Genomic DNA, 271648 nt, shown 5'->3' with positions numbered 1-271648 from the left:
ATCAGCGATGCACTCCGCATTTACACACCCAAGCCCATGAGTACAGATGCTGTGTAACGATGTTGGTAAAAAGCATTGGCACCAGCCATGGTTGGACCACTAACCCCCCCGACCATCTGAGGTCGCGTGACGCAAGCCATTTACCAGATGCCTGGCAGAATGGCGTACCTCTTACGCTTGTACTTGTCGCCAAATTCCTTGCGATACCTCTTCTCCTTCTTCCATGCCCACACGCCCATCTGGCCAACAGCAATGACAATGAAGAGCACCGTCGAGAGGCTACGATTGATGAGGGCCACGCCGAGCCAGGCCATCGACTCAAACATGTAGTTGGGACATGTTACCAGGTTGAAGCCCAAGCCCTGAGGGATACCGCGTTCGGTACTGCCTGGACGACGCAAGTTCTTCAGCGTGACGTGTGTACTGTAGTTACACACCTCGCCAATGGCAAACAAGGCAATACCTAGGTATGTGAGTAGAGGATGCGGGCGTCCTGCTGCCGGGCTGTTTGGACCATAGCTCCAGTAAGCCAGGTTCAAGCCAGAAAGGAGCCAGTAGTGGCCGCTATTCTTCACAATGTTCATTGCGGGCATGGTGGCCGACGAGAAACGGTGCACAAAGAGCGTCTCAAACTCGCGCTTGGCAAAGTGCACAACGCACATGGCCAGGGTGAGTGTCTGGAGCTGGGACGGGGGCGCAGAGGTGCCGTAGATCAGAGGGCGGCTAAAGTAGATGAGCGGGTGGATGAGGAGGGGTCCGAGGTATTCGACGATGAAGACAGTTCGCCATGATATCTGTGGCCCTGAACTAAGGTAAGCCATGGACATTTTGTGAGAAAGTGCATTGCGTACCCAAGTCCTTGACGTCGACGGCGCTCTTGTTCCTCAAGCCTGTGTCGTGTACCCTGACATCCTTGGTGTTTGGTATTGGGGACCCATCGCTGCCCTTTGTGATTCGCAGGCGGTGGATTGAGAAGCGTGAAGATTTTGCGATTTCCTCAAAGATCTGAGAGGTCGAGGCGTCGGCGCTGACGGTAATCGTCTCGGGAAGGTTTTTGATCGGGCGGCCTATCGAGGGGTTAATCCGGTTGCTATTGGAGAAGCGGGGAACAGCAGAGAGAAGGAGGGTCGAGCTGTTGCAAAGAATTGTCCTTACCTCGGGGGCGCACAACAATTGTGAGCGGTGATGCGGACATTGTGATGTGCAAGAGGCAGGTGGTTGTGCGGAGGGCGGGACTTTTGACCATCTGTTTACTTAGGTTGAGGTGCCTCGGCCCACCGGGGAAGCTAGGCGGACAGGAGCATAGCGAGCATGCATCGACTACCACACGCTCAACCACGAGTCAAGAAAAACCAGCCATTTGACCAAGACAACTAATCATAGAATACTGAATTGACAATGTGAAGTACCGAGGTTCTTCACGAACGGTGTGACTGTCTTTGCACCTCGCTGTTGTCGTTGAGCATGTGATTGCTTGCTGACAATTGGGGAACAAGTAGCGAACGAGACGTCACAGGCGCTGACAGGAAGATGTTATGCCACCACTTCATCCAGTCACAGTTGATGCTCTGTCTCTCTCTCTGTCTCTCTGCTACCGCAACTGGACTACAATCTGCCATGCAACTTCGGGGCCCATGCAAGCCACCATCTCACCCACCATGCCTTGAATCGAATGAGGATCCCGCAAATCGCTACTGTCCCATGATACAAGATCCTGCAAGTTGGTCAGCGCCAGCCAGTCAACCATTGGCCGTCAAAAGTGGCGTACCTGAAGCTCTACCAGTCGGCTACCCGCGCGAAACGGCATTGTAGCCAGATCAATCTTCTCTTCAATCTCTTCGGCCGTCATGACGCCTGGCATCTTGAGATGGAAAAGCGACATGCCGTTCATCCATGCGTTTGCGGCCTCGGTAGGCGAAACTAAGGGATAGTCTGAATAGTCGTCTTGTTCTGCAGTGTCGACGCCGTCCGCCCGTCTCCGGCGCTCCCTGGCCATGGACACGTACTTTTTCTTGTCGAGCAGGCTACGCAGTTCACCGTCCAAGGGGTGCCACTCATACGACTCTGGATCGAGAACGTGCTGCGGCTTGTAGTCGCCTTTGTACTTCATCTTGGTGCATGTGTGAATGTAGTAGCCCATGTAGTAGTACTCGTAGCCGCCCTCGAGTGCAAGGGCGGCTTCGCGTAGAGCACTCAGTTTGCCAAACTGCCATTCTGCAAAGTCGGAATGATAGAGCATGTACACACCGCTGACACAATGGGGCAGCAGGTCCAGCACGCCCATTGCAATCAGTCGGCCATTGAGGCGGTAGCACTGATGGAAGGAGCCCAGGAGCTGTTCTTTGCCATTGATAGTGCGTGAGGTTTGCTGCAGTGGAGAGTCGCAGAGAAACCTCCTGAAGCCTGACTGTGATATCTGGCTGGGGGGTTCCTTGTGCACAGTTTGTTGGTAGTTCTTGAACAAGTCGTACTTCTCCGCCGTGAAGACTGCGGGTTCAAGTGTCACCTCGAAGCGATGGGCGGGTTCAGGCGGCTGTTTGATGTTTTGCAGCTCTGCTCTGTGCACCTCTCGGACAAGGTCAAACGTGTTCTTTAGCCGAGCCTTTTCTCTGCCCATCATTAGCCTAGGCGCGGGATGGGTCATGTGGGGTGCACCGACTGTTTGGACAGCGGGTAGAGCCTAGAAGCCTCTTTGATATACGACTCGCCTAGCACATGGTCGTTCCAATGATTGACGGCTTTCCGCTGGTCTTTGGCGGGCTTGAACGAGGCAACGGGCAGGCTTGTTGTGCGTCAGCAGCGCTGGGCTGGCGGACAGGGCCAATGCTTACCGAATTGTGTAATGGGGGCAGCAGTGGCGCAGGACGTCTGGCTTGTAGAAGAGAGTGCCGGATCTGCAAGGGCGTGTCAGCAGCTGGCGTACTTGGGGTATAGTAGTGGTGGGCCGTCACCTCCTCCAACCGCGGTCGACCAGCAGCTGGTAGACTTCAACGGTCAAGCGTTTGGAGAGAAAGTAGAAGCTGGCTCCTGATTGGCTGCGTTAGTTGGGGGTGGACAGTCATCCCGGCTTCTCCCGCTCGGTGCTGGGATGGCCCGTGGTCGTGGTTACCGGCAGGGGGGGGGGGGAGGGGTAAAGGGAGGCAAGAGCAGAAATGCGGCCAGGGCAAGTGCAGAGGGTGGATGCACTTGGGGCGGCTGTGGTGTGTATGGTGTGTATGGTGTGTATGTATGTACTGTAGGCCGGCAGACGAACAGTAGTGGGTGTGGTAGGGCGAGGGAGATGGGCTGGGCAGGGGGGAATGTCCAACCAAGGGAGCAGAATTGCTTGCAGTGCGGGGGCCCTGCACGTGCAGCTGTGCAACCTTAACGGGACATCAAGTGCAGGCGACGAGTGCGGGCACGGGATGGGGTGGGGGAGGGAAGGGCAGGACGCACGAGAATTGGCGTCGTCTTTGCAGTATCCACACTCATCGCTGCTGCGGTAGCCTGGACAGCGAGGGTTAGCGGGTCGAGTGGATGAGAGCGAGGGAGTCGGAGGCAGGGAGCGGAGCGGCGGCGCGAGGGCGGGCGAGGCCCAGGAACCAGCCAGACAGGCACGGGGCGGAGGGCAGCAGAGTGGTTGGAGCACGACATACCGGCGGGCGTTGCGCTCGACTGCATGAGGGCAGCATAAGCGTCGTGGTCGGCGGTGGGGGTGGTGCCAGTCGCGAGGACGAGGGGGATGGTGGCGGCGCAGGGTTGTGAGGAGGAGGAAGAGGGCGAGGGCGAGGGAGTGAGTGCGTGTGGTGGGAGTATGTGTGGGAGATTGTTTGTGTGCACATGTATGTATGTATGGATGGATGGATGGCTGTGTGTACTATGTATGTATGTGCCATGTGTGTCTGCCTAGGCTGTATGTAGCATCCAAGTGAGCAGGTCGCCAGTGTGTATCTATGCTGCACACAGCCCAGGCCGACACACACGGGGCCCGTCTGGCGTCTTCTAGTGGGCGCCGCCCGCAGCCAGCCAGCAACGGCGGGCGAGGCAGGTACGTCATGGCGGTGCATTCGCCCATCCCGCCTGGCCGTCGGCTTGGGGTGTGTGTGTGTGTGTGTGTGTGTGTGTGTGTGTGTGTGTGTGTGCGTGTGTGTGTGTATGTAGTGTCGTGCTGCACACGCTTCCTGCCATCCGTCTGCTCACTGTCCGTCTTGCTGGCTGGTCGCATCCCCCCATGCGCCCACGCCCACGCCCATGCCCATGCCCATGCCCATGCCCATGGTGCGCCCATCTGTCCTCTTGTGGGACTGGCGACAGCTGCACGCTCCAGGGCCGCCCCCGGACCAAGCTCTCGCTGCTCTCCTGCAGGCCCGGCCTTGGCAACAGCCCTGACGCTTCCGCCAGCCCTTAGTTTCGCACGCAAAAAAGTCCCTGACCCGAACCACCTACTAAAACATCCCCATCCACCATGCCGTCCCTCTCTGCTGCCCGCAGGCTCCTTCACCTTCCTCAGCCCCGTCACCCGCGGGACTGAGCCTCGCTCAGCCCACACAGCCCACAAGACTGCCACGCCCATCCGCCCTCCATCCCCCCCGCCCCTTTTTTTGACCAAGCTTGATCCCCCCATCCGCTCCCCGTCCCGCCGCCCGCCACGCTCGCTGCTTGCTCGGCTTCATTTCACACCGCCTGGCCACGCTCTCTGCTCCTCCCACGCTGCTCCTCCAACCCGTCGTGCGCGCCTGTCGCGTCCGCCCGAGTCGCATCCACCACCAGCCCTCGCCACTCTCGCTCTCCCTCTCTCTCCCTCTGCATTGTCCTCAGCTCTGTCGCGACATGGCCGCTACCCAACAGCTGTCGATGCAGTCACGCACAGGACGTCTCAACCAGCGTAAGTCTGCTCACGCGACCCCACACGCACTTGCCCTCGGCACCTTCCCCAATCCACCCTCGCCCGTCTTTTGCCGCTTCCCCTTTGTCTGCACCTGGCTGATTGGCCCTAGGCTACGGCTCCCAAGGCGAGCGCCTAGTCGCCGGCGTCGTGCCCCTCTCCGCCGACAAGTACTACGTCCTCCTCATCCAGTCGACCAAACGCAACGGCTGGGTCCTCCCCAAAGGCGGCTGGGAGACTGACGAGGCAACCGCCCAAGACGCGGCCAAACGCGAGGCCTGGGAAGAGGCGGGCATAATATGCAAAATCAACTACGACCTCGGCCTCATCCCCGAGAAGCGCAGGCCCGACCAGCTCACCTCGCAGGCCCCAAAGGCCTCGTACCATTTCTTCGAGGCCACGGTCGAGAAGCAGGAAGCCCAATGGCCCGAGCAGCACAAGCGGAATCGGAATTGGTTCAGCTATAGTCAGGCCCGACAGGCCTTGGCCGAACGCCCGGAACTGCTCGACGCCCTCGACCGATGTACCATGCACCGAACATAGACTTGCCCCTCTGCTGCACCTTCGCTTTGTCCTCTCCATTCGCCATCCCCTTCCTCTAATATTGCATCAACACGGGATTTTCAAAAGTTTCGGGGGGGTTATTATAGACATCTGACACTATCTTGTTTCGCTTTCTACACATGGCGTTGTGGTAGCTCTTCGTCAGGTAGAATGATGCATTGACCGCTCTCTTGTAGCAAAGAGTTGCCGGGCCACGCCAGGCTCACAATAACGCAATTTGGCATTGCCAGGTACTGCTCCTCTCAGCTATGATTGATGCCGTCTTGTTCGTCCACTAAAAAAAAAGAGCACTCGCAAGAGCAACGTTGCATGGTTCGGTAGTTGACCACTTTGCCAAGAGCAGGTGACTGGCCTTGAGCACACATTTGCTTCCATTGCTTTCTTGCACCCAACACCGTGATGGATCCATCCAACTCGTCAATACGCCGTCCTTCCCGTCTTGACCGTCTTCAGTATCCCCTCGTCACCCAGCTTCTCAATCATATTGTACAGGACAAAATCACAGCCCCTCTTGACTACCATGTTAATCGTGACAGGCACCATCTCTTCATGAAACGTGACATTGCTCTGGTATGGCACCTGTCCAATAGGAACCGTGAAATCAGCACACCCAAAAATGGGACAGATACTTGCTCCCGTCACGGCAGCACCCTCGGGCCGAACCGCTAGATAAGATGCGTCCGGTGACTCGTTAAGCATGCGCTCACGGAATGAAGGCAGCCCACCCGTACCAATGTCATATAGCATGACCGACTCGGAGCATGATTCGGCTGTGCTGTACTGGAACTCGTCCTCATACCACGCCACTGCCTGCCTCTTCGTCTCGAGAGCTGCATCATAGCTCGCTTGGTTCGTTATGCTCTCGTTGAAGCCTATCCATCCGGGTCGTCGTGCAGGATCGATTGGTGGGAAACGGCCTTCGAACATGTCTCTCCAGGCTGTAATCAAAGGCTTGCCGACCACCAGCCATGAACTCCATGAGTTGATTGTGCTTGTTGCTTGGTTCATAACAGTAAAATTACTCGCAATCGGATCCGTGGAATTTTGGACAGTAGCAGTAAAGTTTACCTTCTTGACACGCATGTCGAACACACGTGCCATTTCTTCGATGAACTTTTCCAGGATTGGTTCGGCGGCCGAGTTGTTCAGCGGCAGGTAGTCGGTGGGATAAATGATTGTTTTGGGAAATGTGTCCGTGTCCGGCACAACGAGGGGCGAGAGGCCGGTAATGGATGTATCTTGGTACAAATGAGGAGCATACCATGCTTTGGCGAATTTGACCCATTTGTGAGGATCGCGACTAAAAACACCTGCCGTGTCTGTTGCAGCGCCGAGAGGAATAACGCGTTCGAGCGACATGAGACCCTGGCTTGGACGTTGACTATTGTTTGTCTTTTAGTTGCAATAATAGGGCCAGATCAAACCATGATATTGGGGCACAAAAAAACATACCCATATACGCCAGCCACTGCGGCCGGTCTTCGCATAGAAGACCCTGTATCACTGCCCACAGCATAATCCAACCATTCATACGCCGCGACCGCGCATCCGCCTCCAGATGACGAAGCCGAGCAAGTCAGCCATCCATCGCCTCTAGGGTTGAACGGATACTGTTCGTCCTGCCACTCCCATGGATTCGCCCCAGACGCAAATTGAGCTAGTTTCTGCTTTCCAACCACTACACCACCTAGATTCAGAATATGTTGCACAGACGGTGCAGTGCCATTTGCCACAGGTGTAATGACCGACCATGCATGGCTGCCCGCACTTGTTTGCAGCCCTTTGATGTCGTAGAGATCTTTGATGGCTACACGGGACCCGGCCAGGGGACGAGCGTCGTCCCACGAATAGATTCTGGACGGAACACTATCGAAAGCTTTTAGTAAACGTATTCTGCATTCAATCACGACAAGACTAGGCACTGGAAAACTGACGGTATCAATGCATCTTGGTATTTGGGCGAGAACATGCCAACAGGGCGGTGTGTGTTTTCACCGTCATTCATGCCATATGCCCCGAACAGAAACGTCTTGTACGTATCGGGGTACAGGCGATAAACGGTGGAAAAGCTTATCGAGGTTCCGTCGACAGAGGCGAGATAAGGTCCCGCTGGTAGGTCGGCGGAAGATTCCAGTGCTATTTTGTTCATCGTCGTGTTTGCAGTAACCAAGGGATCCAGGAACAGCCAGGTGGTGTTGAAGGAGGATATGTACTCAACAGCAGAGGCGTCCAGGGACGACTGAACCCGCGACGAAATGTACAGCCCGTCTAGGAAGTCATGGCTGAACACGTCGTCGCCTCCAAGGTACGTGGAAATGATGGTTTCCAATGTGTCTTTCGTGATGAGCGTGACATTCGTCTTGACCAAGGCAATAGGAACCGAAGTCGATTGGTCATACGTGATCGCAGTACAGCGCACACTTGCTTTTGGATTCTTTGTATCTGCTAGGTATGAAACATGCCCGAGATCGAAGATGGTATGGCCGACGGGATCGCTCAAAACAAAGTTGTACGGGTTCCTCTCGATGGCAGCAGCAGCTGTCACAGAACTCGCTGCAAGCAATGCGATTAGCAGAATGGAGCGGGTCGCCATAGTACTGTAGTACCAACGAGTGTCGGCCACATATCTCAACGCTTGCCATTATGCCTTTTATACCCATCCCCGCAGTGATAAAAGTGGGTCGGTATAGGCATGGGAGATAACAGCCGTCCAGAAGTGGCTCTCTCGCAATCAAGAGTACTGGCTGGCGAGCGCTAGTAAGTGTCGCCAAAGGCCGACCTTTCCCTTCTGGTCACAATGCATGTCTTGGCAGATGCAGCTCTAGCGGATCACAATTCCAAGACTATGATGAGAACGGAGTGCTGTTGCCAGAACGTGACCACTTCGAAACATAGAAGCAATCACTCGTTCTTGAGGCATGCTGAGTCAGTCCGACAGGTGTCGCGTTGCGTCGTGTGCAGCTACATCACACGCACCTGGGATATTGCGAGAAGCAACCCAAGATTTTGTTGAACAGAAAGAGATGATTGAATTAATGATCTATCTTGAAAGAGAGCTGCTAGTAATTATACTTGGGCAGCTAAAAGAGAAAGATTGTTCAAGCAATTGTTACTGAAAGGAAAACAGTGCAAGCAGTTGAGAGTCCTTTGATAGGAAACAACAACCAACAAGATTGCTATGTAGTACGAAATCGATGCAGAGTCTCCAGACATCCATTCATACCTACACTATGCCAACCATGTATCTATGTGTCACATACAGATTACTTGTAATTCTGTGCTTCCAGCTATATCATCAAATGCGGCCTTGCGTTCAGCGTAGTTGATGAGCCAACAATAACGCTACATCACCTGATATTCGAGAACTACAGGTTACGACGAACTTTGCAGAGTTGGAGGCTAACATTCTAGTAGTGCAAGAGACAAAGAGTAGATGCGCATTGCATTTCAGGTTCAGGTGACGTGCCCGTGACTTTTACCTACACCTTTGATATCGGACGCATGGTTGCCGTTCTTTTGACTCTGCCAAAGTGGAGCAAAGAATACTACATCATTGGCGACAAACTTACATGGAACCAAGTCCTTCAGATTGCCGAGGACGTCAAGGGCGTCAAATTTGACGTCAAATACGATTCGGTCGAAACACTCAAACAGGGACACATCACTGAGCTCCCTTCTCATCTACTCGCGTACCCCTTCTTCCCTAAAGAACAGCTGCAAGGTCTCATCTCTTCGTTCAACCTCTTGGTGAACAATGGATACTTTGATCTGAAGCCAACCGAGGAGCAAAACCTGAATGAGCTCTTCCCAGAGATTAAACTAAAATCAATGAGGGAAATCATTGGAGCATGGAAGGGAAAATAGATCCTGTAATGCTGTGTAGAAATTCGTAATGGGAATCTAGACGGGAATGTGATGATTCTTTTATAGTGAATCTCCCCACACTCAACACCAGATTAAAACTGGCAAAGTTACCCAGGTTCGATGACAGCACTTTTGAGAAGCAACGGCAATTCTACTTGACATCTGCAAAGAAAGCCTAGCATGCGGTTATGAAAGACATGCTTGTCCTGGGCGTTTCTTTTGCTGCCAGTGAAATCAAAATGCTGCTCATCGGGCTCATTATGGATTATGATATTAGCATGCTTGATAGTCGAAAGGAGAGATATGCACAGGTTGGAGTGGGGAGTTTCACCTCACCAGTCACGACCAAGGAGTTGGTCTCCAAGAGAATAGTGAGTCCTTGGAGTTAGATCAATAGGTAGAACAAAGATATGTTATCAGCCATGGCCCAAGGTAGTAGTATAAGGATGTTTATTTTGCAAGGCCAAGACGTCTGCTTGGGGGAGACGACCTATTGCCGTGCTCAAGTTATGGTGATCAAGAATACAAAGTTCCGCATTAGAAGAGGCGGGCCTCACCCTAGTCATTCTTGGGATCAAGATGCGCTGTATCAACCTCTTCGCACCACCCCGTCCGTCCCCGCTTTCTCTTCATACTGCAATGCTCCAACCATATCCTCCCACTCGCCTCTCTCTCCTCCTGCGTCAACGCTCTCTTCTTCGCAAGTAACTGATGCGCGTGCTCAAGCACCTCGTGCTGAAACCGCAAAAAAGATTCATTCGACTGGTCAGGCACCTCGGGCTGAGCTCTCCAGAACGTTATACGCGAGGTGCTCGGCTGCGATTCCTCGCTGAAAACTATCCTCAACCACGGTGGAGGAGCAAGTTCGGCCGCGCCTAGTCCTCGTTCCAGCCACGCCACCAGCCTTACTGCTACTTGATTCACTCTCTGGCGCCGCTCCGACTCATCAAGGGTATGACAATCGTGCTGTTCGGCGAAAAATGTAGACCCCATTTTCTGCCTCAACATGCGAGAACACGCCTCGAATCTGATCAAACGGGGGAAATGTTCTTTCAAGGTCCACGCATCGCGGACTATGTGCTCCCACATGGTGATCATGAGTTCTGCGTCGCAGGCCGGTGGGAAAGGGTAGGTGTTATATTTTGAGGGGGCGTAGATGGAATGCTCGTGGTACACAATCTGAACGTGCGTCATCAGAAGCGCGGGCGCGAGCGGGAACGAGCATAGTAGGTGCGAGAGTGAGAGCTGATTTGCTTGTTTCCGCGTCCGGTGGAGTTTGCGTGGAGAAATCTCGACGGTTTGTGTGCGAAAAAGTGTGGATAGGGCTTCTGTGTGAATTTGGCGGCTTGTGAGGAGTAGGTTGAGATGGGACGGGAGTGTTCGTCGCTGGCTCCATCGCGTGGGAGCTTTAATGCGGTCGCCATAGCGGATCCCGCGGCCGTGGAAAGTGTGGCTATAAACCAAATCACGCAATTCGCGGGGGAGCGAAAGGAAGGGAAAGGGGGTACCCGGGAGATCTGTCCGGGGTGTGACAGTTGGCGGGGGACTAGATAGTGGGTGTGAAAAACCTTTGGATGGCTCGATTCGGATCGAGAAGGGCTGTGGGCGAAGGTCTTTGTAGTGCGCCATTCCTTTTTTTTCGATTTTTTCTTAGAACTCAAGTTTGAGGAAACAAAAACATCGATGTACAGTGTTCCAGGACACACGGTACTGCGCGAGACTTATCAACTCTGCGCTATGATGTTTGACTCAATGACCTGTCTGCTGTGTACACTGTAGAGGCTGAGAGGGTCAAGTCTCATTACTGGAATTGAGTCACTAGGGAGGGCTTTCATTGGCTGCAGCAGACGCATTTGAGGCGCTGCGCCCTCTACCAGACCCACTCGCTTTACAGGCCGCGGCTGTGCTTCTGTATGCTTGCTTCCATTTCGGGCCTATTCGGAGGCTAACAGTCGCGCCGCGATCCCAGCCCCAGAGGGCTGTGTCATACTTATGGTTAATGGACATCCCACACAGTAAGCTGCAATGGCAGCTTTAAGTAAAAACCACCAGTGTCCCTGTCATTTGTAGATATATGCTATTCAGCTCCAAATACTGCCATGCAGTGCACTGTACCTTTTCGGGCCTCGTGGCTTAGTGGAGCTGAGCTGTCGTCTTACAGTCTCTGTATACAAATGCGGTGAGCTAGGAATAGCATAGCCATGTTGCAACCGCAGAAAACAGACATGTATTGCCCCAAGCGAAGATTGGCTGCAGTCATTTATATTGCGGAGAATAGTGAGAGCGAGTGGGCTCTAGCTGCCTACTGTAGTCGACCACGTGACTAATATTTGCGCGCGGAGGTGCAGGAAACTGTTGTGTTGATTGTGTCTGCTATCTTCTATCTGCGTTTATCTGTCGTGCAAAGATAGTGCCTTTTCTCATCAAGGTAGGGCGTACTTGTCACCGTTGCAGTGGCTTTTTGCTCCACCTTAGCCGAAGTCATTGCTTCTGCAGCCTTGCTCGCTGCTTCCATACAACCGGTATAACCGAAGGGTCAAAATAAGCGACAACTACTTCGTACCCAATTAGCTATCAACAACGACTGGTACGTCTATTACGATTTACACAATCGTAACAATCGTTTCGTATCTGATAGAGAAATACCAAGTTAACCAGGAAGTAGGTGGCAATTTAGTAGCCCTTTTGGATTGTTTTGCGCTGCTTGGAGAGGCCCCTATTTTCTCGTCTCATCGGTTGCATGAGAGCCTTGTTAGGCTACGGCACCACAGATATCGATTCCTTGCCATGAAACTGTGCAGCAATCCTCCCACTGTGTTATGACTGGAATGGCGTCCAGTACGTTAACGCTGGCGGGCAAGCCAGGTTGTCGGCAACTCAGAGCACTTAAATTCGTGCGCTTGGACGATTCACTGAGATATCACGACGACACTACTACCCCACTGAACGATAGCATCGATTGATACATATATCAAACCATTCCAATGAACTTCCAGCGGGTATTTCAGCTTGGTCTTCGTCGAGCTACGGCACCTGGCTTAAGGGTGCAGCCTACGGGCCATCTAGTCCAGCGGAGGCATGTCATGGCAGCTCATCTGAAGCTTTCTCCCTTACCCATCATATCTTTTCCTAACAATGATCACGCAGGCTCATATCGCAAGGCCAAGCCGCCAAAATAATTGCTGAACAACGTTTACAACGCCCCGTTTCACCCCACTTATCTATCTACAGGCCACAAATCAATTCGGTTACCTCGACACTACAACGTATCACAGGCCTTACCCTGTCCGGTTGCCTCTATCTTTTCGGCATCGCTTACCTTGTGGCGCCTTACACTGGATGGCACGTGGACACCACATCTATTGTTGCAGCAGTCGCTGCGTGGCCCACTGCTATCAAGATGGGTGTCAAGGCTTTCCTTGCATTTAAATTCTTCTTTCACGGCTTCAACGGACTGAGGCATTTGACATGGGATGTTGGTATCGGATTCAAGAATCAGAATGTTATTAGAACAGGCTGGACAGTCATTGGAATGACTGTTGTCGTGTCGCTTTACTGCACTTTCATGGCGTAGACAGGTGGTGCTTGGAGGAGAGATGGGAAAATTTGGGTTATTTGGAGGGGGATAGAGGAGATAGGGAAATAGAGGACTGGGTGCTTCACTCCGAGGATGAGCTGCCGCATCCAAACATCGTTCGACGAGAGAGGTTGGAAATTATTCGCCAAAATGCATGAAATCTGTTTAAGGCCAAGCAGCCAATGTCAAGTGTTATTTAGATGTTAGAATCTCCACACATATGTAGTTTTATGCTGCAAGATAGATAGTATTACTATCGCGGAGTTCAATTTGACTTCATCATCAAAATTCTAGATATTGTTGAGTAATAGCCGTACGTTGTCTATGAATAGCCGAGATTCCCGTGTGTTGTATAGCTAGTGCTTACTTAGTTATTTATAATACATATATACTTACTATTTATATTCCTATTAAGATGGTAGTGTTCGAAGATTTTGCTGTCAAAAAGAGCTCCTGCAAATGCCTAATAAAGCATCGCCAACGGGAAATTTACGTTTGCATCGTCATGAAGGCGCAAGGACGACACGCGGGTTTGTTGATTTGAAGCTCGAGCGAGACTTCTACCTACAGCGCCATACATACGTTCACACCCTCGTTGGTCGAATGTTAGTCGGCCTGACTCATGGAGTTACAAATCGAAGAGAATACCCGGGCTATGCATGACGAATCGGTCGAAAGAACCTGCAGAGTAGAAGACGTCTTACTAAAAACAAGTGTTGACACGACTTCCACCTACTCAAATGTCAAAACAACTACGTTAACCAAAAACGAGCGATCATTACGAGATACCACATTGCACAAAGCGTAAGCTGCCCAATGACAGCCATGATCACTAAGCAGTGAAATCCGTTAGTGACTTACGAGGCCATGTCAATGCAAGATCCGATGCAACGCACTGCAACCTCTTCGCATCTCGAAATACCGCCGAGAAATTAATGTTAGAGAATAATGCAAAAAAGGAAATATCGATGTGTTGCAAGACCAATTGGACCGAATTGAAGGACATCAGGGACGAACGTCTAGATCTGGCCAAGGCTAAGAGCTAGATGATGGAACAACTGAAATACTGGAAAGAGGCCTGTCTTACATAAAATAATGTACGCAACAGAGAATGTGCGGCGCTGTAGCATGGAAGATATGAAATGCAGAAGCAGTGAGACAATGCATTGGCGAATACGAATCGAATGGAAGAGAAATGCAAGATAGCTGCAGCCTTTGTCGCAAGAGGGTCGGGCCAGATTCGGGAATAAGAAGGAGTGGTTGTATCTCGTGAGAAATATTACCGATGAGTTGTGGCCATGAATTCGAAAGTGATCGAGTAATTCTAAAAGAGCTTCAACAGTATTGGAACCAAGAGGCTAGTCGACAAGATTTGCTCTACACAGAAGCCATCATCCCCGTAGTGTCATGGCAACCGATGTACTCGAAAAACTGCTGTTCAGGCTTGAGAACCATTACTTCGTGAAACAATCGCAGCGATACGTTGCTCTGCAATTCTGACGCGTACTGGAAGAATCGACCAAAGATGTCGAGATGGGTTTTGTGCTGTTTGCTCCAGCCTTCGAGCGACTTGAGGTCGTCAAAATACGAAAGACCAAAGGTGCGCTCAGTGTTCTGCTCGGGCGAGGTCTTGTGCATGCATTCCATGAAGCGGTTGCTGATACAGCCGACCTCTTCGCCCTCGTCTCTCAAAAACTCCATGCCTTTGGTGAGCACAGGATGCATGGTCTCAAGGTAGAGTTTGCGTTCACTTGGATTCGTATCGGACCAGTCTTGGCCACTTCTAATGACAGCGAGGTTCTTTCTGCCTGGCACTGTGATGCGCCGCTTTTTTGTGTCGCCTTTCTCGACTCGTTCCGTAGACGACTTGGGGAAAGCGCGCTCACCAATCAGATGATCAGTTTGCGCCGCTGCGAGTCTGTCACGCATCGAACCCCAATAGAAGTGCTGTTGCATTTCACCTGACACCGAGGAGCGCATATGAGCTGCGCCGTCCGGCACTACATTGTCGGAAAAGACAGTCTCAAATCGGTCAAGGGTTGGGAAGAATATTTCCACAAACCACCCTTGTTCTGGCTGCGCTCGCAGGTTGGCCCACCATGTATCGAAGCCGCTGTCGCTCCTCCATTTGTCGAAGTCGGCCTTGGTCTGCCAATAAGGAATTACCACTTGATTGCGAAACCCTCGATTGTCGATGACTGCCGCGGCTTCCCAGTACTTGGGCTTGGACATCTCGGACCCCTGCTCGACGAACGAGACCAGCTTTTGGTAGGCAGGTCCTTGGAGATTGGTGCTGTCTTCATGCTGAACTCCAATGATGGCCATCACGAGATCTTTTGCCTGCTTCGGGAATCTAGCAGTATATGATGGAAAGGGCGGCACGAATCCATCTGGCGTCTTTGCGGGGATAGTGCGTTCGGTCTGTAGGTGCGATGGAATCGCATGCTCCAATGCACGTACTTCTGTCATGGCGATTTGACTTGGACATTTACTGGCTACCGTTCGTGCACGCGTTTTATTTGCGTCTGGTTGAAAGCTCTTGGCACGATGGTCACGACTCTCGTTGTGACTGGTCCACTTACGCGCAACCATTTCCGGCATTACCTTTTCCGTCATAGGTGTACTAGGCCTCTGCTCTTGTCTCGGGTAACGGCGGAAAGCACTGCTATCCCCCATGTTACACAAATACCCATGAGCTGAGATCAGGATGGCTACTACTTAGATCAAAACCCTGTCCAGTACCAATAGCAATCCCTGTTCGTGAAACCCATATCACTATCGAGATCACGGCAAATCGCAATCTCGGCATTCAAATAATGAAAACCTAATGTCGGAAGAAGTTGTAGAGTACTTATGGCCGTTTGGTGGGGCCAATCTTCGTCTGACGTAGTATGTTATTTACCCCGCTAGGAACGGAATTCGCCCGCAGGCTGACTAAACGGGCCTGCCTCATAGCTTTACACAGCAACGACTTCTGTGCGGATCACTAGTGGATTCGTAAATAGGTGTCGTTTTGAGAATATTTCGCCACAAGATTCCCCTATTCATACAGGAGCAGAGTCCTGTTGCAATGAGTGACAGAGTACATCCAACTGTTCGCGTTGCGGTGAGTATGTGCGAGTCGCTGATGATGTCAACACATTAAATGAGGATAGGTCACACAGCATGAGCCTTTGTGGCTCGATCTGGAAGGCGCAATTCAAAAGACAATAAGCATTATCAAAGAAGCTGCCGAAGCCGAAGCCAAACTTGTTGCCTTCCCAGAATGCTGGATTCCTGGATACCCTGCTTGGATCTGGAGCCGCCCAATCGATTTTGATCTGGGAACTAGATACGTGCAAAACTCCCTGAAGACGGACAGTGAGGAAATGAAGCGTATTTGTACCGCTGCCGCCGATAACAAGATAAACGTATCCTTGGGCTTCTCTGAGCGTGACGGCGATTCTGTGTACATCGCGCAAGCTTTGATCAGCGAGTATGGCGAGATCAAGATGACCCGTCGCAAAATGAAACCGACACACATGGAGCGCACGATATTTGGAGATGCCACAGGCGGGAATTCATGCCTGTCCAAGGTCGTTGATTTACCTGGAGTCGGTCGGGTAGGCGCCCTTTCGTGCTGGGAGCATATTCAACCTTTGTTGAAATATTACACCTTCACACAAAGTGAGCAGATCCACGTAGCAGCATGGCCAGCTGTCGATGAATTTATAGAAGGTAGTCCTGGACTCTACTCCATGACTACCGAAGGTAAGCAGTAGCGTTCGATTTTCCAACCGAGCTGCGCAGCTGATGGTGATCGTAGGCTGCCGCAATATCTCGCAGTCTTATGCAATCGAGTCTCAGGCCTTTGTCCTTCACAGTACCGCTGTAATTTCTGAAGCTGCCACTCAGATGATGGGGACGGTCGGCTCACCAATCATGGGCCATCCTAACCAAGGAAGTTCCTGCATCGTCGGCCCTGATGGACGCATCCTGAGCAAGATCGATAACCCTAATGAGAAGCTCATTGTTGCAGACCTGGATTTGAGTTTGGTGACAAAGGCCAAGACATTTGTAGATGCCTCTGGGCATTATAGCAGGCCAGACCTTATGTGGCTTGGAGTCGATGAAACCCATAAGCCTGTTGTTCGTGGAGCAGAGAGTGGTTAATTTCGTTCTGAAACAAATGTAATGTCATGATTATCTCACCGATAGCGAGATCTTTTACAGGAACCAAGGGAAAAAAAGAGCTCAGCACCTACCACAGTTACAACTCTTCAATGCAAAAGATAACCCCACTATCCATCGAGAAAACTATAGTTTTCTTTCTAGATCCGTGCAAATGAGAGTATTCTGGGTGGCCCGGAGCGTTACTCGATTCGCCAGATCTGTTATAGCCCACACCTTGGCCATCAGTTGTTCATTGACCCCGAGAAGCTGCCCTGGGATTAACAACACATCCAACAGTCTCTAAAGCTTACCCTGACATTTTGGGTCGCATCCTATTTTTAGTTTATATAACCGGTGGTCAGCCTGCCAATGAGGAGACTATGCTCGAGAAAATCCGTGTGTTTCAATCGCTTCATACTCATGAGAGGCCTTGCTAGGGTACACCATTTTTATGGTTGCCTAAGCAATAAAAAGATATTTCACTTAAGGACACCTAGCCTCTAACCTTAGGTGATTTAGCAACCAGTGGAACTACGCTATTATTTAATAACTATATAGGGTATTTAATATTTAGTTGATGCTAAGATATTACGAATTGTTGCGCTCGTCTATAGGTTCAGCCATTGGCTTACCAAAGGAAGACCCATGGTCCAGGGGCTTGGCGCACTTTCCTTTCGCTACTTTAATGCCAGTCCTCGCTCTATACATCGTTTTTTTCTTCGGGCAGCATTGACCACGTTAAACCAGCTACAGCTATGCTACTTTCTTTAGGAAGATAGCATCCTTTTACGTACCTACGCTCGGAAGCACCTTCGGTCTACTTCTCGCTATGACGACTTCATGTCTAATGCGGATTGTAGCTCCTGCTTCTTTAGTTATGCGCGCATAATGTGCGGGCGGTGATGACATGCACGCATGAGCAAGATCTGAGCCCGTAACCTCGCTGTCCTATATTCAAACTTCACCCGTGTGCGATACACCTGTTTGCACTCGAACCTGGATGAAGAACAAGCACAACTCTTCTGAGAATGGCACTGGAACAAGGGATAAAGCAAAAAGGTGAGTCCATTATAACGATGTAGCTATACTAACTACAGAAGCCCGCGCCCTAGCAGCATCACATATTTCCACCGCCAAAGAAATATGTCAGCTTTTTACGTGGGCAGCATTGACCACGTGGTTTACAGTCATCTCTGGGAAAGGAGAAGCCTGCGTACCACCAGCTATTTTGATCTAGGAACCGCGTTAGGAACAAAGCCTTCATGGGATCACACCCTAGAGGGACCTCGACCTGTAGACCGTGTTCCGTGGACGATAGCTCTACACAAACATCAGCACACAAAACAAAAGGGGAGACTTACCTGTAGTGGTCAGGGGATACCCAGTTCTGGCAGATTGGGGTGAGGCCTGCTGTTCTTCTGAGATAATCGATCTGATAGGCTTCATAGGAAACAGATATAAAAAGACAAGTAGTGGTGGTGAGGAAGAAGAAAGGTTGTAGAAGAGGAGGAGAGGAGGGCATTAAATACTATGGTGATGGGCTGGGGCTCGCAATTGCGACAACAATAGGTGCCTCCGTGCTCTCAGATCAGGGAAGCCGCCGCAATGTGTCACTTGAATGTTATTACCTGCTGGGGGAAGAGCTTCCTTACAAATTCCCATTGAATCGGACACTTTTTTATTAGTCGCGTGGCAAGGATCACCTACTTTCCCCTTTCTCAACACTGATCAGCATGTGATTGAGTTGTAAGGAAGGATCGTCTAAAATATAGCGAACAATACTACAGTTCATTCCTTGACTACCTAGTGGAGCCACAACAACTTGAAGCCACTCCTTCCTTACCCCCATTCCGACAGGCAGCTATCATTACGGCCTTGTCAAGTCGCACCCCTCTTACTGACGTACAATAGGCTAGTACCCCTGAGTGTGTCGACAGTCTGCACGCACTGCTAGCTCCTCCTTACATAGAAGAACTATGACGTATAAGATGTGCCATTCACGAAGCCATTCAACGAAGTATAGCATTGGGCAGGGATATGCTAGCATAGGGGGGTGGGATGTAGTCTCACCTAGGTACTTGCTTCTTTATCAACATGTACAGTACACAATTCTCCTCGTGTATAGCTAGTACATTACAATTGCATTTACTTTGACGGTCTGGTTTGGCGGAAGATTTTGTAGGTGGATTAGATTTAGAATGCTGATCGCTTATGTTGCCTTTATAGTACTGGAGTTTGCAGTGATTCATGGTGTAGCTAATGGCCACTACATACTCTGGATGACAGGCTAGGATTGTTAACTCTTCCGCCTACTAAGTATGATAGCTCGCATAATCAAGGCAACAACAGCTTGTAGAAAAGATTCTGTATCTATGACAAAGAGGCGGCGATGTCGCTTTCACGCGTCAATGCCTCAGTCCCTCTCTGTCAGGACAAAAGCGGAAGAAGCCCCTACTTTAGCGACCTTGTTGTGCCTAGCGCGGACCCCTCCACATCTCTCCGAAGTATCGTAGTTTTCAATTGACTATCTGAACGTTGTTGTTAACGCGCACGACTAACTGCAGACTCGCAAATGTCGGTATCGAGTAACGTTCGCGTCATAGCATGCATGCATCGGGGTTGGGGAAGTACCTCGCAGCAGTGTCTTGGACAGAGCAGCTCCCCCAGCCAGCTCTCTAAGCCTTCAATAACTCGGGATAAAAACACCTGGACAGTGAGTCCGAAATTGGTTCCCCCCCTATCACCATGGCGGACTATCCTGAAGTCACAAATTTGACTGTGGATGGGCCATTTGATTAGGCTATTTTGAGCTTTCGAGCGGAACACGCGCTGCATCGGTATATTTCTCCAGAGAACAGAAATAGCTTCTCAACCCACGACCCCGGTTCGAATTTGTAGACCACGGCCTCGGTCTACTTCCTCAGCATCATTACCCTAGTAAACATCGTATTGACACTAACCGAGGCTACATGTATTCTGTTGCTGGTGCTGGCGCACATCCAGATTCAACACACATCGCCCAAGGCCTAAGTAAGTACGTATGTCTTTTCAAGCAGCACTTAACTTCGTTGCTGACACAAAATACCGAATGCGTTCTCACGCCTTGCTGTTTCTTGATGTTCGCGAAGCCCGCTTGTGCAGTAGCCCAATGCGTCTTTTGCTAGGTGCGGTTGTCCTTCGCGCTACTGTGTGAATAGTTCATGATGCAGCGGGCCTTACTGCAGCGGGCCTTGCTGCAGCGGGCCTTAGTACTAGTACCGCGGCATCCTCCGCATTTGTTGGTGGGCCTTGATTCAGGGTCTCGCGTATCTCTCAGTATTCAGGAAAAAATAGTTGTACGAGCACCATATGTTTTGTTCAGCATCATCAGGTACTGCATGCGAATCATGGCTGAAGATGATGTAATTGAACAAGGCATGGAAGTATGTATGTTTGCTGCTTGATAGCTTACCAGAGGTCCTCTAACGCTCTGTTAGAATTCTTTGAGGGCTATACACAGTAATTCTCCATACCAAAGCCGATACCTATTCAAATCAAGAGCCAAGACACCCACTCTATTATGTGGAGTCTAATGTACAATGCTGAGCCGAAGCATTCGACTGCTTCTAGCAATACTATACCGAGTATTGTCAAACTCCCGTCAAGGCCTGCAGCTTCGTAGAATGCTAGTCCGAATTATGCACCTAATATCCCGCTCCGAGCGGCCTGGAGCGCCTGAATAAACGCAATTTCTTCTTTTGTATTATTCAATAGATGTATTTGGGCACGTGTTTAGAACATCAAGGTATAAAGACAGGTGCTTTCGTCGTTCCTAGGCTCACTACTACAGCTCCAAACAATCACCTGCAACTTACTCTCAACCACCACCTTCAATTACACTCTACCGAGTTTCAATCCCATCACTATGTACCTCACTTCTGCACTCATGGCTTTTGCTGCCAGCATCATTACTGTTTCCGCCACTACTGTCCCAGAAGGTAACTACGTGGTGACAAGGTTCAGTAATGGTACTCAAGTCTACGATTCCACTGAAAACGGAGTTTCTCCCATTGTCCTCACCCCTGAGGACGTCGCAGCGCTACAAGCTGCGAATCGACGCGACATGCTCTCATCGGCAACGCTATCCAAGCGCCGTACCGATTGCTGGGGTTATCAACTCGAAGAATTCGCCATTGATAGGTTATTCGAAAGCCTTACCGAAGGTTATGCTGGCAACGGGGAGACGCTTTGTGCAGACGAACCAAATACCACAAAATCCGTTCAAATATTGAGGAATCAGATGATGGTATACTACTGCATCAACCAACCCGGACAATGTGGCAATCTCAACCGGGAGGATGTTAATTACGCAAAGGTTCAAATGGATGCCAAATGCCGCCGTTACGAAGCGTCGTGGTTTGAATGGCCAGGGAGCTATGAGATTGTCGGCAAGGCAAGACAGGGAGCGGATGTTTGCAAGGGTGGCATGAATGGCGTACCTTTCTAGTGGAGCTGGTTGCCCGAGTTCGGGTAGAGTTAAGACACTACTAGTGTTAGGAGGTAGAAAGAGCAGTATGGCACTTAGTACATGTACAAGCTTATGCACAAAGAACTATTTCTCTGAGGTTTAATATCAACGGTTTACAACTAATGCCATTTCCCATTTTCATTGCATTTACATTTCTACTTTCTTTCGTCTTTACTTTTTATTCCGCTAATGTTCAATCTAACATAGAAATTTGGAATTACAGTTGTATGCAACAGCTGGCCAACTCAAGTTCCGCCTCAGGTTTCCGGAGGCTGTCATTTATTCTTCATGTGCAGCTACATGCCTTCTATTCCTTCTCCAATACGTCATACCCACTATCATAGTCTCAGAGATTACTACGGACTAGCCTTCCTATTTTGATTTAATTCTTAACTTTTCAAGTAAAGTTTTTGTCTTCCTTTTGATGTGATGCAAGTCAATTGCTTCTCGTTATCATACGTCTCTATGAATAGGCACTTTATGGGAATCATCGAAGATTGTCTAGGGAAACATTACCATTGTTACAAAATCAAGGCAGCAATGAAAAGAAATCAATATTTTTTTCACATGACGTAATAGCGGAATCCCATATCAACATACTTCTAGCCTCTACTTAGAAATGTTGTCATTCTTGACACCCTTCTTACGAAGAAAGTCATACGCTATGCTCTCATACGTATGAAACTCGACAGAATCTCCCCAACTCCGCAGCCAGCCGATGAAACGATCTGCCATGGTCATGGCGTGCGCCAGGCCGCTGGAGTCCGGATGCATGAGTAGTGGGAAAATGAAGGTACCGTCGTCAGACTCGGCCTCGCCGTTCTCCCACAACCAGAGGAAAATGTCCTTCCAGCGCTGCTCAACAACGCGGGCATCGACTTGTCCATTCGTATTGGCAACGTGCGGGAAATACTGTAGTCCCATCATGTCTTCATTGTTCCAGCCGATAGGAATTTCCACAAGAGGTAGGCCAGTGGCGGGTGAGTGCAATGATGCGGGCGGTACTACGTCCATGTCGCTTATTGGCGTCGGCTTCAACCAGCTGCTTGCCGGCTTGGAGAAGTCGATGCGCTCGACGGGTGGATCACTTGGCGTGAAGTAGGGTTGAGAGTCGTGGTGGCTCAAGGACGAGTCGTACAGGAACCCAAACTCTTTAAGGAGCTCGACTGTTGTTTCGCGCAGTTGGTACATGGGAGCGCGGTATCCCTGTACCTTTCTACCGGTCAGACGTTCCGATACTTGCATGCACTTTGCCAAGACGTCGCGCTCTTGTTCCGGCGTCATCTGATAGGCGCCTTCGTGGGCGTAGCCGTGGAGTCCGATCTCTGCGCCGGATTGGACGATCTCTTTGACTGTGGCTTCGAAGGTCTCCATAGTATGGCCGGGAATGAACCATGTAACCTTGTCGGCAATTTGATATTTCTTCAGTAAACGTAGTAGCCGGTAGCCACCAACGCGCCCAGAGAAGACACCAGTGCTGTAGTCTGCGAGGTTGTTGTCCGGATGTTCCCCCGTGCCTAGAAAAGCCGACAACGCGTCGTAATCAAACGAAAGCGCAATCTTGACTTTTGGTTTCTTTGCTCTAAGAGGTGAGCGTATACTTAGTTGTGTTTGAGATTGTGGGATGTCCGTGTCGTGAGATGGCGACTTGGTGCCGTCAGGCTGTGAGTTGGAAAGAGTCCAAATACCATCGAGCGAGATAACAGAACCACGCGAGTTGCTAGATGCTAATATTGTAATTGCAGAAATGATAGATAGGTTAGTAGCATCACCACCTGAAGTCACAACATCGAGGAAGTTGACAGAAGCGTCGCGATGGAGCCATGCAACATCCCGCTGTAACTTTGAAAGAACAGCATCAAGGGATCCCTCAAAAGAAGCCTTGTAGCCGAGAATGACCAAAGAAAAGGCGCAACTTGAATTGCCATCTTTTGTTCTCTTAAACTGACTTTGGAGGATGGACTTGATCTGGGATAAGGCTCTTCTCTGATTGATCTGAGCAGCGTCATGATGCTTGTCCCACTCAGTTAGAGGCACCTCCCAGATTGGATCGCGGCCACAGTGCTCTTGATCCCGAGCATCAACAACAACAAGATCGACTGAACCGCCAATTGCGGCGAACGCATCATCAATCTGAGATGTTATTTCTGTAGAGTTGTCGCTGGAGCTACGATTGTCGAGGTTCACAGCCTGGAATCTAGTGCATGCTTCTATGGAGGCCAGTTAAAAACTCGTATGCCTCCAGGCAGGGGTCAGAAGCTGAGAGACTCACTCGCCAATTCAATCCTTAAAGCTTCTGTACGAGAGTTGGAGGACCCTGAAAGGAGGATACGCTGGCTTGAAAGAAATGAAGACATCGCTTGACGATTAGTATCTTCAAGTGGTGGAAGGTGCCAGCGAACCAATCAAACGAGGTTAACGCCACGAGCTAGGGGGGCACCCCAGTAAATCGGGTTTGGAAGGCGCCAGCGAGCCCATCACAGCAAGTTCGGGTTATGATCGACACTTAATAGTGGCTGACAAAGTATTCTCGCAATAGATAACGCCAGTGGCACTAGAGTCTATGCTGGCACTGCCGTGCAAGTCTTGACGAGCCCTTGAAGCGTACGGATCGGGGCATTTCCAAAGCTACTGTGCGAAAGAAATGCCCCAGTAGGCTTCCATCTCATTGGGTGGGGAACCATGTTTATCACAGTACCCCAGATGTTCTCGCCATTGTAATCTGGAATGAAGTCCTTACCCCACGACGGCTTGGGCCTAATCATGGCACACTCCTGATAACAATCTTTACAACTGGAAACACATAACAGGATAAAAGTGAACAAGGAAACCGCGAGCGAGGTATTCATCCAGAAACTCACCTAATCAATTCGTCAAAGGTTATCCGTGCAATCAAATCACTGATGTCTGCTCGTATCAAGGCCCTTATCAGAGCCATTGCCTCGGACCGGTCACTATGCTTAATGGCATAGCCGTGTATCTAGCAGAACTAGAGTTTGTCAAGACTTGGAGGAGTGTATATATACAAGCCAATTTGAGAAATCTCAGCAATGAAAACTGCATTTCTTTGCGCTCTTCCTGTCTGCCTTTTTGATACTTCTGGAAAGTGAATGCAAGTGACCATGGAACTTACGGACTCGGAGAAAGGACCCGAGCAGAAATCCGGCACTCACTCACAACACTCAACGGCCGACTTTGCCGAGGGCGAGCTCGTTCTTGTGAGCGAGGGTCCAGCTCTAGCGAGGACCTTCAATTTGTTAAGCGCCTGTGCGACTGGAATTACCACAGGCAACTCTTGGGCTGTGTTGGGCGCCGGTATTGTACATAACATACCTATCGGCACTTTCCTAGCTGGATCTAATAGTGAGAGCAGGTTACGTCGCTTCACAACGGTGGAGCGGCTGGGGCAATATATGAGTAGTGCGTAACTCCTTTAAATTTCACTTTCATCTTGAGCGCATGAGTTCCCTTGCTAATGCTATGACTGGAATCGCAGCGCAGTTGTTTCCATCCTCTATGGCTTCATTGCGGCGTCAATCGCAGAACTTGCATCATCAATCCCATCATCAGGAGGAGGTACGTTAATCACACTTTCGTGATTTTCTATAAGTAGGATCAGACCCGTATTGATAGAGTTTCGTCTGCAGTCTACCATTGGGCGTTAGTGACGGCCGGCACCAAGTATGGCAAGATTTGCGGCTGGTTTGCTGGCTGGTTGAATGGTCTGGCGTGGATGTTTGCCGTTGCTTCCAACTGCGTCATGGTCAGCAACATGGTGCTCTGGTCGTACAAGCTGTACCGCCCCGAGCTGGAGCCTCAGCGATGGCAAGTCTTTGTTTGCTACCTCATCATGTCGTGGGGATGCTGCTTCACTGTCATTTTCGCACAAAACTCTCTTCCACTTATCAGCCGGCTCGGATCCTTCCTCATCATTACCGGTTTCTTTGTTACTGTTATCGTCTGTGCCGTCATGCCTGGGTTGGCTGGCGGTGGGTATGCATCGAGCGAGTTCGTCTGGAAGCAGTGGAACAATGGCACTGGATATTCGAGCGATGGGTTTGTCTTCCTGGCGGGTATGCTGAATGGTGCCTATGCTGTGGGTGCCATTGATTGCGTTACCCACATTGCTGAGGAGATTCCACGGTACGTTTTGCCATTTCAGCTCCAAACAAACCTTTTAACGCTGCGATCTATACAAATAACACACACGAGAACTGGCTAATCAACGTACTTAGTCCAAGAGTGAATCTGCCCAAAGCCCTCGCGTGTCAGGTGATCATGGGCTTCGTGACTGGTTTCAGCTATTTGATTGTGGTTTTCTATGCGACCAAGAACCTAGAGGCGATCATCGAGCTGGAAACCATCTGTCCCATCGGGGAGATGTATCTGCAAGCGACCGGCTCCAAAGGGGGAGCAGTCGGGCTGCTGATAGTCATCATTCTGCCCATTTTGTGCGCAACGGTAGGCTGCTACGTGACAGCGGGCCGCACGCTCTACGCACTCGGCCGCGACGGCGCAACGCCATTTGCAAATAAGATTGGCGCAGTCAGCTCGCGATGGCAGAGCCCGCTGTACTCGACACTAGCATGCGGCATCTTCATGACTTGCATCGGGGCGGTATACGTGGGTTCACTGACGGCGTTCAACGCCTTCATAGGCTCGTTCGTCGTGCTGTCGACGCTGTCGTACCTCCTTGCCATCCTGCCGCACTTGGTGTCGGGCCGCAAGCTCATCAAGCCTGGACCCTTCTGGATGGGCCGTTTTGGTGCCGCCGTCAATGCCGTTGCCTGCCTCTATATCGTCGTCTCCATAGTCATCTATTGCTTCCCGTACAGCCTGCCGACCACGGCCGAGGCGATGAACTACACCAGCGTCATCATCTCCGGCCTGGCTGTGGTCGTGGGGCTGTGGTGGATGCTGCACGGGAGAAGACACTACCAAGGCCCTCGAGCAGACTTGCAGGTGTGACCGAGATAAGGCATGCATTGTCCTTCCAAACGGACTGGATGTTCGCTTTAGCTAATGGGGAAGAGCTTGTCGGATGGTGAGGTTATCTCTGCGGTTGTTTCCATGTTGCAATTAGATCAGTCTGTAGTTACCAAAATAATCATCGTCTGTCATCAGCATCAATTGGGGGACAAAGGAGCTGCTCGCTGGCGCCTTCCAAGACGGGAGGTCCACTTTTCCCGGCCACGGGCCAGTGCGATAAGATAGCGAATCTGGGCTGGTTGCGACTACCCCATTGTTTTCTGGAAGCCGTGCATCCCACCAATCACCAGGCCCAGACATGCACACTAGATAGCCTGAGTAAGACCCCAGATCCGCTGTGGATTTCTCTCCGCCTACTTACCTCACATGCCACCATCCGATATTTCTGCATGACGCATTATCCAACACATGGGCGGATTGTCCCATCCCGCATGGCCCAAGTAGACTTCTCGTCACTTCCAGAATGCAACGAGCCGCAGCCAATCAGCCCGCGGCACCTCTGTGATGAAGACCAGGTCGAATCCTGTTCGTGCACGGCCGTCCAAGTCCAAGTGTGTGACATTCACGGGGTACGAATACAGCCTACCCCAGAGCCTTTGCAGCGTGTTCCGCAGCCGTGCATCTCGCTAACAGTTTGCAGCTGCTGGACCTGCCGATCTCGCAAAATAAAATGTGACGAGCGGCAGAATAACGGGTGCGCAGTGTGTGAAAAGGCTGGCTTGGAGTGCGCTGGCTACAGTGTAAACTTGTCGTGGGTGACGGGCCGGGTGCAGAACCTTCAGGGCTTGCACCGGCGGAAGATCATTACAGGTCAGCCTCCAGCATTCGTTTTCTCAGCGGGCCAAAATGGCTACCCTCCGGGCATAATTAATCAATTACTAGGTGGGCCGGCATTACCGGTTATGTCCGACCGTGAAACAACGAGGAAGCTGTCAGCCATCAATTCCGTCACTACGCCATTAGACACTGTTCTCATTGGACCTTTTGGCGTCTTCCAGTCCAATTGCAATGACCCTATCCAAAGGACTCCTGGGAGCCCGGTACAATCCTCAGAACCAACTGAGAGCATTGATGACGACAACCCTTCCACTGGACAGCACGACAATGGATGGGATACAAATGCAGAGAGCCTTGACTGCACAGATTGGGGCCTCTCAGCTGAAGAGCATCCAAACTTAGAAAGTACATCAGCTCAAATATATCTCCAAAGTGATTTCTCGCAGCAACACACTGAGCTATGTGTAGCACTCAAGAACGGTAGGGACCGAGGTTGCACAATCCAGGCCGATCTGCTAGCAGTGTCAGGTAAATCAAAGGCGCATCATTTACCTGCTCCTTTCTTTACTCTTTCAATGCCCATGTTCAGAGACCAGGAAACATCCATGCTCATGTTCCATTATATGAACCATGTGGCCGAACTGCTACAACCCGTTCTGCACTCGCGTAACCCTTGGAGGACTACATATTTCCCTTTCGCCCTATCAGGATGCCCGGAGCTTGTTCTTTACCAACAAAACGCAACCATATCATCGCAAATATCGACCTCGCTATTCCACAGTTTGCTCTCGGCTGCCGCATTTCACCTGCGCAACGCCACTGACGGTTCACCCAAATTTCATCAGCTAGGGCTTCAGCACCGAATCAAGGCGCTGCGTGCTCTGAACTCTACGACTGTCCATCCGGGCGACCCGCAGCTGTACACATTGCACTTAACAGCAATGCTGTCACTAGTCACAATCGATGTACGCATCTCCCCCTTAGTCCACATCTATCAAGCCCCCTTTCTCTGACAAATGCCCTCCTTTCCTCTACAGACAATGACTGGAGAAGACTCCGACTTCCCAATCCACCTCCAAGCATGCCGACGACTACGCCAGCAAGGCTTACCACTTAGCATAAACAGAGGAGACTCAAGCAACCAAGTCACCAGTATCTGCCGCTTCCTCACCCTCCTCGCCCAAACAACATGCCTCGAAATCTCTCCTCGACCGTGGCCACCCGATGACCAACTTCCCGCCTCCACCCGGCCACATTTTCACCCCGATGAGAGAAGTATCGAATACATATACGGAATCACCCCCGAACTTGCCAACTTGCTGCACAAAACATGTCGGATCGCAGAACACCTCGCCTTCTATCGCCAACAGGCCGGTACACCGACTCCTGTGTCTCTTTGCGCAGCATACAAGGCATTGGGTGAGGCCATCATGGCCTGGGTCATTGACGCGGAGCCGTTCCATCTCATCCAGCGACAGGAGCGCACTATGCTTGAGATTGCGCGTTGCCAGGCTCGCGCGTTCCATAGCGCGTTGCTGATATACTACCGCCGCACAGTGATCGATGGCGATGGCTTCGTTGTCGATGTAGATGTTGAGGCGGAGGCAAGTGCTGTCTGGGAGAACCTGACGGCGGCGGAAGACCTCAAGGATGCATATATGGGCGGTGTGAAGAGAACCGCGCCTATGTCGTGGCCGGCATTTATTGCCACGTGTGAGACGAGGAACCGCGAACCCTGGGTTAGGTGGTGGACCCGGGTTGAGGGTTATGGTCTAGGAAACTTTTCGCGGCAGTGGAGAGTCATCCAAGAGGTTTGGCATGTTACAGATGTAGATGGGAATGTGGATAGTTGGAGAGAGGCGCTACGGCGAATAGGGAGACTGGTCTTGCCGGTCTAACTGAGCATAAGAGGCAAGGATTGTTTAAAGAAGTGATCCTAAGAGAAAATAGTGGGTTTCTTCATTGAATGTATGTTGTTTCTTATACGTTCATATCACGCCTAATAGGCCTTTGCTGGAAGGGATTCACTTTTTGACTTGTTTTATGCATTCAGATCTCCTACAGGCATTTCTTTGGAAGCTAATTTGCTCCCATCTGACTTGTGTTTATCGTGTTCATCCATCTCGCCACAAACATGGCCAATCACGCCTCGGTTGCATGTCAGAATACGGTTTCGGTAATCCTAAAGTTCATCCTTCACCCTCGACAGCGCTGGTCCCTTCTTTGATTTGGCCATGGCCGCCGTGATATCCACGATCAGGTCCGCAGCCGCAATCGATGTGATTTCGGCGGCGGTGTCATACGGCGGGCTCACTTCCACGACGTCAGCACCTACTAGATTGATGCCTTCGAGGCCTTTGATAAACCGTTTGAGTTCGCGCGTAGTCCATCCGCCGGATTCTGGAGTGCCTGTAGCTGGAGCGATGCTTGGATCCAGCACTATGACGAGTTAGCGTGTTGATGTCTTCAAGTGCATGGACGAAGTAGCAGATGACGCAAGGGGCAAGAGGTATCTCACCGTCAATGTCGATGGAAAGATAGGTAGGGGTGTCTTTGACGAAGCTCAGTGTCTTCTCGATGATACCGTTCATGCCAATATCATCGATCTCGTGTGCCTCGATAATGCCGAAGCCGACATCTCTGTCAATTTCATAATCCTTGGGGCTCTGCAACGATGAGAGTTGAAATTAGTATAGGCGTTCTTCGAGTCGGAGTATTGAAGAGTGGCGGCACTGACAAATAGCTTGGTTCGGAGGCCGCCGTGCACACTGGTCCCTTTGCTGATGCAGCCCTCCCGGCTAGCGTGCCAGAAGAAAGTGCCATGGGTAAGGGCAGATTGGTTTGATCTAATACCGGTGTAGCCTTCGTAGGGGTCCCATCTGCATGCGACACGGTTAGCGTTGGTTCTTTCGAATAGCTAAAGGGAAGACAGCGCTCACGTATCCAAATGCGAATCCAAGTGAATCACCGATATAGGTCCATATACAGTTTTGAGAGACCTCAAAATAGGTAGGACGATAGAATGGTCACCTCCCAAGCTAATGATGCGCGGATGTTCCCATGTGTTTGCTGAAGAAGTTGGGTGGTACAAGACCTGCCTGTAGCCTTGTTCCATCTGCTTGAAAGCATGGGCTGCATCGAACGGGGTGATGGGTACATCGCCGCAATCGACCTGAAAGTCAAAACATCAATGAGATGGATTTTAGAGATAAACAGGCTGAGCAGTAACCCTACTGATCACATGGTTGCTTGTGTGTGCTGAATGCCTTAACTTACAATTTCAAGTCCCTCCTCGTAAGGGTCAACTTCCCAGACGGTGTTGTAGCTTCGTCCCTTTTTTTCCCTGGCGGAACCAGCTCGGATACCTCGAGGACCGAAGCGGGCACCTGGCCTGTAGGATGTTGATGTATCATACGGAAATCCTAATATGGCAATGTCCAAGGGCTTTTGACCAGATTAGGAACCAAGCGCTCGGGTGAGTTTTTCGAGTAAAGGAACGACGTACTTTGTCATGAGAGGCAGCAAGACAGCGCTGCCATTCCAGATGGGCAAATGTCACTGGTTGAGAAAAAGGAAGATCAACATCGAGGTCTATGAACGCATTAGCGCACAGATCCAACCCATCAGTCTGTTGCGTGTAGGTTCTACAAACCTTCGATAGGATGGCTGTAGTGTGGACCAACATTGAGGGCGGCCACTGTGGGCAAAAGGCCCGTCCAGGCGTCTAATCGCATGTTCAACGATTGGAAGCAAGACGACGACTGTGGGACCGGACAGTAAGGGTGCCAAGCTAGAAGGAGGCTGCACCGAAGTCAAGAGGTGAGATGCATGGATGGTGGTCATTTTTGACAGGAGTTGCGATATTTATACATGTATCAGTACTGAGCTGGATTCGGCCCAGTTCAATTTTCATCATGTATGTGTATGTGCCTAACGTGGAGGCGTTGCGGGTCTGCATGTTTACGTAGTCGAAACTGCGGCGCTGAAGAGTCGCAAACGGCCACTGATAAGAAATCCGCAGACGCTTTCCACACCTGCGTCAAGGGAAACAAGACCTCGGAGACTCCTGCCGTCGCTGGCTGCACATGAGCACGGACGCCAGTCTCGCTGGCGGTTGCCGGATTTGGCGTCCCCAGCCACAATCGGGCAACCTCACTATCTACGTATCCCACCATCCTCCCAACCAACCCCAATCCATCACTATCTCCCTACAGTCACACAGAACAAGCATTGAGCGAGATGCGCTTATTTAAGACGAATGACACGGCTAAATGTACGGGCTCAGCAGGAGCAGCAGCAGCAGCGTCATCACACAAGCGTCTCAGATTTTTGGGCGAGCTTCATCATACTAGCACTCTCCTACTACTCTTTTATCACTAGGCAATGGCCGTAGCAGTTGCTGCCGCTGCCGCCCTCGGCCTGGCATTTTTGCTCTACCACCTTTGTTTCCCTCTTTTCATAAGCCCTCTTGCAAAGATACCGGGTCCAAATGCGTTTGCCTTTACAAGATGGCGACTTGCATTGGAAGACTTCCGAGGCACCCGCACCCGCACCATTCACATACTTCACAAAAAGTACGGCCCCGTCGTGCGCCTCGGGCCTAGTGAAGTGTCGTTCAACAGCGTTTCCGCCCTGCGAACCATATATGGAGCTGGCAGCGGTTTCGAGCGGACTAGCTTCTACAACATGTTTCAAGTCTATGGGCGCAAGAACATGTTTTCCTTCTTCTCCGGCCGCGAACACTCTGAGCGTAAGAAGATGTTTGCCAATGCCTATGCCAAATCGGCCATGCTCAAAGGAGCCAACGCAGCCATGGTAGAAGCAAAGGTCCGCCAGTATCTGGATTTGATTGCGCGACAGGAAGGCTCGAGTGAGATATTTGCCTCATTGCACTACTTTTCTCTAGACGCCATCACCGACTTCTTATATGGGAAGTACGGCAGGACGTCTTGTTTGGAAGGCTCCGAAGCCGACTGCGCGTTAGTCAATGATATAGTGGACGTTGCGCGTCGTAGACTGTCCTGGTTTACCGTTCACTTACCACGCTTCACTGCATGGCTGTATTCTAGGACAGGGCTCTTTGGGAGAGTTGCTCGCTATTTCTACCCGATGCAGTTGCCAACCACGTATACAGGCATCCGGCGCCACGCTATGATCGCATGCCAGGAATTTGCCTGTGGCTCACCTGCCGCCGAACCCTCTGAGACCGTAGAACAGACGTCTCCGTTCATCGCAAAGCTGTGGAAGCACCATTGCTCCCGAAAGACTAATGGTGGGCTGGACGACGTTGATATTGCTTCCGAGTGCGCCGACCACCTCCTCGCTGGCATCGACACCACTAGCGACACCCTGATGTTTCTCATCTGGTCGCTCTCCCGGTCCGAGAGCAGGAAATTCCAGCAGAAGCTCATCGATGAGGTCCGCAGCATATCCCACGAAAGTCTCAACCCATACGACATTCCGACCGTCGAGACCAGTGACAAACTTCCTTATGTAAACGCTGTCATTAAAGAAACTCTGCGGCTCTATGCGCCCTTGCCGGCCTCTGAGCCACGGCAAGCCTCCACAGCCACTGTGATTGATGGCTATCATATCCCAGCAGGAACTACAGTATCCATTTCGCCGTATATCCTACATAGGAACCCAAAAGTCTTCCCGAATCCGACGCAGTTCAACCCCGATCGTTGGATCGATCCATCCGAGAACACTGTCGAAATGAACAGGTGGTTCTGGGCATTTTCCAGCGGAAGCAGAATGTGTATTGGGGTCCAGTACGTCATTGTCCCCCCTTTGATTTCAGTACAAAGTTACTTACTCAAAATAGCCTTGCAATGGCGGAAATGACCACATTAGTGACCGCTGTGTATCGCAAGTATACCACCACTACCGTTGGTGATTTTGACAAAGTTTCACCTGGTATCACAAGCCGCTACGAAGTTTTTTATGACGAAGGATGTAGCGGCGTAAAGGTGAGTTTTGGCTTCTATTGCTATTGCACCGGACTAAGGCCTTGCCCTCTAACAACATATACTAGGAACACGAATGCCACATCCGATTCGACAAATTAGCTACCTAAACCTTGTACCATGCTTTAGTTTACGTTCGGGTAACTCATTCGCCTCGATACGTTAGATCGGGGGATTCGACACTGGCCGACCACCACGCTTCTCAGGGAGTACACCAGCGCGTCGCGCAATTTTTTTTGCCGCATCAGATACCTTTGAAATGTCCGAAACAATTGTATTGCCAGAAACAGTCGGTCCAGTCTTGCCATAATTACCAGTAATGGTGTTATTTGCCGTGTTGACGCCGTTGCGCGCATACCAGAGGCCATTTGAGAGGAAGATGTTATTTTGGATGAGGTATGAATTAGAGCCTTCGTCCGTATAAGCACCAAATCCACTAGAGTCAAAGCCATAGTTCTCGACAATGTATGTGGATGGACTCTTCGAAAGAGTGTATATCGCGCCAAGGTCAGTGTGTGAGTAGCCGTAGCCGTGAACCAAGTTGCCCTCGATGCGGTTGTTCATCGACGTTGTCGGAGCCGTATACTTTGGTTGATACTTGTATAGTCCGCGGTTGACGTACTCAGAGCTACCTCCAGCATCGTTAGATCCCCAACCGTAGCCAATGCAAATGCCGGTATAAGGGGTGATGTAGATGTCGTTATGTGAGATGAGGGAATTCTGAACGTATGTCGCGAGAATCGGTACTGTAGAACTGAACAGAGATGAAACATTGTAGAAGATGTTACCGGATATCTCTATGCCTGAGTTTGTCATGCGTGCATCGCTTGGATGGTGTGCATCGGCTCGAATGCCGCCGGCAGTAATGCTATTACCCATTACCTGCGTGAAGTAGCCGTCCTTGATCGCAATATTGTTCGCTCCCAGCCCAGTACCGGTGATATGGGCATTCGCATCATTGCCAATACCAACGCCTCCGCCACCCATCATTGTGTAGTTCCCACCAGAAAAGACTATGTTCTTAGCTGCGCTAATCTGGATTGCAGACGGCATTTGACACCAATGGGGTCGGGTAGACTCAAAGTTGGAGGAGTCATACGTCTCGTCTTCACAAATGTTGCCTCCCGTCTGCTGATCGATGTATCCAATCCTAGCAGGTTGCAGCCATGTGGTATGAGCCTGTGGTTTGAGTGAGAGGTGAGTCTATGCAGTGGTCTAAGCTCAAGCTTACAAAGTTGAGATCCTGGAACAAGATGTCGTGAACGGGATCCGCATACGTTCCGCCAATCACAATGAGCGCTTCAGAAACCCCCAAGTACGTGTCTGCACTTGCCATGTTCTCGCCAGAAAGCGGTTTGTAGTAGATCTTACCAGCAGCCGAGTCAAGATAGAATTGACCACCCTCTGTCAGGAGTGCCAAAGCATTCTGCACCCACACACCAAAGTCCGCATTGTTCTTGTTCACGGTATCATAGCCCCAGATTTGGTTGTACCATGTGTTTTGCTTCATTATTAGCTTTTTGTTTCCAACCGATTCTATGGGTGCATAGCGGTCTGCGAAAGAGTTGATAAAGCGAATCTCTGCGCCATTCAAACCCGGGGTAGAGGAAAGCCAGTCGTACGTGCTTGAAGTCCATTCCATACCAGTACTCGTGTAAGTGAAGTCCTTTCGGTTTGCAATCTTCCTGCGTGCGTAATTGGAAGCTTTCCCATTAACATACAAGTTTCGCGACTTGAGGCCCACCGGAACATTCGCCGAGTAAACACCATTTGACCCTGCTGTCCAATTGTTAATCTTGAGCCCACCTGATATCGTCGCACCGGCTCCAACCCATTTGACAGGGACACCATTCTTGCCTGAGTCTTCGACTGTGAACTTGAGGGGTACTGAAAGCGTGTATGTGCCTGCACCAACATGAACTGTGATATTTTCCTTAGCCATTCCACCAATCTGGTTACGGACAGCTTGCTGCGCTTTAGCGAGCGTTTTGAAAGGAGCAGCTGCTGTTCCTGCATTACTATCGGAGCCAGACGGTAAGACATAAAAGTCCACTGCGCATGCAGCGTAGGCCCACAATGTGGTGGAGAATAAAAAATGTTTCCAGTGCATGGCTGGTCGAATGCTGCTTACTGAAACTGGGTATGTGTTCTGAAACATTATCCTGATTTTCGCCCGGTTTCATACATCGCGCAAGGAGAATTTGCATTTTCTCATTTAATATACCGGTAGTATCACGAATTCCCCGAGATTGCAACAATCAAAACTGCGGGGAAGGCCAAGAGTGGAACCATGGCTAAGAAGGGTTTACGTCTGTATAAAGATAGCTAGCGCACGGCCATCACAGAATGATGAAACAACGCGCATGACGGACAATTTCGTAACTGCGGAGTAGGAGGTCCATGCTTGCCCTACAGCCAAATTGATTGGTGCTAGACGTTTATTTTCCGCATATCGTGCCCAAGGCTTTGGGCCTGAAGACTACCGTGCTTTACTGTTACTACTGATCGTCTTGGCGAGAGTGGATGGAGCATCAGGTGATGCGGTTCTAGATCCACAAGTAGTGTGCGTATATAAACATGAAATTCTCTCCCTTAAGCATATGTGGTGTTAAATATCTTAACGGATCAAAATGCTCTATCTTAAGTCTATCGCTGGGGCTTTGCTATTGAGTGCGGCCTCGGTATTGGGCGCACCAGAATACTACCAAGATTGTAAGTCTCACCATCAGACAACTCATATGAAAGGATTTCAGGCTCATACAACAAAGCGGTCGTTTCTAAGTTGCCGGCTGCCAGTTTTGGCACTACACAAGGTCTTGTCAAGCGTGCAAACTCAGCTGGGTGCGGAAAGACGCCCACACTTACGTCGGGCGTGAAGAGCATCAACGTCAATGGAAAGAACCGCCAATACACCATTCGTGTACCTTCTGGATACGACAAGAGCAAGCCCTACAAGTTGATTTTCGCCTTTCATTGGGTTGGCGGCACCATGAAAGACGTCTCTAGTGGCGGATCTGACGGTGCTCTATGGGCATACTATGGCATGCAGAAAAAGTCCAACGAAAGTGCTATCTTGGTTGCACCACAGGGCTTGAATAACGGTTGGCCAAACAGCGGTGGGGAGGACGTCGCATTCCTTGATGCAATGAGAAATTCAATCGAGGCAGACCTTTGCGTTGACACAACAAAGAGATTTGCGACGGGCTTTTCTTACGGCGGATCGATGTCTTTTTCCATTGCATGCTCCCGCGCAAAAGACTTTCGTGCCGTTGCTGTCATCTCTGGAGGGCAGCTAAGTGGATGTAATGGTGGAAATGACCCTATCGCGTATCTTGGGATTCACGGCATCAGTGATGGGACACTCAATATTGCTGGCGGCCGGGCGTTGCGTGATAGGTTCGTTAAGAACAATGGTTGCACAAGCCAGAGCCCTAGGGAGCCCACGGCCGGTAGTAAGACACATGTAACAACGAAATACTCCGGCTGCAAGTCTGGGTATCCAGTCACATGGCTTGCGTTTGATGGTGGACACGCGCCCGCACCTGTGGATGGCGGTGGTGACAGTGGCGCTCGCAGCTATGTTCCAGATGAGATTTGGGGATTCTTCAATCAGTTCTAGGCTTTTAGTTAACTCAATCAATGTTAGAACTTTACTGGATACCTTTCTGCTCTCTTTGTTTACTGCGTTGACACATGTATAAGCTTGTGTAAAGGTACGAATAGCACAAACACCAAAACGTAGCATATCCCTTCTACCCAGATGAGTAGCCAAAACCCTCTAGCAGCTGAAGGCAAGAGTCAGTGCTAAGAAAAAGGGTCCTTGATCGTGAGCCGTCAGACACCTTCACAGCAGAATTATCAAGCTTCTTTCGTGTTAAACGACATGGACATGGTGCATGTATAGACACCAACTCTCATCTGTTTTGACTATTTTGGTTTTGATGACGACAGGAATCTAAATCAAGCGTTGTTTGTTGTTCGTCGACAGCTACCAACAGAATCAAGATATAGCCGAACTATCCTGGACACTAACATCGCTTCTACACCTGAAAAGGGCATAATGTACAAAATAAGTACAGTATAACATGCGCAAATGTTGTCACGGGCGAGTGACCCAAATGAAACATTCCTTCGCATAGACGATTCTAAATTATCGTGGCTCAACGGCCCGGATATAGTATTAGGCTGCTTAGCGAGTTTATAGGTCTGGTGTGTGTGCCGTGAATGATTCGCTAAGCGCACGACGGCAGTGTTTGGACGGAAAACCACCTCTAGGCCGATATAACATGATAAAAATCATCCACTGGAAGTAAAGAAGAAAGAATCTGGCTTTATCCTATTGGGATCGTCTCATGGCTTTGCTTAAACTGGACAGCTGGTAGACAGAAGCCAGTGCATTAGCGTTGAAAATGCGGAGTCAACCTTCCTTGCCACTTCTACTCTCTATTCTTAAACCTATATTATATAATATATGCCAATTAAACCTTGAATCTGACCGTAGGGTCACTTCATGTCGCGTTGCGATGGTTTTGAAAATCCCATCTCCTCCAATGGCCTATCAAAGCTTCCAATTCCCCAGGACTGGCAATGTCTGGAAGCATGAAATTAGTTTATAACGAGTCTGATTTTAGCCTGCATCTTTATGCATCCATTCCAAGCTATTCATTACACTGCTTTGAGCCTCAAGACTCTGACAGGTCAATCCATCTTCGATTTCTCAAGGCACAATGAAGTTCCTGCTGGCCATCAGCATCGGGCACTTGTCCCAACTCACTCAAGCGCACCATCACTTCCCTCACTTTGTCATCAACGTCCAAGTTACTGGTGCACACTAGTATGTTCGCGAGTACGAAAACGGTTTCCAGCTTTCATGGGATGAAGGCAGATTCATTGACAGCGAAGATCTCCGCTGCAACAAGGGTTCCATGAATCACCGCACTCAGCCGAAGACCTACATGGGTGAAGGCAGGCCAGGATGTCATTGGTTTCCAAGCATATATCAACACAGAATCATTCCATCCAGGCCCCTTACAGGTATGATTACCCAGACGTTATGCTGGTAGATATTCTCATCGTAATAGCTCCTTTTATTTTAGATTTGTCTCTCCAAAGCACCGGGTGATGTTCGCGACTACGATGGCTCTGGTGACTGGTTCAAAATTTACCAGCTTGAACATCAGCCTGGCTCTACGAATGACTTAGCATGGCTGTCTTGGCATAAGAAACAGTTTACCTTTAAGCTCCCCGCCGAGATCCCGCCAGGCCAGTACCTGATGCAAATCGAGCAGACCACCACTCATCCCTCCTACACAGACCGTGGGTTTTACATTCAGTGTGCACACATCGAGATGACCAGCAGCTATAACGGCTCTCCCTCACCCGGGTTCAAGATTCCGGGGGTATACATCCGCGAGCAGTCATTCTTCAAGTACCATTGGGCAAAGCCACAGTCGACCGTTTGCCCGCTCCCTGGACCCGCCATGTCGCCAAACAATAACAACGTGAACAGGATTCTCTGATTGTCGTGAAGGGAGGCCTACTATGGGCTAATAGACCCTAAATCGGCCTAGAGGGGTTAGTGAAGGCTAGGCTCTGATAGCTAGCTCTTCGTAAGAGGCTGAGTTACATGGTTAATGTCCTGCGATAAATATCGCGTTCTAGCGCGATCCTTAGTTGTTTGAGCAAAAAGCCGCTTCCCCATAAAGGGGACAGATCCTTCCCACTATTACTTGTAACTTAAATGTCGTTCGGGCAAAGGTGAGAGGAGGCAACGTTTGTGGTTGAGATGGTACAAAATGGCTAGCTGCGTCACGAAACTCTTATGCGAGGCCTATTTCAGCCCGGTTCGCATCTTAAACCACGTCTGATGTTGGTTAGGCCTCCCTGGATATATGGGACCTGTATTGGAAATCTTCTGTTCTGGCTAGCAGATGCCTATTGCGGGCTGGAGATGTAAGGCCCCCTGTGGCATTCCGCCTTGGATAGTACATGCAATATATCATGCAGAGGTCTAGGTGTTTTCGTGCATTAGGCACCAAGATCGATCTATATTTATGTACTAGCTCCTGCGCAGGAAACAAAACATACAAATCCTGGATCTTTTTAACGTTATATTTTGAGGCTCGGTCTTACAATCTTCGATTCGTCGCTATTGTATCTCAAAAACTGCATCATGTTACGCACACTGATTTATCTTTTCCTATCAGCTCTGCAAGCGCGCAAGATCACCGCTGAAGTCCCCGTATCCTGCCAAAAAAACCATGATGGTTTCTTTGTCACCGAAGACACATACATCAACAAAATTGTAACTTTTCAAGTCGCATCGTACGTCATAATTGCTGCTTCATCGTCAATTCAACTCCGTCAAGCACTTGCTGAATGCCCAATCCCAGTGCTCCTTCCTCCCTCAATGTAACAGGGCACTACCTTACGCTCGACCAGCCCACTGGATATTTGAACATTCGCAATATCACGGTCCATCCCGACATCTTCTATGCTGTTGGCTATCTACCCATCTACCAACCCGCCTCGCAATCACCCAAAAGCGGCGCATGGAGCTGCGCCTGGCACAAGTTCGTTGAAAAACATACAGTCTACAACTACACACAAGGGGGGAGTGATAGTGACCTAGAGTTAATCAAACTGAATTGGGATCCGTCCCCGCTGTTGTTTGGTAGTGAAAGGGCACTCAGAACTGATTTTAGGGAGAGTTGGACGAGCATGTCCTTTGGTTGGATTGTGACAAAGAATGCAGAGGGCGACACGCGGGTCATGGGTAGTATGGCTCGAGGCACGTTTTTGGCATATCAGGGGGATAATGGGAAGATTTTGGTGGGGCATGCGGATACAGCAAAGCTAGATAACGGTAAGTCCCTAGGTTTCCCTGAGCCTGTTTCGGGATAACAGGTGGATGGAGCAGCGGCTGCTACATCCAGCAATTGGTGCAGTTTCAAATGTTCATCTGCTAATGTTGTTGTAGGAAAAGGCCAGCCAATTGAATTGAGAATGATCGTGGTCGAAGACAAAGCGCCAGCGTAGTGAAAATGGCCTAAGGCACTTTGATCAGGTTTACTACTATCTCTTTTTCGATTGGCGTGGCTTGATTCTAGCTAATAAGCTTCTTGACAGTTTGATTTGTAGAGAAATTGTCTATAGATATGAATTGCATCTTACGTCAGAAGGTTTTCTAAGAGGAGACCACTGAAGTTCGACAGAAGCACCTCGCTGATTTAACATTGCTTGCTGTTTTTGCCATTCCTATATTAGAATCCTGAAAATTTCCGACTAATACCATAATTAACTCCATACAAACAAACGAGACAACTTCCAAGTCATTAGACGTTATCAATAACATGGAAAATACGAAATCTACATACTCAATGCAGTAAATTAGCCCCGGCTATGAATCATAGGTGGAAAGAAAGGGCATCCGGATTTGTTCATTGCCTTCCGATTTAGGTGATCACGGGATACTTATTGTATCCTCTGGTTACATTAGTTAGGCAAGGCTCTGACCTCTCTGTAGCGAGAACCTTATTGATCAAGGCCTTAGAATTTTACAAAGGTTTAGTAAGAGTAAGATTAATAACTTAGAAACGTCTTACTACTTTACAAGAATCTAATTGTTATTTTCTATTATACCTAAGTGTATGATAGTACTAAGCTACCCTACTTCCCGTATGCAGTTAAGTGTAAGATACGTGTTGCAATTAGTGCGCTTAATTAATCCCTAAGCTGATAGTGACTTTGGATTTATGCCTACCGACGGTGCTTTGAAGGATCAATTGCTAACAGCTATGTATATTTGTGAGATTTAGACAATGCCTTCGAGTTGACATCTCCAGCTTCCGGCTTCTTTCGTATCACCACTGCCATCCCAGCGGCTTGCATTTGGATATACACAGTGGGTTCTTCGACTCTCTATCACTCCCTTCGCCACTGTATCGTTTACATACTTTGTCCCAATCAACGTGACGGGAGCACGGTCCTTTTCCACCCACTCTACCATCGCTAAAAGAATATTATGCTGTGAGTTGTTGAACTGGGTTCCGGTAGGTCTGTCAACCTGTGGCTGACCTATTGACCACTGTCCATTCCCACCGGCGCAATGACCCATGCCTGGAATATAAAAAAGGCGATAGAACTCGTGCATTTCGGTGGTAGTTAGATTCAATGCCTCAGCTGTTTTCTGAAAAGTGCGCGATGCCAGGCCTGACATGACGGTTGGATCAGCGCGACCATGGTATGCCAGGAGCTTTCCGCCCCTCTTGTGATATGCGGAGACGTCGTGCGATATGCCCCCTGCAATATTGATACCTCCGGGATTCAGATTGGTGGCAAAGTCCATATCCTTTGTGGTGAAGTTGAGTACCGAGAATGAAGTATCATTGTATACTGCACCGCGCCAGAAGTCATCAACCAGACCGTATTCGAGTTGTGGTATTGTCGTGCCGTTCACAACTTCAGTATTCGCGGAAAATACATTAGTCGGCACGCCTACTTCAAACGATGGATAGACAATATGACCCGAAGTATTGGCAAGAGGCTGGTAGATCTCACGCACCGTGTTGACTTGCGCAGCAGTCAAGCAGACGGACGAGTTCAGCACGCCGGTGCCGCATGCAAGCATCGATGGGTCGAAATTATGGAGTGTCGGATTGTCAATGATCCCATCTTTGACGCCATCTAGAGGGTCTAGTAAGGCAACTTGTGTAGCGACAATCGCTGCCCATTGCGCAGCTGAAACGTAGCTGGAGGACTCAAGGTTTGGCCAGCCAAGGCGTCGAGCCAGAAGACCTTTCGAAGCCACAATGCGGAGCCAATCTACAGCCACTGCTCCAATAAGAATCCCGTCGAAATCTTCTGGGTACAGTATCGCTTCTTCGAAGCCTTGACGTCCGCCAGTACTACAGCCTGAGTAGTAGTTGTAATCTGCTTTGCGACCATAATATTGCTCAACCACTTGCTTTCCGGTCTCCGCTTCGACGTGTATTGCGCGATATCCAAAGTCATTGATATTCTCTGGCTTGTTGAGGAAGAAGTCATAGCCGGACTGTCCGTCATGTCCTCCGTTTGTGCCAAAGGTAGCAAAGCCGAAACTTGCACCGTTCTGTAGATTGCCGTAGTCGATGCAACCGCCAGTACCACCATTGCCTGTCGCTAGGAACCGTCCATTCCACTTATCTGGTAGCCAGGCTTCGATACGAACTGTGCTGGATGCACTGGAACTGGCATTCACGATTACTCGGCACATATCTGTTGTCGCGGTAGCCAAATTGTAGCTCGCTGCATTGGCGCAAGAGGGTACAAGGTCTGGGAGCGCAATTGGAGTGCCATTCGCGATATGTGTGGTGTTCAAAACAGAAACCCCGGGAAGCACATTGAGGGTTGTGGCTAATTGCTGGCAGCTACTAATTCCATACGCCATGATTCTAGGATGGTCGATATTGACGAAAAGTTGGGGGCAAATAAGTGAGAGCTTTTGTCTCTATTAAAGGGACACTACACTCACGCAAGCAATGCGGGCATGATACAAGCAACTGCAAACTTGTTTGCCATGTTGCACTGCCTTAAGTTCCCCGCGTTGGGAAATCCCGGGTAACGTTAATCGTGCGGGGAAGTGTGGAGAAATTGTTCTTGACTAGATCTTGAGCGGTTTAACCTCGTCGCGCTAGTATTTATGATTCATTTGCCGTCCTTTGCATCCTTCCTTTTGAGGCAATAGCGTCGGGAAGATGTCAGGTTTAGAAGCAAAATATTCAACTAGCCTTCAGATACTATGTTCCGTACTAGTTTCTATCCAGTAGCCACAAGGTCGTAGCGCTATCCAAAATACCGTCAGGTCGAATTACAAGCAAATTTGGGGCATTTGTTACACAGGGCAGACGTTGACTGTTTGCCTAGCATAGGTTAGGCCAGTAAAACCATGTAAAATGTGCCGGAAGTGATGCTCCAGCGACATAGTAAAGCAGCAAGATTAGCAGAACTATGGTTTGATCAAGTATCAAGTATAAAAAAACTCTATAAGTGTTTGTGCTTTTGAGATGCATAACTTTCGTTTTGAATATGTACGTAGTTCTTGACAAAAGATGCCCTTATTCAGTTTTAAAGCCTAACACTATGTACGTTTGGACGGGTTGGAAATAATTTATTGTTGTTTATAATACCCTGCAGATTTGGATCGCTGCTTTGGTAACTGAACGATGTTTAAGACTCAGCTGCTATAGCAGCTCACGAAACTAGTAGGACCGGCCCATTTTTGCCGTTCCATGTGCAGCATGGCGCTGGACGTTTCCCTAGGTTGTTAACTGCAACGTTGTCTGCAGCTGGGGTGGGGTAGGCTAAGCCTATGTGTGTAGCGAGAAAATGAATGTTTATCATTGGTGCTTGCGCTGTTATTGTCGAATTTAGATCGGAGTCTATGGTAGCTTAGTGAACATAGCTCTAGTCGAAGAGAGTCACGGTGGATAACTCTGAGAGTTTCCCCATAATTTGGCAAGTATTATTACGTCCTAATGCTTTCGTGTTCGATTTCTACTAGAACACTAGTGCCTACAGCGCTCATGTTAAGTGACTCTCGGCCAATCGATGACGTTAGAGATGAGATTGTTCAGCACCAAAACCTCAAGCCCGCTTAAACCTTTCATTCCTATTTCATTCAAATTATCGTATGGTGGTGGTGCTAATCCTTCATAGTAAAGGTGGCGTTTGGGTTTTACTATTTCACCAATCAGCCAAGAGGGCAAATTAGCAGACTCTGTCTAAAGTCAGCATAAAACAGGATAGGCGCATTGACTTCTGCAGTTAAGATTAAAAGTTTAAGAATACGAGTTGGAGTCCGCTTCCACTAGAGAAAACTTAAACGATCTTTCCGCTTCTGCTGCACTTACGTACTGCCTGTGCCACTGGCTGATGTGCGGAGCGATTCGGTCGGCTCATATGTGGCCAGCAAGATGTAGATAGTAACAGAATAGGCTCACAATATCTAACGCAGCTCTGCAAAATCTAGAAGACGTATCGCTTGAATTTTTTTCCCTCTGTTTGCTATATAGCGTATCAGATCAATTATCTCAGAAAAGAATGGCAGGCCACACCCCAACCTGCCAGAATCGGGTATCAAAAAAATTGGCTTTACAGTCAAAGTACGTAATAAAAGGATTCGGGTGGACCTCTGCGAGACCCTGTTGAACCCTGAAAAACGGGTTGGTATTACTACCAAAATACGCCTCTCAACGGGTATATGTCAAATAGACAAATCTCCATTGGGTACGATAACCAAAATGCGGTTACGACGAAGGCAGCAGCCCAGCGAACTGCGGTTGCGACGAAGGCAGCAGAACAGCGAACTACGGTTGCGATGAGACAATGAACTATGGTTGCAATAAGAACACATTGCGCAAAGCGCTCCTGTGCCCATATATTCGCCATATCGTCTCATCTCATCAAAGGCACAAATCCATCACAACTCAATCTCGACTCCCCTCACTACCATGTCGAGCTTCGTTTCGTGGCCACTGTCGCGAGTATTTCCCCGCGACGAGCTGAATTTACGACACCAACAACCAATTAAGATTACCACCGCAGCTCCAAAGGCTATACCAGCTTTCTTTCGCCAGCCATCTCGCAACGTTGAACACGAACTTAGCCGCTGGATACTGGATGGGCTGCACGAGCTGCGTGTTCTTCGGCCAGACTATGCCATGCCTGGGGATCTGACCAGTATCCGTATCGTGGATAAGTACGCGTATGTGGATAACGTCAACGCTTGCGCGATCTACTTGGCAGGCACGCGTATCATGCTCGAACGCGGGTCAGGACTATCGGAGGACACTCGCCGTTGGCTCAGTGGTGAAATCGACCTCATCAACGAGGCTATCAACGCCACAGAACCGACGATTGAGCAGAGGGAGTTTTTCGACAGGTTGTGGAATAAAGAGAGCAAGGCGTGGATGGGGTTGATCCTGTGGTTCTTTGGTCGAGAGCTGGGTGTTTACGGCCGGGTACGAGCAAGGCGTCGCAGGCTTGTCGTTCGTGTGGACGTGTGACGATATCGATGGGCGGGCGTGACGGTTTCGATGGGTGGAGCTGAGAATGGGCGCGCGTGGTTGCTGATTCGAATATCTGTATGACTAGTTCTAATAAATCCCAAAATTTTGTTTCACAAAAATTGTTCCCGAAAGGCCGGAGCCTAGAAGACGTATAACTAATGACAATTTCTTTTACCGATCAACCAAGATTGCCAACGGCTCCTGTTGCGGTTTTGAATCGTTTTCGAATCTTCAGCTTCGCAGCATAGGGTGGGAAGGAAGTGCAGAAGCTGGCGGACGTTTATGTTCATTGTACACGGATAACATATCAGTGCACAAGGTTGTCACTAGTTTCAAGCTCGTCCAAAATACCGCTCAGTCTGAATAGTATGTCCGTAGGGACAGTCACAGATCGCTTAGTGTAGTGATGCACGATCGGTCTCCATTTAGCCTGGTAGCTGTTTTCGGAACCTCCGTTCTTTCAAGCCGGTGCATCACCAATGGAGCAATTTAGGTCGAATTTAGATAGCCCTATTGGCATACGTGGGATGATGCCACTACCTGACTGTACGACACGTGATGCGCAGCATAATATTGGTCGTTTACCCGCTGAAAAGTACATCGGGAGTCGTGGACTGAGGAGTGCCTCCAGGAAAGTTCAGGCTCACGTGGCTAGGGGCATGTCACTCACATCTGGCTTATCAAAGTCATTACGCAACTCCAGTATGGCAGCCCGAGTTGAGGTACGACTAAAGCTTTTCGAAACCTCAGGGGCATCGGTGTTGACGTTCCAGGTCTTTGCGTCGTTTCCTCCCTCCTGCACATCCAGGAAACCTCTGATGGCTGCTTTGGAAAATATAAATGCTATTGTGCAGTGTGTACCCCTGTAAATTGAGGCCGTCTTGCTAAGCTCCATGAGCTTGTCATCGTCTGGATCCTGTACTCTACCAAATGCATCAATGCAAAAGAACACAATCTCAAAACTTTTGTTGACTGCTCTGGCGTTCTGCGTTGTTTTTGCATAAACCTCTTCTAGAAAAGAAAAAAATACTAAGAATGTGAAGTAGTTATATAACTTGATTGAGAAATAATAATTGTACTTAAGATTGCTGCAGTCTTAACAGCCTAGGGCTGGAGAGCATAATAGCTCTCAAAATCAGTTTAATTAGAGCAACCCTTAGTATCTGCAAGATAACAGAGACCGGAACCTTTGGAACGATCATAATGACACCATCCAACCTAGCAATGTTAGTAGATAGCCTGGCTCTACATATTGACTTGTAAAGCTTACCTGAGCGCCAATAGTGTAATCATAACAGCGAGAACAGATAGGTAGAGGTTTTCTAGTGTCTGGGTTATAACAGCTATCAGAAGATAGAACGCCAACTACCATCGTACTAAAATAGGTTGAAATGGTGAGTAGACTATATAGCCAAGTAGATCGGGTTTCATCTTGAGAGAGAAAATCGATCTTGTATTTATATTTCGGTATATAATATGCAAGATGAGGTCTATCATAAGATGGTGTTCGTACTGTATAGCTTCTAGTGTTCTTTTGTAGTGTTTGAAGCTTAGTCCAAGAGATAGGTATTTTACGAACGCAGTTATGAAAGAGGATTATAAATTTAATAGTGTCTCGTACATGGTGATGAGTATCTAAAATATGAGTATTAAAGTTTATTGCCGACTTATGAAATACGTGTGGCGGATAGATAGACGTTAGTGGTAGAGTAACACAGAGTAATAAGAAAACTATATTTGTGTTTTGGCTAGAATAGAGCCGATAAGAAGAAAATATCGCTATGTTATTTCTTAGAATAGTGATAGTAGTTAACAGTCAGGCAAATTATATAGCTACAGAGGCTTCTACAAAGCCGTAGGTAAATGCCTAGAGAGAAAGACGTCTTGCAAGGCTGCAATTGTTCTCCAAGCTACCTAGCAGTTATCTCCAAAATCTTGCATTCTTACTAAGTCGTGCTTTGACCAGATTGGTGCAATTGATGAAAAAAAGAAATCCAGTTTACATTGCGTGACGCGTTTCGCGGATAGGCATACAATATATTAGTTGGAATAAATTAAAATACATGCTTGAGGAGTATTTAAGGGTACTAAGGAGATCATATACTTTATAAACGTAACTTGGGCTGGCCTCGCGCGAGGGATGCCTAATAGATCTATCAGGGTCGTCCTCTGGTTTAAAATATCGTGACACGTTTATGCCGGGAATTTTCCTAATGAGACAGCTAGAAATGACGCAGGTCTGTCTCAGTATTGGCGGAGATGAGAAAAAGCTTACTACAGAGTGACTACGGAATGAGGAAGGCCAAGGTCTATTCTTTTGTTTGAGGTTGGCAGACGAAAATGAGATCGGGGTCTCTAGGTCGAAGCGCCCCTCTTAATGGCTGTGTCGGTGTATGCATTTACCTGATGGTTCTTGAAGTCCCTAGCTCGGACGCCTTCTGCGAACAATATGTCGATCTCCTCGAAAGTGCGCCCTTTTGTCTCAGGTAGGCGGAAAAAGGTCCAAATAAAGAAGAGGAATGCGCAGCCACCCCAGAAAAATCCTGTTTTTCCCTTCCAGTCACCTGCTGTTGGGTTGAGCATGTAAGGATTGACGACGTTGCTGATGATCTGCGCGATATAGTAGACTATACGGCTGAGGCAAACACTCTTGCTACGTAATCGAGTTGAGGACACCTCGGTGATGATGGCGTAGCACATTGGTCCAACGGTGAGATAGTAGATCGCGAGCCACCCAAGCATAAGACCAGCTTGGGCATAGTTTCCTCGCGATGAACTGGCGTCGCCAGCACTTATAGCGCCGACAGTTACGAGAATAGCAGTAAGTCCACCTAAGCCCCAAAGGTAAATGGTTCGACGACCACAGTAGGACATGAGAAACCAGGATACGACCGTGCCAATGGATGCAATGCCCAGACCACCAATAGACATCTTGAAAGAAATGCTGTTGGGAAGACCGGCCTGAACGAAAAAGTATGTTGGAGTGCCGCCCATAGCTGAGCCGCAGAGGGGTTGAGCGGCAAAAGCCATGCAAGCAATCTCGGTACGACGCAGGTCTATGCCCTTGAAGCATTGGAAGTAAGACGTATCCTTGCTAAGAGACACCTCCAGATTGTTTGTATGTACCATCATCGCGACCTTCTGCTTGATTGAGTCTAGCTGGGACGGTGAAGAAAGGCGTTTCAACATCTTTTCTGCCATTCTAAGGTTGCCCTTACGGACGTAGTGCCACGGTGATTCGGGGGCAAAGAAGAGTACCAGGAAGAGCGGAATCGGCCATGCCCACTGGATGGCAAAAGGAATGCGATATGACCATTGGCTGGTACCACCAGAGAACGCTGACTGTACACCTGCAGAGATGAGTTGTCCGAAAGCCCAACAGAGATTGACGTATACAGCTAGATATCCTCGCAAGGCCAGGGGGCAGACCTCGCTCGCATAGGCAGGTGCCATGGTTGCAAAAACGCCCTGTAAGCATTGGTGAAAGCTCCAAGCTTTCTCGACTGAGTACTTACCCATGGTATACCACAGAGAAATTGGCCTACAAGTAGAACCGGCAAACTAGGTGCGGAGAACGAAATAGCGATGAAAGCGCAAATGAAGGCCAAAGAAGTGAGAAGGACCGGGCGGTAGCCATATCTGTGGCAGAAGTATCCATTAGCAAAGGCACCGATGATAGTCCCACACCCGACGGCGTTTCCAAGTCCAGCCTGCCAAGAGGCCGTAATCTGACAGGCCCCGCTAGAATCGCACCGACCGTATCGGCGAGCGAAGGCTGGCTGGGCGAAGAAAGAGTAGATGAGGACGAGGTCGTAGCCTTCCATGATGATACACGCCGATAACAAGACGGACCACATCACCGATTTGGGGTGAAGGCGGAGGGCTTGCCAGGGTGTAAGATCATGCTCGTCCTCAGCAGCCTGCCTCGCTTGGTGAAATCCTTCATCATGCTCATCCAGGATAACTTCGTTTTTGGTCAGGGTAGACATGAGAATACTCAATTCTGTTGGGCGCAACTGTATAGCACAATAGAGAAGCTGACCGACTTGAGATCCATGCAAGTAGTGATAAGAAGGGATATATAGTTGCGTTGTCGAGGAGAGTAACATTCGGCGGTCTTGACCTTCAATCTCATCCCAGGCCCCCACCGGAGCAAAAGCCTGATAATCTGGGGTAGAATTCGGCTGGGGTTGCATGTGGAGAAGCAGGGGAGGCGTTGACGAACCAAGTGACACGAGCTATGGCGGGGCCGACCAGCCCCGGTGGGCAACCCACCTAAAATTCCGCAACGCAGTCTCCACTTTTGGGCAGTGTGAACTAATGGGATGGCAATTCATTTCGCTTACGAAACAATTGTCGATCATTTTGAGCGTCCAGGAAAAAGATTTCCATGCATTGGAATTTTGATTAAAAAGTTGGCCTACGTAGGATTCAAATTTTTGTCCCAGTCAGGACAACGCCCAAATGTCCCTTCATGTGGATCAATGGATATGGAGACGGACGCGCACGATCGATATTTTCAGACCATCGCCAAGCACCAAGGGAAGATTAGAGAGCTCTGGGTCGTGCCATTCCTCTCTAAATACGACATGGCCTCGAGTATTCCGCTCAATGACTTTACATAGGACTCCTCGATGCCCCATGTGAATTGTGGTGCCGTATCGTCCGTGTTGATACACGCTCGTGAGCCCGCCAGAAGAAGGCTCCGTCCTTCTCGAAGAATATTAGGGGCAGCTTGGGGATCGAGGATATTGCCAACTCTCGAAATGTTGGGACACATCCTGTGACCAACGCGTACGAAGAGTTGTACCAGCTCATCATCCAAGGGCCGGTCCAGATGACAGAACCTTGGCTCTGGAACACCATCTCTGTCGTTGAAAATAGCCTCAGAAACTTCTGGTAGTTGCATGGTCACGCAGAACGACCACAAAGTAAGGGTTGCAATAAAAATGGCGTAGGGCTCCTGCACACTGTCTCGACTATACCTTCGTACATGCCAGTAAAGCGCAGCACAGTGAATTACAGCAAGCCTGGTCTTATATCTGTCTCCAATGACCCACTGAAGTAGCTCATTTCGTGCGCGATCTAGACAAATCCGGCTGTCAGTCTGGGCTCCGTACTGAGTAATATCTGTCAGACCCTTCGCCAAAGATTGAATGCAACCAGTAGGCGTGAGTATTGTGATACGTGCGAGGTGCAGTTGTAAGATTGTATGGTGTTCAAATCCAGAGGATGTTGCCACTTTGCTGTTGGCATGCCAGTGCAATATGTCCAAGGAGTCGCAAGCACTGTTGCGCCACTTGGAACCTATCTGAGTCGATGGGAGCCAGTCTAAAGGTGGACGATTGTGTTGACTGGCGCTTCGATGTTCTGCCATCGCTGAAGGAACCCATGCTCTCAGTCGACTTGCTGTCAGCATATCCTTTGTATGACGATAGATTGCGTGTATCAGCAGTGTCACACTAAACTCGGTTAGACCAACGGGTAATCTCTTCTCCATGTAGAGAACCTCGAGGGCCTCAGTCAATGTCATCGACTGGGGAAACCCATGCTCTGGACGGTTCTGGAAGCTGCCCTGCCATACGTCCTCACATGACGGCAGTTTGGTTCTCACATCATCAAGGTTCAACAATGGTCGAACTCCAAATTCGTACATCATTGAACAGTCGAACAACTATTCCAGTCAGCTGATAAGATCAGTGATGAAAAGTTGATGCTACCCACCCAGAGCGAGATCCCAGTCCGGATTCTCGCTTCGCTCATCAACCAGCCTGGTGAGCCAGGAGTCGTGCATGAAGACAGGGCACTACCGTTCTCAGAACTTATTTCGAGGAGTTTCAGAGAGCGACAACTATTGATAAGATCGTGGCGCACTCTCAGTGCTTTTTCCATGGATCCCTGCCTTCCTGACTGCAGTAGGCAAACAAGGTGCAGTATACCAGCTTGCAAAGTTTGAATATCAGTGGGGCTGGTTACCATCATATTTCCACCAGGTACGTATAAATCATTGTCGACATTGACGGCTGCAGAGTAACGTCCAAGTTTGCACCAATCAATCGCAGCGTCTAGCCTTCCTGAGAGAATATTATATGAATCTCGAGATCCTGGAACGAATCTGGACCCTATTGCAGCAACAGCAAGGAGAAGCAACCATCTCTGCGGGCTTTCTTCGTCGAAATTTGTTTTACGCAGAAAAGGGAATACTGGGTTGAAGCGGGCAAAGTACTGCTGCACATAGAGCTCAATCTGTGCATGAGTAGGGAATCCCGTTGATTCAACGCCTGATTTGTTCGAATCAAGTCCGTGGAGTCTGAGTGTGTCACGTAATGTATCGTACGCTTTCTCAGAGCACAGTGTAGATGAGCAGGATGGGTAAGCTGCTTCCGATGCATTGCCTATCCTGAGACTGGTCGGTAGCGCTTGATCAACAGCAAGTGAGCCACGATCATGGTATCGGCCTCTGAATGGTGCACGTGAGCCATCGCCGTTAACATAGTATTCTGCACTAGCGGTGAGAGGCGTTTGCATAATCTGCGCGCTGTCGCAATTTGAAGTTTCAATCACCGAAGATGTAGTTTGGTGGCTTTGCTGACGCAAACTATGATTCATGTCATGCACCGCTGGGAGGATGGCGTCTGGTGTTTGATCTCCGCGTGGGTCAAGTGGGGACTTCCCAGTGTCATTGTTGGGTAACATGTTCCAGTCAATATCGTACTGATATCCAGGCGATATCCAATTAATGCCTAGTGGGCCAAGATCTGGAAGGTCAATGTCGTAAAGCGTAACAATGTCACCCAATGACGCGCCCCAGATACTGTTGTCCTCTCCAGGTTCACTGAGAGCTGCGTTATCCCGACGCATTGCAGTACCGTCGCTTGACGGAATCTCTACTTCGCTGTCGATTGTAACGGCTTCATGGGCCATTTCCAGTAAGGCGCTTGAACCCAAGTTTTCGGGTTCGGCGGACTGCATCCCTCCCCGCTCGCTTGTATTGCCTCGTGAGACTGCTCTACCTGAGGCAGGGTAACAACATGGCAAGTTGCGACTCGAGCATCTCTTGCAGGGTAAACTCCGTGTACAGCGAACGCGGTCAAGCGCACACTGCTTGCATGCTCTGGTAGAAACAGGTGTTGCTGACACTTCGTTTTGCTGCTCATGTGATGCCTTGTGACGGGTCAAGACATCACCGATCTTGGTTAGATGTTGTCTCCAATACCCAAAGGATAACTTACAGTCGGGAGAACCGTTTTTCGCAGAAAGAGCATCTGTATGGCTTTTCGTGTGTATGTGTGCGAAAATGACGAGTGAGATGTTCTGGCCTGCGGAATGTTTGGTTACAAACAGAGCAGCTAATATGCATCGTTGGCAGCGACTGCGTTGGTATCACACAGGTTGTTGAAGGAACATCTAGAGCACTAACACCTTGGTCATGGTGCTGCTTGAAAACTCCTATAGCGATTGTGATTAGTGGGCTGTCTGATGTTAAGGTAATCAGGAAGACAGTGCGGGGTTGTCTGGGCAGCTGACCAGGTTGAGACTAGTAGGTACCAGCCGGGAACAAGCGAGAAGACACATCATTGCAACAATATCATCGTCCGAGGCATTAATCTCTGCTAGATTTGTGCATTAGAAATTGCACGTTTTTGTCTACAGCCTGATAAATACAGGCATTTCCTCCAAAGGAGACGCGGCCATAATATGAACGCCACCCTCGTAGGTATCTTCGCTCCATAGCCTCTGCCACTTCTTGCCATCATTCAGCTTTGGTAGATACACCGCTGTCTGCGTTTGATCCTCCGAAAAAACCGGACAGCAGAGATACTTGTCGCCATACATATACTGTTCGTCGACTTCCCAACAAATGGTATCATCCGGAAATTCGAAGAAGAGCGTCCTCATGATTGGGGTGCCATGCTCGTGAGCTTCCTTCATGAGCTTTCGCGTGTAAGGTCGGAGTTCTTCACGAAACTGCATGTACCTTTTGCAGATCTCAAACACCTCCGACCCGTATGACCACACCTCGTTTTCCGCACCGCTGCGACATGATGCTCCTCCAGTATTACCGACCTTAGCCTGCCTTGGCTCGCGATCGCCATGAAGCCTCATAACGGGGCAAAACGCTCCCCACTGGAACCATCGCACGAACAACTCCCGAAACTTAGGGTCATTAGGGTCACCCCCGTGGAAACCACCGATGTCTATTGTTCAAAGTAAGCCTTCAATACAAGCTGGGACTTGAAGGAAGTTACCTGTTGTCCACCAGGGAATACCGGCGATGCCCATAGATAGCCCTGCCGCCAGTTGGTTTCGGAAGCTGCTCCACGAGGAAGCAATGTCACCACTCCATACAAGGGCACCGTACTTTTGACTGCCTGCCCAAGCACAACGAACAAGATTGACGACTCCAGTCTGACCCTCATCCACCATGCCCTCGTAAAAGGCACGCGAGTATTCTCGTGGAAAGATGTTGCCGACGGCCAGGTTAGATCCAAGATGATACCTGTAGTTGTCGAAGTCGTACACCGTGTACTCGGGCTCGGCTTCGTCCAACCAGAAAACCTTGATGCCCTTTGAGTAGTAGTTTTGCTTCACCTTGTCCCACACGTACTTACGCGATGCTGGATTGGTTGGATCGAAATGTACAGTGACACCCTGGAATGTCATGGCAATGCGTTCGCCACGCTCTGTGCGAATGAGCAAACCCTTCTCCAGCATCTCGTCATAGTTTTCGGACTTGCGATCAACTGTTGGCCAGATTGAGACCATGAGTTCGATACCCATATCTTGCAACTCCTTGACCATGGCGTTTGGATTTGGCCAATATGTCTCATCAAAGCGCCAATCGCCCTGTTTTGGCCAGTGCTGAAGCGAGTTAATACGCGTTCTGAGCGAGGTTTTACTCTGCCGCAACTCACAAAGAAGTCTATGACGATCAAATCAATCGGCAATTGGAGTCGTTTGTACTCTCGTGCAACATTGAGGAGCTCGTCCTGGGTCTGGTAACGCAACTTGCATTGCCAGAAGCCGAGGCCATATTCTGGCATCATAGGTACCTTACCAGTGGCCTCGGCATATGCCTCAATAATCTGCGCTGGCGTCTCTCCTGCCACGACCCAGTAGTCTAAGACCGTTGTTGACCGAGCCTCGAAGCTCATGATGTTTTTGCCAAAGATCGCAGTCCCAATGGATGGATTGTTCCACAGAAAGCCATAGCCACGAGAAGACAGCGCAAATGGTACGCTGGCCTGAGAGTTGCGGTGCGCAAGTTCGATCTGAGTACCTTTGATATCCAGATAGGGCTGTTGGTACTGTCCCATGCCAAAGATCTTCTCCTTTGGATCAAGGCTCTCGAACCTGGCCGTGAGATGATAGTCACCACCAATGATTGGTTTGAACTCGCGCGCTTCAATCTCGAGAGCGCTACATTTCTGATCTGTAGGCTCTCGCCGGTTCCGAGCAAACTCCTCGAGCAGGACTTTTCCACTGTCATCACGGACAGTAACTTTACCCCGCTGCGTTACTGTAGCGCTGATACGGCCGTTGACCAGGGTAGCGCATTCATCTGTGATATTGACGTCTGATATGGTGGGCTTGGCCTGAAGCAGCGCCCAATCCTTGGTAGACATGCTACTGGCTTTGGTGGCACGAACGCGGAGAGAGTTTTGGCCCCACGGTTCGATCCATAGCCGTTCTGCGTCGAATGCGAATACGAGACGACCGTGCTCGTGGAGGAACATTATTCAGTTTACGAAAAGCCTGTCTGTTATTCAATTAGGAATGTCTGTCGAAAAGCGGTTCGTGTGAAGCCACGCATTAGGGGCGTGCGCACAGCTTTGCAGGCAAGCCAGAGCGCTGCGGCCACAAGACCGTGACAAAGGCATCATTAATGTGGATGAGCGGGGTCCACCAGGCTCGTGTACCGGTACGTGTAGGAACAGTACAATTTCTCCGTGTTGTTCGGGGAGAAGGGTGGGCGCCTCCACCGGAGCGTGAGGGGAAGGCGGGCTCGGAAAGTGGGCTAGCGTAGTCTCCATCGGAGGATTCAAAACGCATCCCGAGGGTAGGTGTACTAACAAAGCATTGGTGGCGACTCTTCGATGCAGTCACGTTGCGCAACCGTGTCGCATCTACATGTTGCTTCTGTACGTCTGGTTGGATCCAGTCAATCCAATAGATACTCTGTCACACGGTTGGGTGCAAGGGTTGCAGGTGTGGGATGTTAAGAAGAGTGCGTACATATGGTGTATGGAATATTGTTTTAGTATTAGCTATAGTAGTTGAGCTTGACTTATCCAGTGGAGTCAGGTGGTACGGCGTGGGTACTGCAACGAAAATACCATAACACCTGCAATATATCGCAGTATCAATTGACACATATGTCATTCGAATCCTAGCACAGTACTAGAGACAAGAGTTGTTAAGTAAGAATGATTTTGACTATGTACGGTATATATTTTCTAGGATTACAGCAACTGCATATGTAGAGGCACTACGCTAGTGCTACATTGAGCACTTATGCAGATTGACATATGTTCCAGTGAAATGTTCACTATGAGTGCGACGATTTAACTCTACTCTTTGTTGGTAGAGATGCACCAACAATTATCCTGGCCATCTTTAACACACAATGATTTATTCGTGTTTCTGTTACCCTTTATATTGGAATGCTTCTGACCTGTACCTATCTGGAATATCACCCAAATACACATTTACAGCTTAGGACCTCGTAAAACTTGAAATCTTAAATGAAAATCACTAAAAATGACGATAGCAACCGAGAGAATCTTGATTTTTTTTTCAACTGTCCTTGTTCCATACATCAAACTACATATCCAAGCATTGTACCTTGATAAGCTCACTGTACCCCGCCGGAAACGTTATATCTTGACATGGGTTATGCGGGGTTGCAGGCACCTTACTCCACCGGGAGTTCTCCTGGATTTATCTAGAGTTGGAAACAATTAATTTGATTCCGCGCTACTGTAACCCCGCATCACACCTGTAGCAATAACACTGCTTTTTTACAGACGATCAAAAATAATTTTAAAAACACATTGCTGGAAAAAAATTTCCGCATTGATCTAAATGCTAGTACGAGTTAGCCAAAGACGTGCACACATAAGAAGAGATTGATTTACCATCCATTGGGGTATACCATCAGGCCTGTCACCAGTACGTTCTGAAGAAAAGATGAGGTCATCCACAGTCGTTAGTATTCTACTTTCGAGCCTTACGGTCCTCGAAGCAGCCAGCATCCGAAGAGTAGCTAAGGGCGTTGCAACCGTTGACCTTTCCAAGACTTCCGGCCAGGCAAAATTCCTTGCTTCTGGATGGATCTACGGATTTCCCGACAACGGAACAGCAGCAGATACTTCGATTCCCGCGAATTACATTACGGACGTCAAATTCGGTGCTAGCCGAGCTGGCGGTGCTCAAACGTCTTCCCGTGGCTGGGTCGATGGTTACCAGAGCTACATTCCGCGCTTCGAGTCCACCCTTTCTAACTACCGTACCACTCGGAAATACAATGGCGAGTTTATACTCCTCGTCCACGATCTATGGGGAGCAGATGGCAGCAGCATCCCTTACTTCCCTGGTGATAATGGTAACTGGACCGAAACCGACGCTTTCTTGACCCAGCTCGTCAAAGACATCAAAGCCAACAACATGCTCGACGGCCTTATCCTCGACCTCTGGAATGAACCTGATATTGATATATTCTGGGCTCGTACTTGGCCTCAATACCTTGATTACTACGTCCACGCCCACAACTTCTTCAAGCAAGTTTCCACACACATGTCAATTTCTAATTTGTCCCTAGAACACTTGCTAACCAACCTTTCTCAACCAGAAAAAACCTTCCTTCAACTATCAGAAGTGGCCCTTCCATGGCCAGCTCACCTAGTACTAACTCCGAAAATTGGCAAACCTGGCTAAGCACCATAGCAAGCAAAGACGCCACCCCAGATATTTACTCTTGGCACCAGATCGGTAACTCGTCCCGCCAACCTGACGCCACAATCCCTGACTTTAACACCCTCCGTTCCTCGAAAAACCTGCCTGAACGCCCTATCGACATTAACGAGTATGCAGCAAAAGAAGAGCAAACCCCCGGCTGCTCCGTGTACTACATTGCCCAACTCGAGCGTCACAACTTGCGTGGTCTACGTGCAAACTGGGGATCTGGAACGGGCCTTCACGATTCGCTCGCTAATCTGGTCTTTAATCAGAGTGGCGCTGGGTATCTTCCGAATGGAGAGTGGCAGTTGTACAAGTATTACGCCGGGATGACGGGAGAGAGGCTTGCAACCAAGGCGGCTGATGATAGTCTGTTTGACGTATTCGCGACCAAATCTGCCGACGGGCTGGTGAAGGTTATCGCAGGGACGCGCATTGTGAATGGCCAGTACGATATTCAGCTTAGTGGATTAAAGGGCGCGTCGGTTAGTGTCGCTACCTATCGTTTTGACTGGGCGGGGCCTATGGGCGAGATAATGGCGCCCGTGGCGTTGGGTACTAGCACAGTGAATATTAGTAGTGGGATGGTTAGTGAAATTTCTTTCTTTTGCTTTTTTCTTCTTCCTAGTAAGGACCTGGATATGAATATTGCTAATGTCTCATTTGAACAGATTACTATCTCAGTTGATCCGGCGACTAACGCGACCGCGTATGCATATGAGATTTCTGACGTGAAGGAGTGAACTGGCACCGCGAGCCTTGTTAATCTCCATGCCGAGAATGTCCTAAAACCACCGAGTTCTAGAACCATGTGCATATTTAAAGTATCTAAGCCAATATACCGCGCCTATAATTGAAGTAAACTAATTTTCAAACTTGAAAAGAGAGAAAAGAGTACTAGATTATAAAATGGATTGGTTTTTAATATCGCTTAACTCGTTTCTTTCTATCTCCTATATAGGGTATTAGATTAATTATCTTAGAAAACAATAGCAGGCCACACCCTAACCTACTAGAATTAGGTATTATAACAATCGACTCTATATTTCAAGTATATGATAAAAAGATTTGCGTAGACTGCCATAAGACTCTATTAAACTATAAAAAAATAAGTTAGTAATACTACAAAAATACGCCTCTTAATAGGTTAAAGGTCCCATACTGCTTCCAGATGCTCGGACGCAATACTCTCCCATAGTTCGGCCTGTTGTTGGAAAAGCGAGCCCACCGAAGCTAGATTGGACATTCCGGGTAGTTCCATAGTCCTTTCCCGGTGCGCCAAAACATCCATATGAAGCTGGAGAAAATCTGATTTTAGGATCATGGTAGGGTGAGTAATACCCCTAGTCAGCTTCGTGTCGTACTTTTCAACCACATGCCACTTGTGCCCTTGCTGGAGCATCTTGGTGGCGAATGTATCGTTCAGATTGCGAAAATTTGCTCCCAAGCGTTTCTCTAGGCCGTTAGGCTCTAGCGGGCCACCAAAAAAGTCCCTACGATGGTATGGGCCTTCAAGTGCATCCCTCGTATACTCACCGAAACTGTCCGAGATGTAAAACAGATAATTGCGCATTTGCTTGACAGTGTTGTACGCATCCCCCAGTTTGTGAAAGTCTGGTGTGATTTGAATCAGGTCTCTCTCAAGGCGGTCCACAATAGATGGCAGGCTGAGCAAGGTATGATCGATGAGCATTTTGCTCAGTTTTTGGCGTAAGCTATCAATGCCGCGACCCACGTCACGTATTGGCAAAGTATCCCAGCTGCTTTTTTTGGAGAAATCTCTCTCGAATGCATCTCGTTCTTCCAGAGACTTGTTCTGCTCCGCAAATGATCAATTACGAACAACTTGCCTGGAGAAGGCAAGACCAGATCAGCAACCAGGTAGTAAATGGGGGTTGGGATACAGAGATTGTCACATACCAACCGTATTTGAACTTAGCTGTATTTGAGTGTGCGTACTCTATACATTCCTGCTCCTTTTCCGACCCTTGGGGTAGCTCGTCAGGTTTGGTTATGATACCGAGTGTGCGGTCTGTGGCACCGTGAATCTTCTGAATTCTCGTTAGGGTAGCTTGGAGATTAAGATCGTTATGCGTCGAGACGACGGCAAGAATGACGCTGTTTGGCTCTGCTATGTATTTTCCGACCACGTCGTTGATCAGCTCAATATCCCGGGAGCCAGATGGAGCGTTGCTATAATGAATAACTCCGGGAAGGTTGGCCAGCGTCAATGGGACAAGCTTTGGACCCATAATCTCGACTTCCAATACGTGGTCGAAGAATTTGGGTTTGGCGAAGTTCGGTAGCAAAGCTTGTGCATGTGCTGCTCTTCGTCGGAGAGCATACACGAGTGAGAGCCTCAAGAACCGAGCTTTTGCCAGAAGATTGATCTCCGCAGACAATAATCTGCAGAAGTCCTTTCCCCTCGAGCAATCTTCCGATTCCGAGAGAGCGGAGCTCATCGATAGCATCGAGGAGTTGACTGTCGTCATTGGAGAGGAGTTGGTGGAGGGTTGTTCCCTCCAAAGCTGATGCGTGCTCTACCCTTCTTTTAAGCTTATTGGATTGCTCGAGATTGTCAATTTGACAGAATTTGACTTGATATTGGGCTCTGGTATAGACAATCTAATGCGGACTGGAGGGGAAATAACAGCATTGAGCGACGTAACTTATATGTCTCTCGTTCCTGCTGTGCCGCATGCGAGATACTTTCCCTACCCCAGAGCGGGATTTTGGCTTTACCTATGTGGTCAATGAAAACGGTTCATGTTGCAGGGAATTTCTAACCGCAGAATTGCTGTACGCGATACAAAGGCCCGCCCATGGATAATTGGCTGCGATACAAGTTATGCCGCAATAATAGCCATCTCACTCTGCGGACCCAGCCTAGTGCGTGTTTCATGGGGCGGAAACTCCACCAATGTGTTACGATCCAAAGGCAAATGCTTACAAGCAACCAGTTTGAAGGATCGCAAGGGGTGCATAGCGCTGCAATCCTTTAACCACGCCGCAATCACGTGACTAATCGTACACGATCAGCTGTATCCAGCCAATCAAGGCGTGATCATCAACGATCACTTAGCTACCAATCAAAATTAAGCATTCTTTTTCATCATCCACGATCATTCCATTTCCTTGGTATAGAGCGAGGATATCAACCACCTATAGGTTAATGTGTTTAACTTAGGTTTCAAGTGCTAAGTACAATACACGGAATGATTCTACTTTCTTAGGTTACTATCCTCTAGCACCCCATCCTTCTCTCTGCGAAGACTAACTAATAAGAAGCTTAATAATAGAAGTCTAATATTATGTCTACTTAAGCTATACTGTTAATAGTCGTTTCGTAGATAAACTTAGAATGAATTAGTTCAAGTGAATTGCGACGAGTATTACAGAATTTATCTAAGTTTCAGATAGTTATGACTTTATACTCTATGTAATTTACTATTGTTAGGACATAACCTCCTTTACGACCTTCCCAGCTACCCCTAGCTAGCCTAGCCTATTTTAGCTCCTATTAGTTAGCTTCTGACCTGTATAACGTATATAAGTATTAGGAACACTGCCTTAGCTCGGTAGCTATTCATTTACGTGAATCCGGACTATTTACCCCAAGATAACTCTTGCTACTCTCTACCTATGTCTAACGAAACTTAAACGTCTCACAACTATAGCTTTATTGGCCCAAGAGGTCTCTGATAGGTTTCTAGAGTTTAGCCTTTTGAGGCCTCTAGTTCAGTGTGTTGTGACAAGATTAAATAATAGATTATAGTACCTTGGTCTATGGAACAAAGTATAGTCTATATATGTATATGGTAATTTTGTAGGATCATAAATCTTAAAAGCAATAGCTGTTGAGGTCTAGGCTAGTTTGCCTTACTTTCTAATCCAAGGACCAGCGCTCTGAGAAACAGTGACGTTAGCCTCGCCTTGGCTACGGGGCCATTCTGCAGTTCCATAGACAATCTTTCCATTTGGAAGGTGTTGGCTCAGGCGAAGGGCTAGAGAAAAAAAATTAGCTTTGATTATTGGGATTCGTTCTTGGGGCAAGTAAAACGTACTTTGGTTGTCGTAAGTCCACTCAAATGAGCAGGTGTCGCATGAGTGAATGACAGGGAGTTCGGCGTAAGGAGTCTCTCCACAATGGCTTCCCAACTTCTTATCTTCGGGGTAGTCAGGCGATGTGAAGTAGGCGTTTAAGTTGACTTGGGCTGGGCCAGGTCCAAAGCTCATCTGGACAAACCATTGGCCGTCGTCGGCGCGAGATACTACAGCAGCAGAGGCGGTGGCAGCAAAAGCGAGGAGAGTGGCGGAGAAATGCATCTTGGTGTTGGTGATGGTGACTAAGTAGTTGGTAAAAGATGTATGGATAGTGATGTGGGATGTGAAAGTTGGGGGCGGTGATGTGGACTTGTTGGTGAAAAGAGATTAATTTATATAAAGCTTCTGAAAACCATGACAACGCATATTTAGGCTAAGAAAACAGACATGTACTATAAAAAGACTTAAGCCCCGCACCTCGTACGGCAAAGGGGATTATCCTTGTACTACATACGCCGGGGGGGGGGGGGGGGGTGTTCATTGCTTCTTGCGCACTGGTCAACTGAACGTGGTTCCACTGTTCCACTCCGGAAGATGGTCAAAGCCCCGGTGGACCGGAAATGTCGGAAATTCGAAGCAAGCAGATTCTTGCCCACCTATACTTGCCATTAGCACTACGACATGGTGACGCCATGCTGGAGATTTTTGACATAGGGAATGCACTAAAGTAGATAGAATATATTGGCTTTTCGTTGAATGCATAAACGTTGAGTAGAAAAATACGAGGCCAACACATAGATGGATGTGGGCAGTCGCATTAGAGTTATTGCGGCCCGATCTAGTAGGCAAAGCCGCTCGTTCCCCCTTTCCCACTTTCGCACCGTACTAAGAGTTGGTTAACGCTAGATTCTAGATATTGGTGAGCATACTCAAGCTGCTTTAGCTAGGAAATCTGGACATTGGCTTAAAGCATTCGAAAACCCATGGATTTAGCTATGAAACTGGGACTTCGCAGAATCCTGAGCGGACGCGTGTGGCGCAAAGCTTATTTTCCTCACGCCAAGCATCTTTAGTCAAATGCCTACCCTGTCTACACTACACCTATTTTAGTTACGCTCATACCGTATCCCCTTTTAGGTGCGTTGGAGCAGAGGTTATTTTCAGGTACTGCGCGGGAGATATCCTAAGAAGTTTTTAGAATTATTTTATTCTATCTACGGAAGTTTCTAAAATTAGATAGGTGTAGAGAGCGCTACACCCACGAGTGCTACATTACGATCCTACCTTAGGAATAAGAGGAAATCCTGCCGTTGTATTTGGAAACTCCGGAAAGGAAATCAAGAATCGACGGGAGAACGCCAGACTCGCGCATAGCATGATGACTCGCGCATAGCGTGATGACTCGCGCATAGCGTGATAACTGGCGCGCGCCTTCTTAACCCAGTCTCCTCCCGTCCTCGCCCTCCGCCTTTCCTTCCTCGCCCTTGGCGTCTTCGTTGTCTTCGTCCACCTTGACCCAGCGGATTTCGAACGAGCGTAGCGCCTCGGCGATCTCGTTAGCTGGCAATCCCTCCTCTACTGGATGTGGTCATTGCATGCAATAGTCTAGCCGATGCAACAACCCGCTTAGATGTTAAAAGTAACAAGAAGGATTCTCTCCTTAACGAAGGATGGGAGGCAAGGAGCCTATGGATGTGAACGTCAGAAGGTATCGATTATCGCGGGGCGAGGATCACGTGACTTGTTATCTCGCTAAGAAGTAACATCTCCCCAAGAGGATAGATGCTATAACTAGACTAGCAAATAGGTGAAGGTTAAGTTATGATTAGGTTGCTAAAAGTTTAGGTTAGAGTTGGATTAGAGCTATAATTATATAAGACCTAAATTAATCTCCATTATAACTATCCTACTAAGATAGAATAGATAGAATAGTACGGAGGTGCCTTTTAAAAGTATTGTCTGACGCTAATCTTAGCGATTCGGCGCAACTCTTCTTAGCGCAACTCCCACCTTTAAGCTAAGGAGCTATTTAATTAGCCTACCTACTACTACGTAGTTATCTTCTTACTATAGCTCCTTATACTAATATATATACTCGTACCTTAGTAATCGCGTTAAAGTTACCTCCTATTAGTAAGAATCTATTATAAGTTACTGCGCTAACTAATATTTACTCTTATACTATTAATCGTATCTATAGTAGAGCTATTACTATAGGCTTTAAGCTAAATAAACTTCCTATTAAGATTCTTCTTATAACGGGCTGAACGCCCTTGGATAGCTCCTCAATAGAATCTCAGTTAAAGCTACGCGCGCGTCATCCGAACTACGTTCAGACGACGAGCGAAGAATCTAGGTATTACCTTAAACACCTAAATTCTACTTACCGCCTAAGCAGCGCTTAGACAACGCGCTTAGACTCTTTAGTACAACCTTTCTCTAATAAGTAGATAAATATTACGTAAGTAGACGTAGATAGCTCTTTATTAAATACAATCTCTTGTATACTAAGCGTTTACTCCCCTAGAGCGCAGCCCCTTATATTTTATATTTAATCCTAATTAGATATAAGCCCTAGGTAGACTATCTTCTAACTAAGTTTTAAAACGTGTTATTAGCGCGTACTAGTAATATAGAGTTAGTACTATAATAGGCACAAAAGGCCTTTAGCGCAGCGTGTAGGTAGACTATTATAAGATAGTATACTTAAAGGTAGACCTTCGTAGGAAAATTAGCTATAAGAGATAGTAAATAAATTAGTTACCTAGGACCTATTAGAAGCTCTATTAAGTTTTAAAAGAATAAGCTATAGATATAATTATTACATAGAGCTATCTAAAGGCTATTTAGACCTTAAAAGTAAGTAGCTAAAAATAAATACTATTATAAGAAGTTCTATTAATTCTTAATTAGATAAGATATAGGCTATATAATTATTTTTAAATAGAAAGTAAGATCCTATAAGCGTAATAGTAAGATATAAGTCTTCTTAAGAATATAACTAAATAGTAACTAAACGCTATTTAAGTTCTAGCTAGTAATAAGAATAGCTAATAAGAAGCTCTATTTATTCTTATTAATAAGGAGTAGGCCGTAGTTTAAGACTACGCAAGATAATTAAAGAGTAATTAGAAGACCTATATAATAGTAGGTATAAAAAGAAGTATTATAACTTCTTTTTAAAATATAATAATAGAGGTTAATACTCTAAATTTAAATATTAAAGAGCTATTAGCTTATACTATAGTAAAGAGCTAGGTAAGAGTACTAGATAAAGAAATCCTATAAGAGATTATATAGATACTAAGGGAGGATAGTTAGAAAGAAGTAGTAATTAGTCTAATAGTTAAAGCTATTACTAGAAGGTTATTAGTAATAGGGGGGAGAGGCTTACTAAGATAAGAAAGCCTACTAAAAGATAATTAGAACGTTATAGCCTATATAATAGAGTAGATAATATAGCTCTTTAGCCTAATAGTAAGTTACCTAGAGGCTCTTAAGTAGCTTTAAGCTAAAGAACGTTTAGAAACCTCCTTAGAAGCTAATATACTACTACTACTACTATTAATAATAATTACTAAGCTAGTAGCTTATAAAAATAAGTTTTTAAACTTTAAACGTTTTAAGAGTATATATAAGAACTACTTAGGCTAAAAATTTAAGTATAAAGAGAAATTAAAGTTTAATAGTATAATATTTCTAATAAAGAACTTAAAGGTCTAATATATACTTAGCTAGATAAAGAGTAAAGTAAACTAGGTTCTTCTCTTATAAGTACTTAAGAATAAGAAGTAAATAACTATAGAACTATAGAAGTATATAGATACTTACTTCTAAGATATCTACTAATAGTAGTAAGCCTTAAATAAGCTTTAGCACCTAAAGTAAAAATAATAACTAATATATAACTATATTTTAGAGTTTAACTAGCTCTATATAGAGTCTTAATAGACGTTTAGCTCTATAGTAGTTTAAGAGATATTTAGTAAAAGGCTTAAAGAAAAACTCTAGAAGCTAATACTTTATACTTCTAAAACTAGGAGTTTAAAAAAGTATATAAATAAAGTAATTAAGCTTTTTAATAACTTATACTAAATCTAGCTATATAGTAAGAACTAGAAGAATATAGCCTACTACTACGCGTAGTTAGCTCTAAAAACTATTTAGTAAGAAGCTAGTTTAAAAGTAATAAATTAAGAACTATTAAAAGTTAATTAGATATAAGAGAGAGTTATAAAACTAAGATAATCTTCTATAAACTACTATAACTATAGTAAACTAGAGTATATAGCTAAGAACTATCTAAACTCTATTTAGGCTAGAAAAGCTAAGGCTCTTCTTAGTACTAAGAAGTAGAAGTAGTTAAAAGAGGTTAAGAAATTATCTAATAGTAACTTAAGAAAAGAGAAGCTTTAAGCTAAAGTCTTAGCTTAGAGCCCCTAAAGATAGATTAGTAGATAAGTAGTAAATAGAGTTAATTTTAGTAAAAGTATATATATTCTTCTTTAATTATAATTAATTTAATTATAAATAATATATTAAACGCTATAGTACTAATTAATTATAATTATCTATACTATACCTTAATTAATATAAGCTTTATTTACTACTACTATCTAGAGCGTTTTTAGATACTTATTTAAAAGATTAAAGAGTTAAATAGTAAGCTATTAAAAATAAATAAAGTTACTAAATTTTTATTTAAACTATATAGGTAGAGAGAGACTACTTATATATATATAATAAATCTACTTCTTAGTAAAGAAGTATACTTAGAAAGAGAGTAGATAGATTACTATAATATAATAATAGCCCCTATAAAAAAGAGTATCTTTATCTACTTAAAGAGTATTTAAGTATAATTAATAAAAGAGACTCTATAAGATAGAGTTAAATAAGTAAATACTATAGTATTTATAGTACTTCTTTATAGATATAAAAGCGCTCTTAATAGTATTTAAATTTTTACTATATTAATAGTAGATATTAATAAGGCCTTATAAAAAAAGAAGTTTATAGATATATACGTATTACTACTAAAGTAGTATTAAGAGTTCTACGCGCTTTTTAACCTAAAAGAGATAAAGAAGCTACTACTTTATTATAGACTAAGAGTTAATTATAAAATTAAATTAGAGCTAAAGAACGCTTAGCTACTATAGAGACCTCTTTATAGTATATTATATCGTAAACTTCTAGTTCTTTAAAAGAAGCTTATATTACTTTTTAAGAAAGAGTTTATCTATATAAGTAGCTTACTAGTAGCTATACTAATACTATTTACTAAGAAGTTAAGAGAAAGGCTTTAATTATATATTAACTATTATACCTTAAACGCGATTATAAAGAAAGACTAATACTCTTTTTTATTAATTTAAAAGATACTTAATAATATTAGTAAAGTAAAGTAGTTTATAAAATTAAATATTATTATAGTCTTTTATAAGATTTATATAGTAGCTAGTAATAAATAGAAGATAGTATTCTAAATAAGGTTTAGACTATTTAAGTAGCTTATAACCTTCTTTAGTATAGTAAATTTACTAAGTATATTCTAATAGTATATTAACTAGACGTTATAAGAGTATCTAGATAAATTCTACTTAGCCTACCTAAATAATATACTTATCTATATTTATAGTAATTTACGCTAATACTATAAGTACGTTTAAAAAGTACTGAGAAAGCTATAAGCTATAGAGCTATAGATTAATATTAAAAAATATAAATTTAAGATTATATTAACTAAGTATCTAAAGTTTATTATTAAAGTAGGTAAGAGAATTAGTATAAATTTAGCTAAGATAGCTATAATTTATAAATAGAAAGTACTAAAGATAGTTTAAGAAGTAAGATTATTTCTTAAGTTTATAAACTTCTACTAAAGGTTTATTAAGAACTTCTTATAACTATTAGCGCTATTAACTAAGCTAATAAGTAATATCTCTTTCTAATAAGAATCTAAATAATAGTTAGCCTTTAATAAGTTAAAGAAGATCTTTATTATAGAACTTTTATTAGTAGCCTTTAACTTAGACTATAAAATAGTACTTAAATATAATTTAAGTAGCTATATAGTAGGTAAAGTACTATTATAGTATAATAATAAAGTAATTTTATAGCCTTATATATATTTCTTATAGAAGAATAATATATATAAGTATAACTATAAAATCTATAATAAAAAGCTACTTATAGTAATAAAATACTTAAATAAATAAGATTCTAAACTATATTTAGTTAAAAAATTTAAAGTAATTATAAATTATAAAAACTTAGAGTACTTTATAAAGCTATATAAGCTAAATAAGTATTAGATAAAATAATTACTTCTTCTAAAGAGGTATAACTTTAAAGTATATATTATATAAGCTAGGTAAAAAGAATATAAAAGCTAATACGCTTTTAAGAAAAGAATAGAACTTACTAAGAAAAGTAGAAGATAAGCGCTTATAGAAGTAACTTATATAAATATTTAAGCTAATAAACTTCTACTATATATAAAAAGCTTACTAAAGAGAACTTAAACTATATAGTTCTAGTCTTAGCTATAAGGCTAATTTAAGAAATAAAAGAAGATTCTACTACTAAAGTATAGAAAGAAGGTAAAGTAAGCGTAACTAAAGACTACTTAGCTATACTCTAAGAAGAAGACGTAACTAAAGACTACTTAGTTACTTTCTAGAGATACTCCTCTACTAAAAATTAAGAAAAGGAAGAAACTTAATAAAACTAGCTAGAGAACCTATAGATTAAGATATTAAAGAAGAATTAAGTCTACTAAAAAGTATAAGAAATAATAAAGAATTATAAATAATATTTCTTATAAGGCTAGGCCTAAAATATTTAACTAAAGACTATTTAGTAGATAAGAGAGTTCTACGCTATTAAAGATATAAGTAGGTACTAGAGAATAATTAGTTATAAACTTTAATTATTAGTAGTGCTTATAACTTACTTATAATAAGCTACCTAAAGTATAAGCTTATATATAAGATACTTATATAAGATTACTTTTAGCTAAAGATAACTAACTTAATCTAAAGATATATTAGAAACTATAATACTTATAGTTAAAGTAAGCTTTAGAGAAAAAGTATATAAGGCCTTCTTAAACTACTACTAATACTTACTTAGATTTAGAAGAAGCTCTTTATAAATTTTATTAAAGAACTACTAAAAAGTAATAGTATAATAAGCCTTATAGTAGTAACTAATTAGCTAAATAAAGAAGTAGTCCTTATACTAATATTTAATATATACTAAGATAAAAACTATAGCCTAAAAGTTTATTAAATAAATAGTTATCTACTATTAGTTACTAGAAGCTATTACTTTAGATAGAGGTAGCTAATTTATAAGTGCTCTTTAGACTAAGCTATATAAGATTCTAAAAGTTAATTAAAGGCTATTTATAGCTTATTACTTATAAACTAATAGAGTAAATAAGAGGATAAATAGTATTTAAGAGACTTATATCTAATCTTTTATAAATTAGACTTAAAATAACTAAGTATAGCTTTATTTAATAGCTTAAATTATAATTAATCGTAAAAATATAATATTAATAAAAGTCTTATTATTCTTTCTTTAGTATAAGTATAATATAGAACTACTATAGCTTAAGCTAGGTAGTAAGAGATAATTGTAAAAATAGACTTGTAAAGAAAGTATCGTAGAGAGGATATAATACTTTCTTTATTAAAATAAAGAATAGCTTATATAAGAATTTTATAAGAATAAGATTACGTAATATATTACTAATATAGTAATTACGTAATTGCTTACTAACGATTGTATAAAATCGATTAGTAATAGCTTAGTAATCAAGCTTAGTAAGGGCTTAGTAATCAGACTAATAATCGCTAATTAATAAAGACAATAATAGGTATAAGAAGATATAATTGTAGCTAGGTAACGATATAACTATAGAACTTAAGCTTCTTTTATAGAAAGCTTACGGACTAAAACTTTTAATTTCGTCCGATATAACAAAACTGTTACAAGTAACAGTAGGAAGGATCCTTTCCCTAGGTATAACGACGAGTAGTTAGGAAGCCACTCGGGATCCTAATGAACAGGATGACTATCGCGGGGCTCGAGGTCACGTAATGTGCTATCCTACTAAGGCTAGCCATCCGGGATAGTAGTGCATGATAGGATGGTAGCGCCATTACAACCATCCCGCTAAGATAGGATAGATAGGATGGTAGGACTAGAAGTAATAAGGATATAAGAATAGATAGATTTTATTATTTACTCTCGTTATAGTTAACTTAAATTGTACTTTCTTACTAGTTACTTAACTTTATAAGATTAATACTTATTAGTCTATTTAATATAGATTAGGAATTGTTAACCTATTATTACTTTCTACCTAAGCACGCCTACTCTACTATATTGCTAGACAAATACCTTATAGCGCTTTTTACACTATCTCACTCGCTCTAACCTAGATTAAGCTTAGAGAAGTATTAGCACTAAACTCTGTGTAACACTTTAACTACCTACGGATTTAGTAGACTTAGAAAGATTAATATTAGGACGCCTAATTAAGATTTAAGGATGTCTTAAAATTACTCTTAGTTATAGGCTAGCGCTGGTGGACTAGTTTAGAGTCCTAGATAAGGGCCTAATTTAGTAATTAACGACGAAATGCTGACCCTAAGTAACGACGAGGTAGATAATAACGCGCATAACTTACGAGAGTTGTAGAATCTTAGGCACTAGGCTATAATCTATATACAGTAGATAGCTAAGATATAAGCGATAATTAATTAGCTTATAAGTTAGCTAATAGCTATACTAAACGAAAGGCCTATTAAGAAACCTAAGATAGTAACTCTAGATAAATACGATAGTAACTAAGAAGGGTTATGGACGTTCCTTACTACTATTAAATTATACTACAGCTATAATAATATGCTAAATGACGAAGAAAAGATCCTTATAGTAAATATATACCTAAAGGGTAAAGCAGCTAGTTAGATATAACCCTATATAGAGGATTTCTTAGTAGATATTAATAACAAAGGAACTAAGAACAAGACGCGTACCTTATTTAGCAGTTAAGCTAACTTTAAGGAAGAAATAGGTTGTATCTTTAGGGAGGTAGACGCGGAAAGCTAGGCGGAGAAAGCGATATCTTGCCTAAAGTAAACTAAAGCTATATTAGCTTATATAGTGGAGTTTAAGCAACTATAAGCGCGAATTAATTAAGATAATTTAGCACTCTAAATAGTATATAAAGTAGGTCTAAAGGAAAATATTAAGGATAAACTTATACACTATAATAAGCTAAAGGATTTATACTTATTAATTAAGTTAGTAATAAGAATTAATACGTAACTATAGGAACGAAAAGAAGCCTAGAAAGGATATAGACTAGGGCTACCCTTTACTAACACTTAAAGGTATTAGAGTAATAAGGATTACAACGGAGATATATATATAACTAGCAAAGTATAAGATAAGTCTAAGGATAAGAATAAAGCTAGAGGAAAGTTTAACGACGGTCTTTCTAAGGAAGAACGCTAGAAGCGTTATAATAGTAAGGTATACCTCTACTACGGCGAAGTAGGACACTTCCGTAGGGATTACCTAAAGAATAAAGTTAAGTAAGGAGTAGTTAAGATTAGAATGCTATAAATAGTGACACCCTACTTAACTAAGGAGCTAGACGAAACTCTTAGCGACCTAAACCTATATAATAAAGTAAAATAAGCTACTAATAAGGCCTTTAAGCTAGTATAGAGGGTAATAGAACTCTAAGACTTTAAGTAGAACAAACTACTACTAATAGATTAGTAGGTTAAAGGGGCAGAAGTACTACGCTGCCTAAGAAACTAATAGTGTTAGATTTATAGAAATACTAGGTACTAAGCTAATAATTATAATATTAAAGGACGAATTATAGTTATAGGACCCCGCGTAGAGGAAATTACCTATAGGGCTACTTAGAAATAACCTAGATTTAAGGAATCTAATAATAAGGAGACGCCTTAGATATTTAAGGAACGGATAAAGTAATATAAGTGCCTATATTAGGTTAACTATCTAAGATAGTACAAATATCACTTAAGGAAGCGAGAAGAAACTAGGAATAATAAGGATAATTACTGCCACATTAACTTATAGTATAATAAGTGTTAAGTATAGTATTACTAGATACACTAGCTAGGAAAAAGGGAAGCTTATAAAGAGCTATACTAGATTAATTATACAACTAATTGCTAGTTCTATAGGGAATAACGATAGAATACTTAAAAGGTAGATAACTACTACTATAGTACGATATCCGCTAAGGAGTATAATATAAAGAACTATAGGATATATAGAGCTATAAGACTAAGAGTTGTGATAACTAGAGTATATAGGTAGGAACTAAGAAAGTCTAATAAAGAAAAGAGCTATAAACGACTCTTATAGACGTATTATAGGAAGGGATATACCTTTTACTAATAATAGTTTAAGGATACTTAAAGAATAAATAATTATCTTTATAGTACTCTATTAGTAAATATCTATAAGGTAGACAGATGCCTAATTTATAGAATAAAGAAGCTAAGTCTAATAAAGGGGTTTGCAAAGGAAGATATTCTATACTAGAATACCTATTAGAGCTCTTATTACAACAATTAGTGTATAATATACTATTCTACTAAGGATAGCGAAGGCTACTTTCTTAAGAAGAGGAAAGGTAAGTAGATAAAAAACTAGAATGCCGCTAGGGATAGGGTTATGCTAGTAAAGGTAGTCCTAAAACAACCCTTAAAGAAGTATATAAACTAGGAGCGTAGGATTTATAGCTATAGGCTATAGTACTTATAGATGGATATAAGGTAATAGCGCTTATAGATAGTGGGGCCGCACGAACTATTATCTTACTACAAGTAGTAGAGAAGAATAATATACTCTATTAGACTAAGAAGGTGCTAATACGAGTAGTATTAGCTAATAATAGTCCTATAATATACGGGAACAGCTAGATTTAACTTAAGACTAAGGTAGTATTGTTACACCTAGCTAGTTAAGAGAGCTAAATAAAGATTAGTATTATAGATCTTAGTAAGACTAAGATAATAATTAGCTATAACTAGTTGTTAGAGTATAACCCTACTATTAACTAGTAAAAAAAATTAATATATAGCTAAGAACCTATGTATAAAGTTGCTAGTGTATAATAAGAAACATGCCTAATAGATTAACGCGCGCACCTAGATAAGAGATTTAGTATAATTTCGCTATATAAGATTGTGAGAATCTATATAAAGGATTCTTAGAGAGTAGAAGTTATTTAGATATAGTAGATTACGACTATAAAAGAAGAACTAGTACTATAGGTTGCGTTTATTTATAACGAACCACTACTAGCGATTCTAGTAGAATACTAAATATTAGAGTTTAAGGAACTATTTAAGGAAAATAAAGCAATAGACTTAGTAGAACACTAGGATTAGGATTATAAGATTATCTTAGAGGAGAGAGTAAAGTTAAGCCTAGGAGGAATATACCCTATAGCGCCTAAGCATAATACTAAGCTATAGGATTACCTCTAGAAGAACTTAAAAAAGGGATTTATCTAACTAGGATTAGGCCTAATAGCCTCGCCTATATTGTTTATAAAGAAGCCTAATAGGAAGTAGCAACTATACGTTAACTATAGGAGGTTAAATAGCGTTACTTAGAAAAATTAATATCCCTTACTACTAATTATAAAGCTTATAGACTAACTCTAGGGAGTAAAGTAGTTTATAAAGTTTAACGTTTAGAAAAGATTTTACTAAATTAGGATTAAGAAAGGTTATAAGTAGATAATAGCGTTTAAGACGAAGTATAGACTCTTTAAGTATATAGTTATACTATTTAGGTTAATAAATGCGCCGGTAATCTTTTAATTAGTTATTAATAACGCGCTCTATAAATACCTTAGAATCTTTGTTACTACGTATCTAAATAATGTACTAGTGTACTCTAGTAGTACACGCGAAGAATATATTAAGTATATTAAGAAGGTTTTACAAAAGCTTAAGGAATATAAGCTATACCTTTAACTAGGAAAGTGTGAGTTTTATATATAAGAAATAGAATTTCTTAGATTTATTATCTTAACTAAAGGAGTAAAAATAAACCCTAAGAAGATACAAACTATATAGGAATAGCTAAAACCTAATATAGTTAAGGATATTTAATCCTTTCTAGGATTTGCGAACTATTATTAAAAGTTTATTAAAGATTACTTAAAGATTATAGCACCCCTTATAGAGATAACAAAGAAGGAAATAAGTTTTAAATAGGAATAGGAATATTAGGAGGCTTTTAATTAAATTAAGTAGATATTCCTAGAGGCGCTAGTACTTAAGATATACAGCCCTTAGTAACTTATTAGAGTTAAGACTAATACGTCTAACTACGCACTTAGAGCTATATTATTATAGTAGTGTATAGATAAGAAATAGAGACTAGTGTTCTACTATTTACGGAAGTTCTTAGGAGTAGAACTTAATTATAATGTTTATAATAAGGAACTACTAGGAGTAGTTAATACCTTTAAATAATAAGAGGTGTACTTATTAGGACTCCCTAACACAATTGAAGTTTTTACTAATTACTAGAATTTAACGAGTTTTATAACGACAAAGAAACTTAATTAATAATAAGTATAATAGGTAGAGATACTAGCCTAGTTTAACTTTAAAATCACCTATAGGGCTAGAACGCTTAATAGAGTAGTAGATACCCTTAGTTAATAAAATAACTTATAGGAAGAAGGTTATAAGGAACCCTATAAAGTAATGCTAAGATAGATACCTAATAGTAGTCTTAAATATAATTAGCTAGAGCTAGCTAAGATAGTAACTATAGTAGTTTACTAAGTAATAATGCTTTAATAGTAGTAGTAAAAGAAAGCTAATAGCTAGTAGTTTGAGCCTAAGAGCTCCGATGGACTATTACGAGACGAATAAGAGTACTAATGTATAGTTTTAAAGGATTAAATATACGTACCTCTATATATAAGACTAGATCTTATTAAAAAATTATATAAGTCCCCTAAGTATAGACATATAGGAATTAAAGAAATAGTTAGATAACTATTGAAGGTGTTTGCTATACCACGTATGCGTATAAAGGTGTAGAAAATACTAGGCAACTATTTAGTATATTACTAGAATAAGCTTAAGAGACATAAGCCCTACGGTCTATTATAGCTCTTATAGCTACTATCTAGACTATAGATAAGTATAATAATAGACTTTATAGTAAAGCTCCTGAAATTATAAGAACTAGGATCTAAACGACTATGCGATATAGTCTTAGTTATTATATATTAATTAACTAAAGGAGTAAAGTTTATACCTATAGAAGAAATAATTATAGTAGAAGAATGCGCGTATAAGGTTTATAAGGCACTAGTGTTAGAGTATAAGATACTTAAAGAATTTATTACAAATAGAGATAAGCTGTTTACGTCCCTATATTAGATAATATTCCTAGTAAAATTAGGTGTGAAGAAGAAGCTTTTAATAAGCTTCTACCTAGAAATAGATAGCTAGACAGAACGAATAAATTAGATATTAGAGTAGTATCTGCGGATGTACGTTAATAGGTTATAGGATAACTAGGTTGAGTACTTGCTAGTAGCGCAACTAGCTTACAATAGCACGAAATTAGCAACGATAAGGCAGTTACTACACTATACGAACTACGGATATAAGCTAGTAGCTTATTAGGATCTAAAGGATATTAAAAGTATCGCTGATAACGTAAACAAGAAGGCACGCCTTTTGCGAGAATTACATAAAAAACTAAGTAAGCGTATTACTTAGAGGAACCTTATAACATCTAAAGTAGCGAATAGGCTAAGGATTAAGGGACTAACCTTTAAGGAAGGGGATAAAGTTTTCCTATTAAGATAGAACCTAAAAACTAAAAGACTATATAAGAAACTAGATAATCTCTAAGTAGGACTATTCGAGATCCTAGAGAAAATAGGGCTAGTAAACTATAAACTATAGCTACTACTAGGTATAAAAGTACACCCTATATTTTATAAGAAGCTTTTAGAACTAGCACCCTAGGACGCTAAACTAGTAAAAGATATTAAACTCAAGAACGACGAGTATATAGTTAAAGCAGTTAAGGACCTACAGAAAATTAGTCGTTAGTGGAAATACTTAGTTAAGTGGTAAGGATGGCTAGATAGCTAGAACACTTAGGAACTAGAAGGAAATTTAATAAACTATAAGGAAGTGATACGAACGTATTACAGATAGTATCTAGAGAAGAGAGGGAGGGACCCTTAATAGAAAGGAAATAATTAAGGGACAAAGGATTAGAAGAATTAGCCTATAACTAGCCTGGGTTAGTTGACGGTCTAGATAGCGTTGGTCTAGTTGATGGAGGACTTATACTAAGGGCTGAGCTCCTCTTAGCCTTCTCTTTCGCACGATTCTAGAACGTAAGAATAGCTAAGTTACGACGAGCAAACGAACGCTCGCGAGATTTTACCTTAAGAAGTTTACGGCGAAGACGCGCGGCGTTCTTTTTAGCCTAAGCAACTTTAAGCTCCTTTTGTTCACGCTCTTACTAAATACGCTCCTATTCTTCCTTAGAAATAAATAGACTACACTTAGCTTTCATAGAAATATAACTAGCGTAACGGCTAGTTACAGTGTCTATAAAATAGCGAAGGTTCTTCTCCTCGCAGTGAGAATAACGATAAGAAGTTATTTCGTTCCCCTGCTCTATTACACGATTAGCACGGGAATAACGCTCTTTATTTAACTTCTGAGCGCGAATATAGGTACGGGAGGACGGGACCTTAGGTATAGTTAGAAAGGCTGGAGTTGGGAAGGAACGGTTATAATAGCCTAGGGCCTACTAACCTTATATGTAGCTGACGCTTCAACACGCGGCACGGGAAAACGATAACTTAGGGTATTAAGACGATAGCCCTAAAGGGGGAGGTAATGTTATAAGTAACAGCAGAAAGGATCCTTTCCCTAGGTATGACGACGAGTAGTTAGGAAGCCACTTAGGATCTTAATAAATAGGATGACCATCGCGGGGCTTAAGGTCACGTGATATGCCATCCCGCTAAGGCTAGCTATCTGGGATGGTAGTGCATGATAGGATAGCAGCGCTATCACAACCATCCCGCTAAGATAGGATGGACGGGATGGCAGGACTGGAAGCAATAAGGATATAAGGATAGATAGATTTTATTATTTACTCTCGTTGTGGTTAACTTAAATTGTACTTTCTTACTAGTTACTTAACTTTACAAGATTGATACTTATTAGTCTATTTAACATAGATTAGGAATTGTTAACCTATTGTTACTTTCTACCTAAGCACGCCCACTCCACTGTATCACTAGATAAATACCTCACGGCGCTTTTCACACTATCTCACTCGCCCTAACCTAGATCGAGCTTAGAGAAGTATCAGCACCAAACCCCGTGTAACAAAAACCTTAATATAATCGGCAGTTATCTACCGTTAACTGCTCCTACCAATTAAATAACTAGTAGTTAACTACCGTTAATAGCTGACTTACCGGTAGTTAACTACTACCAATCAACTATTAAGTAGTTAACTGCTACTACTAGCTTATTTGTCGGTAGTTACCAACTACCAATCAACTATCTAGCAGTTAATCAGCTGTTAACCCCTCTTAACAACTTAGTTTATCGGTAGTTAACTACTACCAATAAGATAACTATCAGCAATCCAGCGTTGATACTAAGAAATCGGTTGTTAACTTCTACCAATTAATTTCTTAGTAGTTAACTGCTGTTAAGCAAGGTTAACGGCAGTTAAGGAGAGTTATTAAGTAGCTTGTTAGTAATTAATAACAAGCTTAAAACAGCTAGTAAGAAATAGCTTAAAAATAATAAATAATAAATAAGTTATAGAAGTAATTACTAAGTTATTTATATAACGCTATACCTATTATAGCTATTATAATAAATAAAATAATAGAAAAATTATTCTATAACTTACAAGACTAAACGCTCTTTAAATAAGTAGAAAGTAGCTAAGATTATAACTAAGCTATAATAAGTTATAAAGCTAGCTTAGATAAGTATAGTAGTTACTTAATAAGAATAGAAGAAATAAGTAAATAAAACTTAGAGAGAAGTACTAAGCTACTAAGTAAGTAATAAAGTTTAGCTAAAGCTTAATTAGTAGTATAGTACTAGGCATAGCTTAAAGAAGCCTAACTAGAAAAATACTAAGTATACTATAGTAAAAGTAATTAATAGCTACTTAGTTTAACTAGATATACCTCTAGGCTTATACTCTATCTTTTATATTAACTAATTAAGACTTACAAGTAGAGACCCGCTCTTAAACTAAGTTTAGATAAATAATTAGCTCTAGCTACTATAAGTAAATAAAGAGAATAAGTAGTTAGTAGAGAATATAGTAGTAGAAGAGATACGCTACTAAGAAAGAGAGCGCTAACTACTTTATAAGATAAAGTAAAAAGAATTATACTAAATAACGCTTAAACTAGTAGAACTACTAGAGAATATAGAAGTAGTAGATTACTAAGAGGTCTTTATAAGTAGCTTTTAAGATAGTAAGAGTTATCTCTTAAAGAGCTTTTAAAGAGAGAGCGTAGTATTAGTTTAAAAAGAGAGGTATTATAATAGGCTAAACGCTCTTAGATAGCTTTTTAATAAAATCTTAGTTAAAGCTATACGCGTGTTATCTAAACTATATTTAGATAATAAGTAAATAATCTAAGTATTACCTTAAATATGTACCTAGATTCTACTTATTACCTAAGTAGCCCTTAGATAACGCGCTTAAACCCTTTATTATAACCTTTCTCTAATAAGTAGATAAATATTATATAAGTAGACGTAGATAGCTCTCTATTAAATATAACCTCCTATATACTAAGCGTTTACTTCTTTAGAGCGTAGCCTCTTATACTTCTATACTACGTTTAAGATACTCTAAAGACTAGTAGACCTACTAAGTAGGTAGAGAAGGTAAAAGAGTAGATATTTTAATAAGTATAACATGATAAATATAAATAAAAGAAGAGCTATACTAATCTTACTAGTAGGCTTAGTCTCTAAGAAGTTAAAATCTCTACCTCTACTATCTAGACAGTATTAAGAGTAGTAAGATATAAGAAGACTAAGCTAATAAAAAAGCCTAGATTAATATAGAAGATAAGAAGTACTTATCTTAAGTAGATATTAGAGTATAAGGACTAGATATTAGAGAACTAAAAGAATATTATCTAGATAGATAAGATATTAGTAGTAATTAACTACTAATATAAGGGCTATAAAGTCTAGAGAAAGATAAATAAGAGAGTAGTTAAAAGCTATATCTATAAGAAGTAAAAGAGATACTCTAAGTTTATATTCTAGAGCTACTTCTTATATAATAAGAAAGGTCTATACTATATTTATTAGCTAGATGTTACAAGTAACAAGAAGGATTCTCTCCTTGACAAATGACGAGACGGCTGAAGGCCTAGGGACGTCCACGTCAAAAGGTAATGGATCATTGCGGGGCTCGGAGTCACGTGATGTGCCATCTCGCCAAGGCCAGCCATCTGAGATGGCAGGACGCCGAGAGATGGCAGTGCCATCTCTACCATCTCGCCAAGGAGAGATGAACAAGATGGCAGGACTGGAAGCAATGAGGATATAAGGATGGATGGATTTCATTATTACTCTCGTTGTGGTCAACTCAAATTGTACTTTCTTACTAGTATTGTTACTTCACAAGATAGTTACATGTTAGTCTATCCAATAGATTAGCGTTGTCAAAACCCGGTTACATCCATAACTCTTTTCCACTACGAATCGCCAGACAACTCTCACGGAGCTAGTCCCTATTCCTACTCGCCCTAACCCGGACCGAGCCAGAGAAGTATTAGCACCCAACCCCGTGTAACACTTTGACCACCCACGGATTCAGTGGAGGATTAACCAACAGCGTCCGATTAAGATTCAGACCATGTCACAGAACTCTAACGAGTATGTCAACATTCCAGGCCCGGTGCCTGACGAGAACGTCAACATGACTGGTCATACCCAGGGATGTATCAACGAGCCGGCGGCAGGGAGCCCCGAGTACGAACTCGTTAATCTTAGACGCGAAGGCCAGAATCAGGCTAGACAGATCGCCGAGTTGCAGAATATGATCAACCAACTCACGAGTCAGCTGATGGCCACACCGAACGAAAAGCCTATCAAGAAACCCAAGATGGCAACCCCAGACAAATACGATGGTAACCGGGAAGGGTTACGGACGTTCCTCACCACTATCGAGTTGTATTGCGGTTACAACGAAGTGCCAAACGACGAAGAAAAAATTCTCATGGCCAATACACACCTGAAGGGAAAAGCAGCAAGCTGGATGCAGCCCTACGTGGAGGATTTTCTAAAAGACATCGACAACAAAGGAACAAAGGACGAGACGCGCACCTTGTTCAGCAGTTGGGCCAACTTCAAGGAGGAAATGGGACGCATCTTCGGGGAGGTAGACGCGGAAAGCCAGGCGGAGAAAGCGATATCTCGCCTGAAGCAGACCAAAGCAGTATCAGCTTATACGGCGGAGTTCAAGCAACTACAGGCGCGAATCAATTGGGACGATTCGGCACTCCGGACGGTATACGAAGCAGGTCTGAAGGAAAATATCAAGGACGAACTTGTACATTACGAAAAGCCGAAGGATCTGTACTCGTTGATCGAGTTGGCGACAAGAATCGATACGCGATTATGGGAACGGAAAGAAACCCAGAAAGGATACAGACCAGGGCCACCCTTCGCCAACACCCGACGACATCGGAGTAACAAGGATCACGACGGAGACACGTACATGACCGGCAAGGTACAAGACAAGTCTAAGGATAAAAACAAAACCCGAGGAAAGTTTAACGACGGCCTTTCCGCGGAAGAACGCAAAAAGCGTTACGACAGTAAGGCATGTCTCCGCTGCGGCGAAGTAGGACACTTCCGCAGGGACTGCCCGAAGAACGAAGTCAAGCAAGGAGCGGTCAAGATTGGGATGCTACGGATAGCAACACCTTACCCAACTGAGGAGCCAGACGAGACCCTCAGCGACCTAGACCTGTACGACGAAGCAAGACAAGCCACCGACGAGGCCTTTGAGCTAGTACAAGAGGCAATAGGACTTCAAGACTTCAAGTGGGACGAGCCACTACCAACGGATTGGCAGGTTGAAGGGGCCGAAGTACTACGCCGCCTAAGAAACCAACAGTGCTGGATTTGTGGAAATACCAGGCACCAAGCCAATGATTGCGACATCGAAGGACGAGTCACAATCACGGGGCCTAGAGCAGAGGAAATTGCCTGCAAGGCTGCCCAGGAACAACCCAGGTTCAAGGAACCTGATGACGAGGAGACACCTCGGACGTTCAAGAAACGAATGGAGCAACACGAGCGCCTATGTTGGGTCGACTGCCCAAGACAGTGTGATTATCACTTGAGGAAGCGAGAAGCGACCAGGGACAACGAGGACGATTGCTGCCACACGAATTTATGGCATAACGAGTGTCGAGTACTGCATTGTCACATGCACCAGCCAGAAAAGAAAGAAGCTCATGAGGAGCTATGCTGGACCAATTGTACGACCAATTGCCAGTTCCATAGGGAACAACGACGGAATGCTCGAAAGGTAGACGACTACTACCATAGCACGATATCCGCCGAAGAATGTAATGCAAAAAACTGCAGGATGCACAGAGCTGCAAGACCAAGAGTCACGACGACTAGGGTACCTAGGCAGGAACCAGGAAAGTCCGAAAAGGAAAAGAGCCACGAACGACTCTTATGGACGCATTGCAGGAAGGGGTGCGCCTTCCACCGACAACAGTTTGAGGATGCTCGAGGAGTGAACGACCATCTCCATAGCACCCTGTCAGCAAACATTTGTGAGGCAAAAGATTGCCCGATTCACAAAGTAAAGAAGCCGAGACCAACGAGGAAGGTTGCGAAGGAAGAAATACCGCACCAGAATATCCATTGGAGCTTCTGTTACGACGATCAGTGTACGATACACTATTCCGCCAAGGCAGGCGAAGGCTACTTTCCTACGCAGAGGAAAGGTAGGCAGTCAAAAAACTAGGATGCCACCAGGGACAGGGTCACGCTGGTAAAGGCAGTCCTAAAACGACCCTCAAGGAAGTACGCGAACTGGGAGCGCAAGACTTGCGGCTACAGGCTACGGTACTTATAGACGGACACGAGGTGACGGCGCTCATAGACAGTGGGGCCGCACGAACCGTTATCTCACCCCGAGTGGTGGAAAAGAACAACATACCCTATCGGACCAAGAAGGTGCCGATGCGAGTGGTATTAGCCGATGATAGTCCCACGACATACGGGAACGGCTGGATTCGACTTGAGACCGAGGCTGTATCGTTACGCCTGGCAGGTCAAGAAAGCCGAACGAAGATTAGCATTATGGATCTCGGAGAAACAGAGATGATAATTGGCTACGACTGGTTGTTAGAACACAACCCTGCCATCGATTGGCAAAAGAAGACGTTGCTCAGCCGAGAACCTGTGCACAAGGTTGCTGGAGCCAGACGTAAAGAGATGCGCCCGATTATCCAGAGCTCACCCCAGGACGGGAGGATAGGCCAGATCTCGCCGCATAAGATCGCGAGAATCTATGCGAAGGACCCTCAGAGAGTAGGAGTCATTTGGATACGGCAGGTCGCGACCACGAAGGAAGGACCGGTACCACAGGTTGCGCCCACGAAGGACGAACCACTGTTGGCGATTCCAGCAGAATACCGAACACGAGAGTTCAAGGAACTGTTCGAGGAAAATGAAGCAACAGACTTAGCAGAACACCAGGATTGGGATCACGAGATCATCCTGGAGGAAGGAGCAAAGTTGAGCCCAGGAGGAATGTACCCTATAGCGCCCGAGCACGATGCTGAGCTGCGGGATTACCTCCAGAAGAACTTGAAAAAGGGATTTATCCGACCGGGATCAGGCCCGATGGCCTCACCCATTTTGTTCGTAAAGAAGCCTAACGGGAAGTGGCGACTATGTGTCGACTTCAGGAGGTTGAACAGCGTTACTCGGAAGAACCGATATCCCTTACCACTCATTACAGAGCTCATGGATCGACTCCAGGGAGCGAAGTGGTTCACGAAGTTCGACGTTCGGGAAGGATTTTACCGAATTAGAATCAAAGAAGGTCACGAGTGGATGACAGCGTTCAAGACGAAGTACGGACTGTTCGAATATACGGTTATGCCATTCGGGTTGACGAATGCGCCGGCAACCTTTCAATCAGTCATCAACAACGCACTCCACGAATACCTCGGAATCTTTGTTACCGCGTATCTGGACGATGTACTAGTGTACTCCAGCGGCACACGCGAAGAACATGTCGAGCATGTTAAGAAGGTGTTACGGAAGCTTAAGGAATACAAGCTATACCTTCAACCAGGAAAGTGTGAGTTTCACACTCAGGAAACGGAATTCCTCGGATTCATCATCTCAACCGAAGGAGTGAAAATGAACCCAAAGAAGATACAGACTGTACAGGAATGGCCAAAACCCAACACAGTCAAGGATGTTCAATCCTTTTTAGGATTTGCGAACTATTATCGAAAGTTCATAAAAGATTACTCGAAGATCACGGCACCCCTTACGGAGATTACGAAAAAGGAAATAGGTTTCAAATGGAATCAGGAACATCAGGAGGCTTTTGATCGAATCAAGCAGATATTCCTGGAAGCGCCTGTACTCGAGATGTACAGCCCTCAACGACCCACCAGAGTCGAGACCGACGCGTCTGACTATGCACTCGGAGCTGTATTGTCGCAGCAGTGCCCAGATAAGAAATGGAGACCGGTGTTCTACCATTCACGAAAGTTCTCAGGAGCAGAACTCAACTACGATGTTCACGATAAGGAACTACTTGGAGTAGTCGATGCCTTTGAACAATGGGAGGTATACCTGTTAGGACTCCCCGACACGATCGAGGTTTTTACCGATCACCAGAACCTGACGAGTTTCATGACAACGAAGAAACTCAACCGACGACAAGTCCGATGGGCTGAGACGCTTGCTCAGTTCGACTTCAAGATTACGCACCGCGCGGGAACGCTCAACGGAGCAGCAGACGCTTTAAGCAGAAGGTCTGATTTGCGCGAAGAGGGTCATAAGGAACCACATGACGCCTTACTCAAGACGATGCCCGATGGCAGTCTAAAGTACAACCAGCTGGAACTGGCTAAGACAGCCAAGGTGGCCGAGCAGGTAGAAACGCTACAACAGCAATGGCAACGGAAAGTCACCGAATGGGTCCCACGAGAAGGAGAAAACGAGCTTGCAGGACTACTGCCTGACAAGCGGGAGCCCCGAGATTCGAGCAAGGCTTACGTACCCGAACATATGAGATCGAGTCTCATCAAGGAACTGCACGAGTCCAAGGAATACGGACATGCAGGAGTCGACGAAATGGTTAGACGACTGTCTAAGGTGTTTGCGATACCACGTATGCGTACGAAGGTGCAGGAAATACTAGGCAACTGTTTGGCATGTCACCAGAACAAGCCCAAGAGACATAAGCCCTACGGCCTGTTACAACCCTTACAGCCACCATCTAGACCATGGACAAGTGTAACGATGGACTTCATAGTGAAGCTCCCGAAATCGCGAGAACCAGGATCCGGACGATTATGCGACACAGTCCTAGTCATCGTATGTCGATTGACTAAAGGAGCAAAATTCGTGCCTACGGAAGAAACAATTACGGCAGACGAGTGCGCGTACGAAGTTTCTAAGGCAATGGTGTCAGAGCATGGGATACCTGAAGAGTTCATCACCGATCGTGATAAACTGTTTACGTCTAAATACTGGAGCACGTTCTTGGCGAAGTTAGGTGTTAAGAAAAAGCTTTCGACGAGCTTTCACCCGGAAACCGATGGCCAGACGGAAAGAACGAACCAGACATTAGAACAGTACTTACGGATGTACGCCAACAAATTGCAGGACAACTGGGTAGAGTTGCTACCAACAGCGCAATTGGCCTACAACAGCACGAAATCCGCAACGACAAAGCATTCGCCGCACTACGCGAACTACGGATATGAGCCGGTTGCTCATCGAGATCCAAAGGACATTGAAAGTATCGCGGTAGGAGCAGACGACAAGGCAAAGCTTATGCGAGAACTGCACGAAGAATTGAGCAAGAACATAGCTCAACGGAACCTCACGACATCCAAAGCAGCGAATAAACTAAGGATTGAGGGACCAACCTTTAAGAAGGGGGACAAAGTTTTCTTGTCACGACAAAACCTGAAAACTAAACGACCATGCAGAAAATTGGACAACCTCCGAGTAGGACCATTCGAAATCCTAGAGGAAATAGGAAAAGTAAACTACAAGTTGAAACTCCCACAAGGCATGCGAATCCACCCTGTCTTTCACAAGAAACTCCTGGAACCAGCACCTCCAGATGCCGAGCTAGCAACGGACATAGAGCTCGAAGACGACGAGTACGAGGTCGAAGAAATTAGGGACCTGCGGAAAATCGGTAGTCAGTGGAAGTACTTGGTCAAGTGGCAAGGATGGCCGGATAGCCATAACACCTGGGAACCTGAAGGAAACCTGACGAACTGCAAGTCACTGGTACGTGAATACCACCGGAAGCACCCGGAGAAGCGAGGGGAAGCCCCTCGAAGAGGAAGGAATAATCAAAAGAGGGATCGTAGAAATCAGCCTGTAACCCGCCCAGATCAGCCGACGGTTCGGATAGCGGTGGTTCGACAACAGGAAGGCCCGTACCCCCAGGGGCTGAGCTCCCCTCGGCCTGTTCTTTTGCACGATCCTGGAAGTTCAGAATGGCAAGATCACGATCGGCAAAATCATGCTCCCGAGCTTCAACTTCCAAGAGTTCCCGACGAACTCGTGCAGCGTCCTCCTCGATGCGCGCCAGCTCCAAACGCTTTTGCCGCTTCTCGCGCTGAACCTTCTCCCACTCTTCCTCAGAAACAAACAGACTGCACTCAGCACCGACGGAAATACAACCAGCACAACGCCCAGTGGCGGTGTCCACGAAACAGCGAAGCTTCTTCTCTTCACAACGCTTACAACGGTAAACGGTCATTTCGTTCCCCTGCTCTTTCACGCGGTCAGCGCGAGAGTAACGCTCCTCGTTGGACTTTTGAGCACGAACACGACGAGAAGGCTGGACCTTGGGCATGGTTAGGAAGGCTACGAGGCAGAGACGGCTACAACGAGTGGGCGGGCTCTGACCTTATATGCAGCCAGCGTCTCAACACGCGGCACGGGATAACGATATTCCAGGGTATCGGGACGATAGCCCTAAGAGGGGAGGTAATGTTACAAGTAACAAGAAGGATTCTCTCCTTGACAAATGACGAGACGGCTGAAGGCCTAGGGACGTCCACGTCAAAAGGTAATGGATCATTGCGGGGCTCGGAGTCACGTGATGTGCCATCTCGCCAAGGCCAGCCATCTGAGATGGCAGGACGCCGAGAGATGGCAGTGCCATCTCTACCATCTCGCCAAGGAGAGATGAACAAGATGGCAGGACTGGAAGCAATGAGGATATAAGGATGGATGGATTTCATTATTACTCTCGTTGTGGTCAACTCAAATTGTACTTTCTTACTAGTATTGTTACTTCACAAGATAGTTACATGTTAGTCTATCCAATAGATTAGCGTTGTCAAAACCCGGTTACATCCATAACTCTTTTCCACTACGAATCGCCAGACAACTCTCACGGAGCTAGTCCCTATTCCTACTCGCCCTAACCCGGACCGAGCCAGAGAAGTATTAGCACCCAACCCCGTGTAACACTAGAAATAAAAGTAGAGAAAGAAAATACTACTTATTAGATTAAGTAGCTAAACGCTAAGCTTAAGTCTCTATAGAGAGAGGAGTAAGAGCTATTAGAGTCTATAAGGAGAATAGAGCTATATAATAAGCGTAGTAGGAAGCCTTAATAGAGAAGATAAGTAAGCTAGTGCGCACGTCTAGAGGTAGTATAGACTAGTAGAGATATTAGACCTATATTCTAATTCTAAAGCTAATTTCTTTTACTAAAGAATACCTTTAAGATGGACCTTAGACTATTATAATAGAGGATAAAGCACCTAGCTACGCCTACTATTATTAAAGTGTGATCTATCGCCTATATAATATTAAGAGACTACTCTAGTATAGTAACTCGCTAGACTATAACTATATTAAGCTATACTAGTTCTATATATGTAAAAAGAGAGACTATAAAGAAAGAAGCTCTATAGTTAAGAGCTAAGGTAGTTAGAATCTAGTAGAACTACTAGAGAGATCTCTTATAACTTAAGATCTATATTATAAGCTAAGGTAAGCTACTTATAAGTAATTAGTTTAGAGGATCTAAAGAATAAGGCTGCGCTATAATCCTTTAACTATGCTATAGTTATGTAACTAATTATATACGATTAGATATATCTAGCTAATTAGAGCGTAATTATTAATAATTACTTTATTAATTATATATAATTACTTTAATAGCTAATTAGAGCTATACCTTCTACCTAATTATTTATAATTACTATATTAATCGTACACGATTACTTCTGCTCTCTAGTATATAGTATAGGTATTAATCCCTTATAGCTTAATATATTTAACTTAAGTTTTAAGTATAAGTATAATATAGAGAGTTATTCTACTTATATATTACGTCTAATATTATACTCTACTACTCTATCTATAAAAACTAACTAATAAGAAGCTTAATACTAGAAGTCTTATATTACTTCTACTTAAGCTATACTTTTAATACTTTAAATACTCTTATAATAAGCGATATTATAATAAATACTCTAGCTGCTTCTTAAACTAAAGGAACTATAGCTAACGCCTATAAGCTTAACCTTTACTATAGTAACTATAATAAACTTAAAGCTTAGCTCCTCTAGGTTAACTATTACTTCTACTTAGCTAGCGATAAGATTAATAAAAAAAACAAAGTCGTCTTAGCTATTAGTTACTACTAAGATAATATAGAGAAATAGTTTAACTCTATTATTAAATAATATATAGACGACTGTATTAATAATAATAAGAATAATAACTTAGTTAAATACTAAGATGCTTTTAAAACTAAGATATAATAAAACTTTTTACTATTTATATAAGTAATTCTTAATTATAGAATAAAAGATTTAGACTCTACGCTAGACTAGGTCTACTACTAATTATATAACTTAATTCTAGTAATACGTAATAGATATTAAATAAGATAATAACGCTTTTATATATATATACTAATAAGGCCTTAAGCTAATAGTGCGTAGAGAACTTATAAGAAGTAGAGCTAATGTTACTACTCTTAATAAACTTATAGTAGAAGCTATTTAACTTAATAATAAACTATATAAGTTTATATTAAAAGAATAGCTATTTAACTAGAGAATACGGAACTATAATAATAGGAATAATTAGCCTTAATAATAACACTACTAATATTCTTAGCCTAACTAAAGGTAATAGAAGAGCTATTAGCTTAAGACACCTAGTATATATATAATAAATAGATATAAACTTATATACCTTAATAATATTAACTAAGGAAAGAGACCTAGTAAGCTTTACTATAAGAAGAATAAAGATAATAAAAAAAAGATTAACTACTATATATATAGTAAGGAAGGCTATATAGTATATAACTACTATAGTAAGAATAAAGTTAAATAATACCTTAACGTTCTACACTATAAGTTAGAACTTAATAATAATAAGTTATAGAATATTATTACTTAACTAGAAATTAAGTACTACTTAGATAATATAGAAGTTATTAATAGATTAAATAATTTAACTCTAACTACGTCTAAGAATATATTTAAAGCTAAACTAGTTAGTAATAAGAAATATAAGACGCTAGATAAGAAAGAATAACCTCTTATATTTAAATATAAAAAGATAGTATAATTCTAAAAAGAGGATAGACTATTAACGCCCTATATAAAAAGGTAAGATATTATAATACTAAACTTACTTAAGACCTATCTAAGAGATAACCTAGTAGAAGTAAATAAATAGATTAATATACTATCTATACTACTTAGATAACTCTATAAGGCCTATAATAATAATAAGATACTACTTAATAAATATAATATACTATAGTATTTATAATTAGATATTAACTTTTATAAGATTATAATAACTTAGTAATTACTAATATATATATATATATTATAGCGAATATTAAGAGGTTAGAATAGAGACTTACGCTCTAAAGAGTAATATAAGTATAGAAGATATAAGGATAGAATAACTCTTATAAACTTATATAGTACTAGTATAATATAAGAAATAGAAACTATATAAGTATATTATAGACTATATATATATATAACTACTATTTAACTTACTACTTAGATAAGAGAGAAGCTAGATAAAGCCTATAGTATATTAAAAGTATATCTAAGTGTAATTAGCTATAGTATAAATATAAGAATAATAGCTACTTAAAGTACTTATAAGATAAGTAAGAAAGAATATATTTTCTAAGATAAAAAAACTTCTAAAATATTATATAGATATAGATAGTATATAAAGTATAGTACTTAGATAGCTCTTTAATAAAATATAAGAAAGACTAATAGTATATATACTTTAGTAATAAATATAAAAAGTATATAGTAGTAAAACACTACTATAGATATAGATAAGAAGAGTCTTTTTTAAGCTAATAATATAGTAATAAGGCCTCTTTAGGGAAATTAATATACTAGAACCTTTAGAATTAATAAAGCTTTAGATAAAGCTTAATAGAATATAGATATAGGTACTAGTAGATTTAAAATTATAAGTAAACTACGTTTTAGCGCACGTAGTAGCCTAAGTGTTACACGGGGTTTGGTGCTGATACTTCTCTAAGCTCGATCCGCGTTAGGGCGAGTGAGATGGTGTGAAGAGCGCCGTGAGGTATTTGTCTGGCGATACAGTGGAGTGGGCGTGCTTGGATAGAAAGTAACAATAGGTTGACAATTCCTAATCTATATCGAATAGACTAACAAGTATCAATCTTGTGAAGTTGAGTAACTAGTAAGAAAGTACAATTTGAGTTGACCACAACGAGAGTAAATAATGAAATCCATCCATCCTTATATCCTCGTTGCTTCCAGTCCTGCCATCAGAACATTGACCTGCCATCACTGATGGTCGTCTCCACTTCTGATGGCTGCCATCACATACGGGTCCTGCCATCACTGATGGCACCGTCTTGGCGTGATGGCACATCACGTGACCTAGCCCCGCGATGTCCATCCTTCCCGTCAGGATCCCAAGTGGTTTCCCAACTAACCATCGTCATACCCGGGGAGTGAATCCTTCTGCTTGTTGCTTGTAACATAAAGATAGAATAGTAGAGAGTCTTAGGATAGTATACTATCCTAGATATCCCGCTAAGATAAGGAAAGATAAGATAGTTGGGATAGTAGGGCTAGAGATAATAAAGATACAAAGGTAGATAGATTTTATTATTACTCTTATTATAGTTAACTTAAATTATACTTTCTTACTAGTTACTTAACTTTATAAGATTAATACGTATTAGTTTATTTAATATAGATTAGAAATTATTAATCTATTATTACTTTCTATATAAGCACGCCTACTCTACTATATAGCTAGATAACTACCTTATAGCGCTCTTTATACTATCTTACTTACTCTAACCTAGATTAAGCTTAGAGAAGTATTAGTACTAAACTTAATATAATACTTTAACTACTTATAAATTTAGTAGACTTAGGAAGATTAATATTAAGACGCCTAATTAAGATTTAAAAATATTTTATAATTACTCTTAGTTATAGACTAGCGCTAGTAGACTAGTTTAGAGTTCTAGATAAGAGCCTAATCTAGTAATTAATAACGAAATACTAACTCTAAGTAACGATAAGGTAGACGATAACGCGTATAACCTATAAGAGTTGTGGAATCTTAGGCACTAGGCTATAATCTATATATAGTAGATAGCTAAGATATAAGTAATAATTAATTAGCTTATAAGTTAGCTAATAGCTATACTAAATAAAAAGCCTATTAAGAAACCTAAGATAGCGACCTTAGATAAATATAATAGTAACTAAAAAGGGTTATAAACGTTTCTTACTAATATTAAGTTATACTATAGCTATAATAATATACTAAATAATAAAGAAAAGATACTTATAGCTAATACTTATATAAAGGGAAAAGTAGTAAGCTAGATATAACCTTATATAGAGGACTTTCTAATAGATATTAATAATAAAGAAATAAAGGATGAGATATATACCTTATTTAGTAGTTAAGCTAACTTTAAGGAGGAATTAGAATGTATCTTTAGAGAGGTAAATATAGAAAGCTAAGTAGAGAAGGCTATATCTCACTTAAAGTAGACTAAAGTAGTTTTAGCTTATATAGCGGAGTTTAAGTAATTATAAGCGCGAATTAATTAGAATAATTTAGTACTTTAAATAGTATATAAAGTAGGTCTAAAAGAAAATATTAAGAATAAACTTATATACTATAATAAGCTAAAGAATTTGTACTTATTAATTAAATTAGTAATAAGAATTAATATATAATTATAGGAATAAAAGAAAGCCTAGAAGAGATATAGACTAAGGCTACTCTTTACTAATACTTAAAGATATTAGAGTAATAAAGATTATAATAGAGATTTATATATAACTAGTAAAGTATAAGATAAGTCTAAGGATAAGAATAAAGCTTAAAGAAAGTTTAACGACGGTCTTTCTAAGGAAGAACGCTAGAAGCGTTATAATAGTAAGGTATACCTCTACTATAGTAAAGTAGGATACTTTCGCAGGGACTGCTTAAAAAATAAAGTTAAGTAAGGAGTAGTTAAGATTAGGATGCTATAGATAGTAATACTCTACTTAACTAAGAAGCTAAATAAAACTCTTAGCAATCTAGACTTATATAATAAAGTAAGATAGGCTAATTATAAGGCTATTCTTAATAAGATATATAAAGAAGTTATAGAGGAGGAATTTAAAATAGTAAAAGAGGCACTTAGACTTAAAGACTTTAAGTAGAATAAACTACTACTAATAAATTAGTAGGTTAAAGAGGTAGAGGTACTACGCCGTCTAAGAAACTAATAGTACTAGATTTATAGAAATACTAAGTACTAAGCTAATAACTATAATATTAAAGAATAAATTATAGTTAAAGACTCTATATAGAGGAAATTGCCTATAGAGCTACCTAGGAATAACCTAGATTTAAAGAATCTAATATTAAAAAGACGCCTTAGACGTTTAAGAAATAAATAGAGTAATATAAGCGCCTATATTAGGTTAACTACCTAAAATAATATAATTATTACTTAAGAAAGCGAGAAGAAACTAGAAATAATAAGAATAATTACTACTACTTTGACTTATAGTATAATAAGTGTTAAGTATAGTATTATTAGATATACTAGCTAAGAGAAAAGGAAGCTTATAAAGAGCTATACTAGATTAACTATATAACTAACTACTAGTTCTATAGAGAATAATAATAGAATGCTTAAAAGATAGATAACTACTACTATAGTATAATATTCGCTAAGGAATATAATATAAAGAACTATAGGATATATAGAGCTATAAGACTAAGAGTTATAATAACTAGAGTACTTAAGTAGAGTTAAGAAAGGTCTAATAAAGAAAAGAGCTATAAATAACTCTTATAAACGTATTATAGGAAGGGATACGCCTTCTACTAATAATAGTTTAAAGATACTTAAGAAGTAAATAATTATCTCTATAGTACCCTATTAGTAAATATATATAAAGTAGATAAATACTTAATTTATAGAATAAAGAAGCTAAGTCTAATAAAGAAGGTTATAAAGGAAGATATACTATACTAGAATACTTATTAAAGCTTCTATTATAATAATTAGTATATAATATACTATTCTATTAAGAATAGTAAAGGCTACTTTCTTAAAAAGAGAAAAGGTAAGTAGATAAAAAACTAAGATACTACTAGAGATAGAGTTATACTAGTAAAAGTAGTCCTAAAATAACTCTTAAGGAAGTATATAAACTAGAAGAGTAAGAATTATAGCTATAAGCTATAGTACTTATAAATAAATATAAGGTAATAGCGCTTATAAATAGTAGGGCTATATAAACTATTATCTTACTCTAAGTAGTAGAGAAGAATAATATACCTTATTAGACTAGGAAGGTACTAATATAAGTAGTATTAGCTAATAATAGTCCTATAATATATAGGAATAGCTAGATTTAACTTAAGACTAAGGTAGTACTATTACGCCTAGCTAGTTAAGAAAGCTAAATAAAGATTAGTATTATAGATCTTAGTAAGACTAAGATAATAATTAGCTATAACTAGTTATTAGAATATAACCTTACTATTAACTAGTAAAAGAAATTAATATATAGCTAAAAACTTATATATAAGATTACTAGTATATAAAGAGAAATACGCCTAATAAATTAATACGTAAACCTAGATAAGAGATTTAGTATAATTTTACTATATAAGATTATAAGAATCTATATAAAGAATCCTTAGAGAGTAGGAGTTATTTAGATATAATAGGTTGTAACTATAAAAAAAGAACTAATACTATAAATTACGTTTATTTATAATAAACTATTACTAATAGTTCTAGTAGAATACTAAATATTAGAGTTTAAGAAACTATTTAAGGAAAATAAAGTAATAGACTTAGTAAAATACTAGAATTAAGATCATAAAATTATCTTAGAGAAAGGAGTAAAGTTAAGCCTAGAAGGAATATACTCTATAGCGCCTAAGTATAATACTAAGCTATAGGATTACCTCTAGAAGAATTTAAAAAAAAGATTTATATAACTAAAATTAGGCCTAATAGCCTCGCCTATATTATTTATAAAGAAGCTTAATAAAAAGTAGTAACTATATATTAACTTTAAAAGATTAAATAGCGTTACTTAAAAGAATTAATATCTCTTACTACTAGTTATAAAGCTTATAGATTAACTCTAAAGAGCTAAGTAGTTTATAAAGTTTAATATTTAAAAAGGATTTTACTAAATTAAGATTAAAAAAGGTTATAAGTAGATAATAGCGTTTAAGACAAAGTATAGACTATTTAAGTATATAGTTATACTATTTAAATTAATATATACGCTAGTAATTTCTAATTAGTTATTAATAACAAGCTTTATAAATATCTTAGAATCTTTATTACTACGTATCTAGATAATATACTAGTATACTTTAGTAGTATACGCGAAGAATATATTAAGTATATTAAGAAGATTTTATAAAAGCTTAAGGAATATAAGCTATATCTTTAATTAGAAAAGTATAAGTTTTATATATAAGAAATAGAATTCCTTAGATTTATTATCTTAACTAAAGAAGTAAAAATAAACCTTAAAAAGATATAAACTATATAGAAATAGCTAAAACCTAATATAGTTAAGAATATTTAATCCTTTCTAGAATTTATAGATTATTATTAAAAGTTTACTAAAAATTACTTAAAGATTACAGCACCCCTTATAGAAATAATAAAAAAGGAAATAAGTTTTAGATAAGAATAGGAATATTAGAAGGCTTTTAATTAAATTAAGTAGATATTTCTAGAGGCGCTAGTACTTAAGATATATAGCCCTTAGTAACTTACTAGAGTTAAGACTAACGCGTCTAACTATACACTTAGAGCTATATTATTATAGTAGTATATAAATAAGAAATAGAGACTAGTATTCTACTATTTATAGAAGTTCTTAGAAGTAGAACTTAACTATAATATTTATAATAAGGAACTACTTAGAGTAGTTAATACCTTTAAATAATAAGAGGTATATCTACTAGAACTACTTAATATAATTAAAGTTTTTACTAATTACTAAAATCTAATAAGTTTTATAATAATAAAGAAACTTAATTAATAATAAGTATAATAGGTAGAGATACTAGCCTAGTTTAACTTTAAGATTACTTATAGGGCTAGAACGCTTAATAAAGTAGTAGATACTCTTAGTTAATAAGGTAACTTATAAGAAGAAGGTTATAAGGAACCCTACGAAGTAATACTAAGATAAATACCTAATAGTAGTCTTAAGTATAATTAGCTAGAACTAGCTAAGATAGTAACTATAGTAGTTTATTAAGTTATAACGCTTTAATAGTAGTAGTAAGAGAAAGCTAATAGCTAGTAGTTTAAGTCTAAGAGCTCTAATAGACTATTATAAGACAAATAGGAGTACTAATATATAGTTTTAAAAGATTAAATATACGTACCTTAATATATAAGACTAGATCTTATTAAGGAACTATATAAGTCCCCTAAGTATAGATATATAAGAATTAAAGAAATAGTTAGATAACTATTAAAAGTATTTACTATACTACGTATACGTACGAAGGTATAGAAAATACTAGGTAACTATTTAGTATATTACTAAAATAAGCCTAAGAGATATAAGCCCTACAGCCTATTATAACTCTTATAGCTACTATCTAGACTATAGATAAGTATAATAATAAACTTTATAGTAAAGCTCCTAAGATTATTAAAACTAAGATTAGCTTAATTTTATAATATAATACTAGTAATTATAGACTAATTAACTAAGGTAGTAAAGTTTATACTAATAGAAGAGACTATTATAGTAGAGGAATACGCGTATGAAGTCTAGAAGGCACTAGTATTAAAATATAAGATACTTAAAGAATTTATTATAGATAGAGATAAGCTATTTACGTCCTTATACTAAATAATATTCCTAGTAAAATTAAGTATAAAAAAGAAGCTTTTAACGAGCTTTTACCTAGAAATAGATAGCTAGATAGAACGAATAAATTAGATATTAGAGTAGTATCTATAGATATACGTTAATAAGTTATAGAATAACTAAGTTAAGTACTTACTAGCAGCGTAACTAGCTTATAATAGCATAAAATCCGTAATAATAAGGTAGTTACTATATTATATAAACTATAGATATAAGCTAGTAGCTTATTAGAATCTAAAAGATATTAAAAGTTTTACTAATAGTATAGATAAGAAAGCACGCCTTTTATAAGAATTATATAAAGAACTAAGTAAGCGTATTACTTAGAGGAACTTTATAATATCTAAAGTAGTAAATAGGCTAAGAATTAAGAGACTAACCTTTAAGGAAGGGGATAAAGTTTTCCTATTAAGATAGAACCTAAAAACTAAAAGAGTATATAAGAAACTAGATAATCTTTAAGTAAGACTATTTAAAATCCTAGAGAAAATAGGGCTAATAAATTATAAACTATAGCTACTACTAGGTATAAAAGTACACTCTATATTTTATAAGAAGCTTTTAGAACTAGCACTCTAAGACGCTAAACTAGTAAAAGATATTAAACTTAAGAATAATAAGTATATAGTTAAAGCGGTTAAGAACCTATAGAAAATTAGTTATTAGTAGAAATACTTAGTTAAATAGTAAGGATAGCTAGATAGCTAGAACACTTAGGAACTAAAAGGAAATTTAATAAACTATAAGGAATTAATATAATTATATTATAGATAGTATCTAGAGAAAAGAGGACTAGGTCCTTAAAAAAAAAGAAGTAATTAAAAGATAAGGGATTAGAAGAATTAGCCTGTAACTAGCCTAGATTAGTTAATAGTTTAAATAGTAATAGTCTAGTTAATAGAGGGTCTGTACTAGAGGCTAAGCTTCTTTTAGCCTTCTCTTTTGCACGTTCCTAGAACCTTAGAATAGTAAGATTGCGATAAGCGAAAGAACGCTCCTAGGACTTTACTTCTAGAAGTTCTACCTCTTACTAAGATAACTAGGTATCTAGTTAAGTACGCTAAGCCTTTAGTTAAGTAACCTTAAGCTCTTTCTACTTACGCTCTTATTAAATACGCTTCTACTCTTCCTTAGAAATAAATAGACTATACTTAGCTTTTATAGAAATATAACTAGCGTAATAGCTAGTTATAGTATCTATAAAATAGCAAAGATTCTTCTCTTTGTAATAAGAATAATAGTAAGAGGTTATCTTATTCTCTTAGTCTACTATATAATTAGCACGGGAATAATACTCTTTATTTAACTTCTAAGCGCGAATATAGGTATAAGAGGATAGGACCTTAGGTATAGTTAGGAAGGCTAGAGTTAAGAAGGAATAGTTATAATAGTCTAGGGCCTACTAACCTTATATATAGCTAACGCTTTAATACGTAGTATAGGAAAATAATAACTTAGGGTATTAAAATAATAGCCCTAAAGGGGGAGGTAATATTATAAGTAATAGTAGGAAGGATTCTCTCCCTAGGTATAATAATAAGTAGTTAGGAGGCTACTTAGGATTCTAATAAATAAGATAACTATCGCGGGGCTTAGAGTCACGTAATATACTATCCTGCTAAGACTAGATATCTCGCTAAGGATAGAATAGCAGAGAGTCTTAGAATAGTATGCTATTCTAGACATCCTACTAAGATAAGGAAAGATAAGATAGTTGGGATAGTAGAGCTAGAGATGATAAGGATATAAGAGTAGATAGATTTTATTATTACTCTTATTATAGTTAACTTAAATTGTACTTTCTTACTAGTTACTTAACTTTATAAGATTAATACTTATTAGTTTATTTAATATAGATTAGGAATTATTAACCTATTATTACTTTCTATATAAGCACGCCTACTCTACTATATTACTAGATAACTACCTTACAGCGCTCTTTATACTATCTTACTTACTCTAACCTAGATTAAGCCTAGAGAAGTATTAGCACTAAACTCTATATAATAGCTTGCTAGGTCTCTTTCTTTAATTAATATTATTAAGGTGTATAAGTTTATATCTATTAGTTGCGTATATACTAGGTATCTTAGGCTAATAGCTTCTCTATCGTCCATAGTTAAGCTATAAACGTTAGTAGTACTATTATTAAGGCCAATCGTTCCTATTATTATAGTTATGCGTTTCTTAGTTAAATAGTCGTTCTTCTAATATAAGCTTATATAGCTTATTATTAAGTTAAATAGCTTCTACTATAAGTTTATTAAGGTTAGTAATTATAGCTCTACTTCTTATAAGTTCTCTATATACTATTAGCTTAAGGCCTTATTAGTATATACGTATAAGAGCGTTATTATCCTATTTAATATTTATTACGTACTACTAAAATTAAGTTATATAATTAGTAGTAGACCTAGTTTAGCGTAGAGTCTAAATCTTTTACTTTATAATTAGGGATTCTTTAAAGAGTAAAAAGTTTTATTATATCTTAGCTTAAAAAGCGTCCTAGTCTTTAACTAGGTTAGTATTTTTATTATTATTAAAGGAGTCGTCTATATATCGTTTAATAATAGAGTTAGACTATTTCTCTATATTACCTCTATAGTAACTAGTAGCTAAGATAACTTTATCTTTTTTATTAATCTTATCGCTAGCTAAGTAGAAGTAATAGTTAACATAAAGAAGCTAGGCTTTAAGTTTATTACAGTCGCTATAGTAAAGGTTAGGCTTATAAGTGTTAGCTATAGTTCCTTATTATATAGGGTTTAGTGCTAATACTTCTCTAAGCTTAATCTAGGTTAGGGCGAGTAAGATAGTATAAAGAGCGCCGTAAGGTAGTTATCTAGCGACGTAGTAGAGTAGGCGTGCTTATATAGAAAGTAATAATAGGTTAATAATTCCTAATCTATATTAAATAGACTAATAAGTATTAATCTTATAAAGTTAAGTAACTAGTAAGAAAGTATAATTTAAGTTAACTATAACGAGAGTAAATAATAAAATCTATCTATCCTTATATCCTTATTACTTCTAGTCCTGCTATCCTATCTATCTTATCTTAGCGGGATAGTTATAATAGCGCTGCCATCCTATTATACACTACTATCCTAGATAGCCAGCCTTAGTAGAATAGTATATTACGTAACCTTAAGCCCCGCAATAGTTATCCTGTTTATTAGGATCCTAAGTGGCTTCTTAACTACTCGTTGTTATACTTAGAGAAAGAATCCTTCCTACTATTACTTATAACATTCCTCTAGTCTAAGAAGCGGCTAAAGTATCTATTATAATATTACTTATTATAAGGGTATTTAAAATATTAAGAGTATAGCTTAAGTAGAAGTAATATAAGACTTCTAGTATTAAGCTTCTTATTAGTTAGTTTTCGCAGATAGAGTAGTAGGGTGCAATATAGTAAACAGTAACGTGTAAGTAGAATAACTCTCTATATTATACTTATACTTAAAACTTAAATTAAATACATTAAGCTATAAGGGTTTAATACCTACGCTATATACTAAGAAGTGGAAGTAATTATATATAATTAATATAGTAATTATTAATAATTAGATAGAAGGCGTGTTCTAATTAGCTATTAAAGTAATCGTGTATAATTAATAAAGTAATTATTAATAATCGCGCTCTAATTAGCTAGATACATCTAATCGTGTATAATTAGTTACGTAACTACAGCATAGTTAAAGAATTATAGCGCATCTTATTCCTTTAAATCCTCTAAACTAATTACTTATAAGTAGCTTACCTTAGATCGTAATATAGAGCTTCTCTTAGCCTCCTCTTTTTTATAGTTCTAAAGATTTAGAATAGCGTAATTCTAATTAGCGTATACTTACTCTTACTTCTTAACCTCTAGGAGTTTATAACGTAAACGTATAGTCTCTATAACCACTTATAACTAACGTTCCTTAGTAAAAGTAAGCTTAAGGCGCTTTTAACGCTTCTTAGCCTTAACCTTTTTTTACTCTTCTTTAGTTATAAATAAGCTATACTTAGCCTTTATAGTAATATAACTAGCGTACTACTTAGACGTAGTATCTATAAAGCAACGAAGATTTTTCTTCTCGCAGCGCTTATAATAGAAAGCTATCTCTTTTCCTCTATAATAAATTTAATTAGACTAAGCCTAATAACGCTAAGTTAAGGTTATTATAGAAGTTTAGCGATTAGAAGAAGGAACCTTAGGTATAGTTAGGAAGGCTAGAGTTAGGAAAGGATAGTTATAATAGCCTAGGGCCTACTAACCTTATATACAGCTAATAATTTAATATATGGTATAGTAAAATAATAATCTAGGGTATTAGAATAATACGCCTAAGAGAGGGGATAATATTATAAGTAATAAGAAGATTTCTCTTCTTAATGCGGGATAATAAGGTTAAAGGCTAACTACGTCTACGTTAAAAAGTAATAGATATTATAGGGCTAGAGGTCACGTAATATAGGTACTCTCACTAAGAGCCCTACTCCCGCTAAGAAAGGGAGTATAGGGGGCCTTAGGAGAATTATACTTCTATTACTCCTATAGTAACATACTTCTAAGAGAGAATAGAGAGTACTAGGATAGAAGTAATAAGGATATAAGAATAGATAGATTTTATTATTACTCTTATTATAGTTAATCTTAAATTATACTTTCTTACTAGTATTATTTACTTTATAAGATAGTTATATATTAGTCTATCTAATAGATTAGTGTTATTAAAACCCTAGTTATATCTATAACTCTTTTCTACTACGAATCGCTAGATAACCTTATAGAACACTAGCGTAAAGCTTACTAGCCTTAGTATAGGACCTAGTAAGAGAAGTATAGATCTAAACCCTATGTAATAGTACTCTAGTTATTATAACTCTTAGTCTTATAGCTCTATATATTCTATAGTTCTTTATATTATATTTCTTAGCGGATATTATACTATAGTAGTAGTTGTCTACTTTTTAAGTATTCTATTATTATTCTCTATAAAACTAGTAGTTAGTTATATAGTTAATCTAGTATAGCTCCTTATAAGCTTTCTTTTCTTCTAGTTAGTGTATCTAGTAGTACTATACTTAACACTCGTTATACTATAAGTTAATATAGTAGTAATTATTCTTATTATTTCTAGTTTCTTCTTGCTTTCTTAAGTAATATTTATACTATCTTAGGTAGTTAACCTAACGTAGGCACTTATATTACTCTATTTATTTCTTAAATATCTAAGGCGTCTTCTTATTATTAGATTTCTTAAATCTAGGTTATTCTTAGGTAGCCTTATAGGTAATCTTATCTACTTAAGGTTCTATAATTATAATTTACTCTTTAATATTATAATTATTAGCCTAGTGCCTAGTATTTCTATAAATCTAGTACTATTAATTTCTTAGGCGGCGTAGTACTTCTACCTCTTTAACCTACTAATTTATTAGTAATAGTTTATTCTACTTAAAGTCTTACAGTTTTATTACCTTCTATACTAACTTAAAGGCCTTATTAGTAGCTTATCTTACTTTATTATATAGATCTAGGTCGCTAAGAGTCTCGTCTAGCTCCTTAGTTAGGTATAGTATTACTATCTATAGTATCCTAATCTTAACTACTTCTTACTTAACTTTATTCTTTAGGTAGTCTTTGCGGAAGTATTCTACTTTACTATAGTAGAGGTATATCTTACTATTATAACGCTTCTAGCGTTCTTCTTTAGAAAGACTATTATTAAACTTTCCTTAGGTATTCTTCTTATTCTTCATTATAACTAGCCTTAGAATATAGAGGGCATTTCGCTGTTATATTTATTTAATAAGTAATCTATAAGAGAATAGAAATATAGTATAAAAAGAAATTATATAATAAGTTCTATAGATTCTACTCTAGCTTAGTATACTTTATACACTAGGACTTACTAGGACTATATAACTAGTCCTACTAATCTCTATAGTGTTACAAGCAACAAACAGAAGGATTCACTCCCCGGGTATGACGATAGAAAGTTGGGAAACCACTTGGGATCCTGACGGGAAGGATGATCATCGCGGGGCGAGATCACGTGACTTGGCATCCCGCCAAGACATGGCCTCCGGGAGGCCACTGAGGATAGGGAGGCCAACGTCCTCCCAAACCTCCCGCCGAGAAAGGAGGACAGGGAGGACAGGACTAGAGGCAATGAGGATATAAGGATGGATGGATTTCATTATTTACTCTCGTTGTGGTCAACTCAAATTGTACTTTCTTACTAGTTACTCAACTTCACAAGATTGATACTTGTTAGTCTATTCGATATAGATTAGGAATTGTCAACCTATTGTTACTTTCTATCCAAGCACGCCCACTCCACTGCATCGCCAGACAAATACCTCACGGCGCTCTTCACACCATCTCACTCGCCCTAACCCGGATCGAGCCTAGAGAAGTATCAGCACCAAACCCCGTGTAACACTTTGACCACCCACGGATTCAGTGGACTTAGGAAGATTAACATTAGGACGCCCGATTAAGACTTACGATGTCTCACAACCATTCTCAGTCACAGGCTAGTGCCGGTGGACCAGTCCAAGGTCCCGGACCAGTGCCTAACCCAGCAATCGACGACGAGATGTTGACTCCCAGCGACGATGAGGAGGAGACAATGGATAACCCTAGACAAATGGTTCATAGTCTTAGGCGACAGGCCGAGATCCATGCGCGGCAGATGGCCGAGATGCAAGCGATGATCAACCAGCTCACGAGTCAGCTGATGGCCACCCCAAACGAAAAGCCTATCAAGAAACCCAAGATGGCAACCCCGGACAAATACGATGGTAACCGAGAAGGGTTACGGACGTTCCTCACCACTATCGAATTATACTGTGGCTACAACGATGTGCCAAACGACGAAGAAAAGATCCTTATGGCAAACACACACCTGAAGGGTAAAGCAGCCAGTTGGATGCAACCCTATGTGGAGGATTTCTTGGTGGACATCAACAACAAAGGAACCAAGGACGAGACGCGTGCCTTATTCAGCAGTTGGGCCAACTTCAAGGAGGAAATGGGACGCATCTTCGGGGAGGTAGACGCGGAAAGCCAGGCGGAGAAAGCGATATCTCGCCTGAGGCAGACCAAAGCAGTTTCGGCCTATACGGCGGAGTTCAAGCAACTACAAGCGCGAATCAATTGGGACGATTCGGCACTCCGGACGGTATACGAAGCAGGTCTGAAGGAAAACATCAAGGACGAACTTGTACACTACGACAAGCCAAAGGATTTGTACTCGTTGATCGAGTTGGCAACAAGAATCGACACGCGATTATGGGAACGGAAGGAAGCCCAGAGAGGATATCGACCAGGGCTACCCTTTGCCAACACCCGAAGGTATCGGAGCAACAAGGATCACGACGGAGACACCTATATGACTGGCAAGGTACAAGACAGGTCCAAGGATAAGAAAAACACCCGAGGAAAGTTTAACGACGGTCTTTCCAAGGAAGAACGCCAGAAGCGTTACGACAGTAAGGCATGCCTCCGCTGCGGCGAAGTAGGACACTTCCGCAGGGACTGCCCGAAGAATGAAGTCAAGCAAGGAGCGGTTAAGATCGGGATGCTACGGATAGCAACACCCTACCCGACCGAGGAGCCAGACGAAACCCTCAGCGACGTAGACTTATACGACGAGGCAAGACAGGCCGATTACGAGGCCTTCCTCAGCAAGACATACGAAGAAGTCATGGAGGAGGAATTCGAAATGGTGAAAGAGGCACTCGGACTCAAAGACTTCAAGTGGGACGAACCACTACCAACGGATTGGCAGGTTGAAGGGGCAGAAGTATTACGCCGCCTAAGAGACCAACAGTGCTGGATTTGTGGAAATACCAGGCACCAAGCCAACGATTGCGATATCGAAGGACGAATCACAATCACGGGACCCCGAGCAGAGGAGATCGCCTGCAGGGCTGCCCAGGAACAACCCAGATTCAAGGAATCTGATGACGAGGAGACGCCTCGGACGTTCAAGGAACGAATGGAGCAACACGAGCGCCTACGTTGGGTTGACTGCCCAAGACAGTGCGATTACCACTTGAGGAAGCGAGAAGAAACCAGGGACAACGAGGACGATTGCTGCCACATCAACTTATGGCATAACGAGTGTCGGGTACAGCATTGTCAGATGCACCAGCCAGGAGAAAAGGAAGCTCACGAAGAGCTATGCTGGACCAATTGTACGACCAATTGCCAGTTCCACAGGGAACAACGACGGAATGCTCGAAAGGTAGACGACTACTACCATAGCACGATATCCGCCGAGGAATGCAATGCGAAGAACTGCAGGATGCACAGAGCTGCAAGACCAAGAGTCACGACGACTAGGGTACCTAGGCAGGAACGAGAAAGGTCCAACAAAGAAAAGAGCCACGAACGACTCTTATGGACGCATTGCAGGAAGGGATGCGCCTTCCACCGACAACAGTTTGAGGATGCTCGAGGAGTAAACGATTATCTCCATAGCACCCTGTCAACAAACATCTGTGAGGCAGACGGATGCCCGATTCACAGAACGAAGAAGCCGAGTCCAACGAAGGGGTTTGCGAAGGAAGACATACCGCACGAGAATACCCATTGGAGCTTCTGTTACGACGACCAGTGTACGGTACACTATTCCGCCAAGGACGGCGAAGGCTACTTTCCTAGGAAGAGGAAAGGAAAACAGACAAAAAACTAGGATGCCGCCAGGGACAGGGTCACGCTGGTGAAGGCAGTCCTAAAACGACCCTCAAGGAAGTACGCGAACTGGGAGCGCAAGACTTGCGGCTGCAGGCTACGGTACTTATAGACGGACACGAGGTGACGGCGCTCATAGACAGTGGGGCCGCACGAACCGTTATCTCACCACGAGTGGTGGAGAAGAACAATATACCCTATCGGACCAAGAAGGTGCCGATGCGAGTGGTATTAGCCGACGATAGTCCCACGACATACGGGAACGGCTGGATTCGACTTGAGACCGAGGCAGTATCGTTACGCCTGGCTGGTCAAGAAAGCCGAACGAAGATTAGTATTATGGATCTCGGTGAGACCGAGATGATAATTGGCTACGACTGGTTGTTAGAACACAACCCTGCCATCGACTGGCAAAAGAAATCGATACACAGCCGAGAACCTGTGCACAAGGTTGCTGGTGTACGACGAGAAACACGCCCGACGGATCAACGCGCAAACCCAGATGGGAGATTCGGTGTGATTTCGCCGCATAAGATCGCGAGAATCTATGCGAAGGACCCTCAGAGAGTAGGAGTCATTTGGATACGGCAGGTCGCGACCACGAAGGAAGGACCGGTACCACAGGTTGCGTCCGTTCATGACGAACCACTGCTGGCGGTTCCAGCAGAATACCGAACATCAGAGTTCAAGGAACTGTTCGAGGAAAACGAAGCAACAGACTTAGCAGAACACCAGGATTGGGATCACGAGATCATCCTGGAGGAAGGAGCAAAGTTGAGCCCAGGAGGAATGTACCCTATAGCGCCCGAGCACGATGCTGAGCTGCGGGATTACCTCCAGAAGAACTTGAAGAAGGGATTTATCCGACCAGGATCAGGCCCGATGGCCTCGCCTATATTGTTCGTAAAGAAGCCTAACGGGAAGTGGCGACTATGTGTCGACTACAGGAGGTTGAACAGCGTTACTCGGAAGAATCGATATCCCTTACCACTGATTACAGAGCTCATGGATCGACTCCAGGGAGCTAAGTGGTTCACGAAGTTCGACGTTCGGGAAGGATTTTACCGAATTAGGATCAAAGAAGGTCACGAGTGGATGACAGCGTTTAAGACGAAGTATGGACTGTTCGAGTATACGGTTATGCCATTCGGGTTAACGAATGCGCCGGCAACCTTTCAATCAGTCATCAACAACGCGCTCCACGAGTACCTCGGAATCTTTGTTACCGCGTATCTGGACGACGTACTAGTGTACTCCAGCGGCACACGCGAAGAACATGTCGAGCATGTTAAGAAGGTTTTACGGAAGCTTAAGGAATACAAGCTATACCTTCAACCAGGAAAGTGTGAGTTTCACACGCAGGAAACGGAGTTCCTCGGATTTATCATCTCAACCGAAGGAGTGAAAATGAACCCAAAGAAGATACAGACTGTACAGGAATGGCCAAAACCCAAAACAGTCAAGGATGTTCAATCCTTCTTAGGATTTGCGAACTATTATCGAAAGTTCATCAAAGATTACTCGAAGATCACGACACCCCTCACGGAGATAACGAAGAAGGAAATAGGTTTCAAATGGGAACAGGAACATCAGGAGGCTTTTGATCGTATCAAGCAGATATTCCTAGAGGCGCCAGTACTCGAGATGTACAGCCCTCAACGACCCACCAGAGTCGAGACCGACGCGTCTGACTACGCACTCGGAGCTGTATTGTCACAGCAGTGCACGAATAAGAAATGGAGACCGGTGTTCTACCATTCACGGAAGTTCTCAGGAGCAGAACTTAACTACGACGTTCACGATAAGGAACTACTTGGAGTAGTCGATGCCTTTGAACAATGGGAGGTGTACCTGTTAGGACTCCCCGACACGATCGAGGTTTTTACCGATCACCAGAACTTGACGAGTTTCATGACGACGAAGAAACTCAACCGACGACAAGTACGATGGGCAGAGATGCTGGCCCAGTTCGACTTTAAGATCACCCACAGGGCCGGAACGCTCAACGGAGCAGCGGATGCCCTCAGTCGACGAAGCGACTTACGAGAAGAAGGTCACAAGGAACCCCACGAAGCAATGCTGAGACTGATGCCCGACGGCAGTCTTAAGTACAATCAGCCGGAATTAGCTAAGATAGCTACCACGGTGGTTCACCAAGTAATGACGCTTCAACAGCAATGGCAAGAGAAAGCCAATAGCTGGCAGTTCGAGCCCGAGAGCTCCGATGGACTGTTACGAGACGAACAGGAGTACCGATGTATGGTTTCGAAGGATCGAACATATGTACCCCCACACATGAGACGGGATCTCATCAAGGAACTGCACGAGTCCCCCGAGTATGGACATGCAGGAATCGAAGAAATGGTTAGACGACTATCTAAGGTGTTCGCCATACCGCGTATGCGTACGAAGGTGCAGGAAATACTAAGCAACTGTTTGGCATGTCACCAGAACAAGCCCAAGAGACATAAGCCCTACGGCCTGTTGCAGCCCTTACAGCCACCATCTAGACCATGGATAAGTGTAACGATGGACTTCATAGTGAAGCTCCCGAAATCACGAGAACCAGGATCCGAACGACTATGCGACACAGTCTTACTCATCGTATGTCGATTGACTAAAGGAGCAAAGTTTGTGCCCACGGAAGAAACAATTACGGCAGAAGAATGCGCGTACGAGGTTTATAAGGCACTAGTGTCAGAGCATGGGATACCTGAGGAATTCATTACGGACAGAGACAAGCTGTTCACGTCCTTGTACTGGACAACATTCCTGGCAAAATTAGGTGTGAAGAAGAAGCTTTCGACGAGCTTCCACCCAGAAACAGATGGCCAGACGGAACGAACGAATCAGACATTGGAGCAGTATCTGCGGATGTACGTCAACAAGTTACAGGACAACTGGGTTGAGTACTTGCCGGCAGCGCAACTGGCTTACAATAGCACGAAATCCGCAACAACAAGGCAGTCACCACACTATGCGAACTATGGATATGAGCCGGTAGCTCATCGAGATCCAAAGGATATTGAAAGTATCGCCGACAATGCAGACGGAAAAGCCCGCCTTTTGCGAGAATTGCACGAAGAACTGAGCAAGCGGATCGCTCAGAGGAACCTCACGATGTCCAAAGCAGCGAATAGGCTAAGGATCGAGGGACCGACCTTTAAGGAAGGGGACAAAGTTTTCCTGTCAAGACAGAACTTGAAAACTAAAAGACCATGCAAGAAACTGGACAATCTCCGAGTAGGACCATTCGAGATCCTAGAGAAAATAGGGCCGGTAAACTACAGACTACGGCTACCACCAGGCATGAAAGTACACCCCATATTCCACAAAAAGCTTTTGGAACCAGCACCCCAAGACGCCGAACTAGCAGAAGACATCGAACTCGAGAACGACGAGTATATGGTCGAAGCGGTCAAGGACCTACGGAAAATCGGTCGTCAGTGGAAATACTTGGTCAAGTGGCAAGGATGGCCGGATAGCCAGAACACTTGGGAACCAGAAGGAAATCTAACGAACTGCAAGGAATTGATACGAGCGTATCACAGGCAGCATCCAGAGAAGAGAGGACCGGGTCCTCTAGGGAAAGGAAGTAATCAAGGGACAAAGAACCGGAAGAGTCAGCCTGTAACCAGCCCAGATCAGTCGACGGTCCGGATAGCGATGGTTCGACAAGAGGAAGGCCCGTACCAGGGGCAGAGCTCCCCTCGGCCTGCTCTTTCGCCCGATCTTGCAGACTTAGGATGGCGTGATCACGGTCAGCGTACGACCGCTCAAGAGCCTCAGTCTCAGCGACCTCCAACCGAAGGCGCGCAACCTCGGCTTCAGCACGCAGAAGAGCCAACCGCTTTTGGCGCTTATCCGCTTCAACCTTTTCCCACTCTTCCTCGGAAACAAACAGACTACACTCAGCTTTTACGGAAATACAACCAGCGCAACGGCCAGTTGCAGTGTCCACGAAACAACGAAGGTTCTTCTCCTCACAACGCTTACAACGAAAAGTCATTTCGTTCCCCTGCTGTCGAATGCGGTCAGCACGAGCCTGACGCTGTTCAGTGGAATTCTGGGGACGGACGCGACGAGCGGAAGGGACCTTGGGCATGGTTAGGAAGGCTGGAGTTGGGAAGGAACGGTTATAATGGCCCGGGGCCTACCGACCTTATATGCAGCCGACGCTTCAACACGCGGCGCGGGAAAACGATAACCCAGGGTATCGGGACGATAGCCCTAAGGGGGGAGGTGATGTTACAAGCAACAAACAGAAGGATTCACTCCCCGGGTATGACGATAGAAAGTTGGGAAACCACTTGGGATCCTGACGGGAAGGATGATCATCGCGGGGCGAGATCACGTGACTTGGCATCCCGCCAAGACATGGCCTCCGGGAGGCCACTGAGGATAGGGAGGCCAACGTCCTCCCAAACCTCCCGCCGAGAAAGGAGGACAGGGAGGACAGGACTAGAGGCAATGAGGATATAAGGATGGATGGATTTCATTATTTACTCTCGTTGTGGTCAACTCAAATTGTACTTTCTTACTAGTTACTCAACTTCACAAGATTGATACTTGTTAGTCTATTCGATATAGATTAGGAATTGTCAACCTATTGTTACTTTCTATCCAAGCACGCCCACTCCACTGCATCGCCAGACAAATACCTCACGGCGCTCTTCACACCATCTCACTCGCCCTAACCCGGATCGAGCCTAGAGAAGTATCAGCACCAAACCCCGTGTAACATATAGTCCTCTAACCCCTTGCTATTACTAGGACTACTAGGACACTAAAACTATATAAGTATATAGTATTAGGTATTAAGCTCTTATAGCTTAATATATTTAACTTAAGTTTTAAGTATAAGTATAATATAGAGAGTTATTCTACTTACACGTTACTATCTACTATATTACACCCTACTACTCTATCTATAAAAACTAACTAATAAGAAGCTTAATACTAGAAGTCTTATATTACTTTTACTTAAGCTATACTTTTAACACTTTAAATACTCTTATAATAAGCAATATTATAATAGATACTCTAGCTACTTCCTAGACTAGAGAAACTATAGCTAACGCCTATAAGCTTAACCTTTACTATAGCGACTATAATAAACTTAAAGCCTAGCTTCTCTAGGTTAACTATTACTTCTACTTAGCTAGTAATAAGATTAATAAAAAAGATAAAGTTATCTTAGCTACTAGTTACTATAGAGGTAACGTAGAGAAATAATCTAACTCTATTATTAAATAATATATAGACAACTCTAATAATAATAATAAAAATACTAATTTAGTTAAAGACTAGGACGCTTTTAAAGCTAAGATATAATAAAACTTTTTACTCTTTAAAGAATCTCTAATTATAAAGTAAAAGATTTAGACTCTATACTAAACTAGGTCTACTACTAATTATATAACTTAATTTTAGTAGTATATAATAAATATTAAATAGGATAATAACGCTCTTATGCGTATATACTAATAAGCTCTTAAGCTAATAGTATATAGAGAACTTATAAGAAGTAGAGCTATAATTACTAACCTTAATAAACTTATAGTAGAAGCTATTTAACTTAATAATAAGCTATATAAGCTTATATTAAAAAAATAACTATTTAACTAGGGAACGCGCAACTACAATAATAGGAATAATGAGCCTTAATAATAATACTACTAATATTTATAGCCTAACTAGGGACGATAGAGGAACTATTAGCCTAGAATACTTAGTATATATATAACTAATAGATATAAGCCTATATACCTTAATAATATTAATTAAGGAAAGAGACTTAGTAAACCTTACTATAAGAAGGAGAAGGATAATAAGAAAAAAATTAACTACTATATATATAGTAAGAAAGGCTATATAGTATATAACTATATAAGTAAGAATAAGGTTAAATAATAGCTTAACGTCCTATATTATAAGTTAGAGCTTAATAATAATAAATTATAGAACTTTATTACCTAACTAGAGATTAAGTACTACTTAGATAATATAAAATCTATTAGTAAATTAAATAATCTAACTCTAACTATATCTAAGAATATATCTAAAGCTAAACTAGTTAGTAATAAGAAATATAAAATACTAATAGAAGAAGAATAACCCCTTATAACTAAATATAAGAAGATAGTAGAATTTTAAGAAAAAAATAAACTATTAACGCTCTATATAAAGAGGTAAGATAGCGTAATACTAGACGTACTTAAAACCTATCTAAGAGATAACTTAGTAGAAGTAAATAAATAGATTAATGTACTATCTACGCTACTTAGATAATCTAATATAGTCTATAATAAAAACTAGATACTACTTAATAAATACTAAACGCTATAGTATTTATAATTAGATATTAACTTTTATAAGATTATAATAACTTAGTAATTACTAATATATACGTATACTATAGCTAATATTAAAAGGTTAGAATAGGGACTTATACTTTAAGAGGTAATATAAGAATAGAAGATATAAAGATAGAATAACTCCTATATACCTATATAGTACTAGTATAATATAAGAAATAAGAACTATATAAGTATATTATAGACTACGTATATATATAACTACTATCTAACTTACTACTTAAATAAGAGAGAAGCTAGATAGAGCTTATAGTATATAAAGAGTATACTTAAGTATAAATAGCTATAGTATAAATATAAGAATAATAGCTGCCTATTATATTTATAAGATAAATATAAAAAAATATACTTTTCTAGTAGAATAGACTACTAAAATATTATTTAGATATAAATAGTATATAAAGTATAGTACCTAGACGGTCTCTTAATAGAATATAAGGAAGACTAATAGTATATATACTTTAATAGCAAATAGGAGAGGTATATAGTAGTAAAGAACTATAATAGATATTAATAAAAAGAGTCTTTTTTAAGCTAATAATATAGTAATAAGGCCTCTCTAAGGAAATTAATATACTAGAACCTCTAAGATTAATAAAGCTTAAGATAAAGCTTAATAGAATATAGATATAGGCACTAGTAGATTTAGAATTATAAGTAAATTACGTTTTAGCGCACGTAGTAGCCTAAGCTAGACTTAAGGTATAATAGAAATAATAGTCTTACCTACTATACGTAGCTAATAGTAAACTAATACTAAATAAAAATAAGATTATATATAAGAGTTATATAACTAATTATATATAATTAGATATATTTAGCTAATTAAGGCGTAATTATTAATAATTACTTTATTAATTATATATAATTACTTTAATAGCTAATTAGAATATACCTTCTACCTAATTATTAATAATTACTATATTAATTATACACAATTACTTCTACTTCTTAGTATATAGTGTAGGTATTAAACCCTTATAGCTTAATATATTTAACTTAAGTTTTAAGTATAAGTATAATATAGAGAGTTATTTTACTTATATATTACCATCTACTATATTGCACCTTACTACTCTATCTATAAAAACTAACTAATAAGAAGCTTAATACTAGAAGTCTTATATCACTTCTACTTAAGCTATACTCTTAACACTCTTTTACTACTATATATATTAGTTATCTTAGATTCTAGAAGATTCTTCTTAGTAGTAGCTTACGTAATCTATAGCGTAATAGATAGATATTACTAGATAATAGTATAATAGCTTCAAGTAATAGCTTAATTAACGAGTGTTAGTTAAAGGTTAAGTACTTTAGTTCTATTAGAGATTAGCTAGTAAGCTTATATCTCCAATAATATATATTTATATTATAAGCTTATAAGTAGTATTATATATATATATAAAATAACTATTATATATAAGTTATATAGTTTTTAATAGTTTTAAACTATATAATTAAGCTTTTTTTTAAAAAAAAAAAAAATAATATTAGCTTATTAGTAGTATTATATATATTAAATAACTATTAAATTTTAGTTATATCTTTATTAATAGTTTTAAACTATATAATTAAGTTAGAAAAAGTAAAATATACTTAAAAAAAAATCTTAAAAAAAAAAAAAATTTTAGAAAATAGAAATTAAATAATAGTATTAGCTTATTAGTATTATTATATATATGAAATAAGTATTATATATAAGTTATACAGTTTTAAATTGTTTTAAACTATATAAATAAGATTTAAAAAAAAGCTTTAAATAATAGTTAATTATAAACTAGTAGATAATAAAATTACTAAACAGTAATGTATTAAAAAAAAATTTAAATTATTTTTTTTAAAAAAGTTAAAACTAAGAAGCTAAAAAGTTACTTACTAAGATCTTAGTAAGCTTACTTAGTAAGGTATTAGTAAGGCGCGTTTCCTATTTAGGTAGGTGTTAATTACTTTAAGTACTTCGCGCGAGTTAAGAAGAAAATAGCTTAAGTTCTTAATTAGTACTAGCGCTGAGCCAAAAACCTTCTTTGGGACTAGCGCGGTTCTGCGCGAAAACCAACTTTTTAACCTTCTTTTCTTAATAACTTAACAACGAGTTATCGTATTGTAATGAGAGTTGCACCGTTGAAATCGCAGCGTTTAACTCTATCGTTTAAGCCCAAAAAATTAATTTTTTTTCCTTAAGGTTTTGCTAACCCTCACCCACATTCGTAGCTCCAATGGCAGAAATGCTAGAGAGATCTCTCTCAGCAAAGAATCCAAGCTTGGATTAAGCGAATTCTTGTATATATTCAAAAAATAATTGAGCTACAAGGTGGTAATAAGTATATAGAAGGAAGGGATAAGCCTCGGGTAAGGCGGCCAAACTTCGGCTGAATCATTCTTGGCAGGACAAAACTTTTAAAGGGCACCTCCGTATAACCCACTTAGTTAACGTTCTATGCAGGGGTCGCGGTACCATAAGAAATTAATCTAGGTAAGCGCTAAGCCTATCAAAGTATGGGCCTATGGTCCGGCTTGGCGCTCCGATGGTGACCTGACATGCCGCCTGCAGCCCGACCATGTAGCGCACAGGAAATTGCTGTGCAGGGGTACATACAAGTATCTCGGCGTCTTACGGATGCTAATTTCAGAAAAGGATAACGCTCTAAGCCTAGCTGACCGTCTCAGAATGGTTTGCAGTGGACAGAAGATAGTAGATCCTTGAACGGTAGGTCAGCGGGTTCTAAGACTCAGGCACGGTCCATAATCAGAGGTTACCGTCCTAGGCAAGCTGTCGGTCTTCCAGACATGGTTAGCGAGGAGGGGCGCTGCTTCTTTGGCGTGAAGGTACTGTTGCAGACGACGAGGTGCCTTGTCTTAGTGTAGCCGTCTACGGCGATCGGAACTGCTAGTCTTGCCAAGGGCACTTAGATATCAACAATGGCTTGGGGACTCCTTGTCTAGCTTCTTAAGAAGTAGTCGTCATTCCGCAAGTATGGTAGCTCCTGATCTAGCGATCCACACAGTCTAGGGTACTAGGCCAATAATGCTCGCACAGCAGCGCCTCATACAAGCGGGCTCTACCCATGTATCTAGGAACGAGTTTTCTTGGTACGTCTAAAGTAACTTAGTGTGCAATTTAGGACCATCTAGGATTTTTAGCCGGTCTCAGTGCTATATTTGGTATTTCGTAATCACAGCCCTGTTGTAATCTACGACGGGCCTATTTTTCTACACAGTAAATTACGGTCGTAGTATTATCTAAGACGGGACTAGATGTCGGATGTGGGCGGGAGACAAGGAATGGAATAGGTTGGGCGAACAGATTGTCTAGTGAGGTTACAGTGTAGGGATAGTTAGTAAGACGAAGCGGTAAGTAAGAATATGCTGTAGGGTCTAGGGTTACAAAGAAGATAGGATACCCATGATATAGATAAGCAAATCTATTCATAGAAAGATAGAATAATAGTTTAGACTAATTATAAAAAATATTAGGTAGGGTATTAAAAGATAGGTAAAGAGCGGAAATAAGGACAGATATAAAAATAAGGAGAAGCTACTTAATATATTAAGTATTACGGGGCTTAGAAGAGATACAGTGCATAGATAACAGTATTTAGAGGGCTTTTATAGTCTAGACTTCGGTAGTGCTAGAATGCTAAGTGGGGTGTAAGATTGGTTAACGTATTTGGACGGCGAGGATGACGATCTACTACGATAGTCGATATCCCGATGGGGATGTACTAACCGTGATGGATGTGGTTAGGGGCATGAGGGATTATGTATATATTCTACGCAGTACCTTTACAATGAACCATCAATATTAAACAGCACAATTAATCTACTCTTTACATAATATCTAAGACTACTTTCAAGTTATTCTTTGCATAATGTGGGCCCCAAGTATCCTACTTATCTTGATTCTCGGCCTTGTCCAAGCAAAGCCACTCTCTCTTAACGCGCGTGAACTCTCTCTCGACGGGCGCGAACTCTCTCTCGATGCACGCAGCGTCCTGCATAAGCGGCAGGGAAGCTGCGTGTCCATTTCACGACCTGCGAATAACCCTTCTATCAACAACATTGGCCAAATAGATATTACCTCCGTTGTAAACGGAGGTCCTGGGATGACATGGGATCTTAACAACCTCGTTAGAGTTCATGTTTCACGCGAGGTCGATGGATCATTATCTTTTGATTGGACAAACACTGGCTCAGCCAATCGGCTCATCGTTACTGAATGGAAATAAGTCTCTCTAACCATTTAATAAATACTTGTCACTAACTTATACTACTAGTTCTAGTTCCACCTCTGGAAATGGTTATGTGCTTCTTGGTAGTTACGGTCTCCCTACAGGTACGGGGAATATCTGTTTCCCCGTAGGATCAGGACAAGGTAGAACCTGGAAAATGCAGCTAGAGGACTAGAGAATGTTAGATATAAATGAGAAGGATAGTCGTTGTATGGAGTTCTCTTATAGTAAGAGTTTAAGCTCGGCCGACTAGGATTAGGGGTTAGCGTTATGAAGCTTAGAATGTAGGTAATGGTAAGCTTAACCTTAAGGGAAAAAATTATTTTTTTTCAACTTAAATAATACAGTAAAGTTCTATGATTTCAACGGTATAACTCTTATTTTTTAACTCTAGCCTTTAGGGAACGTTTTCGTGAAATAAAATTTTAGGATTTATTAGAACTAGTTATATAAATATTTAAATTAGTAACTACGCGTAAGCGCCTATTCTAGCTCCACCTATTAACACCGTCATGCCCGCTTATTAATATTGTTACTGTTACACGGGGTCTGGATCTATACTTCTCTTGCTAGGTCCCACACTAAGGCTAGTAAGCTTTACGCTAGTGTTCTGTAAGGTTGTCTAGTGTTACAAGCAACAAGTAGAAGGATTCACTCCCCGGGAATGACGACGGTTAGTTGGGAAACCACTTAGGATCCTAATAAGAAGGATAGACATCGCGGGGCTAAGTCACGTAATATACCATCACGCTAAGACGGTGCTATCAGTAATAGCAGGACCCGTATATAATAGCAGCCATTAGAAGTAAAGACGACTATTAGTAATAGTAGGTTAATATTCTAATAGTAAGACTAGAAGTAATAAGGATATAAGGATAGATAGATTTTATTATTTACTCTTATTATAGTTAACTTAAATTGTACTTTCTTACTAATTACTTAACTTTACAAGATTAATACTTATTAGTCTATTTAATATAGATTAGGAATTATTAACCTATTATTACTTTCTATTTAAGCACGCCTACTCTACTATATCGCTAGATAAATACCTCACGACGCTCTTTACATTATCTCACTCGCCCTAACCTAGACTAAGCTTAGAGAAGTATTAGCACTAAACCCTATATAATACTTAAACTACCTATAGATTTAGTAGATATAGGAAGATTAATATTAGGACGCCTAATTAAGACTTAAGATATCTTATAATTACTCTTAGTTATAGGCTAGTGCTAGTAAACTAGTCTAGAGTCCTAGACTAGTATATAACCTAGTAATTAACGACGAAATGCTAACGCTAGACGATAAAGAAGAGAGAGATAGAAGCGTACTATAAGCGTACGAGATCCTTAGGCGATAAAACAAGATTTAGGCACGATAGATAGCTAAATATAAGTAATAATTAATTAGCTTATAAGCTAGCTAATAGCTACGCTAAATGAAAAGCCTATTAAGAAACCTAAAATAGCTACCCTAGACAAATACAATAGTAACTAAGAAGGGTTATAGATATTCTTTACTACTATTAAGTTATACTATAGCTATAATAATATACTAAATAATAAAGAGAAGATTTTTATAGTAAATATATACCTAAAGGGCAAAGTAGCTAGTTAAATATAACCTTACGTAGAGGATTTTCTATTAGATATTAATAATAAAGGAACTAAGAATAAGACGCGTACCTTATTTAGTAGTTAGGCTAACTTTAAGGAGGAAATAGGACGTATCTTTAGGGAGATAAATATAGAAAGCTAGGTAAAGAAAGCGATATCTTGCCTAAAGTAGACTAAAGTAGTATTAACTTATATAGTAGAGTTTAAGTAGTTATAGGTATAAATTAATTAGGATAATTTAGCACTCTAGATAGTATATAAAGTAGGTCTAAAGGAAATTATTAAGAACAAACTTATATACTATAATAAGCTAAAAGATTTATACTTATTAATTAAGTTAGCAATAAGAATTAACACGCGATTATAAGAATAGAAGGAATCCTAGAGAGAATATTAACTAGAGCTACTCTTTACTAATACCTAAAGGTATTAAAGTAACAAAGATCACGATAGAGATATATATATAACTAGTAAAGTATAAGATAAGTCTAAGAATAAGAATATTAAGAGTATAGCTCGAGTGGAAGTAATATAAGACTTCTGGTGTTAAGCTTCTTATTAGTTAGTTTTCGCAGATAGAGCGGCAGAGTATAATATAGTAGACAGTAACGTGTAAGTAGAATAACTCTCTATATTATACTTATACTTATATAGTTCTAGTGTCCTAGCAGTTCTAGTAATAGCGAGGGGTTAGAGGACTATAAGGATTGGTAGGACTAGTCACGTAGTCCTAGTAAGTTCTAGTATATAAAGTATACTAAGCTAGAGTAGGATCTATAGAACTTGTTACGTAATTTCTTTTTATACTACATTCTTATTCTTTTATAAATTACTTATTAAATAAATATAATAGCGAAATGCTCTCTATATTCTAAGGCTAGTTATAACACTATCCTCCTCCTCTTATAACTTATTCTTAAGGTAATGTATAGCCTAAGGTTTTAGAGAGGTATATTACTATAATTTTATAGTTACTATAAATAGAGTATTTATAAAAATAGATTATTACTAAAAAAAGTAGATTATTATAAATAAGAGTTACTATTATTATAGCGTTTATATAAGCGCTATATTTCTAGAAGTAAGAGGTTTCTATAAGCGTTTTATTCCTAGAAATACTAGGTTTCTAAGAATGCTTAGTGATTCCTTCTCTCCTCGAAACCATATTAGTATGGTCCACCCATATGAGAGAGTGACTCATTGAAAACTACCCATTCGACCTGAGAGGAAGACTTATTAAAAGTGAAAGACCTGAGAGAGCTACTCACTAAAACTACTAGGCTACGAGTCTCACCTCGATTTAGATGACCCCCTCCCCCACCTACTCAATTTGTATCTAGATTAAATCTAGCCTACTTAGATACTTGCAGGCTCAACCTGCACGTCTTATATAGCCTACCGGCTGAGAAAGGACGTTAATCTACAATAATAATAATAATAAGAACGCTTAGTTTCTAGGAACGCTTAGAGATAGATACTTCTATCTATAATAAGCTTAGTATAGTAAGTATAGCGTCTTTAGAGGTGTAGTATTAGTTACGCTAATATTATTAGGTTTTAGCGTAGTAGTACGCTATAACTAGGCTTACTCTATGTTATCTAAGTACGTATCGTATTTCTAATAGGTTCTCTTTTACTTTCTTATTTTACTTAGTTTTATTATCGTCTTACTAACTATATTAAGTTTACTAGAGTTCTTACTATAGTTTCTTATTCTTACTATTTAAGGAAGTAGTTACTTTATAAGATATCTTCTCTTAACTAAAAGTATATAAACTATATTTATATAAACTATATAAGTTATAAACTAAAGAATTAATTATTATCTAATTTTTTAAAAATTAATAAGAAAATATCTTATTTAGAGTAGTTAGAAGATAAGAAGAAAGCTTATCTTTATATTAAAGAGAATATAGCTAAAGTAACCTTATTACGTGCGTAGTAGGCGTAGAAGAAGCTTTTATAGCTTTAAAAATAAAAGAAATTATTATATTAAAAAGAGTAGAAGATATTTAATTATAGTTTAGCTATAGTAGAGAAGTTAGAGGCTCTTAAGAAGTTAGAGGAGTTTAATTCTAAGGTTACGTTAGTAAACCTAGAGGCTCTTTTAGGTATAGCTACTATAGATTAGTCCTTCTTATAGGATATTAGTAATACTATACTAGGCGCTAGCAGTAGTTTATAAGGTTTATCTCTTATTTCTATATATTCTCGCTATCTAGGTATCCTAACTATTTAACTAGGTATTTAGTTTTATTATTTCTAGTTTAGTATATAATAATTTTTTTAACTTTAAATTTATCTTCCTCTTTAGGTTTATAATAGAATATTTTCTATAGTAGCGTTTTAAGGTCTACTAGTTCTAATAGTTATATATAAAATTATAAGTATATCTTTACGTTAGCTAGTAAGTTAAGTATATAAGTAACTAGTTTATTTTACTTAGAAATTAAAAATAGTCTAACTTTAACGTAGTTTAGTCCCTTACTTAGACGCTAAGTGCGAAGGTTCTTTATAAGTAGATATACTCTATCCTTCTTTTTTAGCTAAGGTACTATTTTTCTTTTCTTATTCTAATAGGAAATACTTTAGCGTTAAGCCTATTTAATTAATATTTATAATTCTTTATAGATTTTCTTTAGTTATTTAGCTATTATAATAGCTACTTCTATTTTTAAACTTAGATACGTTCTAGTAAAGAGATTTAGATATTATCTATAGTTTATATAGAATAGTGTTTACTTTATAAATTCTAATAGCTAATTATTATATACTAGTTATACTATAGGTAGTAGTTATACCTAATTATCTTACTAATAGTTAGCGTAAATCCTAAGATTTATTTTTATTATTTAATTTATTTATTCTATTTATCTATTAGTTTATAAGTAGTAAGCTATTAATAGCTTTTATTATATCTTAATTTTAGCTATAAGAGTTTCCTAGAAATTAGATATAAAGAGTTTATCTTTATTACTAATAATTAATTTTAGTATTTTATATTATTTAATTACTATATCTTTAATAATATATACTAGTTTTACAACGTTGTAGTTTTTTTAGAATAGAATAAATTTAGCGTATTTAGTAAGTCTATTAATTATAACTAGTATTACGTTATATATTACTTTAGTTACTAAGTCTATTAATAGTAGTAGTCCTATAATCAAGTCTATAAAGATATCTACTAATAGTTCTTATAGTAGCTCTAGAGCTTATATTTCTCTATATAGTATATATATACTATACTTATTCCTTTAGTATTCTATATATTTAGTAATATATACTATAACCTTATTCTTTATACTTTTAAATTAGTAGTTATATTAAATAAGTTCTATTATTCTAGTAATTCCTAAGTGTCTATATATAGGATCGTTATAATATTCTTTAATAATAGTTTATTATACTTCTTTAGGTATATTATTCCTAATTTTTATAATAATATTAAGTTCTTATATAGGTTCTAATATTCTATCTTTATTAATCTTAAGTATAGGTTTATTAATTATTATCTTAGTTCCTATAATATTATATTATTAGCTAAGAGCGTTAGCTTTTCTATTTTTTTTTCTTAGTATATAGATAATCTTAAACTTATATTATCTTAGTAGTTTAGCCTATCTAGTCTATCTTTAGTTAACTACCTTTATTATTATAAAGTATACTAGGTTCTTATATTATTATTATTATTATTGATTAACGTCCTGTCTCAGCTGGTAGGCTATATAAGACGTGCAGGCTATGCCTACAGGTAACTACGTAGTGCTATCAATTTGGTGTAGGTGGGGGAGGGGGCTATCTAAATCGAGGTGAGGCTCGTGGCCTAGTGTGGAGGAGGGTAGTAGGAGGTCTTGCGGGTGAGAGGAGAGGTAAGTTGGGTGTAGGGCGAAGGCACCTAGTGTAGGTGTTGTCCTAGTTGTCGAGGTTTCCTTTATACCAGGCCTGCGTTGCAGCCCTAGTTTCCTTAATAAAGGCAATAGTAGCCTGTACGCCTACTGTAGTATCTAGTAAGAAAGCTAGCGATAGGGGGTCCTTTGTAGTTTCTTGCATCTTCTTCCTAGCCTCCTTGTATAGCGTGCAGCTAAGGAGGATATGTGCAGGGTCTTGAGTAGCTCGATAGTTGCAGGGGCAAACTTTAGAGTCTACTTTTCCTCGCTTGAATAGGAAGTCTCGTAGATAGCAGTGACCTAACTTAAGCTGATAGAAGGCGCTAGAGGCTTCTCTACTAGTAGGAGGAGTAGCAATCTGCTTTCTAGTCTTCCACTTGTACCTTGCGGCGTAAGTAGTAGGATTTAGAGTAATAGCTTTTCTCCTGTATTGTCCTAGATAGCTAAGCCACTCTCGCTCGCCTAGCTGCTTTATTCGTGTGCCTATTACAGCTAGGCTCGTCCTGCTAGAGCTAGGATCTAGCTTTGTCGCCTCCTTTGCTAGCGCGTCTGCTCTCTCGTTTCCTATAACGCCCTGGTGTCCTGGTACCCACTGTATGGTAGGTAATATGCCTTTTTCTTGTAGCTTTTCTGCTGCTATAGTGCATCTAAGTTGCCACTCTTGCCCTGGGTAGTCAGAAGCAGTCTTTAGTCTGAATATTGCAGCCTGGTTATCTGCATATACTCTAACTTCAAGGTAGTCGTCTGCTAGGTCAAAAGCTTTCTCTAGGCCTAGGGTAATACCCTCTAGTTCTCCGTTGTAGACTAGCTGGTTGTATCCTATATTAACCTTTTCATAAGCTATGAGACTAGCTCCTTTGTAGAAAGCTACTCCTACTCCTATACCCTTGCCTTCCTTTGTAGCTGAGGCGTCTGAGTAGATCGAGAGGAGATATTCGTCTTCTAGAAGCTCCTTGTGGTGCTTTGCTTCGATTTCCTTTGACTTCTTAGATATATTAGTCTTGTAGGGCATTGTAGAGCTCCAGGGCATAGAGGCGTAGTGCTTGATCTCCTCACTATCGTCCGATAGAGCTGTTGAGATAGATCTAGTAATACGCTCTAGCTGCTTTCCTTGATTACTAGTGATAGCAATATTAAGAGGGTGGCTAGGAGCTAGCTTTCTTGCTCTAAAGGCGTATTGTCGTAGGGCGTTGTTAAGTCTAACTCTAGGAGGACATAGAGCTGCTTCTACCTCGCTAGGTATGGCAGGTGAGGTTCTGAAGGATCCTAGGATCTTTCTACAGGCTTGGTTCTGCAGCTTCTGTCTCTGGTTAAGCGCTGTCTGCTGCTCCCTCCAGAAGATTTGGCAGCCATAGTCAGCTACGCTGGTGATGCAGGCTAGGTAGAGCTGTCGTACTGCTCTAGGAGAGAGGCCTTTGTTTGAGTTAGCTAGCCTGCTAAGGCGGTGGAAGGCTGCGCTAGCCTGCTGGTTTCTAATAAGGCTGTGGTGCTTGAATTTGAGGCTGCAGTCAAAGTAGACACCTAGCCATCTAACTAGCTCCTTAGACTGTACTATCTCCTGATTAGGTAGAGTAAGTACTCTAGCTTGATCCTTTCTTGATCTTGTCCAGTTTACTAGTTCAGTCTTTGAGCTATCGAATTGGATGGCTGACTCCTCTGCTAGTCTAAAGAGATTCTGAATCTCCTTTTCTAGTAGCTTGATATTCTTCCTTACTGACGTAGATGATATTGAGATCTGGAGGTCGTCTATATAGGAGGAGGAGTAGATATTCGCATTAGTCTGAATTGCATTGAATAGTGGTTTTGAGTAGATCAGAAATAGGATGGGCGAGGCAGGGCTTCCTTGAGGGGTTCCTGTCGAGATTACCTGCGGCTCCTCAGTCTGTCCGTCAAAGGACAGCTGCAGTATTCTGTCCTCTAAAAAGGACTTTGTCCAGGCTAGTAGGCAGCAGGGGAGGCCTTGATCTTTCATGACTTCAAGAAGCTTGTTTTTTGAGACGTGATCGAAGGCTCCTTTGATATCAAGAAAGATAGTAGTAGTAGTCTTCTGCTTTCTTTTCTGCTGCTGTATGTTGTTGTAGAAGAGTAGCGCAGCGTCGATAGCGGATTTCTTTAGTCTTCCTCCTAGTTGAGAGGGGTGGAGTAGATCTGTTGTTTCCGCTAGTGCACCTAGTCTCCTAGCTACTAGTCTCTCTAGTACTTTGCCTAGGCAGTTTAGGAGTGAGATAACTCTATAGGCCTTAGGGATCGAGTAGTCAGGCTTGTTTGGCTTTCTTAAGATGACTCCCTTTGCTTTTCTCCAGCACCTTGGGTGGTAGCCTAGGTTGAATAGAGTAGAGTATATCCTAAATAGAGCTTCTGGCTGCGCTGAGTAGACCTTTTGGATCACCTCCTGGCTGATCAGATCAGGCCCTGGTGAGGTGGCTTTCACCTTACAGCAGGCAAAGGAGAGTTCGTCCTCTGTCAGGGCAGGCCAGGTCCATCTGCTGTCTCCCCTGTAGATGTGGAAGGAGGGGGTCGCTGTCGTAGGAGGCGGAGGAAAGAGATCCTCTCTAAAAGCCTTACATTTCTTAGTGAAGGATTCCTTGCCTTTAATAGCAGGTATTCGAGTACTAAGGTTATCTTTAGTATATGCTAGCGCTTTAAAGATCTCCTTAGGTGAGTCTTTTTGGAGGAAAGCCTCCCAGTGGCTCTGTTTAGCTCGTTGAATAGCTTTTAGGTATCTATTTTTTGTACGTAGATACTCTCGTTTCCACTGGTAGAGGGAGCTATTATTTTCCTTTGCTGCCTCCTTCTTGTAGGCTCTATAGGCTCTACTTAGGTCTCGCTTATGGCTATCTAGCTCGCTAGTCCACCAGGGCTTCGTCTTTGGCTTTTGGTTGACTAGTGGAGTTGACTTTTCTAGCGCTTTCTGTATAGCTCTCGTAAGATCTTCTCCTAGCTCGTCTAGCTTAGTTTCTAGTAGGATATTTTGTCCTAGGATAAGCTTTCTTGAGGTGTAGTTCGAGCAAGGAGGTAGTGTTGATAGGCGCTTCTCTAGATCTAGGACTTTGATCTCCTGTCCTAGCGTCTCCTTGAAAGTCGTCCAGTCCGTTCGTTTCGTATTATACTGTTTTGGCAGGCTGGCTGGCTGGCTAGGTAGCTGGCTAGTAGTATAGATACTAAATAGAATAGCGTGGTGGTCAGAACCTACTTCAGGTATAGTCTGCCAGTCCAGGATACTAGCAGCTGTATTGCTGGTTGCAAAAGTAAGGTCTAATACGCTTTCTTGCCGCATATGAGATCTCAAGAAAGTGCCTGCCCCTGGAGTATTTAGTAGAGTGAGATCTTGAGTATCTATCCACTCTACTAGTTCCTCTGCTTGTGTGCTAGGGCTGCGCTCCTCTAGGCTCCACCTAGGATGGTGGGTGTTGAAGTCTCCTAGGATAATTGACTGAGGCTGTAGGATCTCCTGCAGGAGGCGCCTCTGAATTGTCGTCTTATTTAGCCCTTCTTGGAGGCTTTTTTCGTTATAAATATTGTAGATATAGAGGCTAGAAGTAGAGGCTAGTACTTTGATAGCTAGGAAATCGTTATCGTCGCTAATAAAGGGATTAACCTCTCCTTTTAGGTCTTTTCTAATATAGAATAGTACTCTAGGCCTTAAGGAGGTATCCTTAGGGGTAGGTAGTATCTGAGTAAAGTCCTGGTGAGCGGTAGATCTAGTGTTTTCGTACGAGGATCCCTTAGGTAACCAGGGCTCCTGTACTGCGACGATCCTGGCGTCTACTTTAATAGCTAGGTCTAGGGCGCTCTCAGTAGCAGGGCTATTCCTATTAACATTTATTTGTAGGACTTTTAACATTCTAGTTAGAAGAGGTAGTCCTAGATATCCTAGCTTGTAGGATATCACATTCGTGGCTATTAGCTGCGTGAGGTTTGCTACAATTAACACACTTAAATATAGTGTGTACGCAGGCTTTGCCTTTAGTAGGGCAGGACTTGCATCTGTGTAGACTAGTGTGGTGAGCCTCACCACAAATCTGACAGGCTACTCTAGTGCACCTAGCCTCAAGGTGGCCAAAGCCTTGGCATTTAGAGCACTGCTTTAAGTTGTTAATAACTCGTAGCTTCTCTGCTCTTAGGCTCTCTCCTAGGATATAGAGCTTTCCTCTTATAGCCTTGAGGGCCTCCTCTTCAGTCGCAAAGGCGACGCAGGCGGAGCCATAGCTTTGCTGCCCTCTCTTAGACTCAGGAGTGAGCCAGAAGGGAGTGCCTACTACTTTAAGGCCTTTGTTAAAGGTCTCAATCTCCTCCTTGATTACCTCTAGGCCGTGGTTAGTAGGTAGCCTATGGACGACTATTTTAAACCACGAGGTAATTGGCTGCGCTACCTTAAAGGCTACTAGATCCTTCCAGATACCCTGGTTTTCCAGCAGGTAGTTGGCTGTAAAAGCAGGCGTGGTAGTGACTACCTTATTCCCTTTTGAGGATAGCGTGACTGAGGCGACTACGGGCGATTGCACCCCTCCTTTCAAGGTGAAGGCTTGGTTGAAGGCATTTCTTAGCCTAAGGGCGTCAAAGGCAGCAGGGCCTCCTTGGTTGACTAGGACGAGCTGCCTCTCCTTTAGGCTAGGCTTAGCCTTTTGAGGTGCCTTCTTCTGCATAGTAGTCCACTGTTGCTCCTTGTTTGCAGCTGCAATGGCAGCGTACGATATAGGCTGCGTAAGAGCAGCTGTCTGTCTATCACCCTGCTGGTTTGGTTGTGCAGGAATAGGCTTTTCAAGGCGTCGAACTTTGTCTCTAAGCTCCTTTGAGACATTTGAGAGAGAGGAGATCTGATCTCCTAGGATTGCTGAGTTCTTCTTACTAACTCTACCTGTCTCAGTATAGTCTCTGAAGACTTCTACTAGGTCTAGTAGACTAGTCTGCTGGGTAGGGTTGTTTTCAGCTAGATTAGCTGCTTGGATTACTAGGTTCCTAGCTATCTCAAGAGCCTCTTCTACTGTCGTTGCCTTAGGTGTCCTATTCTGGCTAGAGAAAGGGTTCCTTAGTGTCGAGCCTATAAAAGGAGAGAAGTTGCTCCTAGTACGTCTATGAGTGCGAGTCTTCTCTGGTGAGAAGTTTGCTTGTCTTTTATTTGGTGGTAGAATAGGTATTTCAAATATATTAGAGGTTTCTAGATTTTGAGTGGGGGTAGCAGGCTGCGTAGCTTCCATTTCTATCTCGTTCTGGATCTGTCCTTCTAGCTCTGCTATCTCCTGCCTTATCCTTGGTAGCTCGACGTCGATAGTATCGCTGTCTGGCGGCATCTTGCTTAGTAATCGGCGTGGTCTGTGTGTTCTGTCAGAAGTGAGACGTGTCCAAACGTGTCTACTTTTGAAGGCCTCTAGCTCTACAGCGCGTAGGCTGCACGTTTTAATAGTGGTTGTAATCGATTTCTTAGGGTTTATTTGTATATATTTGACTGATATTACACCTATTCTAGAAAACTCGAAGTTGGTGTGGTGTCTAGTGACTAGGTTCTTATAATTTATATAAATTATAAGTTCTAAGTAGCTTTTTATATATACTTTCTAGTATTATAAATATACTATAATAGCTAGTAGTTCCTTATTATATATATTATATCGTTCTTCTAGTTCTAAGAACTTTCTTAAGTAGTATACTACTAGATACTATTTATTATTAATAAGTATACTAGTATAGCCTCTTAGAGCTAGGTCTAATACGTTTATTTTAATCTTTATTAGTACGCCTAGAGTAAATATTCTAAAGTATAGTAGTATAATATATACTATCTTAAGCTTATTAAAGGCTTTATCTACTTCCTTACTTTATATAAATAGTATATTCTTATATATAAGTTATATTATTAGTATTATAATCTTTAAGAAGTTCTAAATAAATTACTAGTTAAAGTTTGTAAATTCTAAGAATAATTAAATTTTTATAACTATAGTTAGTATTAGCTAGTTCTTAATAACTTAAATCTTCTCTTTACTTATTTATAGTCTATTAACTCCTACTATATAGCTTAAGAAGTTAACTTTAGTCTTATAGAATTTATACTTCTTTAGCTTAAGTTTAAGGCTATATTTATCTAGAGCCTTAAGTACTATCTTTATATATTCTATATAGTTCTTCTTATCTTCTAAATAAATAAGGATATTATTTAGGTAGATAATAACAAATATATCTAAGTATAGGTTAAGTACGTTATTAATAAGTTTTTAGAATATTACTAAGGTATTTATAAGCCTAAATAGTATAACTATATACTTATAATACCTATATTAAGCTCTAAATACTATTTTCTATTCTTTACCTTTCTTTATTCTAATAAAGTAGTATATATCTTAGAGATCTAGCGCTATAAAGATCTTTATATAAGATAATTAATCTCTAAGCTCTATAATATTTAGTAGTAGGTATTAATTTTTTACTATAATATTATTAAGTTACTAGTAATTAATATATAGTTAATCTATACTATTCTTCTTTAGTATAAATATAATTAGATATCTTACTAGTAACTTTAATAGTTATATATATCTCTTAGCTAGACTCTTATTAATATACTCTCTTAGTATCTTAAGCTCTCTTTCTAATAGTTAATATATAGGCCTAAATATTAGTGTCTTTCCTTCTTATAGAACTATCTTATAGTTCTAGAGTTTATACTTTAGTAATGTTATTTATTTACTACTTCTTAAAATAGATATTTATATTTCTTATACTATTTAGAGAACTCTAGAGTTATATTATTCTCTCTTCCTCTCGCTTTATAATTTATAGAGCTAGTATTAGTATTTATTAAGTATAGCTTTCTATTTTAAAAACTATCTTTTAAGTACGCTCTTCTCTTAGTATTATTATACTACTTAGTAATATTACTCTTATTTACTATTAAACTCTACTAATATATAGGTTAGCTTATAGTTATATTCTTTCTATAGTACTTAAATTAAAATACTTTTAACTTTTAGTTAATCTATAAGTTTTATTTTCTAAGCTATAGAAGTCCTAAAATAATATTATAAGTAGCTAGTTTAATAACGTCTAGGTTAATCTTCTCTATATACTCTAAGATATTAAGTGTTACTTATTTACTATCTTAAACAATCCAACGGCAATTTCGGTGCTGATTTCGGTAGCTTGTGACACCGTTTATGGATGCTAACTTGCCACAAAACCCCCCTAATTGTGTGGGCAGTGGCCCGAGTGGAAACCTCTCCGGCTTTCCTACCTTAGCTAGCGTAGGCGTTAAATAAGTGCAAGGGCTAATTTATTCTCTCGTTAGGCATGCTGCAGCATGCCTGTGACCTGACTCAATTTTTTAAACACTATAAGTGAATGTTAACCGAATTCAAGATCGGACTGCTGATGGAGTACTAAAGGCCCTCTCCTCCCCGTCTGCAGCAATACAAACCAGGCCTTCTTTTCCTTTTCTTATTTCCTTTGCAGCCTGCATTCTTCTTCAAACTCAAAGCCTCGTTGTGTTACTCTTGTTTCCCTTCACACTTGGCCTCAGACATCCAACTATAGGCGCATGCTCTGCTTCTATTAGCTCTGCGTGTACTTGCTTTACCTCTCTCTCACGCTTCTTTTTTGCATATATTGTGCGACATGCCACAATACTCATCCGTTAAAAGTTCCTCCAACAACAGCGATTACTCTGCGTCTGACACAGACCATGGTGTAGAGCTGGATACAGATCTGACAGACGTAGACGAATTTGCCGACAAAATCGAAAAGAATGAAGCATGGGTATTCCCCGACGACGATCATCCGCCTGAATACTACCTTCAACAACTGGAGAATTTCAACGAACAAGAATACGTCAAAGAAGACTATAAGGAAAGCAGTACTCGCTTGCTCAATCGTATGGAAGATCAGTGGAACCAGTAGGTCTCCTATCTCCTTGGAGCTTGCGCTAGATCCATGGACTGATCCAGCATAGGTGCTGGACGTACCTCAAGAAAGACTATTATCGTGCTTACGCAACCGTATCGGTTAGCACTTTATACACATTCTTTGACTGGCTACTTAGCCAGCGCCAGGGCAAAGGTGGGAGGAAACGCCGAGGAACTAAGTTCTCTAGCTCCCTAGGAACGTACTGGAAGGTTTTCCGGCTTGTGTATGAAAGAGCAACTGGTGTGAAACTAGACGGAAAGATGAATCGGAGCATGCACAAGGTACATTGACCTGGCTTTCCAACTAAAGTCTCACGTGAGCATATATATCTAACATAACTAACAGGTACTAAGGAAGCTGGCGAAGAAACACGATCTAAAGAAGATCGGTCGAGATAAAGCCTGCATGTATGTCGAGGATCTGGCTCAAGTTCTGCAAACGAATCTAGTAACAACCGAAAAGAGATATCCTCACGGTCGCTATAGGATACAAGCCCAGCTCTATCTACAACTTGGTGGGTTTACAGCGAACCGGCCCCAGGCTCTCCTCAGTCTCTGTTATCGCCATATACAAGTTACACTTCTACGTGATCCTGAGGGTGGCCCTCATCGAGTGCTTCTGGAGTTCACTTTTGAATTTACAAAGGAGTTTCTTGGTATCAAAGACCTGTACGTGATCATTGTGTACAAGAAAATCATGCGCTGATGGACTTTTCCTTAAGGAACACCTTCCCCCTTCCTGAGATTATGTTCGATCAGACGCTCCTCTTCAGTCCTCACGTCTTCCTCCTTGGCCTGCTCTTCCGCGATCGGGCGTTTGCAGCCTATAATCTAACCTCGCCAGAGGAATTGAGCAGACTCAAGATTCCGCCAGGCCGCAATGAGCTCCCATTACGCCTGAATCGGACGTTGGACAATGTTCCGGTGTTTCGAAAAGCGGTGCAGACTCTGAATGGTTGGGATGTCTCCCCTACCGAACCCCTCCCCTACTCCACCCTACTTCCATGGATCCGGACTTTGGGTGAGATCACGGGATTTGCTCAAGTCACCCGTCCTTATTCGCTGAGATACGCTGGAGGGAAGGCGTTCAACGAAAACGGTAAGTCTATCTATTCAATCTGAGTTGCATAATGCAGGATGTAGTCTTAACGCACCGTGTAGGTAATGTTAGTGAGGCTATGCAGAACCTGATGATGGGTCATGCCAGCATCGCGACATTTCTGAAGCATTACCTTTCGCGACGTATTACAGTTGATACGCAGGCTGTTGTAAGAGGCATCCAGCCACAAGCAGCCCTCATGCGGTCGGCTTGTACTATGAGCCGCTCGATTGATCGTCGTCGGCCACGAAGACTCACGAAGGAGCAGTCTGCATCTGTAGACGATGATCCTTCTATCTGCTCTCTTCTCAACCAACGAGAGCGCCTCAAACGTACCGTTCGCAATGCAACAAAACAGCCCAAGTACAAAGCGCTCACCACCAAGATTAACCAGGAGAGGCAGCGTCGGCGGCACGCCCTTCTCAAGGACGTTAAAGAACGGTGGGAGTTTGAGCAGCCTGTGCGTGATGTCGAGCGGCAGCTTGCTGGGTTAGAAACTAATGATGATCTGGAGCTGGTTCACGACATTATGCTCCCAGCCCAAGAAAAGCTATGCGACTCAGTCTTGTCGAAACCAGGAGCCACTATGGAAGAGGAGGTCGCCAGGCGTAATTGCGCTATCCATGCGGTCACCCTATATTGTGACATGGAAGAGGGGGGGATGAACCCTATCCGAAAAGGGGACCGAAGCAGGAACGCTGCCCTACCCGCCAAGAGCCAACCAGGATACGAGGAAGAAGCAGTAGAGTTAGCCAAAGTCTCTGTGTACAAGGAAAAAAGGCCGAGGGTATGTTTCCTTTGCCTAGGCAATGAAGGGCTGCCGCTGGCACAGCGCATATATGCTTTTAGCACTCCAGGCGATCTTAGCAAGCATTTTGGACGCAAGCACCTAAAAAACATCCAGAGTGGGAGGGGTCTTGGCTGCAAGCTTTGTATGGTGCCCTTGGTAGACAAGACGCACTTGCAACGACATGCTCAAGAAATTCACGGAACTGTGTCCCCTAGACGTTCTTATAGTTGCTGCTAGACCTAGATTGTCGTCTTGGATTATGAAGAAAATCCAAAACTTGACATAGCGATTGAGCTTTTCACAGGTGGCGTGAGTTGTTCAATCAAAATGTCCCTAGTGTTGGTAACCGTGTTGTGTGCTTCCTCAACAAACGGTTAGCTGCATCATTGTCGTGTTTACTAACAACGTGTTGTCACTCTTCCAGCATTCTTGTGAGACAGTTCTCGTTTTCGTGTCTAGACAGATATATGAGCTGTACTTCCATGGGAATCTCTCTACTACAGCGACGTAGTTGCTCTCAATTTTGGTACTTGTATTGGCTTTCTGAGCTGCACCCTAGAGGTTGACTGCGGAAAGTTACAGCCAGTTGTTCTGTCACGCGATGCCGAGGTATGATGAATATTATCCTAGGTGGCTTTCTGGGAGAGTAACTCGAAACAGCCTACATGGCTTAATAGCTCAATGTGTTCTTGAGCTCTCGCATGAGACCAACCAAAACTATACTACCTATATCGAAGAGCCGGGACAAGGAGACTCTGAAGTTATAATTAGTCATAGTTATCAAGAACGAGAGCACCTACTGCTTCCGCATGGCGATCACGGGTACCAATACCGACGTCGAGAACGCAAAGGCGGTCTGTTCCCAGGCAGTCTTGTATAGGAGCACGAGGGATGATCCTGACCTGTATCACACTGTTTACGACAGCCTTACACATATGGTTTTCTTATGCCGATGTAACCCCTTAAAGGAAGACATTGAGGACGTGTAATGTGAGCAGTCGAATGATTACAGATATACCAAAGGAGTGACTTTGCAGCCTCATGCCGGCCGTAGGAGTCTAATTCACTCGTAATATTCTACATGAGAACCGGATTGCCATGAATATCAGCCTATTGTATGAAAATCTACAGGCGGGGCGCCAAAAGACGCAAAATCGCTGGGTTACTGTGGGCAGATGCTATACCCAACAGATTTTCACGTTCGGAATTTCGGCTTAGAACGTCTAATTCTAAGCACATCCCATCGAGCAAATATTCTAGTGCAACGACATGGTTTCCCAGTATAGCTTCACTGATTGGTCGTGAGTTACGCCACAATTTAGTTTTCAGCACTTCTATCTATTTTGCTTGGTTTAACAACCGCTGAATCATTGGTAAATAACCAGCCTGGGCCGCTACGCAAAGAAGCTCGTTACCCCACTGCCTATCTACAAGTGTGTCCAGCACACTATCTACAAGATCAAAAGCTTCTGCCCAATTCTCATGGCGAGATCTAGATTGGAACCATCTCTTAATAATGAGTTGGAAGAACTGAAGATCCTGAAGTTGATGATAGATCTTGCCATTGAAGAAGAGTATTCTAAGCTTTGATAGATCACCCCACTGCAATATTTGATCGGCAGCATTTAAGGCTGTTGAAGGAAGGTAATTGTCTGCATTAAAATCTGAATTCTCGAGCATGTAGTAGAGGATTGAATCTGAGCCGTAAAGTGAAGCAATGCTAAGAGGATCGTGTAAACGACTATTAAAATCGAATCTGGCCTTAATCGCGCAGCCTGGGCGACAATTCTGATTGATCTAGTTATGCAGTCGCATCGAGCCCACTTGATACAATCTTTGTAGCTTTCCTAAATATGGAAAAGGTTCGTTTCCGATGGCGCTAAAATGTTTGAGCTAGTGGCTGGATGCGTAAACGAAGAATTCACTAAAGCTACGCTTAGTCGGGTCATAGCGTATTATGTCTTCTTTCCACACTTCCTATGTACAATTAACATCGTACTCGAAAGATTTTTGGTTCTTAAATAGGTTAACTTCTTAAGGGAGCTCGTTGATTGCGATTTGCTTATTAGAGAAGAGTGGGATAGTGCCAATTTCTTGCAACAGAAGATATTTTATGTATATTTCTAACATAAACACTTCTAAACGCTTAGTTCGAGGAGCATTAGGCGCTGTCGATATATCGAATTCTTTGAGATGTGACTAGTCTCGTATTATGAATTCCTTCACCGACTGATGAACAAGTTGGACCTAACGCTTTCTGAGATCTGTAAAATCTACTCGAGTGATGAATGGATATATTAGGCTTATCACTCTCTGATGGTCTACAGATTCTGCGAGAGCAGTGACAGTGTTGATGTCGTGGTGGTTAACAGCCAACGCTACAGCCCAAGTAAGCTCTTGGATACTGAGAGGCCTACATGCAGCTGCGAGAAGCTTCAAAGCTAAAGCTGCGAGCTCTCGATTTTTGGTATCATTTGACGAGTTTCGTGAGAGTAAAGTCGTATAAAGCTCTGAAAGGTGGCCTGGCAAAGACATATTGCCTAGGAATAGTCGCATTGGTGCGAGCGCGTTGATCTTGCGTACTTTAATGAGTTCAACAGTCATTTTCGTCCAAATGGCACTTCCTTGCGCGGAACGAGACAAACTTTCGACAATAAGTTCCCTGACAGTCTCTGACAAATAGGGCAATTGCTTCTGCACTGTATGCCGGACGATGATAGTATCTCTGTAAATGCTGGACTCTATAGAGATTTTAGTCGTTTTTCCGAGCTGCGCTATAATTTTCTCTTTAGGTCGTGAAGATAAGAGAATCTTAAGCTGTGGGGTTTTCTTCAGCAAGTCTTCTAGTACTCGCAAAAGTGTTCTTCTTGAGATTCTGTCGCACTCATCAAGTCTATCGATGATAATGAAGAGCATACGATCGAATGTCGCCATAACCAATTCTAAAAATTCTCCTAGCTTGCTGGCACTTGTTGCTGGCTCAAGGGTTTCGGAAGTTTGATTTTCTTTGTACCATTCGTAAAATGTCTTCTTTAGGCCAGGTAGCTGTTTAAGAAGCGCGAGAATTAGTCCTGATAAGATGTTGACGACTTGTCCACTTCCGTCGTCTTGGCAGTAGTAGTAGCACACCTTCGGCCTAGGTATCTGGTATGCATTCTTTTGATTCAACTTATCTACAACGAATGCCATAGTAACCGTTTTGCCGTAGCTCATTTTACTAAGAACTACTAGTTGTTGAGATTTGGAGGTTTTATACCATTGGATAAAGTTAGGATGCTCGAGTAGGAACCTGTAAGCCTTATCGCTTCGAAGCTCTTTTAAATGGTTGTGGTATCGGACCTGCTGATTCAATCGGCTGCTGTCTAGCCATCTGGCAACTGGAATTGCATTAGTGTGTATCTATCGTGCATAGGTCAGCACTAACTTACTCTTACGATTATAAAGCATAGACTTGATATCCTTAACAATCTCTTATGTAGATTTCTCGATAAGTTTTCGAAGAACTTCGGCACGTCCTAAGAAGTCTTGGATGATGTTTGGCAGACGATTAGTCTCTAAAACTATCTTTATCACCAACTTCCTTCCTCTCTGTATGAGTATATCGTAGGCAACCCTGTAAAATTCCAGGAGCTTTTGGTAAACATAAACAAGTGCCTATAGAGTGTTAGAGAGCCGTCAGAAATTTGTGAGACGAGTTACCTCATGAATGTTAGTCTTATTCACTCTCTGTCTAAGCGTGTCGCAATTATTAATATAGGAAATTTGCTTCAACATCTCACTAATTTGCTTTGCAAATTCTAAATCTGTAGTTGCTAAGGTTATTGCAATCTATGTCCAATTAGGTTAGTTATAATCGTTTCGTGAATGCCAAAATCTAATGTTATACGTACTGCTGTTACACTCCTAGCAACACCAATGATGGTTGACGCTGTTGGATCCAAATTACTAAGAGGAGACGCTAGGTCTAATGTAAGCTTGAATCTTTCGAGCGGTACCTGTATAGAGCGTAGATAGGCCACACCGCGCAGGAAAGCTGATTGTTGAGTTTTTTCTTTATTAATGCCTTTAAGTTCTGCAAACAGCTGGGTAGTACTGCTGCTCGCGAGAATGGCTATATTAATGTTCTTTCTAAGACTTTCTACAGCCTCACGATATGCTTTACTCTAAAGATTAGATGATGGGATTGTACACCGAGTGTCGTGTTCGAGGTTTGATGGATTGAGAGATTGCGCGAGGTGATCTGAATGGAGACAGATTTAACTTATTCAGGCCTAGACACTATTAGAACCAGCTACAGTCGAGTTCGTCAACACTCCATTCGCTTATAAGTAGGAATTCCTTGCTTGTTTAGCTAAATACACTAGATAATATGTAGAACTAACTAAGATATATCAAGGTTCTGCAGCGATGTTGTTTGGCCATTATCAGGATGGTGGAGTTTCCGACGAAAACGATGTAACTTCTCTAAAAGACCATGCCTAAAGCTCCTGCTTCAAGAAGATGTAGAGGACGCCATAGAAGCATAGTCTTAAGAAGTTAGGTCTCTTATCGCCCTAACGGAACGGACCGTATATGGGCAGCAGGAGGGCAAAAGGCATCTACGAGGGCAAAAGGCCATATTAACCGCCAGGGAGGTACCCCGCACATTGTTAAGTCTTAACGTTATCAGGCAAGTGCTAGTCATTGTCGGCGCTTAACATTTACGAGTGCACAGACACGCCAATTTTAGCTCCCCAATAGAACCGCAAAGCTAAGGATTTAGATTGCAGTCGCAGTGTCTAAAGAAGGTCCTATTCAATAACTAGCAGATCTTTAGAGTTAGAATCATATCGCTCTTAGGTAGATTAATTATTTAATTATATCCTGCTCGGCTTGAGTCGCGACATCCAGGGCTGCAGATAGGTATTGTGCCGAGCGGCGAAGTGCCCAGACGACAAAGCGCAGCACCACCGAACACTGTCACCACCAAAAAGCTGAGGCTATAAAGCACCACACAAAAACGTTTATCAAAAGATTCCTTATTAGGCCATGCAGATAGTTCACTTGTTATGTTCTGGCTAATAATTTGATATCGCAGCCACGCCACGTTCGCACAGGTGGTGGGCTACTCAAGTGATCTAATGACTTACCACCACTACTACGGATCATTGGCGGTTGTTTCTCTTCGAAAGCTTTGCGCGAACTTCAAAACTATTCTTCTTATCTCTTCTAGAAGCTTCAAGAATTTCTTAAAGTCATTTTGCAGATCTGCGAGCCGCTCGCTCAGCGGCTGCAATTGCCCTCCAATCCTCTTTCAGCAACTTTGCCTCCACCCGAGCACGACGCTGTGCATCGTAATCTTGCTCCTTTTTAAGCTCTACCTCATCTTAAGTCTTTATTATAGTAGCGTTCTAGTGTTGTTATCGCTCTTAATCACACTACTTCTTCTTATAGAGCTCGCGAGTTTCTCGAATCTTCCGTGGTAACCAGAAACTAGCTCCATTATAAAAATCACCGGGCTGCTGCATTATTCCCAGTTATGGTCGATTCTCAATCTTTCGCTCATAGAGTAGAGCTTCTTTTAGCTTCTTGTCTTTGCGCTAGGCAAGCTTCCAGCGGGTGGATGGCCTTACGACCGTCCAATCAAACTGCGAGATCTTTCTCCTCTCTTTTTAACTAACAGCGCAGTCAATAAACTCTCTAGTTTTTCACTAATTAAAAGTACATAGAGCGGACAAATCCATATCACTTCAATAAGCTATAGTCTAGGACTCCCAGAGTAATATTAAATTAAGCTAAATTTCTACGCAGAAGTATGGAGTAGAACTATATTTTATTTTCATGTCAGCTCTACGACCATTACGATCTGTCGCAGGGACTAGTTTTAGTTTAAGAAGATCTAGATAGCGCCGATAGAGCGAAAAACTCAATAGCAACTAATCTATTCCCACGCATTCTTTTAATGCAAGGGACTGCTTTTCAACATACAATAGCTATTAATTAACATATGCTGTCCCTAATCGTAGCTACGTACGGTGGAGGCAGCGTCGAAGTATCCGTAGAGCATTAAAAAACAAGGCAAATTAACGCTCGCTAGGAACACATTTCTCTTAGAGCATACGTAATGCTAGTAGAAGCCTGCCTTAATAAGAAGTCTGCTAAGGCTGCTATTATTGCGTTATATAGTTATCAGCGCAGACAGAGACGCAATAGATTGGTAGAGTGGGCCACTTTTAGACGTGGGCCACTTACTAATAACATTCCCCCTCGCGTGACGCGAAACTCTGTAGGACAAGAACAACCAATAAGACATAGCAGTGCGTCAGAAAACCTATCGTCTTTGCGTTCTCGTTAGTCACTCTCAGCACACAAAACTTCTCGGCACACAAAGAGTAACGTTAGTAGAACACGTCATCTCAGTAGTCAGTAAGCGCCGTAGCCGGTCAGATCATCGTCCAATCTTAAAATTTGAAAGTTGGCAGCCTTAGCAAATGTCAGCCCCTCAAAGTTGTCGAAGTATCAATTACCTACTTTTTCTAATCAACTCGAAATCTTCTATAATGTTTACCTAGGTTGCGACAGTCGGCGAGGCTTTCTTTACACTAGAGCGGTCCTTGTCCCATAGTCCACAACTCGTCATAGGTTCCTGCCAGAACGAAAACCCATCTCCAACACGCACAACTACGGCCAACTTCTTCGATTTACCAAAGAAGGCGCGCGAGAATATCTACAAGAGACTCCTCATCTTACGAAGTCCGATTTATATCTTCCAAGAGCCGAACTCCCCTATAGAGAGCTTTACGCCCAACAGACCTTTTCAATAGCTTGCTTTGCTACGTACCAATCGACAGATACACACGGAATCCAGCGCAGTACTCTATAGAATAAATCAATTTCATCTCGTAGAAATCACGCCAATTCAAGCCAACCTCCTGAAATCGTTTTTAGCTTACATTGGTCCCGCAAATTCAGCCTCATTATCTTATCTATGCGTCAATTTTCCGGTCGCAGAACGCTTGGGTGGCCAAACAGGAATAATTAAGCTCACCACCAACAGTACACAGACCTTAAGACTATATCGCGACAAATACGCTCAGCTATCGACCCTAGAAACTATTATACACTACAAAAATTCTAGATTATTCAGGGAGTCAGACGACTTTCTTCAAAATGCGCTACCGTTCATCGATAAACAATTAAGAACTATCCCCTCATTACACAAGATCATTGTCCAGTTTCTTAATTTCCATAAGATACCAACTGCCTTCGCAAAGGATTTAATAGAAGGGCTTAGGTAGATAGTGGTACTTCGTGGTTGAACCAATCCTGGCGGTCAACATGATAAGGGTTTTTTGTGATTCTCCCTAGATATATAAGGATGCCCAGTGGTTTTATTAGTCCATCTTACGCGTTAGCGAAATTCAAACATCATCAGCGCAAAGTGGTACTTAAGTATTCCTTTATTTACATCACATAATGTTAGAGATATTATACTGCTTAATCTAACTGCTGGCATCACGCTTTTTTTCTACATAACCCTCTACTCTTCTTTTGCCTCCTGTCACTCCTTACGCCCTATTTGTCTCTAGACTCTTATCTGCTAGCTTTAAGTAGACGTTATTTAATTACACAAGAATATGTTACGTTAAGCGCGGAACGGTGCATAGTAGCGCCAGTGCGGAACGGTACGTGCTAATGCTAACGCGGAACGGTGCGTGCTAACGCTAACGCGGAACGGGGCGTACTAACGCTAATACAAAACTAAGTCTAATCAACGTCCTTCCCTACATAGCGTGACACCCTAGGTCACTGCTAATAGGACGGACATTAGTAGAAATAGCGCGAATCTTTTCAAGAATTTTGTATCATCGTGGAGCTTTCTAATACAGACTCAAACAATAAGCAAGTAAGTAATTAACGTCCATCCCTGCGTGGCGGGACACCCTGTGTGGCGGGACACTTTCCCTTCCGGACCTTCGGCGTCAAGCCAGCGTGACTGCGTGAAGTTGAGCTTGACGCACTTTACCCTACGCATATTATTCTTCAAGTGTGCTAGGTTCCGATAAGCGAAAGCGCGGTGTTTGTTGTGCTGTCAGTCGTTCTGTTAATGGCGTCTACCACCCCTCTCCTAGTATCCCCTGTTAGTTCGCGACAATGAATCTTTATCAAGTACTCGGAGGACTATGAAGGAAGCACAGATGTTAAGGATTAGAATCGCAGCCTCTAAAGATTGAGTTAAGGTGGGGAATGTATATTCCGGCAGTTTCTCCGCGCGCACAGCGAGATTGTCAAATCCATCTGACAGTGCACAGAGCTACAGCTGCTCTTGGCATGCCGTAATAGCGTGCTCAGATGTCTCTGGAGCTGTGGCGCAGGCTGGCTGGGCCCTGGAAGCGTCCAATTACCACAAGCCACATATGCAGATTCCTTGGCCCGCGTCACCCGACAATTAGCTGCTATCCCGTAATGCCGTTGAATTCACGATGCACTAATTTTCGTATACACAGCGACTCTTTGTTTGGAGACAGATAAAGCTTACAACAAATTCAAACGTAAGGACTAGTGTACTATAAACCAAAGCATACGCCTGGGTCAACATTAACCCGTTTCTCCATGGTTTTGAAACGCGGTGTATTCATACCACTCGCACATTGGCCTGGATTCTCACAAGACAGTTCTTTGCCACCTCCCCCATCCCAACTCGCTTATACTCGCCGGCCTCAGTAGTGGGTCTGACAAGTAATATGTAGTAGTTCTCGCCGTTCACCATGCTTCCTACAACAATGCAGTGTTCCTCAAGCAGATTCTTGCCATCCTCAACATCGTAACAGATCCATCCTCTGTTTGTCTCAGGTTCTGAAAGGCTGAAAACAGCATAACGACTACCGTCCAATCTCATCTGGCAATCCTGGAACACTCCTACGTCGGCGATTAACGCATGGTCGCAATCGCGCTCCTTGTCGAAGCGAAGACTGGTAACCCAACATCCACTGCCAAAAGGCAGCTTCGTCTTATCCTGGAAGCGAATGCCTCCGTGGTATGCCATCCATGACCACGATGGCACATAGCTCTCATGCTCTATCTTCTGCAGCTTGCGATCAGACGCGTGCCAAAGAAGATTTCGGTGAAGGTATTTCTCTAAAGTACCATATCTGCCTTCACAGTGTATCGTGCGAGCGATACGAGTATGCAACCCAGACATTGCGGCGCACTTGTCAGTTTTGATTGTGAGTTCTCGCTCGGAGTAGTCTTGAATGAGTAAGCGAATGAACTCTTCAGTGTCTCCGGGACCTGAGAAGACGAGCCGGCTTGGAAAGTTTGGATCGAGCGTGAAGTCTTTGTTCCGGAATGGCTGACTGGAGAGATACAGTCAGGCTCTTGTTAGCCAAGATGTTGCAAGGAACTTACCATTCTAGCTTAACAAGGTTCTCGCAGTAGACACCTTGTCCACACTCAAAGTAAATTTGCTTAGCGGTGAAATGAATCGTTCGTCGTGCCAGCACGCTTTCTTGCAGCACCCATGCTCGCCTGTTAAGTTCCGCCTTCCCCACATCAATGTCAAAGTCATCAATGTCTGTGCTGACATAGAATTTCTGCCCCGCAGCACTCTCAACATACAGAGATTCAGTGTTCCAAGCTCGCTTAAGAAAACCCGTGTTCCCGTTTTTAGCCGAAGTCGCAGCAATTGTGCAGTAAGCGGCTGAGAAGACTGTTTCCATGCGCTTAAATTCGCGACGCCAGTCTTTGCCTTCATCTCCATGTTGAACGATGCAGAGAGAATCGATCCACAAATACGGGATGCGCAGCTGGCGCGTCGCTTCGACAGCATCCTGGAAAGTTTTTGGCAGATCAGACAGACTGAATTTTTTAAGTCGTGCGTCAACATTTTCCTGGGATGTACGGATAGTCTTTTCCTCTTTGTCGAAGTCGTCACCCCATCGATGCGACAAGGCAATGTACTTCGTCCCAGCTTGAAGCTGTGAGCCAAGATCGAGACGCAAGAGATCAGGTGGGTCGTCCACGGCGCCGACGTAGAGGAGTCGTGTTGGCAACGGCATGTAGTCTTTGAAGTGATTCTTGCTGCATTCGTGGTTGTTGTCACACCATTCAAGCCATGCGCGCAGCAGCCCAAAGTCCGGACAGTTGTTAACGGTTCGTGAAATTGGCAGGCCAAGTGGAATGCCGTTCGATGATTGACCTTGGCCAGCTGCGTAGGATGTATGGGTCAGTATTGTTTCTGGCTTGTACATGAGAAGTTCAGGACGGACCTGTATCACGACAAAGCCGGAGAAGATGTGCGCCTGTTATTTCTTCCCGTAATGCTGAGCCTTGTCGCACTATGTTAATATCTGCATTTTCCTCGCTCCGCCCTTCATAACACACTTGACGAAGCAGTAGTGCACAAATTCGACAACCTTGTGCAGCAGCAGGGCATGTTGCTTGTGATGTATCGTCTAGCAGCGCGCTGCAGCGATCGCAGCACTGAATTGGGGAGGACAATAGGCGGGTCGAAGTTTTAATCTGTGATTCTGCGAAGCCATCGCGGCCTGCGATGGCCCAATCGTTGTACTATGCTAATGTTAAGGGCATGCCGGTGCAATAGACAAGTCAACTAACAGACTACACCACCAGACACAGCAAGATTAGCAGCAGCCTCGCGCTTTAACATTTGCAGGTCTACTTACTAACTACACCACCAGACACAGCAAGATTAGCAGCAGCCTCGCGCTTCAGCATTTGCAGGTCTACTTACTAACTACACCACCAGACACAGCAAGATTAGCAGCAGCCTCGCGCTTCAGCATTTGCAGGTCTACTTACTGCCTACACCACCAGACATAGCAAGATTAGCAGCAGCCTCGCGCTTTAGCGTTTGTAGGTCTACTTACACCCTACACCACCAGACACAGCAAGATTAGCAGCAGCCTCGCGCTTCAGCGTTTGCAGGTCTACTTACACGCTACACCACCAGATATAGTAAGATTAGCAGTAGCCTCGCGCTTTGGTATTTGCAGGTCTACTTACACGCTACACCACCAGACACAGCAAGATTAGCAGCAGCCTCGCGCTTTAACATTTGCAGGTCTACTTACTGCCTACACCACCAGACACAGCAAGATTAGCAGCAGCCTCGCGATTCAGCATTTATAGATCTACTTACTGCCTACACCACCAGATACAGCAAGATTAGCAGCAGCCTCGCGATTCAGCATTTATAGATCTACTTACTGCCTACACCACCAGATACAGCAAGATTAGCAGCAGCCTCGCGCTTCAGCATTTATAGGTCTACTTACCTTCTACACCACCAGACATAGTAAGATTAACAGCAGCCTCGCGCTTTAGCGTTTGTAGGTCTACTTACAAACTACACCACCAGACATAGTAAGATTAGCAGCAGCCTCGCGCTTTAGCGTTTATAGGTCTACTTACACGCTACACCACCAGATACAGCAATATTAGCAGTAGCCTCACGCTTTGGTATTTACAGGTCTACTTACACGCTACACCACCAGACACAGCAATATTAGCAGCAGCCTCACGCTTTAGCGTTTACAGGTCTACTTACCTCCTACACCACCAGACATAGCAAGATTAGCAGCAGCCTCACGCTTTAGTAGTTGCAGGTCTACTTACCTCCTACACCACCAGATACAGCAAAATTAGCAGCAGCCTCGCGCTTCAGCGTTTGCAGGTCTACTTACTGCCTACACCACCAGACATAGTAAGATTAGCAGCAGCCTCGCGCTTTAGCGTTTGTAGGTCTACTTACACCCTACACCACCAGACACAGCAAGATTAGCAGCAGCCTCGCGATTCAGCATTTATAGATCTACTTACACGCTACACCACCAGATACAGCAAGATTAGCAGCAGCCTCGCGCTTCAGCATTTATAGGTCTACTTACTGCCTACACCACCAGACACAGCAAGATTAGCAGCAGCCTCGCGATTCAGCGTTTGCAGGTCTACTTACTGCCTACACCACCAGATACAGCAAGATTAGCAGCAGCCTCGCGCTTCAGCGTTTGCAGGTCTACTTACACGCTACACCACCAGACATAGCAAGATTAGTAGCAGCCTCGCGCTTTAGCGTTTACAGGTCTACTTACTACCTACACCACCAGACACAGCAAGATTAGCAGCAGCCTCGCGCTTTAGCATTTACAGGTCTACTTACTAACTACACCACCAGATACAGCAAGATTAGCAGCAGCCTCGCGCTTTAGCGTTTACAGGTCTACTTACACCCTACACCACCAGACACAGCAAGATTAGCAGCAGCCTCGCGCTTTAGCGTTTATAGGTCTACTTACACCCTACACCACCAGACACAGCAAGATTAGCAGCAACCTCGCGCTTTAGCGTTTACAGGTCCACATACTTCCTACACCATGTTCGTCAGTGTTAATTTGTAGAACACACAGGAGCCTAGTTACTCTCTACATATCTATAGTCAGCTCCAGCTTACGTCTGCTAGCGTTACAGACATACCTTAAACGAACTACTGTTCCACTGATCGTCGAACATTGCGATAGTTCTATCCGGGATTGCAAAATCAGTGTGAACTCACTCAGACGTTGACCTAGGCTGTGGAGTAGCGGGGTAAGTAAGTTAGATCCGCTGCTGCCTAAACCAAAGACAGCGGGGCAGCTGGTGACTAAATCGCTAGGTAACTGCGTGCAGCTTAAAGTGGGACCAAAGACCAGAGGCACGTGGCCGTCGTGGATGCTTCTAGAACCCAGCCAGCCTGCGCCACAGCTCCAGAGACATCTGAGCACGCTACTGCATGCCAAGAGTAGCCAGAGCTCTGTGCCTTGTCAGACGACTTTTGGCTGTCTTGCTGTCTTGCGGAGAAACAGCCGGGATGCACATTCTCTATCTCACATTAACACTTGAAGCCTACCATCTTAATCGTCAAGATCTCGTCTTCCTTCTTACACTTTTGAACACTGACCAGAGATACGCTGTCGTATGTGAACAGGGGGGTACTCGTAAGGGGTTGGTAGACGCCATCAATAGAACGATCAACAGCACGTCCGACAGCGCGCTCTCCCTGCTCGGAGGCTAATGTACTCAAAGAATAACATATATAGGTCAAAGTGCTTTAAGTTTGACTTCATGCAGTCGTGCTGGCCTGATGCCGAAGGGCCGGATGAAAAGGTGTCCCATTACACAGGGTGTCCCGCCACGCAGGGATGGACGTTATTTCACTTCCTTATTCATAACAGCGTAACTTCATTATTATCATTTCATTATAGTCTATGTAGCTTATAGCGATGTAAGACTTTGGCTAGACAGTGCGACTTTAATACGGTTAGGCATCGGACAATTGCAAAATTCGCATCTATCTTGCCAACATAATCTATTATTCAGTCATCGGGGCTTTCCCATTTGCTTCCACTATTATCGCGATTTTTGTGATTACGATTGTGAATTAACTAACTACTATCCCTCCATGTGTGGCGGAAAACCCTGCGTGGCGGCATGCCAGTAGTGATTCCACCATAACAAATTCAACCACAGCTAAAATAGGCACAAAATCTCGGAATAAAGACATCGACCCTAGACCTATCTCTGTGTTTTGTCTCGTCGCTAACAAACTTCTGTGTAGCTGGCAATACGACAATTTGCTGCTAGCATGCACGGCAGCCCTATCTCGGACGGTCTCGGACGCGCCAAAGGTTTAACCTATGCATCTAAGAATTTGTCAAGTTATACAAAGATGCATAGAGAGTTGATTCCGAGCGAGATGCTACGGTGTTCTACGTCGTGGTGCTATTGCGCACGTCTATTGCTCTACAGAGCAGGATTGACAACTAAGGCGCGCTAATTACAAACCGTACAGAATTATCGCACGGGGCTTAGCGGTATTCTACCCGCACGGATACTAGACTCTTGTCACGTGACTATTGTTTCAATGGAGCCATCTGACTAGCGGCTAAGGCTAAGCATGACTCGCTTGTGCTTAACTACATGCTTAAACACCGCACTAGACTCCACGCATGGCTATCTTAGAAGAGGATAGTAGTGGTAGTTAGCATAGGTAGAGGCTTATATATAGTCCTGCAGCAGTGTCGGAATTAGCTTAGAGTTAGTAGTGTAGATATAACGTCTATGCACTTGTAACAGAATGACTACGCTCTGCTAGAAACTAAGAAACGCTACACGCCCTGAATAGCACCCTAGACACACTGTGTGCCTATACACTGCCATGACGCAGTTCCGATACTGAGGAGGAAGCCATAGAAACCGCCGCGTTTGAAGTAATACCCATTCGCCATCTACTACAGCATATAGCAGTTCTTGGGCTAGAAGGGCGGATGCAACAGCAACAAGATCTAATGGTAGGGGGATATCCCCTTTGTTCGTGTGGAGAGTCCGGCCATCTGGCGAAAATGCGATCTGAAAGATAGGTGAAGGCTGGTCTTCTAGCACGGTGCGACAGTGGCCCGTCGCTGTCTCCCACACCCGCACTGTCCTATCGTCGGATGCTAATGCGACCAGCTGGCCGTCTGGCGAGAATACTACTGCGTTAACATATTCTGAATGGCCCTCTAGCACGCTACGACAGTGGCCCGTCGCTGTCTCCCATACCCGCACTGTGCTGTCCCTGGATGCTGATGCGACTAGCTGCCCGTCTGGCGAGAACACCACCGCGCCGACCCCATCTGAATGGCCCTCCAGCACGGTGCGACACTGGCCCGTCGCTGTCTCCCACACCCGCACTGTGCTGTCCCAGGATGCTGAGGCGACTAGCTGCCCGTCTGGCGAGAACACTACCGCGGTGACCACATCTGAATGGCCCTCCAGCACGCTGTGACACTGGCCCGTCGCTGTCTCCCACACCCGCACTGTGCTGTCCCAGGATGCTGAGGCGACCAGCTGCCCGTCTGGCGAGAACACCACCGCGTTGACCTCGCGTGAATGGCCCTCTAGCACGCTGCGACAGTGGCCCGTCGCTGTCTCCCACACCCGCACTGTGCTGTCCCAGGATGCTGAGGCGACTAGCTGCCCGTCTGGCGAGAACACCACCGCGATGACCGAACCTGAATGGCCCTCCAGCACGGTGCGACAGTGGCCCGTCGCTGTCTCCCACACCCGCACTGTGCTGTCCCCAGATGCTGAGGCGACCAGCTGGCCGTCTGGCGAGAACATCACCGCGTTAACATATTCTGAATGGCTCTCTAGCACGCTGTGACACTGGCCCGTCGCTGCCTCCCACACCCGCACTGTGCTGTCGTCGGATGCTGAGGCGACCAGCTGCCCGTCTGGCGAGAACACCACCGCGCCGACCCTATATGAATGACCCTCTAGCATGGTGCGACAGTGGCCTGTCGCTGCCTCCCACACCCGCACTGTGCTGTCGTCGGATGCTGAGGCGACCAGCTGCCCGTCTGGCGAGAACACCACCGCGATGACCGAAGCTGAATGGCCCTCTAGCACGCTGCGACAGTGGCCCGTCGCTGTCTCCCACACCCGCACTGTGCTGTCCCAGGATGCTGATGCGACTAGCTGCCCGTCTGGCGAGAACACCACCGCGCTGACCCCATCTGAATGGCCCTCCAGCACGCTGTGACACTGGCCCGTCGCTGTCTCCCACACCCGCACTGTGCTGTCCCCAGATGCTGAGGCGACCAGTTGGCCGTCTGGCGAGAACACCACCGCCCTAACATAAAAGGAATGGCCCTCCAGCACGCTGCGACAGCGGCCCGTCGCTGTCTCCCACACCCGCACTGTCCTGTCGTTGGATGCTGAGGCGACCAGCTGCCCGTCTGGCGAGAACACCACCGCGTTGACCGAACCTGAATGGCCCTCTAGCACGCTGTGACACTGGCCCGTCGCTGTCTCCCACACCCGCACTGTGCTGTCCCAGGATACTGAGGCGACCAGCTGCCTGTCTGGCGAGAACACCACCGCGTTGACCTCGCGTGAATGGCCCTCTAGCACGCTGCGACAGTGGCCCGTCGCTGTCTCCCACACCCGCACTGTGCTATCGGCGGATGCTGAGGCGACTAGCTGCCCGTCTGGCGAGAACACCACCGCGTTGACCTCGCGTGAATGGCCCTCTAGCACGCTGCGACAGTGGCCCGTCGCTGTCTCCCACACCCGCACTATGCTATCCCAGGATGCTGAGGCGACCAGCTGCCCGTCTGGCGAGAACACCACCGCCCTGACCGAAGCTGAATGGCTCTCTAGCACACTCCGGCATGCGTCCCACTCTGCATCTCTCCCAGAAATCACTTTTACTGCCTGTGGTACCTCTCTAATAAACACCTTCCGCACAAGGCTCGACTCAGGCGAGAAAAGAAGAGCTGAAGAATATATCTGGAGGGGGGCCTTAGCTAGTATTGGTACAAATCGCAGCACAAATCGGACGGCATCGTGGAGGAACTTAGCAACGACACTATTAGACGGCTACACTTAGGTCAGCATGAAACATGATAATTACTTAGATAGGAATACTCTACCGTCGCAAGCGCCTGTAGCCTCGCTAGTAGTCGCACGCATAGACTCGTTTCATCGAGCAGGCTCATAGCCTCAAGCCAGTGAAGAAGGTGTTTCTCGAGGAAGTGGTGCGTGGCATCTCCGTCTTCGACGCTGCGTCCACTGCGCTCGAGATGGTCGACCCAGTAGCGGCACGCATACTGCAGTTCAGGTGGCAGGTTGTGATGAATCGTCTCTTCGTCGATCTCTCTCTGTAAAACTCCAGGATCTGAGAGGTTGCAAAGGTCTTGTCGAAGACCGCTTTGTGCCGACATAAGCTTGAGGCAGCAAGACGCCAGCTTCTCGTGCGTGCTCTTCTTGTCTACATATAATCTGTCGTCGCCGCATCTCTTTCTATCGAGTAGGAAGTCGCGGAATGATGGGTGGTGCAGGCGAACTGGTCGGCTTCTATTGTTTGGGATGTCGAGAATCGCGTGGAGGTCTGCTAGTGTCGGCCCAACTCCTTCTGCAACGTCAAGTAGCTGATCTAGAGACTGTGCAGAGAGAGGAGAGAACAGCACTACTATACTGCCAATAATATATTGAAGTGCTCGACATTGCTCCTCTTTGTCTTCGTCTGCATAGTCCTGGATTGAGTTCTTTAGCACTGTAGTGTAGATCTCGTTAAGGTGCTTCTCTGGGGTGATAGAGGTAGTGTCTCTATTATATAGGATCGTCTCAAGCTTCTTAACTGCAAGGCCCTTCCCTTCTCGGATAAAGCGACATGCTGTTGCAGCCCAGATAAAGAGGCCGCTTGCACTCTGGACCAGCTGCACGACGATCTCTGCACCTGGCCAGCCAGCGCGCAGACAGCGTTCCTGTGCGATAAGCTGGAGATTGTATTCTAGGAAGAGGGCTATATCGTGGTCGACAATAGACCGCGATATGTTGTGCAGCACAACGTCCTGGTGCTGCGTCTCCGGTACTTGGCAGAACCCGTGCCGGATCGGCACCTCTGGCCTGCTTGTCAGCAACACCCGCAGTCGGGCACCTGTCAACGACGACCGCACCTCAGCCAGCAGCTGCACAATAATGCGGATGTTGCTGTCGTTGTCGCACTCGTCTAGCGCATCAACGACTATGATATATGTTCTTTGCCCCGCTTCTAGCTCGTGCAGCTTCGACAGCGGGCGGAGAACGAGATGCTGCCACTGGTCGCGCAGAGACTGGCTAGCAATGTCGTCGCGCTCTGCAACTGCGTCGCTGATGCGCTGCTTTAACGCTGGCACATTACGCGCAAGCTGCACCGCGATGCTCGTCACAAACTTGCCTGCGTGGCCGACGTCGCCGCCGCCGCGCGAGAAGAAGAAGCTGGCCGCCAGACGCTGCTTGTCGTAGTAGCTGCGCGCCACCGTCCGCGCGATCGTCGACTTGCCTGTGCCTGCCAGGCCGCTCAGCCAGAAGATGCACCGCTCGTCTTGCCCGTCCGCCCAGCTGTATATCTCTTGTAGCAGGTCGACGCGTGTGTCAGCGAGACATGCGGGCTCGTGCTGCTTGGCGAACGAGTTAAAGGGCGCATCTTTGGCGCGCGGAAGACGGTCGAGTGTGTTCTCAAGTCCTAGTTGACGTGTCTGCTTAGCGTCCCACATCTACTAGAGAGCTTGACGTCCCTCAGACGGTCCCGCGACGTACCAATGTGGACAGAGCCGTTGATGTTGTTAGCTTGGACGCTCTTGTATGCGTTGCCAAACGCTATACTAGATGTCGTAGAGGCCATGGCATCGCTGTAGAGGAGCATGCACTATAGGTAGTGTACCTAAGGTAACAACTAGAGTCTGCGGTAATGGTCTGCGGCACAGCACGTCCTTGGCCTCAGCCTGGCGGCTATGCAGCCTTCAGCCTGACGACTTCGAGCAGTCGCTTGTGGGGTCCAAGGCTGGAGCGAAGCACACGCATGCGCTTAGTTGCTTATCTATTTGCTCCACCAGCCTCGCTCTGGCTCTTGTAGCGTCAATTGCACCGCAATTCTTAACTGATGGTGCGGCACAGCTGCCCCTACGCATAAGGCTGAGCCGTCGAGGCTGAGGATCAGCTAAACCATCATAGCGAACTAGCGCGGTCATCAGCGTATAACATACTAACATGAATACTAACTTATACACCTATCGCAAAATTATCTTTCTACAATATAATTTATTTTATACTACTTATTGTCTAATAATGTTACATTAATGTATCAATACATTGTCGCCACTGGTGCCCTCCATGGCGCAGGCTCCTGGACCCTACGTTTTTTCGATGGTCTTTCCCTCAGCCTTGACGGGCCCGCTTCTGTCTCTAGAGATATCACTTCTTCTTCTTCTTTTCTAGGTGTCTTGCGCTTTCGACCATGCTTTCTTTTGCCCTTCCCCCTAGCTGCCATCTCTTTAGTAGCGCGTTCCGCTCGTGCCCTTTCGAGGTCCTCCCAGCGCATCACCTTGCCCTCTCCCTTTCCATCCTGGAGAACTAACGAGCGGGTCGTTCGGCGGACCTTGGCCTCGTTGTTGACGTTATACAGAAGGCGATTGTGGTCCTGTAGGAGGCTCTGTTTGGCAACGGATATCTTGGCGGCACTCGCAAGCTTCTGCACACGCCTCTCTAAGCGTTGCCTGCTCGCCTCGTCAGACGCATAAACATCACGCTTGATTAGGTCGTGCAACATTGTAAATCCCTCTGCCGTCACCGGTGTCACAGGAGTGGTGGGATCCAGCAGTGAGCCGCTCTGGGAGGAGGATCCCACCTCACCAGCGGTCAAGACGACGAGGTCTACAGGCGGCTTTGGTGTGTTACGAAGCACTCTCTCTGGGTTAAAAGGAAATAAGCCTGTAGCAGCCCATCCAGCAAGGATATTCCTCTTAGTTAATGCCCTCTCTCTCGCTGGCGCATACAAGTAGGTAAAATGCTCCTTGCCGATTGTATTAATGCCGCCACGGTTCAGTCGCTCAACCTGATCACGATAGGCTGTCTTCAGGGGTGCAAAGACGGAGACATCACAAGGCTGTAGTTTGTGAGAAGTATGAGAAGGCAGACGGCATAAGACGATGTTGTTCTCAAAGCAGAACTCCAGGATCTCCAGCGTCTCGTGCGTTCCGAACCCGTCACAGATTAGTACTCGTGGTTTACCATTAGCTCGGACCCTAGTTTCGACATCAAAAACGCGCTTTAGCCACTCAAGGCTTATCCTAGAATCGTTGTACCCGTTCTCAGAAACACCGTAGTGCCACCCAGGGGTTGAGTGCGTGGTCCAGTTGCTCCGGTGTGTTGAGGCCGGCCAAATTATCAGAGGCGGTAGCGGCCTACCATCAGCACTAATGCACTCTATAGCGGTAACTATGGTCCGCTTGACACCAGCGCCTCTGTGCCCCCGCACATCATCTCTACCTACAAGAACCTTAACAGAGCCTAGCATGCTTAGCATGACTCCCGTCTCGTCCATGTTGTATACGTTCTCTGGCAGGATAGCCGGATCTTGTAGTACCTTGCCGATGATATCGAACCACCCTGTGATCTTATCATATATGTGCACCTCGTGACGCTTCCAGTCTATAGACCTTACTCTCTTCGATTTGAGTTCGGGGTGGCGCTTCCCAAAGGCTTGAGCCCAGTTCTTACCAGGAGGCTTCTTCGGTCGAGTCGTGGGGGATCGACGTCGGGCAATGCTGAAGGCTAGCGTTGGTATATACTTAATGCGGACGGGTTGTCCGAAACTAGACATTAGTAGCAAGAACGCAACCAGTGCTTTCTCCTCTTCTACGTTGAGGTATTGCTGGGCTTGGGCTTTGTGCTCTATTGAGGGCCGTCCTCGCCAACGATTGTATAGCGTGGTGAGCGCGATACCACTGGCATCAGCTCGGGCAGCCCATGTTCTCTTGTCGTGTAGCGGAGCCTCTGCAAGTGCCTTGCTAGCAGGATCCATTTCGACGATCGTGGTGGTACAGCAGCTATGAACAGCTAGCTAGCGAGGATGCCTCTACTCGCTGGACTGCTAAAAATAGCCCTTGTCCGTGGATGCTTCTAGAAGTACACCGCACTTATGCTAGCGCCCTCCTGTGTAAAGCTGCGAAGCTGGCTCTCTCAAGCAGCGGTCACTAGTCAACGAGGTTAGCATTGCGGCATAACGACACAAAGCAGAAGGATATAATGAAGCCTCAGCTCGTTCTGCAGAGCGTAGTTAATGAGCGCAGCGTCGGTCAGAGCAGATGCGAGTGGGCGATTGCCTGAAGCATACGCCGGAACTACGTTCCAGCCGTTGCTTGTGCGCAAGAGGCTTGCTGTCATAGTCAAGTTGTCGCGGCTGGGCAGGCGCTGCAACTGGCTACCAACCTGTTCTATCGATATAGCGCGACGATGAGTTCTGTGGCATTAATACGTATTCAATCATGCTGCAGCCTTGATGATTCCTTTTGGCATCCTTTCTATCGCTGAGTTGCCATAATATGATACCTTAACATTAATTATCCAATATGTATGCTGCCGTGAATGTCTCTCCCCTGTACACCACGTTCATTATTGCCGAACCTCATGTTCGTTGTGCCTGCGGATTGCTGAAGTGTAGACCGCTCTATAGACGGCGCACTACTCGTAGTGTCTGCCGCGGGGATCCTAGACAACAGCTCTTTAGCATACGCTGCCGCCGTAGCTGCCGCGTAGTTCTGCCAGCCCTTGTTCTTGTGCGAGTCTGCATAGTCGCAGATACCACGAACCACTACACACGGATACTCGTCCATCACTCCTGCTGCTTCCATCTCGAAGCAGATTACATCATGCTCTTTCCGCAATCTTTCGCGCTCAATAGCTGATATTTGCAGCTGATTGCTCGACGCGATATTGCCAAAGTGAACAGACGGCGTGTCGACTAGTCGAGTAGCTCCGGCTCCTCGATCAGATCGCGAGTCGATGTAATCCGCATCGCAACATACTCTGCAGTCGTCGAGCTCAGTGCCCTTATGCTCGTAGGTGTCTTTGAAGAGCCTATCTTGACTAGGACCTGGGTCGGCGTACTGGCGATTTTGTTCGTCGTTAAGCTTAAGACGCATTTGCTTCAGAACCTCTGCGATGTTCGTCTTAGACCAGCCCTCTGCACGAAAGTTATTAACCGCAGCCATGAGGTCGCCCGGAACGCCGTTGGTGTGTCCGCGATAATTCAGTCGCCCTTGACCCTCCCACGCACCCTTGTCGTACTGCAATACCCCGCCATGGCTGCTTCGAGGAGAGCTGACCACCACGTCGCCAAGCACAATCTCTGAGGCTGCACCAGCTGGCCCATAGCGAGGCACGCCGCCAGCGATGCCGACAAGGAGAAAGTACCTGATGTTGGGGAACCCAGCGCGCATCTTCTCAGCAAGGATTGCGGCACCAGTTAGTCCCATCCTTCGCTGCACACCAATAACGACTTTGTGCTTTCCGATCTGGCCGCCTAGGTAGTATGCATTCTGGTACTGGACCTCGTCTTGGGGGTACTCTTCATCCAGCACCAGCCTCGCCGCCTCCTTCTCTAACGGGAGCGGGCAGATCCATCCTATGGTGAACTGGTAATTCTTAGCCATTGCGGCAGGCAGGTCTTTCGTGACAACTACTTGTGATCAAAAGAAATGCACATGAGTGAGTAAGTAGCAGAAGCAGTGAGGAGCAGAGGCAGCGCGCAGATTCGAGCAATAGCGGTTAAAAGCAGCCGAACGAGGATTCAGGCAGCAGCACTCGGCTACGTTTCAGCCTGATTGTTATCGCTCAGCGTCTTCTCAGATTAACTCAATCAAGATTTTATTCTTCACCTTTACCTGCCTGTTTAAGGGCTATTTATGTTGTTTCATACACATGCAGAATCCGCTCTTACGGTGAACTATTTTTACCACGAGGAGCATCAGCTCTGGACCTTGAGAGCCTAAGGTGCTCAGCCCACCTACTCCACCAGAACCACAAAGCAAGCGTTGCAACAGTTAGCGGAACAGACAGCGCCCAGTATATCCAGAACTGACGGGATACAGCAAAGGATGATTGTCCCGCATCTCTATCAGGCTCAAACGAGAAGAAGTTGGTCCCAAAGATCGTCTATCCAACCGGTCGTGTCAGCCGTATATAAACCCGAAAATAGATACTAGTATAAAGGCGCCGTGAAACTCACAGAGATAAAGGTGGCTGGCAAAAAAGTCATTGTCACCACAGCGATCGCCTTCATCGCCGACGCTTCTCTCTTTGCTTCTTCCCCTATCTGTAGCTGCACCTTGCTGTCTCTCTGTGCGGCAGCGTTGAAAGCCTGATATTATAAGTTTAGTTAGATAGCCGCTATATACTACCTGTTATAGACTAGACATACTAGAGTGATCTCGTTTTGGATTCGCGCGTTGTTCGCTTCAGACCGTTGGAGTAAACCTCGTAGGAGGCCGAGCTGGAACTCAAAGAGACTGCCGACTTTATCCCAACGTCCGCGACCATTCTTACTGCAGGCGAGGGTACTGTTAGCACGGAACCGTTCATAATGATGCTGCATGGTGTCGAGGGACTGTATAGCGACGCTGAGAGCCTCGCTGACGTGCACCCCGTGTCTAGCAATCTCGTGCAAAAGGAAATAATCAGTCTCTATCAACCTTTTCTGATGCTGGTGAGCGTCACTGATGTTAGCGACAGGCGCGGTGAACGAAACTTACAGCCTCCCACCTGCTGATGTGGTTTCTGATCGCCCAGACCGAGTCATCATACAGCCGAAGCAGCGCATCTAAGATGAGCAGAAACGCGGCGTACGGACAGGAACGAGAGACGCCCTGTGGCCAGCTCATTGACTGGATATGCGACTGTGACTTCGTAGGCAGATCGAAGCACAACAGCGTAACCGACCCTGACTGCGCCCAGCATGCAAAAAACCCCATCTCGTACCATTCCCATCCGTGCCGCGCACTCTGCGGCCCATGTATCGCCATGTCAGTGTTCCAATCGCTAGGGTTGTTGTGATGGTTAGAGATGTGTGGTGTGAACGTCCTCTTCGGCTGGAGCTTGTCGTGTGTTTGCTTTACCGTGAAGCGGGTCCAATACGCTGGGTCTACATAAGCAACATCCTGATAACTTGTGTCCTAAGCTATTGCTAATAGCGTTCCTGTACATACTGTAGAACTCCACTTCTTCATTCTTGTCTAGCCAGACGTCATACCCGCAAAAGCCGCTTGACTGGAGATACATCCTATCGAAGAAGAAGGAAGGGATCTTTAGCTTGCTTCTAAGGGTTTCCTGGAGTTTTGGTGTAGTGCTCAAGAACGCCTTAGTAGACGCGAAGCTATGTAGTATTAGATCGTAAGCAAAAGCTACTCAATTGGCAACTTACACGATTTGAACGCGCCCAACGTGTACGTCCTACAGCGATGTTAGTCGCTTCTTTGCAAACTCCTTGCTTCACTCGCCTGTAGCAGTTCTTCCCATCTTATTTCTCGAGACTGGCAGGGATAGGATGTGTTGAAGTCTATTCATTCAGGTTGGTTTTGTTTCCATCATTCGCTGTGCAAGATACCTGCCTAACTGGATGACTTTGTCCATGTCTATAGCGTTGCAAATATTCCCTTGGTGTAAGTAGTTACGTGATGAAAGGTTGACGGATACGCTGCGAATGTGATGAGGGGCGGTGGAGAAAATAGACAAGCAACCAAGCGCATGCGTGTGCTTCGCTCCAGCCTTGAACCCCACAAGCGACTACTCGAAGTCGTCAGACTGAAGGCTGCATAGCTGCCAGGCTGAGGCCAAGGAGGTGCTGTGCCGCAGACCATCACTGCAGACTCTATCACGGACACATCACCTATGGTGCATGCTCTTCTATAGAGATGCCATGGCCTCTACAACATCTAACACAGCGTTTAGTAACGCATACAAGAGCGTCCAAGCTAACAACATCAACGGCTCTGTCCACATTAGTACGTCGCGGGACCGCCCGAGGGCCGTCAAGCTCTCTAGTAGATGTGGGACGCTAAGCAGACACGTCAAACAGGACTTGAGAACACACTCGACCGTCTCCCACGCGCCAAAGATGCGCCCTTCAACTCGTTCGCCAAGCAGCACGAGCCCGCATGTCTCGCTGACACGCGCGTCGACCTATTACAAGAGATATACAGCTGAGCGGACGGGCAAGACGAGCGGTGCATCTTCTGGCTGAGCGGCCTAGCAGGCACAGGCAAGTCGACAATCGCGCGGACGGTAGCGCGCAGCTACTACGACAAGCAGCGTCTGGCGGCCAGCTTCTTCTTCTCGCGCGGCGGAGGCGACGCAGGCCATGCAGGCAAGTTTGTGACGAGCATCGCGGTGCAGCTTGCGCGCAACGTGCCGGCATTGAAGCAGCGCATCAGCGACGCAGTTGTAGAGCGCGACGACATTGCTAGCCAGTCTCTACGCGACCAGTGGCAGCACCTTGCCCTTAGGCCATTGTCGAAGCTTGGCGACAGTGACTGTCCAGCCTCGCTTGTTCTAGTTGTGGATGCGCTCGACGAGTGTGACAACGACAGCCACATCCGCATTATCGTGCAGCTGCTAGCTGAGGTGCGGTCGTCGTTAACAGGCGCCCGACTGCGGGTGTTACTGACAAGCAGGCCAGAGGTGCCAATCCGACATGGGTTTGGGAAGATAGCGGACTCGGAACACAAGGATGTCGTGCTGCACAACATCTCGGCGTCGATCATTAACCACGACATAGGACTCTTTCTGCAGCATTATCTTAGGATCATCGCAGAAGAATGTAATCAGGCGGACGGTTGGCCAGGTGTAGAGACCATTAGACAGTTAGTGCAGAGTGCGTGCGGCCTGTTTATCTAGGCTACTACTACCTGTCGCTTCATCCAAGAAGGCGGGCCGTTCGCTGCTAACCAACTACGTGCTGTTCTTAAGGACAGCTCCTCTATAGACAGCAGTTCAGCAAACGACAGCTCATCTAGCGACTCTAGCACAGATAAGCACTTCGAGATTCTGCCCGAACAGCGATTAGACAGCATATACCTTACAGTGCTTAGGAGCCCTGTTCGCAGATACAGGAAACAGGAAAGGAAGAGATAGTACACGTTAATTAGAGAGATAGTTAGGGCGATTGTGCTTCTACAATTGCCGCTTTCTACTTCTTCACTAGCTCAGCTACTACGTGTTCCTATAGAGGATGTGCATCGAACACTATATAAGCTACACTCGATTGTAGATGTTCCACAAGACCCAAACTAGCCAGTGCGATTGCATCACCCTTCGTTCCGCGACTTTCTACTAGATAGGAAGAGATGCAACGACGATAGCTTCTAGGTAGAGAAGACTAGTACGCACCAGAGGCTGGCATCTCGCTGCCTGGAGCTCATATCTACACCTGGTGGCCTTCGACAGGATATGTGCAATCTCTTAGATCCTGGAGTTTTACAGAGAGAGATCGACGAAGAGACAATTAGTCGTAACCTGCCACCTGAGCTGGAGTACGCTTGCCGCTACTGGGTCGATCATCTCGAGTGTAGCGAGCGCAGTATCGAGGACGGAGACGCTACGCACTGCTTCCTTGAGAAACACCTTCTTCACTGGCTGGAGGCTATGAGCCTGCTCAACGAAACGAGTCTATGCGTGCGACTACTAGCGAGGCTTCAGGCGCTAGCGATGGTAGAACATTCCTGTCTAAGTAATTATCGTACTTGATACTGACCTAAGTGTAGCCGTCTGATAGTGTCGTTGCTAAGTTCCTTCACGATGCCGTCCGATTTGTGCTGCGATTCGTACTAATACTAGCTGAGGCCCCCCTCCAGATATATTCTTTAGCTCTTCTTTTCTCGCCCGAGTCAAGTAGTGTGCGAAAGGTGTTTATTGAACAGGTACTATAGGTAGTTAGAGTGATTTCTGGGAGAGATGCAGAGTGGGACGTATGCTGGAGTGTGCTAGAGGGCCATTCAAATTTAGTTAGGGTGGTGGTATTCTCGCCAGACGGCCAGCTGGTCGCCTTAGCATCTGACGACAGCACAGTGCGGGTGTGGGAGACAGCGACAGGCCAGTGTCGCAGCGTGCTGGAGGGCCATTCATATGTGGTTAGCGCGGTGGTGTTCTCGCCAGACGGCCAGCTAGTCGCCTCAGCATCTAGCGACAGGACAGTGCGGGTATAGGAGATAGCGATGGGCCACTATCGCAGCGTGCTAGACGGCCATTCACATATGGTCAGCGCGGTAGTGTTCTCGCCAGACGGGCAGCTAGTCGCCTCAGCATCCGCCGACAGCACAGTGCGGGTATAGGAGACAGCGACGGGCCAGTGTCGCAGCGTGCTCAAGGGCCATTCACGAGAGGTCAGAGCAGTAGTGTTCTCGCCAGACGGGCAGCTAGTCGCCTCAGCATCCAACAACAGCACAGTGCGGGTATAGGAGACAGCGACGAGCCAGTGTCGCAGGGTGCTAGAGGGCCATTCAAGTTAGGTCAACGCGGTAGTGTTCTCGCCAGACGGGCAGCTAGTCGCCTCAGCATCCACCAACAGAACAGTACGGGTGTAGGAGACAGCAACAGGCCACTATCGCACCGTGCTAGAAGATCAGCCCTCACCTATCTTTCAGATCGTATTTTCGCCAGATAGCCAGACTCTCCACACGAACAAAGGGGATATCCCCCTACTATTAGATCTCATTACTATTATATCCGCCCTTCCAGCCCAAGAACTACCATATACTACAGTAAAAGGCGAATAGGTATTACGTCAAACGCAGTAGTTTCTATAGCTTCCTCCTCAGTATCAGAACTGCGTCACGACAGTATATAGGCACACAGTATGTCTAGGGTGCTATTCAGGGCGTGTAGCGTTTCTTAGTTTCTAGCAGAGCGTAGTCATTCTATTACAAGTGGATAGACGTTATATATATACTAACTACTCTAATTTAACTCAGACACTACTATAGGACTATACATAATCCTCTACCTACACTCCCCACTATCCTCTCCTTAAACAGGCATGCGTAGAGTCTAGTGCGGCGTTTAAGCATGTGCTCAAACATAAGCGAGTCATATTCAGCTACAGCCGCTAGTCGAGTGGCTCTATCTAAGTCTCATAACAAGGGTCTAATATCAGCGCTAATAGAATACCACTAGGCTACTTATAGTGTTTCCATACGACTTGTAGGTAGCGCGCCTTAGTAGTTGATCCTGCTCTGTAGGCCAATACACCTGTACAACAGCGCCATAACTAAGAATGCTGTAGTACTTCACTTGGGATACACTCTTGAAATGTGTTTATATAGCTTAACAAACTCTTAGCTATATGCATATAACCTCTAGCGTATCCGAGACTAGCCGAGATAGGGCTCTAGTGCATGCTAGCAACGAATTGTGGTATTGCTGGCCACACAACAACTTGTTGCTAAAAATACGCAACGCAGAGAAAGTATGACGGTCGAGGTCTCTATCCCGAGACTCGCTAGGTCTCTGGGCTAAAGTTGCGTTTATTATAGTAGGAGCATCATCGGCATGCCGGCACATAGGGTTTTCCGCCACACGTGGAGGGATAGTAGTTAACTAATTATATTCTTATATAGCCACGACAAAAGGCGGGTTTATTAAGCCTAGGCATTGGACATTGTGTGTATTATTCTTTGCGACGGGCGTTGGACCTGAATTTTTTAAGTCGCAATAGCATTACTTTTACAAGATGCGTTCATTAAACTTAGTTAATTAGCTTCTGCCCGATGATGCAAGTAGCTTATAAATTACATTCGTCTTATTTGTGCTAGTTAGTTATACATAAATCTAGAATATCTTTGGCCGCACGCGGAGGCGCGGTAGATTTAATAAGTGTATTATTCTCTGCTATCTACTATCTTAAGTTGTAACTACGTGGTGTATAGCCATTAGATTTTCTTATTAAGGCAGTGAATCCTTATTGCCATTACAGGGGCTTGTTACTTTGGCGCAGCTGAAGTCATTGCCTCTATGGCCTCGCTAGGTTGTAAAATGATGACCTAATATGGATACCCCGCATGTGCCTCCACAAGTGTCATAGCGATAGTACATCCACTATCATTAGTATGTATTCGTTGTATGCATGGGCTTTCTAGCTACTAACACTCTAAGTACTCCTATTCGTCTTAGTATATAGGGTATCTCCCTATACAATAGGAGATGTTATTTAGCAACAAACTATTCACGAGTGCCTGCAGAGTCGCGGATGACATGTAGTCATAACTAACCTTCGAATCTCTAAATGCGGCGACCTAAAAATCTCAAATGTGACCCTTATCTATAAAGGTGTCAGTAGCGGTTGCAAGCACGATTGTGTATAACTAGTCTACTAGGAAGCGATACAGAGTATGTACATACTGTGCACACTAGGTGACCGGTCTCAATATATCAAGAGGTGGCCAGCAATCAAGTAGGCAGAAGATAACTAATATTCCACCCCTGGAGTGAATCACGTGAAGAAAGCGCCTACCCGTAAATACTGAAAAGGGATCTTAAGATATACTTGCGCCTAGATCACCTGCTACTACACCATAATACTCAGGCTTACCGGTACGCCTTAGGTGCAAGGCACTGACCCTACTGTTTGCTCTACTTATGTACCCTACACCACTAGTGCAAAACGTGATGTTAGTGTTAACTAGTTACATAATTAGAATCCGCATGCTTCTTCAAGCAGCGTTACACGGTCAATAAAGCCTAGGTGGCTATATAGTTAGCCCTATACCTTCAATTTCTACCGGATCAGTTTATTGATGTATCTCTCAAGTTATTAATTCCTGTTATTCTGCTAATCACTCCAGAATTCTTACTTTAACCTTATGCTACTCGCTCTTATGAACCTGATAATATAGAGCGTTCATCTAGCGGAAAAAGTGGCTATTGGAAGCACGTCTATAAAATATCATGAAACCCATAACTGCCCAACTTGCCCGGAAAAGAGAAAGGAACCGTGAGAGTCAGCGAAGGTCGCGCCAGAGGGTCAAAGATCAGATTGATGCTCTTGAACGACAGGTTTGGGATCAAGTGTTCAAACATAGACTGTCTCATTAACAGCCTTAGAACAGAGAGCTTGAGCTAGACAACAGATCGCTGCAGAAGCAGCTGCTACATGCCCTAGAAGCTATAGAAGTGTTCGAAAAGGGTGCGAGTCTCCACCAAAACTCTATCGTTAAGCAGAAAGTGCATATCTAACCTATATAGCTCTGTGTCAATCTAAATTAAAAGCAGAAGCCTTCATAGATACCAATTTCCATACGCCACGCACTTCAAGTAATGCTCCGGTATCAAAGCACGACCTATTAACTCCAATGTCATATTTGAACCACAGCTCATCAAATATATGTGCCTTATCACCCTTAACTTACAGATATAGTTCTTTCAACACAAATGACCGTCCTAATGTAGGTAGCATGTACGAAAGTAAAGCCGAGCTGGAAAACAGCTGGGAGTACAGCTCCCTACACTTATCACCGGACATAACTGAGACAGCCGGTATCATATTTGAGGATATGGAGACGATATCATTTCCAGCACAGCAAGTTAGCGAAGGTGGTTCATTAGCGGAGTGTTTATAGTGTATTTAGCAAAAGCACAAAGCCAATGGTGTCGTCGTCATCAGGGAGCTTGATTATGTTTTCCCAACGTTCCGTCAAGTCCTCCCAACAAGCACCCGCAAGAAAATCTGAGGTAGGAACTAGTTGATAGAGTTGTTCGAAGAACTATTACAAAGTTTAGAATTTTCCACGCGCTTTTTTCCTAGCGCGATGTATATCGTGTTTAGCGCTGTAGGTACCAGTACTATCTGCCCATCTAACGAGCTTGCCGCTCATAGGCAATGTCTCATGAGTGTGTTGCTCGGTCGCTTCTTGGAGACGAGATACCAAGTCTTCTACATTACCTAATGTATGTTCTAGCTGCCCCTTTATATTTTTCAATTCCTCCAAGAAATCTACCACTTCGGTATGACTCTCCTCAGGCTTGCGCTCTATATAGTTTTTAAGCGCTACTCGATCTGTAGGGAGGATAGCCTTACTAGCGTTGGTGTGTGAGGCTGCTTCTTTGGTCTCGCGCGAGGTGAATTTGCCAGGCTGTTCCTTGCTCTTATTACCAGACTGCTTGCTTGCAGATGCCGGTTCTGCTCGATCTACAGCTGGATAAACGACATTATCTCTAACTGATAGACAGTTTTGATATCCCTAAGATAATTAATAATGATCGTTAATCGTGCAGCATCTATGCATACTTGGTACAATGTATCGTCTGGAATAGTATCTTGAGAACTCATCGCTCTCTTGGTTTCTTGAGAAGGCACAGACTGCAGGTTGGAAGAGAAGTAGTCTTGTGAGAGGGATTGAGAGCTTACTATATATCATTCGTCTTGGCTAGACTAGTTAGGTCGTCGGACGTGGTACGTAATGACATTCTAAATCGCCACAGGGGTCAATAATCCTATACAGCGCGGCGCATATTACTTGCATATGAATCAGTATCAACGCACACAGTCAGTGGGGTGAAATAGATGCAGAGTTAGCATCAGTTGCCTATTGGGACTTAGTGTCGAGGTAACAGGAGTTGTCGGTTTCTTTCTAGAACTAACCTATCTATGGTGATAGTACCATTCCATGGATTTCTATAGTAACAACGTCATTTTCGCAATAGAAATTGTTATGCTATACATCGTCAAGCAATTACCCCTAGAGATAAACAGTTTGCTCGGCTTTAGAAAGCGCGGCAGTAATAGTTTCTTCAACTAATACAGCAGCCTCTGTGCCTCATTCCTAGACACAAAACTAGAGAGGTGGTTGCATAGTTCGGGTTCAGGATACCGGTGTAGGTGATTGTGCCATTGTGAACAGTTGCGGTCATTGTCCCGTTTTTGATAGCCTGCTGTGCTGCCTTCTTTAGGTGAGACGCCTGCTTCGAGCTGAATTTGGATTCTGCCAGGTAGATGCATTGGTTAGCAGGAACGTGGAAGCGGACATGATCTTAAATCTATCTCTGCTGCATCTGTTATATATTTAACATAGTCCCTTTATTCATCGTGCTCAGCCAGTCCTGCAACCTTCTCCAATCTCCTTGAATACCTCTCAATATTAAGCTTGGTATACCCTGCGCTGCGCGAGACCAATGTCGTACCACACGTTGTCGATCGGAATCTATAGGTATAGAGAACACCCGAACCACCGCTCCCATTGGGGTTTTCTGATTTTCCGTCAGGGAAACGAAGTTAGAAACCTCCTGCACGTACAGTTGATGTCTTTCGAAGGATTGATTTATCAGTTCAAAACTCGCAGCGGTCACCCACTAGAAAGCTAGACTTGTGAAGGAAGGGTACTTTTAGGTTATATCGAACCGACAAAGTATAATCAGGTTGTAGATATCATATCAAAAGAACCAGCACCGCGGAACAATAAAGTGAGGACACCATTGCTAATTAGATATAATTCTAATTGATGTAGGATCGATGTCAAGACTGGACTCTAGATTGCGTGATTGCACTCGAAGCTGAGGAATTACTCCCTGCCGGTACCTCAGGTTGGATTGAAGGAATCGTCGGGAAGCCTTCTAAAGACGTTGCAGCAGCAGTGGGTGGGAGATGGACCGCAGCAAGAAGGTAGAATTGGGGTGACAAGGGAGATCTGGATTAGGTAAACCTCATAGTCCACTATATCGAACCAGCTCACGCTCAAGTTCTAATAGTAAGGCATAAGTGTTATCCGGTATCTTTGGAATTATCAGATCGATCATGGAAGACCACAAAGAATTACGAGCGCGCGACTTTGCTTCAAAGTATTCACGTTCAGGTATACTGAACCCTGAAACTCCTATGTCTAGGATAGCAACCACATTGAGTTGGTCATCAACGAGTATATTGTCTGGGGTAAGATCTCCATGGCAGAATACAGCGCATTTGTCCCCAAGACGCTGGATTCTTTCTATCAGGTGCGCATCATTGGCATCGAATCGTCCATAAGGCCGGGAATTTCGAAGTGCATCGATAAGCCCATTACAGTATTTTGTATGCGACCTGAATGGGCCATATTTCCGGTCTGGCATGTTTGCGGCAGGTAAATGTTAAAAGAAGACATCTCGACACGGTTTAAAGCCCATAGACCCAAAAAAGTCACCACGTAGACCCATCCAGCTTTGGACGAATCTTGAAAGTTGTGTAGTCACTCTTTCTACCTGTGCTTGGTGAAAGGTATGGAGAACGTCATGCAGCGGTGTTCTAATAACCCTAGACATAAAAATATTACCAAAGCCATCCTTTTCGTAAGCGCCGAAAACTTCTGGAACAGGCACATGGGTTGATGAGGCAATAAAACGCAAAGCTTCTGCCTCTGCGACCTTTACGTTAGGCCCTCTTTTGAGTATGCGGTCAGAGTCTTGCAGGTGCCAAATCGATTTATCAATCTTGTGCACAGCGATATTCTTAGCTTTCGTCATATCAACGACAGTAGTGAGGTCGGTGTCGAAGATAACGGGCATAGCAGGCTTTTCAGGAAAGGGGGCGCCACTGACAGGGCTATTGTTAGCACAAAGGGAAATGTAGCAGAGACAAAGATAAGCTTACTACAGAGGAGGAGGAGGAGGAGAAGGAGGTGGTGGTGGTGGACAGATTGGGGCCATGACAAAACTTGTTTGCAAGAGGCAAAGTTGGAATGTTATGGTGTTGCGGCAATCGAGCGACGCGCCACTCAGAAGGATGAACACCTAAGGGCGGGCGCGACGTGCCTAAGACGCAGAACAAGGACGACGCACAGGCCACGTTAGGCAGCAGCGTGACGCTTGGGAGAGTACACCCTATTCGATAGCAACTGCTGGCGCTTGTTTAGATTTCAAAACTCGAATACTCGAGCGCTGTTAGCAATGATTTATCTACCTACATGTCAGAGTTGGTAGGCGTGAGGCTAAAAAATGCGAAGGTGCGGGTATGGCATTTACTGAATACTGGGCATCGGTCAGGCTTGCGCTACATTCGTGATGACTCCATTCAGCCGCTGCGAGGCCAAGCCAAAGTATCACGCAAGGCTGACAAGGACGCACGATACCACTATAGCTGTTGTGTGGATTAGATGCAAACTGATATCTAACTAACTACTAGGTAAACTATAGATACTAATATGAACTCATCAGCAGCCTCGTGTAACCACAGCAGACAGCGCTTCAGCCGCCGAAGATAGGACGTTGAACACTTAGAGAATCTCTTGGAGATGCCGACTCTGAGCCAGTCTGCCACCAGCAATACTAACCCACGAGCACCTAATAAAGAGCAATAGTAGATGAAGAAGGATCGTTCTAAGATATTAAGTAAGGGCTTTGACCTAAGATAATGAGCTATATAAATAAGGGGACCAAAGAAGACATACGGGCTAAGAAGACCAAGACTGAGCATAGGAAGTGTAAAGTTAGACTAGCATTAGCAGCCCTTTCGGCTCGGCCGCCGGGCGTAAATAAATTGTGTGTGTGTGTGTTGTGTGGAATCTTGGCGGGCGGGTTTACTTCAGCCCCGCAGACCTTGGCCATGCATCCAGTCAACTCCTCATTCTCTGCTTAACATAGTTTAGAAATTATGACTGCTATCCACACAGGCTATACTGATATTAGTTCTCGTACAAAACCTTACTGCCACCGTTGCGACCGAACATTCGATACCGGTCGAGCAAGAGACCAGCATTACGATGCCTCGGCTCGTCACCACATTTGCGATGTCTGCCGGTTCGACGGCTCCTCCTATGATGAGTCAGTACAACACAATCGCAGTACGCTTCATAGGATTATGTGCGATGGTTGTGACGATGATGGGTGGTGGATACTGGATAGCCAAGCGTACAAGGACCATTTGAGGAATGATAATGTGTGTACGACATGCGAGCGCCATTTCGATAGCCTCAACAACCTGCGACATGTAGGTATCACCGTGTTTGAACGCACTACTCGTGTCCCGATTCAGTCCTCGCTCTAATAGCTAATAGCACAAGCTGGTGCACCTGAAGCCTTCCGCTGAATGCTATGGTTGCACTCGGTCCTTCACTACTTATTCCGGGATGATAATTCATCTAGAGTCTGGGACGTGTGCGTCTAGTATTGATATTCTGGACTTAAACAAGTCAGCTGCAATGTGTTATCAATGGCAGAAGTTCCTGGACGAGGAATACCGTGACGATATCCTTAGCTGTTATGATTTGGAGGAAGAGTACGATGGCGCGGTTTATCCGTTTAAGTGTCTAGAATGCGACACTACGTTTTCAAAACTTTCAGGACTCTTCCAGCATGTAGGTAGTGGGTCTTGCGAACAGAGGTTAAACGGCGGGCCGATAGCCAAGCTTGTGAAGTGGTTGTCAAACAGACATGCCTAGTAAGCAGATTTAGAAGAGCTATAGCAAGGCTATACTTTAATTAAATGACGTTGTTTTTATTGAACCAGCTACTCTCATTGAGACTATATACTACATAAAGTAGAGTGGAAAACTTACTCAGCATTGCTCCTCCTAGAGGGGCTTAGAAAGTGCTTCCACTTGGCTCAACAGTTTGGCTCATCGCATCGCTACAACCACAGTTGCCCCCAGCCACGATGTGGAATTATCAAAGTAGCAATACTGACTAGCTAGACGAAAAGAGTAAGTACTACCAAAACTCATTCCTTTGAACAATCACATATTCTTGCCGCATTGCCACACAGTAATCATTCCGAAAGTTCTGCGGAGAACATATGATAACGCCTCTAACTAGCGTATCTCTAGCTAAACCGATGTACGAATCGATGCATAGCCCCTGAATAGAGTTTCCCTCGCAACCTTTCTTCCAATGTTGCACTACCTAAAAGTTACTCTCGTCTGCCAATCTGCATGGGAATGAGTGGCGCAGTCTTCTCATCCACTCGCTTACTGGCACAATAGTTTGACGCCATATCCGATTGATATAGAAAGGGAGATAACATGATAGCTGTATAAAAGTACATGCCTGGTAACAATTAGATGACGAGATGAAGGTCAAAGGAGACTCACCATAAAAATGCCTTGTCGTAGTTTGGTGGAAGTGCTTCTACCAGCAAGTGAGAAAGTAGAGGTGAAGATCGCGCTACAAAATTGGCTAGATGCTGCAGCAGCATTTGTAAAGACGAAGGCATGCAATAATCGCATGTATTCTTCGTTTCCATCTCCGGTCTCGGATCCTGAGTTCTTGTGGATCTCTAGTTGCTTGTGTGAGAGTGCGGAAGAGAAAAGGGATGCAGCAGCAAAACGAGTTAGCAGTGCCGACTCGTAAGCAGAAGATTTAGTTTGGCCCCTACTTATATTTAGAAAACCTCAGATACGAATTGAGTTCACCTACGTAACAGCAGAAGCAATGTCCAGTATAGTCAAGACCGCCACCATATGTACCGCCCATATGCTCCAGGGAGGAGAGATGAAGATCTGAAGCATTCGGACGAGCTGAAGTTCCTGTTAGTTGGAAGCGAGCTATCAAGGTAGGCAGACTGTCTTACATTATTGCTAGTAAGAAGCTGGAGATTACACATAATGATTGCGTCAAGCCAAGAGTACGTCTCTGCTGGATGGGGTTTGGTCGCAATTGCAATGAGTCCAGTAATACCTAGGCCTACTGAACTGGTACCGACAATGATTCCTATAATTCTCTCCCAACGGTAATCGTACTCAGAGACCTGGACTTCTGCCCTGGATAGATTTCTGATATCGAGGTAAGTGAGCGTGCTGCTTAGTATAGGTCCGACTGAAAAGCAAATCGCAAGGCTGACTGATACGAAGGGTGCCATAATGACAAAAGTTGGTGCAGTACTGAATATGGGGGGCTCGCGCCTTTTGTACATGCTTTACTTCGTAAACTGGTTCCGTAGAGTGGAGCCCAGGTAGAGTTACATTGAGAAATAAGTCCAGACAGCTTCAGGCACAGCAATGGAAAACTCGATAAACTTGGAGTATTCGGCCTTATTAGCCAGGGAGATAGGACCTGGAAGTAGTTGTGATGGCTGCAGGTGCCCGCATCATCAGGAGTGTTATACCGTATATGCAGCCGCACAGCCTCCATCAAGGCTTCCAGTGGATGCTACCCTGTGCCCTGAAAGTCTATCTATTCTCTCTGTATCGTCTCCCCTAAGATTACCAGGACGTTTGAGATTTGGATTGACTGAAGTTCGTGATATTAGAGAAATTGGCAAGTTCCTAAGAGTTAGACCATGTTCAAATGTAGCAGAGTGTTTCTAGGAGCAGAGTGTTTCTAGGAGCAGGGCGTTTCTAGGAGCAGAGTGTTTCTAGGAGCAGAGTGTTTCTAGGAGCAGGGCGTTTCTAGGAGCAGAGTGTTTCTAGGAGCAGAGTGTTTCCAGGAGCAGGGCGTTTCTAGGAGCAGAGTGTTTCTAGGAGCAGAGTGTTTCTAGGAGCAGGGCGTTTCTAGGAGCAGAGTGTTTCTAGGAGCAGGATGTTTCCAGGAACGCTGTGCTCCTAGAAACACCCTGTCGCTAGAAATGTCCTGCGCTGATCTGAGACACTCAATTTCTCCAAGGTACGCATGAATAGTTAGAGAAGTATCCTTCCGCAAACCCCTGCATATGCCAGCATATTTTAGCTACTACACTGAAATCACCCTCACAACCTTATTAGGCCGATTTACCAAATGCCATTTGCCCTTCAGCTCAGCTATTGCCTTTTCGTTCTCCTGACTGTATCCGTCAAACCTACTTGTCGTTTGTGCTGCAAGTGGATAGGTCAAGGGCACAGCCCCTTCCATAATAGATTTAACTAGAGGATCCACCATTCGACTAGCACTGATGCCTTTGGGGTACGCATGCAATAGGTACGTTAGAAGAATCATTAGTCCTTGGTCTGGTAGCTTCTTAGGATCATTTCTAGAGCTATATTAGAAAACTCAGTAAAAGATATAGTTATGATATGTGTTTCTCACATATGGATCTCTAGAATATGGCTACAAGTCAAAATTATCCCAAATCCAACCTGAGATATCACATATGACCATCTCTTGCCAATTCTCGTATGCCATTTGAGGCTGTTCTCGCGTTTTTGTTTAGCCTGTGTAGTGAGGTTCTTATACTGCGACCCATATATTCTTTCTAAGATGACGGACTTTGCTATGCTAGCTAAACCCTTGCCCGAAGAAAGACGAATAGGTGAGCTAGAGTTATGTCTAAGCTCGATGAGTTTCTGCTCATATTGATGATATAATAGAACCCTTGCCATTCTTAGTTTGATAGGTTCGACTAATGAGTCAGCTGCGATCGTTTCAGCACACTGGAGGCTTTTGAATATCTTTTCTGTCAAGGACATTCCAGTCACTGGGTTGCCGGTGGGAAGACGAGACCACGGATCTTCTGCATCCCAACTACGGCAGAAACTATTGATGAAATCTCTTGCATCTTCTCGCAGAAACGAATCACCAATCTCAACAACATACTGGATCTCTTCATATGAGGACCTATAGAGGCGGCTCAGCTGGTCGTACGAGTAAAGCCAATGTGTTACTATTGCGTCATCTGGTAAGGTAAATTCCGTCTCCCGTACCGGGCTTGTACTCCAGTTAGACGATAGAACGGATGGAGATATGGAAGGCATCCTTGACTGAGTAGCTAAGTGTAGGGAAGGGACATTATTTAGGATAGGTTCTGGCCCTCTGTCTTCTGCAGTCTCGAAATTAAAGGATTCAGTTGCATCTAAAGGAGTTCCTAATCCTTCTATGGCCGTAGATTCTTCCGGTGTTATGTATCGGGATACATGTTCTACGCTGTTGCTCCAACACGGCGCCTTTCTGTCAACAAAAGACGCTCGACTAATTTCGTTATAGACAGAACTATACTGACTTGCATCAGGTATTTTAGGATAGAACTGGACTCCTTGAGTATTAGATAGAGAAGTTTCCATTGCTTCGTCCAAGTCCTCACGAAAGGAATGCTCAAATACTAGCTTATGAGGGGAAAGCTTAGCCTGGATATAATCAAGACGTTTGCCCTGTATAGTTGCAAGCAACGTTAAAAACGCCTTGCCTAGATGGATGAACTGATGAGTGTCAGTCGGGCCTGCCTAGACATTAATACCGTACATCTTCTCCCGTTTCTTCCAACCTAGTCCAGCTATGGCTCAGTAGAGCTTCGTTCGCATCAGGACTCTATCAAATATCAGAAAAAATAACTCGAAACGATAAGGGTACATGCTAGGATAAGAGAGCGCATGATATGTGAAAGAATATAGCGTATCACTACGTGTAATATAGGACGGAGCACTGTGTTTAGGGAAAGACGATATAGGAAACTGTGCAGCGCATCAGGAGTGGTAGGAGGGAAAGACACAAAGTTTATTACCACTCTAACATTACTGACGACAGCAACTTTTAACCCACATACAGTCAATGTCGTTTTAAAAACAACTAATTTCTGTCCCTATGTGCCGAAAACGACCAATGGGAGCGCAACGGTCATAGATAGGTTGTCGCACACGTAGATGCGGGGTTGTGTGGCAAGAATAAATGTGCGTATATTTTGATCAACTTTTCCGATGCTCCTCTTATATGTATATGATCGTTGCGGCGGTTCATCGTATAATTATAATTTCTGCAATGGCTCGGTTGCAATTGCTGCCTTCGTATTCTTGCATATACTGCGATAGTCCGCTATAGCTACAATGTTCTGCACTAGCCGCAGACGCATCCTTGCAGCGGCTGCGATAGAAGTCTGTGATCCTTTCAACCCGATTGGTCACTCTTTAGACATAGAGATGGATGTCAATTAATATGCGGCCACCTCTATAAGTAGCTCAAGCTAACCTACAAAATACGTGCAACCCAACCCTCAAAGACTTAAAAATCGCGGAACTGCTATCTAAGCAACATGCCAATCAGGTGGAGACCCTCTAAACCTATTCGAACGTTCATTGATGAACACGACTATACATATTTTAAAGACAGGAATCGTTATTGTGAACGCAGAGTCTTTAATGATAAGGGCCGATTTAGCGATCAAATACCTAAAGACAACGAGCGCGAGATATATGACGTTGAGGGGACCTTAGAGGTTCAAAGGCAACTCTTATCCAAGCTAGCCGCGGTTGAAAATCAAGTGACTGGAGAATCTGAAAACAGTGTGCACCGAAGGCGTATTGAGGCTCTTAAAGCAGACACGGTTCAAGCGTTACAAAAGACTTGGAATCAAAGTAGTCGGTCTACTGCCTATCGAAAATCACTTTATTTGATGCGTTGACGCAAGATCGATTGTAGGTTCGATATATGTAAAGAAAAGTAGCGTTGGGTGTGATTATTTGTATTTATTGAGTACTTGATCTCTCGTGATCTCTCTAGTTTTACGTGATATTGTTAATTATGCTGGTGAAGCTCAAGCTGGATAGAATATTTAACTCACCATATAACTAGTCCTAGTTCTAGGACTAGAACCTAAGCTGCTTTAAGAATAGATTTCACTGATCAAGGTAGACTCTGGCTAAGATTAGAGAACAATCTCAACTACGATAGTTGGTAAGTGTGTGCTGTTGATATGCGCGTTGAGAGCTCTGACATATCGACTGACCCTTCTAGAACACCTTGAATCGCTCATACAGTACGGAGTCAGCCACTTGTCTGCTTAGCATATCGACAATTACGAAAGAAGTAAAAGTAGAAGAATCAGGGACTGCAAAATTGTCCTTGACACAGCGACAAAGAAGAGCACAACTAAGTAACGCCTGCGACCACTGCCACCGCTTGAAATGTAAGTGCGAGGCCCCTTTTCCCTATCGAAATGGTAAAAGGTGCGGTATCGAGTGCATTGAGCGGAAAAGAAAGCTGAAGGTCAGACCGATAACCACATCTTACTCGATACCTACCACTATACTCAATCTGGAGGCGGGCCCCGGCCCAGGGGTCAGTCAGATTTTCTATTGATACGCAGTGCGGGGATGGCACGTCTCCAGAGATGCGAAAGGACTGAAATGATCCAAGTTAGGATGGTCCTGGAAGTCTAGTTCTATGGATAACTATGTGTAGCAGACTTTTAGAGCAAGCGCAATTTTCGATATAGTTATCCTTATTAGAGCATCAAACAACACACTATGTTTCCGCCACTTCGATCTTATGCCACAAATTTACATACATACGTAATGTAACTATAATGCTGAATGTGGTGCCTAGGCTCCGCCATCGTGTCTTGCGTTGTTGCTTTGTGAGTAGATGGCTGCTGCTGCATTTGGTAGACGCGTTATATCAAGTAAGCAGCTTGCTCGCAAATTCTGCTGTCTGTGCCAGCCAGAGCCGCAATAGTAGCTCTATAGGTGCCAAACCGACGCGAGGGGACGCGCGATGACCTGCAGAGACCATTGCGGCTATTAGTGGGTGTATTTCTAGTCCTTCGTGATGATGATTCTAAAAAAATGAATACTCGCTGTTTATCGTGTTTCAGTTTTGATAACTGCAACTAACTACTCGGGCCCAACGGCTGCTGTAGCAGAATTTCAATGAAATTGCCCGTGCTCCGCACGGGCCTATCACCTCAACGATAATATCACCTCAATGATAACACGTAGCTTTTAATACATACATGCACTATAACAACGCATAATTAAATAAACTTGAATACGCATATCATTTTTAACATGCCTAAGGTTAATTAGAGAAAGTCTGTATATAAAGAAGAGGTGGTGGCGTTGCAAAAGCACGCTGAAGCGTTACGCCTACTCTATTAACCTAACATTAAAAGCTATGCAACTACCTATAACTTGCCATATTAGCGCCTGCGACGCGCCTATCTTGGACTTTCGAATCGCTGTAATCGCGCTAAACCACCTGCTTTATACCGCCTTAACGAGTCTCAAGATTTCGCTCTTGAGCGGTACCTTGATGCTATCGATAATATTGGCTTTGGTATTCATCGTGGACTAGTTGAGCAGCAAGCAAACTCACTCCTTGAGGATGCATATACAGGACTAGATGAAGTTACGCCTAAGGTTGGCAAGCTTTGGGCACGACGATGGCTCGCAAGGCACCCGAAATATAGGCGTGTAAAGGCAAAGTCAATTGAGGTCCAGCGTAAGCTTGCCCAGGAGCCAGCAGCGCTCCTTGACTGGTATACTAGGCTTAAAGACCTTATTGAAGAACGCGGTATCTTGCCTGAAGATATATATAATATGGATGAGATAGGCTGCCGTATTGGTGTTGCAAAAGAGCAGTACCTATACACCAAAAATGGACGTACGGTCTTTATTCACAACGCTAATAATCGCGAGCTTATTACGCTTGTTGAGTGTGTCCGGGGCACAGGCGAGGTCATTCCACCTCTTATTATCGTCAAAGCTGCTACTGTGATGGAGCATTGGATCGTAGATCTACCTGATAGGTATCTTGTAGGCGTGTCCGATAGTGGTTATAGTAACGACAAACTTGCATACGCCTGGATTCAACACTTCAACAAGGTGACAAGCCGTAGTCGCCATGGAGCTTGGCGCTTATTGCTAATAGATGGGCATAAATCTCACTATACGAAGCAGTTTTGTCAGTTCGCTGAAGACAACAAGATACAGCTCTTTGCCCTCCCACCTCATACAACCCACCTCCTCCAGCCTCTAGATGTGGGTTGCTTTCAACCGCTCAAGTGGTATCACGGCAAGACGCTTAAGTACGCCTCTCGTATAGGCTCGCGCGACATCAACAAGGCTAACTTTATGGCTATAATAGAGGAGATCCAGCGCTTAACGTTTATAAAGTCTATAATCTGCTTAGGTTGGCGCTGTATGGGTATAATGCCGTACAAACCTAACATCGTGTTAGCGCATCTTCGCACCTAAGAAGGTTGCTACTCTAGTAATAGTGACCGCTCAGCTACACCACCACTACTACTTGTACAGCGCGCCGGTACACCTCTTGATATATCCTCGCCGCCTCTACTTATCTCCTCACCATCTCAAGCGCCTGTGCGACGCTTCCACCGCGTTGAAATCAACCTTAAGACGGCACAGCTGGTGCGGCGGCCTCAACCACAAGGTGTAACACCAGAACCCGAGGATCCTAAGCCTGGCGACGCTACTTAGCACACACCAAAAACTGTACGACAGATTAAGTTATAAGAGCCGTTTGTTCGCGCCGTAATCCAGCAACACCTCCCCCGTTAAGTCGCGGCCGACGTGATCCGTCACCTTCGTGGCGTCTCAGCTCTTGCCCGCAACGCTGAGGGCTTCAAGCGTAAGCTGCACAAGACTAAGGCTGCTATCCTTGCTAAGGAGGAGCGAAGACGTCGTAAGAAGCGGGTTGTAGAGAGTAAAGGTGGCGTAATATACGCCGAAGACGCGCGGCAGATGGTACAGCAGCGCCAAGTTAATGACCTCGCTCGTCTTAAGGTGGAGATAGCTACGAAGCGACTTCGTGAGGCTATAGTTATTTTCAATAAATGGAGACGTATCTTCTTAACTATACGAAACTTTGGCCGTAAGTATACTAAGCGTATAGCAGCTAGTATTACAACGCAGCGCGATGTTACGCGCTGGCAACATATTAACGCTGACGATAGTAACTATAACATCAAGGCCTTAAGAAAGTGGGAATTGATACTTCAAAACAGTAGCTCTAAGTATCGTGAGGGTGCTATAACAACGGACCGTACGCTAGCTATGTGGGTGGCGTATAATGTTCGTTAACTTGTCGATCCATATACAAAGCTCACGAGCCACCATCTCACTACCGTGTCCGTGCACCTTGTGCGCGGATTCGGCTTGTGCGCACCCCAACACTATTATCGCGATCTCAAATTGAAGCTCTACAACACCACACAATAGCTTAATATATATAAAAACATAGTATTGCAGTAATTAGATGTTTGGTATCAATTTGTATTATCTGAATTTTTGCGGGAGGTTGACGCTGCGGCCGCGCGACGTGATCCTTGGCGGGATAGATGATGCAGCAGGTGCAGCTCTATCGCCAGCTCTATCATCCACTAATCGTTTTTGACGCTTGTTCTTTGAGATAGGCGCTCGTGAGGCTGTACGCGATCGTTTTTGAGCTTGGTGTTGAGCTTTTTGGGCGTTGCGAGCTTCAATTTGATGCGCGCGTTCAGCTGCTTTCTCAGCTCGCTCAGCATCGCGCATCTCCTTAAGTCTCAATCGATCAGCGCGCTTCTGCTCAAGCTCAACTTGACGCTGTAGTTGAAGCTCCTTACGCTGCTGTTTATCCTGTGCCTTCTGAAGTTTCTGCTCCACCTCATCGCGCTTACGTACTGCTTCTCGAGCCTGAGCTTCGCGGATCTTGCGAGGCGACCAGAAGACAGCACCACCGTGATACTCTTGGCGCTGTTGAAGATCAAGAGCTTTACCCTTACCTTTGTGCTTCTCTTTGTATAGAAGAGCTGATTTAAGTCCTTTGATCTCGTCGCGTAGTAGCTCATTTTGAACAGATAGGTGGTGAACGCTAGAGCGCAGCTTTCGAGCCTCATATTGATTATTATCGTTAACTGCAGCTCGCACTAATCGATCAAGTTTTCGCCAGTCGCTATCTGAGAGCGTAGATGGCGAGCTGCGATCAGATTCTGGTGTTTTCGCGAATCTCTGGAGGATTCTACTCGGATCAGCTGGCCATATACCAGTAGCTGCAAACGCGGTTTCTATAGTTGATTGCTTAAACGCTGCTTGCCAAGCTCTCCAGAATATTGGAAAAAAGTCTCCCTTGGCGATAGATACGAGTCCTTGAGCTCTATAGAGGTGCTGGGTGAGCTCAGCTGAGTAAGCTTGGGCGAGCGGATGGAAGAGCGATACATCGAGCGGTTGGAGCGTTTGAGTTGAATGAGGTGGAAGGATCATTAATAGGATTCGATAGCGATCGCAATAGCTAATAAAATTCATCGTGAGATGAGATCCGTGGCCATCAAGGATAAGTAATCTCCATCTACCTGATCGCTGCTTCGTATAGCGATCAAACACCTGCTCAACCCAAGAGAGCCCTACGTCATCATTTGACCAGCCTGATGGAGTTGATGTGATAAAGACCTCATGTGTTCCAGCTTTGATATCGTCCACCCAGCTGGATCTGATAGCTCCAGCAGCCGATGCGTAGATGAGCCCTGGCGGCAACGAGCTCCCATCAGCGCAGCAGCAAGCTAGGACTGTGATAAACTTGCGTGAGCCATCTTGAGATGATGCCCGAACCTCTTTCTTATCCCATTGACGCTTGCTGAAGACTCTCTTACCTCTCCCAACGATACCAATCATGAAGCCCTTCTCATCCATATTGTATATATCTCGAGCTTCAAGCTGATACTCAGTAATCTTCTGATAGAGTAGCTCAAAGTAGAGCTTATACTTTGCTTCAGAATCAGCTAGGTAGCGCGAACGGTCCATGGCGGTGGTCCACTTTGAGATGAGCTTGTCCGGGTATCGATTGATGAAGCGAGAAACCCAGCTCTCGCTGAGCTGCCGATGAGCTACTGCTGATGAGAAATTCTGGATCATCTCTCGCGTAGGAGGTAGGCCTCTCTTAGTAAGCTTAGTGATATATCGCACCAGCTCTAGCTCCTGTTGTGGGCTGAGAGCTTGCTGCTGGTTGTATCCCTCTCTCTTAGAGCTTGTCTGCTGCCTCCAGCGCCGAGTCAGCGTTGAGCGCACGACGCCCCACTTTCGCGCAACTTCTGTAATACTAAGTTTTTCTCCTGGATCACGCGAATCTAAATCTGCAATCGCATCATCAATTGGAGCCATAGTGGTGGAGTTATCGTGCGTTGAAGTTTGGTGTTTAGACGCGGTTTGAGGTTCCGGGTGCGCACAAGCCGAATCCGCGCACAAGGTGCACGGACACGGTACAGCCTTACTATCCACCGCGCTATCATAGAACCTTGAACGCTTTACTCGGTATACTCAAGAAGATTGCGCAGAATCTACTTCTACAGAATCGTGTATTAACGTTGATACTACTATTAAAAAGGCTTACAAAGCTATGGTGGATGGTGAGATCGATGTAAGTGATAGCGGCGATAGCGATGATAGCAGCTACTGCAATAGCCCAATTTTGATAATATCTGACTAGGGTGTGCTTTGATAATATGTCTTTGATTTCCGAAACTGTAAAAATTATATTTTTGTATTTATTTAGCTTAAATTTACGATTGAAAAATATCGTTATTATTGAGGTGATATTATCGTTGAGGTGATAGGCCCGTGCGGAGCACGGGCAATTTCATTGAAATTCTGCTACAGCAGCCGTTGGGCCCGAGTAGTTAACTACAGTTAGCAAGTTCTAAGTGGCAAGATTCTCTCCTAACTAGAGAAAGACTAGCGTAACAAGCAAGACACTCTAGAGTGCTCCTGCTTGTTACGCTAGGCCAGATGGAGTTGTGTCTAGGATAAAGTAGATGTCACCAGCTAAGCAGCAAGCACATCCGTTAAGGACTGCATTAGCCCACCATAAGATAGGCTATTGTTTTGTACCAGTACAGTAATTAGCGATTGCGGTTTCACCCTTACACGCAGCTGCGCAACGATTTTGAACAACCCTGCCTTCTATACATAGCTTAGCGCGAGCAGTCAGCTGCAGAGCAACCAACATGATTTGTGAATTTTCAGTCTTATCATGACCAAAATTGCAGGATGCTGCCTACAGTAGTGAAGCCGCAATCGCTATAGTCTTGTCACTGTAGGTGACGCTGTGAACGATGAGTTGCCGTATTTTGCCGTATTGTACCGTTGATCTAAGTAAGGTTTGCTTATGCGACAGCGGTCAACGCTGTATTATTATTATTATTATTATTATTATTATTGATTAACGTCCTGTCTCAGCTGGTAGGCTATATAAGACGTGCAGGCTATGCCTACAGGTAACTACGTAGTGCTATCAATTTGGTGTAGGTGGGGGAGGGGGCTATCTAAATCGAGGTGAGGCTCGTGGCCTAGTGTGGAGGAGGGTAGTAGGAGGTCTTGCGGGTGAGAGGAGAGGTAAGTTGGGTGTAGGGCGAAGGCACCTAGTGTAGGTGTTGTCCTAGTTGTCGAGGTTTCCTTTATACCAGGCCTGCGTTGCAGCCCTAGTTTCCTTAATAAAGGCAATAGTAGCCTGTACGCCTACTGTAGTATCTAGTAAGAAAGCTAGCGATAGGGGGTCCTTTGTAGTTTCTTGCATCTTCTTCCTAGCCTCCTTGTATAGCGTGCAGCTAAGGAGGATATGTGCAGGGTCTTGAGTAGCTCGATAGTTGCAGGGGCAAACTTTAGAGTCTACTTTTCCTCGCTTGAATAGGAAGTCTCGTAGATAGCAGTGACCTAACTTAAGCTGATAGAAGGCGCTAGAGGCTTCTCTACTAGTAGGAGGAGTAGCAATCTGCTTTCTAGTCAAGGTCAACGCTGTATGTATCAACGTAAGTATTGGAGAATAATGTCAAGGTTGCTGATATCGCAATTATTTTGCTAGACCATTATTTTCTAACTACAAAATTACTAGAAAGCAAGTGGGAATCTATAACTCATACATTAAAACTAGACGGTGGAAAAGGGGGGATGGCGCAGTGGTGAAGCGCCTGGAAAGCCTCTGCTGTCTCACGTCAGCAGAGCTCGAAGGTTCGATTCCTTCTCTCCTCGAAACCATATTAGTATGGTCCACCCACATGAGAGAGTGACTCATTGAAAACTACCCATTCGACCTGAGAGGAAGACTCATTAAAAGTGAAAGACCTGAGAGAGCTACTCACTAAAACTACTAGGCTACGAGTCTCACCTCGATTTAGATGACCCCCTCCCCCACCTACTCAATTTGTATCTAGATTAAATCTAGCCTACTTAGATACTTGCAGGCTCAACCTGCACGTCTTATATAGCCTACCGGCTGAGAAAGGACGTTAATCTACAATAATAATAATAATAATAATAATAGACGGTGGAAAAATCAATATATACATACACGCCCTCTAGTGACGGACAGGCTAGTGACTAACAAAGTGCTTCGCATCGTTCGTCGACCCTTGAAAGTAACGAGACTCCAGTACAAGGCAAACATGCAAATAGGATCTATAATCGTTAGCAGAGGAATCTTGTAGTAAGTCTACGTCGTAAAACGAGCGCAGATCTATAAGAAGAAACAAATACTTATATTGAGACCTACTTTAGATAGTAACTTAGACCTTACTTTGCCATTTAATGCACCTGTGTTGTATGCAATTGTATCCCAAGTCGTTAGAGCTAAAGCGTTAAGGGCAAAGACGATTAGAAGATAGCTAGCCATATCTAGGTTTTTTTGGAAGCGAGATTGGCGCATGTAGATACGCATGGCGATAACGGCGTAGACAAGGACCAGTAGAATCCATTCCAAACCCTTATTTTAGTTAGTGATGTCTCGTAATCACCAAACTTAGTAGTTGTAACGATGTTACAGCCTCGCCAAGTATCGAGCCAATCCCAGAGCCGGATCGGAGGAAGTATCTGCCGCCCCTCATCAGCTATTCGTATCTTAGTCGGATCCGATTCGGACCCGACTAGGATCGGTATATATTGAGACACTCCCTGTAGCTAGCTCTGTAGACTTTTGATATCCTTTCGTACAAGGCCTATAGGTGTTTATTCGAATCAAGGCTCGTTTGATGTCCCACGCACTCCCATATGCCTCTGAGTGACACTACTGCCGGTACTGATCCGAGTAGTCTTGCCTGCGCCGTTACAGTAGTAGCCTACTATACAATATAATTACCCCACTAATAATGTATATCATTCTAAGTAATAAGAGTTATAGATTATATATGTGCACGAGCGTATGATGGGGGTAAAGGACAGACTCAAGTTAGAGTGATAGACAAAACAGCGCTATAGGTGATAAATAACGGACATACAATACTTATGAAACACAAGCATAACTATATTATGTATATATTGAAGGTTAGAAGGACCTTCAAGGTGTGTTATTATGTTCGTCTGATTACTGCGGCCTCGGTATGGGTGATCCGGTGCAGGCCTGTATCAAACCGCCAGGATGTACATAGTGAAGTGTGCAGCTTACTGATGCGTGCAGCTTACTGATGTGTATTATGGATAGTTAGTTAAGTATTATAGTTGGCTGATTGTAAGATAGAATATATAACTAAGACAGAAACCGATTTATATTCAGCATATTGTAACGATGTTACAGCCTCGCCAAGTATCGGACCAATCCCAGAGCCGGATCATGGGAAGTATCGGCCGCCCCTTCATCAGCTACCCGATCTTAGTCGGATCCGATTCGGACCCGACTAGGACAGGTATATATTAAGACACTCCCTGTAGCTAGCTCTATAGACTTTTGATATCCTTTCGTACAAGGCCTATAGGTGTCTATTCGAATCAAGGCTCGTTTGATGTCCCACGCACTCCCATATGCCTCTGAGTGACACTACTGCCGATACTGATCCGAGTAGTCTGGCCTGCGCCGTTACACATATAAGATCTTATCTGACTATCTGTGTAACGGCCTTTTATCTTTATATCGACTCTCTTTGTTCTAGGATCTTTATTCGTGCTGTCTTTACTCTGCTATAGCTGGATCTCCGATGTTCTACTTAGAATCTACCGCCCTTAGGTAGTCAAGGTTTCTACGACAATAACTGGACACATATTCAAAGAGCTATAGAAGACAACCAAGACTCATAACTAAGAGGCTTTTGGAAATGCAACAAACAGTGCATGTAGCGTTTGATGGGTGGTCGGAGGAATATAGGGAGTGGGAGAAGTGGGCTTTACTATCTGAACAAATAGGCCGATGTTGGGAAAGTTTAGGACAATACAGATTAGCGGAGACAGCGCACCGGAAAGCATTACTATTAAGTACAGAGATACTAGGGCCTGAGCGTCTATTTACTCTGGCGAGTATGCATAACTTGGCGTTAGTACTGAATAGCCAGAAAAAGTACGAGGAGGCTAAGACCATAAATGAGCAGACACTAGCCCGATACAAGAAGGTGCTAGGAACTGAGCATCCCTCTACATTAACAAGTATGCACAACTTAGCTTGGGTTTTGAATAGCCAGGGAAAGTGTAAGGAGGCTGAGGAAGTAAACTGGCAAACGCTAGTGCTGCGAGAGAAGGTGCTAGGGCCTAAGCATCCAGACACGCTGGCCAGTATGAGTAACTTGGCGTGGGTACTGAGTAGCCAGAGAAAGTATAAGGAAGCTGAAGTGATGAACCGGCAGACGCTGGCGCTGCGAGAGAACGTATTGGGGTCTGAGCGTTTGGACACGCTGACTAGCGTCTATTACCTTGCCTATTCTCTTGCTCAGCAGCATTATATAGATGAACCTTTGCGTCTATATTAGAGGGCATCTGTTGGATACGATCTCATCCTTGGAGAAGGGCATCCTACTACCTTAGCTTGTTGCCAGCATTACGCTAATTTATGTGCGTTGCAAGAACAGCAGCTTGTAGGACCGTTTTCAAAGAAGATATCAAGACTATCACGCGGACTTGCCAAGATTGTTATTAGGAGCTTTAGGTTTTAAAGAGGGCTGAATGATTGTTTGTGTTATCGTATGTAGACTGTAAATTGAGTGCTCAAGTGCAGGATTCAGCTTTTAGTAGAATTCAGGTTTCACTAATACATACTCAATGTTATTATTATTCCATTATAGTCCTGTATCAGCCGTTGGCTATGTAGGACTTTGGCCGACGGCCGTTCTATCTAACTAGTTACAATTTGATACTTTGTGCTGTATTGCGTGACTGTGGTGCTTCGGCCTATATCTAGCTAAGCTGTTGCTAGCTTTCTAGACGCCTGGTGCTTAAGAGCAGTTTGGTAACAGGGAGAGATGTAGGGCAGCTAGGCTTCCTTCCAGCGAGCTCTCTTAGGGAGAAGGAAATAGTGCTAAATATTTCAAATTTTTAACTATTCTTTTTTTTTCCTTTTTTTTTTTTTTTTTTTTTCCTCTTTTGTTATTGTTTTTCTTATTTTTCTTTCTAGCCTTCTTGGCCGAGATGCCACTTTCTTGTTCCTATCCGCGTGCTAGTAATAAAAGCTAATGTAGCTTCTATACCGCTCGTGGTATGGAGTAGTCGTGGGAGTTTGAGTATTTTTTGGTTTAGAGTCTTTTTAAGCTGGTTTCTTTCTACGCTGTAAAAGCCGCAGTATCGAAGTAGGTGCTCTGCAGTTTGCGGTTTCCCACATCTACAAAGGTCGCATTCTCTTCTCTTTACTCTCTTTAGGTAGGAGTTAAAGTATCCGTGCCCTATCTTAAGAGAGTAGAAGGAGCTTAAAATGTCTCTTTTCGTGCCTCTAGGGATTGCTAGTTGGTTTTTGAGCTTTAGATCGAAGATAGCTCCGTAGCTGGTCTTCTTCTCTCTTACTTTTTCTCTATACTTTCTCCACTCTTCTGCCTGGCTAGCTCGTTGGAGGAGCTTAATCTTAGTGCCTAGGAAGGCTAGGCTTGTTTGTGATTTTTTTGGTGTTTGTTTTGTAGCTTCCTTTGCTAGAGCGTCTGCTCTTTCATTTCCTTCTATGTCTGTATGGCCTGGTGCCCATTTTAAGAAGATCTTTGCTTTTCTGTTAAGGATAGCTTTGGCTGCTTTTTGGCACCGAATTACCCATTGTTGGCCTGGCTTATCTGATAGACTTTGGAGCCTATAGATGGCAGCTTGGTTGTCAGCGTAAACGTGGATATTCTGGTCTTTTTGGGCTGTTTTAGCAGCGTATTCAAACGCTGCTGTAACGCCCTCAAGCTCTTCGTTATAGACTAGTTGTTGCTCGCCTATGTTCTTTGTCTCTGCGTAGATTTCTTCTTGGTTAGGGTTATAGACCGCTAGGCCTACTCCTATCCCATCTCTGTCTTTAGTTTTAGAGGCGTCTGAGTAGATTACTATAGAGTTATCCTCTATTGTTTGGATATAATCTTTGTGGGCGGCTGCCTCTTCTTCTTTGGATTTCTTTGATATAGAGATATTGTAGTTAAGAGAGTCCCATGGTCTGAACCTATATGAGATGATCTCTTCTATCTCTTTGGTAGATGGGATGGAGCTTGTGATAGCGCGTAGTTGTCTTGGTTTATTTGGCTGTTTTGATTGCTGAAGGGTTGTTTTTTGTAGCCTTGCAATAGCTTTTGTAATTGGATGGGTTGGAGCTAGTTGTATAGCTCGTAGAGCGTATTTTCGATTCGTTTGGCTTAGCCGTACGGCTGGTGACGGCAAGCTAGCTTCGATACTTGTTGGGATAGCTGGAGCTGTTTTAAATACTCCTAGTACCTTTCTACAAGCCGCGTTATGCAGCGGTTGAAGCTGATCTTTAATAAAGCTCTGGTTGCGCCAATAGATTGGCGACCCATAGTCTGCAATGCTGGTGACGCATGCTAGGTATAGTTGTCTGATAGCAAAGGGAGATAGCCCGCGGTCGATGTTAGCTAGTCTCCCTAGTCTATTAAAAGCTGTTTTTGCTTGGCTAGCTCTAATAGCTACGTGCTCTCTAAAGGATAGCTTATTGTCGAGGTATACCCCTAGCCACTTAATCGTATCTTTGTGGTATATTTTCTCCTTGCTAGGGAGTTCTAGAGGTATTTCTTTTCTTCTTTTGTTTTTTGTATAGTGGATTAGCTCTGTCTTTGCTATGTCGAATTCGATTGCTAGTTGTTTTCCTTTTGTAACTAGTTTGTTAACCTCGCGTTGTAGTATCTTCACGTTTTTCTTAATAGACGTTGACGAGGTTGTGATTGAGATATCGTCGATATAGGATAGCTGGAATCCATCTATTTGAGGGAATAGGTCTCTAATATAGATGAGAAAGAAGATTGGCGAGACTGGGCTGCCTTGTGGGATGCCCGCGTTAATCTCGCTAAACTCTTCTATTTGGCCGTCAAAGGCAAGCCTTAGAGATCTGTTAGATAGAAAGGTTTTAGCCCAAGTGATTAGGCTGATAGGTAGGCCTAGTCTTTTTAGTGTATCTAGGAACTGATTGTGCGAAACGTGGTCAAACGCTCCTTTAACGTCTAGAAAGACTGTTGATGTAGTATAGCCTTGTTGTTTTTGGTGCTGGATCTGATCTACAAGAAGTAGAGCTGCGTCTATAGCTGATTTCTTTAGTCTCCCTCCTATCTGCGAGTCGTGTAGGAGGTTGGTAGTCTCGGCTAGGTAGCCGAGTCTTTTAGCTATTATCCGTTCTGTTACTTTCCCTAGGCAGCTTAGTAGAGTAATTACCCTATAGGCCTTTGGGGTAGAATAGTCGGGCTTGGACGGCTTCTTTAGAATAGCTCCTGTAGCTCTTCTCCAGCAGGTTGGGTGGTATCCGTAGTTGAATAGCAGAGAGTAAGCTTTGAAGAACGTATTTGGCTGAGCTTGGTAGGCTGCTGTGATAATATCCTGTGATAAAGCGTCTGGGCCTGGTGAGCTACTTTTAACCTTATTAGAGCAAGCGCGTTCTAGCTCAGTTGTTGATAGCGCTGGCCACTCCCACTCTTTCTCTTGGTGGTTATTAAAGCTTGGTAGTGCTGTACTTGGTGGCGGTGGGAATAATGCTTTTCGAAAGGCTTTGCACTTTCCTTTAAAAGAGGTTTCTAGCGTCTCTCCCTGGATAGGAGGGATTCTTTCTACTCTCTTTTCCTTTGTATAGTCCATAGCTTTAAAGATAGATTGTGGGTCTTCTTTTTCTAGGAAGTTACTCCAGTGTTCTCTTTTAGCTCTCTTAATTGCCGTTTGGTACGTTGTTCGCGCTAGAAGGAAGTCTCTCTTAAAAAGATAGGCTTCTTCTATAGAGGTAGCTTGAAGTTGTTGTGCGAATATTCTTTGGCAGTGAGATACGTTTCTTCGTAGCTTAGTTAACTCCTGGTTCCACCAGGGCTTTGCTTTTAGCCCTTCTTTTAGTTGTGGAATAGCTTTATCTGCGGCTTGTTGGATTACTAGCGTAATAGCTTCTCCAATTGCGTCTAGTTGCAGCTTTAGCTTATTATCTTGGCCTAGGAGTAGGTTTCTTGAATCTGCTTTTCTTGGTTGGTGGATCTGATCTAGCGATTGTAGAGCTGCGTTGCTCTGGATAGCTTTGCCTAGCTCTTCTCTAAATAGGTCCCAGTCTGCCCTTTTTGTATTGTATCTTGTTTGGTTAGTAGGGCTATTAACTAGGTCCTTTGTTGTCTGGATTGAGAAGAGTATCCCATAGTGGTCAGATCCTGTTTCTGTTGTTGTTTGCCAGTCTCTTACTTTCGCGGCTAGGTCTGGTGTGGCGATAGTTAGATCTAGCGTTGTTTCTCTAGACAGGTGCGGTCTAAAGAAAGTGGCTGTTCCTGGCGTGTTAAGGAGGCTAAGGTCCTGGTCTTCTATCCAATCTGCTAATAGCTGGCCGTCTTGGCTAGTTTTACAGCCTGGGTCCCACCAAGGGTGGTGCTCGTTGGCGTCTATTAGTAGTAAGGTGGATATTGGTAGCTGAGTATTAGCGAGTAATCTTTGAAAGGTTTTTATATTTTCTGCGTTTTTTTGGTTGTATACGTTGTAGATGTTGAACTTTAGGCGTCCTTCTTGAATCGTGATAGCAATAGCGTCGTGGTCACCTATCTCCTCTCGCTGGCTAACCTCTGCTGTTAGAGATCTAGATATATAAAATAGAGCTCTTGGGCGGAGGTTTGGGTCTACTTTTGGAAAGATTTGGTAGAAGCTCTGGTGGGCTATTGACCTTGGGGCTTCGTAGTTATTACTGCTAGAAGGTGCAATCCACGGCTCTTGGATTGCGATAATGTCCACTTTAAGTTCAATTGCTAGTTGTAGCGTTGACTCTGTAGCGTGCATACTTTTGTTTAGGTTTACTTGTAGTACTTTAAGGTTTTCTACCATTATTTAATAGATAGGAATACCTCGCAGTCTTTGCTGTTAGCAAAGTGGGGTTGTTTGCAGTTTTTGCATTTTGGCAGGGTATGGTTGCAGGCCTTCCCTTTGGTTTTGCAAATACTGCAGTTGTGCTGAGTAGTTAGGTGGTTTTCAGCGCAAAACTGGCAGCTAGCTAGGTTTCTACACCTGCTATAGTTGTGTCCAAATCCTTGGCACTTGCTGCATTGCGCAGTTAGTGGGATTTGGCGGTATTTCTCTACCCGAAGGGATTGGCCAAGAATTGTTATTCTACTACCAATCTTCTTCGCCTCTTCTTCAGATTTAAAGGCAATTACAATAGAGCTTGTTTGCTTATTCTTCCAGCTTCTGGATAGCCAGTATGGGTTACCAACGATTGTTTGGTTCTTATTATACGTTGGGATTTCTGTATGGAGTAGCTGAAGGTTTTCAGCTCCGTCAAAGGTTGTTGGTACTCCATGTACAATAAGCTTAGTCCAGGACTCTAGCGGCTGGGCTTTCTTAATTGGGAGCTGGCTTTGCCATGTATTAACTTGCTTTAGAAGAAATTCTCCTGAGTATCCTTCTGTGGTTGTTAGGATAAGGTTATTTCTTCTGCTTGTTGAAACTTGCTGGATAACTGGGCCAGCGATGCCTGCCTTTTGGAAGGCTTGGTTGATCTTGTTTCTAACTAGTAGAGGGCTAATTATTTGGCCGTCTTCTAGTGTAACCAGCGTCTGGTAGTAAGATGCTGGTTTTTTAGCCTGTTGTGCTTGCTTCTTCCTTGGCTGTACTGTCGTCCAGGCCTGGTTTGAGTTGTTTGCTGCAATAGCTGCGTATGAGCTTTGGGCTGGTTTTTGGGTAGGTTGCGCAGCTATTGGTTGTGCCTTGTTTGAGGCTGCGATCGTCGCTTGTTTAAGCGTCTTTGTTGCTTGCTGTGAGGCGTTTGCGAGCGTGGCTGAGTGGTAAGCTAGTTTGGCAGATAGCTTTTCTGTGATTTGGTTGGCTACTCTGCCTGTTTCGGTATAGTCCCTAAAGACGTCTAGTAGCTCTAGTAGCTTGTTTTGGGCTATATGAGATTCTTCCATTGTAGAGGCCTGGAGAATTAGGTCTCTAGCCCAATAGATTGCCTGTTCAGCGTTCTTGGCAATTGGTTTTGGGCTGGAGGTGTTTTGGTATGGGTTTCTGCCTCTGTAGGTAGTCTCTGGCGAGAAGTTGGCGTATCGCTTGTTTAGTGGTAGTATTGGTATTTCAAACACGCTTGGTGTTTGTTGGTTTTGGGTGGGGGTGGCTGGTGGGGACTCTACGTCCATTTCTCTATTAATTTGAGCCTCTGGTCCTTGGCTCTCTTGCCCGTTTTCCTGCGTATTTACTATAATAGTATCACTATCAGGCGGCATTTTATTACTAAGCTTTTTCTCTTAGTAAGCTGCGGGGTGGTCTGTGTGTTCTTGTTTTCGTGAGTGAGACGTGTTCAAATTAGCTACTTTACCAGCTTCTAGCTCTATAGCGCGTGGGCTGCACGACTTGGCACTAGTTGCAATCGATTTCTTGGGATGGATTTGTATATATTGAGCTAAAATTACACCTATTCTAGAAAACTCGAAGTTGGTGTGTGATACTCAATGTTAGATATAGCGAGAATGATGTAACTTAACTATTTAATATACTAGTTATTTCTATACTTTTACTAGATAAATTATATCAATCAGGGACTATGTCTCGCAACGACTCAAAGATGTCTGCTTAGAGCATGAAAGCTATAGAGCCTATATAGATAGCGATTGTGAAGACGACTTTAAACACTAGTATCTCTCGGTTATCTATCAAACTTGAGGAACTGGACAAAGGAACGCTAGGTTCGGTCGGCTTGGAGAGATTCCGGGTTGAATCCGTTCCGTTGTTCCATAAGGGTAAAGGCAAACGGAGGGATGGGTTGGTTGGGAATAGAGAACCTTGCGAACCTATCGCACAAGTTGTAGTATGTACGATTGTAGAAGTCGTAGTTGTTATCCCAACACAAGCCATACTAGTGACGTTGTTTGTGCTATTACTCTCTCGCCAAAGGGATGACGCATCTGAAAAACCTAGAAGTACTAAAAAGTAGAGGGATATCATCGTGAAAGTTGGAAGCTTCTCCTGCGATACTATGGCTGCTCTTTTAATATTTATTATCTGAATAGACTTGAAAAATCGATAGCCATCTAAAATTGTGTACTGTGGTTTTGTTAGGACCAGTAGAAAAGTACTGACTACCCATTTTCTACACAGACTTGGCGCAACTACAAATAGAGCTGTATCTATGGAGAATATATACAACAGTAGAACTGCAAACTTCTTATGAACATTCACATGGATTCAATCGTCTCTAAAGTGCGCGTTGAGCTCCTTGACCTTGCTGCAACTTATGCAGCTGACAAACACGAAAATGTTACGATTAGTCTGATTTCTGACTTCCAGCGAGCCTTATTCACTATTCTCGACGAGGGTATCCGAATTAAGGACCTTGAACAGTCCAAGGAGCTTAGAGACGAAATGATCTACCTGTTCGAGGATGAATATCCAACAGAACCTGCATGGCCGTATCTCAACCAATTAAAGAAGCAGGATAGGTGTTTCGCTGAGTTAGGCTGTAGATTTAAGCACGGAGCAGCGCTCTATAAGTCTTCTTCTTGCCAGGAACACTTTATGTGCGAGAATCACAAGTCAAGTCCTTGTATTGCAAAACACGGGAAAGTAGCAGGTCAGAAACACCAGGACGAGAATGATACGAAAAGTATAAGAAAGACAGCTATAGATATAGCAAGTGCGAACACAGAGCACTTAATTGGAGGAGAGCCAGGTAACATGATGCTTGGAAATGAGAAGTCAGACGAAACGTATACAGAGAGAAGGCTTCTAGATACTGGAGGCCTAGATAAGGAGAAACCACCCAAGCCTGTAGTGAAAGACGCTGTAAGCATGGCAAAGCCCTCTGAAGATTTTTATTATTCTTGGGCAAATGACTTCCACTATAATACAGACGGTTCGTCCAGCGATGGAAGCGAATTGGACGACGATGTTGTGAACGGAGAAGAGAAGAATTGGGAGAACGCAGACATTGGAAGATAGACATTGCAGGATAGTCAAAAATTGTAACTAAATATTGATAATAAAGTCTAAGCTCTTCTCAGTCTAGTAAGCTCAAAATATGTTGGAAAGTAATTGTTGTACTCTATCAAACGTGAAGAAGACTGTGTGTGGAATTTATTGATTAACTATTGTTCGAGTCGTATGATCTGCATATATCCAGTTGGTCGAGCAATAGTTATTCTACAAAGTAATATTACCGCAAAGACCTGAACGGGGTCCAGCACAGCTTTCATTAGCAACCTCTGCTGGCGGTAGCAGGTTACATTGGCTTGCTTGTGATGGTGATTGTAGAGAAAAGAATGGACAATCTTCAATCAGGCCCGATGAATTTGTGCAACTACCAATTGCCTGTTGCAATTTAGCTATGTTCCAACCATTCTGAAAGTCGCCGTGGTAGCTAGAACCTAGGATTAAATAAGTCAAAGTTTTATTCGCAAACACTTCTTCATACCTGCTAGGTCGCCATTACTAAGTAGGAATCGCCCAGAGACGTTACGGAACACAGAAGTGTCCCAAATCGTTTCAAAGAATAGGGCTGGGACCCTGGTCTGGTAATCTGCAGGACATGTGCCCTCCATAACAAGATCTGGATAGGCAACGTGAGACTCATGGTCGTTGGCATCAAGAGAAATGCCATCCCAACATGATGGAAACATCAGCTCAAGGCGAAGGCCATCAGCGCAGTTTGAATCAATGAAAGACTTATTTGGAAGTAGATGGCGAGTTAAAGACCCCTCAGCAGCCCCACTGTAATTTAAACAGTTGAACCCAATAGCTTTTCCAGCGAGTGCTTTTGGTGTTTTCTCTTCTGGACCCCACAGAGATTGTGGTATGTCTGAAGGGGGAATAAAGTCATTTTGTTTACCAGCATTGCCTGCAATCATTCTAATTATTATTATTATTCCATTATAGTCCTGTATCAGCCGCTGGCTATGTAGGACTTTGGCCAAAGGCCGTTCTATCTAACTAGTTACAAGTTAGTACGTTGTGTTATATTGCGTGACTGTGGTGCTTCGGCCTTTATCTAGCTAAGCTTTAACTAGCTTTGTAGATGCCTGGTGCTAAAGAGCAGTTTGGTAACAGGGAGAGATGTAGGGGAGCTAGGCTACCTTCTAGCGGGCTCTTATTAGGGGGTAGGAAATAGTACTAATAGAAGCAAACGTGTTTTTTCTTCTTTTTCTTTCTTCCTTACTGTTTCTTTCTTGTTTTGTTCTTTTCTAGCCTTCCTGGCCGAGATGCCACTTTCTTGTTCCTATTCTTGTGCTAGTGATAAAAGCTAAAGTAGCTTCTGTACCGCTCGTAGTATGGAGTAGAAGTGGGAGTTTGAGTACTTTCTGGTCTAGAGTCTTTTTAAGCTGGTTTCTTTCTACGCTGTAGAAGCCGCAGTATAGAAGTAAATGCTCTGCTGTTTGCGGTCTCCCGCATTTGTAAAGATCGCATTCTCTTCTCTTTACTCTCTTTAGGTAGGAGTTAAGGTATCTGTGTCCTATCTTAAGAGAGTAGAAAGCGCTTGAAATATCTCTTTTCGTGCCTCTAGGAATTGCTAGTTAGTTTTTAAGCTTTAGATCAAAGATAGCTCCGTAGCTGGTCTTCTTCTCTCTTACTTTTTCTCTATACTTTCTCCACTCTTCTGCCTGGCTAGCTCGTTGGAGGAGCTTAATCTTGGTGCCTAAGAAGGCTAGGCTTATTTATGATTTTTTTGGTGTTTGTTTTGTAGCTTTCTTTGCTAAGGAGTCCGCTTTTTCGTTTCCTTCTATATCTGTATGGCCGGGAGCCCATTTTAGAAAGATCTTTGCTTTTCTGTTTTGGATAGCTTTGGCTGCTTTTTGGCACCGAATTACCCACTGCTGGCCGGGCTTATCTGATAGACTCTGGAGCCTGTAGATTGCAGCTTGGTTGTTAGCGTAAACGTGGATATTCTGGTCTTTTTGGGCTGTTTTAGCAGCGTATTTGAACGCTGCTGTAATGCCTTCGAGCTCTCTATTATAGACGAGTTGGTTCTCGCCTATATTTATTGTTTCTATATAGATTTCTTCTTGGTTTGGGTTGTAGACTGCTAGGCCTACTCCTATCCCATCTCCGTCTTTAGTTTTAGAGGCGTCTGAGTAGATTACTATAGAGTTATCTTCTATCGTTTGAATATAATCCTTGTGCGCGGCTGCCTCTTCTTCTTTAGATTTCTTTGATATAGTGATATTGTAGTTAGGAGAGTCCCATGGTCTGAACCGATATGGGATGATTTCTTCTATCTCTTGGGTAGCTGGGATAGAGCTCGTAATAGCCCGAAGTTGTCTTGTTTTATTTGGCTTTTTTGATAGCTGAAGGGTTGTTTTTTGTAGCCTTGTAATAGCTTTTGTAATTGGATGGGTTGGAGCTAGTTGTATAGCTCGTAGAGCGTATTTCTGATTCGTTTGGCTTAGCCGTATGGCTGGTGACGGCAGGCTGGCTTCGATACTTGTTGGGATAGCTGGAGCTGTTTTAAATACTCCTAGTACCTTTCTGCAAGCCGCGTTGTGTAGCGGCTGAAGCTGATCTTCTATATAGCTCTGGTTTCGCCAGTAGGTTGGCGACCCATAATCTGCAATGCTTGTAACGCATGCTCGATATAGTTGTCAGATAGCGTGGGGAGATAGACCGTGGTCTATATTCGCTAGTCTCCCTAGTCTATTAAAAGCTACTTTTGCTTGGCTAGCTCGGATAGCTACGTGTCCTCGAAAGGATAGCTTATTGTCGAGGTGTACCCCTAGCCACTTAATCGTGTCTTTGTAGTAGATTTTCTCCTTGCTAGGGAGCTCTAGAGGTATTTCTTTTCTTTCTTTCTTTTTTGTAAAGTGGATAAGCTCTGTCTTTGCTATATCGAACTCGATAGCTAGTTCTTTTCCTTTCGTAATTAGTTTCTTAACCTCCTGTTGGAGTGTCTTAACGTTTTTCTTAATGGACGTTGAGGAGGTTGTAATTGAGATATCGTCGACGTAGGAGAGCTGAAATCCATTTATTTGGGGGAATAGGTCTCTAATATAGATGAGAAAGAAGATTGGAGAGACTGGGCTGCCTTGTGGGATACCCGCGTTGATCTCGCTAAACTCTTCTATTTGGCCGTCAAAGGCGAGCCTTAGAGATCTATTAGATAGAAAGGTCTTCGCCCAAGTGATTAGGCTAGTAGGTAGGCCTAGTCTTTTTAGTGTGCCTAGGAACTGGTTGTGCGATACGTGGTCAAACGCTCCTTTAACGTCTAGAAAGACTGTTGATGTGATATGGCCGAGTTGTTTTTGGTGCTGGATTTGATCTACGAGGAGTAGGGCTGCGTCTATAGCTGATTTCTTTAGTCTACCTCCTATCTGTGAGTCGTGTAGGAGGTTGGTAGTCTCGGCTAGGTAGCCGAGTCTCTTAGCTATAATCCGTTCTATTACCTTCCCTAGGCAGCTTAGTAGAGTAATTACTCTGTAGGCCTTTGGGATAGAATAGTCGGGTTTAGACGGCTTCTTTAGAATAGCTCCTGTGGCTCTTCTCCAGCAGGTTGGATGGTACCCGTAGTTAAATAGCAGAGAGTAAGCTTTGAAGAACGTATTTGGCTGAGCTTGGTAGGCGGCTGTGATAATTTCCTGTGATAAAGCGTCTGGGCCAGGTGAGCTGCTTTTAACCTTGTTAGAACAGGCGCGTTCTAGCTCGGTTATCGATAGCGCTGGCCATTCCCACTCTTTCTCTTGGTAGTTATTGAAGCTTAGTGGTGCTGTACTTGGTGGCGGAGGGAATAGTGCTTTTCGAAAGGCTTTGCACTTTCCTTTAAAAGAGGTTTCTAGCGTCTCTCCTTGGATAGGAGGGATTCTTTCTACTCTCTTTTCCTTAGTATAGTCCATAGCTTTAAAGATCGATTGTGGGTCTTCTTTTTCTAGGAAGTTATTCCAGTGCTCTCTTTTAGCTTTTCTAATTGCTGCTTGGTAGGTGTTTCGCGCTAGGAGGAAGTCTCTTTTAAAGATATAGGCTTCCTCTATAGACGTAGCTTGTAGCTGTTGTACGAATATCCTTTGGCAGTGAGATACGTTTCTTCGTAGCTTAGTTAACTCCTGGCTCCACCAGGGCTTTGCTTTTGGCCCTAGCTTTAGTTGTGGAATAGCTTTATCTGCGGCTTGTTGGACTACTAGAGTAATTGCTGTGCCAATTGCTTCTAGCTGCAATCATTCTAAATCCCGGTGGAAATGCCGTGATTCTATCTCCAAAAAGAAAATAATAACTATAATTAGCCCATTTATCAGTATTAGCTTTTAAATATTATTCTTAATACTGACATAAGCATACCACCGATTTGTGGAACAATCTCTACAGTACCGTTTGTATGCAAAAACATAAGTGGTGGCGTCCAGTAAGCAGACATGTCTTCAAGCACTGCACATGTCGTGCACTTAGACTGAACAAGGCTATCATAGGACGACGAGAAATCTAAGTCTAGACTAACGATTAGACATCGAAACCGCAATCTCATGCTTAACGTACTCTGTGCCCCATGAAGCGTGTGTGCATGTTGGGAAGGGAGCCCTTCCGAGACGATTGGATCAATTCGAAAAACCCCCAATCGAGAGTAGCAAGGAAGCCGCCAAAACGCTCTAGTAATTAATGCAAACACGTTAACAAGTGAAATATAGCGGATTTTCATCTTATAGAGCTGTTTATATTCAAAAAAAAAGCTTAGATTTTGATCTACAAGGTTTGATACACTTTAGCACAGTCGCCTTAATATAACTCTTCCTAATACTATCTAGAAGTGAGGGCTCTGTTGAAGCCTTTATCTAACTGTTTACCTTCTTCCACTTTGTGAATTGCGCAGGGTAAAGAAGTTGCTGCTCTTCAGTCAAGCCTGCATACGTGATATCTTCCGGCAGTTCAAAAAGTTCCAAGAAGTCTTTGTGAAACTGTTGCTTTAGCGACATTCCTGGCGTTCTCTCAACAGAGGTCTTCTCTAGTTCTGTCTTCGGTAGAGGTGTAAACTGACGTTGTGGAACCGGAAGTTCCATAAGCGTCGGGGTTACTGAGTGTTCAGTGGTAGCAAACAGCGACTTAGTCCGGCGGGACACCGCTTTCGTCTCGTGTTTCAGCTCACAGAGTGGCGTAGGTCTGCCTGGAATGTTGCTCATCCATCTTTTCTCAAACTGATTTTCAATCTTGACAGCAATGTTATAAATAGCAATTGATTTTTGCCGGTCATCGATTCCTTCCATCAGAAGTTTCATTGTTGACCTAGTTTCGTGACTGAAACCTGATGTATTTTTAAGATTATATTGTGCATAGAGATCGGGATTTAGATAAACAAAGCAGCGGGTATGTGGTCGTTTTCCTTTGAAGTCGGGAGCTAGTACCTCTACCTCGGCGTCATGTCCAACGCCCATTTTGGAGTCCCAGTACACTAACAAAATTCTTACTTGGCTAAGTATGTTCATAGGAAGTGCAGTTTTTTCATCTCTATGATGTTGCACAATCTTCTCAACAATGCGATTGCTACCTTGGGTGACATCTCGTTCTTCCTTATAGTCAGACCCGTTCGGGAGAATTGATTCAAAACGAGCGCTTAAACCCTCCTTAGATCCAAATCTAACACAGTATCGAGTCCGAGAGCTTCTCTGAATGTGGCCAAACACTCCTTTGGGGAGATGCTGCAGTGAAGACTCCCCGTGAGAATCATTGACATCGATGTTCCATGTCATATTGAGATTATCCACAAGTTCCTGAGTAAACGTTTTTGACTCTTCTTTAAGCTCTTGTTTCATTTTACTATGTCCTGATGAACCTTCTTGATGACTTGCATATCTCTTCTCAGGGTCTAGAGCGTGAATTGCTGCATCTGGCTGCGTGGCAATTGGCTCGTTGGCAATTACCTTTCCATGAGTCATATGATCAGTGTTACCTGACTCCGTATCAGTTTCAATTGGTTCACCATCCATTGGTTCAGTAGATCCAGATCCAGCTCCAGTAGTATGGTTGATGCTAATTTGGGCCGTGGCACTAGCATACTTCCCCATCTCTGTCTTTATCTCTTTCAACTTTGCTTCGTCTTCTTCGGTAAACATTCCCTGGTCCCTTGTCTCTTCTAGTTTATCATATTCTTCTTGGAGCTTTCTAAGTTTATCGTCATGATGTCCTATCGTGCTTTTCATGCTCTTCGTATTTTTCGTTTTTTTCATACCTTTCGTATTGTTCGTGTTTGTGGTGATCTTCTCACCCTTGACATTAGTTTTGCTAGTCCTAGTGATAGGCATTATGTCTATAAACAATAGATTGTTGAGAATGTTTCCTTGTATTGGGAAACTTGTTTATATATTGCAGAGAGAAATCAACACACGTTCAATGAAATGGTACAATTGAATTATTGCAGCACCATGCTGAAGAGCATCATGTAATAATTCGAGGGACACCTAACATTAAGACACTTTACATCATTTATCAGTATTATCTAGCAATATAAGCAAGTTTACAATGCCTCATATACTTAAAATACTTCTATAGGAGTCACATGGCGTCCCGGAAGCTGACATGGTGAATAGTCACTAATTTATCTTGCTATCTTAAAGAACAACTATATAGTTACATCATGATGAAATATTTTAAATATGACCATCACTTTTCAGCTGTTTCCAGCAACTGTCCGAGGGGTACTTCCCCCTGATTAAAATCAGGAATAGGCGGCGTAGACAAAAGTCCAGGTAAAGAAGACTCAGTTTTGACCAGCAGCGATTTCCGCAATGCGGGCTTCCTGGGGAGGAAATCTTTGCTAGTTCTTATTACAGGAACCGGATACATGGACTCCTATTTTCATTAGCTATGCCCATGTAACAAGATATTCCATAACCTGCAAGTTGTGTAGAGGATGGTGGCCAGTCTATTCTTGTTGGACTTGAATTGTAAATATACAACTGACCGTTGTCCTTCTGAATACATATCCACACCCCTACTTTGTATCGGTCACTTATTTCATGACCACGACGAATGAAATTGTTTTTCCGTTTCCGGAAAGACTCTTGCTCCAATCTTCTAGACTTCATGATGTGATAAAATGCACATTGCAGGACACTGAGCCGGCTATTTATACGCAACAAGCCCGCACTGACCATTTCTACCACAACGTTATATCAGCAAGCTTAGACCCTACGTTTGGCGCATCTAGATATGGATCGCCAATGGAGCCCCTCAATCTGGTACTCTATGCTATTCTCAGTGCTTATTGCCTTCCTCATTCTATGTTTTAGCACTCGTCTAGCGTTTCAGTGGCTTGCGGCACTCATAACAGATACTATTCTCAAGTATCTAGTGTACTCTACTACTAGCCTATTTGGAATGTCCAAATGGCGGATATCAGCAAAGGATGCAATGTTCCCCCTACTATATGTGAGCGCCAATGGCGTTTGTATGGGTTGGGGTGTAAAAGCGGCCAAAGAGCTCAGCAGCCGGTCCGCTTCGATGCTTGCAACAAATCTTATACTTCTTCTCCCCGGCTCGAACGTAGCAGCTGATATTCTACATATGTCCTTGAAGGTATATCATCAAGCTCACAGTTTGATTGGACTGGTTGCTCTGATACAAACGTCTATTCACGCTGGACGAGAACTCACTGCCCACGGATGGACTGACAACATTAACACGATAAGTGGGATCCCAACACAATCGTCGGGATCCGAGCCAGATGTACTATAGCATAGATTCAGTAGACGTATTTGAGCAGTACCAAGGTAGTATCGGAATCTTTCAAGCCTCTTACTCATATTTTGACTTTTCTAAGGTATCAGCTTAGGTTCAGCGTCTTTATAAATGTGTCATTGCTAGCACCCTCTTGAAAGTGAGTCTTGCAAGAACCTGCTTATCTCAAAAACTTATTTATACCGACACGGACAAGGCTTTCACGCTTGAGAGAGATACCTTCTTTCATTCAAATCATGTAATCATGCCGCTAGAAAATTATTCAGATTGGCTATACGGCTTTCAAACTGGAACTGATTGGTTCCTAGCGTGTGGGGGCGCCTTACGGCGAGCGAGTGCTGGTTTTCGCAATCCTCATGCCCAGTTTCCTTCTACAGTCTTGCTGATTGGCAAGCGTGAGAAAGACGCGGCGCGTCGGGCGCTGCTACAAGGGCATACTCATTCAGGGTCACGCGGTATTGCACAATTGCAGGCAGACAATTCGACATCCTACGATGAATATCCCCTCCAAGTTGCGAGTCTAGATATTGAGAAAGCCTGCAGCAAGCAGAAGCCACTACAAAATCGTAATGGACATTTGCTTCACAAAGTCACGTGGTTGTCAGAGCATTTATCCGCACCCACAGCAGAGACTTTTGTGGAAACCATGGTTGGCAAGTTATTGACGTTATTCGTTGATGTTATTTGTATTTTTCTTGACGATTTTTCTACCCCTGAGGAAGGGATCCATTTCCTACAAAGATGTGGACATCATAGTAGCATGTCACAAGACTGGAAGCCACAGGTCATCCTTGTCAGTAGTCGCGCGTACAAGCGGAAGGGAAATTTTAGCCTGCCCATATTTAGTAGTATTCAGCGCGTAGTACTGCCGAAACAAAGCCGCAAAACCCTGTCTGCCTCGAGGTATTTCACATTGAAGAAGGTCATCGATTCTAGTGTGAAAATGGTAAGGAAAGGTAGGGATACGTCTAAGATGCTGTACTCAGCCTCTCATCTCAATGCCTTCTTTGAGCTGGCATTAGAACATGTTGCTACATGCGCCTCTGCACCATTCAACTTTATCATCGCTTCACGGCAACGCAATCGAATAGAAAAAGATCTTAGGGCCAATCTACGGCACTTTTTGGCGCTATGCACCACTAATCACGTAAGCAAAGAGGCTACCTTGAAGCACATTGCTTCTGCACTTATGCTGGACAGTCTTCCGCCAGGTATGCATCGTAAGTACTCCAAGCTGAGCTGTCACGGTATAATCTTAACCAACAGGCTTCAAACCGTCCTCGGTCTTCGAGTGCCTATATCAATCTCACTGTTATGGAGTCTTTTCATCGCTACCATCCGAACAAGGCTTCTCGCCAACAGCTTCATGTACACAGTTGAAAGTGTTTTTTAGCCAGTTTTGCTGCAAACTTGAGCAAGCCGAGCTTACAGCGGTGCAAATGCACAAGAGAAATCTACAAGATATACCCATCGACTGGAAAACGCTCCAAAGCTCTCAAGTCTGCCTTTATTGCATCTTCCGTAAGCCTGAGCATAGCTTACGTTGTGGACACGCGCTTTGTGATTCCTGCGCTTGCAAATTTGGACTGAAAGGGCAGCAAATGGAATACTCATACCGTATCTTGCAATGCATTTTGTGCCATTCTAACAGCGAGCTGACAATTCGTCTAAAACCACCGACTGCCGGCAGCCGCCTGCTCGTTCTTGACGGAGGTGGTATTCGGGGAATACTCACTCTACGTATACTACAAGCGCTCGACAAGTATCGACAACTTCCTTATCCCATCCACGATGAGTTTGACTTAACATTGGGTACAAGTACAGGTAAGTCTCTCCTCTATCTCGACATCTGCAGATGGAACCACCACTCATCATAAGATGTAGGCGGCCTTATTGTGCTCATGTTCCTCTTACGCCGGAGTCTGGACGAGTGCATCGACATCTTCAGGCAGCTGTCTGAACGTGTCTTCGCTCCTCGTTCAATACTTGGAAATTCCCTGTTCGCGAATACATATGGATTTCTATATTCACTACTTACAGATAGCTTCTACGGGGCTGCCGAGATGGAGGCATGCGTGAAAGAAGCATTCGGATCAAACACTACCCTTTTTGGCTCTAATACATCGAATACGGGTATATCGGGTCCCAAAGTCGCAGTTACTACAATGGCTGTATCCAACTCGAGACTGTGCATCCTCTCTAACTATAATGGAGTTGGAGTAAGAAAAGGTGAAAGGCTACATCCCATCTTTGGATAAAAGACTAATAGACGAATACAGGTTACCGACACTACCGAGCTACTCATGTGAAAGAGGAGGCTCTTATATGCGATGCGTAGGTTATGGTTCCTTCTCTTAGCTTTCAAGCTTATTTTATCCAGAGCTAGGGCTACGTCAGCTGCCCCATCCTACTTCCCAGCAAAGTTTATCCAGGGTATTGGATTTTTACAGGATGGCGGTGCAGGAAAGCATAACAATCCTATTGGTCCCGCAGAGTGGGAGGCGAAAGCCATCTGGAACAATACACCTGACCTAGCTGTCTCGATAGGTACAGGGTTTGCTCGAGATTCAGAGCCACCAAAGACAGTCTCTAGAAGATTGGGTTTTCGTGACCGTTTCTTCTCGCGCCTATTCCGCCTTTTTAACGCCATGCTGAATGCCCAAGACAGCTGGGAGGACCACGTGAATCGTGTCCCTCTCGAGGAACGGCACAGATACTTCCGTGTTAACATAGCGCTTAGCACAGAGCCAAGGCTAGATGATGTTAGCAAGATACCAGATCTAGAAGACTTGACTGCGACATTTCTTCATGGTTACGATTTTTCTAGTATCGCGCAGGCGCTGTTTGCCGCTGCTTTCTTTTTCGAACTCCACCAGAAGCCTACTGCTAATAGAACATTGCTAGTATGCTTTGGTTCTATCCGCTGCCGTAGCCCGGACACGCGTGCGCTAGTTGAAAGAATTCTGCAGGAATACCCAGATGCCTCCTTTACGATGGAAGATGGTACTAGCTTGGGCCATATTGGCGACTCCAGCCTTTGCACTGTATGTGGCCATTACTGCAAGGCCGTCGAGCTCAAAGTGTACCATGCAGAACAGAGCAAATCTATCTACCTGCAGTTTGATCAATCCAACCAAACAAGAATCAGTGGTTTCCCGCAATCCATGTCACATTTCGCAAGAGTCCAGCAGCTGGACGCTGAGTTTGGGAGATCAGATCATCAAGCTACGGACTCTATAGGTATGAGTCGTTGTCAGTGTAAAACCAGCAGGAAAAGAAAAAAGGCGATGCCTTTGACAACTAGAATCTCCAAGAGGCGGCGCCCTAACTTCACGTAAGAAAAGATCAATGAAATACACATGTACACTGCATAATGGCTCCGTAAATAGAGGCTTCCAGCTAAACCAAAGAAGAATCATACGCGAGAAAGACCCGTAAGCCCAAAATACCATATAAAGTGGCGTGGTTATTCACTGACTGATTGTACTGTATTTAAACTCGCTCTTAGCAACATCAGCAACAGGACAATATAATACCTTTACACACATACCCACTCATACATCCAATCGAACGCTTCATCTGAGCATATCCGTGTTATTGGTTTACTTATTCAACCTTTGAGCTCGCATTGAAATATGAAGGCTCAACAGACGATACTATCTGCTCTCCAACGTTTGCGGCAGATGTTATCGAGATTGAGGCATAACAGAGCAGATCCCGAAGGCTATAGTCGATTTCTTAATGACAGTATCATTGAAAGAAGGCGATACGAACAAGCACGCCGCAAACAAACAGAAGTTACTTAATTTATTCTATGCTACATTGCTGCTAGATACTCTCCTGATATAAACCTGCTGAGTAAATTGTAAAGTAAGATGTTGTACAACTGATTTATTTTTGCAAATCATTATTAGAACGTGCATACGGAAATAATAGCTAGTAAGGAACACAAGATAAGATTTCTAAAGCCTAGTCTACTAAGCATGTTATGTAGCCCTGTCTGCAGCTCGGTCTTCCTGCTTCATTGCTATCGCTAATAGTTGTGAATACTTCTCGTGAACTTCCATGGACCACGGTACTAAATTATTGACATAGCGTTGAGCTCCTAGTACGCTCGTCTCTATATCATCTAGCCGCTTACAGAACATTTCATGCAGCTCTGAGATATCACGACGCAGCTGTCGCACCTCAGTTTGCACATCGGTTAGCTCCTCGTGTGTTTGAGGCAATGAATTGTCGTTGGTAGCAGGCTTGATAGCAGCTGTGGATTGCTCGAAGCCTTCGTAGGGACTTGACAGCGGAAACGCATTCTCTTCCCAATTGAAATCCCATTCCTGTTCTGGGATAGGCGGTAAACGAGGACTAAATGTAGATGACCCTGTGGCCACTGTTGCGTTTAAAGATGAAAATAACGCCGGTTGCTCAGAGAATAATGCATTTTGATTATTAGAAGCCATGTTTATTAGATGTTAGCTAGAAACCTAGCGAAGGGTGCAAGCACTTATAGCCACTAGTACGGAATTACAAAGAAGCTATAAGCAACAAGTTTACGGCAGTATGTCTTGAGTGTGAAAAACAAGGTCTACCGCTTCCGAATGTATCCGGCGTTTATCTTGCTAGTCAAAGCATTACTGTACTAGGCAATACCATCTCTAACGGAAGTCAACTCTATGTAAAACGATGGTCTTGACTGCGGTCGTGTAGCACCTATCGATCGCGACTTTACCCCGCACACGGTTGCAACGGAGTTTCGCTTGGCTCTCCATGTACATGGCTTGGCATTATGTATGGATCACTTCACGATCGATATGATTGGTAGACATTCGGCGAAACAACTAGTGGCCCCTAATCCTACTGTCTGTAAATTCAAAGTTCCAAACACTAGTGCAGTGTCTTCCGGCCGAACCGTTCCGTACCTGTCTAGCGGATTAGAAGAAGGGCGTGTCGCTCAAAACCAATGAGATAGTTGCATTAAGCGCCAGCGAAAAGTACAAATTGGCCCAATGTAGGAGCGCGTTCGGTCTGGAACCCTAACCATTGGCGTGGAGTAACTTGCTGACGCAATCCCGCTTTTTGGCTTCCGCAACTGTAAATGCTTGGCTACTCTACTAGTCCTTCTACAGCCTCGTTACTATTATGAGAACTCAGAAAAAAGCGCCTGCTAGTATAGTATTTAGTCTGTTTCTTGCCCAAGTACTTCTCACCTTTAAAGAAGCATTTCCCTTTGGTCGATTACAATGAGTCAGTCACAGCGACATCAAGAATTAACAATGCAATCATCAAAGGTATTTCTGCTATCTCATCAAAGAGCTTATAATTGACTTCAGATAGCAGGAAAATATGGATTCTTGCAACCAAGCATGCTGTGCCAGGGTTGCGGTATACATGACTAACTTGTATAGTCATGGCCAAAGCCAGCTACAAAGCATGTATCAACACCTTCAATTGGCTCAAAGCGAGATAGGAAATACAAGACGGCAAGTCTTAGCGATAGAGAAAGAATTACAACAGGAACGGAAGGCAAGCGAACTCTTTAACCAGCAATTCATAGAGCTACAAGAATGTCACGACAAACTTTTGAAGGAGTACGAGAGCTGCGTGAAGGTCCAAGAAGATCTCAATAGATCTGCAACAGACTCTCGGACGTTCGCTGATGAGGTGGCTAGGCGAGCCGAAAGCCTGTTGAACAATTCTCGAGCCAGTCTGGCTGGAGGCGACGTGGAGGGCTCACATAATGGTCAAAGTATCAGTGAGATGATTTTAGAGTCAGCCAAGAACGCTCTGCTTGTGCAGGCAATTTCCAGTCAGCATTCGGAGGATGACGAGTTTACCAAGTTGAGGTCAGTTATGGATCAAAATGTGGATTTCCAGTACCATCACATGGAGCTTCGCGAGAAGATCAAAACTCTATCCCAACAAGTCGAAGATGGAAAGAATGAGGTCGCAAGCCTAAATAAGGCTCTCGAAATTGCTACCGAAGATGGACGACGAAAGAAATCTCGACGAGGAAAAACATCAGCTGGGAAGAAGCAGTGACTTCTTTCATCATAATATGCATGAGCATCTGTTTATTATCAAAATTCTACTTCACTGTTATGTCTACGACGTCCCCAAATCAGTAATTACAGATTCTGTTACATGTTCGACCGGGAACACTATGACCTGTGCATTTAAGACAAAAGGAATTAGAGACGCTGTGGGCAAAGCGTTTTTCAAAAAACTGTCCTGCAAAATTTTAGTATTATACTATAACTTCAACAAAATATAATTACCCTCTTTAATTCTTGATATGATTTTTCAGCGGCGTGGTGGATGAAAGCAAGGAGATCCTGGCTTTGCTGTAGGGTTGAAGAACCCGGAACAACGGACACTAGGTTTTCTAGCATTGTTCCAAAGGCAACAGCCTTATCAACTGCTTCTGTTTCTTGCAAAGATGCTCGGTCCAATGCTACGTGCTGTTTAGCGGTTGGAACTCCTTCTGTCAAGTGTTCGATACTTACCAACTTTGACTCGACCATTACTTTCTGAAATTGTAATATCTTCTACACTGATTGAAGGCAAGCAAAGGCCCGCAGTGTACAGAGCGCAGATACCAGAAATTGCCTGCACTATTATTACTCCATGAATGATTGAACGTGCGATTGCCCTACCTCTACGCTTATGGTTCTCACCTGAGCTAAACCCAGCGGTGGGGAATGAGACACAGCAATCTCAGACAATGGAAGGCCAGGTCTATCGAAGACAGTGAACAAAGAACCTTGAAAACTAAAGACAGACACGACATTGAGAAGATTCGGGTTCGGATCCTCTAAGCCATAAACGGATTTATCAGGGCTACGTCGAATCATCACGACCCGGTATGCGTTCTCAGTAGCTCCTGAGGCAATGTCTTGTGCCAAACAATAAGGTCTTTCTCCTTCCGGATCCACGATGTGTATACATTGATAGTGTCTTCCAGGATCTTCATTAAGTGGTATGAAGATTTTGCGCTTTGCTCGAAGGGTTAGCGTAGGCTTTGGGAGCTTACGCTCTATCAGTCCATCTTCACTATAAAGCCTTCGCTTCGGGGCTCTCGGCTCAGTAGAGCCACCCTTTCTGTTAATAGGGTTTGCGTTTTCTACGCCATTCGTCGCCCTTGGAAAGATCGTCAGTCGCCTAGAATCCATATTAGCTGAGACTTTGTGAGCTAGGCGCTTGCTGCAGGCTTAATATAAAAAACCCGTCCGCACATTTGTACCTGCGCTAACCCAGCGAACTTAAGACCACTTGACTCCCATTCAGCTTCACATATTATTATGAATTCAGCAATGAGAAAGCTCTCTCGTGGAAGGCCTCTCGAAGTTAATAACATTGACCATATTATAAGATGCTGTGGTGGTATGACGATCGCGATAGAAATGGAACCTCACTATATGCAAAAGTCGAAGCAGCCCAAAGACATGGTTCAGTACATCGATTTTCTCAACCGCAGAAATGGGGAACTTAGATTCGAGCTTACATTCTACCGGGAATGTTACCGGCACGCAGAAAAGTTCAAGGAAAAGATTGACAGAATCTCTCAAGACTTACTGCAAGCATGCATTCTTGGTTTACTTGATGGAATCGCTTTCGACGAGATCCGAGACCTTTCCAACGCAGTCTCAGATGCAGTAGATCAATTCAGCCACGACCAGGAACAAGCATTTGAAGCTTTCATAGCGCCTTACAGAGCATCAAAGAGTCCAAAAAAAACTACCATGTCGATGGACGGGTGGATTTGAGATTCATTTCTATCTAAGCACCTTCGATCCCACGGCATTGGATTGGCAAAGAGTGTCTTCTTTTACTGTGCCGCCTCAGCTCAAATGGTTGAAAATCTAGCTCCAGATATCTCACTTGCTTATGGCTGGTACGAGCAACGCGTTCTCGCGCCTGGCACCTCATTTCCCAGTGTGCGCATACTGCTCAGGTTATTTAGTGTAGCGACAGTGAATGAAAATTCTTACCACAGATTACGAGTCTTCCATTTCTTGTTTCTAGAACATCGTTGATAATTTGCCGCACATCTGGCTTTCCTTTTACCTCAGCAATCCGACTGCCTGTCCGCCTGTATGATACTGCATTCCCGGCCTCATTGAATATCTCGTAGTCACCGTAGATATAAACATCTATAATCTTGGAAGCATTAGCGTTTGCTAAAACTATATCGTCACATTACAACTTGCATTGTCTCCATGCGGTGCAGGTCGCACTCCTGGGTTTTCTCCGGTGGTACTACCGCCCAAGTATCGGTCTTTCTTTCCGCTTCTGGACGTAATACCAGTATCTTTGTGCGTTGCAGTGCTTGGAAGATCATCCTTTCTCAGTATAATATTCATAACCTCCCAGACCAAATCCAGCTGATACTTATCATCTACGTGCCAGATTAGGAGTATATCTCTTGTCTTGGTTTTTGATTGCTGGTGGTCGCGTATGAGCTTTTGAATATAGGCCAGATGGCCAACAATCCCAATCCCACTAGCGAATAGAACCACTGTACCAAAGTCTCGAAGGTCGAATCCTTGCCCGTAGGGCCCTTCTATGAAAGCACTAAGCTCCCTGGTTCTATAAAGGGTCTGTGTAAGGAGTCGACTGGTGAAACCCGCCCTAGGTTGAATACGCAATTGGAAGTCGTGGTCGTCTGATTCTGAGTCTGCTACCATGAAAGGGTGGCGCTGCAATATAGAGAAAAATCCGGGTCTCCTCATAGTAAGGTAGACATACTGGCCGGGCTGAATTTTCCAAGGCCTGGGCACTTTGACCTTTATTTGGAGAGTGTTGTGGAAGTTCTCAACAGACACACTTGTGTTGGGCTTGCTTACTGAAAGGTTACGATATATAAGGAGGAAGTTTCTATGGCAGTACGTCGCTATCCATATACATGTTGCTACAATGACTTGCAATCGGCCTATTTTATTTGATATATTAACATGAAGCCATAAAAATATGCATATTGATGTCGAGCAACTGATGTGAATGACCCGGAAGATCTCGTATGCATGATGACGGAAGATGGGGAGAGAAGTAACACTTATTAGTCCCACGCAGCAGAATATCTAGGTGAATAAGAATATATTACAAACATCAATACATATACACATACCGCTTGCTGCATATCTGATGTAGAACATAATTTACCGGCTTTGATTGGGTATTCTGAGTACCAGAACTGCTTGGATGAAGCAGGTATCTCCAAGCATGCGCTTTATGCTGTTGGATATCCGCCCAGGCTTGTTCTTTCCGGTGATGTTCAGTTACCATGCCTTCACGGCCGATTTCGATTAGAGACTGCGAAACGAGATAGATCGCAAAATCAAGACGATTGGTGGCTCGTGGATCTCTACAGTTCAGGTAAGAGAATCACGATTTTCCATGAAATCAGCTGCTGAGCAGTAGATAGACGCACCTACATCTGCGCTGGTTCAGATTCGCCAGTCATACATGCGACATGCGCCTCTATGTGATGGAGAAAAGTTCCTTCACATTCAGTTTTATGAACGTAAAAAAGATTACGAGGTCGCTTTAAGGTGGAAGAAGTTACTGGGGGCCAAGGTGAAGAGCCTTCATCAAGTTCTGCGTAATGACTGGCTTCGCGACTGTCTTGAAAAATTAGAGCCGTTTCGCTCCCTATGGATGGGTTTTCAGCTTGGATGTTTTCCGTTGATTCTGAGCTGGCGGTGCAGACAGGTACAGGTCCCCTAAAACCAAAGTGACTCGGATCGTTTACTTCTCTAGGAAATTGAATACTATCTGAACCAGATGTATGAGATCTGGCATACAATTACAGATGGAAACACCCACCTCTGTGATGAATACACTGCCCAGAAGCTTGGGGGCCTTGCGCCTCTATGGAGTTCTCGCGATCGTTCAACGATCGAGACCTTGTTCGCTACATGTCAGGTCTTCTATCGCGCACGCGATTCTGCTGTACGCGCTCAGATACTTCAAAGAGTCCTTACTGTCGAAGGGCTCATCTTAAACTTCCAGACGTTTTTTAAACACGTCAAGGTATTAGGACCGATTATGCTTCCTCTAAGAGAGTTGTTCCCAGTGGGTGAGCTATTCCCTCGAAGGGACGAATTCAGCCCAGTATCTAGACGTCTTCCCTCAGTAAGAGACATTCTACTTCAGCATTGCTACGAGCAGCGTGAGGAAAATAAGCAACAATGTTTATTGCAATACAGTGAACACGATGAGCGCTTCTTTGAATGTAGCAATCCCGGAAAATATGCGTACTGGCAACTCTGTCTTTATCTTTTTCGCCACACAAGAAGCCAATGGAATTCTTACAACGAAGGAAAAAGCCAAAGGGAACAACTAGAGCGTCCAGAATGGATCATTCGGCTTGGCCACTTTGCACGTAGACTTGGTTTTGCGTCTGCCGAAATCTCTTCTCTATGCAATCAAGATCCAGATCTTTCACAGATTCGCATTCACATGCTTCAAGAACGACCAAATCATCTGTTTTCTGCGTCTGCAGATAAGTTCGAGACAGAAGCTCATTCCCGTCAGACTGGCCAAGCGATCTTTGAGCCTCGCCTGCCTGCTCTGACTCCATTGATGACGACCGATAGTGCGACTACTATAAGGATACCTAAGAGCCACCCCGAGCTATTTCTTCCCACAATATGGACCGCCATTACTCAAGAGCCGAGGTACGCGTTGACAGAATACGGAATGCTTGTGTTGGTTTCCATGTCGTTCTTTGAGAGATTTGGATCAACATCTATCAGCAGTATCTGCGAAAGCTTTCAACCGACCCAACCGGCCCAGCCGGCCCAACCGGGCCAACCATCATTGCGTTCTTCCTCTGTCTACTCGGTGCCCGTATATCCGGATTATCTGGCTAGGCCCCATGGTGGCCGCATTACATTCTGGCATCTGCCCCAGAGTCGAAATATGCTTCCCCAGGCGAATCATGTATGCGATGTAACTGAATATAATATTGAGAAAGTAGTAAACACTATTCAAGCGCAGGGCGACGCGCCTTTGTTCGCTTTACTCGATAGGGGTGGGCTACTTAAGCTCTGTAATCCCTCTCAGATCTTGCATCGCCGTAAAAGATCCAAGCAACCTAATGACATATACTATGTGTATGGCAAGAAGAATAGCAAGACTTGGATTTCGAAGCAGCTCAATAGCAAATAATCTGAATCTTCTTGCATTACGTGTGGCAATCAAAGTGCCTTGGATTAGCCAAGGCGACAGCATACCTGTTTGCTTGACAAATATTCTTGATTCTAACTTTTGTCAAATGATTCATTATCACATTTATTAAGCCGACATATGCCCGTAGCGTCTCAGGTGAGCCAGCTGATGTTCTTATCAACTGTGGCACAGTAGTATTCACTTCAAGGACCACGTAATCCCAACTCTTAGCAAGTCGCCACATGCACGATTGTGGCACAGCACTGCGACGCAGCTACGATCATAAGTTTGCGTTGGGCGCATATAATGCCCCTACATGATTTCTTGCATATTATGCGATACGCGCTTACAGATGATCCCGGACACAATGCAAAGGTCTAGGCAACGAGTGAAGCAGGCATGCAATCGATGCCGATTTAAGAAAACAAAAGTGAGTTCAGCCACTGAAAATACGATCGGGTATAAGACTTACCTTAATATTGTGTGATGGGGAGCGTGTATGCAATAAATGCCGAAAAGACAATGTATTATGTGATTACAGCCTAGATGCGGACCACCAGCGGGATAAAAAATCTATGTAAGTATCACTAGGAGCAGGGAAGTGGTGGGTTCAGCCGACTTACATTGCATGTAGGGTAGTTCTCCTCGAGGAGCAGAACAAAAGGTTACGAGATACAGTACAAACGTTGTACGAATACATTCGAACTGGTCGTAACATACCAGTACTGCCGGCACGGGGCCCGGGAGACGATCGCCCACTCTTACAAGACATTGTGGCATATGTTGATACACTCCCTGTGTGCGTGGAAACCACTTCCGACCAGTTGCAGCATCAGGTTACATTGCTGAGCACCGCACCTACTTTTTCTCTACCACAATCACAGCCAGAAACCTCATCACTTCTAAGCTTTGCTGCAAGTGAGCCTCAATGGAGTAGCTTCATGGCGCCTTCGATGCAACTAGATCTGCCATTAACAGAATACGACTTAGCACAAGTGGACCATGATCTTCTAGGAAGTACGCTGGACCTACAAGAGTTTTCGTCATTTGCGGAGGTAGACCCAGCGGAGGCGGCAGGATTGCGCCGATGGCTATAGTCATACAAGTTATCAGAGATGTAGTTTCTTTTAGCTTTGAGAATGGGAATCCAAGCATCTAGCTGAAGGTAATGAAATTATATTGCATCGGTATTTTGTGTGAAGTTTTCGAGTTTTAAGACGTCTCCCACGTAGAGCATCTGCTCTTACACTGTTCTGGCAGAAGCCACAGACTCGTCATCCTCGAATTCTAAATAGCCATCAGGCAAATTTTCCATAGATTCGCCATAAGTTTCCATATTCTCAAATTGTGTGCTGCTAGAGGAAACGCGCTCCAGGTCCAGATCATCAGCATCCGCTAGTTCCCTCGCTGTCCGGCTGTCTTCTGCAATCCGGACGTTTAGGCGTTTGACTTCATGGCATGTATCTAGCTTCAAGACCTCTTCTGTGAGATTGTCTCCAGCTTTCAGAGCATTTCCCATAGTAGTGCGGACGTAACGGCTGATATCGGTAGTCGCTTCCTCGATTGCTCCACTAGCGTCCAGCAGCTGTTCTCTCTGAAGGTCTACAGCCCTTCGCAAACTTCGAAGTCGAGTATTTATCTCTTGTAGGCTTGGGTCTTCCTTCAAGATCCATATAGCTAAGTCGTTTTTCTCGCGTAGATGGAGAGCTTCGCTGGAACCCGGCGGACTTAACAGTCTGCTTGCTACTTCTGAGCGACATGCTGCACCTCGAAGCATCAGATTTGCTGTGAGATTTAGTAACCCTCATCGCGCTTGCTAGGACAGATTACGTACCTAACAGTACAACACAATCTGTATCCTGACCACCAGCAAAATGCTCAGTAGGCAATGGCCCTAGTTGAAGTGGACGGACAAAAAAGACATCTTGGAGTAATTGATGGTACTTAGTAGGGCCTAAAACCTTATTATTATTATTATTATTATTGATTAACGTCCTGTCTCAGCTGGTAGGCTATATAAGACGTGCAGGCTATGCCTACAGGTAACTACGTAGTGCTATCAATTTGGTGTAGGTGGGGGAGGGGGCTATCTAAATCGAGGTGAGGCTCGTGGCCTAGTGTGGAGGAGGGTAGTAGGAGGTCTTGCGGGTGAGAGGAGAGGTAAGTTGGGTGTAGGGCGAAGGCACCTAGTGTAGGTGTTGTCCTAGTTGTCGAGGTTTCCTTTATACCAGGCCTGCGTTGCAGCCCTAGTTTCCTTAATAAAGGCAATAGTAGCCTGTACGCCTACTGTAGTATCTAGTAAGAAAGCTAGCGATAGGGGGTCCTTTGTAGTTTCTTGCATCTTCTTCCTAGCCTCCTTGTATAGCGTGCAGCTAAGGAGGATATGTGCAGGGTCTTGAGTAGCTCGATAGTTGCAGGGGCAAACTTTAGAGTCTACTTTTCCTCGCTTGAATAGGAAGTCTCGTAGATAGCAGTGACCTAACTTAAGCTGATAGAAGGCGCTAGAGGCTTCTCTACTAGTAGGAGGAGTAGCAATCTGCTTTCTAGTCTTCCACTTGTACCTTGCGGCGTAAGTAGTAGGATTTAGAGTAATAGCTTTTCTCCTGTATTGTCCTAGATAGCTAAGCCACTCTCGCTCGCCTAGCTGCTTTATTCGTGTGCCTATTACAGCTAGGCTCGTCCTGCTAGAGCTAGGATCTAGCTTTGTCGCCTCCTTTGCTAGCGCGTCTGCTCTCTCGTTTCCTATAACGCCCTGGTGTCCTGGTACCCACTGTATGGTAGGTAATATGCCTTTTTCTTGTAGCTTTTCTGCTGCTATAGTGCATCTAAGTTGCCACTCTTGCCCTGGGTAGTCAGAAGCAGTCTTTAGTCTGAATATTGCAGCCTGGTTATCTGCATATACTCTAACTTCAAGGTAGTCGTCTGCTAGGTCAAAAGCTTTCTCTAGGCCTAGGGTAATACCCTCTAGTTCTCCGTTGTAGACTAGCTGGTTGTATCCTATATTAACCTTTTCATAAGCTATGAGACTAGCTCCTTTGTAGAAAGCTACTCCTACTCCTATACCCTTGCCTTCCTTTGTAGCTGAGGCGTCTGAGTAGATCGAGAGGAGATATTCGTCTTCTAGAAGCTCCTTGTGGTGCTTTGCTTCGATTTCCTTTGACTTCTTAGATATATTAGTCTTGTAGGGCATTGTAGAGCTCCAGGGCATAGAGGCGTAGTGCTTGATCTCCTCACTATCGTCCGATAGAGCTGTTGAGATAGATCTAGTAATACGCTCTAGCTGCTTTCCTTGATTACTAGTGATAGCAATATTAAGAGGGTGGCTAGGAGCTAGCTTTCTTGCTCTAAAGGCGTATTGTCGTAGGGCGTTGTTAAGTCTAACTCTAGGAGGACATAGAGCTGCTTCTACCTCGCTAGGTATGGCAGGTGAGGTTCTGAAGGATCCTAGGATCTTTCTACAGGCTTGGTTCTGCAGCTTCTGTCTCTGGTTAAGCGCTGTCTGCTGCTCCCTCCAGAAGATTTGGCAGCCATAGTCAGCTACGCTGGTGATGCAGGCTAGGTAGAGCTGTCGTACTGCTCTAGGAGAGAGGCCTTTGTTTGAGTTAGCTAGCCTGCTAAGGCGGTGGAAGGCTGCGCTAGCCTGCTGGTTTCTAATAAGGCTGTGGTGCTTGAATTTGAGGCTGCAGTCAAAGTAGACACCTAGCCATCTAACTAGCTCCTTAGACTGTACTATCTCCTGATTAGGTAGAGTAAGTACTCTAGCTTGATCCTTTCTTGATCTTGTCCAGTTTACTAGTTCAGTCTTTGAGCTATCGAATTGGATGGCTGACTCCTCTGCTAGTCTAAAGAGATTCTGAATCTCCTTTTCTAGTAGCTTGATATTCTTCCTTACTGACGTAGATGATATTGAGATCTGGAGGTCGTCTATATAGGAGGAGGAGTAGATATTCGCATTAGTCTGAATTGCATTGAATAGTGGTTTTGAGTAGATCAGAAATAGGATGGGCGAGGCAGGGCTTCCTTGAGGGGTTCCTGTCGAGATTACCTGCGGCTCCTCAGTCTGTCCGTCAAAGGACAGCTGCAGTATTCTGTCCTCTAAAAAGGACTTTGTCCAGGCTAGTAGGCAGCAGGGGAGGCCTTGATCTTTCATGACTTCAAGAAGCTTGTTTTTTGAGACGTGATCGAAGGCTCCTTTGATATCAAGAAAGATAGTAGTAGTAGTCTTCTGCTTTCTTTTCTGCTGCTGTATGTTGTTGTAGAAGAGTAGCGCAGCGTCGATAGCGGATTTCTTTAGTCTTCCTCCTAGTTGAGAGGGGTGGAGTAGATCTGTTGTTTCCGCTAGTGCACCTAGTCTCCTAGCTACTAGTCTCTCTAGTACTTTGCCTAGGCAGTTTAGGAGTGAGATAACTCTATAGGCCTTAGGGATCGAGTAGTCAGGCTTGTTTGGCTTTCTTAAGATGACTCCCTTTGCTTTTCTCCAGCACCTTGGGTGGTAGCCTAGGTTGAATAGAGTAGAGTATATCCTAAATAGAGCTTCTGGCTGCGCTGAGTAGACCTTTTGGATCACCTCCTGGCTGATCAGATCAGGCCCTGGTGAGGTGGCTTTCACCTTACAGCAGGCAAAGGAGAGTTCGTCCTCTGTCAGGGCAGGCCAGGTCCATCTGCTGTCTCCCCTGTAGATGTGGAAGGAGGGGGTCGCTGTCGTAGGAGGCGGAGGAAAGAGATCCTCTCTAAAAGCCTTACATTTCTTAGTGAAGGATTCCTTGCCTTTAATAGCAGGTATTCGAGTACTAAGGTTATCTTTAGTATATGCTAGCGCTTTAAAGATCTCCTTAGGTGAGTCTTTTTGGAGGAAAGCCTCCCAGTGGCTCTGTTTAGCTCGTTGAATAGCTTTTAGGTATCTATTTTTTGTACGTAGATACTCTCGTTTCCACTGGTAGAGGGAGCTATTATTTTCCTTTGCTGCCTCCTTCTTGTAGGCTCTATAGGCTCTACTTAGGTCTCGCTTATGGCTATCTAGCTCGCTAGTCCACCAGGGCTTCGTCTTTGGCTTTTGGTTGACTAGTGGAGTTGACTTTTCTAGCGCTTTCTGTATAGCTCTCGTAAGATCTTCTCCTAGCTCGTCTAGCTTAGTTTCTAGTAGGATATTTTGTCCTAGGATAAGCTTTCTTGAGGTGTAGTTCGAGCAAGGAGGTAGTGTTGATAGGCGCTTCTCTAGATCTAGGACTTTGATCTCCTGTCCTAGCGTCTCCTTGAAAGTCGTCCAGTCCGTTCGTTTCGTATTATACTGTTTTGGCAGGCTGGCTGGCTGGCTAGGTAGCTGGCTAGTAGTATAGATACTAAATAGAATAGCGTGGTGGTCAGAACCTACTTCAGGTATAGTCTGCCAGTCCAGGATACTAGCAGCTGTATTGCTGGTTGCAAAAGTAAGGTCTAATACGCTTTCTTGCCGCATATGAGATCTCAAGAAAGTGCCTGCCCCTGGAGTATTTAGTAGAGTGAGATCTTGAGTATCTATCCACTCTACTAGTTCCTCTGCTTGTGTGCTAGGGCTGCGCTCCTCTAGGCTCCACCTAGGATGGTGGGTGTTGAAGTCTCCTAGGATAATTGACTGAGGCTGTAGGATCTCCTGCAGGAGGCGCCTCTGAATTGTCGTCTTATTTAGCCCTTCTTGGAGGCTTTTTTCGTTATAAATATTGTAGATATAGAGGCTAGAAGTAGAGGCTAGTACTTTGATAGCTAGGAAATCGTTATCGTCGCTAATAAAGGGATTAACCTCTCCTTTTAGGTCTTTTCTAATATAGAATAGTACTCTAGGCCTTAAGGAGGTATCCTTAGGGGTAGGTAGTATCTGAGTAAAGTCCTGGTGAGCGGTAGATCTAGTGTTTTCGTACGAGGATCCCTTAGGTAACCAGGGCTCCTGTACTGCGACGATCCTGGCGTCTACTTTAATAGCTAGGTCTAGGGCGCTCTCAGTAGCAGGGCTATTCCTATTAACATTTATTTGTAGGACTTTTAACATTCTAGTTAGAAGAGGTAGTCCTAGATATCCTAGCTTGTAGGATATCACATTCGTGGCTATTAGCTGCGTGAGGTTTGCTACAATTAACACACTTAAATATAGTGTGTACGCAGGCTTTGCCTTTAGTAGGGCAGGACTTGCATCTGTGTAGACTAGTGTGGTGAGCCTCACCACAAATCTGACAGGCTACTCTAGTGCACCTAGCCTCAAGGTGGCCAAAGCCTTGGCATTTAGAGCACTGCTTTAAGTTGTTAATAACTCGTAGCTTCTCTGCTCTTAGGCTCTCTCCTAGGATATAGAGCTTTCCTCTTATAGCCTTGAGGGCCTCCTCTTCAGTCGCAAAGGCGACGCAGGCGGAGCCATAGCTTTGCTGCCCTCTCTTAGACTCAGGAGTGAGCCAGAAGGGAGTGCCTACTACTTTAAGGCCTTTGTTAAAGGTCTCAATCTCCTCCTTGATTACCTCTAGGCCGTGGTTAGTAGGTAGCCTATGGACGACTATTTTAAACCACGAGGTAATTGGCTGCGCTACCTTAAAGGCTACTAGATCCTTCCAGATACCCTGGTTTTCCAGCAGGTAGTTGGCTGTAAAAGCAGGCGTGGTAGTGACTACCTTATTCCCTTTTGAGGATAGCGTGACTGAGGCGACTACGGGCGATTGCACCCCTCCTTTCAAGGTGAAGGCTTGGTTGAAGGCATTTCTTAGCCTAAGGGCGTCAAAGGCAGCAGGGCCTCCTTGGTTGACTAGGACGAGCTGCCTCTCCTTTAGGCTAGGCTTAGCCTTTTGAGGTGCCTTCTTCTGCATAGTAGTCCACTGTTGCTCCTTGTTTGCAGCTGCAATGGCAGCGTACGATATAGGCTGCGTAAGAGCAGCTGTCTGTCTATCACCCTGCTGGTTTGGTTGTGCAGGAATAGGCTTTTCAAGGCGTCGAACTTTGTCTCTAAGCTCCTTTGAGACATTTGAGAGAGAGGAGATCTGATCTCCTAGGATTGCTGAGTTCTTCTTACTAACTCTACCTGTCTCAGTATAGTCTCTGAAGACTTCTACTAGGTCTAGTAGACTAGTCTGCTGGGTAGGGTTGTTTTCAGCTAGATTAGCTGCTTGGATTACTAGGTTCCTAGCTATCTCAAGAGCCTCTTCTACTGTCGTTGCCTTAGGTGTCCTATTCTGGCTAGAGAAAGGGTTCCTTAGTGTCGAGCCTATAAAAGGAGAGAAGTTGCTCCTAGTACGTCTATGAGTGCGAGTCTTCTCTGGTGAGAAGTTTGCTTGTCTTTTATTTGGTGGTAGAATAGGTATTTCAAATATATTAGAGGTTTCTAGATTTTGAGTGGGGGTAGCAGGCTGCGTAGCTTCCATTTCTATCTCGTTCTGGATCTGTCCTTCTAGCTCTGCTATCTCCTGCCTTATCCTTGGTAGCTCGACGTCGATAGTATCGCTGTCTGGCGGCATCTTGCTTAGTAATCGGCGTGGTCTGTGTGTTCTGTCAGAAGTGAGACGTGTCCAAACGTGTCTACTTTTGAAGGCCTCTAGCTCTACAGCGCGTAGGCTGCACGTTTTAATAGTGGTTGTAATCGATTTCTTAGGGTTTATTTGTATATATTTGACTGATATTACACCTATTCTAGAAAACTCGAAGTTGGTGTGGTGTTTGGTGTGTGGCCTAAAACCTTAGCTACGCGGATAAGCATAAGGAGTTTGGGCGTAGAAATCGTCTCTGGCCTTAGGGTTTGTGTGATGAAACTATACGCTACGGTATGGTGTACGCGCGACGTAGTGGGGATCTTGTATCGTTGAATGGCGTCAGCCATATTCACAAGTGTTTGCAGCGATATATGAGATTGCGGTATAAAAGATCCATGAGCCGACTGGCACACCAAGTAAAAAGCTTCAGGATCTTCATCCGGGAGCTCGATACTCTTACGCAACGTGCCGCTTTGCGTGGTGAAAAGCTTTTTGAACTCCGGTGACGTTTCTGACATGACTGAGGAAGAGATGAAAAACCGAGATTGTTGAATCTGAACCTCGACGTCGCCTTTCTCGTGTAGATTCATTCTGAGATTGATTACGGAGGTCACAGTAAAGCAAGATGAAGGAGCTTTTTGCATTCTATCCGCACCATAATAGTATATATAGTGACTGAAAACTCTGGAATAGAAAACACAAGCTGTAGCGATCAGTCTACGTGGCCCTCGTTGGCAGCTCACATCGGTGTTCGCAGGGCTACTAATTGGCGGAAAGGTATGCCGTTGCCTGGCTATCTCGGATGCCGGCCTATTCTGTGAATCTCAAGAGGCCTCCCGTAAAACGGAATGCTCACATGAGACGATCATTTGTTCGGCCATTTTCGTCTATTCGGCTGTACTGTGGCGCGGCAAGCCTGCCCTAGCACATACGCTATCAATCCCTAGCGCTTGCAACACCAATAGAAACAATATCCGACTTTCCCAACCCATGCACAGCGGCAATTACGGTCACTTCCTTCGTCAGTCTTCCGTTCGAACCGTTGCATCCCGAGCCCCTGAATTCGCGCAAGGATTCCTGGAATGGCTCTAGATTTGCGCGCGCTACAAGACATGACTCAGGTACATATGAGGCGATTGAGCATGAACGCACGATCTGTGCATGCGACACAGGAGATCGTTGCATAAAGTTTACATTACGCATTTATGTTATCCAAAAGAAATGGTTTCAAATACTAAGTCCATGCAGAAAAGACCCTAGGATCTTGTTCCCGCAATATCTAGTTCAAGTAGATCTTGCCTGATGCAGTTATAGTTGCGTCCGTATCAGATATTACCACACCTTTTAGCTCCTCTCTGAGTTGCAGTGCTCGAGTAGAGCTGATCCCATGATCATCGCTGGGGATGCTAATCACTGGAATTGATGTAAGGGCCTTGTGGAGAAAAGGAGGGGATGGCATTGCCTTCTTGGCTAGACCCTCGCTGAGTGCAGTGGGGGAAAAGCTCAGCAGCGGATCGAATGCTCGGCAAAGCAAGCGATGGTATACTACAGTCAGTCCTGTAGCAAAAAGCATGACGCATGCCTGTCCAATGCACTTGGCATTGCCCTGCGAGTCTCGTACAAGAAGAAACAGAGCAATAAGACAGACTTGCATTAGATACAAGCCCATTAAGAGATGTTTTATGGCTTTGGGATAGAAGAGACCCCCGTGATCCCGCTCAGTAGTCAGAATACTTGAGCTGGAGTAGATGATCCAGAACAAGCTTATAACAAGAACCTGGAAAGGAATGATAATCGGAGAGATGATAGCGTAGAGAAATCCTGTTTATCTTAGCATGTGCTACCGGACTCATTTTTTCAACCCAAGACCTACCGATGCAGGAGAGATTTGTAAAGAGAGGTACAAAAGTGCCCCATTGGAGATCCTGGCCCCTTCTTCTCGTCATCATCTGAGTGGCTGATTTATCAAAAATTGGGCCAAGTACAAAGTCTCCTATCAAGCGATCAAATCTTAACAGAGAGTTCGCGCTAATTGAAAGAGCCTGTAAAAGAATATAGGAGAGGAAGTAATTGCTTGCTTTTGGTAGATTCTTGGCCAATGTCCCAGCCAGCGAAGCTCCATGTTTCATCTCGTTGGCAATAGCGGTAAGTCCTGCAGACAACGAAACTACGAGAGTAACTTGGAGAAAGAGGAAATAGAAGTAATAATCTTGAATCTTGAGGTCAATATGGCTCTTGGAAGAGATGCCCTGCTTTTTGACAAGGTATTCTAATACGACGACGAATCCTTTCATCAAAACGGCCACTAATGAGGGAGGCAGTACACCCTGGAGTAAACTCAGGAGGAATTCCGGAAGCTCGTTGATCCAGCTAAGCCAAGGCACCGCGCGGGTGATGTAGATGATCTGGGATAGGAGTCCTGCCAGGGCTACTGGTATAATGCAAGCAGTGGCCGTTGCCATAATAAGCGTGTTTGAAAGAACAGTGCGTATGGTTCTGTCCTTCCAGGTGATGTTGACATTGCTCCATATCACATCATCAACGGACAAAGGTATCGTACGGGGTGTCATATAACCTGAACTAGTATGAATCACTGTTTGACACGCCATGTTGGCGGCCAGTGGATTGGCGAAGGTAATAAAGGCGGATCGCAATAGGGGGAATCTCTCTCGTGCTGCACGATAAAATTCCATCTCTTCACTAGTTTTAAGAAGTTCCTCTCTATACGCTATGCTGGTATCCACTTTTTCATGTTCCAACCAGGCGAAGACGTTTAAAAGGCTGCGTGATTTGTAGCTTGCGGGTCTAGGTTTCTTGGTAAAGTTTGATTTCTGGTCTCGTTTCTGAATGCCTGCCCTGTAGGCCTTCCTTATCTTGGAAATCTCCTCTATCTCGAGAGATCGGGCTAAGCGTTCTCGTCTCTCTGCTAAACGGGAAATTAAGCTATAGTCACGATTGAAAGAGATTGCAGTAACTACGCCAGGGAAGACCTCCAGCTGAGATGTGAGTGCCTTATCGGACATCCAATCGTCGGGTATGGATTCGATGAGCACTGTGCACAAAGCCGCGTATGGTGAGCTTTGCCAGGTTGCAACGTAAAATGCAAGCTCGTTCCAGATAACCCAGCAAACATGTACGATAAAAAGCAAACCAAGGATGAGATGAGCCCAATAACGATCTGTCTGATCAAGGCCAACATTGGACCACCCTAACGCATCAAGTCCACTTACTCCAAGAACAGCAGTTTTCCCCTGAGTGTAGTTTAAAGGAATAAGAATGGGTGGTATAAGTATCAAAGCGGGTGTAAATATAACAGCTAGTGATCGCAGGTACCGGCGGAAGAAGTATCTATCGAAATGCTCGTGGCAGCGGTCAAATCGAACCAAATTGGTTGCAATGTATTCTTTCCAACTCTCGGACGTACTATTTTGATGATTTGGAATAGTAGTGCTGTGATCATGAGCGCTAGATCTGATAGAAAGCTTTGAACTTACTAGAAATCAGGGAATCGCTTGCGGATGGCAAGAAACGCAAGAACTTCTAGTGTGAATATAATTGCAGAAAAGGAGACTGATGCTATGAATGAGCCCAAAGAGATACCCTGGAGCTGCTGAGCTTTGGTGAACGATTGTTCAAAAGTATTATCCATCGCTTTAGCCGGATGTTCAGTTCCAACGCAATGAGCTTTAACATGAAGTAGATAAGTTCTCAGCGACAAAGACTCTTCGAGTTGATCTCTTTAAACGGCATGCTCTAGGAATGGCTTAGCGTAACAAGCAGGAGCACTTTGAAGTGTCGTGCTTGTTACGCTAAACCAGAAGAGGCTGTTCTACATAGTCACCATAGTTTGAGGGCAAAGATCTGTCTTCGAACAACATGCTTTAAAAAAGGACTAGCGTAACAAGCAGGAGCACTTCAAAGTGTCGTGCTTGTTACGCTAAACCAGAAGAGGCTGTTCTACATAGTCACCATAGTTTGAGGGGCAAAGATCTGTCTTCGAACAACATGCTTTAAAAAAGGACTAGCGTAACAAGCAGGAGCACTTCAAAGTGTCGTGCTTGTTACGCTAAACCAGAAGAGGCTGTTCTACATAGTCACCATAGTTTGAGGGGCAAAGATCTGTCTTCGAACAACATGCTTTAAAAAAGGACTAGCGTAACAAGCAGGAGCACTTCAAAGTGTCGTGCTTGTTACGCTAAACCAAAATCAGTAATCTATAGAAAAAGCTAGTGTTATTGGCTTACAAGTAAACCCATCCGTTCCGAGCCGGACTAGCGCGACGGAAGACAGGCAGCGACGGAAGATAGGGAATTGCTCTTAGCTAGGAAGACTTTTCTAATGAAGCACGTTTAATTGTACAATGCCTCCTGCTGACCCTGTGCATAATTCGCCCATTCAATTCGCCGACATAATGGCGCCAAACGGTCATTTATCTTCAGCCCTAGCCTTGATCAAGGTGTGTAAATTCTAACAAAAACGTGCCATGGCTGATTTATCTAATAAGATAAAGCGTTTTGCAGACAATTGGTTGCAAATAAGCGATACAATCGACTATGATGAACTTGTAGCCCTGATAAATGCGCTCGACTACTTGAAGAAGGACGCTCAGCAGAAAATGTCCATCAGGAGAGCTAGCCAAGCGAGCATGCAAACCCATCGACAGCCTGCATGTGTGGGTGGTGCTAATCAAGGGGTGCGAAGGTCTTCTCGCCGCATCGCATCCGCTCCCCAATATGCTTCAGCAGGCTCGCTGTTTGTCACTGAAGATGAGACGGAGTCTGAGTCCAGTAGTCAAGACTATGGGACACGCTCCCCAATTCTCTACGAAGAAAACGATGATGAACACGAAACGAGGGATGCTGCAGCAGAGATTCTGATGAATCATCCGGGCTTGTTGCCCGTCGACAACGATAGCCAAGCGGACAAAATCCTTCTTGAGAGGAATTGTGAGAATGAAATATCGCAACTGAGGCATCGGATAGAGCAATACGTACACTCTCCTTCGCCCTATACGCGAGGGCTGGTTAGTAACGAGCAGGATGAGTGTACGGATGTACAGCCAGTGCAGGTCCTCGATGAAGCCTCAACTGGCCAGGCTTATCAGGAAACTAGTGCCACTGCTCTATACCAATCATTGGAGGTTCCAGAAGATGTTGAAAATCAGCAGTTTCCCGAGCTTTCACATTCTAGTTTGGTCCATCAGCCACATCTAGGCTTAATCGAGCAGGATGTCTCAGATTCACTTTTTAGTGGAGAAGAGTTTGGAGTGGATATTCTCAATAATTTACCCTCACCTCAATTTTTCAATGAAGCATTTGGAGATTTGTATTCTACCTCTGTACATGACGAGGTGCAGAGAGACGTCGAAGAGACCGCCACCTACCCTGACGAACAACATCCGACCAACCAAAGTCACACAGAACATTTTGACGATGATCCGACAGTTCAAGGCTATGTGGATCTCGCTTGTCGTTTGGGCTTCCGCCTTCCGCACGAAACTGCAGAGGATGCAGATTGTATTGATGTTCAGGAGGTCCTAGCACCCTTAGTGAAAGAGACGCCCCTTACGTCAAGACTCCTCCATGGTATATTGTATACGCTACTGCCCGGTCCAATTCTCATTATTGATTTTTGTTCTGGTGCATTCGATCCAAAGGCGGTAGAAGGAAGTACCTGTACCGATTTTGTAGCAATCGTACGCAGAAACGAAGACCCTTCGCCTCTGCTTGTGGTAGGGCTAGAGACGAGCAAAACGCTCTTCATTCTTGATAGCGAAACATGGGATCTACCATCTCTTGAGATTTCGTGGCTAGTACGTCCTGAATGGAGGACAGAATATACTGATGTAGGCCAATCACCCACTCGACTCCCGACACTAACTGACCTTCTTTAGCCACGAAGCATTGAGCCGCACATGGAAAGTACACTACTATCGATTTGGATAGCAGAAGCCTACTTTCAGCACCGGCCCCTCCAGAACGTCCCATCCTCTCGTGACTTACGCATACGTATTCTAGAGGAGTTGTTAGCGCCCTATCAACGCGATTATGTCCTCGAAAAGTCTGGCATCCCTAGTAAACTTACAGGGCCTGAACACATTGATACCCAATGGAAGCTGGCCCGCTTAGAGACACAATCACAAACTGGCGAGGTTTTCGTACCAAATCTAGAGAACTTCGAGCTCGAAGCGTTACGGGAATCACTTCTCCGGAAGCCTTCTGAGATAAATCGCGGGCGTTGTCTACGCATTTTGCAATGTGTGAACGAGATCGGATCTCCCCATATTCTTGAATCACTCAAACTGGCCTGTACCAGGAAAGACGAATGCCAAACCTATTCACGAACAGATCAACCCATCTTCGACAAACTATTCCACATCCACATCTACTTAGACAGACAAGAAAGCCAAAGTCATATTTTGGTTGCCAGAAATAGATATATTAAATATTGCTACTTTGAGACATATCTGCGCGCTGTCAAAGCGCTGCAGGAGGAGAAGCGCAATAGCACACAAGAGAGGCGAAGAGTCTTGGCTCGAAAACGGACTACTAGCTTCAAGCAGGGTATTTCTGAGATACTGCCCCCTACTCCACATACTGAAGAAATACATCGAGTTTACGAAAATCTTAGTCCTTCAGAGAGAAAGAGGCGGGCTCCTGATATGGTCAAAGATGAGATTTCAAAGAAAATCGTCAAAGAATATGGCGGGAATGAAAAGCGAATCCGACGCAATATAAATAAATACATTAAAGACGGGAGAGTACTACACCATGTTCTGCGAGGCTGGAGATCCTTAGATCCAGCCTTGCTTATTTTGTTTCCAAGCTTCGGATCCGATTTGCCTTCGTTAAGTGTGACTCAATTTGGATTGGAGCTTGAGGAGCTTGAGGAGAAGGCTCTTAGTAAGCCTATTCAACTAAAAGAGTAAGATACAATTCTATATTTAGTCAAACTTCTACTAATATGATTGAGCAGTATAGATGAATTGACGCTAGTGGAGGCAGCTTGGTTTGGCGAGGTGTTGCAGGCTAGGCCGGAGCTGCTAGAACCAGTCCCAAAGGCTGTTCTTGATCTCATCTCGAATACCCTGACCCATGACCTTGATCTCCAAGGGCGTGATCCGGATAGCTTTCGGAGTAGACCGCTCCAATTCTTTATGCAGTAGAATATGATTTCATACGCACTTAGATTAGCGTGCCTTTTTTCGAGTGTAATAATGTTTATCAAATATATTAGGTAACTACTTAATTTTTCATTTTATATAACGCTCTTATCCCCAACTCTAACACATTTCCTCGCCGACCCAACACAGCCATTTCTTGAATGTTTTCCCTACTAGATTGTTGTCCAAACGGCGAGATGAAGACTGAACCTGGCAGCAATACAATTAACGAAGATGCATGGCCTTGTTTAGGCGCTATTAGTATTGACCGCCTGAATGTGCTTATATTTTGGGAAAGTTCATGGCTTTCAACACGTGAGTACCATGCACTTCGTCAAGATGGAAATCAGGGGTGGCTTGTCCACGCTCGAGGCGAAAACGAGCTACTCATTTCCTGGGAGCCTACCATTGAAAGGAAGTCAATTCAATCCTCCCCCCAAGAACTACTTCATGAGTTTCCTATAGAGGTCCGAAAAGATCGACCTGGTTTGCTTGGATATGTCGCGGCGAAGGCTTTACCCCCATATCTAAACGCGGGTAGCCGTTTCCCAGCATTCCTAGCATACTGGAAAGTCGCCCGAATGACTAAGGGTCTTTTTTATTATCTACAGCAAACTTATTCCAGCCATCGGGGCTACATTGTACACGAGGAGTCAGGCAAAGTCTGGATACAGTGGGAACCTACGTGGGTGGCTTATGAAAGCTTGAATGAAAGTAAGAGAGAGCAGCTCTTACAGATATCCCACGATCCCGAGGCTATATTGAATCGCTTCCACAAGGCAATTGTTCACTACTCCATGCGCTCAGTGGTAGAGAGGAGAATAAGTAAGAGAACAATAAATTAAAGGAGGCTATCTAAGCTTCGTTGCTAAATCCGCATGTGTATGAATACATGTGCTGCAAATCCTTTCTTCGGGAAGATTATAGTAAATATATAACCATAGATACTCAATATAGCAGACATTTCATAAAGTAAGTAAAACTCATACCGAATGTCCCTCCAAATATCTATAAAGCGGTTGAATATGCCGAGCCAAGCACCATTCTTCGCACAAATTCTCCAGTGACAGCATGCGGCGAGATATTGGTAGGCAGTTCAACAGAATTGCAAAAGCCTCTGTTGCGGTTGCCGCGGTAGCTCAACCTGTTCCAGATATCACCAGCCCCCGTGTTGGGCAAGATGGCAAAGCAAATGCCACAAGAATCCATTGTCTGCAACTTTTTACTCTTTTTGCTTGTGTAGATGTTGTTTTGAACTTCGATGTTGGTCTCTAACAGAAATCCTACATGAGCTCGTGGTACTGTACCCTTGACGACGATAATGTCGATCTTAGAGCCAAGTCCACCTCTTGAGGATTCTTTGGCATCTGTGAATGCCTGGAGTGCAACATTTGTCAAACCAATACCCGTGCCGGCATCGTAAGATGTCCTCATCAGGCTTTCGTAGTTATGGACTGCGAAATCAAGAGGAACAGGTTCCATATACCGTGGAAGAAGGTCTCTCGCTTTTTGGCTTATTCTTTCCTTCAAAGCCTCATGAGAGGATTCTTCCACCAAATTGTAATTGCTGTAAACATCTTGAATTGTTTTAGTCATCTCTTCAGTGGCGCTTCTTCTGTTCTTGCCTGTATGAAGCTCTTGTGAGTGCGTGTCGTTGTCTTGAAAGAAAATCTTGTCTTCAGTCTGTATTAGATTGAAGCGATAGCCTTCGCGCGTTTTCTGAAAAGCACTCTGCCAGTCGGAATTCTCAAGATGCAAGCTGCCGGTTTGCGCTAAATATTCAGTCCATAGTTGGATCCCTTGATGGAGAGTCTCAATACTTGCTAGTTTCAAAAGAGCTTCGGTATTTCCAGTGGGGTAACGTAGTGGCCTATTCGGAAAGATTACAGTAATACTTCTTGGTTTAATGCGGTCGAAGACAAACTTCAACACTACCAAGAGATCAAATTGTAGTTTCCAATAATCAGGAAGATCTTCATGTAAGAAAACCCGGAATGATCTTTCCACCACTTCAGCCTGAAACTTTCCATCATTTACCAAGTCCCATAGGGATTCTTTGGTCTTCTCCTGGCCTGTTACTGGAAGCGGAATACGGACTGGCATATGACCGATGGTTTCATTTTTTTGAGAAAGTGGTTTAGAGCAAGCATGTCCCATCCTTTGAAAAGAAGACCAGAATACTGGTTACTGTTTGTAAGAAGCGTATTGTGGTGGTCGTTAGGGGTTTTAAGCTAGAATATAATCCCTGTGAATTTTCTATCTCCTTCCCCCATGGAGTCATCTATGTTGCTGAACCTTGTATGCCACCTCTGAGCTTGCATTAAGTGCCATGTGCATGACTGAGAGCATGATATAAAACAGGACGCATTACTTAACATTAGATATGACCACAGCCTAAAAATTTCCTCTTATACATTTCAGACTTTTAGCATGCAAATTAAATCTATTTGGGCTTTTGTGCTATTTGCAATGGTTCGTTCACATGTCTTTGTGGGCAAGCCTGCACCCTTTCACTGGGATTCACAGGTAACAAAGCTGATCATGCCATTGAATGGTGATCCAAACTACCAAGGTCCAGGCTGGGGTCAGCAACCTTTTCCTTGCAAGGGCTATCATAGAGATGTGACTTATCATAAAGCTCATGCCACTTGGTATACTGGAAGTACGGTAACGTTTCAGTATGTCAGCTCATACTCAAACAATTCTGGTACATGGCTTATAGCATGCCCATAGGATTTATGACTCCACAAACACGACTGGCGCTAGCATGCACGAGCCAGGCGCAGCTCATTCAGGAGGCTCTTGCCAGGCATCATTTTCCTACGATAATGGGGAAACCTGGATTGTCGTGCAAAGCTGGGAAGGAAACTGCGTGCGTGTACGAAAGGGTCAAGAAGGTAAACTTACAAATTCCTATGACATTAATCAAAGTTACTCTTTCGATATTCCTGATTCCCTTCCAGGGGGAGATGCGGTAATCTTCGCATGGTAAGTCAGACTCTTCCGTCACAGTGCGCTACTGACTCAACAGGACCTGGCTGAACTCATCCGGTAATCGAGAGTTCTATATGTCATGCTCGCCTATCCGGTTGATAGCAGCACGATCCCTAACCAAAATTCCATCTGGTTATCCTATGTATATTGCCAACCTTCAGGAGGATCCAGAAACACCGGATTCACAGCATCCAATCTGGTCTCGATGCTATGTTCCGCAAAATGTGTGGATTCGCTACCCCCCACGGTACAAAGGCATCAATCCACCAATCGTAGCCAATCCGCTTCCAGAAAGCAGCCAAATCCGCTATCTAGACCTTGGAGACGATGGGGGATTATGCGGCTCAGACAATAAAGAAAGGGTTAGAGCTCTTGGACTCCAATCTAGTTAGAGCATCTTTAAAGTTCCGCTACTTGAGCACGTGCAGGCTAGCTTTGAGTAAGATAAATACGTTATTAGTTGAGATAGCTAGGTCATCTGGATTATTGATATTCCATAACATTATGCATTTGACTGCCCTGCTCGCTTCGTTAAATGTGTTAGCTGCTACACCGTCGACTAAGATGTTGAAGTAAGTGCAACTTACTATATTGTGTTAGTTCTATACCTTCTAGTTAGTCTCGAAAAACTCTATTAGTTGTCTCAGCTACACACCGCGCTACCGCCTCTCCGTGAAACTACCTGGTAGGAGCTTCGCCTAAGCAAGCCATCCATGAATCAATATTATCGGGGGGCTAAGAACAAGTGGCGTTCCTGAAAGCGACCCACCCTATGTAATAGTTGTAGCGCTGACTATACTACATCTTGACTATTCAACTTCGCACGGACCCACCCTATACGTACTGACGTACGAGGTAAGCGACCATCTCAAGCATTGCGTTAGCCATCATATTCGTACAAAACCACTTGGGTGGGCCCACAAGTGGTGCATTTGTGCGAATATATCAATAGAATCTCTAGCCATGCTATGTAACACATTAACTATCGTGGCAACGTCGCACACGTTGCTGTCGTGGGGTTTAGCGCTGACTTTGTGAATGTAGAAGGACACTAAGATAGATCAGATAACCACAGGTGGTTTACGGTACGTAAATAACGCAGTTGCAACAAAAGTGTATACCATAAGCTTAGCCGTTGGCGAATATACGATAAGCCGCCTCTAACACCGAGCCTTATATAGCCCGTGCTTCGCCAAAGATTTAGGTGGCAGCTCATTTATATATCTGCCAGGTCCCAAACCTTTCTATATAATCCACTTGTCACATTAGCTAACCAAACCACACATAATGTCTAACAAAGTCCGGTCTTTCATTCTACGTCAAACAGATGAATCCAAAGGAGTTTACCCTTTTTTCAAAATACAAGTAGGAAGCGGCTCATTTAGCGTGAGTTTGGATACACACAGCTCAGTAACGCATGTGTTATTAGCACCCTCAGAATCGTTTCTAGAATAACAATATTTAGTTGGCTTTATTCTACAACCGTCCCAGAATCGAGTCGTGGGTGTCGCAACGTATATGACCCAGGGCCAGATATTATTACATTTTTGACTACAAAAGGTTCCTCAACCACTTATGGAGATGGGCTTAAGGTTACATACCAAAAAGCTGTTCTAGCTAATTTAGGATTCGGCGAAACAAGCCAGAATGAACAGCTTGTATTCATATTATCATCCGTCGAAGGTCAAAAAGGTATAGCTGAGAGCGACCTCATGGAGGGCATACTAGGTTTGCAACCTCACTACGGTGCCGGATGTAAGTGCTCGTTCTTCACCATTTCCTCAGAACTCACGAGCATGGCTAATCTTGGCTAGCAATACGGGAATTCCTTACCTTCTGGGCAAAATTAGCACCTGCTCTCCCGAAGCCTGTATTTGTCGCCGACCTTAAATTCAATGGCATAGGAGAATATACATTCGGAACCATCCCTTACAGACCTGAAGAAGTTCAGTTTTGGGAAGGACTGGACAAAAATCGTTGGAGATTACCGATAACCAAATTTGCAATTGGCAAACAGCGAAATAGACAAGAAGCATCAATAGCAGACTTTCGTGCTAGCTTGGATACTGCTTCCACTTCTCTATGGCTTCCATCCAAGATTGTACAAGCCTATTACTCGATGGTGCCAGGTCACATTTACCAAGATGGACTTTATCTCATTCCGCAACATCGAGTGCTTCCTGATCTTTATCTGTATATTGGGGAAAGAAATTACGAAGTTAAAATCCCGGGTGCGTTCTTCAAGCCTCAAGGATTAATTAATGATGAGTATTGTAAGTTTAGATTGGTTTTTACCGTTGACTTATAAGGAAATAACTAGTATTGCATTTAGATCCAGGAAGGCTCGAAGAAAGTTCGGAACCACATGGTGCCCTTCTAGGACACCCATTCTTCTTCGCTGCAAATGTGATTTTGAAAGGCAATAATAACCTCTCGGTTGGTTTAGTAAGGAAGGACGCAGAAAAGCTAGGGGAAGAGTGCAGAGCAGCGAATAACAAGGTGGAGACTTCTCGTGAGAGTAATAGTTGCATTCAAGACGGCCCCTTCTGTTGCCCACAATAATCTTGGTATGCGTGTCTGGTTAGAATATATGTGTTTGCCATTGTTGCTTATAAAATACCGTCGGTTTCAGAGCAGCCGGCATAACTACTGAAAGTATTCTCTCACCCTATGCTAAGTAGTTTACTAGGAAATGCTCACCACTGTCGTAACCCTAACTTAGGGTCAAGCCGTAAGCGCAGCCCCAAGCTACTGTTCGTTTTGTGCTAGTGGTGCCTTGTCTGAATATTATAACGCTAACGGTCGCGCTCAAGGCTTAGATTGTGGTTGACGAGCTTGGGCGTGGTCACTGCGTTGATTTTGGTAGCAATATTTTTTTCAACTGCGCAAGACTAACTACATAGTACGTAAGCCATGGCGGGTTTTTTTAGATCATTATAGATGGTGAAGAGTCGTAATGTCGTCTAGAGCAAGGAAATAAGCACCGATGCCTCTATGACATGCTAGGGATAACCAGGCGAATGGAGAATGTAAAACTAAGCTTCAGCATGCCTAGTTAGTTTAGGGTTTTCAGAGAGGAGCCAAAATTGGCTGGCGTTCATGGTACTGAATGAGTGAATATAAATTGCAAGCGAGATGCACACCAAACTTTCCGCCTTAGTCACTACTATCCCTTGATAACTAGCATACTTTGCAATCTTTAAAAGTCATCATAACGTACTGCACTAGTTAACTACTGTTTCTGTTTCCGCCTACATCTTTCTCAGTCTTATTCCTGGGCTAGCCTTTGGAACTTCTAAAACGCGCCTCCATCATCAAGACAGTAACTCCCTAGGGTTTCTCTATGATTTTTGTACTGATTTTGAGATTATGTAAAGGGAGCGAGTTGATGGCCTTGTGTGTCCCGAGTGTAGGTGTGCCTATTGAGGTGAGTATTAATCTAAACTAGTGCCTTAGCAATTATAACAGATAGCTATAATTTCAAGAGTGATTACTACAGTAACTAGCTTTTATAGTGTTCCTAAATCTAGAAATGAGGTCACGTTCATCTATGACTGTATTATAGGTATAAGAACGAGACTTCCTACTACTGACCAAAAGTTATCTTACAGCATTTTAAGCGCTAAAGCATTCCCAGCCCCGATAAGCCCTTATTTTTGGGCTTTTTTTACTAGTCTTATGTCTCATAATACCAGACAAAATCTTTGTTTACTCTGCGGTAAACGCCGATCTAGCGGCGCCCAACACGTTCAAGATGTTCAAGTCTGTTCAAGAAAGACATGTGCCAAAACTCAACGCCTACTAGAGATAGCTTTAAGGGACAGCAGCCCAGTTATTAATGTCCATCACAACTACTACGCTAGTTGTGCAAATAAGAATATATCCAATTGTGTACACTATAGTTATGGCCTTCACGCTAAGGAGGCTCCCAATATCGAAGCGCTCGCCGAACTGCCTGAGCATTCTGTAAGGCCGGGGTCTAAAGTACACCGCTACTAGAACCGCCAAGTGTAGATAGTATGGCTTCCAAATGCATATTCCCTCAATTTGCTTCTTAGCGCGCATTGTGACAAAGGTTATAAGGCTCGTACGTGTCTGATATTGACTATCTATATGCAATCTGCACCTAAATCTACGTAACGTATCTTTTCAAAATCCTCGTATATATATGTTACAAGGTCAACAAACTACATCAGGCTATATTATCTTTCCATTTAGTAATGCCCTCCACGCGAAAAGCACTTTGCATTGATCTTACCACCGAGGCAGAACACTGCGCTATATGCTCAAGAATACTTGAAGTAGGTAGCGGAAAAGCCAGCCTTGTGTATGTTTTGAAGGATTGTCGTTGTGTAAGTCTATTGCTATTCACATCAAGTTATGTTGCTAATAGTGAAAGGTTATCTGTGGCTTTTGTGTCCAGTTTCCGGGTGAGCCACCCTTTCTTCCTTGCCAGCATGCCGATCACGTGGACTTTGGGTGGCAGAGACCGCTACGACTCTACAATCTAAAATGTGCTATCTGCTTAGATGCTGGAAGTTCCATTCGTATTGCCCTAGTTTGCGGTAGGTTGACATTATGCATTTGAGATAGTTAGTTAACTAACAATCAAGGCCACGTGTATTGTCGAGTCTGCATTCTAACATGGGTAAGCTCGCCTAGAGAGTTAAACAAAAACTATGTAGCTTGTCCAATCTGTAGGAACAGCATGACTAAGGTCGGGCGATTACTGTCACATGATCAAATTGTTGTACCCGCCCAACGAGGTGTTGAGATTGTATCACCATGCAGCAGTCTATAGACGCGTGACTAGATAGATTATCTCGCAATTGATCGTCCTTTTTTCTGGGTAACTTTGATTGTAGCGACTATTCGATTCCCTAGCGGGCCGTTCGCGTTGACTCAACAGCCGGTAGTATCTCTAGTCATCCGAGCTCTTCCGTGGTATTCTCTTAACTGTAACTTGAACAGCCGGCGCGATGGGCACTAAGAAGATCTGGCATGTTATTTAAGCCTTCAGATCTGCTGTTGTTCGGAGTTTGCACCAGAATTGACTCCAAAACATTAAAGCTCATAATGACGACTATGGCAACCCACTATGGAAAGTACCTTCTCGTATTGTCTGGATCGGTTGAGTATGCCCCGTTCCTAGAAAACTGGAAAACTCTTAAAGACAGCGTGCGAAAAAATGCCGGAAATCCAGGGTGGACAGATGTGAGCACGACGTCACAAAGAGGAATACGACGGGCATGGTGCAATCTATCGATAGAGGGAAAGGCGAAAACTGCATACAGTACGCATTACCATCCGCAAATTGAAGAATAAAGATTCACGTAAAGCACCCTAGGATACTATTCGAGGATGCCAGGAGTAGGAGTCTGCTTAATGAAGCGGACATTAAATGGTGAATACCTGCTGCTTCACTACAACTGCGCCATCCCCTTCCCTGCTGCGTCTCATTGTAGCCACAATCCTTGTGGTCGGCAGGAAAACTGCCAAAAGCTCATGCCTAACAAGGCATTTCTAATTTGTAACACGACCTTGCCTTTTGTACCTCATCACATGATGCAACCAAGGGGTTATTATCTCTTACCTTTACGATTTTACCCCTTATGTGTAGCAGGCGTACATTTACCTACCTTTGCTAGTGGCTTTGTAAACGGGCCACTCCCATTGTCATAGAGAGGTATTGTGCTTTAACGTATAGAAGCATTCTTAGCTATTTATAGGATCTACCATTATAACCATATGTATGGTGATGTCATGGCATAACTACTATTTAAGATGTTCGTGTTTGACAAAGGGGCAACCCCATACTATGAGCAATGAGTCACAGATAATAATTGAGTTCATATGTACGCTACATATCTCGTTATTACACTCACTAAACGATATCCAAGTTAAATCATTGCTAGTGTATGTCTATATAAACCTGGCAGAGTGATCTGTTTTAAGTAAGATATCTTCAGAGGCTTTATACATTGTAAATTACACACCTACTATATGATGTATGTAGTGCGAATTCTCCTAGCATCCTTAGCGACTACAGCTCGAGCCCATATGTCGTTGTGGTATCCGCCCCCTCTCGGTGGTAGTAAAGAAGCCAACTCTTTCACAACACAGGTGGATAAGGAGTTCAACTTTCCAATTGGATGCTGCGATTCTCAGGGAGAGCCAACACTGCCTTCCCCTGGCGATTGTCGTGGTCATCTTGACCTTCTAGATACAGAGGAAGGTAGACCGCAAGTCACATGGAAACCTGGCCAAGACGCTTACTTTGAGTTATCCGACCACATGTATAGTATCGGTGTTCCAGGATCAACTCACTATGGTGGAAGCTGCCAAGTTGGATTCTCTGTGGACAAAGGTCAGACATGGAAAGTCGCAGCTTCATACCATGGGAACTGCCCTCACAGGGACAAAAACATGCCACAAGTCTTCGAATTTAAGGTTCCTCTAAACATACCAACAGGTATAGCAGTTTTTGGTTGGATCTGGTTGAACCGTGAGCATGAATTTTTCATGAACTGTGCAGCAGTTCAGATTAGCTCCAGCTCTGGTAGCACCACTACGCGCACTTATAAAAGCTTTAAAACTGTTCCTACAACACGATATACTGCACTATTAGATCCTACTAGCGAATCAATAACGGAAGATGAACGAAAAAAATCTGATGGCTACGATAAAGACTCGATAGCCCGCAGCAGTTCGTACGGTGCAAAGCTGGCTAGAAGTAAGTGGAAATACATCAAACATCGTCATAGTTCGAAGCATTCCAAGAACAATTACCGCATTCACAAATCCAACGTCTTAGCATCGCCTGAAGAGCTCCATCGCAGGTTAGAAAACTCAGCTTCCGATGTTTGCGATTGGAACACCGCACCTAGCATGGAAACTAGCTACTATTCTGTAGATGCAAGATGTGCGCCTAGCGCTAAGCTGAAAAACCTAAAGAGCGATGAATTTGAGATTGGCTGGGGCGATGTGTGCGGCGTCGTTGAGGGAGACAAAGAGTACACTATTCAGAACATCAAGTGTTAAGGTTAGAATCCTATCAGGCTTGCGAAGACGTTGTCCCAATCCTTTTTATTACAAGAATAAGATTAAAATATTAGTTACGTTACAAGTTAACTAATCCACACCAACTTCGAGTTTTCTAGAATAGGTGTAATATCAGTCAAATATATACAAATAAACCCTAAGAAATCGATTACAACCACTATTAAAACGTGCAGCCTACGCGCTGTAGAGCTAGAGGCCTTCAAAAGTAGACACGTTTGGACACGTCTCACTTCTGACAGAACACACAGACCACGCCGATTACTAAGCAAGATGCCGCCAGACAGCGATACTATCGACGTCGAGCTACCAAGGATAAGGCAGGAGATAGCAGAGCTAGAAGGACAGATCCAGAACGAGATAGAAATGGAAGCTACGCAGCCTGCTACCCCCACTCAAAATCTAGAAACCTCTAATATATTTGAAATACCTATTCTACCACCAAATAAAAGACAAGCAAACTTCTCACCAGAGAAGACTCGCACTCATAGACGTACTAGGAGCAACTTCTCTCCTTTTATAGGCTCGACACTAAGGAACCCTTTCTCTAGCCAGAATAGGACACCTAAGGCAACGACAGTAGAAGAGGCTCTTGAGATAGCTAGGAACCTAGTAATCCAAGCAGCTAATCTAGCTGAAAACAACCCTACCCAGCAGACTAGTCTACTAGACCTAGTAGAAGTCTTCAGAGACTATACTGAGACAGGTAGAGTTAGTAAGAAGAACTCAGCAATCCTAGGAGATCAGATCTCCTCTCTCTCAAATGTCTCAAAGGAGCTTAGAGACAAAGTTCGACGCCTTGAAAAGCCTATTCCTGCACAACCAAACCAGCAGGGTGATAGACAGACAGCTGCTCTTACGCAGCCTATATCGTACGCTGCCATTGCAGCTGCAAACAAGGAGCAACAGTGGACTACTATGCAGAAGAAGGCACCTCAAAAGGCTAAGCCTAGCCTAAAGGAGAGGCAGCTCGTCCTAGTCAACCAAGGAGGCCCTGCTGCCTTTGACGCCCTTAGGCTAAGAAATGCCTTCAACCAAGCCTTCACCTTGAAAGGAGGGGTGCAATCGCCCGTAGTCGCCTCAGTCACGCTATCCTCAAAAGGGAATAAGGTAGTCACTACCACGCCTGCTTTTACAGCCAACTACCTGCTGGAAAACCAGGGTATCTGGAAGGATCTAGTAGCCTTTAAGGTAGCGCAGCCAATTACCTCGTGGTTTAAAATAGTCGTCCATAGGCTACCTACTAACCACGGCCTAGAGGTAATCAAGGAGGAGATTGAGACCTTTAACAAAGGCCTTAAAGTAGTAGGCACTCCCTTCTGGCTCACTCCTGAGTCTAAGAGAGGGCAGCAAAGCTATGGCTCCGCCTGCGTCGCCTTTGCGACTGAAGAGGAGGCCCTCAAGGCTATAAGAGGAAAGCTCTATATCCTAGGAGAGAGCCTAAGAGCAGAGAAGCTACGAGTTATTAACAACTTAAAGCAGTGCTCTAAATGCCAAGGCTTTGGCCACCTTGAGGCTAGGTGCACTAGAGTAGCCTGTCAGATTTGTGGTGAGGCTCACCACACTAGTCTACACAGATGCAAGTCCTGCCCTACTAAAGGCAAAGCCTGCGTACACACTATATTTAAGTGTGTTAATTGTAGCAAACCTCACGCAGCTAATAGCCACGAATGTGATATCCTACAAGCTAGGATATCTAGGACTACCTCTTCTAACTAGAATGTTAAAAGTCCTACAAATAAATGTTAATAGGAATAGCCCTGCTACTGAGAGCGCCCTAGACCTAGCTATTAAAGTAGACGCCAGGATCGTCGCAGTACAGGAGCCCTGGTTACCTAAGGGATCCTCGTACGAAAACACTAGATCTACCGCTCACCAGGACTTTACTCAGATACTACCTACCCCTAAGGATACCTCCTTAAGGCCTAGAGTACTATTCTATATTAGAAAAGACCTAAAAGGAGAGGTTAATCCCTTTATTAGCGACGATAACGATTTCCTAGCTATCAAAGTACTAGCCTCTACTTCTAGCCTCTATATCTACAATATTTATAACGAAAAAAGCCTCCAAGAAGGGCTAAATAAGACGACAATTCAGAGGCGCCTCCTGCAGGAGATCCTACAGCCTCAGTCAATTATCCTAGGAGACTTCAACACCCACCATCCTAGGTGGAGCCTAGAGGAGCGCAGCCCTAGCACACAAGCAGAGGAACTAGTAGAGTGGATAGATACTCAAGATCTCACTCTACTAAATACTCCAGGGGCAGGCACTTTCTTGAGATCTCATATGCGGCAAGAAAGCGTATTAGACCTTACTTTTGCAACCAGCAATACAGCTGCTAGTATCCTGGACTGGCAGACTATACCTGAAGTAGGTTCTGACCACCACGCTATTCTATTTAGTATCTATACTACTAGCCAGCTACCTAGCCAGCCAGCCAGCCTGCCAAAACAGTATAATACGAAACGAACGGACTGGACGACTTTCAAGGAGACGCTAGGACAGGAGATCAAAGTCCTAGATCTAGAGAAGCGCCTATCAACACTACCTCCTTGCTCGAACTACACCTCAAGAAAGCTTATCCTAGGACAAAATATCCTACTAGAAACTAAGCTAGACGAGCTAGGAGAAGATCTTACGAGAGCTATACAGAAAGCGCTAGAAAAGTCAACTCCACTAGTCAACCAAAAGCCAAAGACGAAGCCCTGGTGGACTAGCGAGCTAGATAGCCATAAGCGAGACCTAAGTAGAGCCTATAGAGCCTACAAGAAGGAGGCAGCAAAGGAAAATAATAGCTCCCTCTACCAGTGGAAACGAGAGTATCTACGTACAAAAAATAGATACCTAAAAGCTATTCAACGAGCTAAACAGAGCCACTGGGAGGCTTTCCTCCAAAAAGACTCACCTAAGGAGATCTTTAAAGCGCTAGCATATACTAAAGATAACCTTAGTACTCGAATACCTGCTATTAAAGGCAAGGAATCCTTCACTAAGAAATGTAAGGCTTTTAGAGAGGATCTCTTTCCTCCGCCTCCTACGACAGCGACCCCCTCCTTCCACATCTACAGGGGAGACAGCAGATGGACCTGGCCTGCCCTGACAGAGGACGAACTCTCCTTTGCCTGCTGTAAGGTGAAAGCCACCTCACCAGGGCCTGATCTGATCAGCCAGGAGGTGATCCAAAAGGTCTACTCAGCGCAGCCAGAAGCTCTATTTAGGATATACTCTACTCTATTCAACCTAGGCTACCACCCAAGGTGCTGGAGAAAAGCAAAGGGAGTCATCTTAAGAAAGCCAAACAAGCCTGACTACTCGATCCCTAAGGCCTATAGAGTTATCTCACTCCTAAACTGCCTAGGCAAAGTACTAGAGAGACTAGTAGCTATTATTATTATTCCATTATAGTCCTGTATCAGCCGTTGGCTATGTAGGACTTTGGCCGACGGCCGTTCTATCTAACTAGTTACAATTTGATACTTTGTGCTGTATTGCGTGACTGTGGTGCTTCGGCCTATATCTAGCTAAGCTGTTGCTAGCTTTCTAGACGCCTGGTGCTTAAGAGCAGTTTGGTAACAGGGAGAGATGTAGGGCAGCTAGGCTTCCTTCCAGCGAGCTCTCTTAGGGAGAAGGAAATAGTGCTAAATATTTCAAATTTTTAACTATTCTTTTTTTTTTTCCTTTTTTTTTTTTTTTTTTTTCCCTCTTTTGTTATTGTTTTTCTTATTTTTCTTTCTAGCCTTCTTGGCCGAGATGCCACTTTCTTGTTCCTATCCGCGTGCTAGTAATAAAAGCTAATGTAGCTTCTATACCGCTCGTGGTATGGAGTAGTCGTGGGAGTTTGAGTATTTTTTGGTTTAGAGTCTTTTTAAGCTGGTTTCTTTCTACGCTGTAAAAGCCGCAGTATCGAAGTAGGTGCTCTGCAGTTTGCGGTTTCCCACATCTACAAAGGTCGCATTCTCTTCTCTTTACTCTCTTTAGGTAGGAGTTAAAGTATCCGTGCCCTATCTTAAGAGAGTAGAAGGAGCTTAAAATGTCTCTTTTCGTGCCTCTAGGGATTGCTAGTTGGTTTTTGAGCTTTAGATCGAAGATAGCTCCGTAGCTGGTCTTCTTCTCTCTTACTTTTTCTCTATACTTTCTCCACTCTTCTGCCTGGCTAGCTCGTTGGAGGAGCTTAATCTTAGTGCCTAGGAAGGCTAGGCTTGTTTGTGATTTTTTTGGTGTTTGTTTTGTAGCTTCCTTTGCTAGAGCGTCTGCTCTTTCATTTCCTTCTATGTCTGTATGGCCTGGTGCCCATTTTAAGAAGATCTTTGCTTTTCTGTTAAGGATAGCTTTGGCTGCTTTTTGGCACCGAATTACCCATTGTTGGCCTGGCTTATCTGATAGACTTTGGAGCCTATAGATGGCAGCTTGGTTGTCAGCGTAAACGTGGATATTCTGGTCTTTTTGGGCTGTTTTAGCAGCGTATTCAAACGCTGCTGTAACGCCCTCAAGCTCTCCGTTATAGACTAGTTGTTGCTCGCCTATGTTCTTTGTCTCTGCGTAGATTTCTTCTTGGTTAGGGTTATAGACCGCTAGGCCTACTCCTATCCCATCTCTGTCTTTAGTTTTAGAGGCGTCTGAGTAGATTACTATAGAGTTATCCTCTATTGTTTGGATATAATCTTTGTGGGCGGCTGCCTCTTCTTCTTTGGATTTCTTTGATATAGAGATATTGTAGTTAAGAGAGTCCCATGGTCTGAACCTATATGAGATGATCTCTTCTATCTCTTTGGTAGATGGGATGGAGCTTGTGATAGCGCGTAGTTGTCTTGGTTTATTTGGCTGTTTTGATTGCTGAAGGGTTGTTTTTTGTAGCCTTGCAATAGCTTTTGTAATTGGATGGGTTGGAGCTAGTTGTATAGCTCGTAGAGCGTATTTTCGATTCGTTTGGCTTAGCCGTACGGCTGGTGACGGCAAGCTAGCTTCGATACTTGTTGGGATAGCTGGAGCTGTTTTAAATACTCCTAGTACCTTTCTACAAGCCGCGTTATGCAGCGGTTGAAGCTGATCTTTAATAAAGCTCTGGTTGCGCCAATAGATTGGCGACCCATAGTCTGCAATGCTGGTGACGCATGCTAGGTATAGTTGTCTGATAGCAAAGGGAGATAGCCCGCGGTCGATGTTAGCTAGTCTCCCTAGTCTATTAAAAGCTGTTTTTGCTTGGCTAGCTCTAATAGCTACGTGCTCTCTAAAGGATAGCTTATTGTCGAGGTATACCCCTAGCCACTTAATCGTATCTTTGTGGTATATTTTCTCCTTGCTAGGGAGTTCTAGAGGTATTTCTTTTCTTCTTTTGTTTTTTGTATAGTGGATTAGCTCTGTCTTTGCTATGTCGAATTCGATTGCTAGTTGTTTTCCTTTTGTAACTAGTTTGTTAACCTCGCGTTGTAGTATCTTCACGTTTTTCTTAATAGACGTTGACGAGGTTGTGATTGAGATATCGTCGATATAGGATAGCTGGAATCCATCTATTTGAGGGAATAGGTCTCTAATATAGATGAGAAAGAAGATTGGCGAGACTGGGCTGCCTTGTGGGATGCCCGCGTTAATCTCGCTAAACTCTTCTATTTGGCCGTCAAAGGCAAGCCTTAGAGATCTGTTAGATAGAAAGGTTTTAGCCCAAGTGATTAGGCTGATAGGTAGGCCTAGTCTTTTTAGTGTATCTAGGAACTGATTGTGCGAAACGTGGTCAAACGCTCCTTTAACGTCTAGAAAGACTGTTGATGTAGTATAGCCTTGTTGTTTTTGGTGCTGGATCTGATCTACAAGAAGTAGAGCTGCGTCTATAGCTGATTTCTTTAGTCTCCCTCCTATCTGCGAGTCGTGTAGGAGGTTGGTAGTCTCGGCTAGGTAGCCGAGTCTTTTAGCTATTATCCGTTCTGTTACTTTCCCTAGGCAGCTTAGTAGAGTAATTACCCTATAGGCCTTTGGGGTAGAATAGTCGGGCTTGGACGGCTTCTTTAGAATAGCTCCTGTAGCTCTTCTCCAGCAGGTTGGGTGGTATCCGTAGTTGAATAGCAGAGAGTAAGCTTTGAAGAACGTATTTGGCTGAGCTTGGTAGGCTGCTGTGATAATATCCTGTGATAAAGCGTCTGGGCCTGGTGAGCTACTTTTAACCTTATTAGAGCAAGCGCGTTCTAGCTCAGTTGTTGATAGCGCTGGCCACTCCCACTCTTTCTCTTGGTGGTTATTAAAGCTTGGTAGTGCTGTACTTGGTGGCGGTGGGAATAATGCTTTTCGAAAGGCTTTGCACTTTCCTTTAAAAGAGGTTTCTAGCGTCTCTCCCTGGATAGGAGGGATTCTTTCTACTCTCTTTTCCTTTGTATAGTCCATAGCTTTAAAGATAGATTGTGGGTCTTCTTTTTCTAGGAAGTTACTCCAGTGTTCTCTTTTAGCTCTCTTAATTGCCGTTTGGTACGTTGTTCGCGCTAGAAGGAAGTCTCTCTTAAAAAGATAGGCTTCTTCTATAGAGGTAGCTTGAAGTTGTTGTGCGAATATTCTTTGGCAGTGAGATACGTTTCTTCGTAGCTTAGTTAACTCCTGGTTCCACCAGGGCTTTGCTTTTAGCCCTTCTTTTAGTTGTGGAATAGCTTTATCTGCGGCTTGTTGGATTACTAGCGTAATAGCTTCTCCAATTGCGTCTAGTTGCAGCTTTAGCTTATTATCTTGGCCTAGGAGTAGGTTTCTTGAATCTGCTTTTCTTGGTTGGTGGATCTGATCTAGCGATTGTAGAGCTGCGTTGCTCTGGATAGCTTTGCCTAGCTCTTCTCTAAATAGGTCCCAGTCTGCCCTTTTTGTATTGTATCTTGTTTGGTTAGTAGGGCTATTAACTAGGTCCTTTGTTGTCTGGATTGAGAAGAGTATCCCATAGTGGTCAGATCCTGTTTCTGTTGTTGTTTGCCAGTCTCTTACTTTCGCGGCTAGGTCTGGTGTGGCGATAGTTAGATCTAGCGTTGTTTCTCTAGACAGGTGCGGTCTAAAGAAAGTGGCTGTTCCTGGCGTGTTAAGGAGGCTAAGGTCCTGGTCTTCTATCCAATCTGCTAATAGCTGGCCGTCTTGGCTAGTTTTACAGCCTGGGTCCCACCAAGGGTGGTGCTCGTTGGCGTCTATTAGTAGTAAGGTGGATATTGGTAGCTGAGTATTAGCGAGTAATCTTTGAAAGGTTTTTATATTTTCTGCGTTTTTTTGGTTGTATACGTTGTAGATGTTGAACTTTAGGCGTCCTTCTTGAATCGTGATAGCAATAGCGTCGTGGTCACCTATCTCCTCTCGCTGGCTAACCTCTGCTGTTAGAGATCTAGATATATAAAATAGAGCTCTTGGGCGGAGGTTTGGGTCTACTTTTGGAAAGATTTGGTAGAAGCTCTGGTGGGCTATTGACCTTGGGGCTTCGTAGTTATTACTGCTAGAAGGTGCAATCCACGGCTCTTGGATTGCGATAATGTCCACTTTAAGTTCAATTGCTAGTTGTAGCGTTGACTCTGTAGCGTGCATACTTTTGTTTAGGTTTACTTGTAGTACTTTAAGGTTTTCTACCATTATTTAATAGATAGGAATACCTCGCAGTCTTTGCTGTTAGCAAAGTGGGGTTGTTTGCAGTTTTTGCATTTTGGCAGGGTATGGTTGCAGGCCTTCCCTTTGGTTTTGCAAATACTGCAGTTGTGCTGAGTAGTTAGGTGGTTTTCAGCGCAAAACTGGCAGCTAGCTAGGTTTCTACACCTGCTATAGTTGTGTCCAAATCCTTGGCACTTGCTGCATTGCGCAGTTAGTGGGATTTGGCGGTATTTCTCTACCCGAAGGGATTGGCCAAGAATTGTTATTCTACTACCAATCTTCTTCGCCTCTTCTTCAGATTTAAAGGCAATTACAATAGAGCTTGTTTGCTTATTCTTCCAGCTTCTGGATAGCCAGTATGGGTTACCAACGATTGTTTGGTTCTTATTATACGTTGGGATTTCTGTATGGAGTAGCTGAAGGTTTTCAGCTCCGTCAAAGGTTGTTGGTACTCCATGTACAATAAGCTTAGTCCAGGACTCTAGCGGCTGGGCTTTCTTAATTGGGAGCTGGCTTTGCCATGTATTAACTTGCTTTAGAAGAAATTCTCCTGAGTATCCTTCTGTGGTTGTTAGGATAAGGTTATTTCTTCTGCTTGTTGAAACTTGCTGGATAACTGGGCCAGCGATGCCTGCCTTTTGGAAGGCTTGGTTGATCTTGTTTCTAACTAGTAGAGGGCTAATTATTTGGCCGTCTTCTAGTGTAACCAGCGTCTGGTAGTAAGATGCTGGTTTTTTAGCCTGTTGTGCTTGCTTCTTCCTTGGCTGTACTGTCGTCCAGGCCTGGTTTGAGTTGTTTGCTGCAATAGCTGCGTATGAGCTTTGGGCTGGTTTTTGGGTAGGTTGCGCAGCTATTGGTTGTGCCTTGTTTGAGGCTGCGATCGTCGCTTGTTTAAGCGTCTTTGTTGCTTGCTGTGAGGCGTTTGCGAGCGTGGCTGAGTGGTAAGCTAGTTTGGCAGATAGCTTTTCTGTGATTTGGTTGGCTACTCTGCCTGTTTCGGTATAGTCCCTAAAGACGTCTAGTAGCTCTAGTAGCTTGTTTTGGGCTATATGAGATTCTTCCATTGTAGAGGCCTGGAGAATTAGGTCTCTAGCCCAATAGATTGCCTGTTCAGCGTTCTTGGCAATTGGTTTTGGGCTGGAGGTGTTTTGGTATGGGTTTCTGCCTCTGTAGGTAGTCTCTGGCGAGAAGTTGGCGTATCGCTTGTTTAGTGGTAGTATTGGTATTTCAAACACGCTTGGTGTTTGTTGGTTTTGGGTGGGGGTGGCTGGTGGGGACTCTACGTCCATTTCTCTATTAATTTGAGCCTCTGGTCCTTGGCTCTCTTGCCCGTTTTCCTGCGTATTTACTATAATAGTATCACTATCAGGCGGCATTTTATTACTAAGCTTTTTCTCTTAGTAAGCTGCGGGGTGGTCTGTGTGTTCTTGTTTTCGTGAGTGAGACGTGTTCAAATTAGCTACTTTACCAGCTTCTAGCTCTATAGCGCGTGGGCTGCACGACTTGGCACTAGTTGCAATCGATTTCTTGGGATGGATTTGTATATATTGAGCTAAAATTACACCTATTCTAGAAAACTCGAAGTTGGTGTGTGTGAGACTAGTAGCTAGGAGACTAGGTGCACTAGCGGAAACAACAGATCTACTCCACCCCTCTCAACTAGGAGGAAGACTAAAGAAATCCGCTATCGACGCTGCGCTACTCTTCTACAACAACATACAGCAGCAGAAAAGAAAGCAGAAGACTACTACTACTATCTTTCTTGATATCAAAGGAGCCTTCGATCACGTCTCAAAAAACAAGCTTCTTGAAGTCATGAAAGATCAAGGCCTCCCCTGCTGCCTACTAGCCTGGACAAAGTCCTTTTTAGAGGACAGAATACTGCAGCTGTCCTTTGACGGACAGACTGAGGAGCCGCAGGTAATCTCGACAGGAACCCCTCAAGGAAGCCCTGCCTCGCCCATCCTATTTCTGATCTACTCAAAACCACTATTCAATGCAATTCAGACTAATGCGAATATCTACTCCTCCTCCTATATAGACGACCTCCAGATCTCAATATCATCTACGTCAGTAAGGAAGAATATCAAGCTACTAGAAAAGGAGATTCAGAATCTCTTTAGACTAGCAGAGGAGTCAGCCATCCAATTCGATAGCTCAAAGACTGAACTAGTAAACTGGACAAGATCAAGAAAGGATCAAGCTAGAGTACTTACTCTACCTAATCAGGAGATAGTACAGTCTAAGGAGCTAGTTAGATGGCTAGGTGTCTACTTTGACTGCAGCCTCAAATTCAAGCACCACAGCCTTATTAGAAACCAGCAGGCTAGCGCAGCCTTCCACCGCCTTAGCAGGCTAGCTAACTCAAACAAAGGCCTCTCTCCTAGAGCAGTACGACAGCTCTACCTAGCCTGCATCACCAGCGTAGCTGACTATGGCTGCCAAATCTTCTGGAGGGAGCAGCAGACAGCGCTTAACCAGAGACAGAAGCTGCAGAACCAAGCCTGTAGAAAGATCCTAGGATCCTTCAGAACCTCACCTGCCATACCTAGCGAGGTAGAAGCAGCTCTATGTCCTCCTAGAGTTAGACTTAACAACGCCCTACGACAATACGCCTTTAGAGCAAGAAAGCTAGCTCCTAGCCACCCTCTTAATATTGCTATCACTAGTAATCAAGGAAAGCAGCTAGAGCGTATTACTAGATCTATCTCAACAGCTCTATCGGACGATAGTGAGGAGATCAAGCACTACGCCTCTATGCCCTGGAGCTCTACAATGCCCTACAAGACTAATATATCTAAGAAGTCAAAGGAAATCGAAGCAAAGCACCACAAGGAGCTTCTAGAAGACGAATATCTCCTCTCGATCTACTCAGACGCCTCAGCTACAAAGGAAGGCAAGGGTATAGGAGTAGGAGTAGCTTTCTACAAAGGAGCTAGTCTCATAGCTTATGAAAAGGTTAATATAGGATACAACCAGCTAGTCTACAACGGAGAACTAGAGGGTATTACCCTAGGCCTAGAGAAAGCTTTTGACCTAGCAGACGACTACCTTGAAGTTAGAGTATATGCAGATAACCAGGCTGCAATATTCAGACTAAAGACTGCTTCTGACTACCCAGGGCAAGAGTGGCAACTTAGATGCACTATAGCAGCAGAAAAGCTACAAGAAAAAGGCATATTACCTACCATACAGTGGGTACCAGGACACCAGGGCGTTATAGGAAACGAGAGAGCAGACGCGCTAGCAAAGGAGGCGACAAAGCTAGATCCTAGCTCTAGCAGGACGAGCCTAGCTGTAATAGGCACACGAATAAAGCAGCTAGGCGAGCGAGAGTGGCTTAGCTATCTAGGACAATACAGGAGAAAAGCTATTACTCTAAATCCTACTACTTACGCCGCAAGGTACAAGTGGAAGACTAGAAAGCAGATTGCTACTCCTCCTACTAGTAGAGAAGCCTCTAGCGCCTTCTATCAGCTTAAGTTAGGTCACTGCTATCTACGAGACTTCCTATTCAAGCGAGGAAAAGTAGACTCTAAAGTTTGCCCCTGCAACTATCGAGCTACTCAAGACCCTGCACATATCCTCCTTAGCTGCACGCTATACAAGGAGGCTAGGAAGAAGATGCAAGAAACTACAAAGGACCCCCTATCGCTAGCTTTCTTACTAGATACTACAGTAGGCGTACAGGCTACTATTGCCTTTATTAAGGAAACTAGGGCTGCAACGCAGGCCTGGTATAAAGGAAACCTCGACAACTAGGACAACACCTACACTAGGTGCCTTCGCCCTACACCCAACTTACCTCTCCTCTCACCCGCAAGACCTCCTACTACCCTCCTCCACACTAGGCCACGAGCCTCACCTCGATTTAGATAGCCCCCTCCCCCACCTACACCAAATTGATAGCACTACGTAGTTACCTGTAGGCATAGCCTGCACGTCTTATATAGCCTACCAGCTGAGACAGGACGTTAATCAATAATAATAATAATAATAATACAAGTTAACTAATATAATTGACCCGCTAACATTGTCAATACACGCATTATTTGATTCCCTCCAGCACCTCCTAGCTTATATCTCAGTCAAAGACTTTATGTTATCTTTTTAGTTAGACGAATGTACATAGAATACAACTGATCGCCTGCATTCGTATATACAAGCAAAGAAAGCATAGTTAATACACAACAACCCTGTACAAGTAGCATTCCCAATACTTTCCAGTTACGGGCACATTGTTGAGAAAGATGGCTATTCAAGACTGCTGTTGTACTTCTCGTAAATATATCCGCAACTTTGTGCGGATGATATGGGACTTCAAGTTCCGTCGCGGTGAATGTTGATGGAGCAGATTGACATGCTGCAGCTGCAATGACACCGAACCGGTCAAGTACATAGTCGACTGGCAAATCGGATTCGGCAATTGTCTCATACTTCAAAGTGTATGCTCTGCGGCCTTTCTTTTCAAAGTCGGTTTTGCCTGTCCAAGCAATAAGGTGCTCCAAGTCGACCAGGTAGAAAGGGTTCGCTGTCTTTCTTAGAAAACGCCCTTCTGTAATCCTTCTCAAAAGTAGCTGGTTGAGCTTGACCCGGACGTCTTCCCAGACAGGATTTTGGGAAGCAGCAACTGCAAGTACATCGCAGTACTTGGGTCCCATTGAAGCCCACTCATAGTATTGGACCTTATTCATACCCCAATACTCGGCTGTCTTAACAAGCGAAGCGAGACACTGCTTACTCATTCTGATCTTAGATTGTGCCGTATTGACGAATTGCTCCCATTGCTTCGCATTAAAAAGAGAATTTAGCTGCGGCTGCTCGTTCTTCCTATATTGATAACACTCTTCTATCATAACCTTGTTCAGTTTTTTGAAAAGCCAGTCAGTTTGTCTTTGTTGCGAAAGCATCTCGTTCCGTATAGCTATGCATGCTTGGAATTTTTCATCTTCAGATAATATAGAGCGTAATGAGGTCTGAAGTGCCCGAATATTTGGAGAAGTAGGATTGAAGTCGAGTATATCGGTACTTTAGAGGCTTAGCTCTGAACAGATACTTTACTGTAAGACCTACTTGTGCATTGTCCTTTCCATTTTGTGCAAAGCCAAAGGCCGAATGATAGACTATCGTGCCATCAAACAGCTTATATACCTTAGGGGCTGATGTTTTTAAGAGGTTACTAACCCTTGCTCATAATGTGTACTACGGGGATTAGTTACTATTGGTAGTGCTACGCACGTGCCTCTCCATCATCTTATCGTGACGCTAGGAATGCGATAGCTGGCTGACCTACCTGCCGTCATATTATCGATATATAAGTTAGTTACCCAATCTTTGCTTATAAGATCCTGAACTACCGAGCGTGTATACAACGCAATCTCAATATATTGTCTTATATATGTAAACAGATGCTCTGATCTTTATGTAATCACTCCATCCAAAAAGGCTAACAAAGATGTCCAGGCTGTCGCCACTCACCAGTTAACTACAGCTTTCCGTTTTTCGAGATGTCCCCATTACCACAACTTCTGTATGACCAAAGGCTCGCGAATGATACCCGACAAGAAGATATTGCAAGTAGCGATGTGGAGAAAAGTATTACGTCTCTTGGATACCTTCTCTTTCTTTCGCCAATTCGGAGAAGAATCTTGGATAGTGTGTCCGCCTTCGACGCAGCAAAGTTAGTTAACTTGAAGTTGTGTATTTTGACTGCGAAGGAAAAAGAAAAATATCTTAAGCCGATCCGAGATTTAGTGTGGGATGTACCTGCGGTTGAAAGACTTTCACGAGAGGGCATGAAACTAATGTTGCTTGGAGACGGCGCTTATGCACTCGAGCAGCGATTGCACGCGACAGAACGTTACTTGAATTCTCATGGGAACGGAAGGCTCACAATCTACCTGTTGGGCACATTTCCAGTATTCACGCCGACAGCGACAACGCTCGACTCACTAGTCGAATTCAGCACTACAGGACATTCTAACCTTGTACGGTTTCACTGTGACAAGTATCAACTGGGCCGCGTTCGCGCTGTTTCAGACATAGATGCGAAGGGAGACTTTCTTATGAGTTTCAGTGTGCCAATGCAAGCGTCTATTAATCCTATCAAAGGATCTTGGTATAAGGTAGACGATGTTCCAGATCGTACGGTTGATTTGTGGGTGTATGTGCCTTCCTTGCGCGACCGTCTTTGCAAAGAAGTCAGGCTGACACCATTGGACGTGCTACGGATGGTGAGAGTAAACCCACTGTTCGTGTCACTACCACATTCTCCTCTAAAACCAACGTTCACTACGACGTGTATAAAAAGAAAGTTTCGCGATGCAGCACACAGCGCTTTGCTCAGTTCATTAGGTTTTATATTAACACTAAGACAGCTGTTTCATCTATATGCAGAACACTGTCGGTTAAGGAAATGGTTACTCACAGTTGCGGGTGTACAATCTTTGGAAGTAACTCACCCAGATCAGTTTTCAAGCGACGAATTTTCTGTGCGCCAGCTGGCCGCACACTACATAACATCTTCGTTAGGTGGTAATTCAGGCTCGCGCGCAGCGATTGATTTCACGCAAGTGCCGAATATACGGCTCTTCCTTGACGTAGCCAAATTTAGCACCTTTGGCGGGAGAATCACTATAAGCTAATCTTTGAGTCGATGTACCTATTTTTAGAACGCCCGTAATGTCACCTAGGAGCTGAAGGCAATTAAATAGAGCCACGTTAAATAAAGACGTGATATTTGAAGTTTAGTCCATCATGACGTAACTAGAGTGTTTTCGACTCATAACTAGTGATGGACGTAATAGGCTGAGCTCCGGGGAGCAAACGATAGGTAAATAGTCTAGAATATGATTACTTTGAGTGCGTATGTTACAAGTAACAAGTAGAATGATGTCGTCTCTTGAAGCTGACCGCAAATATATAGAAACCACTTAGGATCCCGCTGGAGGCAGCGATTGTCGCAGGGTTAGGGATCACATGATTTGTCTCATGCTAAGACACCGTCATCAGTGATGGCACTCCTGATGTGATGGAAGGGCTATCACAGAAAGAACTCACTATCAGAGATACATAGCAAGACCGCGTGTTTGTGGTAGTACTAGATGCAACGGGGATAAAGGATGGATAGATTTCGCTATTACACTCGTTTGGGGCAATCCAGTGATGCTTTCTTATAAGTTCTTTTGAGTATCTTAAGAATACTACTTCTATCTATCTCGTCTGGCGCGTGATAGCAAAACAATCGCTTCTGATCCAGCTAGTTATACATAAGAACTCATTTCGGCGCTTCTATAGAGCCGAAGGGCCCAAAACTACCTCTCATGTTACAACCTAGTATCACCTTATTAATGTGTCCTGCTAAGGAAAAGCCGCTTTAAGCCTCCTGGGCTGTAATTTATATGGGGTCCTTAGATTTGAGGGCGAGTTACGATGCTGTTTGTATGTAGTTATACAAGAAATTATATTCGATAGAGAGCTATAGTCTAGGCTATAGAGCTATCTATATACAAAGTATATTGCCTAAGCAACAATTAGACTAGGCATGTGGGTAAGCGAGGTCGTAGACGAGAAGAAGCGGCGAAGGCCGTTCAGCCCGTTACACTCTCATGCACTTGCAGCTTCCGCTTTGCGCACGCGGCTTTGTTGTCATCCCACGCTTATCCCTGTCTCGCTTAGCCCAGGCTTTTCCTTAATCGCTCTAGCTCTCGTCAGCATAATCCTCACTCCCTGCCTTTAGAAACCGCTAGACTTATTTCTTACAAGTATTACTAAGTATCTTACAGTGCGCGGGTAGTCCTTATAGAAAATAATGTTAGAAGATAAACACTAGATCTAATAAAGTCTAGCTTTACTTATTATTCGTCTTGTGGCTTCTATGTAACTATCGCATACAATAAACGGAAATACCCTATTACAACGCCTTTTTGATAAGTCTCCGTATCGACAGTCGAGAGCTCTTCTTTATTTTGTCGTGCTGTTGTGTAGAGCTCTCTCCTACTATTAAAGTTTCGGCTGTTCTTCTCTCTCTCCTAGGAGAGGGCAAAGCCTCCATCTTCGCGGCTAACCTCATGCACCTCTCACTCCACTGACCGAGCACACTAGTGAAGCCAGCGAGAGCCTTTGAATACACCGCTCGAGCCTTAGTGACCTCGGCTTGCTTCGCATAGAGATCGCCCGTGTTCTCTAAGGTGTTAAGTGCTGGTAGGTACTGCTGAACGCGAACACTGCCGAGTGCCTCCTCGTACCCTCGCAGCGCCCGCTGGTACATCTGCTCCGCCTCGCCCAGCTTGCCTTGGTCCGCGTAGAGAGCGCCCAGGTTGTTGACCGTGTCCAGTGTCGACGTGTGGGTGGGCCCGAGTGCCTCCTCCCTCCCTCGCAGCGCCCGCTGGTACATCTGCTCCGCCTCGCCCAGCTTGCCTTGGTCCGCGTAGAGGTTGCCCAGGTTGTTGACCGTGTCCAGTGTCGACGTGTGGGTAGGCCCGAGTGCCTCCTCCTTCCCTCGCAGCGCCCGCTGATACATCTGCTCCGCCTCGCCCAGCCTGCCTTGGTCCGCGTAGAGAAGGCCCAGGTTGTTGACCATGGCCAGTGTCGACGTGTGGCTGGGCCCGAGTGCCTCCTCCCTCCCTCGCAGCGCCCGCTGGTACATCTGCTCTGCCTCGCCCAGCTTGCCTTGGTCCGCGTAGAGAGCGCCCAGGTTGTTGACCGTGTCCAGTGTCGACGTGTGGCTGGGCCCGAGTGCCTCCTCTCTCCCTCGCAGCGCCCGCTGGTACATCTGCTCCGCCTCGCCCAGCTTGCCTTGGTCCGCGTAGAGGTTGCCCAGGTTGTTGACCGTGTCCAGTGTCGACGTGTGGCTGGGCCCGAGTGCCTCCTCTCTCCCTCGCAGCGCCCGCTGGTACATCTGCTCTGCCTCGCCCAGCTTGCCTTGGTTGAAGTAGAGGTTGCCCAGGTTGTTGACCGTGTTTAGTGTCGACGTGTGGCTGGGCCCAAGTGCCTCCTCGTACCCTCGCAGCGCCCGCTGGTACATCTGCTCTGCCTCGCCCAGCTTGCCTTGGTCCGCGTAGAGGTCGCCCAGGAGATGGATAGCATAGAGAATAGTCTTACGCTCTTTGCCCTCGTTAACGTCTCCATCACTGCCTCCCTCAGCTCTTCTATACCAAACTGCCTCGCTCCTAGCTATCTGGCTAAAGCACGTCTGCGCGTGTGGAAGAAGTCGTCGTTGCAGGGCAGCGTAGTTCCGAGAAGAGCTTTCTGGTACTGCCCAACCAACAGCAGCTGTTGCCAGCCGACTAAGCTCCGCTGCGAAGTACTTGCCTCGCGAGTGATGCGCCCACTGGTGTACTACTGGATGTGTTGCATAGCTCGTTGTCCCTGTCGTCTCTGCCGCCACTTCGACCAGCGAGTAGCTGCGCAGCAGTTGCATCGCTCTGCTAAACTTGAGCTCGCTGCTCGCAATGTCTCCGACCCACCCTAATAGCATCTTCGCGACTATAGCAGACTTACTACTTGCTGCGGCAAACAAGCCATACCACAAGTCTTTGTTATCCAGAAACGACCACAATAGCAGCAGGTTGGCCGTGGCTTCGTGCTTGTCGCGGATCGCCTGATACGAGATAGCCCATGTTGTCCATACACTGCGCTCGGGGTAGTCCTGGAGTGGCACATCGGCTAGATCCGACGCCATCAGCTCGCTCCATTGTTGCTCGTAGAACCTCAGGTATGTCGCCAGTCCTACTCCGCTTTCCTGCAGGTACGCGCCTGCATGCGCAATAGCAAGTGGAAGGCCATCTAGCAGCGCTAGCAGCTGCTCGTTCTCGGCAGCATCTACAGCCGTACTGTTAGCTTCGTTGAGTTGCAGCTATGTGTCACCCACTCCTAGCTTACCATACTCATTCTTGTACCAGCTCTTCAAGATAGCCTTTCCCTGCTCCTTAGACACTTTGCCTAGCTGCTGCGACTCGCCCAGCTGCTCTAGCCGTGCTAGTCGAGTCGTCACCAGCACCGACCCGTGGTCTGCGCCTGACAGGTAGCGCTTCATGTCGTACGCATCAGGGTCTCCCCCTTGGGCCGTATACTCTCGGTCGACGTTGTCGAAGATAAGTAGCCAAGCTGCGTTGTTAGGTCGTGCAAGCCAAGCCATAACATCCTTGACTACCACATCGATGTCAGCGCTGCTGTCTGCGGCATACTCCCTGCTTGTCTCAGGGATCTGGCCTTGCGGGATCCTGCCCGCGCAGCTCGCGATACTGCGCTTGAGGATGTCCTCGCTCCTCCCGTCCAGCCAAAACACCGAGCTGAACCGGCGGTGGTGTCGCCGCGCAAACTCGACCGCCAGCTGCGTCTTGCCTATCCCGCCGAGGCCACGCAGCACGTGGATCTTCTGGCGCTGGCGCTGTTCTAATCGCGGCAAGAGCACGCGTTCGAGCTCTGTCATCTCTGCTAGCCTGTCCACAAACTCGCGCGCTCTTGGCACGCCCTCGAGGCTAAAGACAGTTCGGTATTCGCCAAAGTCTACAAATGCTTTAGCTATAGGACTTAAATAGTAAAGACAATAGCTGCACTAACACTCTCGGCTGGCGATGTTGCCCGCACACGCCTGCACCTGCTTATGCACCTCTTGCGAGCTGACATATCGCCGCGTTGCTGCCGCCATCTCCTTGACCTTCTTCGCCTCCTCCAGCCCAATGTCTTCTAGTCCTCGCACCACGTTGAACCGGTAGTACCGCCCCGTGCTGTCTAGCAGCCCCCGCTCGCGCCGGAACCGCTCTGCCGTCTGCTCCGTCTCCGTGGCTATCGCAGCCAGCGTCTCGCCAATGTGAAAGACATCGTCCTTGAACGCCTTGAGCGACGGCACTCCCGTCCCGATTGAGACAAGGCACTTGACCTTGCCGTCTAGCGGCTCGGGGCCCCACGCCAGCTGCGCCTGGTCCCATAGCTCCCGCACTGGATTGTTTGCGCCTATCGCTCCATCCACAAACTGCTCGCCAAACCGGCCGATGGCGATGGGGTCGAAGAAGGAAGTCGCTGCTGAGGTGGCTCGACAAGCTTCCCATATCGTCACGTTATGGATGCCGCGCGGTGTGCGGTAGCTCGTGAGGCAGACTGTCTCGCTCGTCTCCTTGCTTGTAGCGCAGACGAAGCTGTGAACGTTAGTACGTAGACGATTGTATATACCGCGCAACGCACACTTTACAAGTACTAGTAGGCTCGTCTTTAAGCAGCGCGTCTTCCTGCAGGCCTTGCTGCTTTACTACTTCCTTTATCGCCCGCGCCAGCTCCTCTGCGTCGAACCGGCCCTGTATCTGGCCCTTGACCGTCACTCGGTGTCGTGTCTTGCGGAACACGCGGTCGGAGAGCGACAGGTACGCGGTGATGCAGTCGGCTACGCTCATCTTCAGCCGGCCTAGCATGATGGCGATCAGGCTGAGGTTCAAACGTCAGCGCTCTTCTTACACCTTGCCAAACTAGTGACTACAAACCCGCCTGTGCTCGTCCCGCCGATCATGTCAAAGTAGTCGCACGGCTTTGGCGGCGCGTCCGGGTTGACAGCCTCCATCAGCTGCTCGAGGATCATCAGGGCGGACAGACCGCGCACGCCGCCGCCGTCGAGGGCGAGCAGGCGCAGGTCGCTGCCGGGCATGGTGTGTGCGCGTCAAGTGGCAGAGGGTAGAAGAGAGACGGCGGAGTACTAAGGTGGAGTCGCGGGACGGGGCATGGTGTCTATTCTATATGCTGGCGGTCGCCTCGAGCGGGCAGTCTGGGGTGCAGCGTTTCCGCCCCCAGCGCGTGCGGCTGAGGTATCGTGTGCGGCTGAGGGGGCGCGCGTCTTTGCCGTCTCGAGGTGCTGCAGCTGCCGGCATGCATGGTTGGTGGAGGGGAGTGGGAGGGGCGGAACGGCTCGTGCAGGTTGATACTGGCGGGGTTCGCTCGTCGCTTGCCGCTTCTCCCTGTGCCCCTGGCCCTGTTTACATATTAGTACCACCTCACGGGTGTTGTGTAGCTGCGTTGTGCTAGCCAGCCTGCAGATGGGTATTACATAGAACGGATACACGCAGATCGATATGTCGCGCGCCAGACCCATCTACAAGTTCGGGTGTCACAAAGTTCGATGGATGTAACTGTTGTGCTGTACCTGTACTGTACGTAACATGAACGCTCGCATGCTGAAGCTTCGATGTTCTTCCGTTTCGCCAAGGCTGTCGCAACATCACGTACGGCGCAAGTTGCAATGCTCTCTGCCGCCACTGGACACGTCCTCGTCATGGCGCCTAGACTTGCCGTATCGCAGCACGATATGATCAGGGACATGATCGCCAGTAGATCCCTCAAAGCGGTCGACATGGCCGCCGCAGCCGGTTGCAGCGACCGCACGATTCGCAACATCCGGTCTAACCTCCGCTGCTTCGGATCCTCTAGGGCACCCTTCAACGGGGGCGGACGACGTCGACAGATAACACCAGTGATGCTAGATGCCTTAAGAGAGAGGCTGGTGGAGAAGCCGGGCATGTACCAGGATGAAATGGCCCTATTCTTAAACGATGAGTTTGAGATTCTAGTGAATAACTCTGCTATAAGCCGTGCCCTAGCATCGATAGGCTGGACGAAGAAAGCCACCCGTCAGATTGCTAAAGAGCGAAATGCTGATCTCCGGGACTACTATCTCCATAACCTCTCTGCCTTCCAGTCTCATCACCTCGTCTACGTAGATGAGTCAGGGTGCGATAAACGCATCGGCTTCAGACGCACCGGCTGGTCACCGCTCGGTGTTGCTGCGGTGCAGGTAGCGCAGTTCCACCGCAGCCGTAGGCATCAGATCCTACCCGCGTACACCCAAGACGGTGTGCTCTTCCATTGCGTGTTCCAGGGATCGACAGACAGCGCCATCTTCGAAGACTTCATCGAACAGCTTCTCCACCACTGCGGGCGCTGGCCAGAACCCAAGTCCGTGCTGGTCATGGACAACGCCTCGTTCCACCATAGCGAGGGGGTCAAGGGGCTATGTCTCCGTGCAGGCGTGAAGCTCGTGTTTTTGCCGCCCTACTCGCCAGATCTCAACCCTATCGAAGAGTTCTTCGGAGACTTGAAGCGTTTTATTAGACGAAACTGGATAGAATACGAAAGCAACCCTGCCCAGGACTTTGGGGCTTTTCTTGACTGGTGCATCAGCGTTGCGGGCGGCAGGGTAGACAATGCAAGAGCACATTTTCGACATGCAGGAGTCACTGTTGAGACAGGCTAAGAATAGAGTAACTAGTTAATAAGTCTAGTAAATCTATAAGCGGGGCCCTACGCGCCGAATACATAACTATAAAATCTAACTGCAATCAACGAGAACACTGTCAGCGTATTTATACCATAAGACCCTCTACGCTAGCTCTCCTGCTCTCTGTCGTATGTTGACTTGTGCAGCTCTACCCATCTTCCAATGTCGCTGACATATCGACGTGCTACGCCTCTCTTGACCCCATTCTGGATAAAGAAGTCGTAGTCTTGATCCTCGTGCAGCTGCTCCAAGTCGAGCATCTCTTGTAAGGTAATATCACAAGCTTTCTGATACTCCATCTTCTGTGCCTCGTCGGCGACGTTGGATTGCTGCCATCGACTGTAGGCTACAACAGCTAAATCACGGGGACCAGGAATGCCTAGATCTACGCGTCTAGAAGCTCGTTCCTCGGAATATAGTGCACTAGAGGTAGACATTGTAGAGGGAAACTGGCTAGGGTGTTGGGGCAAGACGTTTGTGATCGTAATCGGCGGGATGTTCGTTCTAGAAATACCCCCGCCTGCAGCTTGTCGATCGCGCCGTTGCTCTTCTTCGGCGTATAGCTGCTCACGGATATCCTCGGGAACGTCATTATGAGTATGCAGAATATGGCCCTCCTCCACAAGTTGAATCAAAGCCTTCAGATGGTGCGTCTGCAGCTTGTAATGCTTCTTCCCAAGAGGATCACGCCAGCAATGCGGCCCGCGGTTGCATGGCGGCCCAGGACACCGCATCAAAGCATACACTTCGCGCCACACGGAAGCGCTTGCACTAGTCTCCTGCTCTGCATCGAGCTGTGAAGCCCGGTCAGCAAGCATGTTCTGTGTAGCGGATGAGCCTCGCTTGTTGCCACGGTTTCTCGCGGCTGCTGATGGTGGTGCCAACTCTACATAGTTGAATGATAGGTCTACTCGGAGCTTCTTACCACAGCGGAGTAGCTCACCCCACCGCATCAGCTGTCTCTCTACTAGCGGCCAGTCAATATCTATGTCATCGAACCTCTTAGTCAAGTCGCGCTCTGAACGATCGTTCACAGACGCGACGACGCTGGTGTCATCACACTTTACATGTTTGCCGTGTGGCAGCTTTCTGCTCAGGAGCTTGTCCACCTTAGCCCTGAGGCAGAAACGCCAGTATACAGAAGGGGCTAGAACTACGTCTTGCTCCGTGTCCTTGGAAAGCGTTTTATTGTTCACAACCACTTTCCACTCGATCGAGTAGCGCAGCCAGCTTGGTATGTCCTCGTCATAGCTATTGTGCTCGTCCCATTCGGCCAGCGGGAGGAATCTGGGCTTGCCTAAATCCGAAGTTGTCGCTTCCTGGCCGTCATCTACAGTACGATAACGCGTCGCGCGACCCGGCCCTACATAGTCAGGCACGGAAGGGGTCTCTAGCGCCGCAATCCAGCGTGCCTCCACCGATTGTATATCGCTCGGCGTATCGTACTGCTGAGTTGCGTCGTATTCAGGGTCCGTTTGAGAGGAGAAGGAACTGGTCGCCATTGGGAGGCTGCTCGGGCTAGTATGCTACGGGGTTGTACTTGCATCAATCGACTAGAGAGATACAGTTCAGATTATACTCAAATACAGTGCTTTCGCTAGGACTAGACGTTGTGCAACGCTGTACAGTACGACGATGTGGTGCGTATAGCAAAGCTGGAGTACGAGCGCTGACTCTCATAGAGCAGAGCGAGAGGGGGAGTCGCATAGAAACCACTCGTGACGAGCTAACCCGCGTTAACGTGATCCACCAATGGCAGAACGCGAGTGGAGAGCTGTGTAGCAGCAGCATGACGCACGCCCGCGATACGTGATCTCTCAGCATAGAGTTAGCGAGGAGATGTCGCGACTTTTTAAGTAACTATTTTTCTAACCGCAAGGCTGTAGCAAGGCTACGGTGAGTACGAAGAACCGCGCTAGGAGCCTGCGTCGATCAGATTGGCGTTATGCAAAGTGCTACGGGGAGGGTCCTAGTCCAAGCAGCAGTGCCACGATCGACGCAAAGCCTGGACATGATCCTAGGAACCGGACAGGTGGAGTGCATTAGCTCAAGACAACTCTAATAAGACGTTAATAGACAGCTCGGAGCGCATCATATTGGGCAGAGCCTACTGACAAGCGCCAGGTGACGGCAACGACAAGCAACAAGCGACATGCAGCCAGCCAACTCCGCGTCCACTCGCCGTTCCGCCTTGCCCACTTCTCTCCACCAATCATGCATACCGGCAGGCTGCAGGATGGCGGAGACGGCAGAGACACGCGCCTCAACCGTACGCGATACCTCATACGCTGGCGGCGTAAACACTGCGCCGCAATGCCAGCTTAAGGCGACCGCCCCAGCATATAGAATATACACCATACTCCGTCCTACAACTCCGCCTCAGTGCTCCTCCATCTCTCATCTACCTTCTGCCACTTGACGCGCACACACGATGCCTGGCAGCGACCTGCGCCTGCTCGCCCTCGACGGCGGCGGCGTGCGCGGCCTGTCCTCTCTTATGATCCTCGAGCAGCTGATGGAGGCCGTCAACCCGGACGCACCGCCAAAGCCATGCCACTACTTTGACATGATCGGCGGGACGAGCACAGGCGGGTGAGCAGTCATCAGTTTGGCAAGGTGTAAGAAGAGCGCTGACGTTTGAACCTCAGCCTGATCGCCATCATGCTAGGCCGGCTGAAGATGAGCGTAGCCGACTGCATCACCGCGTACTTGTCGCTCTCCGACCGTGTGTTCTGTAAGACACGACACCGGGTAACGGTTAAGGGACAAATACAGGGCCGTTTCGATGCGGAAGAGCTGGCGCGGGCGATAAAGGAAGTAGTAAAGCAGCAAGGCCTGCAGGAAGACGCGTTGCTTAAAGACGAGTCTACTACTACCTGCAAAGTGTGCGTTGCGCGGTATATGCAATCGTTTACGTACTAACGTTCACAGCTTCGTGTGCGCGACGAGTAAAGAGACGAGCGAGACGGTCTGCCTCACGAGCTACCGCACACCGCGTAGCGGCAACGACCTGCTCAACAGCGTGACGATCTGGGAAGCTTGCCGGGCCACCTCTGCAGCCACCTCTTTCTTCGACCCTATCGCTGTCGGCCGGTTTGGAGAGGAGTTTGTGGACGGGGCGACGGGCGCAAACAACCCAGTGCGGGAGCTGTGGGACCAGGCGCAGCTGGCGTGGGGCCCCGAGTCGCTAGATAGCAAGATTAAGTGTCTTGTCTCAATTGGGACGGGAGTGCCGTCGCTCAAGGCGTTCAAGGACGATGTCTTGCACATTGGCGAGACGCTGGCTGCGATAGCCACGGAGACGGAGCAGACGGCAGAGCGGTTCCGGCGCGAGCGGGGGCTGCTAGACAGCACGGGGCGGTACTACCGGTTCAACGTGGTGCGAGGACTAGAAGACATTGGGCTGGAGGAGGCGAAGAAGGTCAAGGAGATGGCGGCAACGACGCGACGATACGTTAGCTCGCAGGAGGTGCACCAGCAGATGCAGGCATGCGCGGGCAGCATCGCTGGCAGAGAGTGTTAGTGTGAGCGTTGTTTTTGTTTGGTGCCAACAGCTAAAGTGTATCTAGACTTTGGAGAATACCAAACCGTCCTCAGTCTTAAGGGCGTCCCAAAAGCGCGCCATTTTGTGGACAGGCCAGCAGAAATGGCGGAACTCGAACGTGTGTTGCTGCCGCAACCAAGACAGAACCAGCGCCAGCGCCAGAAGATACATGTGCTACGTGGCCTCGGCGGGATGGGCAAGACACAGTTGGCGGTAGAGTTTGCGCGGCGATACCACCGCCGCTTCAGCTCGGTGTTCTGGCTGGACGGGCACAGTGAAGACACCCTTAAGCGCAGCATCGCGAGCTGCGCGGGCAGGATCCCGACAGGCCAGATCCCTGATACTAGCAGGCAATACACAGCAGGTGCCAGCGCTGACATCGATGTGGTAGTCAAGGACGTTATGACTTGGCTTGCACGGCCTGACAACACGGCTTGGCTGCTTATCTTCGACAACGTCGACCGAGAGCACACAGCGCAAGGGGGTGACCCTAATGCGTACAACGTGGAGCGCTACCTGTCGGGCGCAGACCACGGGTCAGTGCTGGTGACGACTCGATTGGCACGGTTAGAGCAGCTGGGAGACTCGCAGCAACTGGGTAAGGTGTCCACAGCGCAGGGACAGGCCATCTTGGAGAGCTGGTACAACAGGAAGCACGGTAAGCTAAGAGTGGCTGATGTATAGCCGCAGCCGGACGAAGCTAACAATGCAACTGTAGATGCAGCTGTGGGCGAGCGGCTACTTGTGTTACTAGACGGCCTGCCGCTCGCCATTGCGCAGGCGGGTGCATACCTCCAGGAGAGCGGAGTAGGAATGGCGACATACCTGAGGTTCTACAAGAAACAATGGAGCGAGCTAATGGAGTCGGGCCACCTAGCCAATGCGCCGCTCCAGGACTACCCAGAGCGCAGCGTGTGGACGACGTGGGCCGTTTCATACCAGGCGATCCGCAATAAGCACGAAGCTACGGCCAACTTACTGCTGCTATGGTCGTTTCTAGACAACAAAGACTTATGGCATGGCTTATTTGCTGCAATACATGAGCGTTCTGTTATAGCTACTGCGATGCTGGCAGGGTGGGTGGGGAGCATTGCGAGCAGCGAGATTGAGTTTAGCAGAGCGATGCAGCTGCTGTGCAACTACTCCCTAGTGGAACAGGTGCAAGATGTTGGGAGCTACACAGTACATCCAGTAGTGCATAAGTGGGCGCATCACTCGCAAGGCAGGCACTTCGCAACAGAGCTAAGTCGACTAGCGGTGGTGGCTGTTGGTCAGACTGTGCCGGAGAGCGAGACCCAAGACTCCTTCGTCCTACAACGGCGACTTCTTCCGCACGCGCAGGCTTGCTCTAGCCAGATAGTTGAGGGCGAGACAGTTTGGCGTGGGAGAGCTGAAGGCGATAACGATGGAGACATCTATGGAGAGAAAGAGCAAAAGACTCTTCTTGATGCTGTGCATCTCCTGGGCCTTCTCTATGCGAGACAAGGCAAGCTAAGCGAAGCAGAGCAAATGTACAAGCGAGCACTGCGAGGAAAAGAGGAGACATTGGGCCCGAAGCACTTGTCAACATTGGCCACGGTAGGAAACATTGGTATGCTCTTTAAAGAGCAAGGCAAATTTATCGAGGCTGAGCAGATGTTGAAGCGGGCCCTGGAAGAGTATAAGGCCTTGGAACCTGGGAACTTATTAACATTCAAAACAGTGGCCAACCTAGGGCTTCTGTATAAAGAACGTAGTAGATTTGCAGACGCAGAGCGGATGTACATAGAAGCACTGCAAGGATTTGAACAGGTACTAGGATCCAACCACAAAACGACACTACGAACGGCCAACAATCTAGGCATTCTCTACAAGAATCAAGGCAGGCTGGTAGATGCAGAACGGATACACAAACAGGTGCTAAAGAGAAAAGAAGATGCTCTAGGATCTAAGCACCTGTCAACACTCCAAACAATCGATAGCCTTGGTGTGGTCTACATGAACCAAAGCAATTTAACGAAGGCAGAAGAGCTTTACGAAAAGGCGCTTAATGGGAAAGAAGAGGTCTTAGGATCTAAGCATCATTTGACGTTACAGACTGTCGGCAATCTAGGCAATCTCTATCATTGTCAAGGTAGGCTGGTAGATGCAGAGAGGATGTTAGAGCGCGTGCTGCAAGGGTACAAGGATGTTTTCGGTCACAAGCATCCGTCAACACTAAATACAATTAACAATCTTGGAATTCTCTACAAGGACCAAGGCAAGCTAGCAGAGTCCGAGATACTGTTAGAACAAGCATTGCATTGGAGAAAAGAGGCGTTCGGTCCCAATCATACATCAACAATCGAGACAATCAACAACCTGGGCATTCTATACGTAGAACAAGGCAAGCTAGTAGAGGCAGAGAAGATGTACAAGCAGGCGCTGCGAGGATATGAAGAGAAACTTGGGCCCAGCCACTCCTCGACACTACAGACGATCAGCAACATAGGTCTCCTTTACGCGAAGCAAGGCAGGCTGGATGAATCAGAGCAGATGTACGAGCAGGCGCTGCAAGGGTACGAGGCACTCGGCAGTGTTCGCGTCCAGCAGTACATGCCAGCACTCAATACCTTAGAGAACATGGGCAATCTCTATGCGAAGCAAGCCGATGTCGCCAAAGCTCGAGCGGTGTACGCAAGGGCTCTTTCTGGCTTAACTAGTGTGCTTGGTCAGTCGAGTGAGAGGTGCATGAGCTTAGCCGCGAAGATGGACGCTTTGCCCTCTCCTAGGAAAGAAAGAAGGACAGCCGGAACTTCAACAGTAGGAGAGAGCTCTGCACAACAGCACGACAGAATAAAGAAAAGCTCTGGATTGTCGATACGGAGACTTGTCAAAAAGGTGTTTTAACAGCGTTCTTCTGTTTATCGTATACAGCAGATAGAATCCATAAAAAGAACAACTATTACATGAAGTTAGACATTATTGCATCTAACTATTATCTTCCAACGCTATTTTCTATCAGGACTACCCGTGCTAAGAGGACTGTACAGAACACTGTAAGATACTTAGTAATACTTGTAAGAAATAAGTATAGCGGTTTCTAAAGGCAGAGAGTGGAGTTTATGCTGACAAGAGCTAGAGCGATTAAGGGAAAGCCTAGGGTAAGCGAGACAGGGGTGAGCGTGGGATGACAACAAAGCCGCGTGTGCAAACCGGAAGCTGCAAGTGCATGAGAGTGTACAATGAATGTTAAATGCGAACTAGTTAAAGAGTCTGACTGTAGTTCTATTGAAGTCTAGACTACTTGCTTGGCCGTTCTGAACACCCTAAGGATAAATGCATGGTGTTTAATCAGTAGTCCGCGTGCATAAATTGAAGTCCGTCTTAAAGTGCATATAGAAATAGAGCAGACCTCGGAAGGTCAGGTTTTTGAATATATAATGCAGGACAGAATGCATCCTTTACTAGTTAAGTCTACAGCTTAGTATTAAACATTTACCTGACCTCAATATGCGGTATCAACACTGGTGTTTTACAAGCGCATTATTGGGTAATGTCTTCGCCCAATCGACAATGTTGATAGATCTTCAGCATAACCGTGTTGAGCAAGCTGATTGCCCGCGAAGGGTAAGCAAAACATTATGCGCTTAGAATCAAAGTTAACAGCTAGGCGAAGTTACACTTTTGTTCAAAGACAGCATGGAGCGAATGTGCTGCACCAATCATATCATCCGACCGCTGCGTAGCCGCCGACAGGCTTAATAATGTTGCGTCTATTGCAATCGACTTAGGTTTATGCTGCCAATTCTTTAGGTATGTCCGATCTTATGTTGAGTCTATAAGCAAGCCTCTAATCATTTAGTGATGATACATGTAATACGGTATATAAAGATGTAGAAGGAGAAGGGCAATGGTACCCCGGCCTAAAGGAGGTATCTGGTACTTTCAAAGAGCAAGTGGGCAGTTACATGTGCAGAAATGGGACTACTACATCGGTTTGCCCCGGGGAAGGTGCTGGAAATTTAGTGGCTTCTAAGAATGTGGTTACTCCCACTGCTGATTAGTACATTATCTAGAGTTCTCTTGCTTCTGTTTAAGTATTGTTCAATCCAAGCTCCTGTTAGTTTTTGAACGTGGCCACTACTTCGATACTTACCCGTTACCAGCGCTGCGTCCTTGCTGCATGTTGCATATAAATACTATACATATACCTATAAAAAAGCTCTTTTTATAGTCAAAAATGATCTCTATGCCATCCTATCTATCCTGACACATCTATAGTAACATCCTTGCCTTACTTTATATGATTCTTGATACGAGTTCTATACACGGATCGCAAGCATTACTAACCGGTTAGTTACTTAACTCATCTAAGTTAAATAGCCTATGTACCTAGTTGCTCTTTCGCCTCGTGAAAGTTCGGCGGTTAACTTCTTTAAGTTGTTTTATATGCTTCTCCGCAGGAATGATGAATGATATAATAGACTCATATTAGGGATAAGCGCCTGAATCGCGAGGCATAGTAAGGGTGAGGCATGACAGACATGTTTCTAGCGCAAAGGGTAACTTGAATAGCCTCTTGTGATCCTTATGTAATTATACGAGGTACTGCTGCCGTTTTAATCATACGCCATTAGTTGCAAAATATGTTATTGTTTTTTTGTAGAGTAACGGGATCTGACTAACCTCCCCCCCTGCATAGCGAAAGACCCCTGCGTCACGATAAGAACGACAGCTACTTTGACTTTGCACCAGCTTCAACTCTTCTCTTCAGTATAGTTATAATTAAAAATTTTATAATATTATTAGTAGCTATTTCTCTATATATCTTACTATTTATATCTAAAAATTACACCAAATGCATTACTGCGTTGCTTGGTTTACCTTGAACGCGCAGCATCTACACAACTTAGTATAAGCCATAACAGCGCAGTCTTAGCCTCTAGCTTATTAAAACTTAGCTTTATAGATACTTAAGCCCTTATAGTATTATGCATACAATCATAAAGTAGCGTCTAGCAGCATACGCGCTGTAGAGCTAGTCTCCGCTACGCAGGGAGGTACATGCACTGTATGACAGCGCCAAAAGCGGATAACGTACCTCACGGGTTCGTGTCTCACACGGGTTCGTGTCACAGTTTTGCCAAGACCCCACCAAAACCACCACATTATAGCCTAAAACAGCCCAACCTTGGCTAGTTTGATGCAAAAAAACATAAAATGTTATTTAGAGTCTACTTCTGCTACATTCTTATACGTTCGCGCGTTATGCCTAGTCCTATTGCACCGTCCACACCGCCGTTGAGACGGTTCACCCACTTCAGCGCGCTTCTGCTTCTTTGACTTCTTCCCATCACTACGCACCCTAAAGTCCTGGAGAGCAGTCAAGCGCGCCCCATCTTTAACTGTTAAGGTCCCCTCTGCCTGAACCCGCTTTCTTTTATGCGATTTTCGTCGCGTGGCGGCTGCGTTAGCTGCTTTAAGCTTACTGATCCGTTTTTGTGCCAATACTAGCTTATGCGCGATAATAGCTGCTCCCTTTGAGACCTTCTTAAAAGCCTCTACTATAGACGTTGGTGAGCTGTCTAGGTGCCTCTGAATCCTCTGCTTTACCAGCGTCGATTGCGACCCTAATTCTAGGGTATTACTAGGGGTTTGCGACACCCAGGGCTGGTTGTTGATAAGTAGGGGTGATGGAGTGCGCAGCTTGACGTTAAGGGTTGATATGACCCGTTCTGGGTTAAATGGGACCAATCCAGCGCCTCGAAACCCTCCTTGGACATTGCTAGCTGTGAATGATGCGTTAAAAGCCCGCTTGAAGCAAGGTAGGAACTCTTGTTTGGTGATGTGGTTAATGTGAGTGCGCATGAGCGATTCGACTTGGCGCCCATAGGCCTGCTTCAAAGGGGCAAAACAGCCCACATCAAGCGGCTGTAAGAGGTGAGATGAGTGTGGAGGCATGCAAAGAGTAACAATATTGTTATCTTTATAGTATTTTTAGAAATCCAGCGAGTTGTGGCTCTCATGGCCGTTAATAAAGAGTAGGCGGTGGGTACCCACTACCTTCTTCTTTATATGCTTATCAAAGTGCTTTAGCCACGTAAGACCAAGCTTATTGGTCGTCCAGCCGTTCTTAGAGACTCCAATAACCCAGTTATAGGGTATATCGCCGTCCTTGTACCAGCTTGAGAGGTGGTGGCGCGCCTTGAGTATGATGAAGGGCGGAATCGTCCACCCGGTCGCATTGATACCCTGGATGACTGTTGCCCACTCTCTGTTGCTAGGCTGGACAGTCTTTGGTCGTCTACGTCTCTCTGAAGCTGTAACAACAGCTCTAGGGGCAATCTAGCCTATTATAAAGCCCGTCTCATTAAAGTTGTACGTGTCGTCATCTTGGATACCATACTTAGCTTTCATGTTAGCTACTAGGCCAAACTAGTCTTGAATAGCCTTAGGATCCTCACAGAGTGCTCTCTTGTAGTCGTACTTGCGATTAAACTTTACTTTAAGCTCAGGGCGGCGCTTAACGAACGTGCTGGGCTAGTTTTGGCCAACCTGGCCCAGATTGCGCTCAGCGCGCAAGGAATTGGCTATATTAGCTATATCTGCGAGCCTAGGGGGAAATCTACGTGAATCAAGATCGAGTATATGCTCAACAACTACCACCTCCTTAAGCTTAGTTAGATTCATTGTTTTAGACTCGCGATCTGCCTGTGAGGGTTGTCCTTCGCGTCGACGGCTAAGTGTCTTATAACAGACGTTAAAGATACGTGCAGCGCGTCGAACTGGGAGATTCGCGTCTTGTTTAAGAGCTTGAAGCGCAAGCTGTATTTGACGTTCACGAAAAGACTGTGAGTGCTGTAATTGTTGTGACATTAGGGGGTAGTAGGTGTTTTGGTGGGGTCTTGGCAAAACTGTGACACGAACCCGTGTGAGACACGAACCCGTGAGGTACGTTATAACAATACTGTTATGTAATCTTCAACTATAAAGCCCTGCGTGCCGCTCGGATATAGATCGGTACATACCCTGGCAGCGACTATCGTACAGCTTACACTAGTTGGATCACTTCGGGCGGGTATGAATTGATCGCTAATATCTTGTCAGATAAGTGGCAGAATCCGGGTGCTCAGTCGAGCACTAGGATTCTATGATCCCAGCCAATCAGGGCTGATCGCCAAGGCCTACCCCTAGGCGAGGCTGATACTCAGCCGCCTACCTGATGCAAAAAGCAATAGCGACAGCGCTCATAAGGCGGCGCGCCTTCGCGCCGCTGGAGAACACAGAGACAGAAATCAATATATTCTAATTCCACGATTATTTTATCACAGTCTTTTATCACAGTGATCCAAACCAATCCTTGATCAGAAAACTCTCACAGTCTGACATATCTACATAGCTAGAAGACGAGAATTATAACGTGCCAGCGATACTAAGATTGCATTATAAAGTATAGCTCTATCTACTCTACATTCGCGCTAGTGCACGCTCTGATGACAGTCCAGATGTGTGAGTCTCTGCCAGCGTAGTCTCCCGCACCTTGACGACGTGCTCTAGCAGCTCTACCGCCTCCTTCGTCTGCCCGTTGGCCCGGTACGCACTAGCAAGGGCGTGCTGCGATGTTAGCCGAGAGGGGTGAGTCTCTGCCAGCGTAGTCTCCTGCACCTTGACGACGTGCTCTAGCAGCTCTACCGCCTCTTTCGTCTGCCCGCTGGCATGGTACGCACTAGCAAGCTCGTGCTGCGATGTTAGCCGAGAGGGGTGGTTCTCTGCCAGCGTAATCTTCTTAACCTTGACAGCGTGCTCTAGCAACTCTACCGCCTCTTTCGTCTGCCCGTTGGCCCGGTACGCAATAGCAAGCTCGTGCTGCGATGCTAGCCGAGAGGGGTGAGTCTCTGCCAGCGTAGTCTCCCGCACCTTGACGACGTACTCTAATAGCTCTACCGCCTCTTTCGTCTGCCCGTTGGCCCGGTACGCACTAGCAAGGGCGTGCTGCGATGCTAGCCGAGAGGGGTGATTCTCTACCAGCGTAATCTTCTTAACCTTGACAGCGTGCTCTAGCAACTCTACCGCCTCTTTCGTCTGCCCGTTGGCATAGTACGTAATAGCAAGTTCGTGTTGCGATGTTAGCCGAGAGGGGTGAGTCTCTGCTAGCGTAGTCTCCCGCACCTTGACGACGTGCTCGAGCAGTTCTACCGCCTGCCTAACATCACCTAAGTATCCTAGATTTCTCGCCGCAAGGTCCTATATCTCTATGTGCTCTCGTGATGGATCTGAAGGCGTGATTTCGAGAACCTCATAGATACTCTTTAGTAACGATTCTAACTTCTTGTCCTCTCTCATGTTATTCAACGCCCAGCCGCACTCTAGCAAGATAGGCAGCATTGTCCCAGGTGGGCCAAACGATAACATCTCCTCAACCCTAGGCGACAGAAAAGACTGCATATGCGGTCGTAACTGCCTTTCGTACACCTGCCATGTCTCCGACTTGCTACGCGACAAAACAAGAATACATCCTGCACCTACCCACGCTACTTGCTGCTGCTTCCAATCTAGCCGGTCATTCGCCCACGCGTGCGCCAGTGGATGCATCGACAATCCGTCCAGGTCGTCTGAGCGGTGTCTTGTCACCAGCGAAAGCGACACAAGGAGAGCGCTTGCCCTGTTAAGCCTGTAGTCGTCCCACTTGTCTGCTTGTTGGTCGATGAACTTTGGCAGCTGAGACGTGTGCCATGGTCTAAGATCGTCTATCTCGTCAGTTTGGCCGTCGTCGGTCTCAACCACATCTCGAGCTCCTTCCCACGCGCCTAGGAAGACGTCAAGTGGCAGCACGCTAGAGTGCAGCATAGAGAGAACCCCAAGCAAGTCTAGCGCGTCTCGACCAACCTTATCCTTAGAATCGCTCAGCACCCCAACAGACGCTTCAAACGTCGCGTAAACATGCCGGTACCGTGACTGCTGCTGCGTAGGATAGTGCCTAAGCAGCCGCTCGCGCAGCCGCTTATACTTCCCGGCATACTGGTCTAGTCGACAGTACCCTTCTGCAATATACGCCCCCGCCTAGATCAGCGCAAGCGTGTGTGATCCTAGCAGTCGCACGACAGCCTGCGCCTGCTCTCTGCAAGCCTGCCAAGCCTCTTGTGGCACTCGAGCGGCTTTGAGCAAAAGCTGCATCGACTGCTCTTCCTCCAGACCTTCGAGCGCTTCGGCAGGCAGCGTGCTATACTAGCTGCACTCAGGCACACGCGACGTCATGATCACTGCGCCTTGCGCCCCAGACGGGACGTATGCTGTATAGTCGAACGTGGGATCATCGGCGTTGTCTAGGATTAGCAGCCAGCGGTCGGGCGTGTTAGCGAGCGCCTGGAGTGATTCCTCAACGCTCTCCGCAGGCGACCCGAGCGTCTTCGCGGTAGCCAAGAAGCCGTTCTTGGCTGTTAATGGGCTGCCGACGTCTACCCAGAACACGCCCCAGAAGCTGTTCGCTGTTAGCAAATACGCTTATATCTAGCATAGCGAAGCTACAACGCACTCTTCTCGCACTAGGCTTGCCACCTTGAGGCATACCTCGCTCTTGCCTATGCCGCCTATGCCCGTGATGACTAGTCGCTTCTGCTCAGGTGTGCCTGGCTCGCTGTTGCGCAATGCGCTCTGGATCCGATCAACAAGCTATAACCGCCCAGTGAATAGACTGTTAGCTAGACGAGGTACTATCCAGTGCACGTTTTTTGCTGTCTATATTTTAGCACTAAGATGCGCAACGTTAGATATACACTACCTACGCCTGTAACGTTGTGTAATGCAGCGCTTAGTGAACTCCTATGCAAACTTAGTAGGTTGACTACACTTTAGGCTTAAGATAGTACTTACACGAATAGATATTCCAAAAGACAACTCTGCTTTATCTATATAAAGTTAGGGCTAGGTTGCTCTATATACTAGGCGAAGTCCTCAATATACACACTCTGCTTCTGCTGTAGGTTCTTAATGTAGTTACGCACCCGAAACTTCTGTGTTATGTGCGTAAGATACCCCTCCGAAGCGGCTTCGATAGCGCCCTTCTTCTTATACTCTTCTAGCCCAATGTTCTGCAGTCCCTGCTCAACGTTAAAGCGAAAATACCGCTTCTCATCGAAGTGCTTAGCCCACCGAGCGATGAACTTTCTCTCGGTTGCCTCTGTCTCGGTTGCAATCTGCACCACCGTCTCGCTTAAGAACTTGGGCAGGCCGTCCTCGAACGGCTTCTTGCCTGGGTTGCCAGTCCCAATAGAAATGAAGCACTTGACCAGCGGCTTTAAGTCCCCCGTTTCCGAGCACCAGATATTAGCTGCTTCTCCTTCCACCTCGTCTACTGGGTTGTTCGCACCAAAGCCGCCGTCAGCAAAGGTACGGTCTCCGATGCTAACCGGGCTAAAGAAGGTGGTGGCAGCGGACGTTGCAAGGGCAGCTTCGCACACGGTCGCACGGATGGCCGGCTCATCAGGAAGGCTGTAGCTCCGGAGACGGACCATGTCCTTTGTGTCGCGGTCGATAGAGCACACGAAGCTGTTCTCGTCAGAATCCAGGCTTTTAGCACAAGTCGAACATTGCTCACGTTCTACATCCACGCTCCGTCCCGTCGTTGAACAAGGCGGTCTCAGACGCACCGCCTTTAGCTACCACCTTTCGAATCGCACTCTCCAGTCTCGCCGAGTCGAATCGCGGCTGAACTGCCCCTCTGATAGTGACCGGAAGCCGGTGCAGTTTCTCGCCAAACACGTCTGCAGCGAGCTCGCTGTATGCGTCTATGCATTCGTCGACGCTCATCTCGAGCCGGCCAAGCATGATGGCAATCAGCCTGTCGTGGCCATGTCAGTCCCACTCGATAAGCAGCATGTCTACTCACCCGCCGGTGCTAGTCCCCCCGATGAGGTCAAACACTTCGCATGGCTTCAGTGGAGGATTCTTCTCGAGCTCTCGGCTCAGTCGGTCCATAATGCTCTTTAAGATGTAGAGCGTTGACAGGCCGCGTACGCCGCCGCCATCGAGGGACAGCAGGCACAGGCCAGTAGTGTCGAGCGGGTTGGGCTCGCCGCCGTGCTGGGTCGCGACGCGCTGTGCCATGGCGGTGTTTTGTGGTCAGATATGTTGGTTGGTTGTAGAGCGTGCTGGGACAGGTCGACAGCAGACGCATAGCGAGCGTCCATGGTGGGCGAGGAGCCTTTGTGTAGGCTGGCAACAAGGCTGGCGGCTGAGCTGCGGGCTGCGGGATGTGTGCTGTGCAGCAGGCGGCGCAAATGGCGCCCCGCCAGTGGTGCTGTGAAGCGCCGAGGCTGAAGGAGCGTGCAGGCTAGGCTTGGAACGACCGCGTGCTTAGCCTCGGGCGTTGCCGTATCTCCCCTGACGGACTCAAGACTGCTAAACGAAGGTTCAGGATATATTGTGGGAACTGGTAGCGGCTAGGGCGACTGGGGAGCAGCCCTGCTGGCGCTTCGCAGCACCGCTGGCGGGGCATGATCTGCGGCGTGTAACGCGACGTCCTTCCGCCAGCCTAGGCACACGGACTTCGTGCAAGAGATGCGAAGTGCTGAAAGGATCCGTGCCGAGTAATATACGAGCGGTACTCCGTACACAGGGCTGCGCAGGCGACGATTACATAATAATACCACCGCGTCCGCTTTTATCGCTATCGCACGTTGCTTGTACCTCCCTCTGTAGAGGAGACTAATTTTGCAGCACACATGCAACTAGAGGTAGCTTTAGTATTAGATAGATAGTATTAGCATAGCCTTAGCACGTGTTACGCTATTTTTTAGCAAGCAGAAGGCTAATTTGGCGTTGTTGTAGCAGCCGTCGTGTTGCACAGCTATTGTACGTCCATCGCAAACTAAGCAACGCAGCAATGAGTACTATGTAATTTTAGAACTTATATTCTATAATAGCTAGAAAATTGCCTATAGTTAGTGCTGCAAAGTTTTTGAGTACGAACATCTTATAGAGAAAGGGCGACGCTGAAGCAAAGTCAAAGTACCTGTCGTTCCTATCGCGATGCAGGTATAGACGACCTCCAGATCTCAATATCATCTACGTCAGTAAGGAAGAATATCAAGCTACTAGAAAAGGAGATTCAGAATCTCTTTAGACTAGCAGAGGAGTCAGCCATCCAATTCGATAGCTCAAAGACTGAACTAGTAAACTGGACAAGATCAAGAAAGGATCAAGCTAGAGTACTTACTCTACCTAATCAGGAGATAGTACAGTCTAAGGAGCTAGTTAGATGGCTAGGTGTCTACTTTGACTGCAGCCTCAAATTCAAGCACCACAGCCTTATTAGAAACCAGCAGGCTAGCGCAGCCTTCCACCGCCTTAGCAGGCTAGCTAACTCAAACAAAGGCCTCTCTCCTAGAGCAGTACGACAGCTCTACCTAGCCTGCATCACCAGCGTAGCTGACTATGGCTGCCAAATCTTCTGGAGGGAGCAGCAGACAGCGCTTAACCAGAGACAGAAGCTGCAGAACCAAGCCTGTAGAAAGATCCTAGGATCCTTCAGAACCTCACCTGCCATACCTAGCGAGGTAGAAGCAGCTCTATGTCCTCCTAGAGTTAGACTTAACAACGCCCTACGACAATACGCCTTTAGAGCAAGAAAGCTAGCTCCTAGCCACCCTCTTAATATTGCTATCACTAGTAATCAAGGAAAGCAGCTAGAGCGTATTACTAGATCTATCTCAACAGCTCTATCGGACGATAGTGAGGAGATCAAGCACTACGCCTCTATGCCCTGGAGCTCTACAATGCCCTACAAGACTAATATATCTAAGAAGTCAAAGGAAATCGAAGCAAAGCACCACAAGGAGCTTCTAGAAGACGAATATCTCCTCTCGATCTACTCAGACGCCTCAGCTACAAAGGAAGGCAAGGGTATAGGAGTAGGAGTAGCTTTCTACAAAGGAGCTAGTCTCATAGCTTATGAAAAGGTTAATATAGGATACAACCAGCTAGTCTACAACGGAGAACTAGAGGGTATTACCCTAGGCCTAGAGAAAGCTTTTGACCTAGCAGACGACTACCTTGAAGTTAGAGTATATGCAGATAACCAGGCTGCAATATTCAGACTAAAGACTGCTTCTGACTACCCAGGGCAAGAGTGGCAACTTAGATGCACTATAGCAGCAGAAAAGCTACAAGAAAAAGGCATATTACCTACCATACAGTGGGTACCAGGACACCAGGGCGTTATAGGAAACGAGAGAGCAGACGCGCTAGCAAAGGAGGCGACAAAGCTAGATCCTAGCTCTAGCAGGACGAGCCTAGCTGTAATAGGCACACGAATAAAGCAGCTAGGCGAGCGAGAGTGGCTTAGCTATCTAGGACAATACAGGAGAAAAGCTATTACTCTAAATCCTACTACTTACGCCGCAAGGTACAAGTGGAAGACTAGAAAGCAGATTGCTACTCCTCCTACTAGTAGAGAAGCCTCTAGCGCCTTCTATCAGCTTAAGTTAGGTCACTGCTATCTACGAGACTTCCTATTCAAGCGAGGAAAAGTAGACTCTAAAGTTTGCCCCTGCAACTATCGAGCTACTCAAGACCCTGCACATATCCTCCTTAGCTGCACGCTATACAAGGAGGCTAGGAAGAAGATGCAAGAAACTACAAAGGACCCCCTATCGCTAGCTTTCTTACTAGATACTACAGTAGGCGTACAGGCTACTATTGCCTTTATTAAGGAAACTAGGGCTGCAACGCAGGCCTGGTATAAAGGAAACCTCGACAACTAGGACAACACCTACACTAGGTGCCTTCGCCCTACACCCAACTTACCTCTCCTCTCACCCGCAAGACCTCCTACTACCCTCCTCCACACTAGGCCACGAGCCTCACCTCGATTTAGATAGCCCCCTCCCCCACCTACACCAAATTGATAGCACTACGTAGTTACCTGTAGGCATAGCCTGCACGTCTTATATAGCCTACCAGCTGAGACAGGACGTTAATCAATAATAATAATAATAATAATAATAACAGGCGCGCAATGTAACCCCATTGGGACGCCGTCTTGCTGACAAACCAAATTAGGGCCGATCTGAAACATGGCACTAAACCAAATTCGTTCGCTGGCGCTTAGTATCCATTCTCTGGTCTGCTCATCATACCAGTGGCCGGATTCTAAAAGCGTTCGCAGGGCACCACGGAAATACCTCCATTGAATATTCGTGTACATGCCCGTAACGTCTCCACAGTGGAGGCGTATAGGAAATTTTGCTGTTTTGTTGTAATCTGCGATTTCCGAGCACAGATTCCGGCTGCTCTCGCAAATCCAATAGAACGAGCGCTGAACCGGTAACAGCATGGCGTGCAGGATCCTGGCCAGTGGTCCTAATACATAAGAATGCATTGGGACAATTGGTCGGATCTTCCATGGGTTTTTGTGGATTTTAGGAATCCCATGGAAGACTGGGATCTGGGTGTTGCTGTACGCCGTTTTCCAGAATTTTTGTACCCTTTTTGACTGTAGGAAAGGGTAAGGTTGTCCGTCTAACGTCCTGAGCAGTCGGGTTTCGAGATCAGTCAAACAATCTCTATAAAATTCCTCGAAGGCTTCCTTTCCTCGACGTTCAACCGAGAACAATAGACGGGGATCTTCTAGATCTTTGTCCTCGGGTAATGGTAATTCCAAAAAGGCTTGGATTTGTTGCTCGTACCATTCGCGAGTAACGACGACAATCCCCAAGTTCTTGTCTGTGATGAAAGCCAGAAGCTGGGCTTCTGACAGCCATGCGCGCAGGTTTTTTGGAGAGACTGTAACGTGAAGAAACGCATCGTCTCTAGGGCCTCGCTGGGGTACAGATCGCTCATGAAGCGCATGACGCAGAGTCTCCCTCCCAGCAAGAATTCCATCTGCGAACCAGTCGTCGTTAATGCCAGTATCCCAGCCAGAGGATAAGTACGGGATAGACTTCTCCCAGCTGGGGGCTTCGTCCTCTCGGACGTCGCCTTGTTGCCAGAAGTAGGTCATTACTCTAGCCTTGCGACACAGAGTTTCAAACCAGTCTTCGGCGACTTTCCTAGAGTATTTAATAGGAAAGAGATATTTCAAATTGGCACTTAGCGTGTACTCGATGTCTGGGGGTATCCTGACACCATCGAGCTTATGCACACCTGGTTTCCATGTCATCAAGGTGTCAAACCAATGAGAGGGCCATGTCCGCCAGATATACATAATTTTAGCCGTGTCATTTGAAAGATTGTAGAACTCCTGTGGCAGCTTGCCTGATGCAAAGGGAGCCGGTGCATCTAGCGCTTCTTCTGCTGCCGCTTGGAGGAAGTGCCGCGTTTTCCGTTTCTTGGTTTGCGGTCCTTCTTCCCAATCTTGTTGGGATTCTTCTGGTTTTTGGTCTTGGAGGGACCAGCCCCTCTCCGACCTTTTCCCGATTTTCGTGCCTTAGACCTGTCCATGGCGGACTGTTTTTGTCGTTTGGCGATTTCTTTGACGAACTCTTCAAGTGCTTTACTGTCTTTTGGCATAGTAGCAGTAGCATTTGTTTGAGTTTTCTTGACGGTTTCAGATTTTTTGGATTTTTCCCGAATCTGTTTGTCTGCCGTATTCTCCCCGATGGAAATTGCCGAAAAAACTAGTGACTGAGCGCAGTCTGGGCTATGTAAGAGGGATATCGCTTCCGCGCTTACACCTTCGCTGGTATTGGCTATGCCCGTCCACGAGTCATGTAGTTTGTTGGCGTTTCGCTCTGCGCCGCATAGAGCGCTTAAGGCTTCCATCTCTCTGTTCTTAATGTCGATCATGCGGGTAAGAGCGAATTTCCTGGCTTCCTTGAGACTGTCTTTGAAATCTTTATCGATGCTTCCTTCTTTTTCAGCAAGTTTGCTGACTTGAATTGAAGGCGCACGAATGGATTTAAGTTCAGGGATAGAATCAAAGCTTTCTTTGGCAAGCAAGTCTCTCCATTCGGTGAGTAGAGAAACTGCGTATGCTTTCTTGATGTGGGCGTTGACGATATCATCAAGAGCTAGCTTTGTTCTGTCCTGAGCTATGGCTGGAACGAACGAGACCAGCTGCGCGACGCTCCTGCAGTTGACAATACGCTTGACAAAATTGGCATTGACTTCCTTCTGGATAACCAGATTTCCGTCGCTGCCTTCTGTCATCACAGTGTCCTGTGTTATATTGGCAGCCTGCTGAGATCCGAGGGAAGATCTCTGACTAGAGCGTCGGGGGTCAATAGACCCCCCTCGAGTGTGAGACGAAGCTGGGACGCCGGACATGGTGACCAAAAGAGTTTTTGTGATAGAGGTTAGGGTTAAAAGAAGACTTGCGTCTGAAAATGAACTCGATTGGATTTGGTGTCTTTCTGTAAAGTGGTTCTCTAGATACCTTCGCAAGAAGTATACCTTTCGTTTCTTGTAGTTCTACAGAAAGAAACTCATCAGGAGCGTACCAGATGGCAGTTTTTATACATTGGAGCGGAAGGAAGTTCTCCCGACGTGTCTGCCTTGCCGCCTAGATAAGCGCTGGGCTTCTAGGCATACCAGGATTACAGATAGTCCTAGCGGCAAGCAGAGGAATATCCTACGTAAGAGGCACAGCTGTAGATTGGTGGTCTCCTATCGTAGGTGTCAGTAAGTAAGGTTCGGGTTAACTGATTATGGTTAGGGTTAGGGTTAGGGTTAGGGTTAGGGTTAGGGTTAGGGTTAGGGTTAGGGTTAGGGTTAGGGTTAGGGTTAGGGTTAGGGTTAGGGTTAGGGTTAGGGTTAGGGTTAGGGTTAGGGTTAGGGTTAGGGTTAGGGTTAGGGTTAGGGTT

The 271648-nt window shown here is 44.5% G+C and overlaps 70 protein-coding genes and 1 non-coding gene across 71 annotated transcripts in view; 35 read left to right on the top strand and 36 right to left on the bottom strand.

The window, feature by feature from the left end:
- PSV08DRAFT_194251 (3-oxo-5-alpha-steroid 4-dehydrogenase-domain-containing protein) overlaps window positions 1–1224 on the bottom strand; it is a 1504-nt gene extending 280 nt beyond the window's left edge. The window contains exons 1-3 of the mRNA XM_014229593.2: window positions 1156–1224; window positions 852–1067; window positions 1–802 (exon numbers count right to left, since the gene is read on the bottom strand). The exon at window positions 1–802 is cut by the window's left edge and continues 280 nt beyond it. Of these exons, the coding sequence (XP_014085068.1) occupies window positions 141–802; window positions 852–1067; window positions 1156–1195 (918 nt within the window). The 5' untranslated portion in view covers window positions 1196–1224 and the 3' untranslated portion in view covers window positions 1–140. The remainder of the gene's footprint in view (window positions 803–851; window positions 1068–1155) is intronic.
- A 138-nt stretch (window positions 1225–1362) lies between these two features.
- PSV08DRAFT_194248 (arginine-tRNA-protein transferase) lies at window positions 1363–3856 on the bottom strand. Its single transcript, XM_014229594.2, has 7 exons — window positions 3636–3856; window positions 3436–3486; window positions 2952–3027; window positions 2832–2894; window positions 2660–2782; window positions 1769–2609; window positions 1363–1714 (listed from the first exon to the last, which is right to left on the bottom strand). The coding sequence occupies exons 1-7, from the start codon at window positions 3658–3660 to the stop codon at window positions 1592–1594; spliced, it is 1302 nt and encodes a 433-aa protein (XP_014085069.1). The 5' UTR covers window positions 3661–3856; the 3' UTR covers window positions 1363–1591.
- A 577-nt stretch (window positions 3857–4433) lies between these two features.
- Window positions 4434–5656, top strand: PSV08DRAFT_262318 (NUDIX hydrolase domain-like protein). Its single transcript, XM_014229596.2, has 2 exons — window positions 4434–4864; window positions 4977–5656. The coding sequence occupies exons 1-2, from the start codon at window positions 4810–4812 to the stop codon at window positions 5405–5407; spliced, it is 486 nt and encodes a 161-aa protein (XP_014085071.1). The 5' UTR covers window positions 4434–4809; the 3' UTR covers window positions 5408–5656.
- Window positions 5657–5845: 189 nt separating this feature from the next.
- Window positions 5846–8021, bottom strand: PSV08DRAFT_406982 (amidase signature domain-containing protein; the record flags this gene model as incomplete). The annotated part of the gene is made up of 3 exons (XM_014229597.1): window positions 5846–6809; window positions 6881–7294; window positions 7363–8021. 3 exons carry the CDS (start codon window positions 8019–8021, stop codon window positions 5846–5848), a joined length of 2037 nt encoding a protein of 678 aa, XP_014085072.1.
- A 908-nt stretch (window positions 8022–8929) lies between these two features.
- On the top strand, window positions 8930–9292 carry PSV08DRAFT_346935 (uncharacterized protein; the record flags this gene model as incomplete). Its single annotated transcript, XM_014229598.2, has 1 exon — window positions 8930–9292. The coding sequence occupies one exon, from the start codon at window positions 8930–8932 to the stop codon at window positions 9290–9292; it is 363 nt and encodes a 120-aa protein (XP_014085073.2).
- Window positions 9293–9850: 558 nt separating this feature from the next.
- PSV08DRAFT_383499 (uncharacterized protein) lies at window positions 9851–10921 on the bottom strand (the record flags this gene model as incomplete). Its single annotated transcript, XM_014229599.1, has 1 exon — window positions 9851–10921. One exon carries the CDS (start codon window positions 10919–10921, stop codon window positions 9851–9853), a length of 1071 nt encoding a protein of 356 aa, XP_014085074.1.
- Window positions 10922–12692: 1771 nt separating this feature from the next.
- Window positions 12693–12866, top strand: PSV08DRAFT_346933 (uncharacterized protein; the record flags this gene model as incomplete). Its single annotated transcript, XM_014229600.2, has 1 exon — window positions 12693–12866. The coding sequence occupies one exon, from the start codon at window positions 12693–12695 to the stop codon at window positions 12864–12866; it is 174 nt and encodes a 57-aa protein (XP_014085075.2).
- Window positions 12867–14246: 1380 nt separating this feature from the next.
- On the bottom strand, window positions 14247–15338 carry PSV08DRAFT_406980 (hem-containing dehydratase protein; the record flags this gene model as incomplete). Its single annotated transcript, XM_014229601.1, has 1 exon — window positions 14247–15338. The coding sequence occupies one exon, from the start codon at window positions 15336–15338 to the stop codon at window positions 14247–14249; it is 1092 nt and encodes a 363-aa protein (XP_014085076.1).
- A 338-nt stretch (window positions 15339–15676) lies between these two features.
- PSV08DRAFT_214964 (carbon-nitrogen hydrolase) lies at window positions 15677–17152 on the top strand. The gene is made up of 3 exons (XM_014229602.1): window positions 15677–15975; window positions 16025–16619; window positions 16675–17152. Exons 1-3 carry the CDS (start codon window positions 15940–15942, stop codon window positions 17019–17021), a joined length of 978 nt encoding a protein of 325 aa, XP_014085077.1. The 5' UTR covers window positions 15677–15939; the 3' UTR covers window positions 17022–17152.
- Window positions 17153–20925: 3773 nt separating this feature from the next.
- PSV08DRAFT_383492 (uncharacterized protein) lies at window positions 20926–21516 on the top strand (the record flags this gene model as incomplete). Its single annotated transcript, XM_014229603.2, has 1 exon — window positions 20926–21516. The coding sequence occupies one exon, from the start codon at window positions 20926–20928 to the stop codon at window positions 21505–21507; it is 582 nt and encodes a 193-aa protein (XP_014085078.1). The 3' UTR covers window positions 21508–21516.
- Window positions 21517–22137: 621 nt separating this feature from the next.
- PSV08DRAFT_398523 (uncharacterized protein) lies at window positions 22138–23885 on the bottom strand (the record flags this gene model as incomplete). Its single annotated transcript, XM_066093561.1, has 2 exons — window positions 22138–23738; window positions 23801–23885. The coding sequence occupies 2 exons, from the start codon at window positions 23883–23885 to the stop codon at window positions 22138–22140; spliced, it is 1686 nt and encodes a 561-aa protein (XP_065949694.1).
- Window positions 23886–24650: 765 nt separating this feature from the next.
- On the top strand, window positions 24651–26496 carry PSV08DRAFT_171382 (amino acid/polyamine transporter I; the record flags this gene model as incomplete). Its single annotated transcript, XM_014229605.1, has 5 exons — window positions 24651–24848; window positions 24902–24948; window positions 25025–25104; window positions 25176–25671; window positions 25764–26496. 5 exons carry the CDS (start codon window positions 24651–24653, stop codon window positions 26494–26496), a joined length of 1554 nt encoding a protein of 517 aa, XP_014085080.1.
- Window positions 26497–26906: 410 nt separating this feature from the next.
- PSV08DRAFT_194230 (fungal-specific transcription factor domain-containing protein) lies at window positions 26907–29282 on the top strand. The gene is made up of 5 exons (XM_014229606.2): window positions 26907–27086; window positions 27158–27416; window positions 27516–27699; window positions 27814–28259; window positions 28332–29282. Exons 1-5 carry the CDS (start codon window positions 27022–27024, stop codon window positions 29190–29192), a joined length of 1815 nt encoding a protein of 604 aa, XP_014085081.1. The 5' UTR covers window positions 26907–27021; the 3' UTR covers window positions 29193–29282.
- A 194-nt stretch (window positions 29283–29476) lies between these two features.
- On the bottom strand, window positions 29477–31028 carry PSV08DRAFT_367857 (arginase family-domain-containing protein; the record flags this gene model as incomplete). The annotated part of the gene is made up of 7 exons (XM_014229607.1): window positions 29477–29733; window positions 29813–29960; window positions 30032–30173; window positions 30234–30466; window positions 30571–30738; window positions 30800–30885; window positions 30947–31028. The coding sequence occupies 7 exons, from the start codon at window positions 31026–31028 to the stop codon at window positions 29477–29479; spliced, it is 1116 nt and encodes a 371-aa protein (XP_014085082.1).
- A 649-nt stretch (window positions 31029–31677) lies between these two features.
- On the top strand, window positions 31678–33707 carry PSV08DRAFT_358582 (cytochrome P450; the record flags this gene model as incomplete). The annotated part of the gene is made up of 3 exons (XM_014229608.2): window positions 31678–33065; window positions 33119–33263; window positions 33329–33707. 3 exons carry the CDS (start codon window positions 31678–31680, stop codon window positions 33368–33370), a joined length of 1575 nt encoding a protein of 524 aa, XP_014085083.1. The 3' UTR covers window positions 33371–33707.
- On the bottom strand, window positions 33414–35370 carry PSV08DRAFT_398520 (uncharacterized protein; the record flags this gene model as incomplete). The annotated part of the gene is made up of 2 exons (XM_014229609.2): window positions 33414–34439; window positions 34492–35370. The coding sequence occupies 2 exons, from the start codon at window positions 35368–35370 to the stop codon at window positions 33423–33425; spliced, it is 1896 nt and encodes a 631-aa protein (XP_014085084.1). The 3' UTR covers window positions 33414–33422.
- A 520-nt stretch (window positions 35371–35890) lies between these two features.
- PSV08DRAFT_358580 (carbohydrate esterase) lies at window positions 35891–36918 on the top strand (the record flags this gene model as incomplete). Its single annotated transcript, XM_066092961.1, has 2 exons — window positions 35891–35972; window positions 36029–36918. 2 exons carry the CDS (start codon window positions 35891–35893, stop codon window positions 36877–36879), a joined length of 933 nt encoding a protein of 310 aa, XP_065949693.1. The 3' UTR covers window positions 36880–36918.
- A 1069-nt stretch (window positions 36919–37987) lies between these two features.
- PSV08DRAFT_243282 (glycoside hydrolase) lies at window positions 37988–38779 on the top strand (the record flags this gene model as incomplete). Its single annotated transcript, XM_014229611.1, has 3 exons — window positions 37988–38094; window positions 38204–38294; window positions 38357–38779. 3 exons carry the CDS (start codon window positions 37988–37990, stop codon window positions 38777–38779), a joined length of 621 nt encoding a protein of 206 aa, XP_014085086.1.
- A 625-nt stretch (window positions 38780–39404) lies between these two features.
- PSV08DRAFT_262292 (uncharacterized protein) lies at window positions 39405–40472 on the top strand. The gene is made up of 2 exons (XM_014229612.2): window positions 39405–40125; window positions 40240–40472. The coding sequence occupies exons 1-2, from the start codon at window positions 39639–39641 to the stop codon at window positions 40296–40298; spliced, it is 546 nt and encodes a 181-aa protein (XP_014085087.1). The 5' UTR covers window positions 39405–39638; the 3' UTR covers window positions 40299–40472.
- Window positions 40473–41073: 601 nt separating this feature from the next.
- PSV08DRAFT_170361 (Tannase/feruloyl esterase) lies at window positions 41074–42687 on the bottom strand (the record flags this gene model as incomplete). The annotated part of the gene is made up of 1 exon (XM_014229613.1): window positions 41074–42687. One exon carries the CDS (start codon window positions 42685–42687, stop codon window positions 41074–41076), a length of 1614 nt encoding a protein of 537 aa, XP_014085088.1.
- Window positions 42688–47662: 4975 nt separating this feature from the next.
- On the bottom strand, window positions 47663–49296 carry PSV08DRAFT_170544 (general substrate transporter; the record flags this gene model as incomplete). The annotated part of the gene is made up of 2 exons (XM_014229615.1): window positions 47663–48775; window positions 48823–49296. 2 exons carry the CDS (start codon window positions 49294–49296, stop codon window positions 47663–47665), a joined length of 1587 nt encoding a protein of 528 aa, XP_014085090.1.
- A 378-nt stretch (window positions 49297–49674) lies between these two features.
- PSV08DRAFT_194225 (uncharacterized protein) lies at window positions 49675–52168 on the bottom strand (the record flags this gene model as incomplete). Its single annotated transcript, XM_014229616.2, has 2 exons — window positions 49675–50981; window positions 51032–52168. 2 exons carry the CDS (start codon window positions 52166–52168, stop codon window positions 49827–49829), a joined length of 2292 nt encoding a protein of 763 aa, XP_014085091.1. The 3' UTR covers window positions 49675–49826.
- Window positions 52169–52954: 786 nt separating this feature from the next.
- Window positions 52955–55044, bottom strand: PSV08DRAFT_383474 (glycoside hydrolase; the record flags this gene model as incomplete). Its single annotated transcript, XM_014229617.1, has 3 exons — window positions 52955–53505; window positions 53557–54169; window positions 54223–55044. The coding sequence occupies 3 exons, from the start codon at window positions 55042–55044 to the stop codon at window positions 52955–52957; spliced, it is 1986 nt and encodes a 661-aa protein (XP_014085092.1).
- Window positions 55045–56497: 1453 nt separating this feature from the next.
- PSV08DRAFT_243277 (glycoside hydrolase) lies at window positions 56498–58008 on the top strand (the record flags this gene model as incomplete). Its single annotated transcript, XM_066092300.1, has 3 exons — window positions 56498–57105; window positions 57159–57852; window positions 57937–58008. The coding sequence occupies 3 exons, from the start codon at window positions 56498–56500 to the stop codon at window positions 58006–58008; spliced, it is 1374 nt and encodes a 457-aa protein (XP_065949692.1).
- Window positions 58009–58412: 404 nt separating this feature from the next.
- Window positions 58413–59757, bottom strand: PSV08DRAFT_406975 (uncharacterized protein; the record flags this gene model as incomplete). The annotated part of the gene is made up of 2 exons (XM_014229619.1): window positions 58413–59025; window positions 59186–59757. The coding sequence occupies 2 exons, from the start codon at window positions 59755–59757 to the stop codon at window positions 58413–58415; spliced, it is 1185 nt and encodes a 394-aa protein (XP_014085094.1).
- A 1252-nt stretch (window positions 59758–61009) lies between these two features.
- On the bottom strand, window positions 61010–61670 carry PSV08DRAFT_358575 (uncharacterized protein). The gene is made up of 2 exons (XM_014229620.2): window positions 61330–61670; window positions 61010–61269 (listed from the first exon to the last, which is right to left on the bottom strand). The coding sequence occupies exons 1-2, from the start codon at window positions 61589–61591 to the stop codon at window positions 61145–61147; spliced, it is 387 nt and encodes a 128-aa protein (XP_014085095.2). The 5' UTR covers window positions 61592–61670; the 3' UTR covers window positions 61010–61144.
- A 22987-nt stretch (window positions 61671–84657) lies between these two features.
- PSV08DRAFT_262244 (uncharacterized protein) lies at window positions 84658–85701 on the bottom strand. The gene is made up of 5 exons (XM_066092486.1): window positions 85591–85701; window positions 85511–85522; window positions 85120–85450; window positions 84952–85054; window positions 84658–84855 (listed from the first exon to the last, which is right to left on the bottom strand). The coding sequence occupies exons 3-4, from the start codon at window positions 85439–85441 to the stop codon at window positions 85050–85052; spliced, it is 327 nt and encodes a 108-aa protein (XP_065949691.1). The 5' UTR covers window positions 85442–85450; window positions 85511–85522; window positions 85591–85701; the 3' UTR covers window positions 84658–84855; window positions 84952–85049.
- Window positions 85702–113995: 28294 nt separating this feature from the next.
- Window positions 113996–114803, top strand: PSV08DRAFT_262175 (proteinaceous host-selective toxin toxa-domain-containing protein). Its single transcript, XM_014216967.1, has 2 exons — window positions 113996–114420; window positions 114470–114803. The coding sequence occupies exons 1-2, from the start codon at window positions 114068–114070 to the stop codon at window positions 114600–114602; spliced, it is 486 nt and encodes a 161-aa protein (XP_014072442.1). The 5' UTR covers window positions 113996–114067; the 3' UTR covers window positions 114603–114803.
- A 12741-nt stretch (window positions 114804–127544) lies between these two features.
- Window positions 127545–129957, top strand: PSV08DRAFT_406974 (uncharacterized protein; the record flags this gene model as incomplete). Its single annotated transcript, XM_066093758.1, has 5 exons — window positions 127545–127822; window positions 127879–128113; window positions 128178–128500; window positions 128554–128930; window positions 128993–129957. The coding sequence occupies 5 exons, from the start codon at window positions 127545–127547 to the stop codon at window positions 129955–129957; spliced, it is 2178 nt and encodes a 725-aa protein (XP_065949690.1).
- An 821-nt stretch (window positions 129958–130778) lies between these two features.
- On the bottom strand, window positions 130779–132909 carry PSV08DRAFT_367850 (uncharacterized protein; the record flags this gene model as incomplete). Its single annotated transcript, XM_066093131.1, has 8 exons — window positions 130779–130898; window positions 130942–131058; window positions 131119–131508; window positions 131545–131613; window positions 131713–131736; window positions 131857–131906; window positions 131973–132537; window positions 132571–132909. The coding sequence occupies 8 exons, from the start codon at window positions 132907–132909 to the stop codon at window positions 130779–130781; spliced, it is 1674 nt and encodes a 557-aa protein (XP_065949689.1).
- Window positions 132910–138334: 5425 nt separating this feature from the next.
- Window positions 138335–139757, bottom strand: PSV08DRAFT_367849 (heterokaryon incompatibility protein-domain-containing protein; the record flags this gene model as incomplete). The annotated part of the gene is made up of 2 exons (XM_014217424.1): window positions 138335–139055; window positions 139108–139757. The coding sequence occupies 2 exons, from the start codon at window positions 139755–139757 to the stop codon at window positions 138335–138337; spliced, it is 1371 nt and encodes a 456-aa protein (XP_014072899.1).
- Window positions 139758–143847: 4090 nt separating this feature from the next.
- On the bottom strand, window positions 143848–147904 carry PSV08DRAFT_383464 (WD40-repeat-containing domain protein; the record flags this gene model as incomplete). Its single annotated transcript, XM_066093420.1, has 3 exons — window positions 143848–146118; window positions 146172–147745; window positions 147820–147904. The coding sequence occupies 3 exons, from the start codon at window positions 147902–147904 to the stop codon at window positions 143848–143850; spliced, it is 3930 nt and encodes a 1309-aa protein (XP_065949688.1).
- A 2638-nt stretch (window positions 147905–150542) lies between these two features.
- Window positions 150543–153817, bottom strand: PSV08DRAFT_214943 (nucleoside phosphorylase domain-containing protein). The gene is made up of 7 exons (XM_014217399.1): window positions 153666–153817; window positions 153555–153613; window positions 153479–153507; window positions 153264–153430; window positions 152811–153193; window positions 152480–152755; window positions 150543–151694 (listed from the first exon to the last, which is right to left on the bottom strand). Exons 1-7 carry the CDS (start codon window positions 153685–153687, stop codon window positions 150621–150623), a joined length of 2010 nt encoding a protein of 669 aa, XP_014072874.1. The 5' UTR covers window positions 153688–153817; the 3' UTR covers window positions 150543–150620.
- A 156-nt stretch (window positions 153818–153973) lies between these two features.
- Window positions 153974–155187, top strand: PSV08DRAFT_346901 (uncharacterized protein; the record flags this gene model as incomplete). Its single annotated transcript, XM_066092786.1, has 3 exons — window positions 153974–154058; window positions 154310–154916; window positions 155028–155187. The coding sequence occupies 3 exons, from the start codon at window positions 153974–153976 to the stop codon at window positions 155185–155187; spliced, it is 852 nt and encodes a 283-aa protein (XP_065949687.1).
- A 3807-nt stretch (window positions 155188–158994) lies between these two features.
- On the top strand, window positions 158995–159282 carry PSV08DRAFT_170863 (uncharacterized protein; the record flags this gene model as incomplete). Its single annotated transcript, XM_014217421.1, has 2 exons — window positions 158995–159102; window positions 159151–159282. 2 exons carry the CDS (start codon window positions 158995–158997, stop codon window positions 159280–159282), a joined length of 240 nt encoding a protein of 79 aa, XP_014072896.1.
- Window positions 159283–159821: 539 nt separating this feature from the next.
- Window positions 159822–160937, bottom strand: PSV08DRAFT_171614 (uncharacterized protein; the record flags this gene model as incomplete). Its single annotated transcript, XM_066091858.1, is given in 5 exon segments — window positions 159822–160286; window positions 160334–160405; window positions 160589–160687; window positions 160707–160760; window positions 160917–160937. The coding sequence occupies 5 exon segments, from the start codon at window positions 160935–160937 to the stop codon at window positions 159822–159824; spliced, it is 711 nt and encodes a 236-aa protein (XP_065949686.1).
- Window positions 160938–161745: 808 nt separating this feature from the next.
- On the bottom strand, window positions 161746–162798 carry PSV08DRAFT_406972 (uncharacterized protein; the record flags this gene model as incomplete). The annotated part of the gene is made up of 3 exons (XM_014217420.1): window positions 162665–162798; window positions 162186–162607; window positions 161746–162140 (listed from the first exon to the last, which is right to left on the bottom strand). The coding sequence occupies exons 1-3, from the start codon at window positions 162718–162720 to the stop codon at window positions 161746–161748; spliced, it is 873 nt and encodes a 290-aa protein (XP_014072895.1). The 5' UTR covers window positions 162721–162798.
- Window positions 162799–163627: 829 nt separating this feature from the next.
- On the top strand, window positions 163628–164509 carry PSV08DRAFT_214939 (uncharacterized protein). Its single transcript, XM_014217419.2, has 2 exons — window positions 163628–163999; window positions 164067–164509. Exons 1-2 carry the CDS (start codon window positions 163664–163666, stop codon window positions 164448–164450), a joined length of 720 nt encoding a protein of 239 aa, XP_014072894.1. The 5' UTR covers window positions 163628–163663; the 3' UTR covers window positions 164451–164509.
- Window positions 164510–164910: 401 nt separating this feature from the next.
- On the bottom strand, window positions 164911–165865 carry PSV08DRAFT_367844 (uncharacterized protein; the record flags this gene model as incomplete). The annotated part of the gene is made up of 4 exons (XM_014217418.1): window positions 164911–165036; window positions 165099–165378; window positions 165424–165524; window positions 165578–165865. 4 exons carry the CDS (start codon window positions 165863–165865, stop codon window positions 164911–164913), a joined length of 795 nt encoding a protein of 264 aa, XP_014072893.1.
- A 1138-nt stretch (window positions 165866–167003) lies between these two features.
- On the bottom strand, window positions 167004–168364 carry PSV08DRAFT_406970 (uncharacterized protein; the record flags this gene model as incomplete). The annotated part of the gene is made up of 3 exons (XM_066093757.1): window positions 168269–168364; window positions 168157–168222; window positions 167004–168113 (listed from the first exon to the last, which is right to left on the bottom strand). Exons 1-3 carry the CDS (start codon window positions 168284–168286, stop codon window positions 167004–167006), a joined length of 1194 nt encoding a protein of 397 aa, XP_065949685.1. The 5' UTR covers window positions 168287–168364.
- A 1277-nt stretch (window positions 168365–169641) lies between these two features.
- Window positions 169642–169944, top strand: PSV08DRAFT_149402 (uncharacterized protein; the record flags this gene model as incomplete). The annotated part of the gene is made up of 1 exon (XM_066091828.1): window positions 169642–169944. A coding segment is annotated over one exon (303 nt), but the record flags the coding sequence as incomplete, so codon positions are not given.
- Window positions 169945–172922: 2978 nt separating this feature from the next.
- PSV08DRAFT_398507 (uncharacterized protein) lies at window positions 172923–173518 on the bottom strand (the record flags this gene model as incomplete). Its single annotated transcript, XM_066093560.1, has 2 exons — window positions 173408–173518; window positions 172923–173378 (listed from the first exon to the last, which is right to left on the bottom strand). Exons 1-2 carry the CDS (start codon window positions 173471–173473, stop codon window positions 172923–172925), a joined length of 522 nt encoding a protein of 173 aa, XP_065949683.1. The 5' UTR covers window positions 173474–173518.
- A 3037-nt stretch (window positions 173519–176555) lies between these two features.
- On the top strand, window positions 176556–176642 carry PSV08DRAFT_t10. The gene has a single exon. It is a non-coding gene; the product is annotated as a tRNA-OTHER (tRNA).
- A 2051-nt stretch (window positions 176643–178693) lies between these two features.
- Window positions 178694–179338, top strand: PSV08DRAFT_367842 (uncharacterized protein; the record flags this gene model as incomplete). The annotated part of the gene is made up of 1 exon (XM_014216930.1): window positions 178694–179338. The coding sequence occupies one exon, from the start codon at window positions 178694–178696 to the stop codon at window positions 179336–179338; it is 645 nt and encodes a 214-aa protein (XP_014072405.1).
- Window positions 179339–185558: 6220 nt separating this feature from the next.
- Window positions 185559–185930, bottom strand: PSV08DRAFT_171318 (uncharacterized protein; the record flags this gene model as incomplete). The annotated part of the gene is made up of 1 exon (XM_066091850.1): window positions 185559–185930. The coding sequence occupies one exon, from the start codon at window positions 185928–185930 to the stop codon at window positions 185559–185561; it is 372 nt and encodes a 123-aa protein (XP_065949682.1).
- Window positions 185931–186164: 234 nt separating this feature from the next.
- PSV08DRAFT_171983 (uncharacterized protein) lies at window positions 186165–186923 on the top strand (the record flags this gene model as incomplete). Its single annotated transcript, XM_014217397.1, has 1 exon — window positions 186165–186923. The coding sequence occupies one exon, from the start codon at window positions 186165–186167 to the stop codon at window positions 186921–186923; it is 759 nt and encodes a 252-aa protein (XP_014072872.1).
- A 201-nt stretch (window positions 186924–187124) lies between these two features.
- Window positions 187125–187834, bottom strand: PSV08DRAFT_171332 (uncharacterized protein; the record flags this gene model as incomplete). Its single annotated transcript, XM_066091851.1, has 2 exons — window positions 187125–187348; window positions 187396–187834. Coding segments are annotated over 2 exons (663 nt in total), but the record flags the coding sequence as incomplete, so codon positions are not given.
- Window positions 187835–191728: 3894 nt separating this feature from the next.
- PSV08DRAFT_171462 (uncharacterized protein) lies at window positions 191729–193117 on the bottom strand (the record flags this gene model as incomplete). Its single annotated transcript, XM_014217413.2, has 1 exon — window positions 191729–193117. One exon carries the CDS (start codon window positions 193115–193117, stop codon window positions 191729–191731), a length of 1389 nt encoding a protein of 462 aa, XP_014072888.2.
- A 982-nt stretch (window positions 193118–194099) lies between these two features.
- Window positions 194100–194624, top strand: PSV08DRAFT_170663 (uncharacterized protein; the record flags this gene model as incomplete). The annotated part of the gene is made up of 1 exon (XM_066091849.1): window positions 194100–194624. One exon carries the CDS (start codon window positions 194100–194102, stop codon window positions 194622–194624), a length of 525 nt encoding a protein of 174 aa, XP_065949680.1.
- A 247-nt stretch (window positions 194625–194871) lies between these two features.
- Window positions 194872–198433, top strand: PSV08DRAFT_171301 (acyl transferase/acyl hydrolase/lysophospholipase; the record flags this gene model as incomplete). The annotated part of the gene is made up of 4 exons (XM_014217412.1): window positions 194872–195847; window positions 196512–196846; window positions 196940–197867; window positions 198339–198433. 4 exons carry the CDS (start codon window positions 194872–194874, stop codon window positions 198431–198433), a joined length of 2334 nt encoding a protein of 777 aa, XP_014072887.1.
- Window positions 198434–199864: 1431 nt separating this feature from the next.
- Window positions 199865–200726, top strand: PSV08DRAFT_214932 (uncharacterized protein; the record flags this gene model as incomplete). Its single annotated transcript, XM_014217410.2, has 2 exons — window positions 199865–199912; window positions 199959–200726. 2 exons carry the CDS (start codon window positions 199865–199867, stop codon window positions 200661–200663), a joined length of 753 nt encoding a protein of 250 aa, XP_014072885.2. The 3' UTR covers window positions 200664–200726.
- On the bottom strand, window positions 200727–201793 carry PSV08DRAFT_171675 (uncharacterized protein; the record flags this gene model as incomplete). The annotated part of the gene is made up of 4 exons (XM_014217396.1): window positions 200727–200852; window positions 200900–201075; window positions 201128–201230; window positions 201284–201793. 4 exons carry the CDS (start codon window positions 201791–201793, stop codon window positions 200727–200729), a joined length of 915 nt encoding a protein of 304 aa, XP_014072871.1.
- Window positions 201794–202024: 231 nt separating this feature from the next.
- On the top strand, window positions 202025–202387 carry PSV08DRAFT_346888 (uncharacterized protein; the record flags this gene model as incomplete). Its single annotated transcript, XM_014217409.2, has 1 exon — window positions 202025–202387. The coding sequence occupies one exon, from the start codon at window positions 202025–202027 to the stop codon at window positions 202385–202387; it is 363 nt and encodes a 120-aa protein (XP_014072884.2).
- Window positions 202388–202580: 193 nt separating this feature from the next.
- On the bottom strand, window positions 202581–203353 carry PSV08DRAFT_367834 (uncharacterized protein; the record flags this gene model as incomplete). The annotated part of the gene is made up of 2 exons (XM_014217395.1): window positions 202581–202781; window positions 202859–203353. The coding sequence occupies 2 exons, from the start codon at window positions 203351–203353 to the stop codon at window positions 202581–202583; spliced, it is 696 nt and encodes a 231-aa protein (XP_014072870.1).
- A 490-nt stretch (window positions 203354–203843) lies between these two features.
- PSV08DRAFT_172586 (uncharacterized protein) lies at window positions 203844–205793 on the top strand (the record flags this gene model as incomplete). The annotated part of the gene is made up of 3 exons (XM_014217394.1): window positions 203844–203888; window positions 204042–204338; window positions 204381–205793. 3 exons carry the CDS (start codon window positions 203844–203846, stop codon window positions 205791–205793), a joined length of 1755 nt encoding a protein of 584 aa, XP_014072869.1.
- A 364-nt stretch (window positions 205794–206157) lies between these two features.
- Window positions 206158–206890, top strand: PSV08DRAFT_406968 (uncharacterized protein; the record flags this gene model as incomplete). The annotated part of the gene is made up of 3 exons (XM_066093756.1): window positions 206158–206223; window positions 206288–206370; window positions 206428–206890. 3 exons carry the CDS (start codon window positions 206161–206163, stop codon window positions 206888–206890), a joined length of 609 nt encoding a protein of 202 aa, XP_065949679.1.
- A 146-nt stretch (window positions 206891–207036) lies between these two features.
- PSV08DRAFT_170602 (uncharacterized protein) lies at window positions 207037–207757 on the bottom strand (the record flags this gene model as incomplete). Its single annotated transcript, XM_014217407.2, has 2 exons — window positions 207037–207578; window positions 207628–207757. Coding segments are annotated over 2 exons (672 nt in total), but the record flags the coding sequence as incomplete, so codon positions are not given.
- Window positions 207758–213409: 5652 nt separating this feature from the next.
- Window positions 213410–213864, bottom strand: PSV08DRAFT_383451 (uncharacterized protein; the record flags this gene model as incomplete). The annotated part of the gene is made up of 1 exon (XM_066093419.1): window positions 213410–213864. The coding sequence occupies one exon, from the start codon at window positions 213862–213864 to the stop codon at window positions 213430–213432; it is 435 nt and encodes a 144-aa protein (XP_065949678.1). The 3' UTR covers window positions 213410–213429.
- A 689-nt stretch (window positions 213865–214553) lies between these two features.
- PSV08DRAFT_171182 (uncharacterized protein) lies at window positions 214554–216923 on the bottom strand (the record flags this gene model as incomplete). The annotated part of the gene is made up of 3 exons (XM_014217406.1): window positions 214554–215013; window positions 215144–216724; window positions 216769–216923. 3 exons carry the CDS (start codon window positions 216921–216923, stop codon window positions 214554–214556), a joined length of 2196 nt encoding a protein of 731 aa, XP_014072881.1.
- An 834-nt stretch (window positions 216924–217757) lies between these two features.
- Window positions 217758–221281, top strand: PSV08DRAFT_367829 (uncharacterized protein; the record flags this gene model as incomplete). Its single annotated transcript, XM_014217405.2, has 4 exons — window positions 217758–219086; window positions 219390–220176; window positions 220270–220410; window positions 220614–221281. The coding sequence occupies 4 exons, from the start codon at window positions 217758–217760 to the stop codon at window positions 221279–221281; spliced, it is 2925 nt and encodes a 974-aa protein (XP_014072880.2).
- A 163-nt stretch (window positions 221282–221444) lies between these two features.
- Window positions 221445–222593, bottom strand: PSV08DRAFT_367828 (uncharacterized protein; the record flags this gene model as incomplete). Its single annotated transcript, XM_014217404.2, has 1 exon — window positions 221445–222593. The coding sequence occupies one exon, from the start codon at window positions 222591–222593 to the stop codon at window positions 221445–221447; it is 1149 nt and encodes a 382-aa protein (XP_014072879.2).
- A 273-nt stretch (window positions 222594–222866) lies between these two features.
- On the top strand, window positions 222867–224006 carry PSV08DRAFT_367827 (uncharacterized protein; the record flags this gene model as incomplete). The annotated part of the gene is made up of 5 exons (XM_066093130.1): window positions 222867–223114; window positions 223170–223424; window positions 223468–223792; window positions 223823–223869; window positions 223904–224006. The coding sequence occupies 5 exons, from the start codon at window positions 222867–222869 to the stop codon at window positions 224004–224006; spliced, it is 978 nt and encodes a 325-aa protein (XP_065949677.1).
- A 711-nt stretch (window positions 224007–224717) lies between these two features.
- PSV08DRAFT_172433 (aspartic peptidase domain-containing protein) lies at window positions 224718–225992 on the top strand (the record flags this gene model as incomplete). The annotated part of the gene is made up of 4 exons (XM_066091861.1): window positions 224718–224816; window positions 224837–225185; window positions 225245–225703; window positions 225763–225992. 4 exons carry the CDS (start codon window positions 224718–224720, stop codon window positions 225990–225992), a joined length of 1137 nt encoding a protein of 378 aa, XP_065949676.1.
- A 1658-nt stretch (window positions 225993–227650) lies between these two features.
- PSV08DRAFT_171380 (uncharacterized protein) lies at window positions 227651–228231 on the top strand (the record flags this gene model as incomplete). The annotated part of the gene is made up of 3 exons (XM_066091853.1): window positions 227651–227782; window positions 227830–227995; window positions 228044–228231. The coding sequence occupies 3 exons, from the start codon at window positions 227651–227653 to the stop codon at window positions 228229–228231; spliced, it is 486 nt and encodes a 161-aa protein (XP_065949675.1).
- Window positions 228232–229436: 1205 nt separating this feature from the next.
- PSV08DRAFT_171977 (uncharacterized protein) lies at window positions 229437–230471 on the top strand (the record flags this gene model as incomplete). Its single annotated transcript, XM_066091859.1, has 1 exon — window positions 229437–230471. One exon carries the CDS (start codon window positions 229437–229439, stop codon window positions 230469–230471), a length of 1035 nt encoding a protein of 344 aa, XP_065949674.1.
- Window positions 230472–242180: 11709 nt separating this feature from the next.
- On the bottom strand, window positions 242181–243386 carry PSV08DRAFT_367823 (uncharacterized protein; the record flags this gene model as incomplete). The annotated part of the gene is made up of 3 exons (XM_066093129.1): window positions 242181–243059; window positions 243157–243242; window positions 243377–243386. 3 exons carry the CDS (start codon window positions 243384–243386, stop codon window positions 242181–242183), a joined length of 975 nt encoding a protein of 324 aa, XP_065949673.1.
- A 204-nt stretch (window positions 243387–243590) lies between these two features.
- PSV08DRAFT_171973 (uncharacterized protein) lies at window positions 243591–244727 on the top strand (the record flags this gene model as incomplete). Its single annotated transcript, XM_014217122.2, has 1 exon — window positions 243591–244727. The coding sequence occupies one exon, from the start codon at window positions 243591–243593 to the stop codon at window positions 244725–244727; it is 1137 nt and encodes a 378-aa protein (XP_014072597.2).
- A 1218-nt stretch (window positions 244728–245945) lies between these two features.
- PSV08DRAFT_406966 (uncharacterized protein) lies at window positions 245946–249758 on the bottom strand. Its single transcript, XM_066093755.1, has 6 exons — window positions 249561–249758; window positions 249268–249504; window positions 248647–249221; window positions 247966–248592; window positions 247056–247905; window positions 245946–246935 (listed from the first exon to the last, which is right to left on the bottom strand). Exons 1-6 carry the CDS (start codon window positions 249719–249721, stop codon window positions 245996–245998), a joined length of 3390 nt encoding a protein of 1129 aa, XP_065949672.1. The 5' UTR covers window positions 249722–249758; the 3' UTR covers window positions 245946–245995.
- Window positions 249759–253775: 4017 nt separating this feature from the next.
- PSV08DRAFT_358561 (uncharacterized protein) lies at window positions 253776–257837 on the top strand (the record flags this gene model as incomplete). Its single annotated transcript, XM_066092960.1, has 5 exons — window positions 253776–253936; window positions 253993–254229; window positions 254276–254862; window positions 254914–255546; window positions 255607–257837. The coding sequence occupies 5 exons, from the start codon at window positions 253776–253778 to the stop codon at window positions 257754–257756; spliced, it is 3768 nt and encodes a 1255-aa protein (XP_065949671.1). The 3' UTR covers window positions 257757–257837.
- A 522-nt stretch (window positions 257838–258359) lies between these two features.
- Window positions 258360–258913, top strand: PSV08DRAFT_171357 (uncharacterized protein; the record flags this gene model as incomplete). The annotated part of the gene is made up of 3 exons (XM_066091852.1): window positions 258360–258476; window positions 258526–258662; window positions 258712–258913. The coding sequence occupies 3 exons, from the start codon at window positions 258360–258362 to the stop codon at window positions 258911–258913; spliced, it is 456 nt and encodes a 151-aa protein (XP_065949670.1).
- Window positions 258914–261830: 2917 nt separating this feature from the next.
- On the bottom strand, window positions 261831–265952 carry PSV08DRAFT_367816 (FabD/ lysophospholipase; the record flags this gene model as incomplete). Its single annotated transcript, XM_066093128.1, has 12 exons — window positions 261831–261905; window positions 262515–262868; window positions 263019–263093; window positions 263145–263288; window positions 263322–263336; window positions 263376–263909; window positions 263949–264052; window positions 264095–264327; window positions 264382–264518; window positions 264812–265394; window positions 265444–265686; window positions 265735–265952. The coding sequence occupies 12 exons, from the start codon at window positions 265950–265952 to the stop codon at window positions 261831–261833; spliced, it is 2715 nt and encodes a 904-aa protein (XP_065949669.1).
- Between the last annotated feature and the right edge of the window lie 5696 nt (window positions 265953–271648).

The sequence above is a fragment of the Bipolaris maydis genome (genome assembly GCF_028858645.1).
Source record: "Bipolaris maydis strain C4 unplaced genomic scaffold PSV08scaffold_2, whole genome shotgun sequence".
Taxonomy (NCBI): Eukaryota; Fungi; Ascomycota; class Dothideomycetes; order Pleosporales; family Pleosporaceae; genus Bipolaris; species Bipolaris maydis.
This window is presented reverse-complemented; position numbering and strand designations above follow the sequence as displayed.

Coding starts and splice junctions, on each gene's coding strand:
- PSV08DRAFT_194248 (XM_014229594.2), bottom strand. CDS start 3,660: ATGCAGTCGAGCGCAACGCCCGCCG. Junction 3,487..3,635: donor GTCGAGCGCAACGCCCGCCG/GTATGTCGTGCT, acceptor CTCGCTGTCCAG/GCTACCGCAGCAGCGATGAG. Junction 1,715..1,768: donor GCCGACTGGTAGAGCTTCAG/GTACGCCACTTT, acceptor ACCAACTTGCAG/GATCTTGTATCATGGGACAG.
- PSV08DRAFT_262318 (XM_014229596.2), top strand. CDS start 4,810: ATGGCCGCTACCCAACAGCTGTCGATGCAGTCACGCACAGGACGTCTC. Junction 4,865..4,976: donor CACAGGACGTCTCAACCAGC/GTAAGTCTGCTC, acceptor GATTGGCCCTAG/GCTACGGCTCCCAAGGCGAG.
- PSV08DRAFT_214964 (XM_014229602.1), top strand. CDS start 15,940: ATGAGTGACAGAGTACATCCAACTGTTCGCGTTGCG. Junction 15,976..16,024: donor ATCCAACTGTTCGCGTTGCG/GTGAGTATGTGC, acceptor AAATGAGGATAG/GTCACACAGCATGAGCCTTT. Junction 16,620..16,674: donor CTACTCCATGACTACCGAAG/GTAAGCAGTAGC, acceptor TGGTGATCGTAG/GCTGCCGCAATATCTCGCAG.
- PSV08DRAFT_194230 (XM_014229606.2), top strand. CDS start 27,022: ATGAAGACCAGGTCGAATCCTGTTCGTGCACGGCCGTCCAAGTCCAAG. Junction 27,417..27,515: donor TAGGTGGGCCGGCATTACCG/GTTATGTCCGAC, acceptor GGCGTCTTCCAG/TCCAATTGCAATGACCCTAT. Junction 28,260..28,331: donor TGTCACTAGTCACAATCGAT/GTACGCATCTCC, acceptor TTTCCTCTACAG/ACAATGACTGGAGAAGACTC.
- PSV08DRAFT_262292 (XM_014229612.2), top strand. CDS start 39,639: ATGCCCAATCCCAGTGCTCCTTCCTCCCTCAATGTAACAGGGCACTAC. Junction 40,126..40,239: donor TACAGCAAAGCTAGATAACG/GTAAGTCCCTAG, acceptor ATGTTGTTGTAG/GAAAAGGCCAGCCAATTGAA.
- PSV08DRAFT_358575 (XM_014229620.2), bottom strand. CDS start 61,591: ATGCATTTCTCCGCCACTCTCCTCGCTTTTGCTGCCACCGCCTCTGCT. Junction 61,270..61,329: donor GTGGACTTACGACAACCAAA/GTACGTTTTACT, acceptor TTTTTTCTCTAG/CCCTTCGCCTGAGCCAACAC.
- PSV08DRAFT_262244 (XM_066092486.1), bottom strand. CDS start 85,441: ATGACCGTTTACCGTTGTAAGCGTTGTGAAGAGAAGAAGCTTCGCTGT.
- PSV08DRAFT_262175 (XM_014216967.1), top strand. CDS start 114,068: ATGTGGGCCCCAAGTATCCTACTTATCTTGATTCTCGGCCTTGTCCAA. Junction 114,421..114,469: donor CTCATCGTTACTGAATGGAA/ATAAGTCTCTCT, acceptor AACTTATACTAC/TAGTTCTAGTTCCACCTCTG.
- PSV08DRAFT_214943 (XM_014217399.1), bottom strand. CDS start 153,687: ATGGACAAAGTCATCCAGTTAG. Junction 153,431..153,478: donor GTTGGGCGCGTTCAAATCGT/GTAAGTTGCCAA, acceptor AATACTACATAG/CTTCGCGTCTACTAAGGCGT. Junction 153,194..153,263: donor TGAAGAAGTGGAGTTCTACA/GTATGTACAGGA, acceptor ATGTAGACCCAG/CGTATTGGACCCGCTTCACG.
- PSV08DRAFT_214939 (XM_014217419.2), top strand. CDS start 163,664: ATGACTGCTATCCACACAGGCTATACTGATATTAGTTCTCGTACAAAA. Junction 164,000..164,066: donor GCCTCAACAACCTGCGACAT/GTAGGTATCACC, acceptor AATAGCTAATAG/CACAAGCTGGTGCACCTGAA.
- PSV08DRAFT_406966 (XM_066093755.1), bottom strand. CDS start 249,721: ATGCCCGGCAGCGACCTGCGCCTGCTCGCCCTCGACGGCGGCGGCGTG. Junction 248,593..248,646: donor CAACATCGCCAGCCGAGAGT/GTTAGTGCAGCT, acceptor AAGCATTTGTAG/ACTTTGGCGAATACCGAACT. Junction 247,906..247,965: donor CTGGTACAAGAATGAGTATG/GTAAGCTAGGAG, acceptor GTACGGCTGTAG/ATGCTGCCGAGAACGAGCAG.